The sequence below is a fragment of the Pleurodeles waltl genome, chromosome 2_2 (assembly GCF_031143425.1).
Source record: "Pleurodeles waltl isolate 20211129_DDA chromosome 2_2, aPleWal1.hap1.20221129, whole genome shotgun sequence".
Lineage (NCBI taxonomy): Eukaryota > Metazoa > Chordata > Amphibia > Caudata > Salamandridae > Pleurodeles > Pleurodeles waltl.
Genome location: NC_090439.1, coordinates 897,781,506 through 898,069,863, shown reverse-complemented (window position 1 = coordinate 898,069,863; position 288,358 = coordinate 897,781,506). Strand labels below are relative to the sequence as shown.

The 288,358-nt window shown below is 46.5% G+C and overlaps 1 protein-coding gene across 1 annotated transcript; it reads right to left on the bottom strand.

Moving 5' to 3' along the window:
- Window positions 1-77,459: 77,459 nt before the first annotated feature.
- Window positions 77,460-167,288, bottom strand: DCSTAMP (dendrocyte expressed seven transmembrane protein). Its single transcript, XM_069219234.1, has 4 exons — window positions 166,458-167,288; window positions 98,778-99,356; window positions 90,719-91,045; window positions 77,460-77,543 (listed from the first exon to the last, which is right to left on the bottom strand). Exons 1-4 carry the CDS (start codon window positions 167,286-167,288, stop codon window positions 77,460-77,462), a joined length of 1,821 nt encoding a protein of 606 aa, XP_069075335.1.
- Between the last annotated feature and the right edge of the window lie 121,070 nt (window positions 167,289-288,358).

Sequence of the window (288,358 nt, the reverse complement as noted above, 5' to 3'; positions counted from 1 at the left end):
ATATGTCTGGGCCACATTGCTATCATCAATTGACACGAAGCCAGTACTCAATTTCTGCATCATGTAGTGTTTAGAACGTCAGTCTAATTATTGCTTCAACAAAGGTTGCCAATATTTTAGAAAATCTATACTTCACTGCCAAATGTGACCTATATAGACATGATTGGCTCCTAATATGTGTTGCTGTCTGACACAAAGGCGGCACCAAATTATATTAAGCAAAAGTATTCTGTAAGTTTGCAGAGCACGTGCTTCCTGACAGCTAGCAATTGTGGTCCTTCACATAGTCCATCAATGACCCTGTATGTTTCCGAAGCATTCCACACAGTCAGCAACTCAGCAACTCAGCCGGCAGATATTGTGCAAATCATCTGATGTCACTACAGAGCTTTTAATTGTGCACATTTACATGATTTGTACTCACCAACAGGGCCACCAATCACTATTGCTAGGTGGTCCATCAGATCTTGCTCCCTGGTGATGAGGTCAGCCCAGCGGTGCTTTAGCTGGTGGTCATTCCTCTGGCTCCCATACATGCGCTGCAAGTGATTCAGGACCTTTCCCGACCGGATTCGTCGCGCCTCGGTGTGATACCCCTGTATCACCCTGCCCCCTGCCTCGATCATCAGTGGGAGGAAATGGCACACCAGCCATATAAACCCCCCAAGCTCCTCCTCACCCATCCTGCCAATACGTGGCCTACCCAACATCCTAGCACCGAAAAGGGGAATAGGGGATAAAGAAGGACAAAGGAGAAAAGGGGGAAAGTAGAAGTACAAAAAAGTAAACTTAACAACTAAAAGAGCCCAACTATCCCCAAACTAGCACTACCCACAATAGACTCCCACAAACAACAAATACAATACAATACTGGACAATTGTACACAAAACACACTCAGACAGTATACAACAACAATATTTATTTCACAAACTAACAAGTAATGGAGCACACAGGAGACAAAAGTACAATTTCACTGGACAACACTCAGAACACAGCCACACAGTCTAGAAGAATCACAGACTGCAAAGTGAAAGTGAAAGTACACCCACTGTACATAGTCTGTAAACAGGATATCCTATTACATCACTTCCTGCAAAAAAATGGCCACAGTTTTTATCGTTATGCATCATATTTGTTCACGCATACAGTATGTGCGTCATTTTTTTGACGCCCAGGAGTAAAAATTAGGCTGCATCCATATATTTGTAAATAGTCTTAACACTTAACCAATTTCCTGGCCATTATGCGTCGTTTTTCGGGCATAAGCGTAATTTTTTGACGCTCGTGCGTCATGTTTTGATGCGCATGCGTCAAAATTTCAGGGCATGAACTGGTTTTGGGTATTTTTTCCTTTTTATTGTAATGTTACATTTGGGACACAACTGAGATAGGCTGATTGCACCCACTTTGGTGTTGATGGTGTATGTTCACATGTGAGACATCATACTGCTGCGGACCATGACCCGCTACCCCCTTAACAGGATTTTCACGCTTGGCTGATACACTAGATGGCCATATGTGTGGCCTACATATATGTATTGCACAATTTGGGCATGTTTGGCATCAGGAGAGGATAGCAAGGTGACGCACATGAGTACAATACCTCAATGCCTATGGCTCAATGTATGTGCAGTGGCTACTAATGTATTAGTCGACCCAGTGTGTGTGCATCACAAGATGCATTATTGCAAATATGCTTGTATGAATGTGAAGTCAATGTGTCCAAACCTTAGATGCAAGTCATTGTGGAAATGAGAGAGGACACGTGTTAGTCATACATGTAGCAACATCTGTTGTGTGCACTTCCAAGATTTTGGGTAACGTAGACACCACAAATGACAAAGCATGCACCGGATAGATGGCAGACGCTTGTTCACGTCAATGGTCCACAAGTTGGCCACCCCATGTCCTAGAATTTTGGTAACTGCTTCCTAGGCACTTGTTAGTGAACCCACAGTGAGTCAGGCACATGCATAGACGAAGTGGGTACCATGTCATTGGCCCAGACAGCCAAAGGTGAACCACAAATGTAATATGACGCCACAGTTGTGGTCATATGACTGAGTCACTGTGAGAAGGTAGCCTCTTTCTAGCCTTGTTACCCCCACTTTTGGCCTGTTTGTGAGTGTATGTCAGGGTGTTTGTCACTGTTTTCACTGTCTCACTGGGATCCTGATAGCCAGGCCTCAGTGCTCATAGTGAAAACACCATGTTTTCAGTATGGTTGTTATGTGTCACTGGGATCCTGCTGGTCAGGACCCCAGTGCTCATAGGTTTGTGGCCTATATGTATGTGTCACTGGGACCCTGTCACACAGGGCCCCAGTGCTCATAGGTGTGCATGTGTATGTTCCCTGTGTGGTGCCTAACTGTCTCACTGAGGCTCTGCTAACCAGAACCTCAGTGGTTATGCTCTCTCATTTCTTTCCAAATTGTCACTAACAGGCTAGTGACCATTTTTACCAATTTACATTGGCTTACTGGAACACCCTTATAATTCTCTAGTATATGGTACTGAGGTACCCAGGGTATTGGGGTTCCAGGAGATCCCTATGGGCTGCAGCATTTCTTTTGCCACCCATAGGGAGCTCTGACAATTCTTACACAGGCCTGCCACTGCAGCCTGAGTGAAATAATGTCCACGTTATTTCACAGCCATTTTACACTGCACTTAAGTAACTTATAAGTCACCTATATGTCTAACCTTTACCTGGTAAAGGTTAGGTGCAAAGTTACTTAGTGTGAGGGCACCCTGGCACTAGCCAAGGTGCCCCCACATTGTTCAGAGCCAATTCCCTGAACTTTGTGAGTGCGGGGACACCATTACACGTGTGCACTACATATAGGTCACTACCTATATGTAGCTTCACCATGGTAACTCCGAATATGGCCATGTAACATGTCTATGATCATGGAATTGCCCCCTCTATGCCATCCTGGCATAGTTGGCACAATCCCATGATCCCAGTGGTCTGTAGCACAGACCCTGGTACTGCCAAACTGCCCTTCCTGGGGTTTCACTGCAGCTGCTGCTGCTGCCAACCCCTCAGACAGGCAGCTGCCCTCCTGGGGTCCAGCCAGGCCTGGCCCAGGATGGCAGAACAAAGAACTTCCTCTGAGAGAGGGTGTGACACCCTCTCCCTTTGGAAAATGGTGTGAAGGCAGGGGAGGAGTAGCCTCCCCCAGCCTCTGGAAATGCTTTGTTGGGCACAGATGTGCCCAATTCTGCATAAGCCAGTCTACACCGGTTCAGGGACCCCTTAGCCCCTGCTCTGGCGCGAAACTGGACAAAGGAAAGGGGAGTGACCACTCCCCTGACCTGCACCTCCCCTGGGAGGTGTCCAGAGCTCCTCCAGTGTGCACCAGACCTCTGCCATCTTGGAAACAGAGGTGCTGCTGGCACACTGGACTGCTCTGAGTGGCCAGTGCCACCAGGTGACGTCAGAGACTCCTGCTGATAGGCTCCTTCAGGTGTTAGTAGCCTTTCCTCTCTACTAGGTAGCCAAACCCTCTTTTCTGGCTATTTAGGGTCTCTGTCTCTGGGGAAACTTTAGATAACGAATGCATGAGCTCAGCCGAGTTCCTCCGCATCTCTCTCTTCACCTTCTGATAAGGAAACGACCGCTGACCGCGCTGGAAGCCTGCAAACCTGCAACATAGTAGCAAAGACGACTACTGCAACTCTGTAACGCTGATCCTGCCGCCTTCTCGACTGTCTTCCTGCTTGTGCATGCTGTGGGGGTAGCCTGCCTCCTCTCTGCACCAGAAGCTCCGAAGAAATCTCCCGTGGGTCGACGGAATCTTCCCCCTGCAACCACAGGCACCAAAAAGCTGCATTACCGGTCCCTTGGGTCTCCTCTCAGCATGACGAGCGAGGTCCCTCGAATCCAGCGACGCTGTCCAAGTGACCCCCACAGTCCAGTGACTCTTCAGCCCAAGTTTGGTGGAGGTAAGTCCTTGCCTCACCTCGCTGGGCTGCATTGCTGGGAACCGCGACTTTGCAGCTACTCCGGCCCCTGTGCACTTCCGGCGGAAATCCTTCGTGCACAGCCAAGCCTGGGTCCACGGCACTCTAACCTGCATTGCACGACTTTCTAAGTTGGTCTCCGGCGACGTGGGACTCCTTTGTGCAACTTTGGCGAGCACCGTTTCACGCATCCTTGTAGTGCCTGTTTCTGGCACTTCTCCGGGTGCTACCTGCTTCAGTGAGGGCTCTTTGTCTTGCTCGACGTCCCCTCTCTCTTCAGGTCCAATTTGCGATCTCCTGGTCCCTCTTGGGCCCCAGCAGCGTCCAAAATCGCCAAACGCACGATTTGCGTGTAGCAAGGCTTGTTGGCGTCCTTCCGGCGGGAAAACACTTCTGCACGACTTTACACGGCGAGTGGAATCCGTCCACCAAAGGGGAAGTCTCTAGCCCTTTTCGTTCCTGCAGAAACCTCAGCTTCTTCTGTCCAGTCGAAGCTTCTTTGCACCCGCAGCTGGCATTTCCTGGGCATCTGCCCATCTCCGACTTGCTTGTGACTTTTGGACTTGGTCCCCTTGTTCCACAGGTACCCTAGATTGGAAATCCACAGTTGTTGCATTGCTGGTTTGTGTCTTTCCTGCATTATTCCTCTAACACGACTCTTTTGTCCTTAGGGGAACTTTAGTGCACTTTGCACTCACTTTTCAGGGTCTTGGGGAGGGTTATTTTTCTAACTCTCACTATTTTCTAATAGTCCCAGCGACCCTCTACAAGGTCACATAGGTTTGGGGTCCATTCGTGGTTCACATTCCACTTTTGGAGTATATGGTTTGTGTTGCCCCTATCCCTATGTTTCCCCATTGCATCCTATTGTAACTATACATTGTTTGCACTGTTTTCTAAGACTATACTGCATATTTTTGCTATTGTGTATATATATCTTGTGTATATTTCCTATCCTCTCACTGAGGGTACACTCTAAGATACTTTGGCATATTGTCATAAAAATAAAGTACCTTTATTTTTAGTATAACTGTGTATTGTGTTTTCTTATGATATTGTGCATATGACACTAAGTGGTACTGTAGTAGCTTCACACGTCTCCTAGTTCAGCCTAAGCTGCTCTGCTAAGCTACCATTATCTATCAGCCTAAGCTGCTAGACACCCTATACACTAATAAGGGATAACTGGACCTGGTGCAAGGTGCAAGTACCCCTTGGTACTAACTACAAGCCAGTCCAGCCTCCTACATTGGTTGTGCAGTGGTGGGATAAGTGCTTGAGACTACTTACCACTCTTGTCATTGTACTTTTCATAAGAGAAAAATATACAAAACAAGGTCAGTGTATATACACATAGCCAAAAAGTTTTGCATTTCCTCTTTTCACTCTTTTCTAAGTGCTGAAAAGTACTCCTAAACTTTCAAAAAGTTCTTAAAAGTTTAAAAAGTTTTTTCTGTCTTTCCAAAAAGTTCTGAAAACTTTTGTCTCTTTCTCTATCACTTTAACTCTCTCTAAAAAATGTCTGGCACAGGCCAAAGTGTTGATCTGTCCAAACTTGCATATGACAACCTTAGCTGGAAAAGAGCAAGGAGTCTCTGTATAGAGAGAGGTTTGAGTGTAGGGAAGAATCCTGCCTTGGAACTGTTAATTAACATGCTTAGAGAACAGGATAAGGCCAGAGGTGGCCCATCTGTTGAAAAAGTACCTAATAGTTCCCAATCTGATTCAGGGACTCCCCCAGGAAAAGATTCAGGAAAGAAACTTTCTAGCCTGCCCATTACTAGACAATCTAGCATAGATGGTAATGATGATGAGCCACACCAAAGAAATAGTGTTGTTTCACATCATAGCAAAAGCATTTACTCTCACCATACTGGTAGTAATGTTTCTGTAAACCAAGCTGTTAAGTTGGCTTCTGTAAGGGACAGGTCTCCTTCTGTTCATTCCCATCATAGCTCTGTTTCTAGAAATGTCCCTCCCACCAACCCTGATGACAGAATGTTAGAGAGGGAACTCAATAAGTTGAGGGTGGAACAAACCAGACTGAAGCTTAAAAAGCAACAGCTGGATTTGGATAGACAGTCTTTTGAATTAGAGAAGGAAAGACAGAAGTTGGGTTTAGATACCCATGGTGGCAGCAGCAGTATTCCCCATAGTCATCCTGCAAAAGAGCATGATTCCAGGAATCTGCACAAGATAGTTCCCCCTTATAAGGAGGGGGATGACATTAACAAGTGGTTTGCTGCACTTGAGAGGGCCTGTGTTGTACAGGATGTCCCTCAAAGGCAGTGGGCTGCTATCCTATGGCTATCATTTAGTGGAAAAAGTAGGGATAGGCTCCTTACTGTGAAAGAAAATGATGCCAATAATTTTACAGTTCTTAAGAATGCACTCCTGGATGGTTATGGCTTAACCACTGAACAGTACAGGATAAAGTTCAGAGAGACAAAAAGGAGTCTTCACAAGACTGGGTTGATTTCATTGACCATTCAGTGAAGGCCTTGGAGGGGTGGTTACATGGCAGTAAAGTTACTGATTATGAAAGCCTGTATAACACAATCCTGAGAGAGCATATACTTAATAATTGTGTGTCTGATTTGTTGCACCAGTACCTGGTAGACTCTGATCTGACCTCTCCCCAAGAATTGGGAAAGAAGGCAGACAAATGGGTCAGAACAAGGGTGAACAGAAAAGTTCATACAGGGGGTGACAAAGATGGCAATAAGAAGAAAGATGGTGAAAAATCTCAAGATAAGCATGGGGATAAGGGTAAAACCAAAGATCCCACTTCAAATCTTAAACACTCTTCAGAGGGTGGGGATAAAACAAATTCTTCCTCTTCTTCCCAACCTGCACACATTAAAAAGCCTTGGTGCTTTGTGTGTAAAAATAGAGGCCATAGGCCAGGGGATAAGTCCTGTCCAGGTAAACCCCCTGAGCCTACCACCACTAATACATCAAGCTCTAGTGCCCCTAGCAGTAGTGGTACTAGTGGTGGGACTGCTGGCAACAGTCAAGCAAAGGGTGTAGTTGGGTTCACTTATGGGTCCATAGTGGAAACTGATGTCATCAGTCCCAAGACAGTTTCTGTCACACCTAGTGGCATTGGCCTTGCCACACTGGCTGCTTGTCCCCTTACAATGGATAAGTACAGGCAGACAGTTTCAATAAATGGTGTTGAGGCCTTGGCCTACAGGGACACAGGTGCCAGTTTCACTTTGGTGACTGAAAACCTAGTGCCTCCTGAACAACACATCATTGGACAACAGTATAAGATTATTGATGTCCATAACTCCACTAAGTTTCTTCCCTTAGCTATAATTCAGTTTAGTTGGGGTGGAGTTACTGGCCCTAAGCAGGTGGTGGTATCACCTAGCTTACCTGTAGACTGTCTCTTAGGTAATGACCTAGAGGCCTCAGGTTGGGCTGATGTAGAGTTTTATGCCCATGCAGCCATGCTGGGCATCCCTGAGGAATTGTTCCCTCTCATTTCAAGTGAAATGAAAAAGCAAAGGAGAGAAGGCCTGAAAACTCAGGATCCCTCTCCATCAACAGGTAAAAAGGGTATCACAGTATCCCCTAACCACCCTACCATTCAGGATACTATTCCTGTGGTGGGAGAAACCTCTCCTGGGGTGGCACCTGTTCCAAGGGAATCATCAGCTGGCAAAGCTGGACTCCCTGAGGTGGAAGTACCTCTCTGTGGGATAACTAACATTGGTGAGAAAAACAGCACCATTTTAGTTAACATGGAGCATCCCTCCAACCCTCCCAGAGAAACTTTAGTGCAGAAACTCTGCACTGCCTCACAACACTTAGGACAGCATCCCTGCCCTAGTGTGGAGCTGATAGGACAGCATCCCTGCCCTGCTCCAACCCAAGAGAAACAGCATCCCTGTTCTCTCTTCCAGCCATATGGACAAAGTTTTTGCCCAGCTATGGCTTTTCTGAGACAGCATCCCTGTCTGGCATTTCCATCACTACAAATAGGTTCAGTGGACAATTCCCACTGCTCTAAACTAAAACTTACTGATAGAAACTCTGAAAATACATCTTCACATTGTTGCTTAGCTAAAAAACTTCAAACAGGGTGGTTTACATCCCCACAGGGAAGTAACCATATAGTGGATGATAAAGGGAGTAACCAGTCTATTGCAGAGCTACTCTCTACTTATCACCACTTAGACAATAAAGTCTCAACTGGCCAAGGTTAGCCTTATTGTCCTTCGTTTGGGGGGGGGGTTGTGTGAGAAGGTAGCCTCTTTCTAGCCTTGTTACCCCCACTTTTGGCCTGTTTGTGAGTGTATGTCAGGGTGTTTGTCACTGTTTTCACTGTCTCACTGGGATCCTGATAGCCAGGCCTCAGTGCTCATAGTGAAAACACCATGTTTTCAGTATGGTTGTTATGTGTCACTGGGATCCTGCTGGTCAGGACCCCAGTGCTCATAGGTTTGTGGCCTATATGTATGTGCACTGGGACCCTGTCACACAGGGCCCCAGTGCTCATAGGTGTGCATGTGTATGTTCCCTGTGTGGTGCCTAACTGTCTCACTGAGGCTCTGCTAACCAGAACCTCAGTGGTTATGCTCTCTCATTTCTTTCCAAATTGTCACTAACAGGCTAGTGACCATTTTTACCAATTTACATTGGCTTACTGGAACACCCTTATAATTCTCTAGTATATGGTACTGAGGTACCCAGGGTATTGGGGTTCCAGGAGATCCCTATGGGCTGCAGCATTTCTTTTGCCACCCATAGGGAGCTCTGACAATTCTTACACAGGCCTGCCACTGCAGCTTGAGTGAAATAATGTCCACGTTATTTCACAGCCATTTTACACTGCACTTAAGTAACTTATAAGTCACCTATATGTCTAACCTTTACCTGGTAAAGGTTAGGTGCAAAGTTACTTAGTGTGAGGGCACCCTGGCACTAGCCAAGGTGCCCCCACATTGTTCAGAGCCAATTCCCTGAACTTTGTGAGTGCGGGGACACCATTACACGCGTGCACTACATATAGGTCACTACCTATATGTAGCTTCACCATGGTAACTCCGAATATGGCCATGTAACATGTCTATGATCATGGAATTGCCCCCTCTATGCCATCCTGGCATAGTTGGCACAATCCCATGATCCCAGTGGTCTGTAGCACAGACCCTGGTACTGCCAAACTGCCCTTCCTGGGGTTTCACTGCAGCTGCTGCTGCTGCCAACCCCTCAGACAGGCAGCTGCCCTCCTGGGGTCCAGCCAGGCCTGGCCCAGGATGGCAGAACAAAGAACTTCCTCTGAGAGAGGGTGTGACACCCTCTCCCTTTGGAAAATGGTGTGAAGGCAGGGGAGGAGTAGCCTCCCCCAGCCTCTGGAAATGCTTTGTTGGGCACAGATGTGCCCAATTCTGCATAAGCCAGTCTACACCGGTTCAGGGACCCCTTAGCCCCTGCTCTGGCGCGAAACTGGACAAAGGAAAGGGGAGTGACCACTCCCCTGACCTGCACCTCCCCTGGGAGGTGTCCAGAGCTCCTCCAGTGTGCTCCAGACCTCTGCCATCTTGGAAACAGAGGTGCTGCTGGCACACTGGACTGCTCTGAGTGGCCAGTGCCACCAGGTGACGTCAGAGACTCCTGCTGATAGGCTCCTTCAGGTGTTAGTAGCCTTTCCTCTCTCCTAGGTAGCCAAACCCTCTTTTCTGGCTATTTAGGGTCTCTGTCTCTGGGGAAACTTTAGATAACGAATGCATGAGCTCAGCCGAGTTCCTCTGCATCTCTCTCTTCACCTTCTGATAAGGAAACGACCGCTGACCGCGCTGGAAGCCTGCAAACCTGCAACATAGTAGCAAAGACGACTACTGCAACTCTGTAACGCTGATCCTGCCGCCTTCTCGACTGTCTTCCTGCTTGTGCATGCTGTGGGGGTAGCCTGCCTCCTCTCTGCACCAGAAGCTCCGAAGAAATCTCCCGTGGGTCGACGGAATCTTCCCCCTGCAACCGCAGGCACCAAAAAGCTGCATTACCGGTCCCTTGGGTCTCCTCTCAGCACGACGAGCGAGGTCCCTCGAATCCAGCGACGCTGTCCAAGTGACCCCCACAGTCCAGTGACTCTTCAGCCCAAGTTTGGTGGAGGTAAGTCCTTGCCTCACCTCGCTGGGCTGCATTGCTGGGAACCGCGACTTTGCAGCTACTCCGGCCCCTGTGCACTTCCGGCGGAAATCCTTCGTGCACAGCCAAGCCTGGGTCCACGGCACTCTAACCTGCATTGCACGACTTTCTAAGTTGGTCTCCGGCGACGTGGGACTCCTTTGTGCAACTTCGGTGAGCACCGTTTCACGCATCCTCGTAGTGCCTGTTTCTGGCACTTCTCCGGGTGCTACCTGCTTCAGTGAGGGCTCTTTGTCTTGCTCGACGTCCCCTCTCTCTTCAGGTCCAATTTGCGACCTCCTGGTTCCTCTTGGGCCCCAGCAGCGTCCAAAACTGCCAAACGCATGATTTGCATGTAGCAAGGCTTGTTGGCGTCCTTCCGGCGGGAAGCACTTCTGCACGACTCTCCACGGCGAGTGGGATCCGTCCACCAAAGGGGAAGTCTCTAGCCCTTTTCGTTCCTGCAGAAACCTCAGCTTCTTCTGTCCAGTCGAAGCTTCTTTGCACCCGCAGCTGGCATTTCCTGGGCATCTGCCCATCTCCGACTTGCTTGTGACTTTTGGACTTGGTCCCCTTGTTCCACAGGTACCCTAGATTGGAAATCCACAGTTGTTGCATTGCTGGTTTGTGTCTTTCCTGCATTATTCCTCTAACACGACTCTTTTGTCCTTAGGGGAACTTTAGTGCACTTTGCACTCACTTTTCAGGGTCTTGGGGAGGGTTATTTTTCTAACTCTCACTATTTTCTAATAGTCCCAGCGACCCTCTACAAGGTCACATAGGTTTGGGGTCCATTCGTGGTTCACATTCCACTTTTGGAGTATATGGTTTGTGTTGCCCCTATCCCTATGTTTCCCCATTGCATTCTATTGTAACTATACATTGTTTGCACTGTTTTCTAAGACTATACTGCATATTTTTGCTATTGTGTATATATATCTTGTGTATATTTCCTATCCTCTCACTGAGGGTACACTCTAAGATACTTTGGCATATTGTCATAAAAATAAAGTACCTTTATTTTTAGTATAACTGTGTATTGTGTTTTCTTATGATATTGTGCATATGACACTAAGTGGTACTGTAGTAGCTTCACACGTCTCCTAGTTCAGCCTAAGCTGCTCTGCTAAGCTACCATTATCTATCAGCCTAAGCTGCTAGACACCCTATACACTAATAAGGGATAACTGGACCTGGTGCAAGGTGCAAGTACCCCTTGGTACTAACTACAAGCCAGTCCAGCCTCCTACATTGGTTGTGCAGTGGTGGGATAAGTGCTTGAGACTACTTACCACTCTTGTCATTGTACTTTTCATAAGAGAAAAATATACAAAACAAGGTCAGTGTATATACACATAGCCAAAAAGTTTTGCATTTCCTCTTTTCACTCTTTTCTAAGTGCTGAAAAGTACTCCTAAACTTTCAAAAAGTTCTTAAAAGTTTAAAAAGTTTTTTCTGTCTTTCCAAAAAGTTCTGAAAACTTTTGTCTCTTTCTCTATCACTTTAACTCTCTCTAAAAAATGTCTGGCACAGGCCAAAGTGTTGATCTGTCCAAACTTGCATATGACAACCTTAGCTGGAAAAGAGCAAGGAGTCTCTGTATAGAGAGAGGTTTGAGTGTAGGGAAGAATCCTGCCTTGGAACTGTTAATTAACATGCTTAGAGAACAGGATAAGGCCAGAGGTGGCCCATCTGTTGAAAAAGTACCTAATAGTTCCCAATCTGATTCAGGGACTCCCCCAGGAAAAGATTCAGGAAAGAAACTTTCTAGCCTGCCCATTACTAGACAATCTAGCATAGATGGTAATGATGATGAGCCACACCAAAGAAATAGTGTTGTCTCACATCATAGCAAAAGCATTTACTCTCACCATACTGGTAGTAATGTTTCTGTAAACCAAGCTGTTAAGTTGGCTTCTGTAAGGGACAGGTCTCCTTCTGTTCATTCCCATCATAGCTCTGTTTCTAGAAATGTCCCTCCCACCAACCCTGATGACAGAATGTTAGAGAGGGAACTCAATAAGTTGAGGGTGGAACAAACCAGACTGAAGCTTAAAAAGCAACAGCTGGATTTGGATAGACAGTCTTTTGAATTAGAGAAGGAAAGACAGAAGTTGGGTTTAGATACCCATGGTGGCAGCAGCAGTATTCCCCATAGTCATCCTGCAAAAGAGCATGATTCCAGGAATCTGCACAAGATAGTTCCCCCTTATAAGGAGGGGGATGACATTAACAAGTGGTTTGCTGCACTTGAGAGGGCCTGTGTTGTACAGGATGTCCCTCAAAGGCAGTGGGCTGCTATCCTATGGCTATCATTTAGTGGAAAAAGTAGGGATAGGCTCCTTACTGTGAAAGAAAATGATGCCAATAATTTTACAGTTCTTAAGAATGCACTCCTGGATGGTTATGGCTTAACCACTGAACAGTACAGGATAAAGTTCAGAGAGACCAAAAAGGAGTCTTCACAAGACTGGGTTGATTTCATTGACCATTCAGTGAAGGCCTTGGAGGGGTGGTTAAATGGCAGTAAAGTTACTGATTATGAAAGCCTGTATAACACAATCCTGAGAGAGCATATACTTAATAATTGTGTGTCTGATTTGTTGCACCAGTACCTGGTAGACTCTGATCTGACCTCTCCCCAAGAATTGGGAAAGAAGGCAGACAAATGGGTCAGAACAAGGGTGAACAGAAAAGTTCATACAGGGGGTGACAAAGATGGCAATAAGAAGAAAGATGGTGAAAAATCTCAAGATAAGCATGGGGATAAGGGTAAAACCAAAGATCCCACTTCAAATCTTAAACACTCTTCAGAGGGTGGGGATAAAACAAATTCTTCCTCTTCTTCCCAACCTGCACACATTAAAAAGCCTTGGTGCTTTGTGTGTAAAAATAGAGGCCATAGGCCAGGGGATAAGTCCTGTCCAGGTAAACCCCCTGAGCCTACCACCACTAATACATCAAGCTCTAGTGCCCCTAGCAGTAGTGGTACTAGTGGTGGGACTGCTGGCAACAGTCAAGCAAAGGGTGTAGTTGGGTTCACTTATGGGTCCATAGTGGAAACTGATGTCATCAGTCCCAAGACAGTTTCTGTCACACCTAGTGGCATTGGCCTTGCCACACTGGCTGCTTGTCCCCTTACAATGGATAAGTACAGGCAGACAGTTTCAATAAATGGTGTTGAGGCCTTGGCCTACAGGGACACAGGTGCCAGTTTCACTTTGGTGACTGAAAACCTAGTGCCTCCTGAACAACACATCATTGGACAACAGTATAAGATTATTGATGTCCATAACTCCACTAAGTTTCTTCCCTTAGCTATAATTCAGTTTAGTTGGGGTGGAGTTACTGGCCCTAAGCAGGTGGTGGTATCACCTAGCTTACCTGTAGACTGTCTCTTAGGTAATGACCTAGAGGCCTCAGGTTGGGCTGATGTAGAGTTTTATGCCCATGCAGCCATGCTGGGCATCCCTGAGGAATTGTTCCCTCTCATTTCAAGTGAAATGAAAAAGCAAAGGAGAGAAGGCCTGAAAACTCAGGATCCCTCTCCATCAACAGGTAAAAAGGGTATCACAGTATCCCCTAACCACCCTACCATTCAGGATACTATTCCTGTGGTGGGAGAAACCTCTCCTGGGGTGGCACCTGTTCCAAGGGAATCATCAGCTGGCAAAGCTGGACTCCCTGAGGTGGAAGTACCTCTCTGTGGGATAACTAACATTGGTGAGAAAAACAGCACCATTTTAGTTAACATGGAGCATCCCTCCAACCCTCCCAGAGAAACTTTAGTGCAGAAACTCTGCACTGCCTCACAACACTTAGGACAGCATCCCTGCCCTAGTGTGGAGCTGATAGGACAGCATCCCTGCCCTGCTCCAACCCAAGAGAAACAGCATCCCTGTTCTCTCTTCCAGCCATATGGACAAAGTTTTTGCCCAGCTATGGCTTTTCTGAGACAGCATCCCTGTCTGGCATTTCCATCACTACAAATAGGTTCAGTGGACAATTCCCACTGCTCTAAACTAAAACTTACTGATAGAAACTCTGAAAATACATCTTCACATTGTTGCTTAGCTAAAAAACTTCAAACAGGGTGGTTTACATCCCCACAGGGAAGTAACCATATAGTGGATGATAAAGGGAGTAACCAGTCTATTGCAGAGCTACTCTCTACTTATCACCACTTAGACAATAAAGTCTCAACTGGCCAAGGTTAGCCTTATTGTCCTTCGTTTGGGGGGGGGGGTTGTGTGAGAAGGTAGCCTCTTTCTAGCCTTGTTACCCCCACTTTTGGCCTGTTTGTGAGTGTATGTCAGGGTGTTTGTCACTGTTTTCACTGTCTCACTGGGATCCTGATAGCCAGGCCTCAGTGCTCATAGTGAAAACACCATGTTTTCAGTATGGTTGTTATGTGTCACTGGGATCCTGCTGGTCAGGACCCCAGTGCTCATAGGTTTGTGGCCTATATGTATGTGTCACTGGGACCCTGTCACACAGGGCCCCAGTGCTCATAGGTGTGCATGTGTATGTTCCCTGTGTGGTGCCTAACTGTCTCACTGAGGCTCTGCTAACCAGAACCTCAGTGGTTATGCTCTCTCATTTCTTTCCAAATTGTCACTAACAGGCTAGTGACCATTTTTACCAATTTACATTGGCTTACTGGAACACCCTTATAATTCTCTAGTATATGGTACTGAGGTACCCAGGGTATTGGGGTTCCAGGAGATCCCTATGGGCTGCAGCATTTCTTTTGCCACCCATAGGGAGCTCTGACAATTCTTACACAGGCCTGCCACTGCAGCTTGAGTGAAATAATGTCCACGTTATTTCACAGCCATTTTACACTGCACTTAAGTAACTTATAAGTCACCTATATGTCTAACCTTTACCTGGTAAAGGTTAGGTGCAAAGTTACTTAGTGTGAGGGCACCCTGGCACTAGCCAAGGTGCCCCCACATTGTTCAGAGCCAATTCCCTGAACTTTGTGAGTGCGGGGACACCATTACACGCGTGCACTACATATAGGTCACTACCTATATGTAGCTTCACCATGGTAACTCCGAATATGGCCATGTAACATGTCTATGATCATGGAATTGCCCCCTCTATGCCATCCTGGCATAGTTGGCACAATCCCATGATCCCAGTGGTCTGTAGCACAGACCCTGGTACTGCCAAACTGCCCTTCCTGGGGTTTCACTGCAGCTGCTGCTGCTGCCAACCCCTCAGACAGGCAGCTGCCCTCCTGGGGTCCAGCCAGGCCTGGCCCAGGATGGCAGAACAAAGAACTTCCTCTGAGAGAGGGTGTGACACCCTCTCCCTTTGGAAAATGGTGTGAAGGCAGGGGAGGAGTAGCCTCCCCCAGCCTCTGGAAATGCTTTGTTGGGCACAGATGTGCCCAATTCTGCATAAGCCAGTCTACACCGGTTCAGGGACCCCTTAGCCCCTGCTCTGGCGCGAAACTGGACAAAGGAAAGGGGAGTGACCACTCCCCTGACCTGCACCTCCCCTGGGAGGTGTCCAGAGCTCCTCCAGTGTGCTCCAGACCTCTGCCATCTTGGAAACAGAGGTGCTGCTGGCACACTGGACTGCTCTGAGTGGCCAGTGCCACCAGGTGACGTCAGAGACTCCTGCTGATAGGCTCCTTCAGGTGTTAGTAGCCTTTCCTCTCTCCTAGGTAGCCAAACCCTCTTTTCTGGCTATTTAGGGTCTCTGTCTCTGGGGAAACTTTAGATAACGAATGCATGAGCTCAGCCGAGTTCCTCTGCATCTCTCTCTTCACCTTCTGATAAGGAAACGACCGCTGACCGCGCTGGAAGCCTGCAAACCTGCAACATAGTAGCAAAGACGACTACTGCAACTCTGTAACGCTGATCCTGCCGCCTTCTCGACTGTCTTCCTGCTTGTGCATGCTGTGGGGGTAGCCTGCCTCCTCTCTGCACCAGAAGCTCCGAAGAAATCTCCCGTGGGTCGACGGAATCTTCCCCCTGCAACCGCAGGCACCAAAAAGCTGCATTACCGGTCCCTTGGGTCTCCTCTCAGCACGACGAGCGAGGTCCCTCGAATCCAGCGACGCTGTCCAAGTGACCCCCACAGTCCAGTGACTCTTCAGCCCAAGTTTGGTGGAGGTAAGTCCTTGCCTCACCTCGCTGGGCTGCATTGCTGGGAACCGCGACTTTGCAGCTACTCCGGCCCCTGTGCACTTCCGGCGGAAATCCTTCGTGCACAGCCAAGCCTGGGTCCACGGCACTCTAACCTGCATTGCACGACTTTCTAAGTTGGTCTCCGGCGACGTGGGACTCCTTTGTGCAACTTCGGTGAGCACCGTTTCACGCATCCTCGTAGTGCCTGTTTCTGGCACTTCTCCGGGTGCTACCTGCTTCAGTGAGGGCTCTTTGTCTTGCCCGACGTCCCCTCTCTCTTCAGGTCCAATTTGCGACCTCCTGGTTCCTCTTGGGCCCCAGCAGCGTCCAAAACTGCCAAACGCATGATTTGCATGTAGCAAGGCTTGTTGGCGTCCTTCCGGCGGGAAGCACTTCTGCACGACTCTCCACGGCGAGAGGGATCCGTCCACCAAAGGGGAAGTCTCTAGCCCTTTTCGTTCCTGCAGAAACCTCAGCTTCTTCTGTCCAGTCGAAGCTTCTTTGCACCCGCAGCTGGCATTTCCTGGGCATCTGCCCATCTCCGACTTGCTTGTGACTTTTGGACTTGGTCCCCTTGTTCCACAGGTACCCTAGATTGGAAATCCACAGTTGTTGCATTGCTGGTTTGTGTCTTTCCTGCATTATTCCTCTAACACGACTCTTTTGTCCTTAGGGGAACTTTAGTGCACTTTGCACTCACTTTTCAGGGTCTTGGGGAGGGTTATTTTTCTAACTCTCACTATTTTCTAATAGTCCCAGCGACCCTCTACAAGGTCACATAGGTTTGGGGTCCATTCGTGGTTCACATTCCACTTTTGGAGTATATGGTTTGTGTTGCCCCTATCCCTATGTTTCCCCATTGCATTCTATTGTAACTATACATTGTTTGCACTGTTTTCTAAGACTATACTGCATATTTTTGCTATTGTGTATATATATCTTGTGTATATTTCCTATCCTCTCACTGAGGGTACACTCTAAGATACTTTGGCATATTGTCATAAAAATAAAGTACCTTTATTTTTAGTATAACTGTGTATTGTGTTTTCTTATGATATTGTGCATATGACACTAAGTGGTACTGTAGTAGCTTCACACGTCTCCTAGTTCAGCCTAAGCTGCTCTGCTAAGCTACCATTATCTATCAGCCTAAGCTGCTAGACACCCTATACACTAATAAGGGATAACTGGACCTGGTGCAAGGTGCAAGTACCCCTTGGTACTAACTACAAGCCAGTCCAGCCTCCTACATTGGTTGTGCAGTGGTGGGATAAGTGCTTGAGACTACTTACCACTCTTGTCATTGTACTTTTCATAAGAGAAAAATATACAAAACAAGGTCAGTGTATATACACATAGCCAAAAAGTTTTGCATTTCCTCTTTTCACTCTTTTCTAAGTGCTGAAAAGTACTCCTAAACTTTCAAAAAGTTCTTAAAAGTTTAAAAAGTTTTTTCTGTCTTTCCAAAAAGTTCTGAAAACTTTTGTCTCTTTCTCTATCACTTTAACTCTCTCTAAAAAATGTCTGGCACAGGCCAAAGTGTTGATCTGTCCAAACTTGCATATGACAACCTTAGCTGGAAAAGAGCAAGGAGTCTCTGTATAGAGAGAGGTTTGAGTGTAGGGAAGAATCCTGCCTTGGAACTGTTAATTAACATGCTTAGAGAACAGGATAAGGCCAGAGGTGGCCCATCTGTTGAAAAAGTACCTAATAGTTCCCAATCTGATTCAGGGACTCCCCCAGGAAAAGATTCAGGAAAGAAACTTTCTAGCCTGCCCATTACTAGACAATCTAGCATAGATGGTAATGATGATGAGCCACACCAAAGAAATAGTGTTGTCTCACATCATAGCAAAAGCATTTACTCTCACCATACTGGTAGTAATGTTTCTGTAAACCAAGCTGTTAAGTTGGCTTCTGTAAGGGACAGGTCTCCTTCTGTTCATTCCCATCATAGCTCTGTTTCTAGAAATGTCCCTCCCACCAACCCTGATGACAGAATGTTAGAGAGGGAACTCAATAAGTTGAGGGTGGAACAAACCAGACTGAAGCTTAAAAAGCAACAGCTGGATTTGGATAGACAGTCTTTTGAATTAGAGAAGGAAAGACAGAAGTTGGGTTTAGATACCCATGGTGGCAGCAGCAGTATTCCCCATAGTCATCCTGCAAAAGAGCATGATTCCAGGAATCTGCACAAGATAGTTCCCCCTTATAAGGAGGGGGATGACATTAACAAGTGGTTTGCTGCACTTGAGAGGGCCTGTGTTGTACAGGATGTCCCTCAAAGGCAGTGGGCTGCTATCCTATGGCTATCATTTAGTGGAAAAAGTAGGGATAGGCTCCTTACTGTGAAAGAAAATGATGCCAATAATTTTACAGTTCTTAAGAATGCACTCCTGGATGGTTATGGCTTAACCACTGAACAGTACAGGATAAAGTTCAGAGAGACCAAAAAGGAGTCTTCACAAGACTGGGTTGATTTCATTGACCATTCAGTGAAGGCCTTGGAGGGGTGGTTAAATGGCAGTAAAGTTACTGATTATGAAAGCCTGTATAACACAATCCTGAGAGAGCATATACTTAATAATTGTGTGTCTGATTTGTTGCACCAGTACCTGGTAGACTCTGATCTGACCTCTCCCCAAGAATTGGGAAAGAAGGCAGACAAATGGGTCAGAACAAGGGTGAACAGAAAAGTTCATACAGGGGGTGACAAAGATGGCAATAAGAAGAAAGATGGTGAAAAATCTCAAGATAAGCATGGGGATAAGGGTAAAACCAAAGATCCCACTTCAAATCTTAAACACTCTTCAGAGGGTGGTGATAAAACAAATTCTTCCTCTTCTTCCCAACCTGCACACATTAAAAAGCCTTGGTGCTTTGTGTGTAAAAATAGAGGCCATAGGCCAGGGGATAAGTCCTGTCCAGGTAAACCCCCTGAGCCTACCACCACTAATACATCAAGCTCTAGTGCCCCTAGCAGTAGTGGTACTAGTGGTGGGACTGCTGGCAACAGTCAAGCAAAGGGTGTAGTTGGGTTCACTTATGGGTCCATAGTGGAAACTGATGTCATCAGTCCCAAGACAGTTTCTGTCACACCTAGTGGCATTGGCCTTGCCACACTGGCTGCTTGTCCCCTTACAATGGATAAGTACAGGCAGACAGTTTCAATAAATGGTGTTGAGGCCTTGGCCTACAGGGACACAGGTGCCAGTTTCACTTTGGTGACTGAAAACCTAGTGCCTCCTGAACAACACATCATTGGACAACAGTATAAGATTATTGATGTCCATAACTCCACTAAGTTTCTTCCCTTAGCTATAATTCAGTTTAGATGGGGTGGAGTTACTGGCCCTAAGCAGGTGGTGGTATCACCTAGCTTACCTGTAGACTGTCTCTTAGGTAATGACCTAGAGGCCTCAGGTTGGGCTGATGTAGAGTTTTATGCCCATGCAGCCATGCTGGGCATCCCTGAGGAATTGTTCCCTCTCATTTCAAGTGAAATGAAAAAGCAAAGGAGAGAAGGCCTGAAAACTCAGGATCCCTCTCCATCAACAGGTAAAAAGGGGATCACAGTATCCCCTAACCACCCTACCATTCAGGATACTATTCCTGTGGTGGGAGAAACCTCTCCTGGGGTGGCACCTGTTCCAAGGGAATCATCAGCTGGCAAAGCTGGACTCCCTGAGGTGGAAGTACCTCTCTGTGGGATAACTAACATTGGTGAGAAAAACAGCACCATTTTAGTTAACATGGAGCATCCCTCCAACCCTCCCAGAGAAACTTTAGTGCAGAAACTCTGCACTGCCTCACAACACTTAGGACAGCATCCCTGCCCTAGTGTGGAGCTGATAGGACAGCATCCCTGCCCTGCTCCAACCCAAGAGAAACAGCATCCCTGTTCTCTCTTCCAGCCATATGGACAAAGTTTTTGCCCAGCTATGGCTTTTCTGAGACAGCATCCCTGTCTGGCATTTCCATCACTACAAATAGGTTCAGTGGACAATTCCCACTGCTCTAAACTAAAACTTACTGATAGAAACTCTGAAAATACATCTTCACATTGTTGCTTAGCTAAAAAACTTCAAACAGGGTGGTTTACATCCCCACAGGGAAGTAACCATATAGTGGATGATAAAGGGAGTAACCAGTCTATTGCAGAGCTACTCTCTACTTATCACCACTTAGACAATAAAGTCTCAACTGGCCAAGGTTAGCCTTATTGTCCTTCGTTTGGGGGGGGGGGTTGTGTGAGAAGGTAGCCTCTTTCTAGCCTTGTTACCCCCACTTTTGGCCTGTTTGTGAGTGTATGTCAGGGTGTTTGTCACTGTTTTCACTGTCTCACTGGGATCCTGATAGCCAGGCCTCAGTGCTCATAGTGAAAACACCATGTTTTCAGTATGGTTGTTATGTGTCACTGGGATCCTGCTGGTCAGGACCCCAGTGCTCATAGGTTTGTGGCCTATATGTATGTGTCACTGGGACCCTGTCACACAGGGCCCCAGTGCTCATAGGTGTGCATGTGTATGTTCCCTGTGTGGTGCCTAACTGTCTCACTGAGGCTCTGCTAACCAGAACCTCAGTGGTTATGCTCTCTCATTTCTTTCCAAATTGTCACTAACAGGCTAGTGACCATTTTTACCAATTTACATTGGCTTACTGGAACACCCTTATAATTCTCTAGTATATGGTACTGAGGTACCCAGGGTATTGGGGTTCCAGGAGATCCCTATGGGCTGCAGCATTTCTTTTGCCACCCATAGGGAGCTCTGACAATTCTTACACAGGCCTGCCACTGCAGCCTGAGTGAAATAATGTCCACGTTATTTCACAGCCATTTTACACTGCACTTAAGTAACTTATAAGTCACCTATATGTCTAACCTTTACCTGGTAAAGGTTAGGTGCAAAGTTACTTAGTGTGAGGGCACCCTGGCACTAGCCAAGGTGCCCCCACATTGTTCAGAGCCAATTCCCTGAACTTTGTGAGTGCGGGGACACCATTACACGCGTGCACTACATATAGGTCACTACCTATATGTAGCTTCACCATGGTAACTCCGAATATGGCCATGTAACATGTCTATGATCATGGAATTGCCCCCTCTATGCCATCCTGGCATAGTTGGCACAATCCCATGATCCCAGTGGTCTGTAGCACAGACCCTGGTACTGCCAAACTGCCCTTCCTGGGGTTTCACTGCAGCTGCTGCTGCTGCCAACCCCTCAGACAGGCAGCTGCCCTCCTGGGGTCCAGCCAGGCCTGGCCCAGGATGGCAGAACAAAGAACTTCCTCTGAGAGAGGGTGTGACACCCTCTCCCTTTGGAAAATGGTGTGAAGGCAGGGGAGGAGTAGCCTCCCCCAGCCTCTGGAAATGCTTTGTTGGGCACAGATGTGCCCAATTCTGCATAAGCCAGTCTACACCGGTTCAGGGACCCCTTAGCCCCTGCTCTGGTGCGAAACTGGACAAAGGAAAGGGGAGTGACCACTCCCCTGACCTGCACCTCCCCTGGGAGGTGTCCAGAGCTCCTCCAGTGTGCTCCAGACCTCTGCCATCTTGGAAACAGAGGTGCTGCTGGCACACTGGACTGCTCTGAGTGGCCAGTGCCACCAGGTGACGTCAGAGACTCCTGCTGATAGGCTCCTTCAGGTGTTAGTAGCCTTTCCTCTCTCCTAGGTAGCCAAACCCTCTTTTCTGGCTATTTAGGGTCTCTGTCTCTGGGGAAACTTTAGATAACGAATGCATGAGCTCAGCCGAGTTCCTCTGCATCTCTCTCTTCACCTTCTGATAAGGAAACGACCGCTGACCGCGCTGGAAGCCTGCAAACCTGCAACATAGTAGCAAAGACGACTACTGCAACTCTGTAACGCTGATCCTGCCGCCTTCTCGACTGTCTTCCTGCTTGTGCATGCTGTGGGGGTAGCCTGCCTCCTCTCTGCACCAGAAGCTCCGAAGAAATCTCCCGTGGGTCGACGGAATCTTCCCCCTGCAACCGCAGGCACCAAAAAGCTGCATTACCGGTCCCTTGGGTCTCCTCTCAGCACGACGAGCGAGGTCCCTCGAATCCAGCGACGCTGTCCAAGTGACCCCCACAGTCCAGTGACTCTTCAGCCCAAGTTTGGTGGAGGTAAGTCCTTGCCTCACCTCGCTGGGCTGCATTGCTGGGAACCGCGACTTTGCAGCTACTCCGGCCCCTGTGCTCTTCCGGCGGAAATCCTTCGTGCACAGCCAAGCCTGGGTCCACGGCACTCTAACCTGCATTGCACGACTTTCTAAGTTGGTCTCCGGCGACGTGGGACTCCTTTGTGCAACTTCGGCGAGCACCGTTTCACGCATCCTCGTAGTGCCTGTTTCTGGCACTTCTCCGGGTGCTACCTGCTTCAGTGAGGGCTCTTTGTCTTGCTCGACGTCCCCTCTCTCTTCAGGTCCAATTTGCTTCCTCCTGGTCCCTCTTGGGCCCCAGCAGCGTCCAAAACCGCCAAACGCACGATTTGCATGTAGCAAGGCTTGTTGGCGTCCTTCCGGCGGGAAAACACTTCTGCACGACTCTCCACGGCGAGAGGGATCCGTCCACCAAAGGGGAAGTCTCTAGCCCTTTTCGTTCCTGCAGAAACCTCAGCTTCTTCTGTCCAGTCGAAGCTTCTTTGCACCCGCAGCTGGCATTTCCTGGGCATCTGCCCATCTCCGACTTGCTTGTGACTTTTGGACTTGGTCCCCTTGTTCCACAGGTACCCTAGATTGGAAATCCACAGTTGTTGCATTGCTGGTTTGTGTCTTTCCTGCATTATTCCTCTAACACGACTCTTTTGTCCTTAGGGGAACTTTAGTGCACTTTGCACTCACTTTTCAGGGTCTTGGGGAGGGTTATTTTTCTAACTCTCACTATTTTCTAATAGTCCCAGCGACCCTCTACAAGGTCACATAGGTTTGGGGTCCATTCGTGGTTCACATTCCACTTTTGGAGTATATGGTTTGTGTTGCCCCTATCCCTATGTTTCCCCATTGCATCCTATTGTACCTATACATTGTTTGCACTGTTTTCTAAGACTATACTGCATATTTTTGCTATTGTGTATATATATCTTGTGTATATTTCCTATCCTCTCACTGAGGGTATACTCTAAGATACTTTGGCATATTGTCATAAAAATAAAGTACCTTTATTTTTAGTATAACTGTGTATTGTGTTTTCTTATGGTATTGTGCATATGACACTAAGTGGTACTGTAGTAGCTTCACACGTCTCCTAGTTCAGCCTAAGCTGCTCTGCTAAGCTACCATTATCTATCAGCCTAAGCTGCTAGACACCCTATACACTAATAAGGGATAACTGGACCTGGTGCAAGGTGCAAGTACCCCTTGGTACTAACTACAAGCCAGTCCAGCCTCCTACATTGGTTGTGCAGTGGTGGGATAAGTGCTTGAGACTACTTACCACTCTTGTCATTGTACTTTTCATAAGAGAAAAATATACAAAACAAGGTCAGTGTATATACACATAGCCAAAAAGTTTTGCATTTCCTCTTTTCACTCTTTTCTAAGTGCTGAAAAGTACTCCTAAACTTACAAAAAGTTCTTAAAAGTTTAAAAAGTTTTTTCTGTCTTTCCAAAAAGTTCTGAAAACTTTTGTCTCTTTCTCTATCACTTTAACTCTCTCTAAAAAATGTCTGGCACAGGCCAAAGTGTTGATCTGTCCAAACTTGCATATGACAACCTTAGCTGGAAAAGAGCAAGGAGTCTCTGTATAGAGAGAGGTTTGAGTGTAGGGAAGAATCCTGCCTTGGAACTGTTAATTAACATGCTTAGAGAACAGGATAAGGCCAGAGGTGGCCCATCTGTTGAAAAAGTACCTAATAGTTCCCAATCTGATTCAGGGACTCCCCCAGGAAAAGATTCAGGAAAGAAACTTTCTAGCCTGCCCATTACTAGACAATCTAGCATAGATGGTAATGATGATGAGCCACACCAAAGAAATAGTGTTGTCTCACATCATAGCAAAAGCATTTACTCTCACCATACTGGTAGTAATGTTTCTGTAAACCAAGCTGTTAAGTTGGCTTCTGTAAGGGACAGGTCTCCTTCTGTTCATTCCCATCATAGCTCTGTTTCTAGAAATGTCCCTCCCACCAACCCTGATGACAGAATGTTAGAGAGGGAACTCAATAAGTTGAGGGTGGAACAAACCAGACTGAAGCTTAAAAAGCAACAGCTGGATTTGGATAGACAGTCTTTTGAATTAGAGAAGGAAAGACAGAAGTTGGGTTTAGATACCCATGGTGGCAGCAGCAGTATTCCCCATAGTCATCCTGCAAAAGAGCATGATTCCAGGAATCTGCACAAGATAGTTCCCCCTTATAAGGAGGGGGATGACATTAACAAGTGGTTTGCTGCACTTGAGAGGGCCTGTGTTGTACAGGATGTCCCTCAAAGGCAGTGGGCTGCTATCCTATGGCTATCATTTAGTGGAAAAAGTAGGGATAGGCTCCTTACTGTGAAAGAAAATGATGCCAATAATTTTACAGTTCTTAAGAATGCACTCCTGGATGGTTATGGCTTAACCACTGAACAGTACAGGATAAAGTTCAGAGAGACCAAAAAGGAGTCTTCACAAGACTGGGTTGATTTCATTGACCATTCAGTGAAGGCCTTGGAGGGGTGGTTACATGGCAGTAAAGTTACTGATTATGAAAGCCTGTATAACACAATCCTGAGAGAGCATATACTTAATAATTGTGTGTCTGATTTGTTGCACCAGTACCTGGTAGACTCTGATCTGACCTCTCCCCAAGAATTGGGAAAGAAGGCAGACAAATGGGTCAGAACAAGGGTGAACAGAAAAGTTCATACAGGGGGTGACAAAGATGGCAATAAGAAGAAAGATGGTGAAAAATCTCAAGATAAGCATGGGGATAAGGGTAAAACCAAAGATCCCACTTCAAATCTTAAACACTCTTCAGAGGGTGGGGATAAAACAAATTCTTCCTCTTCTTCCCAACCTGCACACATTAAAAAGCCTTGGTGCTTTGTGTGTAAAAATAGAGGCCATAGGCCAGGGGATAAGTCCTGTCCAGGTAAACCCCCTGAGCCTACCACCACTAATACATCAAGCTCTAGTGCCCCTAGCAGTAGTGGTACTAGTGGTGGGACTGCTGGCAACAGTCAAGCAAAGGGTGTAGTTGGGTTCACTTATGGGTCCATAGTGGAAACTGATGTCATCAGTCCCAAGACAGTTTCTGTCACACCTAGTGGCATTGGCCTTGCCACACTGGCTGCTTGTCCCCTTACAATGGATAAGTACAGGCAGACAGTTTCAATAAATGGTGTTGAGGCCTTGGCCTACAGGGACACAGGTGCCAGTTTCACTTTGGTGACTGAAAACCTAGTGCCTCCTGAACAACACATCATTGGACAACAGTATAAGATTATTGATGTCCATAACTCCACTAAGTTTCTTCCCTTAGCTATAATTCAGTTTAGTTGGGGTGGAGTTACTGGCCCTAAGCAGGTGGTGGTATCACCTAGCTTACCTGTAGACTGTCTCTTAGGTAATGACCTAGAGGCCTCAGGTTGGGCTGATGTAGAGTTTTATGCCCATGCAGCCATGCTGGGCATCCCTGAGGAATTGTTCCCTCTCATTTCAAGTGAAATGAAAAAGCAAAGGAGAGAAGGCCTGAAAACTCAGGATCCCTCTCCATCAACAGGTAAAAAGGGTATCACAGTATCCCCTAACCACCCTACCATTCAGGATACTATTCCTGTGGTGGGAGAAACCTCTCCTGGGGTGGCACCTGTTCCAAGGGAATCATCAGCTGGCAAAGCTGGACTCCCAGAGGTGGAAGTACCTCTCTGTGGGATAACTAACATTGGTGAGAAAAACAGCACCATTTTAGTTAACATGGAGCATCCCTCCAACCCTCCCAGAGAAACTTTAGTACAGAAACTCTGCACTGCCTCACAACACTCAGGACAGCATCCCTGCCCTAGTGTGGAGCTGATAGGACAGCATCCCTGCCCTGCTCCAACCCAAGAGAAACAGCATCCCTGTTCTCTCTTCCAGCCATATGGACAAAGTTTTTGCCCAGCTATGGCTTTTCTGAGACAGCATCCCTGTCTGGCATTTCCATCACTACAAATAGGTTCAGTGGACAATTCCCACTGCTCTAAACTAAAACTTACTGATAGAAACTCTGAAAATACATCTTCACATTGTTGCTTAGCTAAAAAACTTCAAACAGGGTGGTTTACATCCCCACAGGGAAGTAACCATATAGTGGATGATAAAGGGAGTAACCAGTCTATTGCAGAGCTACTCTCTACTTATCACCACTTAGACAATAAAGTCTCAACTGGCCAAGGTTAGCCTTATTGTCCTTCGTTTGGGGGGGGGGTTGTGTGAGAAGGTAGCCTCTTTCTAGCCTTGTTACCCCCACTTTTGGCCTGTTTGTGAGTGTATGTCAGGGTGTTTGTCACTGTTTTCACTGTCTCACTGGGATCCTGATAGCCAGGCCTCAGTGCTCATAGTGAAAACACCATGTTTTCAGTATGGTTGTTATGTGTCACTGGGATCCTGCTGGTCAGGACCCCAGTGCTCATAGGTTTGTGGCCTATATGTATGTGTCACTGGGACCCTGTCACACAGGGCCCCAGTGCTCATAGGTGTGCATGTGTATGTTCCCTGTGTGGTGCCTAACTGTCTCACTGAGGCTCTGCTAACCAGAACCTCAGTGGTTATGCTCTCTCATTTCTTTCCAAATTGTCACTAACAGGCTAGTGACCATTTTTACCAATTTACATTGGCTTACTGGAACACCCTTATAATTCTCTAGTATATGGTACTGAGGTACCCAGGGTATTGGGGTTCCAGGAGATCCCTATGGGCTGCAGCATTTCTTTTGCCACCCATAGGGAGCTCTGACAATTCTTACACAGGCCTGCCACTGCAGCCTGAGTGAAATAATGTCCACGTTATTTCACAGCCATTTTACACTGCACTTAAGTAACTTATAAGTCACCTATATGTCTAACCTTTACCTGGTAAAGGTTAGGTGCAAAGTTACTTAGTGTGAGGGCACCCTGGCACTAGCCAAGGTGCCCCCACATTGTTCAGAGCCAATTCCCTGAACTTTGTGAGTGCGGGGACACCATTACACGCGTGCACTACATATAGGTCACTACCTATATGTAGCTTCACCATGGTAACTCTGAATATGGCCATGTAACATGTCTATGATCATGGAATTGCCCCCTCTATGCCATCCTGGCATAGTTGGCACAATCCCATGATCCCAGTGGTCTGTAGCACAGACCCTGGTACTGCCAAACTGCCCTTCCTGGGGTTTCACTGCAGCTGCTGCTGCTGCCAACCGCTCAGACAGGCAGCTGCCCTCCTGGGGTCCAGCCAGGCCTGGCCCAGGATGGCAGAACAAAGAACTTCCTCTGAGAGAGGGTGTGACACCCTCTCCCTTTGGAAAATGGTGTGAAGGCAGGGGAGGAGTAGCCTCCCCCAGCCTCTGGAAATGCTTTGTTGGGCACAGATGTGCCCAATTCTGCATAAGCCAGTCTGCACCGGTTCAGGGACCCCTTAGCCCCTGCTCTGGCGCGAAACTGGACAAAGGAAAGGGGAGTGACCACTCCCCTGACCTGCACCTCCCCTGGGAGGTGTCCAAAGCTCCTCCAGTGTGCTCCAGACCTCTGCCATCTTGGAAACAGAGGTGCTGCTGGCACACTGGACTGCTCTGAGTGGCCAGTGCCACCAGGTGACGTCAGAGACTCCTGCTGATAGGCTCCTTCAGGTGTTAGTAGCCTTTCCTCTCTCCTAGGTAGCCAAACCCTCTTTTCTGGCTATTTAGGGTCTCTGTCTCTGGGGAAACTTTAGATAACGAATGCATGAGCTCAGCCGAGTTCCTCTGCATCTCTCTCTTCACCTTCTGATAAGGAAACGACCGCTGACCGCGCTGGAAGCCTGCAAACCTGCAACATAGTAGCAAAGACGACTACTGCAACTCTGTAACGCTGATCCTGCCGCCTTCTCGACTGTCTTCCTGCTTGTGCATGCTGTGGGGGTAGCCTGCCTCCTCTCTGCACCAGAAGCTCCGAAGAAATCTCCCGTGGGTCGACGGAATCTTCCCCCTGCAACCGCAGGCACCAAAAAGCTGCATTACCGGTCCCTTGGGTCTCCTCTCAGCACGACGAGCGAGGTCCCTCGAATCCAGCGACGCTGTCCAAGTGACCCCCACAGTCCAGTGACTCTTCAGCCCAAGTTTGGTGGAGGTAAGTCCTTGCCTCACCTCGCTGGGCTGCATTGCTGGGAACCGCGACTTTGCAGCTACTCCGGCCCCTGTGCACTTCCGGCAGAAATCCTTCGTGCACAGCCAAGCCTGGGTCCACGGCACTCTAACCTGCATTGCACGACTTTCTAAGTTGGTCTCCGGCGACGTGGGACTCCTTTGTGCAACTTCGGCGAGCACCGTTTCACGCATCCTTGTATTGCCTGTTTCTGGCACTTCTCCGGGTGCTACCTGCTTCAGTGAGGGCTCTTTGTCTTGCTCGACGTCCCCTCTCTCTTCAGGTCCAATTTGCGACCTCCTGGTCCCTCTTGGGCCCCAGCAGCGTCCAAAACCGCCAAACGCACGATTTGCATGTAGCAAGGCTTGTTGGCGTCCTTCCGGCGGGAAAACACTTCTGCACGACTCTCCACGACGAGAGGGATCCGTCCACCAAAGGGGAAGTCTCTAGCCCTTTTCGTTCCTGCAGAAACCTCAGCTTCTTCTGTCCAGTCGAAGCTTCTTTGCACCCGCAGCTGGCATTTCCTGGGCATCTGCCCATCTCCGACTTGCTTGTGACTTTTGGACTTGGTCCCCTTGTTCCACAGGTACCCTAGATTGGAAATCCACAGTTGTTGCATTGCTGGTTTGTGTCTTTCCTGCATTATTCCTCTAACACGACTCTTTTGTCCTTAGGGGAACTTTAGTGCACTTTGCACTCACTTTTCAGGGTCTTGGGGAGGGTTATTTTTCTAACTCTCACTATTTTCTAATAGTCCCAGCGACCCTCTACAAGGTCACATAGGTTTGGGGTCCATTCCTGGTTCACATTCCACTTTTGGAGTATATGGTTTGTGTTGCCCCTATCCCTATGTTTCCCCATTGCATCCTATTGTACCTATACATTGTTTGCACTGTTTTCTAAGACTATACTGCATATTTTTGCTATTGTGTATATATATCTTGTGTATATTTCCTATCCTCTCACTGAGGGTACACTCTAAGATACTTTGGCATATTGTCATAAAAATAAAGTACCTTTATTTTTAGTATAACTGTGTATTGTGTTTTCTTATGATATTGTGCATATGACACTAAGTGGTACTGTAGTAGCTTCACACGTCTCCTAGTTCAGCCTAAGCTGCTCTGCTAAGCTACCATTATCTATCAGCCTAAGCTGCTAGACACCCTATACACTAATAAGGGATAACTGGACCTGGTGCAAGGTGCAAGTACCCCTTGGTACTAACTACAAGCCAGTCCAGCCTCCTACATTGGTTGTGCAGTGGTGGGATAAGTGCTTGAGACTACTTACCACTCTTGTCATTGTACTTTTCATAAGAGAAAAATATACAAAACAAGGTCAGTGTATATACACATAGCCAAAAAGTTTTGCATTTCCTCTTTTCACTCTTTTCTAAGTGCTGAAAAGTACACCTAAACTTTCAAAAAGTTCTTAAAAGTTTAAAAAGTTTTTTCTGTCTTTCCAAAAAGTTCTGAAAACTTTTGTCTCTTTCTCTATCACTTTAACTCTCTCTAAAAAATGTCTGGCACAGGCCAAAGTGTTGATCTGTCCAAACTTGCATATGACAACCTTAGCTGGAAAAGAGCAAGGAGTCTCTGTATAGAGAGAGGTTTGAGTGTAGGGAAGAATCCTGCCTTGGAACTGTTAATTAACATGCTTAGAGAACAGGATAAGGCCAGAGGTGGCCCATCTGTTGAAAAAGTACCTAATAGTTCCCAATCTGATTCAGGGACTCCCCCAGGAAAAGATTCAGGAAAGAAACTTTCTAGCCTGCCCATTACTAGACAATCTAGCATAGATGGTAATGATGATGAGCCACACCAAAGAAATAGTGTTGTCTCACATCATAGCAAAAGCATTTACTCTCACCATACTGGTAGTAATGTTTCTGTAAACCAAGCTGTTAAGTTGGCTTCTGTAAGGGACAGGTCTCCTTCTGTTCATTCCCATCATAGCTCTGTTTCTAGAAATGTCCCTCCCACCAACCCTGATGACAGAATGTTAGAGAGGGAACTCAATAAGTTGAGGGTGGAACAAACCAGACTGAAGCTTAAAAAGCAACAGCTGGATTTGGATAGACAGTCTTTTGAATTAGAGAAGGAAAGACAGAAGTTGGGTTTAGATACCCATGGTGGCAGCAGCAGTATTCCCCATAGTCATCCTGCAAAAGAGCATGATTCCAGGAATCTGCACAAGATAGTTCCCCCTTATAAGGAGGGGGATGACATTAACAAGTGGTTTGCTGCACTTGAGAGGGCCTGTGTTGTACAGGATGTCCCTCAAAGGCAGTGGGCTGCTATCCTATGGCTATCATTTAGTGGAAAAAGTAGGGATAGGCTCCTTACTGTGAAAGAAAATGATGCCAATAATTTTACAGTTCTTAAGAATGCACTCCTGGATGGTTATGGCTTAACCACTGAACAGTACAGGATAAAGTTCAGAGAGACCAAAAAGGAGTCTTCACAAGACTGGGTTGATTTCATTGACCATTCAGTGAAGGCCTTGGAGGGGTGGTTACATGGCAGTAAAGTTACTGATTATGAAAGCCTGTATAACACAATCCTGAGAGAGCATATACTTAATAATTGTGTGTCTGATTTGTTGCACCAGTACCTGGTAGACTCTGATCTGACCTCTCCCCAAGAATTGGGAAAGAAGGCAGACAAATGGGTCAGAACAAGGGTGAACAGAAAAGTTCATACAGGGGGTGACAAAGATGGCAATAAGAAGAAAGATGGTGAAAAATCTCAAGATAAGCATGGGGATAAGGGTAAAACCAAAGATCCCACTTCAAATCTTAAACACTCTTCAGAGGGTGGGGATAAAACAAATTCTTCCTCTTCTTCCCAACCTGCACACATTAAAAAGCCTTGGTGCTTTGTGTGTAAAAATAGAGGCCATAGGCCAGGGGATAAGTCCTGTCCAGGTAAACCCCCTGAGCCTACCACCACTAATACATCAAGCTCTAGTGCCCCTAGCAGTAGTGGTACTAGTGGTGGGACTGCTGGCAACAGTCAAGCAAAGGGTGTAGTTGGGTTCACTTATGGGTCCATAGTGGAAACTGATGTCATCAGTCCCAAGACAGTTTCTGTCACACCTAGTGGCATTGGCCTTGCCACACTGGCTGCTTGTCCCCTTACAATGGATAAGTACAGGCAGACAGTTTCAATAAATGGTGTTGAGGCCTTGGCCTACAGGGACACAGGTGCCAGTTTCACTTTGGTGACTGAAAACCTAGTGCCTCCTGAACAACACATCATTGGACAACAGTATAAGATTATTGATGTCCATAACTCCACTAAGTTTCTTCCCTTAGCTATAATTCAGTTTAGTTGGGGTGGAGTTACTGGCCCTAAGCAGGTGGTGGTATCACCTAGCTTACCTGTAGACTGTCTCTTAGGTAATGACCTAGAGGCCTCAGGTTGGGCTGATGTAGAGTTTTATGCCCATGCAGCCATGCTGGGCATCCCTGAGGAATTGTTCCCTCTCATTTCAAGTGAAATGAAAAAGCAAAGGAGAGAAGGCCTGAAAACTCAGGATCCCTCTCCATCAACAGGTAAAAAGGGTATCACAGTATCCCCTAACCACCCTACCATTCAGGATACTATTCCTGTGGTGGGAGAAACCTCTCCTGGGGTGGCACCTGTTCCAAGGGAATCATCAGCTGGCAAAGCTGGACTCCCTGAGGTGGAAGTACCTCTCTGTGGGATAACTAACATTGGTGAGAAAAACAGCACCATTTTAGTTAACATGGAGCATCCCTCCAACCCTCCCAGAGAAACTTTAGTGCAGAAACTCTGCACTGCCTCACAACACTTAGGACAGCATCCCTGCCCTAGTGTGGAGCTGATAGGACAGCATCCCTGCCCTGCTCCAACCCAAGAGAAACAGCATCCCTGTTCTCTCTTCCAGCCATATGGACAAAGGTTTTGCCCAGCTATGGCTTTTCTGAGACAGCATCCCTGTCTGGCATTTCCATCACTACAAATAGGTTCAGTGGACAATTCCCACTGCTCTAAACTAAAACTTACTGATAGAAACTCTGAAAATACATCTTCACATTGTTGCTTAGCTAAAAAACTTCAAACAGGGTGGTTTACATCCCCACAGGGAAGTAACCATATAGTGGATGATAAAGGGAGTAACCAGTCTATTGCAGAGCTACTCTCTACTTATCACCACTTAGACAATAAAGTCTCAACTGGCCAAGGTTAGCCTTATTGTCCTTCGTTTGGGGGGGGGTTGTGTGAGAAGGTAGCCTCTTTCTAGCCTTGTTACCCCCACTTTTGGCCTGTTTGTGAGTGTATGTCAGGGTGTTTGTCACTGTTTTCACTGTCTCACTGGGATCCTGATAGCCAGGCCTCAGTGCTCATAGTGAAAACACCATGTTTTCAGTATGGTTGTTATGTGTCACTGGGATCCTGCTGGTCAGGACCCCAGTGCTCATAGGTTTGTGGCCTATATGTATGTGTCACTGGGACCCTGTCACACAGGGCCCCAGTGCTCATAGGTGTGCATGTGTATGTTCCCTGTGTGGTGCCTAACTGTCTCACTGAGGCTCTGCTAACCAGAACCTCAGTGGTTATGCTCTCTCATTTCTTTCCAAATTGTCACTAACAGGCTAGTGACCATTTTTACCAATTTACATTGGCTTACTGGAACACCCTTATAATTCTCTAGTATATGGTACTGAGGTACCCAGGGTATTGGGGTTCCAGGAGATCCCTATGGGCTGCAGCATTTCTTTTGCCACCCATAGGGAGCTCTGACAATTCTTACACAGGCCTGCCACTGCAGCCTGAGTGAAATAATGTCCACGTTATTTCACAGCCATTTTATACTGCACTTAAGTAACTTATAAGTCACCTATATGTCTAACCTTTACCTGGTAAAGGTTAGGTGCAAAGTTACTTAGTGTGAGGGCACCCTGGCACTAGCCAAGGTGCCCCCACATTGTTCAGAGCCAATTCCCTGAACTTTGTGAGTGCGGGGACACCATTACACGCGTGCACTACATATAGGTCACTACCTATATGTAGCTTCACCATGGTAACTCCGAATATGGCCATGTAACATGTCTATGATCATGGAATTGCCCCCTCTATGCCATCCTGGCATAGTTGGCACAATCCCATGATCCCAGTGGTCTGTAGCACAGACCCTGGTACTGCCAAACTGCCCTTCCTGGGGTTTCACTGCAGCTGCTGCTGCTGCCAACCGCTCAGACAGGCAGCTGCCCTCCTGGGGTCCAGCCAGGCCTGGCCCAGGATGGCAGAACAAAGAACTTCCTCTGAGAGAGGGTGTGACACCCTCTCCCTTTGGAAAATGGTGTGAAGGCAGGGGAGGAGTAGCCTCCCCCAGCCTCTGGAAATGCTTTGTTGGGCACAGATGTGCCCAATTCTGCATAAGCCAGTCTACACCGGTTCAGGGACCCCTTAGCCCCTGCTCTGGCGCGAAACTGGACAAAGGAAAGGGGAGTGACCACTCCCCTGACCTGCACCTCCCCTGGGAGGTGTCCAGAGCTCCTCCAGTGTGCTCCAGACCTCTGCCATCTTGGAAACAGAGGTGCTGCTGGCACACTGGACTGCTCTGAGTGGCCAGTGCCACCAGGTGACGTCAGAGACTCCTGCTGATAGGCTCCTTCAGGTGTTAGTAGCCTTTCCTCTCTCCTAGGTAGCCAAACCCTCTTTTCTGGCTATTTAGGGTCTCTGTCTCTGGGGAAACTTTAGATAACGAATGCATGAGCTCAGCCGAGTTCCTCTGCATCTCTCTCTTCACCTTCTGATAAGGAAACGACCGCTGACCGCGCTGGAAGCCTGCGAACCTGCAACATAGTAGCAAAGATGACTACTGCAACTCTGTAACGCTGATCCTGCCGCCTTCTCGACTGTTTTCCTGCTTGTGCATGCTGTGGGGGTAGCCTGCCTCCTCTCTGCACCAGAAGCTCCGAAGAAATCTCCCGTGGGTCGACGGAATCTTCCCCCTGCAACCGCAGGCACCAAAAAGCTGCATTACCGGTCCCTTGGGTCTCCTCTCAGCACGACGAGCGAGGTCCCTCGAATCCAGCGACGCTGTCCAAGTGACCCCCACAGTCCAGTGACTCTTCAGCCCAAGTTTGGTGGAGGTAAGTCCTTGCCTCACCTCGCTGGGCTGCATTGCTGGGAACCGCGACTTTGCAGCTACTCCGGCCCCTGTGCACTTCCGGCAGAAATCCTTCGTGCACAGCCAAGCCTGGGTCCACGGCACTCTAACCTGCATTGCACGACTTTCTAAGTTGGTCTCCGGCGACGTGGGACTCCTTTGTGCAACTTCGGCGAGCACCGTTTCACGCATCCTTGTATTGCCTGTTTCTGGCACTTCTATGGGTGCTACCTGCTTCAGTGAGGGCTCTTTGTCTTGCTCGACGTCCCCTCTCTCTTCAGGTCCAATTTGCGACCTCCTGGTCCCTCTTGGGCCCCAGCAGCGTCCAAAACCGCCAAACGCACGATTTGCATGTAGCAAGGCTTGTTGGCGTCCTTCCGGCGGGAAAACACTTCTGCACGACTCTCCACGGCGAGAGGGATCCATCCACCAAAGGGGAAGTCTCTAGCCCTTTTCGTTCCTGCAGAAACCTCAGCTTCTTCTGTCCAGTCGAAGCTTCTTTGCACCCGCAGCTGGCATTTCCTGGGCATCTGCCCATCTCCGACTTGCTTGTGACTTTTGGACTTGGTCCCCTTGTTCCACAGGTACCCTAGATTGGAAATCCACAGTTGTTGCATTGCTGGTTTGTGTCTTTCCTGCATTATTCCTCTAACACGACTCTTTTGTCCTTAGGGGAACTTTAGTGCACTTTGCACTCACTTTTCAGGGTCTTGGGGAGGGTTATTTTTCTAACTCTCACTATTTTCTAATAGTCCCAGCGACCCTCTACAAGGTCACATAGGTTTGGGGTCCATTCGTGGTTCACATTCCACTTTTGGAGTATATGGTTTGTGTTGCCCCTATCCCTATGTTTCCCCATTGCATCCTATTGTAACTATACATTGTTTGCACTGTTTTCTAAGACTATACTGCATATTTTTGCTATTGTGTATATATATCTTGTGTATATTTCCTATCCTCTCACTGAGGGTACACTCTAAGATACTTTGGCATATTGTCATAAAAATAAAGTACCTTTATTTTTAGTATAACTGTGTATTGTGTTTTCTTATGATATTGTGCATATGACACTAAGTGGTACTGTAGTAGCTTCACACGTCTCCTAGTTCAGCCTAAGCTGCTCTGCTAAGCTACCATTATCTATCAGCCTAAGCTGCTAGACACCCTATACACTAATAAGGGATAACTGGACCTGGTGCAAGGTGCAAGTACCCCTTGGTACTAACTACAAGCCAGTCCAGCCTCCTACATTGGTTGTGCAGTGGTGGGATAAGTGCTTGAGACTACTTACCACTCTTGTCATTGTACTTTTCATAAGAGAAAAATATACAAAACAAGGTCAGTGTATATACACATAGCCAAAAAGTTTTGCATTTCCTCTTTTCACTCTTTTCTAAGTGCTGAAAAGTACTCCTAAACTTACAAAAAGTTCTTAAAAGTTTAAAAAGTTTTTTCTGTCTTTCCAAAAAGTTCTGAAAACTTTTGTCTCTTTCTCTATCACTTTAACTCTCTCTAAAAAATGTCTGGCACAGGCCAAAGTGTTGATCTGTCCAAACTTGCATATGACAACCTTAGCTGGAAAAGAGCAAGGAGTCTCTGTATAGAGAGAGGTTTGAGTGTAGGGAAGAATCCTGCCTTGGAACTGTTAATTAACATGCTTAGAGAACAGGATAAGGCCAGAGGTGGCCCATCTGTTGAAAAAGTACCTAATAGTTCCCAATCTGATTCAGGGACTCCCCCAGGAAAAGATTCAGGAAAGAAACTTTCTAGCCTGCCCATTACTAGACAATCTAGCATAGATGGTAATGATGATGAGCCACACCAAAGAAATAGTGTTGTCTCACATCATAGCAAAAGCATTTACTCTCACCATACTGGTAGTAATGTTTCTGTAAACCAAGCTGTTAAGTTGGCTTCTGTAAGGGACAGGTCTCCTTCTGTTCATTCCCATCATAGCTCTGTTTCTAGAAATGTCCCTCCCACCAACCCTGATGACAGAATGTTAGAGAGGGAACTCAATAAGTTGAGGGTGGAACAAACCAGACTGAAGCTTAAAAAGCAACAGCTGGATTTGGATAGACAGTCTTTTGAATTAGAGAAGGAAAGACAGAAGTTGGGTTTAGATACCCATGGTGGCAGCAGCAGTATTCCCCATAGTCATCCTGCAAAAGAGCATGATTCCAGGAATCTGCACAAGATAGTTCCCCCTTATAAGGAGGGGGATGACATTAACAAGTGGTTTGCTGCACTTGAGAGGGCCTGTGTTGTACAGGATGTCCCTCAAAGGCAGTGGGCTGCTATCCTATGGCTATCATTTAGTGGAAAAAGTAGGGATAGGCTCCTTACTGTGAAAGAAAATGATGCCAATAATTTTACAGTTCTTAAGAATGCACTCCTGGATGGTTATGGCTTAACCACTGAACAGTACAGGATAAAGTTCAGAGAGACCAAAAAGGAGTCTTCACAAGACTGGGTTGATTTCATTGACCATTCAGTGAAGGCCTTGGAGGGGTGGTTACATGGCAGTAAAGTTACTGATTATGAAAGCCTGTATAACACAATCCTGAGAGAGCATATACTTAATAATTGTGTGTCTGATTTGTTGCACCAGTACCTGGTAGACTCTGATCTGACCTCTCCCCAAGAATTGGGAAAGAAGGCAGACAAATGGGTCAGAACAAGGGTGAACAGAAAAGTTCATACAGGGGGTGACAAAGATGGCAATAAGAAGAAAGATGGTGAAAAATCTCAAGATAAGCATGGGGATAAGGGTAAAACCAAAGATCCCACTTCAAATCTTAAACACTCTTCAGAGGGTGGGGATAAAACAAATTCTTCCTCTTCTTCCCAACCTGCACACATTAAAAAGCCTTGGTGCTTTGTGTGTAAAAATAGAGGCCATAGGCCAGGGGATAAGTCCTGTCCAGGTAAACCCCCTGAGCCTACCACCACTAATACATCAAGCTCTAGTGCCCCTAGCAGTAGTGGTACTAGTGGTGGGACTGCTGGCAACAGTCAAGCAAAGGGTGTAGTTGGGTTCACTTATGGGTCCATAGTGGAAACTGATGTCATCAGTCCCAAGACAGTTTCTGTCACACCTAGTGGCATTGGCCTTGCCACACTGGCTGCTTGTCCCCTTACAATGGATAAGTACAGGCAGACAGTTTCAATAAATGGTGTTGAGGCCTTGGCCTACAGGGACACAGGTGCCAGTTTCACTTTGGTGACTGAAAACCTAGTGCCTCCTGAACAACACATCATTGGACAACAGTATAAGATGATTGATGTCCATAACTCCACTAAGTTTCTTCCCTTAGCTATAATTCAGTTTAGTTGGGGTGGAGTTACTGGCCCTAAGCAGGTGGTGGTATCACCTAGCTTACCTGTAGACTGTCTCTTAGGTAATGACCTAGAGGCCTCAGGTTGGGCTGATGTAGAGTTTTATGCCCATGCAGCCATGCTGGGCATCCCTGAGGAATTGTTCCCTCTCATTTCAAGTGAAATGAAAAAGCAAAGGAGAGAAGGCCTGAAAACTCAGGATCCCTCTCCATCAACAGGTAAAAAGGGTATCACAGTATCCCCTAACCACCCTACCATTCAGGATACTATTCCTGTGGTGGGAGAAACCTCTCCTGGGGTGGCACCTGTTCCAAGGGAATCATCAGCTGGCAAAGCTGGACTCCCAGAGGTGGAAGTACCTCTCTGTGGGATAACTAACATTGGTGAGAAAAACAGCACCATTTTAGTTAACATGGAGCATCCCTCCAACCCTCCCAGAGAAACTTTAGTACAGAAACTCTGCACTGCCTCACAACACTCAGGACAGCATCCCTGCCCTAGTGTGGAGCTGATAGGACAGCATCCCTGCCCTGCTCCAACCCAAGAGAAACAGCATCCCTGTTCTCTCTTCCAGCCATATGGACAAAGTTTTTGCCCAGCTATGGCTTTTCTGAGACAGCATCCCTGTCTGGCATTTCCATCACTACAAATAGGTTCAGTGGACAATTCCCACTGCTCTAAACTAAAACTTACTGATAGAAACTCTGAAAATACATCTTCACATTGTTGCTTAGCTAAAAAACTTCAAACAGGGTGGTTTACATCCCCACAGGGAAGTAACCATATAGTGGATGATAAAGGGAGTAACCAGTCTATTGCAGAGCTACTCTCTACTTATCACCACTTAGACAATAAAGTCTCAACTGGCCAAGGTTAGCCTTATTGTCCTTCGTTTGGGGGGGGGTTGTGTGAGAAGGTAGCATCTTTCTAGCCTTGTTACCCCCACTTTTGGCCTGTTTGTGAGTGTATGTCAGGGTGTTTGTCACTGTTTTCACTGTCTCACTGGGATCCTGATAGCCAGGCCTCAGTGCTCATAGTGAAAACACCATGTTTTCAGTATGGTTGTTATGTGTCACTGGGATCCTGCTGGTCAGGACCCCAGTGCTCATAGGTTTGTGGCCTATATGTATGTGTCACTGGGACCCTGTCACACAGGGCCCCAGTGCTCATAGGTGTGCATGTGTATGTTCCCTGTGTGGTGCCTAACTGTCTCACTGAGGCTCTGCTAACCAGAACCTCAGTGGTTATGCTCTCTCATTTCTTTCCAAATTGTCACTAACAGGCTAGTGACCATTTTTACCAATTTACATTGGCTTACTGGAACACCCTTATAATTCTCTAGTATATGGTACTGAGGTACCCAGGGTATTGGGGTTCCAGGAGATCCCTATGGGCTGCAGCATTTCTTTTGCCACCCATAGGGAGCTCTGACAATTCTTACACAGGCCTGCCACTGCAGCCTGAGTGAAATAATGTCCACGTTATTTCACAGCCATTTTACACTGCACTTAAGTAACTTATAAGTCACCTATATGTCTAACCTTTACCTGGTAAAGGTTAGGTGCAAAGTTACTTAGTGTGAGGGCACCCTGGCACTAGCCAAGGTGCCCCCACATTGTTCAGAGCCAATTCCCTGAACTTTGTGAGTGCGGGGACACCATTACACGCGTGCACTACATATAGGTCACTACCTATATGTAGCTTCACCATGGTAACTCTGAATATGGCCATGTAACATGTCTATGATCATGGAATTGCCCCCTCTATGCCATCCTGGCATAGTTGGCACAATCCCATGATCCCAGTGGTCTGTAGCACAGACCCTGGTACTGCCAAACTGCCCTTCCTGGGGTTTCACTGCAGCTGCTGCTGCTGCCAACCGCTCAGACAGGCAGCTGCCCTCCTGGGGTCCAGCCAGGCCTGGCCCAGGATGGCAGAACAAAGAACTTCCTCTGAGAGAGGGTGTGACACCCTCTCCCTTTGGAAAATGGTGTGAAGGCAGGGGAGGAGTAGCCTCCCCCAGCCTCTGGAAATGCTTTGTTGGGCACAGATGTGCCCAATTCTGCATAAGCCAGTCTGCACCGGTTCAGGGACCCCTTAGCCCCTGCTCTGGCGCGAAACTGGACAAAGGAAAGGGGAGTGACCACTCCCCTGACCTGCACCTCCCCTGGGAGGTGTCCAGAGCTCCTCCAGTGTGCTCCAGACCTCTGCCATCTTGGAAACAGAGGTGCTGCTGGCACACTGGACTGCTCTGAGTGGCCAGTGCCACCAGGTGACGTCAGAGACTCCTGCTGATAGGCTCCTTCAGGTGTTAGTAGCCTTTCCTCTCTCCTAGGTAGCCAAACCCTCTTTTCTGGCTATTTAGGGTCTCTGTCTCTGGGGAAACTTTAGATAATGAATGCATGAGCTCAGCCGAGTTCCTCTGCATCTCTCTCTTCACCTTCTGATAAGGAAACGACCGCTGACCGCGCTGGAAGCCTGCAAACCTGCAACATAGTAGCAAAGACGACTACTGCAACTCTGTAACGCTGATCCTGCCGCCTTCTCGACTGTCTTCCTGCTTGTGCATGCTGTGGGGGTAGCCTGCCTCCTCTCTGCACCAGAAGCTCCGAAGAAATCTCCCGTGGGTCGACGGAATCTTCCCCCTGCAACCGCAGGCACCAAAAAGCTGCATTACCGGTCCCTTGGGTCTCCTCTCAGCACGACGAGCGAGGTCCCTCGAATCCAGCGACGCTGTCCAAGTGACCCCCACAGTCCAGTGACTCTTCAGCCCAAGTTTGGTGGAGGTAAGTCCTTGCCTCACCTCGCTGGGCTGCATTGCTGGGAACCGCGACTTTGCAGCTACTCCGGCCCCTGTGCACTTCCGGCAGAAATCCTTCGTGCACAGCCAAGCCTGGGTCCACGGCACTCTAACCTGCATTGCACGACTTTCTAAGTTGGTCTCCGGCGACGTGGGACTCCTTTGTGCAACTTCGGCGAGCACCGTTTCACGCATCCTTTTATTGCCTGTTTCTGGCACTTCTCCGGGTGCTACCTGCTTCAGTGAGGGCTCTTTGTCTTGCTCGACGTCCCCTCTCTCTTCAGGTCCAATTTGCGACCTCCTGGTCCCTCTTGGGCCCCAGCAGCGTCCAAAACCGCCAAACGCACGATTTGCATGTAGCAAGGCTTGTTGGCGTCCTTCCGGCGGGAAAACACTTCTGCACGACTCTCCACGACGAGAGGGATCCGTCCACCAAAGGGGAAGTCTCTAGCCCTTTTCGTTCCTGCAGAAACCTCAGCTTCTTCTGTCCAGTCGAAGCTTCTTTGCACCCGCAGCTGGCATTTCCTGGGCATCTGCCCATCTCCGACTTGCTTGTGACTTTTGGACTTGGTCCCCTTGTTCCACAGGTACCCTAGATTGGAAATCCACAGTTGTTGCATTGCTGGTTTGTGTCTTTCCTGCATTATTCCTCTACCACGACTCTTTTGTCCTTAGGGGAACTTTAGTGCACTTTGCACTCACTTTTCAGGGTCTTGGGGAGGGTTATTTTTCTAACTCTCACTATTTTCTAATAGTCCCAGCGACCCTCTACAAGGTCACATAGGTTTGGGGTCCATTCCTGGTTCACATTCCACTTTTGGAGTATATGGTTTGTGTTGCCCCTATCCCTATGTTTCCCCATTGCATCCTATTGTAACTATACATTGTTTGCACTGTTTTCTAAGACTATACTGCATATTTTTGCTATTGTGTATATATATCTTGTGTATATTTCCTATCCTCTCACTGAGGGTACACTCTAAGATACTTTGGCATATTGTCATAAAAATAAAGTACCTTTATTTTTAGTATAACTGTGTATTGTGTTTTCTTATGATATTGTGCATATGACACTAAGTGGTACTGTAGTAGCTTCACACGTCTCCTAGTTCAGCCTAAGCTGCTCTGCTAAGCTACCATTATCTATCAGCCTAAGCTGCTAGACACCCTATACACTAATAAGGGATAACTGGACCTGGTGCAAGGTGCAAGTACCCCTTGGTACTAACTACAAGCCAGTCCAGCCTCCTACATTGGTTGTGCAGTGGTGGGATAAGTGCTTGAGACTACTTACCACTCTTGTCATTGTACTTTTCATAAGAGAAAAATATACAAAACAAGGTCAGTGTATATACACATAGCCAAAAAGTTTTGCATTTCCTCTTTTCACTCTTTTCTAAGTGCTGAAAAGTACACCTAAACTTTCAAAAAGTTCTTAAAAGTTTAAAAAGTTTTTTCTGTCTTTCCAAAAAGTTCTGAAAACTTTTGTCTCTTTCTCTATCACTTTAACTCTCTCTAAAAAATGTCTGGCACAGGCCAAAGTGTTGATCTGTCCAAACTTGCATATGACAACCTTAGCTGGAAAAGAGCAAGGAGTCTCTGTATAGAGAGAGGTTTGAGTGTAGGGAAGAATCCTGCCTTGGAACTGTTAATTAACATGCTTAGAGAACAGGATAAGGCCAGAGGTGGCCCATCTGTTGAAAAAGTACCTAATAGTTCCCAATCTGATTCAGGGACTCCCCCAGGAAAAGATTCAGGAAAGAAACTTTCTAGCCTGCCCATTACTAGACAATCTAGCATAGATGGTAATGATGATGAGCCACACCAAAGAAATAGTGTTGTCTCACATCATAGCAAAAGCATTTACTCTCACCATACTGGTAGTAATGTTTCTGTAAACCAAGCTGTTAAGTTGGCTTCTGTAAGGGACAGGTCTCCTTCTGTTCATTCCCATCATAGCTCTGTTTCTAGAAATGTCCCTCCCACCAACCCTGATGACAGAATGTTAGAGAGGGAACTCAATAAGTTGAGGGTGGAACAAACCAGACTGAAGCTTAAAAAGCAACAGCTGGATTTGGATAGACAGTCTTTTGAATTAGAGAAGGAAAGACAGAAGTTGGGTTTAGATACCCATGGTGGCAGCAGCAGTATTCCCCATAGTCATCCTGCAAAAGAGCATGATTCCAGGAATCTGCACAAGATAGTTCCCCCTTATAAGGAGGGGGATGACATTAACAAGTGGTTTGCTGCACTTGAGAGGGCCTGTGTTGTACAGGATGTCCCTCAAAGGCAGTGGGCTGCTATCCTATGGCTATCATTTAGTGGAAAAAGTAGGGATAGGCTCCTTACTGTGAAAGAAAATGATGCCAATAATTTTACAGTTCTTAAGAATGCACTCCTGGATGGTTATGGCTTAACCACTGAACAGTACAGGATAAAGTTCAGAGAGACCAAAAAGGAGTCTTCACAAGACTGGGTTGATTTCATTGACCATTCAGTGAAGGCCTTGGAGGGGTGGTTACATGGCAGTAAAGTTACTGATTATGAAAGCCTGTATAACACAATCCTGAGAGAGCATATACTTAATAATTGTGTGTCTGATTTGTTGCACCAGTACCTGGTAGACTCTGATCTGACCTCTCCCCAAGAATTGGGAAAGAAGGCAGACAAATGGGTCAGAACAAGGGTGAACAGAAAAGTTCATACAGGGGGTGACAAAGATGGCAATAAGAAGAAAGATGGTGAAAAATCTCAAGATAAGCATGGGGATAAGGGTAAAACCAAAGATCCCACTTCAAATCTTAAACACTCTTCAGAGGGTGGGGATAAAACAAATTCTTCCTCTTCTTCCCAACCTGCACACATTAAAAAGCCTTGGTGCTTTGTGTGTAAAAATAGAGGCCATAGGCCAGGGGATAAGTCCTGTCCAGGTAAACCCCCTGAGCCTACCACCACTAATACATCAAGCTCTAGTGCCCCTAGCAGTAGTGGTACTAGTGGTGGGACTGCTGGCAACAGTCAAGCAAAGGGTGTAGTTGGGTTCACTTATGGGTCCATAGTGGAAACTGATGTCATCAGTCCCAAGACAGTTTCTGTCACACCTAGTGGCATTGGCCTTGCCACACTGGCTGCTTGTCCCCTTACAATGGATAAGTACAGGCAGACAGTTTCAATAAATGGTGTTGAGGCCTTGGCCTACAGGGACACAGGTGCCAGTTTCACTTTGGTGACTGAAAACCTAGTGCCTCCTGAACAACACATCATTGGACAACAGTATAAGATTATTGATGTCCATAACTCCACTAAGTTTCTTCCCTTAGCTATAATTCAGTTTAGTTGGGGTGGAGTTACTGGCCCTAAGCAGGTGGTGGTATCACCTAGCTTACCTGTAGACTGTCTCTTAGGTAATGACCTAGAGGCCTCAGGTTGGGCTGATGTAGAGTTTTATGCCCATGCAGCCATGCTGGGCATCCCTGAGGAATTGTTCCCTCTCATTTCAAGTGAAATGAAAAAGCAAAGGAGAGAAGGCCTGAAAACTCAGGATCCCTCTCCATCAACAGGTAAAAAGGGTATCACAGTATCCCCTAACCACCCTACCATTCAGGATACTATTCCTGTGGTGGGAGAAACCTCTCCTGGGGTGGCACCTGTTCCAAGGGAATCATCAGCTGGCAAAGCTGGACTCCCTGAGGTGGAAGTACCTCTCTGTGGGATAACTAACATTGGTGAGAAAAACAGCACCATTTTAGTTAACATGGAGCATCCCTCCAACCCTCCCAGAGAAACTTTAGTGCAGAAACTCTGCACTGCCTCACAACACTTAGGACAGCATCCCTGCCCTAGTGTGGAGCTGATAGGACAGCATCCCTGCCCTGCTCCAACCCAAGAGAAACAGCATCCCTGTTCTCTCTTCCAGCCATATGGACAAAGGTTTTGCCCAGCTATGGCTTTTCTGAGACAGCATCCCTGTCTGGCATTTCCATCACTACAAATAGGTTCAGTGGACAATTCCCACTGCTCTAAACTAAAACTTACTGATAGAAACTCTGAAAATACATCTTCACATTGTTGCTTAGCTAAAAAACTTCAAACAGGGTGGTTTACATCCCCACAGGGAAGTAACCATATAGTGGATGATAAAGGGAGTAACCAGTCTATTGCAGAGCTACTCTCTACTTATCACCACTTAGACAATAAAGTCTCAACTGGCCAAGGTTAGCCTTATTGTCCTTCGTTTGGGGGGGGGTTGTGTGAGAAGGTAGCCTCTTTCTAGCCTTGTTACCCCCACTTTTGGCCTGTTTGTGAGTGTATGTCAGGGTGTTTGTCACTGTTTTCACTGTCTCACTGGGATCCTGATAGCCAGGCCTCAGTGCTCATAGTGAAAACACCATGTTTTCAGTATGGTTGTTATGTGTCACTGGGATCCTGCTGGTCAGGACCCCAGTGCTCATAGGTTTGTGGCCTATATGTATGTGTCACTGGGACCCTGTCACACAGGGCCCCAGTGCTCATAGGTGTGCATGTGTATGTTCCCTGTGTGGTGCCTAACTGTCTCACTGAGGCTCTGCTAACCAGAACCTCAGTGGTTATGCTCTCTCATTTCTTTCCAAATTGTCACTAACAGGCTAGTGACCATTTTTACCAATTTACATTGGCTTACTGGAACACCCTTATAATTCTCTAGTATATGGTACTGAGGTACCCAGGGTATTGGGGTTCCAGGAGATCCCTATGGGCTGCAGCATTTCTTTTGCCACCCATAGGGAGCTCTGACAATTCTTACACAGGCCTGCCACTGCAGCCTGAGTGAAATAATGTCCACGTTATTTCACAGCCATTTTATACTGCACTTAAGTAACTTATAAGTCACCTATATGTCTAACCTTTACCTGGTAAAGGTTAGGTGCAAAGTTACTTAGTGTGAGGGCACCCTGGCACTAGCCAAGGTGCCCCCACATTGTTCAGAGCCAATTCCCTGAACTTTGTGAGTGCGGGGACACCATTACACGCGTGCACTACATATAGGTCACTACCTATATGTAGCTTCACCATGGTAACTCCGAATATGGCCATGTAACATGTCTATGATCATGGAATTGCCCCCTCTATGCCATCCTGGCATAGTTGGCACAATCCCATGATCCCAGTGGTCTGTAGCACAGACCCTGGTACTGCCAAACTGCCCTTCCTGGGGTTTCACTGCAGCTGCTGCTGCTGCCAACCGCTCAGACAGGCAGCTGCCCTCCTGGGGTCCAGCCAGGCCTGGCCCAGGATGGCAGAACAAAGAACTTCCTCTGAGAGAGGGTGTGACACCCTCTCCCTTTGGAAAATGGTGTGAAGGCAGGGGAGGAGTAGCCTCCCCCAGCCTCTGGAAATGCTTTGTTGGGCACAGATGTGCCCAATTCTGCATAAGCCAGTCTACACCGGTTCAGGGACCCCTTAGCCCCTGCTCTGGCGCGAAACTGGACAAAGGAAAGGGGAGTGACCACTCCCCTGACCTGCACCTCCCCTGGGAGGTGTCCAGAGCTCCTCCAGTGTGCTCCAGACCTCTGCCATCTTGGAAACAGAGGTGCTGCTGGCACACTGGACTGCTCTGAGTGGCCAGTGCCACCAGGTGACGTCAGAGACTCCTGCTGATAGGCTCCTTCAGGTGTTAGTAGCCTTTCCTCTCTCCTAGGTAGCCAAACCCTCTTTTCTGGCTATTTAGGGTCTCTGTCTCTGGGGAAACTTTAGATAACGAATGCATGAGCTCAGCCGAGTTCCTCTGCATCTCTCTCTTCACCTTCTGATAAGGAAACGACCGCTGACCGCGCTGGAAGCCTGCGAACCTGCAACATAGTAGCAAAGACGACTACTGCAACTCTGTAACGCTGATCCTGCCGCCTTCTCGACTGTTTTCCTGCTTGTGCATGCTGTGGGGGTAGCCTGCCTCCTCTCTGCACCAGAAGCTCCGAAGAAATCTCCCGTGGGTCGACGGAATCTTCCCCCTGCAACCGCAGGCACCAAAAAGCTGCATTACCGGTCCCTTGGGTCTCCTCTCAGCACGACGAGCGAGGTCCCTCGAATCCAGCGACGCTGTCCAAGTGACCCCCACAGTCCAGTGACTCTTCAGCCCAAGTTTGGTGGAGGTAAGTCCTTGCCTCACCTCGCTGGGCTGCATTGCTGGGAACCGCGACTTTGCAGCTACTCCGGCCCCTGTGCACTTCCGGCAGAAATCCTTCGTGCACAGCCAAGCCTGGGTCCACGGCACTCTAACCTGCATTGCACGACTTTCTAAGTTGGTCTCCGGCGACGTGGGACTCCTTTGTGCAACTTCGGCGAGCACCGTTTCACGCATCCTTGTATTGCCTGTTTCTGGCACTTCTATGGGTGCTACCTGCTTCAGTGAGGGCTCTTTGTCTTGCTCGACGTCCCCTCTCTCTTCAGGTCCAATTTGCGACCTCCTGGTCCCTCTTGGGCCCCAGCAGCGTCCAAAACCGCCAAACGCACGATTTGCATGTAGCAAGGCTTGTTGGCGTCCTTCCGGCGGGAAAACACTTCTGCACGACTCTCCACGACGAGAGGGATCCGTCCACCAAAGGGGAAGTCTCTAGCCCTTTTCGTTCCTGCAGAAACCTCAGCTTCTTCTGTCCAGTCGAAGCTTCTTTGCACCCGCAGCTGGCATTTCCTGGGCATCTGCCCATCTCCGACTTGCTTGTGACTTTTGGACTTGGTCCCCTTGTTCCACAGGTACCCTAGATTGGAAATCCACAGTTGTTGCATTGCTGGTTTGTGTCTTTCCTGCATTATTCCTCTAACACGACTCTTTTGTCCTTAGGGGAACTTTAGTGCACTTTGCACTCACTTTTCAGGGTCTTGGGGAGGGTTATTTTTCTAACTCTCACTATTTTCTAATAGTCCCAGCGACCCTCTACAAGGTCACATAGGTTTGGGGTCCATTCCTGGTTCACATTCCACTTTTGGAGTATATGGTTTGTGTTGCCCCTATCCCTATGTTTCCCCATTGCATCCTATTGTAACTATACATTGTTTGCACTGTTTTCTAAGACTATACTGCATATTTTTGCTATTGTGTATATATATCTTGTGTATATTTCCTATCCTCTCACTGAGGGTACACTCTAAGATACTTTGGCATATTGTCATAAAAATAAAGTACCTTTATTTTTAGTATAACTGTGTATTGTGTTTTCTTATGATATTGTGCATATGACACTAAGTGGTACTGTAGTAGCTTCACACGTCTCCTAGTTCAGCCTAAGCTGCTCTGCTAAGCTACCATTATCTATCAGCCTAAGCTGCTAGACACCCTATACACTAATAAGGGATAACTGGACCTGGTGCAAGGTGCAAGTACCCCTTGGTACTAACTACAAGCCAGTCCAGCCTCCTACATTGGTTGTGCAGTGGTGGGATAAGTGCTTGAGACTACTTACCACTCTTGTCATTGTACTTTTCATAAGAGAAAAATATACAAAACAAGGTCAGTGTATATACACATAGCCAAAAAGTTTTGCATTTCCTCTTTTCACTCTTTTCTAAGTGCTGAAAAGTACACCTAAACTTTCAAAAAGTTCTTAAAAGTTTAAAAAGTTTTTTCTGTCTTTCCAAAAAGTTCTGAAAACTTTTGTCTCTTTCTCTATCACTTTAACTCTCTCTAAAAAATGTCTGGCACAGGCCAAAGTGTTGATCTGTCCAAACTTGCATATGACAACCTTAGCTGGAAAAGAGCAAGGAGTCTCTGTATAGAGAGAGGTTTGAGTGTAGGGAAGAATCCTGCCTTGGAACTGTTAATTAACATGCTTAGAGAACAGGATAAGGCCAGAGGTGGCCCATCTGTTGAAAAAGTACCTAATAGTTCCCAATCTGATTCAGGGACTCCCCCAGGAAAAGATTCAGGAAAGAAACTTTCTAGCCTGCCCATTACTAGACAATCTAGCATAGATGGTAATGATGATGAGCCACACCAAAGAAATAGTGTTGTCTCACATCATAGCAAAAGCATTTACTCTCACCATACTGGTAGTAATGTTTCTGTAAACCAAGCTGTTAAGTTGGCTTCTGTAAGGGACAGGTCTCCTTCTGTTCATTCCCATCATAGCTCTGTTTCTAGAAATGTCCCTCCCACCAACCCTGATGACAGAATGTTAGAGAGGGAACTCAATAAGTTGAGGGTGGAACAAACCAGACTGAAGCTTAAAAAGCAACAGCTGGATTTGGATAGACAGTCTTTTGAATTAGAGAAGGAAAGACAGAAGTTGGGTTTAGATACCCATGGTGGCAGCAGCAGTATTCCCCATAGTCATCCTGCAAAAGAGCATGATTCCAGGAATCTGCACAAGATAGTTCCCCCTTATAAGGAGGGGGATGACATTAACAAGTGGTTTGCTGCACTTGAGAGGGCCTGTGTTGTACAGGATGTCCCTCAAAGGCAGTGGGCTGCTATCCTATGGCTATCATTTAGTGGAAAAAAGTAGGGATAGGCTCCTTACTGTGAAAGAAAATGATGCCAATAATTTTACAGTTCTTAAGAATGCACTCCTGGATGGTTATGGCTTAACCACTGAACAGTACAGGATAAAGTTCAGAGAGACCAAAAAGGAGTCTTCACAAGACTGGGTTGATTTCATTGACCATTCAGTGAAGGCCTTGGAGGGGTGGTTACATGGCAGTAAAGTTACTGATTATGAAAGCCTGTATAACACAATCCTGAGAGAGCATATACTTAATAATTGTGTGTCTGATTTGTTGCACCAGTACCTGGTAGACTCTGATCTGACCTCTCCCCAAGAATTGGGAAAGAAGGCAGACAAATGGGTCAGAACAAGGGTGAACAGAAAAGTTCATACAGGGGGTGACAAAGATGGCAATAAGAAGAAAGATGGTGAAAAATCTCAAGATAAGCATGGGGATAAGGGTAAAACCAAAGATCCCACTTCAAATCTTAAACACTCTTCAGAGGGTGGGGATAAAACAAATTCTTCCTCTTCTTCCCAACCTGCACACATTAAAAAGCCTTGGTGCTTTGTGTGTAAAAATAGAGGCCATAGGCCAGGGGATAAGTCCTGTCCAGGTAAACCCCCTGAGCCTACCACCACTAATACATCAAGCTCTAGTGCCCCTAGCAGTAGTGGTACTAGTGGTGGGACTGCTGGCAACAGTCAAGCAAAGGGTGTAGTTGGGTTCACTTATGGGTCCATAGTGGAAACTGATGTCATCAGTCCCAAGACAGTTTCTGTCACACCTAGTGGCATTGGCCTTGCCACACTGGCTGCTTGTCCCCTTACAATGGATAAGTACAGGCAGACAGTTTCAATAAATGGTGTTGAGGCCTTGGCCTACAGGGACACAGGTGCCAGTTTCACTTTGGTGACTGAAAACCTAGTGCCTCCTGAACAACACATCATTGGACAACAGTATAAGATTATTGATGTCCATAACTCCACTAAGTTTCTTCCCTTAGCTATAATTCAGTTTAGTTGGGGTGGAGTTACTGGCCCTAAGCAGGTGGTGGTATCACCTAGCTTACCTGTAGACTGTCTCTTAGGTAATGACCTAGAGGCCTCAGGTTGGGCTGATGTAGAGTTTTATGCCCATGCAGCCATGCTGGGCATCCCTGAGGAATTGTTCCCTCTCATTTCAAGTGAAATGAAAAAGCAAAGGAGAGAAGGCCTGAAAACTCAGGATCCCTCTCCATCAACAGGTAAAAAGGGTATCACAGTATCCCCTAACCACCCTACCATTCAGGATACTATTCCTGTGGTGGGAGAAACCTCTCCTGGGGTGGCACCTGTTCCAAGGGAATCATCAGCTGGCAAAGCTGGACTCCCTGAGGTGGAAGTACCTCTCTGTGGGATAACTAACATTGGTGAGAAAAACAGCACCATTTTAGTTAACATGGAGCATCCCTCCAACCCTCCCAGAGAAACTTTAGTGCAGAAACTCTGCACTGCCTCACAACACTTAGGACAGCATCCCTGCCCTAGTGTGGAGCTGATAGGACAGCATCCCTGCCCTGCTCCAACCCAAGAGAAACAGCATCCCTGTTCTCTCTTCCAGCCATATGGACAAAGGTTTTGCCCAGCTATGGCTTTTCTGAGACAGCATCCCTGTCTGGCATTTCCATCACTACAAATAGGTTCAGTGGACAATTCCCACTGCTCTAAACTAAAACTTACTGATAGAAACTCTGAAAATACATCTTCACATTGTTGCTTAGCTAAAAAACTTCAAACAGGGTGGTTTACATCCCCACAGGGAAGTAACCATATAGTGGATGATAAAGGGAGTAACCAGTCTATTGCAGAGCTACTCTCTACTTATCACCACTTAGACAATAAAGTCTCAACTGGCCAAGGTTAGCCTTATTGTCCTTCGTTTGGGGGGGGGTTGTGTGGGAAGGTAGCCTCTTTCTAGCCTTGTTACCCCCACTTTTGGCCTGTTTGTGAGTGTATGTCAGGGTGTTTGTCACTGTTTTCACTGTCTCACTGGGATCCTGATAGCCAGGCCTCAGTGCTCATAGTGAAAACACCATGTTTTCAGTATGGTTGTTATGTGTCACTGGGATCCTGCTGGTCAGGACCCCAGTGCTCATAGGTTTGTGGCCTATATGTATGTGTCACTGGGACCCTGTCACACAGGGCCCCAGTGCTCATAGGTGTGCATGTGTATGTTCCCTGTGTGGTGCCTAACTGTCTCACTGAGGCTCTGCTAACCAGAACCTCAGTGGTTATGCTCTCTCATTTCTTTCCAAATTGTCACTAACAGGCTAGTGACCATTTTTACCAATTTACATTGGCTTACTGGAACACCCTTATAATTCTCTAGTATATGGTACTGAGGTACCCAGGGTATTGGGGTTCCAGGAGATCCCTATGGGCTGCAGCATTTCTTTTGCCACCCATAGGGAGCTCTGACAATTCTTACACAGGCCTGCCACTGCAGCCTGAGTGAAATAATGTCCACGTTATTTCACAGCCATTTTACACTGCACTTAAGTAACTTATAAGTCACCTATATGTCTAACCTTTACCTGGTAAAGGTTAGGTGCAAAGTTACTTAGTGTGAGGGCACCCTGGCACTAGCCAAGGTGCCCCCACATTGTTCAGAGCCAATTCCCTGAACTTTGTGAGTGCGGGGACACCATTACACGCGTGCACTACATATAGGTCACTACCTATATGTAGCTTCACCATGGTAACTCCGAATATGGCCATGTAACATGTCTATGATCATGGAATTGCCCCCTCTATGCCATCCTGGCATAGTTGGCACAATCCCATGATCCCAGTGGTCTGTAGCACAGACCCTGGTACTGCCAAACTGCCCTTCCTGGGGTTTCACTGCAGCTGCTGCTGCTGCCAACCCCTCAGACAGGCAGCTGCCCTCCTGGGGTCCAGCCAGGCCTGGCCCAGGATGGCAGAACAAAGAACTTCCTCTGAGAGAGGGTGTGACACCCTCTCCCTTTGGAAAATGGTGTGAAGGCAGGGGAGGAGTAGCCTCCCCCAGCCTCTGGAAATGCTTTGTTGGGCACAGATGTGCCCAATTCTGCATAAGCCAGTCTACACCGGTTCAGGGACCCCTTAGCCCCTGCTCTGGCGCGAAACTGGACAAAGGAAAGGGGAGTGACCACTCCCCTGACCTGCACCTCCCCTGGGAGGTGTCCAGAGCTCCTCCAGTGTGCTCCAGACCTCTGCCATCTTGGAAACAGAGGTGCTGCTGGCACACTGGACTGCTCTGAGTGGCCAGTGCCACCAGGTGACGTCAGAGACTCCTGCTGATAGGCTCCTTCAGGTGTTAGTAGCCTTTCCTCTCTCCTAGGTAGCCAAACCCTCTTTTCTGGCTATTTAGGGTCTCTGTCTCTGGGGAAACTTTAGATAACGAATGCATGAGCTCAGCTGAGTTCCTCTGCATCTCTCTCTTCACCTTCTGATAAGGAAACGACCGCTGACCGCGCTGGAAGCCTGCAAACCTGCAACATAGTAGCAAAGACGACTACTGCAACTCTGTAACGCTGATCCTGCCGCCTTCTCGACTGTCTTCCTGCTTGTGCATGCTGTGGGGGTAGCCTGCCTCCTCTCTGCACCAGAAGCTCCGAAGAAATCTCCCGTGGGTCGACGGAATCTTCCCCCTGCAACCGCAGGCACCAAAAAGCTGCATTACCGGTCCCTTGGGTCTCCTCTCAGCACGACGAGCGAGGTCCCTCGAATCCAGCGACGCTGTCCAAGTGACCCCCACAGTCCAGTGACTCTTCAGCCCAAGTTTGGTGGAGGTAAGTCCTTGCCTCACCTCGCTGGGCTGCATTGCTGGGAACCGCGACTTTGCAGCTACTCCGGCCCCTGTGCACTTCCGGCAGAAATCCTTTGTGCACAGCCAAGCCTGGGTCCACGGCACTCTAACCTGCATTGCACGACTTTCTAAGTTGGTCTCCGGCGACGTGGGACTCCTTTGTGCAACTTTGGTGAGCACCGTTTCACGCATCCTTGTATTGCCTGTTTCTGGCACTTCTCCGGGTGCTACCTGCTTCAGTGAGGGCTCTTTGTCTTGCTCCACGTCCCCTCTCTCTTCAGGTCCAATTTGCGACCTCCTGGTCCCTCCTGAGCCCCAGCAGCGTCCAAAACCGCCAAACGCACGATTTGCGTGTAGCAAGGCTTGTTGGCATCCTTCCGGCGAGAAAACACTTCTGCACGACTCTCCACAGCAAGAGGGATCCGTCCACCAAAGGGGAAGTCTCTAGCCCTTTTCGTTCCTGCAGAAACCTCAGCTTCTTCTGTCCAATCGAAGCTTCTTTGCACCCGCAGCTGGCATTTCCTGGGCATGTGCCCATCTCCGACTTGCTTGTGACTTTTGGACTTGGTCCCCTTGTTCCACAGGTACCCTAGATTGGAAATCCACAGTTGTTGCATTGCTGGTTTGTGTCTTTCCTGCATTATTCCTCTAACACGACTCTTTTGTCCTTAGGGGAACTTTAGTGCACTTTGCACTCACTTTTCAGGGTCTTGGGGAGGGTTATTTTTCTAACTCTCACTATTTTCTAATAGTCCCAGCGACCCTCTACAAGGTCACATAGGTTTGGGGTCCATTCGTGGTTCACATTCCACTTTTGGAGTATATGGTTTGTGTTGCCCCTATCCCTATGTTTCCCCATTGCATCCTATTGTAACTATACATTGTTTGCACTGTTTTCTAAGACTATACTGCATATTTTTGCTATTGTGTATATATATCTTGTGTATATTTCCTATCCTCTCACTGAGGGTACACTCTAAGATACTTTGGCATATTGTCATAAAAATAAAGTACCTTTATTTTTAGTATAACTGTGTATTGTGTTTTCTTATGATATTGTGCATATGACACTAAGTGGTACTGTAGTAGCTTCACACGTCTCCTAGTTCAGCCTAAGCTGCTCTGCTAAGCTACCATTATCTATCAGCCCAAGCTGCTAGACACTCTATACACTAATAAGGGATAACTGGACCTGGTGCAAGGTGCAAGTACCCCTTGGTACTAACTACAAGCCAGTCCAGCCTCCTACAGTCACACCTATCCAGTGGCAGTGGTGGACCAGCAGACAAGGCAGCACATGTCCACATATTTCCAGTGATCAATTGCACAGAGTCGTCCTGTTCATGTATGTGGTCCAATGTTGATCCTGTATATTTTTAGGGGTGTATGTTGTCACAGTTACGTCCAGGTCTTATTATTAGTCAGTGGCAGCTATTCCTGTATCTACTGAGTAACCTTCAGAGATCAATGTGAGTAAAGTGGATGAGGACATGAGAACCTACATGGGGATGGTCCCACCGTGTCACTGAAGACGTGTAATGATACTGTCAACAGGGCAACCTTGGTGTGCTGAGTGAGATAATAACTCAGGTGTCATGTTCCGGCAGGTGTCATTACAACATTTGTACACAGGTTGGCCTGTGAAGTTCCCACTGCATCTGGGAACATCATAGCCTCTGTGTTGATTAATGTAGCAGCTATTCAGCATGCACAGGCCATCAATATGTTGTGAGCAATGTGATTCAGCGTGTGAACTGTCAGGGTCCTAATATGTGTGGACTTTTCATGCGCATTATCAGAGGGAGCTGGTTCTGCTGGAGGCACCATACCCAATCCCTGCATACGGCCCTGGTACACTGTCACACTTTGTCGTTCATGCATACATGAGACCCAAACAAGGGATGGGCCATGATTTTGGTATTCAAAGACAATTTTACTAATATGGTACAATTAAAAAGCAGATGATGCTATAAAATGTATTTGGGTATGTATTGATGAAACACATGAAAAAATACCCTCTGAGGAATGAGATGTTTGCTAACGCAAGTGTGGTACATATGTAGCCACTAAGAACCTTTAGGGTAACGCACAGACAGGTGCCAGTCAGGCTGACAGGATGCAGGGTCAATCTGTATCCAGCAATTTCACAAGGTACATAATCAGTGGTCTGACTAAGACTGGTCGGAGGAAGAACAAGACAGTTGACATGGAAAACTGTGTGTGTCCTGTGTTTTTGAAGGTGACACATAAACCCAAGGGCTGTGTTACACGGCTTAATTAGTACCGATGAATAACGGTGTATTTGACAAAATGGAAACGTCTATGCTTTTCTAGGCATCAGCAGGGACAGTGCATGTTCTAATGGGTGGTGTGCATGGAGGTGATCACAAGTGTGTGCTGCATCAGTCTCTCACAAGTCCTGTATGTGAGATTTGAATTCAAATGGCCAACAGTACCTTTCACACGGGAAGCAATCTACAGGTGATACCAGGGCTTAGAAACTACAAGCCAGTGTATTAATTGACCTGACGTCCATGCAGTCGGATGTACTATGACAATGGCATAACGTAGGAAAGGGTGTAGCACACAGGATTAGTATTGTTTGTCTGTGTGTGTAGAGGAGGGAATATATGGGTACACATATTACCATTCCAGGGACCTCTTCAGACAGGTGGGTTGAGACCTGGAGTATGGGTGTGTCAGGAGTTAGGAAATGGGCTGACATGTACATGGAATGTCATGTGCTCAAGGCTTGTCATAGGTGTGGCACTTGTGCTGTCTATGTTCTGCTTATATGGAACTCTAGTCCTGTTACCAATAAAATAGCACATCAACTGCCTCATGTATGAGGCTTGTTTTCCCCTTATTGAGTGATGGTGTCTTAGTTGTGTGCCATATGCTGCGATGAACCATGTTGCCAACATGTATGTGTGAAATAGGTGTGGTCCTCTGCTATTGCCCATCAAAGGTGAAATGTACAGGATAAATGTCTTTTACAGTGTGTGTGTATGTGACTGTTGTATGATACGCATCACAATTGCTCTTGGATTTCTGTGTCCTGATCGGTATATCAGCAATGCTCCATGAGGCTACACTCTTATTCTCATAGTTAGAGATAAAGGTGACCAAAAATGAATAGCCAGACCATTATCTGGTGATTATTATCAGTGTTTATTTACATTAGTTAATACAGTGGTGATGGTGATTATTTTTTAAAGAAATTGTTCACGATATGTTGGCGCCTACGCAATCCAGCAGCCGTGTTTTGTTGTTCCCCCTCATGTTGCAGGCCACCATCCTCCTCTTCCTCCTCTTCAGGCATGTGTGGCTCTGGTTCCAAGAGGGGAATGTTCCTTCTTATGCAAATGTTGTGCAGGATGGCACATGTTAGAATGATCTTACAGACCATTTCAGGGGAACATAGGAGGCTACCACCAGTGATGTCGAGGCACCTGAATCTCGACTTGAGGATGCCAAAGGTCCTCTCGACTATGCTGCGTGTCCTCCTATGTGCATCATTTTAGGCACGCTCTGCTGCAGTGCTTGGGTTGCCAAATGGTGTCATTATCCATGGCTGGATCCCATAACCCTGATCAGCTGAAAAAGAAAATGAATGGGATCATGTTGATGTAGCTTGCCCCATTGAAATCATCTTGCATGGCAGTAGTTGCATTGTGTTGTCTGTGACTCTTTTGTATTATAGAGTTCCTTCTTAGGCTTGTCAGCAGTATGTTTTGGGATTTGCAGTACAGTGTGCACTCTCTAGCATTGTGACTTGTGATACAGGTGTCCCTGTGTCTTCACTGGGGTTAAGATGATATTTCCATACACAGATTAATTTTGACAGTGTTGTTAACACATTCACATCAATGTACCCTGGACATCCCATACCTTTAGACTTATGCAATGGATTAATTTGAACATCAGTGAGACGCTTACATTTGGCAAGGTGACAATTAGGCAAACCACTCCAAACGTTGTGATCATTGACATCTTAACATTAGACTGTACACTAATTTCAGATGTGTGACAGGTTCAATGCAGACCTATGAAACATGGCTAGCGATGTCACGACTTCAGTGTGTTCCTGTCGACATGTTGCTGTCGTGGTGTATGTGTTGTGTGCCCTAGAGGGTTGCTGTGCAGTGTGTATATAAGTAGGTTTCTGTACTTACCAACAAGTAGTCCATTGCCATACTGTACATCCTGGAAGTGCTGATTGATGGTAGAGTGTCGGAAGATGAATGAGTCATGGACACTCCCAGGATATTTTGCCACGTTGTTGGTGATCAATCCTTGGTGATCGACAATTGCCTGCACATTGATAGAATGTGTGTGCTTCCTGTTGCGGTAGAGGTGTTCAGTTGCAGCAGGTCGCACAAGGTGTACATGTGTGACGTCGATGGCACCAAGGACGTGTGGGATGCCACTAATGAGGTAAAACCCCTGTTTTGTCTCCTGCTGCTTCTGCAGTGTGTTTGGGAAGCGGATGTGGCGGGGTGTGAGTCCAATGATGGCATCCAGTACTTTGGGCAAAAAGGCAGAAAATGATGGCTATGATATTCCGGCAACCAGGGCACCAGTTGTTTGAAAAGAGCCACTTGCCAGCATGTGAAGTACAGCTAGCAGCTTGGTTTATGTTGGGATGGTGTGGGGTGTCAGCAAGGTGGGTGCCAACTGTGGCTCTATGTTTCACAGCAGCTGCTGAATGGCCTGCCAGTTCAACCTGTACCTCTGGATGATGTCATGTTCCCTGAGGCCATGAAGGGTTGTTCTGGTGCGGAATATCATCTTCTGCCTTCTGGCTGCCTTTGGGGTCCCTGCTGGTGTTGTGAAAGCTGCTGTTGTTGTTGCGGGGCTCTGCGTCTGCATGCACGCTGGATGAGAAGCACCTCCATGTCTCCCTTTTGCTGCTCTGCTGCTCTGCTCTTGCTTCTGTGTGTTCTGATTAAATACAGGTGTGTTTGCCCCATTTTAATGCCTGCCCTGACCCAGGCGTTCATTTTTTACGCAAATTGGGCTTCATTTTCCGGCTCCGCCTCCCGGATGGGCACGTTTAGGGACGAGACAGGGTGGGCCAGTGGGTTCAAACAGGTCAACACGGGAGAGGAAAAGTTTCTTACGGACAGTTGGGGTGGATATGGAGGAAGGTGTGGGAGTGGAGGTAGAGGGAGTGCTTGTACCAGGTGTAGGTGTGCTGGACGTGATTGCAGGTGCCTATTCAGTATGCTGATGTGTGGTGGATGTGTGTTGAGTGGGTGTCTGTGAACGTTTGAGTGTCTTGGAAGGAGGGGTGGTGGACACAGTGGGACAAAACAGGCTGCCAGTGTAAATGGATGTTGTCTGGGTGTCTGCAGGTCTGGTGAGTGTGCTGCATGTGTCAGTCAATGTAGTTTTGATGAGTGCAGGTGTGGTGTCTAGGGTGGATGATTGGATGTCAGATGTTGTGGTGACTGCAAGAATGGGGCCAACAGCAGTGACTGAGTGTGCAGTGCTTGTGGGTGTGCATGCTGAGGTGACAGACAGGGAAGCGGGAGAGGTGGACACACTGGGGGAAGTGGATGTTGTTATGTGTGCTTTTGTGTGTTGTGTGTGTGTATGCCTGTGGTGGGAAGTGTGGTGTTTGTGTTTCTCTGTGTGCTTCTTGTGGGTTGAGGTGTGTGCATGGCTGTCTGAACGTGTGCTTGGGATGGGTGAAGGGAATGGGGTGCTGGAAGTGATAGAGATGCTGGGAGGGGGGATGGAAAGACTAGGGACACTGGCTGCCGGCAAAGAGGAGGCCTGAGCCTGAAAAGATCTCTGTAGGCCAGACATGGCACCGTGAATGCCCTCCAGGTATGCATTACATTGCTGCATCTAGGATGCTAGCTCCTGGATGGCATTCACGATGGTTGTCTGTCCTACAGAGATGGTCCTCAGGAGGTCAATAGCCTCCTCTGTGAGGGCAGCAGGGTTGACTGAGGCAGGGAATGAGGTGCCTGGGGCAAAGGAGATGCCCACCCTTCTGGGTGAGCGAGCACGGGCAACTGGGTGGGGAGCAACTGGGAGGACGGAGATGGCATGTGTGGTGGCAGAAGATGACAAAGAATGGGTGGGCCTGCTAGGGTCTGCCACCACCAGGGATCTGCCATCGGAGGAGGTATCAGAGTCACTACCGCCAGTGGTAGCTGCCTCCCCCATGGTACTCCCCTCGCCCTCCAACCCACTGGACCCCTTGTGCTCTGCCAACTCTGCCTCCTTGGAACCATGGGCTGCTGCATCCCCACTCACCGGTGCCACTGCTCCCTTGCCAGATGATGCTGATGTACACAAAGAACACAAGAGCACCGGGGTGGGGAGGCAAAACATGAGAGAAATCTATAAATACCTGTATGAATGTACATACTTGGTGCACACATAACCACATCCAGCTTACACACCTACACGCAGCACCTACAACAATAGTCCTGACTATGCCCCTGACTAGTGGCCACTACCCCAGAATCCAACTCATTTCCCACATGAAACACGGACCTGATGAACTGTGTGGACTACACACATGGGGGGACAATGGCCAGCTAATGCACCCACTAGTCCATGGACCCACACAGAATCCTACAGTACAGGAAGATCAACCCCCATGGGCCAATTTGGACTCCCGACACCTGCTCCACACCATTTCCGTGCCTATAGGGGGGCAGGACTGCAGGAACACATCTGTCAGAGTGCCTGGCACTAGACAGCATTCAAACCACAGCACCCAAACACATCCATCAAAGTAGCATTAAACAGTGTTCGTAGTCACCCCCTTGTGGCTACTGTGCTGCCTTCAAGTGCCCACCCAAATCCAGATATGCCACTGTCCGACCGGCACCCCTTCCTCGTTGGAAGGCCTTCCCCAGCTGGGCCTTGCAAGTCTTTCTGGCCCAGTGCCGCAGGTCCTCCCACCAGTTCCTGCAGTGGGTGCTCCCCCGCTAGTAGACCCCCAGGGTCCGCACCTCCTTGGCGATGGCTTGCCAGAGTCCCCTCTTCTGATGGGCGCTGACCTGTATGGGACACACACAGAAGAAAAACAGACGTCAGGATATGCCCATCTGATACAGCTGACATGTCGTCCTTTATGGGACAGAAACTTCACAGGATCATTTTAACAACTCACTAACAGCACATGCCACACAATCTATGCCTGTGCAGTTACAAATCAAGCACACATGCATACAGGCATCCGCCACCATCACACACATCCATGCAAGACAACCGCCAACTCACCTGCTCCTCTGGTCGGCCATATAACTTGGCATACAGGGTAGGACCCTGTCCACCAGCTTCTCGAGCTCCTCCGTGGTGAAGGCTGTTCCCCTGTGACTCATGCCATAGGAGTAACCAGAGTTAGGACACAGCAGCACACTCAGTAGAGTACTTTCATGCACGGGAATCGGGAGTCAAGTGAAATTGTGGTGATGACATGGCGTACTCTCCGCAGCGGTGTGCACCGTCACCGCCGGAGGCGATCATGATAGGCCCAGTTTCCCCATTGACAACATGTAAACCAATGAATGGGTGCATGGCGGTGAACAACGCCTTCCGCCATGACAACTACCACCAGCGGAATGATGCCACTTCCACTCCTTCATATCTGGATGGCAGGAGGCTGCCATTTTGCTAGCACCGCATACATTTTTTCTGACCAGGGGCCCCATTCAGGGCCTACAAATCCCAGTCCTTAAACGCCTGCCCACATGAGTGTCTGTTCCTCACATTCACCCATCACATGTATTGTATCCACACTGGCATGCCATTAGAACAGAGGTATCTCTGCATGCATGTGCCTAACGTTGTGCATCGCTTGTGTGTGCAACCTACGTATTGCACACCAGTTATTCAGTCACAACATGTTTTGCATGTGTCTATGTGTCCCTCATATGTGTTCTTTCCTCCCGAGAGGTACAGCCCCATGTGGCGAAGGAGGGCCCCATCTGTGTACAGACCTTTTGTTGATTTTGATACCATGGAGGAACGTAACATTATTGTCACCTACAGACTCAATCGTTCAACAATCCAGGATGCATTTTTACAACACATGCAGACATATGTCCAGTTTCCCCAAAAGGCTGAACTCCATGCCATCAAACCTGGATTCTATGCCTTTGTTAATATCCCCCATTTGATAGGTGCTATTGATGGAACCCACATAGCTCTCATACCCCCAAGAGTGAATGAACAGGTGAACAGGAACAGAAAGAACTTCCACTTAATGAACATATAATTGATGTGTACTGGTGACCAGTACATATCACATGTCAATGCCAGGTTTCCAGGATCAGTTCATGATTCCTTTGTCCGGAGGAACAGCAGTGTGCCACACTTGATGGAACATCTACAAATGGACAGAGGTAGGCTCATAGGTGAGTGTGTATGACACTGGATCAGTACATAGCTGACAGCCAGGCTGTATGCAAGTAATGGCAGTTTGTTAAAGACCTCTTTCACCCACTTTTGTAGGTGATTCTGGCTACCCCAACTTGCAATGGCTCCTGACACCTGTGAGGAATCCCAGGACAGATGCAGACAGGAATTATAATGAGACCCATGGACGTACTACGAAGGTGATTGAGAGCAGTATAGGTCTCCTGAAGGCTAGATTTCGTTGCCTCCATCTCTCTTGGGGATCCCTGTGCTATGGCCCTGAGAAGGTATGTAGAATAAAGGTGGCCTGATGCATGCTGCACAACTTGGCTGTGAAGAGAGATATCCCCCTTCTAGGGGAGGAGGGTGCTGTACATCCTGACCTGCAACCTCTGAGAGGGGATGAGAGTGATGGTGAGGATGAAGAGGGGGAAGATGTCAACTCCAGGAACCAGCTGATCTGCCTATGCTTCAAGTGACTATGAGGTACTGTTCACTGATGCTGTTGTCTGCACTGCATAATGTTTGTCTGACTCATTTGCTCGGGGATGTGGTGTCTGTAGTCATTGACACTGTTACCTGAAGGCTGAGGTGGCATGTGCCATGGAAACAAACATGGTGTACATTTTGACTTACTCCAGACACTGTTGTGCATGGGGTACCATTCCTGCAATAAAGGTATGATTATGGAATTGACTGGCTAATGCATTCACACTAACAACTGACTACTTATAATGACAGGGGACACACGACGTGGTGAGAGATGTGTTTTATTACGTGTCACAATTTCATAGGTGCGCTGTACAGTGATGGGGAGTGGGCTCATGGTGCATATCCATACCAGGTACATGGGCTCAGCGATTGGTGGCAGTGGGTATTGGTCCATATGTCCCTTGCAAGTTGGTATATTGGTATTGGCGGGTCTAGATGGTAGCACAGTGGCACACATGGGGGACAGTTCAGGTCAGAGTCACTTCTTAGCGGGGGCCTTGTCCTTGGCAGGTGTTCCAGTGCCATATCTGGGTCTGAAGGCACATTTGAGTGACTGGTGCTGGGCTGCAGGGGTAGGGGTGCTGGTCTCCTGTGTGTCCTCTGCATGTGCCACCAGTCCAGTTGCTGCTGCAGATGTAGATGGCAGGTCTGTGTCCTGGTTAGTGGTAGGGGTTTCCAGGTGTGTGAGGGTCTCAGGCTGGCTAGGGTAGTGGTGCTGCAGCACCCCTGCAATGGTGGCCATGGTGGCATTGAGCTGCTTCCATTGCTCCATGGCCTCTTGGTGTTGTGCTATCTGCAGCCTTTGTTTCTGCTCCATGGTGGCCAGGATCTGGCCCATCGTGCCTTGGGTATGGTGGTATGCTCAGAGATCACCTCCTGGGATGCAGCATCCATCCTTTGGCCTCCCCCCTGGGCCACTGATGCCCTCCCACTGGGCCTAGCCCCCTGTGCCTGTGTCCCCTGCACAGGTCTGGCACTCCGACTTGCACTGGGGCCATCGTCATCCTGCCTGTTGGTTGGTGGAGACTCTGGCCTCTGTAAATGTGGTCTGCCAGTCTGTGGCCTGGAGACACTGGTGTGGGGACGTTTGGCCAGAGCTGATGTTGGTGGCTGGGTGGTAGGGCTATCAGTGGTATCCTGGGTGGGGCTGCTGGAGGGTGACAGTCCAGGACTGTGTGACGGGCCAGGGTATTCCTCACTGTTCATGCTTTAGCAGGCAGGTCGCTCCCCGCTCCGCTGCCCAGCACCACCTCCTCACCGTCCGTTCCCTTTGGTTTTTTTTACAGCTTCCCCAGCCGCTGTGTCCCCTGTGGCACCTCACCGTCCGTTCCTCGTGTTTGTTCCAGCTTCCCCTGCCGCTGCGTCCCCTGCGGCCCCTCCCGCCTCCCACTTCCACCTCACCGTCCGTTCCTCGTGTTTGTTCCAGCTTCCCCTGCCGCTACGTCCCCTGCGGCCCCTCCCGCCTCCCCCTCCACCTCACCGTCCGTTCCTCATGTTTGTTCCACCTTCCCCTGCTGCTGCGTCCCCTGCGGCCTTTCCCCCCTCCCCCTCCACCTCACCGTCCGTTCCTCGTGTTTGTTCCAGCTTCCCCTGCCGCTACGTCCCCTGCGGCCCCTCCACCTCACCGTCCATTCCTCGTGTTTGTTCCAGCTTCCCCTGTTGCTGCGTCCCCTGCGGCCCCACCCCCCTAGCCTTCCCATTCGTCCAGCTCTCCCTCCTCCCAGCTGCCACTCCCTCCCCCCCCAATTTATGGAAGCCGCGGTGCGGTAACGAGGAGCAACCCTTGACCCTGCTTTAGCAGGCAAGTCGCTCCCCGCTCCGCTGCCCAGCGCCACCTCCTCACCGTCCGTTCCCTTTGGTTTTTTTTACAGCTTCCCCAGCTGCTGCGTACCCTGCGACCCCTCCCGCCTCCCCCCTCCACCTCACCGTCCATTCCTCATGTTTGTTCCAGCTTCCCAGCAGCTGCATCCCCCGCGTCCCCTCCCGCCTCCCCCCTCCACCTCACCGTCCGTTCCTCGTATTTGTCCCAGCTTCCCCTGCTGCTGCGTCCCCTGCGGCGCCACCCACCTAGCCTTCCCATTCGTCCAGCCCTCCCTCCTCCCAGCTGCCACTCCCTCCCCCCCATTTGACACTCTGCTGGTGCGCCAAAGGCGCACCATAGGCAAGCCCATCTGCGCCCATCTGCGCCCATCCACGCCAAGACCGCACTCAGCGCCAGTCCCCCTGGCCCTCGCAGACAACCTACTCCCCCTCATCCTCCACTCACTCAACCCAGGCCCTCACCCCACCTGCACCCTTTCCAGCCCCACACACACTCATGGCCCCTTCACTTGCCACACCTGTCATTTTTCCTGCTCCTCCTCCCCCACACCAAACAACAACCATAGCGACCCCCCCAACAACACACACAACACCCCCAATGCAACACACACCTGCTCTGCCCCCACCCGCACCAACCAGCCCCGCAGCACACCACCCCACAACCAGAACACACCCCGCAACAACACCCTCATGCACCACACCAACGCCACACACCACAACCACCTCAACTGCCTGCGCCTCAACACCCGCTCCCTTCACAAACATGCCATATAACTCTGGGACCTCATCACATCACACTCACCCGACATCGCCTTCTTCACGGAAACCTGGACCAGCCCCTCCTCAGAACCCGACATAGCCATCGCCACCCCCAAGGGATACAAACTCCAACGCAAAGACCGCCTCAACAGGCCATGGGGTGGCATCGCCATCCTACACAGGGACACCATCAAAGTCAGCACCAGCACCCAAAACACTATTGACAACACAGAACACATGCACTTCCTAATCCACATTAACAACAACTCCACCCTCAGAGGTACACTAATCTACAGACCACCAGGACCACGCCCCGCCTTCTGCGACACCATTGCCAACAACATCAGCTCGCACGCCCTCACCTCCACAGACTACATCTTCCTCGGTGATTTCAACTTTCACTTTGAGAACCTACAAGACCACAACTCTACATCCCTCATAGACAACCTCACCAACCTCGGACTCAAACAACTGGTCACCGCACCCACCCACTCAGCAGGACACACGCTCGACGCAATTTTTACCTCAAGCCAACAAATAGCCTACACCCACACCACCGAACTCCTCTGGACTGACCACCACTGCGTCCACTTCTCCTTCGCCAAACCCCCCACACACGACCATCAACACACCACACCCTACCGCATGTGGGACAAGATCCCCACAGAGCGCCTGAACTCCCAACTGGCTCACAACCCCCCCACACCAACGACCCCAACACAGGAGCCCACAACCTCTCAAAATGGATCACCACCTGCGCAGACACACTAGCCCCACTCAGAAAAGACATTGCCACCCGCAACATCAAGAACGCCCCATGGTTCACCCCGAACTCCAACACTCCAAGCGCAAATGCCGCCAAGCGGAGAAAATATGGCAACAAGAACCATCTACAACCAACTTCTCCACCCTCAAAGCCACCATTCGCACCCATCACCAACTCATACGCACCGCCAAAAGAGACCACTACAAGACACGCCTTGACAACAACTCTCAAAACAGCAAAGAACTCTTCACCATCATTAATGAACTAGCCAAACCCAAAGCCAGCAACATATACCCTTCACACACACACAGCCCCTATGTGACGCCCTCTCTAACCACTTCCACCACAAAATCCTGGACTTCCAAAACAGCTTCATACCACACACACCCACCACACACACCCCTCACTCACCCAACTCAACCCCCACTCATGATCCCCCCACCACACTCACCACCTGGGCCCCCACCACACACGGAGAAACCGAAAAAAAAAAATCAACTCCATCCACTCCGGATCCCCCTCCGACCCCTGCCCATATCGCATCTACAACAAAGCCAGCCCAACCATCGCCCCCATACTCCGCAACATAATCAACTCCTCCTTCTAATCCGCCACCTACCCAGACCCCTGGAAGCACGCGGAAATCACTGCTCTCCTAAAAAAAAACAAAGCCGACCCAGAGATCCTCTCCAACTATCGCCCCATCTCCCTCCTCCCTTTGCCCGCCAAGGTCGCCGAGAAACTAGTCAACACCCGCCTATCCCACTACCTCAAAGAAAACAACACTCTTGACCCCTCACAATCCGGGTTCTGCAAGAACCACAGCACGGAAACCGCCCTCATCGCATGCACTGACAACATTAGGACTAAAGTCGACAAAGACAAGACCGTCACACTCATCCTCCTGGACCTCTCCGCAGCCTTTGACACTGTCTGCCACCACACACTCTGCACACGCCTCCACAACATAGGAATTCGCCACAAAGCCTTAGACTGGCTCACCTCCTTCCTCACTGACCGGACCCAGAGAGTCTGCCTCCCACCTTTCCACTCCACCACCACCAAGATCATCTGTGGAGTCCCCCAAGGGTCCTCTCTCAGCCCCACATTCTTCAGTATTTACATGATCCCCCTAGCCAACATCCTCCGATCACACGGAATCACTATCCTCTCCTACGCAGAGGACACCCAACTCATCCTCTCCCTCACCCGCAACCCCACCACCGCCAAAACCTACCTACACGCAGCTCTCCTGGACACCACCAAATGGATGACAACTAACCACCTCAAGCTTAACTCCAACAAAACCGAGATCATCATATTCAGCCCCAACAAAACCGTATGGGACGACTCCTGGTGGCCCACCGCCCTAGGACCCGCACACACCCCCGCAAACCATGCACGCAACCTCAGCATCATCCTGGACCCCTCCCTCTCCATGACACAGCAAATCAATGCTCTTACCTCCTCCTGCTTCCTCACACTCCGCACTCTAAAAAAATCCTTCAAATGGATTCCCCCAGAGACCAGGTAGACAGTCACCCATGCACTCATCAGCAGCAGACTAGACTACGGTAATGCCCTCTACGCCGGCACCACACTCAAACTCACACGCAAACTCCAGAGAATCCAGAACACAGCCGCGCGCCTCGTCCTTGGCCTCCCCCGCCACAAACGAATCTCACCACACCTCAAAACCCTTCACTGGCTCCCCATAAACAAGAGAATCACATTCAAGATCCTCATCCACGCACACAAATCCCTCCACAACACCGGCTCGACATACCTCAATGAAAGAGTGAACTTTCACACTCCCACCGCAACCTCCGATCAGCCAACCTCGCCCTAGCCACAGTCCCCCGCATCCAATGCACCACCACAGGAGGCAGGTCCTTCTCGTACCTCGCCCCCAAAACCTGGAACTCCCTCCCCACCACCCTCCGCAAAACCAAAGACCTCCTGCTCTTCAGAAAGAACCTCAAAACATGGTTGTTCAAACAGTGACCCTCCTGCCCCCTCTCCCCCCAAGCACCTTGAGACCCTCACGGGTGAGTAGCGCGCTTTATATATTTTTTTGATTGATTGATTGACAGTCTCCTGAGTGGGGCCTCTGTCTTCGTGTGGGGTGCTGGCACTCCTTGACCTTTCTGTCCAGATGGCATCGGTGGTGGTGCCTGTTGGGGAGAGTGGACATGTATGTTACATTTACAAAATCGAATAAGGATGCACAGCCCTGCCCTATTTTATGCTGTTGATTCCCCTGTCAGGCCATGCAGGGACCTTTTATGGGATTATCCTTTCATTTTGCGTGGGATGTGGAGGTGGAGGTGCATTGTGGGTGCAGGAGTGCCATTGTGAATCCTTGCAGGGGTAGGTGACTGTGCCCAGAGGGAGGGATGTGGGCCTGTTAGTGGGTTTATGGGCATGCAGGGTGACTGGATGTGGATGTTGTGGCCTGGGCGGGGATGTGGTCCTGGTGGTAGTTGGAGGGGTGGGGTGGTACATGCATTGCAGGTGTGGTGGGTGTGAAGTAATTTTAGATAACTTACCCGAGTCCAGTCCTCCAGTGAGTCCAGTGAGACCCTCTGGGTGCAGGATAGCTAGTACCTTCTCCTCCCAGTTGGTATAGTCGGGGGCTGTAGGTGGGGGTCCTCCACCAGTCTCCTGTACCTCGATGTTGTGCCTGGATGCCATAGACCTCACCTTCCCGCACAGGTCATTCCATCTCTTGCGGATGTCGTCCCTTGTGCGTGGATGGTTTCCCACTGCGTTGACCTTGTTCACAATCGTCTGCCATAACTCCATCTTCCTGGCGATGGCTGTGTGCTGCACCTGTGCCCCGAATAGTTGGGGCTCGACCTTGAGTATTTCGTCCACCATAGTCCTTAGCTCCCTATCTGTGAAGCGTGGGTGCTTCGGGGGTGCCATGGTGTGTGTTATGGGTGTGGTGTTCTGGGTGTATTGATGAGGGTGCTTTTTTGTATATATGTGTGTGACTTTTGTTATGTTGTGTATAATGTATGCGTGTAGTGTTGTCAGCCTGATTTGTGCAATTGGTATCGCAAAGGATTGTTGGGGTGTGTGTGGGTGTTTTATACTGTTGTGGATGTATGTCAGGTGTGTGGGTTTTAAACTTGCCAATGTGTGCATTTCTTGTTGTTGGGTTCCATTGCGGGCAGTGGCGGTCCGTACCGCCAATGGTCGTTCGACATCCACTATCTGCCACAGTGATTTGTGCATCAGTATTCGGTGGGCGGAGGATCTGTCTGCTCGGCGGTGGTGGGGTGGGGTGTACAGTCTTTCCGCCATCATGGGCCCTGGCGGTGGCTGGAGGTTGCAGGATTTTTGGAGGTTTCTGTTTTTGGCATCATTATATGGTATGCTGTTTACCGCCACTGGCGGTCTTCTGTTCACCATCGCCACGACGGTCGGTGGTGTTTTCCGCCATGTTCATAATGACTACCTCTGTCTCCATCTGTGTCCTAAGTTGACGACATCTCATGACTTACACTTCCCCAGGCAGACAAGAAAACCTTAATTTTCTCATATATATTTATCTCTATTCCATGATCTTAGACTACTTCTTAGTCTGATAACCTCTGTATCTCTTGTGAACTAATGCAGTGAGTGAACAATCATTTTACCCGTGCCAGTGTTGACTTATAGTCTTTTTTTTTTAATCTACCAAACTGTATGAGATTGTTTTTTACTCAAATTTTGAAAATTGTTTTAAACCTGTTTTTGCACTTTGCATCTACAACGTGCTGATACTTTTGGCGGAAAGAAACACTTGGGGGCATTTTGTTGATATTGACTACTCAGCCACATTCAGTACCAGTAGTCTTTATACAATTGCTGCTAGTCACCTCTCTGTTGCCGTTCTAGTCTTTTTTAAGGCCATATCATATAATGGCAGACAGTCGGCAGATGCACTGCTAGTGTCTCAATGGCATGCCCATGTGCACCTGTCCATGTCTGGCCGGAGCTAGTGGCTTGGGGCTAGGACCCCTGGCTATTTCAAGATACACAGAGTAAGATATCATAAGCAGAAATTATGAGCCTCAATACGCTGCCTGAGGAAATGTGTTGTCACTCCCTGGACCCAGTTGGTTTACCGGGTGAGTGTCTTCTTTGTAAATGCATATTAAACACAGTCAAGACAAAGCCAGCACTGGAACAATGTATTTCATCTAATGGAGGGAATCAGGTTATGAGAAGTCAACTGCAGATCCCTCTGTAAAAGTACAAAGTAGAAATGTTCACCTTTTTAGAAGAAACACAGTCAGAATCGCTCTTTCTTACATAAAGATGGCTCAATGAGGATAGCTGGTCAGATATAGCAGTAGCCTTGCCGCCAGGCTATACAATTGCCAGGTGTGACCAGGCTGATAACATGAGAGATGGAGTTGCTATTATTGTAAAAAATTATTTAGACTGTAAGTTTATTCCAGTCTCAATACCAGGCAGTGAAAGCCTGTCATACTCTCTCAAACTCTCCCCTACCTATACATTTTCAGGTACACTGGTGTACCGTCCTCCAAAATTAGCTAAAGAGTTTGTGAAAAACATGCCAGATGTATTGGCAGCCCACAGTCACCTGACAGGTAACTTGACGCTACTGGGTGACTTACATATTCATGTTGGGGATCCACTGTGGCTGCTAATTTAATGCAGGACCTGTCAGTGATCCACTCATCTCAGCTGGCTAGCTCTCCAACGCATAAAAGGGGTCACATCCTGGACCCAATTTTTACAAACATATCCAACATGGCAGTAGAACACCCTCTGCCAGTTGTATGGACGGACCATTACATTCTTCCATCTTCCATTCCAAAACTACGGGAGCCTGCACCCAAAGTCATTTACTCCAAGACTCAGCAATGATCCAAATAAGATATGGCCAGTTGGGAGCTGGCCTTATGTAAATCATTCCCAAGATTGATAGAAAACAAAGAGGTTTCTACATCCTACTTAGGACTCAGAAATTGGATCAATAAGGACCTTGATGAATTAATCCCATTAATAAGCAGTAAGAAAATGCAACCCGGGGGATAAAATTCAATAGTTCTCACAGGAACTAAGACTACTAAAAAAAAGAATACAAAAAATGCGAAGGAAAGTAGAGAGTCAATTATGATGACACATCCAAACTAGTCTTAAAAGCATCCCTGAAAAAATATCAGCATGCTATTCGTAGAGCCCAGATGAATGACTTTGCAGAGAAGACTAAGCAATCCCCAAACTCTTCAAAAGAAATTTACAATATTGTAAATTCCTTTCTAAAGACTGATATGCCAGATGCTGGACCTCCTCCATCTGTAGAGCACTGTGAATTGCTTGCTCTATTGGGTTTGGCAGGCCACAATGGCAAAATAGATGGAAGACTCACAATTAATAACAATAAAGCTGAGCTTTCTATGTTTCCTTAATTGGTGAAAGAGGAAGTCATAGCTGTGGGAAGCTCAATTAAATCATGCTTGCCACTTGACCCTGCTCCATTAAATATCCTATAGAAAGGAGGAGATGTGATGTTCTCCGATTTGACATATATATATATATATATTAATATATATATATATATATATATATATATATATATATATATATATATATATATATATATATAAAATCTGTCGCTAAATAACTTCAGTGTTCCAGAGGAAAGGAAACACACCATTATTCACCCCTTATTTCAGAAACCCATTTTGGAGCCCAAGGTGGTAGAACACTACAGACCCATATCCTTACTTCCTGGGCTTGGCAGAATCTTAGAGAAGACGATAAACAAGCACCTTGCAGTATACTTGGAAGCCAATAACATCCTTCACCCTACTCAATGACGATTCCACTGTGGGTGCAGTACAGAAAAGGCACCTTTAAGGGCCACTGAAGATCTTAAAATTGTCTTGGATCAGGGTGGTTCAGCAGCAATGATATTCCTTTACCTAAGTGCTGCATTTGATCTGGTCTCCAATCCTATCCTACTCGACCAGTTGGAAGAAGTAGGCATTTTGGGGAATGCCTTAAATGGTTTGCCTCATTTCTGGTGAAGCGAAGCATCAAGTTAGTGAGGGGCCTTTCCTTTCGACTAGCCATCTGTTGAAATATGGAATAGCATAGGGCTTTTCTTTGAGCCCCACACTTTTTAATGTGTATGTCCACCCTTTACCAGATATCATCTGCTCACTTAGCTTTAATATGGTATCTTACACAGACGATACTCAGATAATTGCCTCATTATCTACTGATATAGGTTCCACCTCTAAGAGACTCAATGGTTGCCTAGAAAAGGTGACCAAATGGAAAGTAGCTAGCTGTCTAAAACTAAATGGAGAGAAAACAGAGCTCATGGTAGTTGGTAACAAACCAACACTCTAGACCAGATTTGTTGGCCTCCCACCCTAGTGAAACATCCTTTCCCCAAGCTGGAAGTTAAGACGCTAGGGATTACTCTGGACAAACATCTCCCCCTGGCTTCCCCCAAAAAAGGTTGCTGGCAGCTTCTTTAGCCTCCCAAGAGCCTTAAGGAGGACTCTGAAATGGCTCCCGATGGATTCACAAAGAACTGTGATTCAAGGATGAATTCTTTCTCGCCTTGACTATGGTAACTCACTTTACTTGGGCAATCCAATATCAGTCATTAAAAAAATTCAAATCATTCAGAATGATGCTACTCGAATACTGTTAGGTATCTCTAAAAAGCAGTCAGCACACGCATGCAGAGCTTAAAACTCTCCACTGGCTGCCCATAAGTTGTAGAGTACAATTCAAGGTACTATGTATCACACATCAGGCAAAACACAAACTGGACCCATATGTTCTCCATCAGCTGGTAACCTCCCATCAGACCAACAGAGCTCTTAGGTCCCACAGTCTTCTTCTTGTCCCCAGAGTCAAGAGAGCTAGAAGTGGAAGCAGCTCTTTAACATATCTTGCACCTAAACGCTGGAATTCCTTGTCTATTAGTCTGAGAATGGATGACAATTTTATGAACTTTAGACAGAAACTAGAAACTTATCTTTTCCCCTAATCATTTTTAATTACCGTCACTCTAACTAGGACCAACAGCGCTGGGAAGCCTGTTGTTGGGTAGCTATGCGCTTTACGAAACAGGTCAAATGTAAAAAAATGAAAATAAATCTCTTTGACAAAGCACATAAAACATAAATCATAACAGTTGCGAATCAAAACATCAACATTTTCAATACAAATCAGAAATCACAGTATGCACAATTCTGACGCATCAACCCTTTTGATAATCATACCCATCAATTGCACCAGCACATCAACCCCAATCTGCAACTGCTTCAGACACCCCACATCATCATGCTTCGCAGTTGGGTTCTGAGCACTCAGGCCTTGATCTAAATTTGGGCACTTTTTAAATTATTGCAGCTTATTTCCTAACTACACTAAACCTTACCTCTTCTACTAATTCATTTGTTTTGGAGAGCAGAGCATCCTAAAATTATAAAATGCTCTGCACCTCTTAGGGCCCCCAGGAGGGGTCTTGGGAATAGGAATAAGGTAAAAGCTGCAATTCTCGTGAACAATACATTTCATAACTTTTCTGGAGTCAATAACAAGAGTTTTAGTTATAGTTTAAACGTTTTATTTTATCATAAGTTTTAAATTTCTTTTTATTAGTCAATTCAAGTTTACATAACAATGCATAAAAAGTGTCCCGCAATCTGTCCCTATTTTAATGTTCTAAGTCAGTAAAAGTAAAACATTTTAGTCAAACAATAACAAAAACAACATATTTTGTTAGCCATCTACTATGCAAAGCTATTAGTACTCTTGAAGAATTCTGTAACAGACTTCCGATAGGAAATAGTATAGGCAGGAACACATCTGTCTGTGTCACGAATTCTGAGAGATATAGGGGCATATTTATACTCCGTTTGCGCCGAATTTGCGTCATTTTTTTTGACGCAAATTCGACGCAAAACTAACTCCATATTTATACTTTGGCGTTAGACGCGTCTAGCGCCAAAGTTCATGGAGTTAGCGTCATTTTTTTGCGTGAACACCTTCCTTGCGTTAATGATATGCAAGGTAGGCGTTCCCGTCTTAAAAAATGACTCCGATGCATACGCGTCGTATTTATACTCCCGGGCAAAAATGACGCCCGGGAGTGGGCGGGTCTAAAAAACCCGCATTAGCGCCGGATTTTAGCGCCTGGGTCAGGGCAGGCGTTAAGGGACCTGTGGGCTCAGAATGAGCCCAGAGGTGCCCTCCCCTGCCCCCAGGGACACCCCCTGCCACCCTTGCCCACCCCAGGAGGACACCCAAGGATGGAGGGACCCACCCCAGGGACATTAAGGTAAGTCCAGGTAAGTATTATTATTATTTTTTTTTTGTGGCATAGGGTGGCCTGATTTGTGCCCCCCTACATGCCACTATGCCCAATGACCATGCCCAGGGGACAGAAGTCCCCTGGGCATGGCCATTGGGCAAGGGGGCACGACTCCTGTCTTTGCTAAGACAGGAGTCATTTCAATGGGGGATGGGCGTCGTAAAAAAATGGCGCAAATCGGTTGTGGCGATTTTTTTGCCTCAGCCTGACTTGCACCATTTGTGGACGCCCATACGCCATTTTCCCCCTACGCCGGCGCTGCCTGGTGTACGTGGTTTTTTTCAACGCACACCAGACAGCGCCGGCGGCTAACGCCGGCTAACGTCATTGAATAAATACGGCGCCCGCATGGCGCTTCAGAATGGCGTTAGCCAGCGCAAATTTTTTTGCCGCAAAACTGCGTTAGCGCAGTTTTGCGTCAAAAAGTATAAATATGGCCCATAGAGTCTGGGCCTGAGAGGAAGTGGCTAAGCCAATATCTCAAGTCCTGTCCTAGAAGCAGTCTCTCTTCATTCAAATACAACCTCTCTCTCCTGTTCTTTCCCTGGGACACTTTTTGTACATGAAACCTGAATAGTACATTTTAGCAAATCTGTTTCATCCAAGACATTAGACAGCCAACTAGGAGCCACGGGTTCTTTAAAATGGAACATTTCCTGTCAAGATAACAGTTCTTAACAGAAACCAGTCTATACATGCGACACATTATGTTTCATTCAAAAATAATCTGGATACATTGGCATATTTTTCTCATGTGCTTCACTCTCTGAAAAACAAGACACTTGTATACGTTTTATGCTTATTTGTTTTCTGTCATTTCCATTCTCACGCAAACTCCCAGCATAATCCAATTCATAAAAAAGCAAGTTTCAGATTGGTTTCGCAAGTTTTTAAATTTCAATGCAGGTCAGCAAGATAGAAAGAATAAAATAATATAGCTTTATTTGCAGTGGAAGCTGATGGACTTCAGAAGTTGTGGGGCATACAGCTGCAAGTGCCTCGAAGCCCTAGAGCACTGTATATTTACAGTGTTATCAACTATGGGGAGCAGATCAGAGGCCACTGCCTCTTGCTGATGTTACTCAGTGCTATATTTGATTTTCTGTGTATTCTTTATTGTAAGTCTAAGTCAGCCACATTTAAGCCAAAAAAATAAAAAACAAATGTCAGATCATAAATGTGGCAGAGTTGTGCTTGCAATAAAAAACAAGCACAAAATGAAATACAGCACTGAGCAGCATCAGTTAAAGGCAGCAACATCTGATTTGCTCCCCATAGTTGCCAAGTATATTACAGCTGTAAGATGCCAAGAAAATAGTGGAGAGCGAGGCAGCTGGCTAATGCCCTGGTGTGCTGCCACTGGATAGCCCACCTCATTTTTGGCTTGGGGATCCGAGAAGACCTCTAGCTGAGGCAGAGCCAGTCATCTGAATCTGTAATGTTGCCCACTCCAGCACCCTTACCTTACAGACAACCTTTCTAGTTACACACACACACAGGTACACTGTAACACGCAGTCTAGCATACAAAGATACATACACACACACAACAGTAGCTGTGACAGACCTACACATACACTCCTTGGCACACAGGCTGATAAACAAACTTACCTGACGTGGTCTTTGATATGTACTTAACAGTCTGTCTGCTTACCCCGCCAAATAGAACACCAGAGCCAGGTCCATGAGCTCCAACCTAATCATATGCTGAAATAGGTTTGAAGGTACAAGATAAACCATTTTTTCTCTATTCAAACTTCTGATCGGGCGAAAGGGCGCATGATTGACAAGCCCTGATTCTCCATTATCTGGCATGCTGCACTGCTTGACTCTAGTGCAGCATGTCAGATATGTATTGTGTCTGCGTGATGTCAGGCTGTAACAGCCTCCACCTGACACATGCACAATGTATCTAGTAGAGCCCTCTTCTGCTGGCAAGGTGACATTACAGCTTTTACATGCAAATGATCTGTGAAATCGTTTGTTTTCGTGTAAATGCTGTAACATGCCAAGCAAATAGTGGCAGAGTTAGGCAGTGGGTCGACACCCCGACGCCTCTAAGGTCAGCTGCTGCTGTTTTGTTGTTATAGGAGGAAATTAGCATTATACATAGGCCATACAAAGATTACAATAAAAATATTTCTTTTTAATTAAACTATAGGGGAATTTGTCTATGTTATCAAGTAATGCAAGTCAAGGAAAATGCGGGTTATGCAAGTTTAGAAAGGAAAGTACACGTTTAAATGCAGCTTCTGATTAGGCCTAGTTTTCACTCATATGTGGTAATTAATTAATGGATTTTATTTTTTATTGAAATCTTTAGAACCACACTATTGGTTTCTTGGTTTGCGATTTGCATATAGTTTGTCTTCCCTATATGTGCTGTCCCTTCTCATGAATATTCACACCTTGCCAAGTCTTATCCACAGAATTTGAAGGGATTTAATACCCCTGTGTGCACATTGCCATGCCTGATCTGTCTAATGATCATAATAATGAACTCAAAGCTTTCACTTTATGCTGAGTAAATTAATGAGTAATGGTCTCGAAAACTGTGCTTTGGTCAGTAATACTCTAAAGCATGGATGGTTGTCTTTTGGAAAAGTAAAAAAAGTAAAGGACTTATACTAACAAATGGCACCCAGCACCTTGAAATACATTTTCATTTTGATTGGAAGTGGTGACCTCACATGCCTAATCTGTGATCAGTTGTGACTTGTGCTGCCTAATGTTGTCAATAGAATAAGTAAGTCCTGACAGGTAAATGCACTTACGGAATAAGCAGCCACTTTAAGTACTATCTCTTCTCTCACCAGCAGTCCAGCGGCGGCTGCCGCAAATATCAAGGGGAGGAGCAGGCGGGGGAAGGTAATGAGGGGGGTAGAATTTATTTTTATCTTTTGCCGTCGCCTCCTGCAGCGTTGCTCCTCTGCCTTCCCTCGTTGTGATGTCCCAGCATTCACTGGGACACCAGCACAGGCTTCCCAGCATTCCTAGTGCTGCTTTAATGCTAAACCTAAACCCATGAAAGAAACATTAGGGTTGGTCTGAGCGGCTTGGGTGCTGCTCAGACACAACCCTGGGGTCTTTGCAGTTTCACCAAGTAAAAAATTGAGGAATCCTAGGAGGGACGGCCAAACTCACAGGCGCACTTAAGTGCACTCTATCCTCCCCCCCTCCTGTGGCCCAGTCCACTCTTCCTTGAACATGCTGCTGGCCGAGCCAGTAGCTAAAAGATAAAACGATAGTTAAACATTGTTTTATCTTTCAGCTCTTGGCTTAGCCAGGGGGGAGATGCTACTTCCCCATTGGGAAGGAGCCTCCCCTGCAGCAGTCTGTGAATTGCTTAAATGAGATGGTGAAGGGGATCTGTTTCCAGATACTAAGGATTAGGGAAAAACTTTTGAAATTTACAGTGTTAAGACCAGCAATCAGCTCGAATAAATTAAGAAACTCAGCCTCTCTACAACAAAACCCCAGTTTCCTTCACTAACATCAAGTGCTTTCAAAATGATTGCAAATAACTTGTTTGTTTGGGTGGTTTACATAGTTCTAACATTCCCAGTTTCAGGGCGCTCTAAAACACTGTAATTGTACTGAACTGCTGAAACAAAGTAGTGTTTGGATTGCCATAATACTTAGCCTCAAATGCTTCCAAATGTAAGCTGGTGGCATGGGGAACAGAATAAACCAATTTACCACATGTTGCAACCAAATTCCAACTTTCGAAAACTAATGTCATACATCTTCAGATGTATAAAGTGTCAATGGCTTCAAACAGCATCACTGCCCGGAATTGCCTCTTTTTTACTGTCCGTTAGTTCTTTCGTTTTCAGGACGGGAAACCAGAAGTGTACCTGAAAAGAAAAGAAATGGAGCTAACAGGTGTCCTTAAATTCATTTTTACTTAGTATTGCTTCAAGGGAGACGGAATATAGAAAATATAAAGGGCACATTCATCAACAGCATTAGGATTGCCAGTCATTATGGTAAAATGGGTTTTCCCAAGCTTCAGTAAGACACAAAGAACAGCTGTCACCTGGGCATCAGCAATGCAAACTTCCCATGCGCATACGCAAGCGCGCTGACGCACACTCACCTCATGGGCGTCAGCAGTGCAAGCTTCCCTCACACACAGAAATGGGACAGCATGGGCGCCGAGACACACACACACACGCGCGCACCCCTCCCTCCTTCCCCTGCAGTCATCCCAATCTGCTTGTTGCCCCTCAAGGGGTTTGAAAAACTCACACCCACTAGGGTTACTACTCACCCCACCTCAACACAACAGCACATCATAGGTGAAGCAAGTGTCCCTGAAAGTGCCGCTAAGGCAAAGGAAGTAACATGGCAATCTCCCAGACCCCAAGAAAGAGGCACCCAATAGGATCTTTGGCCCAAATGTACTAACACTGTGAGCTGGTTTAGATAACAAAAGTGATACAAAACAGGGCAAGGCTGTCAAAAGCGATTTACTTTCCAGCGTAAAACAAGGTATCAGTTACTTTACACTACTTAGTGTCATGGGGCAGTACCATTAATGGTACATGGGTGTTCCTATGCAACCACCTGTGGTTTATGGTACAATGTCATATCTACCAGAATTGTAGACATGACTCTGTGCCAAAATTGTATCCTCTCCAAGGCTGACGTAACGTTGGAGAAATGTTTTTTTTTTTTCACCAAACCTTTCCAGCTTTATATATGTTCTGTAGTCTGCAGCACACTTACAAGCTTGGAAGTGCTTGAGACTGTTTAAACATAGAATTTTGTAGTGGAGGATCTCCTTCCAGTATAAAGCCTATGCTAGACATCACACACACCCTGGCACTATGGTGTAAGGTTGTGTGTGGCATAAGGCAGCCTAAAGTGCGCCAGCACAAGGAGGAGAGATACTTTTCTATATCTTTGTAAATATGGTGCTATTCTACACTAGTTCTTTCACGAAACGCAGGTCAGCAGCGTTGATTGTTATGCTGTGTGGCATGAAAAAATTGAATGTGTGCAAATGGACTAATGTACCCTTTACCCTCTTCCCACCCGTAAAAAGAGACAAAAAAGAAGGGAGAGTAAGCCAATTCTCAGCACATAGAGCAGGCGCAAACTGAGCAGCAGCTATGCATATCTCACTTGCAAGCACAATCCCATCACCTCCCTTTCATCTCTACCAGCCACTCCCCAGAGGATGGTGCAGCAGGGTGGGTTGTGGGGAATGCTGCTTGCTCAGAGCCACAATGAAACCGCAGGGTGCTCTGGGGAAGAATGGAGTCTTGGGATGGCCGAGAAAGATGCAGGGTCCTGAGGGTGCAAGGGGGGTCGCAGGCACTTCATGGAGCAGGCTCAGAGAGGCAGGGTACTTGCAGAGCAGGAGGCAGCAGGTGGAGCAGGCTTTATTTACAGAGTGCATGAGTGACATTATGCCTAGGGATGCACAATGCTGTCTGATTCAGGTGGTACCTGCATGGTGCAAAGGGGAGCTGCACTATGCTCAGTGCATTGCATGTGTCTCTGGGGTAAGAAGGGTGGCACCTGGTGATAAGTTTTAAAGAGGATGCCAGTTTGTTGGCATGCTGCAGGGAATGATTGGGGGAACAAGAGGGAGATGCATAGAACAGGAGACACATAGTGCAGAAGTGAGCTGTAGGGTGCAGTAGTAGCCACAAGGTGGAACAAAAGAGTGGCAAGCCCTGTTCTTACTATGCATTCTGGTACCTATAGCCCTCCATTTATAATAGAGAAACACACATCTATGAGGAGCAGAATACAAAGAAAAAAAGCAGGCCGGGTAAAACAGCCTGACAACTGTTGAGCCCTTAGGATAGGAGACCCTACAAAGCTTCAGTAAACAAGCATTGCTCATGGCTGCAAAAGATTACCCTTTTCATTCTCAGCAATATCTTCAGGACCCGAACATATTGCCTATGGATGCACCATCAACCACCATGATGCCTTATTCTTCAGATTCTGTGTTACCGTGACACCACCTCTGGGAGGGGAGTCTGGCTACATACAACCGACAGACCTCCACACCAACCCTAGAGCTCTTTAGCAGCCATCATCATCATGTGAGGTCTTTTCTGAGTGGCCTCTTCTGTCAGGGTCCATATTAGTTAGTCTCTTGGTTCACAGTGATAGCTTAGCTTAGGCTTGCAGCCTGTGCCCTTTTACCTTGTTAATATTCTCTGCATCCCTGTATTCATATTATTTGTTTTTTTATTGTTTCGTTTAGTAGCATTGTTTTAATTTCACTATCAGCTACTGTTCTGCAAAAGAGTCATTATCAGTGTTATGGACCACATACTTTGCATCATGTTCTTTTCTTTGATATCACAAGAACAGAATGAGAGGCACACAGAATAATATTTTGCATTGCTGGCCCCAAGACTGCATAAACAGTCCTGCACTTAGGTACATACCCGCGTCAGGCTTCTGTGCATAAACATATACATTTTCCCTATAAAAACATCTTGTTGGAAAAGTGGCATTAGAAGGAGTCCAACTAGAATTTCCATCCATGCTGCATGCCAGTTTTCCATAGACCTCAGCCTTTGTGTCTTCACAGATCCTGATCTGGAGACTGGAGGCCTGACTTTGTAACAAGGTAACAGGGGCGAGGTATACTTCACATGGACACTGTCTGGACAGATTTGGCTTACTTCACCATGATCTTGCTTAGGGGCCATAGATTAGTCTTTTAGGTAGGTCATATTATGACAACATGTTGGGTTTGTTTATATTTACATCTCTAATTTTCACAATCTTGATTTTGTTGTTCCTCATTATCCTAATCATTGCAGCTCATGTATTTTATCCTAGATTGCAGTCTTTTCAATAAATGTATTGAAAACTGTCCTGCATCTCTTTTCTTGCCTCCATATGTGTAAGAGATTTGTTTTTGGAGAGAAAAGGGTAAGGCTTGTTTCACCACGTTTTTCCCTGAGGGGTTTTTCAGAGTTCCATGCAAAGCTGCCACAAATCACCTCTATGATCTTGGTTTTGGTGAGGTGCTGCTAGAGAGCCAGGAAGGTTGGGATGGCAGCTGTCAACTGGTGTGAAGTGACTCAGTCTCCTGCAATGCAGAGGTCCTGCCGCACCAAATTTAGCATTCTCGTTGGAAAACGAGAGTCCTTATGACACTTCTGCTTGCGTCACTTTGCACTGTATAGTGCTGCATGTGCTTAAAATGGGCACAGTAAAATGGAAATAGGATAGAAAGCAACAGGAGTGTTAGATTGTAGTGTGATTTAAAGCCTGCTAGCAGAGGCACTTTTCATACTGCAGAAGGATCCTAGTGGCTGCTTCATTAATAGAGAAATTTGCTGCAAATTCTAGCAATGGCATAATCTGCCATCTGTACTTCCAGGCCATTTGTGGCTATAATGCCCCTTTTATTTTAAATTAACAAAACCTCCTAACAATAATAACAGTAACTTCGAAACACTCCAGAAGAGGCAAAGTGTATCTTGTAGGTAGAGATAGTTCCTGGTAATCAGAAGCTGTCATGAGTGTCCTTTAATATTCAGAAGATTTTACCCATCATTTTAATATAGAAAATTGTATTTTTATTTCCGTATTTAATTACATTACTGATGTAGTGCATCCTAACCCCATATGGGTCATCAGGGCACCTTAAAAGGATAGAAGATAGGAGACAGCAAGAAAATTGTGACAACCTTTCAACAGATGTATAAACATAGGTATCACGGTCGTCAAATACAAATATGAACCCATGGTATAATCACATATATAACTTGTTTTCTACCTCCTGAAGAAGGCACTGGTGTGTTTTCACTGTAAGAAGACAGATTTAGAGTCCCTCAGTTTAACTCCAAAAGTCTAAACTTAATAAGGTATTAGGATGTTTGATGGGGTAGCAACATCATGTTTAACACTGAAGCTGGTAAGGCAAATATCTATCAAGCTGAAAGTTAACGGGAAATGCAAATATTGTACACATTTTACAGTACCATGCTGTAAATGTGATAAGAACTGCTAGGAATATTGCAGGCAGGCCATTATGTAGTACAGTATGTTAAGCGACTGATGATAAAAACAGACTTGACAGCTAATTGAAAGTCTGTTTTAGAGGAAGACTTTAACATTGCTTCATTTGATACCTAGCACTCTCTATGATTCCCTTGACAAGAAAGTGCAATTTGATTAATTTGTCTAATGTGAAACCAAGTAACTTGGGCCCATATTTATTTTGTTGCACCACATTTGCGTCATTTTTTTACTCAAAAGCGGTGTAAACTTACAAAATACAATTATATTTTGTAAGTTTGTGCTGCTTTTGTGTAAAAAAAAAAAGCGGCACAAAAAAGTATAAATATGGGCCTTAGTTGCACTAAAAAATATGCCACCTCGAGGCAGGCACGATGTTACAAAAAAGATTTCTTTCCATCAAACCTTTAAAATTTTTTGTTTTCATGTGTGCTGTTCTGTACAGCACACATACAATACAGTGCTTAATTTGAGCCAGTGAATGCCGGCGGGGGGCATGGGCACTTATTTTTGGAGTCTAGCACTTATTCTTAGGCATCAGATGTTTCCTGAGAGCGAGATAGGGAAAAACGCATGAGTTATAAAGAAGGAGAAAGCGCAGTGGTGAAACAAAGGCCACCACAGCCCCCCTGCAGTGCTGGGGGTGGGGAGTTGAGCTTCAGAGGCACCCTCAGCACAGCACCATGGCCTGAGATTTCCCCAGTGATTCTGGAGGGGGTCCCTTCATGTTCTTTACAGGGGACCCCCCTCAAGTTTCATTACGGCACTGAGAAAGAGAAAAGCAGAGAAAAATCACCAAGGAGAGGAAACAGGAAACTGCAAGAGAGAGATTAAAGTCAGGAAGTGCCTGGTAGTCGATTAAAAGGCATGAGGTTGATTTAAGGCTACCAGCCTTTCTATTCAGTGTACTGGCATTTAATTGCACTGCCCACAGGCTTCAGACCAGAGGTTCAGGCATCAGCACTCTGTCTTTTGCAAATTAGGCACTGGCTGAAAGTGTTAATCTTTGTCAAAGCATAGCATTTTGTACAGAAAGGGTACCCTTACAGTAGAAATACTATGTATGACATTACATACACACCCTTGCACCATGATGCAAGGGTTTGAGCTTTGACACAAGGCAGCCTAAAGTACATTAGCACTAAGGGAGAGAGCAAAAGCTCTAAATATTTTAGTAGGTGGCATATTGTTCTTTGGTTGCTGTATTGTGTTGTGTGAAAGGTTAATGTTCGAAATGGAGTCGTTGGTTAACGGGGGTCTGTGCCCTGGTCAAGAAGTAACCACAATCCTAGTCAGGGTAAGGCACAAGCAACCCCTAAACTAACCTGTGCTCACCCTCTGGTAGCTTGGCACAGAGCAGTCAGGCTTAACCTGGGGGCGATTTGTAACATATTTGTGCAACACTTCAAACAGTAAAACAGTGAAACACCATACAAAATGATCTCACAAGAGAGTATGACAATAGAACTTATTTTAATAAATAAAACAAGACCAAAATGACAACAATCCAAGAAGCAGAACTTGAGCTATGAATTTTTAAAATTTAAACTGCAGGGTGATATTTGGTCACACTGGACCTTGACAAATCAAAAGTTGAGGAGAACCACGATGGAGTGCAAGCCGGCTACAGGAACCTAGTTGAGCCCACTGAACCAAAGTACCTAAAGTCCAGGTTGCAGAGCGATGTGTCAGTTCTGCTCCTGCAGCAGAGGATGCGTCAGTTCTGCTGAAGCAAAGCATCTCAGGTCCACGTCTAAAGATCCAGGACTGGAGTGGCACCACTTGGCAGGGCAGACTCACAGTGAGAAGAGTCAAGGTGAAGGAGTAGGGTGGTTGTGTCCTGAGACTTCAGATAAGAAGGCCAGCCAACTAGACCTTGGAGTCACTCTGGATTCTGGGATGGAGAGATGCAGGCCCAGTCCTTCTCACTCCCAGGCAAGAGGGCAGCAGGCACAGATTGGTACAGTCAAAGCAGGAGTCCTGCAGAGTCGCAGGCCTTCAGCAGGACAGCAGTCCTTCTTCCTGGCAGAGTACCCAGAGGTCCAGAAGTATACTTTCCTAGAAGATAGGAGAAGTTAATGGAAAGGTTCTTTGGAGTTCTGGGAGTTTCCGGACTCCCCTGCCCTGGCTCCAAGGTGGCTGTAGTGACAATACAGGGTTGGTAGGCCTATTTATATGACCCAAGACAGGCTGCAGGCACAAAGGGCTGAAGATAGGAAAATTCCAGTTTCCTAAAAGTGGCATTTTCAAACCTTTGATGATAAATCCAACTTTACCATTACATTTCCATAACTGCCAAACATGACATAGCTACCTCCTCTCATTTAGGAATTACAGCTTATTAGATGTAATAAGGAATCCCTAATATTGTCCCATAGGAGGGGTGGGCCTCACAGAAGTAAAAAACTAATTTGGGAGTTTTTCACTACCAGGACATGCAAAACGTAAAAGTACATGCATATCCTTTTATTTTCACAACACCCTGCCCTGCCTTAGGGTTGACCTATGTGTAATAAAAGGTGAGTTTAAGGCTTGGCAAGGGGTTTTGAATGCCAGGTCGACATGGCAGTGTGACACTGCATCCAGGCTGTAATGGCAAGCCTGGAACAAGTTTTCGAGTGCTATTTAGGTGGGTGGCACAATACGTGCAGCAGGCCCACTGGCAGTATTTAATTTGCAGGCCTTGGATATATAGTATACCACTCTACAAGGGACATACATGTAAATTAAATAACCAATTGGGTATAAAACAATTAAACCATGTTTTACGGAGAGAACTCAAGCACTTTAGCACTGGTTAGCAGTCCTAAGGCCACTAAGAGCAAAACTCCAGCAGAAATAGGAGGAGCATGGCAAACAAGTTTGAGGGTCACTCTGTAGAAGGCCATTTCCAACAGCTCGTAAATCTGCCCCCAGATTTCACTGAAGGGCTTGACGTAGAGATTATATAATATGGAGACAAGCTGGGACAAGCTGGGATTTTTGAGGGTATCCTAAAAATCAAATCTGAGGTTGATGAGAGAGAGCTTCATATTTTAATGTATTGTGATTTAATAAGATTAAGAGGTAAGATTTGAGCCATTTGAAAACTACCTTTGATGCCTATTCTGTCACTTATTGACTTAGGAGAATATCATAGTCAATGGTATCAGATGAAAAGCATAAGTTAAACAGTATGAGAGGGGATCATTTATCTCTGCCAAAATACCAGTAGGAAAGTGAGCATTGAGCTTTCTCTGCTCTATCCTGACCTGAACCCACGATGGAACTCATGCAGGAGTTGGTTTCCGAAGGTACATTTCTCAAACAAAATGGCAGTACTGATCAGCAATAATTTATCAAGAAAAGGTAGATGTGTTTATCGCAATGGGTTTCAGATTTCCAGAGTCAGATCATGGTTGTTGAAAAGTAGGCAAAGGTGGCTAGCCAAAGAGGAATAGGTATTTTGGCATGCCCTTTGACAAGAAAGGGTTGAAAGAGGTCTGATGGGGACCACGAAGACCTGGTGTTAGCAATGGTGAGGCTCATATCTTCCTCTGTGACTAGTTTGAAGGTAGAAGATTGAGGCCTCCAACCTCTAAACGTTTGGCCCAGCATAATGTTCACTAAAGAATGTTCTCCAGCGTGGCTTATAAGGACTCAAAATGAGGACAATGAAGACAAGCAGCAACTAACTACACAACCCAGACAAGAATAAGAGGTATCAATTCAGGCCAGATGTGTGAAAACATTTCTCCCATAGCCTTAAATACAAAAGGTTTCAGAATGCTCACCTGGAGCACAAAAGCACGATCACACGAGATCCGTAGGAAGGTATACACCAAACTATACAAACCTAATATCTGTTGTCTGGGCTATTCTATCTTCAAACCAAGAGGTGAGCCTGCAGAGATGACAGACTTGCTCCATATAAAGGGCCAGAGAGCACAGGAGAGCTCATTCTTGGTCCACTGTCAACTCACAAAATATAAGTAGCCAGCTCATCCTTGGACAAATTAAAATACTACAGTGAGAACAGGGTTTGCTTTGTAGAGGTGCAAGAGAAATCTGGGTCTAAGAGCAAATGATGGGAAATTGTACAGATGACAAGCAGGTCATGACACTAGCAGTGCATTCACTCTGTGTGTCACCTCCTCCTAGAATGTAGTCATGTAGTCAAATGGATGGGCAGTGTCTCAACTCACAACACAAAGAGATTTTTTTTACTTGAGTTTTAATGCTCTGAGGATTTTTGCATTGTCCAGGCTGGAATCCTCAGAGGATAGAACTACCATGGATAATTAACCAACCAACTTATTTCAGTTCAGGCTTATGTATGTGACCAATAAGGAAGTTAGATGAGATTTGGTACACATGCTTCCTGGAAACCCTTTTTGGCATGAGAAAGGTATTGGTGCCACTCAGACTATTCAAAAAGGAATTGCAACACAGCTATCCCTTTGAACCACCACTCCATTACCCGCTGGTGGGGGCAAAGAAAAGAAGAGTCGTCTGAATTGCTGCTTTTCCTTCATGGTAGAAAAGGTAGTTATATCTGGCCTTTTTAAAAGAGCCCTTCAGCTGCAATTTAACTCAAATTCGCTCCACAGCCAATCCCAATGACTCCAATGGCTCGATTTGAGGGCACTGGGGAGAAGAGGTACGATCTTCTGGTCAGGTTGAACGGCTGCAACCATTATTGTGCTGCATTCTTGATGTAGATGGAGACTAGAATTAGAGTTTGAAGCCTTCTGGGGTCTAGATCGTCAGAAAGTGTCAAATTAATGGACTCAGCTACAGCCTTGTACATGGAAAGTCCAGCAGACAGGATGGCTGAAAGGAGATTTCTCACCCTCCATTGTGTTAGGTATTTCCCATACATCCCATAACCGGTGATTCAGAATAGAATTCCACCTAAATATTATTTCAAAAATGTTGTGCCACCATAAGATTCTAGGAAAACTATTGAGGACCAAAATATGTGAATAGAATAATATATAGATACAAATAGGTTTACTTTACTTTACTCCACATATATGTACATTGATGATACAGTTATCATCATAGTACATGGATATGGGGTTAAGAATATTAAATATATATTCTTACTTATATGCACTTTTCTTCTCAATATTTGGGTCTTTGATATTTTTCCTACAATATTACGGCAGTGCACTATTTTTCAAAGTTTATTTTGATATACAACCTGAAAATCCTATGATGTTTCATTGCACTTGAGGCCATTGTCTGACTGAGTTCCCCAATCCAGAAAGCACTATAGGAATATCCCAATGTCCATTAAAAATTGTGTCAGACAAATATACCAGTGTCACTCCTGAAGGTATCAAAAATATACCAAATATTAAAATAAACATGTTATTATAATGTCTACATGTTTCTCCACATGCAATTTGAAGATTCATCGGGACTACCAATACTTGGGGACAATATAAGAGCTAATGCACATACTCAAAAGTATCAACATAATTAGTTTGGTTGCAATCTTATACCCATTTTCTCAACAAATGTTCTTTCTCCATGAGAGGAGATCGAAAGGTGGTTTAGCTACTGTTGTCACTTTCTTGGTGGTGCCACATAACCAGCATGTAAATGATCGACTCTCTTGTTTTGTGTTCAATCTTCTTCCTATTTTGGGGAGCTGAGGCTCTGGTGTACCAAAGCCTGCTTTTTGCCCACTTTAAATGAAGCAGGTAAATGCAATAAGTATTTATGGAGTAGTTCTCACTCTGCCGAATTCTGTTTGAAGTCCAATATCCCTTTCTCTGCCATACATACATAGAGTTCTGAATCCCAGGCATTAACAAAGAGCTTCCTACTTTCACAAATAAAATTGTTGTGAATGAAAGGAAATATGGAAAAACACTTTCAATGATTCAAAAACGTTTTTCTGAAAATTATTTGCACAGTGTTTAATGTAATTTTAACCTCTAACTTTTAAGATATAAACAGTTTTTTTACAATGTATTTATAAATGTCGGTGAAAGCTTTCATAGATTGGTTTAGTTATTTAGGGGATAAAAGTGCTGTGACTACATGCAAACCTAAAAGACATACTTACACTTGGGAGGAAATAAAAAGAGCATCCTGGTCGTGGAGCTACTGCCTGCCACATGCTGGCATGAAGCTTCTAACCAATTATGTTCATCCTAGATGCATGAGAAGGAAGGGAGACTTTTAACTTTTGGGGTGGGATCTAGTCTAGCTGACTGGAGGAGGATGACCTGATTCCGGAACCTTGTGAACCACCATTCTAACCCATACGGATATAGCAATTGAAGCCACAGCTAAACCTAACCCTAAACTGACTAGCTTTTAGATGGATTGGTGCTACCAATGCTAAACAACTGTGACCACACAGAATTCTGAAGTAAGGGTCTCACAACTACAACAGTACAGATGTGCAAGGCAAGTGGATATAAAAATATCTGTCTTTTCATCATCATGGTTAGAACATTCAACCTTGTCAAGGGTATGAAGCACTATATGACTATCACAGTTTGAGTAACATAGTGAGTTATAAAGTGCTTGGAAACAACAGAAGTGCTGTAAGAACACTGTTAGATCTGGCATCCTTGGTGCAGTTTTCCCCTAACTTTTTGCCTTCAGATATCCTGTTTTTCCTAACTTCATTTTAGCTGGCCTTAGGACTCTGGCCACTTTACTACTGTTAACCAGTGCTAAAGTGCTTGTGTACTATCCCTAAAACATTAGCTTGGCTTATATCCAATTTGCATATTTAATTTACATGTTAGACCATAGTAAAGTCGCGCTACCTGTGCCCAGGACCTGTAAATTAAATGCTACCATTGGGCCTACAGCACTGACTGTGCCACCCACATAAATAGCCCTTTGTATATGTCTCAGGCCTATCACTGCACCTTGTGTGTGCAGTTTTAAACTGTCCTTTCAACTTAGCAAAGTAAACCTTTTTCCAGGCCCATATAAGTCACCCCCTAGGGTAGGCCCTGGACAGCCCAGAGGACAGGGTGAAATGTATTTAAAAAGTAGGACATGTACCTTTGAGCTTTACATGTCCTGGTAGTGAAAACCTCTTCAATTTGTTTTGCAGTACTGCAAGGCCTACCACTTCCATTGGTTAACATTGAAATGACCTTATTGCATTTCATAAATGTAATTTCCAAATGGGAACAGGTGATCCCTTTATGTTTGGTGTCTCAGGAATCACAATTTCAAAATCCTAACTTGTAGTGAAGTTTGATTTTAAAATTCAGTTCTGAAAATGCCACTTTTAGAAAGTTGGCATTTTCTGCTTAAGCCATTTGGTGCCTGCAATCTGTTTCTGGGTCAAGCGGCTGGGTGTGGGTGACAGGTGAGCTTTCTGTATTCCTTCTAGACAGCCACACACAATGGGAAGCTTAGGTGAGACTGGATGGGCCATCACTGGCAGGATGCGGGGGAGTTTCTGGGCCCAATCCCACTAACACCTGAATAGGTTGTTTCCTGTCTCCACACAAAGGGCTGCATACCCCAGTGTTAGACTGGAGCCAGGGCTAATAATGCAGGACACTGGGCACTTCAAAGACATGTCTCTAAAAACTTCTCCCCACTTCAAAGGTACAAATGGGTATAAATACTGGATCTCCGACACCACCACATCAGTATACTGCTGGACCTGTCTATACTCTGCCAGGAAGAAGGGCCGCTGTACTCTGTTGATCTGCTGCTCTCAGGGAACTTCTGCCCTTCTGTGCTGACCTGCTGTCTGCTGCCCTCTTGGCTGGGTGAGAAGAACTGGACCTGCATCTCTTGAACATAGAACCCAGAGTGACTCCAAGGGCGAGTGACTGGCGTCCTTATCTAAAGCCTCAGGGTCACAACAGGCTTCCAACAACCTTGCACCTGCACTTCGACTCTGCTATCTGTGAGTCGACTCTGCCAAGTGGTGCCACCCCTGTCCTGGACCCTTGGAAGTGCACTTAAGGTGTTCTGCCTGCCTTTGTGGATCCAGTGGTACCGACGCATATCCTCTGCTGCGTGGCCCAAACCTGAGCAGAACTGATGCATCTTCGCTGTTGGGTGGATTGAAACTGTTGCAAAGACGCACATCGCCACTGCAGTCCATCAGAATCACCACTAATCACTCGATGCATTCTTGGCACAGTCCCTCGCATCCCTCATTGACGGCAGCCTCAACGACACTGGACTCAACATCGCAGCCTTGCAGCTTTTCAGAACTGATGCATTACCCTGACGGCGCGCTGCATCCTTGATGCTGGACTTCATATCGCAAACCACATCAACGGGATCCTAGATGACGAAGCAGGAGTTTGCATCGCAGCTTTACCACCATCTCAGAACGAACACATCCCTTCAGCTGTGCGATGCATCTTCAACTTGGATTCTCACAATGCTCTGCAAACCAGAATCTAAGGTACTTTGTTCACCGGGCCTAACTGGGTCCCTATAGCTGGCCCGCACTCCATCGCGGCCAGCCTGAACTTGTGACTTTGGCCCGATCCTGCACGGTCAGATATCCACAGGGGGCATTTTGTGCTATATGATGCTATTTTCATTAAAATCTTTAAAATTGCATTTCTACAGTTCTACATATTTTTGTCGTTTTGATCTTGTTTTATTTCTTAAAATAGCTTCTATTTTTCTAAATTATTGTCGGAACCTTTTTGTGTGGTGTTTTCACTTTATTACTGTTTGAAGTGTTTCACAAGCACTTTAAACTCTGTCTATAGGTTAAGCCTGACTGTTCTGTGCCAAGCTACCACAGAGTTGAGCACACATTAATTTAGGGTTGGCTTGTACCTCACCCTGACAAAGGTTATGGTTGCTGCTTGATCAGGGCTCACACCCCAGCCAATCAACAACCCAGTTTCTCACAAACACTAAGTAAACACCCATCATCATCATCATTATTATTATAATTATTATTATTAGCAGTAGTAGTAATAGTAGTAGTAGTAGTAGTTGTATGAGTAGTAGCAGTAGTATTATTAGTATTATAGAAATCTAACATTACAATGCAATGTAATATGTAAATAAATTGATAACTTACAGTCTTCACTAACTTGCTTATGTCCTGGTTCTCATTTTGGGATCTTGGTTTTCTTCTTTTCTTCAGTAGTTTTGTGTGTAGGTAAATAAGACGTTCCTTTTCCTTACTGGGATAGAATGAAGCCAAAACCAGTAGTTTCATTTGTGTCAGAGTAGCAGATAATAATCCAAGTATTATTAAAACAATTATAATTATGCTGAGAGGAACCCAGGTTTTGGAGAAGGAAAGTTCAGGCTTTGGTATGCAGGTGTGTTCAAGGAGATGGATTTCAAAGGAACTCTCATATGTGTTGTAATGCTTCACATTCGGATCCACAAGGATTCCCTTCTGAAAAAAAAGGAAAGCTCTATGAAACATCAATATTTGGCTAATAATATGGTAGTATTAAGTACCGTAAAGACAGCACTCTGTAAGGTGGTATACTACTACTTTCAGTTTTTATGCTAAAACCTATAATTATGTTTGATATATTTTAAGAATATGACTAACAACGTTTTCATGTCATTTTCCAAATAATAGAAATAGCCATTGATGAACGGACAATTACCATGAACTGCTTCAGTGATTCGCTCATTCCAAAGAAACTATCTGTGTGCCTTTTGGACACTCACAATATGGCACAGCTTATTGCTACCTGTCATAGAAAGGTAGTACATTCTTTCTAATTTTTTAATTTTCTGGGTGTAAAATGGTAGAAATTTTCCAGTTTACCATATGGCAGGGTGACTGCCCAAAGGGAGTTAGATGAACACAGTTCAACCGCAGGGAACATGAATAAATGGTGGCTCTGCTACACCTTTGGCCCAGGAACTCCAACTGTAGTGAATGGTTAAGTGAGTGAAGTGGGTGAGCATGCCTTCCACATTCTCTAACATTTCATAATGAGGTATAGACTGTGTTAGACCGGAAAGCCGTTTTTCGTTACTCCTCTATTTTTGCTGATCTCATTTTTGTTGGCTGTGTGCACTTTACCACTGCTAACCAGTACTAACGTGCTTGTGCTCTCTCCTTTAAACATGGTGAAATTGGTCTACACCCAATTGGCATATATAATTTATTTGTACGTCCCAGTGAAGTGGTACTACATGTACTCAGGGCCTGTAAATTAAATGCTACTAATGGGCCTGCTGCACTTATTGTACCACTCACTTCAGTAGCTATTTAAACATGTCCCAGGCCTGCTATTGCAGTCTGTGTGTACAGATTAAACTGCCATTTCGATGTGGCATAATAAACGTTTTGCCAGGCCTAAACCCTATAAGCACTGCTTTGGTAGGCCCTAAGCAGCCCATAGGACCTGGTACAGTGTACTTAAAAGGTTAGGCATGTCCTTGTAGTGAAAAACTCTTAAACTTTTTTTCCACTACTGCAAGACATCCCTTTCCCATAGGATAACATTGGGTTAACTTATTACATTTAATATGTGATAACGTTCGAATCGGAGGAAGTAGGAATGTTGAGTTTGGTGGTATCTAATTGTATTTTAAAACCATTTTTAATGGTAGAGTTGTTTTTTAGGTAAAACGCCACTTTTAGAAAGTTGGCATTTTCTTGTCCTAACAATTTGGTGCTTACAGCCTGTTTGCTGGCTCACATCACTAGCTGTGGCTGGCAGTTGGTCTGTGTGTGTTGCTCCAAGACAGTGAACCAAAGGGGGAATGTCTGTTGGCGGGATGGGCCATCCCTGACTTGATGAGGTGGAGGAGCGCTCACCTACCACACGTGCATAGCACAAAGGCCCTGCTCTAGCACACTCACAAATGGTTTGACACTAGTCTTTTGTGATCCTAAACAAAGCTGGGACAAGGGCAGGGAGGCAGAAAATCCCACACAACTCTGGGGTTGGAAACCTCCAGAACCTACTACTATTTCAAAGTGGGCACCAGGTATAAATGATGGATCCTCAGACCCAACTCTTGAGCACACCTCTAGCCCTGTAGAATACTCAGAAGTACTGCTGTGCTGCTCTACAAGAAGGAATGCTACTCTGTTGTCCTGCTGCTCTACTGCCTGAGTATGAAGGACTGGATCTGCATCTTGATCCCAGGACCACCAGAGTGATTCCAAGGGCTATTTGGCTGGCCTCCTGATCAGAGCATCAGGAACAAAAAATGCTCCATCCACCTTGAACCCAGCACCTGGACTCTGACTCCTGGTGTGAGTCCTACCCCTCAATGGTGATACCCTAGTCCTGGACCCTAGGACGTGGGCCTGAAGGTACTCTGCTGGCCCACCTGTGGTCCTGTGAGCATAACCGATGCAACATGATACATCTCTTTGCAGCTGCCTTGGAACCAATGAAGCGCAATGCATCCCTGATGCAAGACCTAGCATCCCAGCCTGCAGCTGACTTGGAACAGTCACTGCACGATGCATCCTCAACACAGGCCTCCACATTAAAAAAAAACCCTCATTGATAGAAGCCTCCACAGTGACACAGGACTCCGCATTGCAGTCCTGCAGGTCCCTTCGAATCACCACTGCATGACGTATTCTTGAAGTTGGATCTCTTAATGCTCCGAAACCAGGATTTAAGGTAATTTGTTCAGCAGGCCTAACCTGGTCCCTGTATATGGCCCATACTCCATTGTGGTTGGCCTGAACTTGTGACTTTGTCCGGGTCCAGTATGGCGAGATAACCACAGTTGGCACTGTGATTCCAGGCATTATTTTTAATTGAAACTTTGAAATTGCATATCTCTATTTACACTGATTAGAGCTTTGTTATTTTGGTCTCAAATCATTTATTAAATTCAACTCTACTTTCCTAAATTGGTGTGGGATTTACTTTTGCTTTGTTTTTATTTTATTACTGTTTGAAGGGCTGCATAAATGCTTAACACATTGCCTTTGAGTTAAGCGTGAGTGCTTGTAGCTATCTATCAGAGAGGTAAGCACAGGTTAATTTGGGGTTTCCTTGTGCCTTAACCCTGACAAGGATTGTTTTTTCTGCTTCAGTACGATTTACCTCCCCTCCCCCCAACCAGTAGCCCAATTTTCAAAAGACCGCTACCTTGGATCTAGCTCTTATCCCATGGACCCAAAACCACAAAAACAAAGAACCTGACAATTTATTTAATATGACTATGAAATTAGGTATCATTAATTTGGGGTAAGGGTTGTACGAAATTAGTCATCTAGAATCTTGCTAGGTGAAAACAGTTTCAATAAGACAAACTGGGCTCAACACTTTAAAGCAATGGTTCAAAGTGATAGGATTGTTCTCAGAGAAATTCATTTTACGCATTCAAGGACCGACAAACCTACGTTTTATTTTTGTTTGTTTTTTTAAACTTTTGTTTATTAACATTTTCCAACTTTTGGTGTGTACAAACATTTTCAATTATTGCATACATTAATATCATTGCATTCAGAGATGACCAAGTATTTTCCATTCTATTTTCGAGTTCAGACGAGTAATTTGTAAGTCCACATGTATTCCCTGCATTTGTGTTTTGCATAAACTTATCCCTGTGTGCTTCATACTCAGTGTCTTCATATGGTCATGTATTATGCTTTATAGCATCCTATCTCAGTGCCACACCAACCTGGTACTTTTTAACTGTGCCAAATGGCAACGAGTGGTGGGTCGCGGTGGGGTGTATCTAGTGACCACTACCTTGCTGTGGGGAGTGCCGTGGGCCCGGTGTAGGAGGGAACCACCACCCCCAGGCATCTCCTCCACCGCTACGCATCCGTCTGGGTGTGCCCTGAGACTGGGATGGGGCAATCCTGTACCACTGCCTACCCAAGGGGGTCCAGGTCCTCTGTTATTCTCCAGTTCTGCCCACCTCCTTCCTTTACCTTGTCCTTGACTACTGCGAGGGAAGGGTGCAATCAACTGCATCCCTCAATACTATGGCTCAGTGCGTTCCACCTGTTCCGGTTCCTCTCGGTCCGTGTTGGACCCCGACCCTCTTGTCTGTGGTCCCTCTTCCCATACCCTACCTTCCCATCTGATCAGAACTTCCTCCCATGCAGGGGCCAGGGGCTCCAACCGTACCCATCGGGCCTCCTCACTTTTCAGCACCTGTAGTTCAGCCTTCGCCCATTTTATTAAGTCCCGTCTCCAATCCTCCACAAGAGGGGGCCTCAACAACTTCCATCCCAACGTGATTTGCCTTCTGAACAAAACTAAAGCCAAACTGAGGAATCGGTTGCCCACCTTTCCGAGTGAGGTACCCGTGTACAGGCCCAGAAAACACATAGAGGGGGTTGGCTCCAAAGCAACACCCAGAAGACCCTCCAGGTGAGTCAGTGCTGCCCGCCAGCTCCGCTGGAGCCTGGGGCAGTGCCATATCATATGGTCCAGGTCCGCGTCTACTTCTCGGCATCTAGGGCATCCCCGGGGTTCACCCTCATAGATTAGGTTCAGCCTGTGCGGGGTGAGGTGTGTTCTATGTATATAGTTGTATTGTATGTATCATAGTCTGGTGTTCCGTGAAACCACCCGTGGGTGTGCCAGGACCCTCCTCCACTCGGCCTCCATTAGATCTTTCCCTATTGTCTTTTCCCATCGCTCCCTCAATGTCTGCAGTGGGTCTAGTGTGTCCTCACATTGTGTCTTATACAACCCGGATACCAGGTGCCAGTCGGTTCCTGATGTCAACAAGAGGTGCAAGACTCGCTGTGCGGGAGGTTCAGCGTTAATTGTGTCCCAGTGTGTCTTTATGTGGTGCAGCAGGTGATGGTGTAGTAGGAATTGGCCAGAAGGTATCCCCTTCTGTTCGGCCATTTCTGTGAAAGTTCTTAATATCCCATTGTTGAAGAGATACCCAATATTTTCTACACCAGCTTTGGCCCATATCCCCAGTCCTGAACCCAGAAGGACTCCTTCCTTCGTACCCTGGGTCATCACACCCAGAGGCAGAGCAGCAGAGTAGGGGTACCCACCCCCATATGTCTCAGGCATCGTTTCCAGCACGCCAGGGCTATCTTTGTCATAATGGTCTCCTCCTGCGCCTCCACTCGTCTGCCAATTATTTGTGCTATAATCCGCTCTATCCCTATCTTGCCACCGCTATTGCACCTGTCCACCCGGCCTTCCCCAGAACACCATCTGGGAATCCACTGTAACTGGCACGCCAGATAGTAGAACTCAAAGTCCGGAACTCCAAGACCCCCCTCACTGGTCGGCCTACACATAATGGTTAGTGCTGTACGTCTGCGTCCATCATCCCATATGAGGTCTCTGAGGAGGCTGTTCAGTTCCCTGAACCACAACTGCGGGAGTAGTACTGGCAGGTTAGTGAAGCAGTAGAGGAGACGCAGCAGCATAACCATCTTGGACAATGCCACTCTGGCCATTATGGACAGTTGAAGAGATCTCCAGAATCCCACAGAGGCGCGGAGCGATCTAAGTGCCCTTCCCACATTGCCTTCCCTTAGGTCCCTGAGGTCGTGGAACACCTGTATGCCCAGATATTTGAAGGAATGTGGCGCCCACACCATATCTTCTGGGCAGGACTGGGGGCGTGAGCCACCCGCCACCAGTGGGAATACAAAAGTCTTACTTCTATTAAGGCGCAGGCCGGACAATCTGCCAAACGTTCCAGGTTTTCAAGTGCCCACGCAGTCCTGTTTCACCGTCTCTTAAGTAGATCAGGATATGGTCAGCGTAAAGGGATACAATGTGTTCGTCCTGTCCCTATTCAATCCCCCTTCCCTTGCCTTCCACTCTTAGCCGCGCCGCCAGTGGTTCTGTTGCCAGCGCGAACAACAATGGGGAGAGTGGAAACCCATGCCTGGTGCCCCTATGTATAGGGTAGGTTCCCGATATCATCCTACCCGTCCTCACTCTAGCCAGTGGGGCTTCATATAATAGGTCTACCCATCTCACCCAGTCCTCCCCCAGTCCCATTCAGCGCATGGCAGTCCTCAAATAGTCCCATCCGACCAAGTCGAAAGATTTCTCGAAGTCAATGGCCAGGAGTGTCCCCTCGGGAGGTCTCTCTCCATGCGGCATGTGCAGGATAGCGAATAGGCGTCTAAGGTTCAGTGAGGTATTGCATGCGGGTACAAACCCATTCTGGTCCTCATGGATCAGACTAGATATGTGTGGTAACAGTCGGTTGGCCATAAGTTTGCTGAGGATTTTAAAATCATTATTCAGCATTGATAATGGGCGGAAATCTGTCACTGAAGCGTCATCTGAGTCTGTCTTGGGGAGAGGGATCACCAATGCCTCCCTCATCGTGTCCGGCAATCGGCCTCTCTGAAATGCCTCTGTGTACAATTCCACCAGCTGGGGTGCCAGCAAGGTCGAGTATTTCTTATAGAAATCCATTGGGAGTCCGTCCGTACCCCGGGTCTTCCCTGTTGCTAATTGTGCAATGGCTTCTTGTACCTCCCCTAGGGTCACGGACCCCCCAGGTCCTCTCTCCCCCTCTGGTCCAACCTGTTTAGGGGCACTGGGTGCAGGTAGGCATCAAGTGCTTCTTTTTCAATCGCCTCTGGGCTCCCAAACAGAAACCTCTGGTCGCTACCTTAAGAGTCTCCCACTCCACGTACCGCACAGATGCCGTGCCCTTATTAATGGTAATCTGGTTCGCCAGGCGAGATTGTAGCATCTCTCTATATGCCTGGTCTTCTAGTGCTGTTGGGGACAGCCTCCATATTGGGATTGGCGGCCTGTCACTGGTCGCTTTCCGTGTAAGCATGAGGGTGCTGTAGTCAGAAAGGGTGCGCCCCAGGTATTCCGACCGTGTCACCTCTTGTGCAATTGCAGTGGAGCAAACTATCCTATCTATCCTGGTGTGGACTCGGTGGAGGTAGGAGTAATAGGAGTAATCCCTATCTCTGGGGTGTTGACTGCGCCAGACGTCCACCAGCTACCAAGCCTTCACCCACTCTCTCGGATTCTTTGCTATTTTATGCGCCTGGGCACCCACCAGGGGCTGGGTAGAACGATCCAGGTCAGTGTCCATTGTGCTGTTAAAATCCCCTCCGATCAGTAGCTCCTCCCCTTGTCTGCGTATGATGTGGCCCGATAGACGTTGCATAATGGGGATCTGATCCTGGTTAGGGGCATATACCCTGGTTAGTGCTATCGGGACCCAATGTAGCTTCCCCCTAACCGTCACAAACCTGCCCTCCTGATCAATATCTGTCGAGGTGACCTCAAATGGAACCCCTGCTCTAATCCACACCAGAGCCCCCCTGGCGAATGCTGAGTATTTGGTGGTGAAAATCTGCCCCCTCCACCTTCTCCTTAGTTTATCAATCTCAGTGGTCACAAGGTGAGTTTCTTGTAATAAGGCCACATGTATGCCCCGTCTTTTTAGGTAGGCTGGAACCCTATGTCTTTTGGTGAGTGACCCCATTCCTCTCATATTCCATGTTAATATATTGTAGTCTCTCACAGTGACATGTCCGTAGCAGGTCCTGTGCCCCCCGCCCGGCCGAACCCAACAGCCAGCCCTGGTCCGCATGTCCCAGATATCTGTGACCCCGCACGCGACATCACCTTTAAAAAAAGAAACTCGTAACTCCCAACTCCCGTTTCCCAGGGCGCCTCTCAAATTGTAGGTAGCCCTTGAAAGAGCGCAACAGTGCGACTTAGTCAACAAGTGAAATATAGGTCTCGCCACCCGCATCTGAGTGGACGAGACACCTGTGGGGGGTGGGAGCTCAATGCCCGATAGGGCATGCTGTTCATACCTCACTCCTCGCCGCAGGGCCCATTCGTGGGCTCATTTATCCTAGCTTGTCTGCCGTTTGGAGAGTCACTCTCGGAGCGGGCGGGGAGCAACCCGAGTCCCCCACCGAGGACACAGAGGCCCGGTCTGATTCTCCTCCACTGCTTTCCTGCAATGATATTTCCTTGTTGATGGAGGCCGCTTCCTCCAAGGCCGCCGTCTTAGCGAGTTCCTTCTGCACCTTGGTCGGCTCACCCCGTGTGTGGTACTTGTTTCGTGGTCTCCTCTGTCCTCTGCGGGGGCTCCGCCCGGCCCGGCCCGGGCACCGCCCCCCGACACCCCTCTCCCAATCCTCGTGACTCCAGTCATCCCCATGCTTTATCGGGTTGCAGGAAAAACATGGTTTTGTCATTGGCAATTACCCTCAGTTTGGCCTGGAAGAGTAGCGAATACTGGATCCCCTCCTCCCTCAACACTCTCTTCACCGCCAAGAAGGAGGCCCTTTTGGTTTGTACATCCAACGTGAAGTCCGGGAACAATGTCACCTCCCCGTTCGCTACATTAAAGGGCACAGCCTCTCTGGCACGCTGGAGGAGGGTGTCTCTGTCTCTGTAGTGCAGTAGCTTTGCCACCACTACCCGTGGTGGTCTTCCCGGCTCTAGGGGTCTCGAGGGCACTCGGTGCGCTCGCTCCAGGGTGAAGAAAGGGGTCAGGCCCCCGGGGGTCACCACCGTCCGCATCCACTCCTCCAGGAACCCCACCATGTCCTTCCCTTCTGTGCCTTCCAGGAGACCCACCACCCATACCTTGTCCCTGCGGTTTCTCCCGTCTGCGTCCTCAACCCACTTCTCTAGGCGCAGGACCCGGTCGGTCAAGTCAGTTATTGTGGCTTCCAGAGTCTCCTGTTTCGGAGCAATTTCCAAAAGTTTGTTTTCGGTCTCACTGACTCTGTCGGTTAACTTCTGGTGGTCCGCTCTCAGGAGGCCCACCTCTACCGCCACCTGGTTGATGTCATGTTGCAGGGTTGTTTTAGTGTCTTCAGTGGCACCCAGGTGGTCATTCTGACCCTGGCGGTCACCGACCGCCAGGGCCAACGACCGCGGAAGCACCGCCAACAGGCTGGCGGTGCTTCCTGGGCCATTCTGACCGCGGCGGTAAAGCCGCGGTCAGAAAAGGGGAACCGGCGGTTTCCCGCCGGTTTTCCCCTGGCCCAGCGAATCCTCCATGGCGGCGCTGCTTGCAGCGCCGCCATGGGGATTCCGACCCCCTTCCCGCCATCCCGTTCCTGGTGGTTTTTACCGCCAGGAACAGGATGGCGGGAACGGGAGTGGTTGGGCCCCTGGGGGCCCCTGCACTGCCCATGCCAGTGGCATGGGCAGTGCAGGGGCCCCCTAACAGGGCCCCATAATGTTTTTCAGTGTCTGCTTTGCAGACACTGAAAATCGCGACGGGTGCCACTGCACCCGTCGCACCCCAGCAACTCCGCCGGCTCCATTCGGAACCGGCTTCATCGTTGCTGGGTCTTTCCCGCTGGGCCGGCGGGCGGCCTTTTGGCGGTCGCCCGCCGGCCCAGCGGGAAAGCCAGAATGGCCGCCGCGGTCTTTTGACCGCAGTGCGGTCATTCGGCGGTTCCCGCCAGGCGGGCGGCTACCGCCGCCCACCGCGGTTGGAATGACCGCCCTAGTATTTTATCAAGGGTGGCTTGTACTGTTGTGTGGTGTGGGTCTCCACTGTGTTCGCCACTGCGCTCAGCTGGGACTCTGCGGCTCGCCATATTGCCTCTGTTCCGGGCTTTGGATGGCATCTGCAGGTCGCAGCTATATGACTAAAGCACCCGTTCAGGGTAGGACCTCTCTGTTATGGGTTTCGGGGCTCGGTCTCCTCAGCGCCCTCCGCCAGGGCTCACCGCAGCCGCTGTCACCCCTCCGTTAATCAGGGGGGGTTCTCACTTCTCCACTCCCCAAGGGTCCGGTGCCCTATCTATTTGTCCCATGTGTCTCTACAAGCTTCCTGGTGCGGGCCAGTCTCCAATCCCAGTTCCCTCTGCATGTGCGCCGCTGCCTTATGTCTTCGGGGTATAGTCAGGCCCCCAGAACAGCCAGTCAGTCTCGGCCTGAGCTTGTCTACCTCTCATCGACCCCCATCTCAGCCACCGGCTGGCCATCTCTTGCCACCTCTTCTGTGTTGCTCCGGCATCCCCATTCTCTTGTGATGTGCACCAGGGCCGACAGCCGGTTTGCCCGACCCGGTGGGGGGCCCCCGCCGTCCCAGTGGTCCCCCCCCAGACCCTACTGTCCTCTTGCGAGCGTCCGGGCCCCCCCCCAGGCGAAGATCCCCGATGGTCCGGTGCAGGATCCGCTCGGGCGCCGCTCACCAGCTCCACACCGCCGACACCGAGGCGTTGTCCGTCGTCCCCCCAGCCCAAGGGATCATTCGGGCCACACTGGGATTCGCAGTCGAGGGTCGTGCAGCTCACCACTGCGGTCTCCGGGACCCGCCCCGGTCCGCGGCCTCCACTTGTCCCCCTAGTCGAGTGCTGTGCTCAGTCCCAGGCCACTGGGGGGCGAGCCGGCCACCGCAACGTTCCGATGCAGGGGTCAAGTCCAGGGATGCCCCCAAGCATGGCGCGACCTGCTGCGGCAGCCCGAGGGACCCGCCACGTCCGCGGCCTCCGCCCCTCCTCCTCGTCGGGTGCTTCGTTACGCTCTAGGCCGCCGCCCCGGCCTTGCGCACTGTGCGCTCCAGGGCTGCCTCTCAGTCACCGCACCAATCAGGCCGCGGGAGGCAACTCCAAGATCCGGCACTCCCTGCCCGGACCTGCACCCCCGCAGGGAGCGGATGAGTCCGCTGGGTCCCTGTAGAGGATGTTACAGCAGGATAAGTTTGCAGGCCGTGTCGGAGCTATGCATTTACGCGTCCGACATCTTGCCTGGCTCGGCCAGGCCCCCCGAACGACAAACCTACGTTAAAGTAAAAAAATAAACCTAAAAAAATTCCGAACCAGTTTTTTGAAGAGGAGAAACATTGTTAGAATCAGATTATTAGAACTGGTGATAGGCATTTTAACATTGTTTTAAGTTAAAAAGCACCAATAAATTGCAAAACATTTAGGGTACCACTTGACTAGGACCTACCTGTAATTTCAGGCCTAATTCAATGGAGCAGAGATCAGTTAAGACTTGCAGACCAAACCAGACAACAGATTTATACTCTGATTAACCCCTTCACTGCCAGGTCTTTTACCCCTCAGATGCCAGGCCTTTTTGTTGCTATTTGGGGCAGTTCGCACATAGGCCCTCATCGTTTTGTCCACTAAGCTACCCTCATTTATGTCCTTTTTTCCAACATCCTAGGGATCCTAGAGGTATCCAGAGTTTGTGGGTTCCCCTAGGGGACATCAAGAAATTAGCCAAAATACAGCGAAAATTTCATTTTAAAAAACAAATGGGAAAAAAGGGCTTCAAAAGAAGGATTGTTGTTTATTCCCTGAAAATGGCATCAACAAAGGGTTTGTGGTGCTAAAATCATCATCTTCCCAGCTTTCAGGAACAGGCAGACTTGAGTCAGAAAAACACATTTTTCAACACAATTCTGGCATTTTACTGGGGCATACCCAATTTTTACTATTATTTGTGCTTTCAGTCTCCTTCCAGTTAGTGACAGAAATGGGTGTGAAACCAATGCTGTATTCTGGACAGCTAAACATTTCTAAAAAGTAGGCAAATTTCAGAATTCAGCAAGGGGTATTTGTGTGGATCCTACAAGGTTTTCCTACAGAAAATAACAGCTGAAATGAAAAAATATTTAAATTGAGGTGAAAAAAACAGCCATTTTTCTCCACGTTTTACTCTGCACTTTTTTCCTGCGAAATTTTCAAAAGCAATATACCATTACATCTGCTGAACTCTTCTGGTTGTGGGGATATGTAGGGCTTGTAGGTTCATCAAGAACCCTAGGTACCCAGAGCCAATAAAAGAGCTGCACCATGTGATGGGTTTTCATTGTATACCGGATATACAGCAATTCATTTGGTGAAATATAAAGAGTGAAAAAAGGTATCAAGGAAACCTTTGTATTTCTAAAATGAGCGCAAGATAAGGTGTTGAGAAGCAGATGTTATTTGCACATCTCTGAATTCTGAGGTCCCCATTCCAGCATGTGAATTACAGGGCATTTCTCAAATAGATGTCTTTTTTACACACTGTCTTACATTTGGATGGGAAAAAATGTAGAGAAAGACAAAGGGCAATAACACTTGTTCTACTATTCTGTGTTTCGCCAAGTCTCCCGATAAAAATGGTACCTCATGTGTGTGGGTAGGCCTAATGCCCGCGACAGGAAACGCAACATGGACACATCACATTTTCACATTGAAATCTGACGTGTTTTTTGGAAAGTGCCTAGATGTGGATTTTGGCATCTAGCTCAAATGGAAATCTCCCAAACCTGTGTATTTTTCAAAACTAAACACCTAAGGGAGTCTAGGCTGGGGTGACTTGTGGGATTCTCACCAGGTTCTGTTACCCAGAAACCTTTGCAAACCTCAAAATGTGGCAAAACATTTCCTCACATTTTGTGATAGAAAGTTCTGGAATCTGAGAGGAGCCACAAATTTCCTTCCACCCAGCATTCCCTCAATTCTCCTGATAAAAATGGTACCTCACTTATTTGGGTAGGCCTAGTGCCCGCAACAGGAAATGCCCTCAAAAACCAATGTGCACACATCACATTTAAACAAAGAAAACTGACCTGTTTTTTGGAAAGTGCCTAGCTGTGGATTATGCCCTCTAGCTCAGCCGGCACCTAGGGAAACCTAGCAAAACTATACAGTTTTCAAAAGTAGACACCTAGGGGAATTCAGAATGGGGTGACTTGTGGGGCTTTCACCAGGTTATGTTACCCAGAATCCTTTGCAAACCTCAAAATTTGGCCCCAAAAAAACACTTTTTCCTCACATTTCGGTGACAGAAAGTTCTGGAATTTGAGAGGAGCCACAAATTTCCTCCCACCCAGCATTCCCCCAAGCCTCCCGATAAAAATAGTGCCTCCCTTGTGTGGGTGGCCTAGTGTCCGTGACAGGAAATGCTCCAAAACACAACATGGGCACATTAGATTTTCCCAAAGAAAACTGACCTGTTTTTTGCAAAGTGCCAAACTGTGGATTTTGCCTCTAGCTCATCCGGCAACTAGGAAAACCTAGCAAACCTGGACATTTATGAAAACTAGACACCGAGGGGAACCCGTGATGGGGTAACTTGTGGTGCTCTCACCAGATTCTGTTACCCAGAATCCTTAGCAAACCTCACAATTTGGCCCAAAAAAACACTTTTTCCTCACATTTTGGTGACAGAAAGTTCTGGAATCTGAGACGAGCCATAAATTTCCTTCCACCCAGCATTCCCCCAAGTCTCCCGATAAAAATGGTACCTCACTTGTGTGGATAGGCCTAGTGCCCGCGACAGGAAATGACCCAAAACGCAACGTGCGCACATCACATGTTCCAAAAGAAAACTGACCTGTTTTTTGCAAAGTGCCTAGCTGTGGATTTTGGCCTCTAGCTCAGCCGGCACCTAGGGAAACCTAGCAAAACTATACAATTTTCAAAACTAGACATCTAGGGGAATTAAGAATGGGGTGACTTGTGGGACTCTCACCAGGTTCCGTTACCCAGAATCCTTTGCAAACCTCAAAATGTGGCAAAAAAAACACTTTTTCCTCACATTTTGTGATAGAAAGTTCTGGAATCTGAGAGGAGCCACAAATTCCCTTCCACCCAGCATTCCCCCAATTCTCCCGCTAAAAATGGTACTTCACTTATTTGGGTAGGCCTAGTGCCCGCAACAGGAAATGCCCCAAAACGCAACGTGTGCACATCACATTTTCCCAAAGAAAACTGACCTGTTTTTTGCAAAGTGCCTAGCTGTGGATTTTGCCCTGTAGCTCAGCCGGCACCTAGAGAAACCTAATAAAACTATACGTTTTTAAAAACTAGACACCTAGGGGAATTCATAATGGGGTGACTTGTGGGGCTTTCACCAGGTTCTGTTACCCAGAATCCTTTGCAAACATCAACATTTGGCAAAAAAACACTTTTTCCTCACATTTCGGTGACAGAAAGTTTTGGAATTTGAGAGGAGCCACAAATTTCCTTCCACCTAGCATTCCCCCAAGTCTCCCGATAAAAATGGTGCCTCCCTTGTGTGGGTAGGCCTAGTGTCTGCGACAGGAAATGCCCCAAAACACAACATTGGCACATCACATTTTCCTAAATAAAACTGACCTGTTTTTTGCAAAGTGCCTAGCTGTGGATTTTGCCTCTAGCTCATCCAGCAACTAGGAAACCTAGCAAATCTGGACAATTATGAAAACTAGACACCTAGGGGAATCCGTGATGGGGTAACTTGTGGTGCTCACACCAGGTTCTGTTACCCAGAATCTTTAGCAAACCTCAAAAGTTGGCCAAAAAAAACACTTTTTCCTCACATTTTGGTGACAGAAAGTTCTGGAATCTGAGACGAGCCACAAATTTAATTCCACCCAGCATTCCCCCAAGTCTCCCGATAAAAACTGTACCTCACTTGTGTGGGTTGGCCTTGTGCCCGCAACAGGAAATGCCCCAAAACACAACTTGGATACATCACATTTTCCCAAAGAAAACTGACCTTTTTTTTGCAAAGTAGCTAGCTGTGGATTTTGGCCTCGAGCGCAGCCAGCACCTGTCAACACCAGAGCAGTACACGCTCTATTGGCGACAAAAATGCAAAAACCCAGCACTCTCAAAACAAAGTAATTTATGCATTGTGCTGATATGTTGTGGTTTAACCTTTTGCATTGTAGAGTTCAATCCTGAAAACGTATTTTTAATATGCTTACAAATACTGTTCCTTTGCAATGTATTGCTGCAGGTTTTCAGAGTGTGTTAGGGTGTGGCCCCTTTCCAGGGCCTTCCAGAGACTTTCCCTGCAACATGCCTGGGCGTGGTTCTGGGCTGGGCCAAGACTCTATAAAAGAGAGCCAGCCCAACTCCCAGTGCTCACTATTCAGAGGTCCCGGTGCAGAGCAGCAGCTCCTTCCTGAGCTCCTGTCCCGGCAGCCTATTTGGATCTTCCAGTCTTCTGCCCTAATCCTTCATTGGTGATCATTGTTCCAGGCGGTAAGACGGTGGTTGGACTGTCCTGACACCGTTATTGAGAATTTTCATATTCTTAGTTTAAATTCTTAAATGAGTAACAGATTACTTGCGCGCTACCATTTCTTGACATCTATATGGTAGTTTACAAATAGGCAAGACGCGCAATTTATTTCTTCAAGGTTTGACTTTGTTATTACTTGCGCGCTACCATTTCTTGACATTTATATGGTAGTTTACAAATAGGCAAGACGCGTGATTTATTTCATAAAGGTTTGACTTTGTTATTCATTGCGCGCTACCATTTCTTGACATTTACATGGTGGCTAAAGAATCAGCAAGACGCGCGATTCATTTTATGGTGTTTAAACATTGTTGTCCATTGCACGCTACTATTTCTTGACATTTACATAATGTTTTACGAATTGGCAAGACGCACAACTCGTTTCAGGAGCATTTAACTTTGTTGTTCATTGCGCGCTACCATTTCTTGAGATTTACATGGTGGCTTAAGAATCGGCAAAAGAAGCGCGATTCGTTTCATTGTACTTTGATCTTGTTATTTATTGTGAGCTGTTATTCCTTGACATTTACATCGTGTTTTACGAATCGGCAAGACGCGTGATTCGATTAATGATGATTTGACTTTGATATTCATTGCGTGCTACCATTTCTTGGTATTTTACATGGTAACACTTGAATTGGCAAGACGCACGATTCTCTCCTCGAGTTTAATTCATGTTGTTTATTGTATGCCACTATTCTAAGATATCTATTATGTAATATTCGAGTTGACAAGTTATGTGATTTGTTTCCTGAATCCATATTGTGTTATTCATGGTGCACAATTCTTTTATGGTGTTTACTATATATATATATATCTGCAATATGCGCAATTTGTGTTGAAACATTTTAAGAGTACACAGAAGGCCAGAGTTTCTAGATGCAATAGTGTGTGGTCCTAGTATACATTCTCAAAACAGGATTTATATTTAGTTTACAATTTAGTCAGAATGTATTTTTTCTGATTCTCATGTAAAGGAAAGTACTTGAATAAGAAAGTTTTCATTGAATTAATCTTGATCCCCCTACAGGTATCAAGCCATCTTGAAACTTAGTCATTTTAAACTTAACTCTTAGATTGTTCATGTTTTCAGAGTGACTAGGCTTAGAATCATAGTCTAGTATTGATTTCAGGAGATATAATTTTCATATTGCGTGTTCTAACCTTTTTCTTACTACAGGTCTCCTTCCCAGCTGTTCCCTTCCTAATCCCCTCTTCCCCTCTTGAACTCTCTCAGTCTCTGTGATTTATCTATCAGAGTGTTGGAGCTGTTCAGTGGTGGACGTGTTGGGAATGTGCACAGACCCCGAGGATCTGGTGACTGTGACAGCACCTAGGAAAACCTAGCAAACTTGACATTTCTGAAAACTAGACACCTAGGGGAACCCATTATGTGATAACTTGTGGTACTCTCACCAGGTTCTGTTATGCAGAATCCTTAGCAAATTTCCCAATTTGGCAAAAAAACACTTTTTCCTCACACTTCGGCGCTGCACAGTTCTGGAATCTGAGGGGAGGCACAACCTTCCATCTACCCAGCGTTCCCCCAGGTCTCTCAATAAAAATCGTACCTCACTTGTGTGGGTAGGCCTAGTGCCCGCAACAGGAAATGCCCCAAAACACTATGTCGACACATCAAAATGATCAAATACAAAACTACCTGTTTTTGCGGGGGCATCTGCGTTTTTGGTCCTGGGCTCAGCAGCCACCTAGAGAAACCTACCAAACCCAAGCATTTCTGAAAACTAGACACCCGAGGGAGTCCAGAGAGGTGTGACTTGCATGGATCCCCCAGTGTTTTCTTACCCAGAATCCCCAGCAAACCTCAAATATAGCTCAGAAATCACCTTTTTCCCCCATTTCTGTGTGGGATCACAGCGCCAGCACAAATTTCCTACTATCCAACGTTCCCCCCAGTCTCTCGGTAAAAATGATACTTCATTTGTGTAGGTGGGCCAAGTGCCTGTGACAGGGAAGAGCTAAAAGCATGTTGAAAATTAGGGGGAACCAAAGCAGGTCCAAAAGGGAAGTTTGTAAAAAACATTTTTCGGGTATCAAGTGGGGCAGAATTTTTATTGGTATAGGTGCAACAGTGCTGGGCGGTAGGAATTGTTTTAGATTCCTGCAGATTCCGGAAGGTTCCATCACAAAAATGTGGGAAAATGTGTGATTTCAAGCAAAGTTGGGGTTTGCAGGGCATTGTGGGTAAGAAAATGGTGCAGGGTGCATGTGAAGCACACCACCCTGGAGTCACCCAGATGTTTAGTTTTCAGATGTGTCTAGGTCTTGTAGATATTTCTACAGGGCAGTGTCCCAAAGTTCAAAAAGTGCAGCCCTCACCACTCCAAGTGGGATGATTTTGAGAGTTAGACAAGCTCTCATGGCCCAACCAAAACCCCAAATAATCAAATGTGTGCAGGAGGAGAGCTGAAAGACTGTTACTCCTTTCAGTTGGGGTGGGGGCATAACCATGACCATACTGGTTGGTAGCCACCACCCCACTATTTTTTGTTCTTTTTAGTTCCCTGGCATCTAGTAGGTTTTGTGCCACCAGGGGAGTGGATCGGGGGTAATAGCCCCATCTGACCACCAGTGGGCAGAACAACTTTGTCCCCATTTATTTGGGGTGAGGGTATGAACATACCCCCACCCTCTTTTAAAAAAAAAAATCAAATTCTTCCATGGTCCCTGCTGGGCAGATGGGCCTTCCAAAAATAGGCGATCTGCCCCCAAGGGGGCCAACAGTAATGTGCCCCCATGGAGAGCGAACCTTGCCCAAGGGGCTCCCCCCAAACAACACACTTACACACCAATCCCTGGTGCCTAAGTGGTTTCTGCCCCCCCACCCCTTCCTGGGAGGCAGAAATGGATTAAAATAAATTTCCCCCCCAGGGGAGCGACCCTTGCCTTGCTTTTCTGTAAAAAAAAAGGCCTTTCCTTTCCTTTCATGCCTCTGCCTGCCCCCACCTCCTGATCGGAAGAGAAATGCTTTGCTGAGCTTCCAGCGCGATGGGAGGCGATCTTTGATGAGGTCAGTGCGCGATTGTGCGCTGAGGTGATCAGACGTCACTGGGGTGAGGCGGGGGGGGTCAGTGGTGGAAGGGGAAGCGATTCCCCTTCCATCCCTGACGGGGGTGTGGGTGGGAGACCCACGTGGGTCGGGTGCAGGATGAGCTGGTATCAGCCTCAGCAGACGGGAAACGTGGCTGAGGAAAAGATCAGCTCATACTAGGCACCCTGGGGGTTTGTGTGGCCTTGTAAATATGGGCTGGCACACTGCGCCACCGGAACATAAAAAATAAATGGAACTCTGATGGCGCAGTGTGCCACTAGGGCCTTGTAAAAGAGGCTTCTAGTGACCAGAACATTACCTCATCCTGGAATGCTTTCTGCCTTAATCATCTAAAACACACCAAAAGAATCCATGTTTCCATACATGTGTCAATACTCTTCCCAAGATTATCAGAAAAAGAAACAAAAGGATTATACACTAAACCTTGAACATTTTGCTTTATATTTATTTCACCTGTCTCCTCAGGCATATTTCTTACAAGAATCACCCCACCTTTACAATCTGCCTTCTGAAAAAACGAATACCTGACACACTAATTGTGCGTACTATCACTGCTTAAATGAGATCTCTAACTCCAGATGCACCCCTGATAGCCTAATTGCCTCTACTGCCCAGTCATTAATTGTTTTCTCAAAATATGACAGCCAAATTCACATTACACCTTGATGAGCCTATCCCAATATACCAAGATGGCTTCCGTACATGTATGTTGGACAACACAAATCCACTCAGAGTGAGCAGTCGGTTACAGAAATGCAAGGACAAGCAAATGCTTGCTTTGCACTTTGGACTCCCATGCTTCTCACCTCAGGACACCAAGAAACCAGCTCCCAGTGCTGTCAGGTCTCCTATAACAACTGCCTCACTTCCTGCACTTGAAAAGCCTCACCTTGTTAACATCTTTTTCAAATAGCCCCACAACAAAGAGTATCAATCTCAGAACCAAACAATTTAAGAAAAATACCTGCATTTGAAAGAGGATCTGAAGAAGCAGACCACTTACACGTATGCTAATATCTAGAGAAGTCATAAAACCACAGAGCCCAAACAAGCATAGAACCTATCTGTGCATGTGAAGCAACAAAAGGAGGAGTGCATTTTACCCTGATGGACTTGAATTAGGGCTGAGGGGATATTTGTCATTTTTTGACCGAATTCCCATCTGGCAAACTGTGAATAAGGTCCTTTCTATGGTGGAGGAGCATCGCCTCCTGCCAGCAGCAGCAGCTGCAGCTGCAAACCTTTAACAGTAAAACGATAATAAACTATGTTTATTATCGTTTTATTATTAAAGGGGTGGGCCTTGGGATGTGGTAGGGATAGTGTGCATGTGTGTTTGGCTGGCTAAACACACATGCCCACTGGGCTCTCTCCAACCCAGTACTGTGTTGCTGGGTTGGGGAGAGCAGGCAGAGGCTCCCAGTGTGCCTCGGAAGGCCAAGCCAGGGCGCTCCAAACAATCCGAACGCTGCTTTCATGCTGCCAGCAGCATGAGAGCAGTGTTCAGAACGGCCACAGGGCAGGCTGGGAGCCTGTGCCTGCAGGAGGCTGGAGAGTGGTGCAGCGGTGGCAGGGAATCAGGTAAGTGTTTTTTTTCTCTTTTCCCCGATTCTCCTGCCACGCGCTTCGCTGTCCCTTTTCCACGCCGTGAGCTGCTCCTGTGTAAATCTATACAACAAAGAGACTTTAGAGTTAATTTGGACTGTGTTATAAAGACTAAAGAAGAATTAAAAATGAAAATGGTGAAACAGAGGAAAATATAATAAAGACTGTGGTAAAGAAATGTAAACCCACACCAAGTTCAGAAGCTGATTGACGACAGGCACATTAATGACCTCAGTTCTCCATTTATTTACTTTTGAGAACCCTTGCCCAGTGATCACTAGCAGGCCTCCCTACTCAGCAGCCCCCCGCAGTGACCACTAAGCCACACATCATGTGTACAATCAGTTGTATTTAGCGTTTTCACTGAGCCTGAGTCACACCAGTGAACACATTCTCGACCCCGAAGCTCCTTGGTGCTCGCAGACACTCACTCACTCACTGCTCCAAGACTCATGTGGACAGCTCTGCAGCAGCTTCTAGTAGCTCCTCTCCCTGTCTAAGTCTGTTCCCAGTGCAGTGTCTCTCAAGCCGGACCAGCTCTCATTCATACATGCATGCATGCAGGTGCAGCCAGGGCTCTCCACATGCAGTGAGCTCGATGGAAGCAGCTGATTAGCAGGATCACTATACTATATGTATTTCTAAGAGCACATCCTTGTGCATGTACCGAAGAGCACCCTGCTCGGGTACTAGATATACCAGCATAGCCCAGCATAAACCACGTCCACTATTGCCATCGACCACGGTAATGGACATGGGGGGAGCCTGAGGGAAAACAGCAGAGTAGCTTAGCTGTTGGTTTATTGCAGCACGTACTGCCCAGTTCATAAGCTGCCTTGTCGTTATGCTTGGGTGGCATGCTACACTGTATCATCACTGCTGCACATGCAGCATTACATTGTATTGCTTTTTCTTCAGAAGTCACCAGTGCTGCAACTCTTGGAGCTGGTGGGCCACAGGCAGTGCGGCTGAAGTGGGAATGTGGGGGTAAATGGTTCTGAGTGGGAGCGGGGTTCAGGGGGTCCCTGCATAATCAGGAGTAACTGGGTTTCAGTTGTGAATTGACGTCTTTTACATCCCGTGTCCTGTGGCCACCTTACTTCTGGATCCAAATTGAGCACCAAGTATGACCCTTCAGCTCCTGACCCTCCAGCAGGGAGCCCGAGCGGTCCAAAGTTTACTCAGTGAGGCGGTGTGGTTTAAAATCTTACTACTCAGAAAAGCACCCAATAACACTCAATAATTCAATGCTGAATTAGCTTTACTTTTGAAAAGTAAGAGTACTTCAATACACACACAATTAACTTCTAAACATAACACTATAAATGTCTATAATGAAAACCAGACCTCTGCCGCTCCTGGACTAGAGATCTGTTTAATCATGTCTCTCAGTGTTAAACAAAGTAAAGCTCCTTGCTACAATGTTTGTTATAGAGCTCACAATGTTTTTGTAAAAAAAGTCATAATGTAAAACTCCTTCATGATGTATTTAACACAGAGTTCATAATGTAAAATCCCTTCCTATTACAGTTGTGAGAAAGTTCACAGCACAAAGCCCCTCCACACTATATTTGATGTGAAGTATGCATTAAAAATGCCTCTAACAGTTTTCAGCAATCAAATTACTTCACAGGCCTTCAAACACAACTGATTCTCAATCACATGTCCACAAGAAAGAACAACAAAGTGCTTAAGCCAAGCCCTGAGTTCACACTATTATTGGACCCAAACTGATAACCATGTACTCCCTTTTAGTACTTGATCCTCGGGGTAGTGAGGCAAAGCAGTCCAAACAATGATAAGGTAAGGCATGTGGGTAAGAAACTCAGGGCCAGATTTAGCAAGGACTAGTAAGGACTTGCATTACCCTTGTTTCACGGAAAGTGACGCAAGGCAACGCAAGCCCTTAACTGGGATTTACTAAGGCACGGAAATCCAAACTTGCATGCTCTGCGTAGTTCAAGAAATCCAAGGTAAAACAAAAAACAGCGAATTTCACTGCTTGCAGCGGTTAGATATTCCATGGGCTGAGTATAGGCATTCCCATGCATCTACCCATGGATTTTGTCTTATTCCCAAATTTACAAAGGGTTGTAAACTTGGGAATGTTTCAAAACAGTACATGTCCCGGGCTGATGCATAACAAGAAGAAATATCTTTGTTTATCCTCATTACTTTCTTCTTCTGTGTATAATGCATTCCTCATCACACAGAGAAATAGGAAAATGCCTTTAAGGATTATTTTTTGTGCATGAAGGTGTCACAAAAACAATCTTGTTCGTAAAACATGTACCCTGCGCATGCGCTAGCTGTCTTGCTACTCTGCGTTCTATGAAATGTTGGTAAATTTGCTCCACAGAGCTCTGGAGAGAACACTATAACACTTAATAAGTCAATGTCTAGCCAGTACCCGTACTTTAAAAAAACAAAGGGCCACGTGAACACAATTTTGGCAAATCGGTAATCAGTTGCAAACTGGTTACCGGTCACAAAAACACCAATTTGGTATGTATGAAATTAATTTGCACCCACAAATTTAATGATGCAAATGAATAACAGTTCAATGCTTTACTGACTCAAAATAGCGAGTCGTGGTTAAGAAATTGTTAATAGCAATTCGTCATTCTTATCATCAATACATTCACAATTAGTGAATAGTCACTATATCATGGTTTTGCACATGCAGTTTAGCACCAGTTCAAACCAGGTGAGAACTGTCTACAAACCATAAAGCTGTCCAAGAATGCATCTGCAGTTTACCAAAATGGCTGCTCTGTATATGATGGATAGGAGAATGCGTATTCTGACTGGTTTGCAGAGTACAAAGGGAACACAGGAAAGATTCGGTAGACTGAGGATTACACTATTTGAGCAAACAGAGGAAGAGATATATGTAAAGTACAGGCTAAGTAGTGCTGTTATCCTGGAGCTCTTAGCTGATTTAAGGCCTCAGCTTGAGAGGAACATCTTGTGCAATAAGTCCATCCTCACCCATGTGCGGGTGTTATATAGTTTGTGTCTCTTAGCCCCTGGTAGCTACCAAGGTATCATTGCAGCAGTTGTCAGTGTGTCACAGAATGCTCTCTCTTATGTTTTTTCTGTCCATTTTTAGATGTTATGTTATTGCACGTTACGAGCTATACATATTTTCCAAGGAATGCACAAGAATTTCACACACCAAAAGAGAATTCTATAGCATTGCAAACTTTCTCATAGGATGTATAGATGGTACACATGCTCCCATATGCCCACCATCTGACAGAGAGTACTTATTCAGGTATCATAAAAATACTCTTGACTAAACATTCAAGTGGTGAAAACATCATTACAAATATTGTAGCCTGATTTCCAGGGAGCACCCACAACTCTTTCATATTCTGACATAGTGGAATTTACCAAAGGCTATAAAGAGGGAATTTTGATGACAGATATTTATTGGGTAAAACCAGATAGATTTATATGACATAGCGATTAAATTTGATTTTTATTCCATTGTTAAATGTTTTGTCAGTTTTTAGGTGACAGTGTATATGCTTTATGGCCATGGCTTATCTGCCCACCACTACTCCTAAAGAACATGTTACAGTCAGGCACACCTTAGAACCAGAGACACCACAAGACACACATTTGGACTATTAAAAGTTGTTTTAGATGTCTGCATAAGGAACGTGGTGCCCTGTAATACTCTTCAGAGGTAAGTTGTAAGATTGTAGCAACATGTGCAATTCTGCACAATCTTGCTAAGTATAAGGGACTAATTCTAACAGTCTCAGACTCTGACTCAAACGAGAAGGAGATCCAATCCCACTATCTCCTGCACATGTAGAAACATAGGCAGCAGAAGGGCATTTGAGACGTGCCACTACAAATCATCATTATTTTGCACAGTAAGTATGTACATGCATTCAATCTTACATAAAGAATCAGAAACAGCCCGTGTACATTGTATAACTAAATATACCTTTATTTCAGGTATGAAATTGTATATATCAAAATATGTTTCTCTTTCCAAACTGTTTTTTGAAAAACATAATAATATGAAAGTGAAATGATTTTAGGATGTAACAGTTGGCCCTTTCTAACGCTTGTGTTTGATGCGAGCCAATGGTTTAGCTCCAACAATATCAGCAGGGCCACTTCAACTGCTGCATCGCCGCAGGTTTACACTGCCTACAACTGACATACTGGTGACACTTGATTGGTCCTCACTTTCTTCCACTCCTCCCTGTTTTCCATTTACAATTCTAATTGTTTGCTGTGTCTCCACTGCTTTGTCACATGGATTAGGCCTCTTCCCACAACCACACTGCAGTGCCCTATTACCACCTGTAAACTAAAACTGTCGAAATAAGGTGGTTAGCAGCTTGTGCTGCGTGATTTATAGCAAAGTTAACCCATCAATGCGGGATAATGTATGGTGCTCCCTCCATCTTTGTTGCATGCTTTCATGGTGCAGTTTCTTACATAAGGACTTGAAGTCATCAGTTAGATTGGATACATTGCTATTCATTGGCATCTGAATGGCAGCTAGGGTGCATGTGACACTTTCAAACTCAGTTGGTTTATTTTTATCTAGGGTGACCAGTTTTTGTTCAGTCATTTCGATTTGATTCTGTTGCAGGTAATGAACTTGGAGCATAGAGGTTTCAAACCCTCTAAAGAGTTGTCAGTTTGCAGGACTCATAACATTCAGAAAAAGGGACTTTGGTTGAGTGTGTTGATGATGATGAGTGTAATTGTGAGTTCAGTCACGTGGGGAAGAGCCAGCTGATGACTAATATTCTGAAGTGGAAATGTTTGTCTGTTGATCTCATGTTTGCAGGTAGGGAGTGCCATAGTTTAGCTGCTTGAACAGAGAAAGATGTTCCACCCATGGATTTTTTCTTCTATGTAGGAATAAGGAGGTGGGAGCCATTCTTGAGCGTAGGTTTCTTTGTTGTATGTATGTGTTGATTTTCTTCCTGAAGAAGAGTGGTCCTTTGCCATGTATTGCTTTGTGTGTGATACAAAGCATCTTCAAGGAGGATCTTCTGGCAACTGGTAACCAATGTAGCACACTTAAGGCAGGAGAGATGTGTGATTGTGTTTTTACATGTAGGAGAGGTCTAGCAGCAGGGTTCTGAATTTTTTTGTAGTTTTGAGCTGTGATACAGAGCACTGGCGTTGTCCTATTTTGATGCGACAAGAGAGATGGTAGATTAACCCCTTCGCTGCCAGGCCTTTTACCCTCCTGTGTCGAGGCTTTTTTTTTCTATTTGGGACAGTTTGCGCTTAGGCCCTCATAACTTTTTGTTCACATAAGCTACCCATGCCAAATTTGCTTCCTTTTCTTCCAACATCCTAGGGATTCTAGAGGTACCCAGACTTTGTGGGTTCCCCTGAAGGAGACCAAGAAATTAGCCAAAATGCAGCAAAAATGTCATTTTTTTCACAAAAATTGTAAAAAAGGGATGCAGAAGAAGGCTCGTGTTTTTTTCCCTAAAAATGGCATCAATAAATGGTTTGCGGTGGTAAATTCACCATCTTCCCAGCTTTCGGGAACAGGCAGACTTGAATTAGAAAACCCCATTTTTCAACACAATTTTGACATTTTACTGGGACATACCCCATTTTTACTATTTTTTGTGCTTTCAGCCTCCTTGCAGTTAGTGACCGAAATGGGTGCAGCAAGGGGTCATTTGTGTAGATCCTACAAGTGTTTCCTACAGAAAATAACAGCTGAAATAAAAGAATATTGAAATTGATGTGAAAAAAACAGCAATTTTTCTCCACGTTTACTCTGTAACTTTTTCCTGCGATGTCAGATTTTTAAAAGCAATATACCCTTACGTCAGCTGGACTCTTCTGGTTGTGGGGATATATAGGGCTTGTAGGTTCATCAAGAACCCTAGGTACCCAGAGCCAAAAAATGAGCTGCACCTTGCAATGGGTTTTCATTCTATGGCAGGTATACAGAAATTCATTTGTCGAAATATAAAAAAGTGAAAAATAGGTATCAAGAAAACCTTTGTATTTCCAAACTGGGCACAAGATAAGGTGTTTAGAAGCAGTGGTTATCTGCACATCTCTGAATTCAGGGGTGCCCATATTAGCATGTGAATTACAGGGCATTTCTCAAACAGATGTCTTTTTTACACACTGTCCTACATTTGGAAGGAAACAATGGAGAGAAAGACAAGAGGAAATAACACTTGTTTTGCTATTCTGTGTTCCCCCATTTCTCCCGATTAAAATGGTACCTCACTTGCGGGGGTAGGCCTAGCGCCCACGACAGGAAAAGCCCCAAAACACAAAGTGGACACATCACATTTTCACAAAGAAAACAGAGCTGTTTTTTGCAAAGTGTCTAGCTGTGGATTTTGGCCTCTAGCTCAGCCAGCACCTAGGGAAACCTAGCAAACCTGCGCAGTTTTGAAAACTAGACACCTAGGGGAATCCAAGATGGGGTGACTTGTGGGGCTCTGACCAGGTTCTGTTACGCAGAATCCTTTGCAAACCTCAAAATTTGGCCAAAAAACACTTTTACCTCTCATTTTGGTGACAGAAAGTTCTGGAATCAGAGAGGAGCCACAAATTTCCTTCCACCTAGCGTTCCCCCAAGTTTCCTGATAAAAATGGTACCTCATTTGTGGGGGTAGGCCTAGCGCCAGTGACAGGAAATGCCCCAAAACACAACGTGGACACATCACATTTTCACAAAGAAAACAGAGCTGTTTTTTGCAAAGTGCCTAGCTGTGGATTTTAGCCTCTAGCTCAGCCGCACCTAGGGAAACCTAGCAAACCTGTGCAGTTTTGAAAACTAGACACCTAGGGGAATCCAAGATGGGGGTGACTTGTGGGGCTCTGACCAGGTTCTGTTACCCAGAATCCTTTGCAAACCTCAAAATTTGGCCAAAAATATACTTTTCGCTCTCATTTCGGTGACAGAAAGTTCTGGAATCAGAGAGGAGCCACACATTTCCTTCCACCCAGCATTTCCCCATGTCTCCCGATAAAAATGGTACCTCACTTTTGTGGGTGAGCCTACTGCCCGCGAAAGGAAATGCCCCAAAACACTATCTGGACACATCAAAACGATCAAATACAAAACTACCTGTTTTTGCGGGGGCCACCTGCGTTTTTGGTCCTGGGCTCAGCAGCCTTCTAGGGAAACCTACCAAACCCAGACATTTCTGAAAACTAGACACCCAATGGAGTCCAGTGAGGTGTGACTTGCATGGATCCCCCAATGTTTTCTTACCCAGAATCCTCAGCAAACCTCAAATTTAGCTAACAAATCACATTTTTCCCACATTTCTGTGTGGGATCACCGCACTGGGACAAATTTCATACCACCCAATGTTCCCCTCAGACTCCCGGTAAAAATGATACCTCATTTGTGTAGGTGGGCCAAGTGCTTGTGAAAGGGAAGAGCCAAAAACATGTTGATATTGAGGGGGAACCAAAAGGGGTCCAAAAGGGCTGTTTGCAAAAAAACATTTTTACGCTGACAAGTGCAGCAGAATTTTTATCGGTATAGATGAGACAATGCTAGGTGGTAGGAATTTTGTGGAATCCTGCAGATTCCGGAAGGTTCCATCACAAAAACGTGGGAAAAATGTGTGATTTCCAGCAAAGTTGGAGGTTTGCAGGGCATTGTGGGTACAAAAATGGTGCGGGGTGCATGTGAAACACACCACCCTGGAATCACCTAGATGTTTAGTTTTCAGATGTGTCTAGGTCTTGTTGATATTTCTACATGGCAGCGTCCCAAAGTCCATAAAGTGCAGCCCTCACCATTCCAAGTGGGACAATTTTGAGAGTTAGCCAAGCTCTCATGGCCCAAATGTGAAACCAAAACCCAAAATAATCAAATGTCTTCTTGCTTGCTGTGGGATAAGATGTTTTAGAGTGGGGGGGAGAGCTGAAAGACTGTTACCCCTTCAGTTGGGGTAGGGGCATAACCAGGCCCATACTGGTTGGTAGCCACCACCCCTATATATATATATTTTTTTTTTTAATTCCCTGGCATCTAGTAGACTTTCTGCCCCCCCCAGAGGCGTGGATCAGGGGTAATTGCATCATCTGCCCACTGGTGGGCAGAACAACTTTGACCCCATTTATTTGGGGTGGGGGTATGCCCATACCCCCACCCTCTTATTTTTGAAACAAATACTTCCCTGGTCTCTGGTGGGCTTTCTGCCCCCGCTTGGGGGCAGATGGGCCTTCCAAAAATAGCCCCATCTGCCCCCAAGGGGGGCAGATATAGTCAACAGTAATGTGCCCCCATGGGGAGAGACCCTTACCCAAGGGGCTGCCCCCCTAAAGAAAATACTCACACACCAATCCCTGGTGCCTAAGTGGTTTCTGCCCCCCTTTTAGGCAGATTGGCCTAACAAAAATCGGCCGATCAGCCCCCAAGTGGGGCAGAAAAGGTCTAAATATGATTTACCCCCCAGGGGAGAGACCCTTGACTAAGGGGTCGCTCCCAACCTCTAAAAACAAAAACAAAAAAACAAAAAAACCACAGTTCTTTATCCCTGGCGCCTAGAGGTTTCTGCCACCCCTGGGGGCAGATCAGCCTAATAACAATAGGCCGATCTGCCCCCAGGGGGGACGGAAATGGCCTAAAATAAATTTGCACCCCCCTGCTCTGGAAAGCTACCCTTGCCTAAGGATCGCTCCTCTTGCGTGAAATTGGCGTGAAAAAAAAGATCCCTGGTGTCTAGTGGTTTCTGCCCCTCTTGTGGGCAGATTGGCCTAACAAAAATCAGCCGATGGGGGCAGAAAGGGTCTACATACAATTTGCCCCCCAGGGGAGCGACCCTTGCCTAAAGGGTCGCTCCCCACCAATAACAAACAAAACAAAACAAAAAAATCCCTGGCGCCTAGAGGTTTCTCGGCCTAATAACAATAGGCCGATCTGCCCCCAGGGGGGCAGAAATGGCCTAAAAGAAATTTGCCCCTCCCCTCGGGAAGCGACCCTTGCCTAAGGGGTCTCTCCCCTTGCATGAAATTGGTGCAAAAAAAAAGATCCCCGGTGCCTAGTGGTTTCTGGCCCCCTTGGGGGCAGATTGACCTAACAAAAATCGGCCGAAATGGTCTACATACAATTTGCCCCCCAGGGGAGTGACCCTTTCCTAAGAGGTCGCTCCCCATCTCTAAAAAAAATAAAAAAAATAAATGTATCCCTGGCGCCTAGAAGTTTCTGCCCCCCCCTGGGGGCAGAATCGGCCTAATAACAATAGAGCGATCTGCCCCCAGGGGGGGCAGACATGGCCTAAAATAAATTTGCCCCCCCGGGGAACGACCCTTGCCTAAGGGGTCGCTCCCCTTCCATGAATTTGCCGTAAAAAAAAAAACTCCCTGGTGTCTAGTGTTTTTTGCCCCCCCTTGGAGGCAGACTGGCCTCGTAAAAATATGCCGATCTTCCCCCAAGGGGGGCAGAAATGGCCTAAATATAATTTGTCCCCTAGGGATCGACCCTTGCCTAAGGGGTCGAACCACAACAAAAAAAAAAACACATAAAAAAATTATCCCTGGCGCCTAGTGGATTCTGCCCCCCCTGGGGGAAGATCGGCCTAACAACAATAGAGCAAAATAATGCCCCCCTGGGGAGCGACCTTTGCCCAAGGGGTTGCTCCCCTTGTGCCAGTTTCATTTTTTTTTTAAATATCCCTGGTGTCTAGTGGGCATTTCAATAGCCAGATCGCTTTACGATCCGGCTTTTGAAATGCTCTTAGGGACTTCAAAGGGAAGGAAAATAATTTCCTTCCCTTTGAAGCCTCTCAGGGCCCCATCACATGATCGGAAGAGAAATACTTTGCATTTCTCTTCTGATGGAAGCTAAGCTTCCAGCGTGATGGGGAAGTGGCCTCTAATGAGGTCAGTGCGCAAATGCGCGCTGATGTCATCAGATGTCACTGGGGGTGTCGGGGGGGCGGGGTGGAAGGGGAAGGGCTTCCTCTTCCATCCCTGCCTTGGGGTGGTGGGAGGGAAGCCTAGTGCTCCCTCTGAGCTCAGTGCCGAGGACGTAATGGTTACGTCCTTGGCACATGAGCACTGTGCCAGTGGACATAACCATTACGTCCCCGGCACAGAAGCGGTTAAAGGTTGTGTGGGAATCCTATGTGCAGGAAGATGCATCACAGTGTTTTCGATGTGAGAAAACGTGATTTGCCAACATTATCTGCTTGTAGATTCATTGACAGTTTGATGTCTATGGTATCTCCAAGGTTTGTTTTACCTCCTTAGATATTTATGGAGGTGGTCCTAGATTGTTAGGCCAGGCATATAGAAGATCATATGTTTTCAAGTTGCCACAAGTGAGCATCTTGGTATTGGAGGCGTTCATTTTGTGGTGTCTCCATGCCATCCATTGGTCCAGAACCAATGCACTTTGGGCTGTCCAATTTTAAACTATCTGTGTGTCAACTGCATAGTTATAGCAGGTAATGTCACATCCTGTTAACAGATCAGATAGTGATTTAATGTTAAAGTTGAAAAGCATAGGTGAGATGATTGAGCCTTGAGAGACTCTTGTGTTAATGTTGTATGGTTTATAATAGATGTGTATGATATGTGTTTTGTTGTGTAGGTAGGATATGATCCAAAGGAGAGCTGTGCCCCCTATTCTGTCCTCCTTAAGGCTTTGCATGAATGTATAATGATCCACTATGTCAAGGCTGCTGAAACATCCAAGAAAAGAAGGGCAGCAACCGAGTTCTAGCCCACTATGTTTTAAGGTCATCCATGATATGGACTAAGGCTGATTCAGTGATTCTTCCTAGATGAAAACCTGCTTGGGAGTCGAATGTATTGACCTGCCTTCAACAAATTGAGATATCTGGGCAAAAGCTGCTCTTTTTGTGAGTATGTCCAAGAATGGTCCAACGAACTTTAATTGACAGACAACTAAATACATGTGGCCCGCATTAACAATGCTTGCATAAAATATGAGTAATGAACTTATTTCAAAGGGGGACTAAAACAACTGCTGCCCAGTCAAATGCCCGGAAAAACAGCAAACGGGAAAAATCAAAGCCTTTCTTTCTATATGCCTATTAACTCTGTGGTTTGTGATTACATGAGCATTAGCAAACAAGTAAAGCTGTCTCTAGCAAGACCTATAGACCTAAGTGTTTGTTTGTCTATATATAATGCAGTACATAAGCTGACCCTGTTAACTATTGGTGTCTTACTATACTCTCCCTGTGCACCCATGCTCCACAAACACCACCTTGTTAATGTTTTTGAAGTCTTACCTAGCTCTCACTGTCCAAGGTCAGAAAGTGTCTACTGTACATTTCCTCTTCTGGTCAGCTGATGAAGGCAGTAGCAGCTAAGAAGCAAATTTAGGGTCAGAATGGAACTGCTGGGTAACTTGGGATGGGGCTGATGCAATCTGTATGGAACATCACAGTCAGGTAGATCACACTATTTCACCTGTGGAATTACTGCAGTACTCCTCCTTTAATCCTGTATTTACCCATATCGGTGAGGGCTATGGCCAGAGAACACACTTTGTCACCAATCCAAACTTTGACACCTGAGAGAGAGTGGGGGCACAGGGGGCTTGGCAGAGATTGTTGGCTCCTCTTCTTGCCTCTAGTTATGGAACTCTGCACCCAGTGTAGAGTGACAGCTGTTTTTGTGTTGTGGGCTCCAGTGCTGTTCATAGAGACTGAGGGCTACCCAAGGATATCCTCCAACTGTACATGCTCAGGGATGAACATACTTCTGTGCGCAAATTCTGCCAGATATAAATGTCACTCAGATATTTAACAGACAGTGATGCAGTTCAGTCAATCTAGTCATGGCTTTCACTTTTATTTGGCTGAACAGAGCCCCAATGCCCACACATAACAGCCAACATTATCTCTTAACAAACTGTTCATGACTGCTAGCGAAATGCAAAAAACATCCACTTTTAGGAAACCTGTGCAGAAAGATAAATCAATGATCTCAAAGTTTGAGGGTAAAGTTATTTTTCTGAGAACCTGAATATTTTAAGGCCACGCAGGACCTCCTCATGGGTCTTAGCCTGGACAATCAAGTGCTGGAATTTTTTACAATCAAACAGGGTGAAGAAACCTTTAAATATGACTCAGCAACAGTTCTTCTGGCAGCCAAATCAATGAGGATCATGACAGGTATTTGCTTAACACCTAGTCAGACCAAGTCTAGTAGCAACCAGGCAGAGGAACTAAGATGTACTAAGGTTTTTTTGTGGGTGCAAAGTACTTGACTCGCAAAATCCAACCATTTGCAACCACAATATTGCCCTATTGTACGTACCAATCCAAACTTGTGATTCTGTAACACATTACAGCAGGGCAATTTGGGTTTGCATCTACATACCAAGTGGGATGTATTAATGTTTCAGAATGGGATGTATTAATATTTTGCAACCAAAACCTGGTAGGAAAACATTAATATTTCACAGACTACTGATGCTGTATTAAACCATTTACAAACAGGAAGGGGTCCCAAAGTGATGCCTTCTCCTTTATGAATGTCAACAAAACACTTTTTGACAGTAGGCAGTAGTTTACACTTAAATATTTGTTAAACTTTTAATTTTTTTGTTAAATCTCATCCCCTTTTCCTTTAAGGAAAATGTGTGGCATTGAAAAAAGCTATTATATTTGTTACCCAGAAAGATTTGGTATTTTGAGAACCGACCTAAAAATACATAGGTTGGTTCACAAAATATCACACTGTTCGCAAAAATACTGGTTGCAAACTGCGACCAGTATTTAGTACATCTTACCCAAGGTAAAGGGGTCCTACAGTAGTAAACAATAACAACAGGTGCACAGGGAGAAAATGTGCTCATCAGACAGTCACACCTCAGCTCATCTGCATCTGAAGCTTGATTTTGGGCTTCTCTGGTGTCCCTTTGAGGAGAACAGAGGGCTTATTGACGTTCTGTGTCCATGTCTATAATCTCATTCATCTGGCTAGGATCTTCAATTCTGACACATTTTGCAGGACAGCAGAGCTTTAGCTGGGTACCAAGTTCGATCCTAGCCTTAGGTAAATAGACACCACACAGAAACACATCCATACTGCAGAAGGGCCAATATGGATCCCTCAGTAGAAAGCTATAGGTGGTTACAACGTATATACATGCAGCCAATCAGTCCCAGTGCAGTCCTGGGCAAGGTTGGGTCATTCTCCTTCCTTTAAGAGGAAGCTGGTGCTTTAGTTTTAGTGTTGCTCCCAGAATGCACTGTGAGAACTAATGTCTAAGTGACATCAGGCAGGTGCATTCTCCAGCAGTCGACTCTGGTAGGAAATCTCATGTATGTGCCTGAGACAAGCCAGAGGGTCAAAGGGTTGCTAATGTTGCATGACACCCAACTGGTAGTAAGGAAACATAATTTTCATATCCTCTGCACTACCTCTTCAGTGTGGAGGACGTGAACATCACATCCTCCCGCTTACTGGATGAAATTCCTTTGGCGCTCTCACTGATGTCACAGCTTCTGTAAATGGAAGCAGCCCGAGGCAATAGCCTGTTTTCGGCGTGATCGGTGTTCGAGGGCATAGCCAAACATATGAAGAGGCTCAGGGTTCAATGGTACCCATCCACAGTGTATTCCTGCTTGGGAATCGCGGCAGGAGGCCAGTCCCTGAGCAGGCACCACCCACTGGACTACCAGGGAGTTTTCATAGTGGGTTGATTGGTCACCTAGGCGTAGGCAATTGTTCTGCCACCTAACAAGGACACCAACAGTCCTTCTGTCCATTTCTCTCCTATTTGGGGAATTTAGATCCTATCTGCCCTGCAGGTGGAGGGAGGGGCAGAAATGCACTAGACAAGATGGATTGTTGTTTACAAAAAAGAATGGAGTGGGTAGTGGTTCATTCTGGCAATGGTCGTGTCTCTACCCTTAAAGTGCACATTGTTTTTCTCCAACCTTGGGGACAGATTGGGGGATGTACCACCAATCTGCCTTTTCAGGGTGGGGCTGGGGGCATAGAGCATGGTGGACAGCAGGGATAGACTAGAAGGGGATTGAGCCAGCACGCCCTGACTGCACCCCACACCTAAAGGCTAAACAGTTTTACTAGGGGCACATTAGGGGATTAATTCTCAATCTGTCCTTCCAGGAAGGCGGCTGGGAAAAAGAAACAAAACAAACCAGACACCAGGAATAGATTTTTTTAAAGTAAGGCGTTTGCCAGTTCATCCTGATGCCAGGCCACATACCCGCACCCTTAAAGCCACACAGTGTTTGTCCTTCTCAGGGGCAGACTGAAGGATTTACCCCACATTCACCCTCCCCAGAGAGTAGCAGAACATGCACAAGGAGCAGTATTAAAGAATGTGCCCTGGCAGTGAAACAGACATTTGCACCTATTATTTGATCAACACCCCAGCAATTGGTATTGTAGAAGGGTGTTCACATTTCTTTTTCATTCTGGGGCATTTCCTAATATGGATGATGGGCCCACAAACACAAGTGGCATACTATATTTATTAGGAGAAGTGCAGAAATATAGAATAGTAGAACAGTAAACATTTGGTTATATAATTTGAACTTTTCTCCAAGTGTGAATCAGTGTAAGAACACATTTTCCAAAACGACCTCAAATCACAGTATTATGTGTTACCCAAATTCAAAGCCATACATAAAACACTAATCCTGTACCAGGTTCTAACCCACATTTACAAAGCGCACATGTTTTCTTCACACCTATTTTTCTTTCATAAGATTTTATCAACCCAGATTGATGCATAATTGGTGCACAATGAAAACTTGTTCTAAGCTGCACCTCTGTTGATAGCTCTATGTATTGAAAGCTTTTAAACAACGAACACTTTCTATCACTGCAACAGGGAGAGCCTGATAGGTGTGGCGGTGCGTTACATTTATAAATGAGGCATCGTAACCTCCAAAAAGCCATAAAATACGAATGACAACATTGCTACCTATTTCTACTTTTCCCTACTAATTGTAATTAGTTTTTGATTTCAATGATTAGTTCATTTCAGAAAACCATGAGCGATCTACACTAATAACCCCGGGTTGAAATCACAATTGTGCTTACTTTTTCGGGAAATAACCAAATTTTAAAAAATACGTAGTTGCAAATGTTTTTGCAACTCTAAATGTTTCGAAATTTGTGAAGAGGGCAATCTTAGGTCATCAAACCTTTCATTAATGTCATTCTAGGACAACAAATAACTTCTTGCATCACACATTCTTCTCACTTGTCCAAAAACAAAACACTACATTTTGGTTATTTTTCAGTACAGTCCAGGGGACTCCACAAGTCCTGGATCCCTCTAAAATCGGCAACTTGTAGAGGGAAAAGTACAGACGTTTACCCTGGATATCTTTTGTGGGGGAAAAAGTTAATAAACTTTAAGAGTGAACTGTTTCAAATGTCAAAAGAGGTTCAACACTGAGGGGAAAGCCACAGCACCTATTATCTATTAAACATGTTTATGATGATCTGGGGGTAAGCCTAATGACAAGTGCACGGAAGGAGATCTTAATCAGGGCTCCATCTGCCCCTATTGCTTTATATAGAATTATCATGCAAAGCAATCCAGACAATGTTCGGGAACATGATCATTCATTAAAAATAAAATACCATAAAACGTGCCCTTAACAAAGAAATCTCTAGACCATACAGGAGGTTAGTAGGATCACCCTCAGGACAGATATTTCACCCAGAAGCTACAATATGCTGCCTGTAGAAATTGGATTATTAGTTGGGGTGGATGGTAGCTCACCACAAGTAATAAGGGCACTATGCTTGTTATGCACAGTCAAGGTTCCGGTAAAATAAATCTGAGCTCAACCCCTAGTAGCTGTGTCACGGAGCAGACAGGCATAACATAATACAATGTCTAAAGCCTTTAGAAGTAACAACACAGTCAAAATCTTGACACAATAAAACTTATACTAAAAATAATAAATATAGAGAATATTTAACGAGCGAAATTAGACAAAATGACAAAAATACTGTAAGGGGAACCAGAGATGTGATTTTAAACATTGTTAGATAAAATTAGCATAAAAAAACACAAAGCGCCAACCGGGGGCAACTGTCATGCTAGACTGTAACAAAGACAAGGTTTTAAGGCTGACTATGATGGAGCAAGGGTTGAATACCTGATCTGGTTCATCCTGGTTACAGGTTTTACCTTTTCTGAATGTACAACAAAAATCCTCGGTTGGGGGGGGGCATGGAAGCAGGCAGTGGTCGAGCTGGATGTTGGACAAAGTCCTGGTGAAGCTGTTGACTTTTGGCAGAAAACTCAGAGTGGGAGAAATACAAAATTTGTGCCCAAGAAAGTTTTCTCAACAGCTGGTTTCTTTTTTGCGCCGTCATCCGATGTAGATTTCTACCTTTGGACTTGGTCACTTTTTGGAGCTCAGATTTGTCCAGCGGAGGAAGGCTACTAGCTGGAGCGAACAGGGCTCCATAAGGCTGGATTCTTTTTCTGAGACATCCTGCTGAAATGGCTTAGCTGCAGGAAAAAGCTCCAAGTGGAAGCAACATGAACCTTTGACTCAGTGGCAACACACTTTTGTTGGATTGACCTGGCAAATTGGTCCTGTTTTTCTGTTGGTTCTCAAGGTAAAACTCCTTGTTTCTAAGTGCAAGCTTTTTGGGTTAGGCAGGAGTACATTCTGACACTCTTCTAAGGACCCCAGGACCTTAGGGACACAATTTAAAGGTCAGGACTCACTATAGTTAAAGTTACCAGCAGGGTCCAGGGCAGGTCCAATTGTAATTGGTCAGCTAGGCTCTTCAGAAAAATGGACTTCTTGCAGCCTTTGTGTCCCGATAGCCAAACTGGAGGTCAGCCAACTGACCCATGAAGTCACCTTCTCAGTCCTGGGTACAAGTGGGAGCAGGTCCCTCATAGTAGGGGTCTCCTCACATGCCACAACAGCAGATGCAGTCCTTCTTCTGTCTTCCACAGGTACAGGGTACTGGGAGAGCCACATTTATGGCCAATGCCAGACTGTGTTTTGGGGAGAATCCTGTCCACTACCTAACCAATAGGGTAAAGGATCCCAGGGGTGATGCTAACCACTTTTACAGCACTTCCTGGGTGTTATGTGTCACACAGTGGCCCTCTCCACCTAAAAACATGGCAGAACCATCCTTCCCTGATGCAGAGGTACCTCCACCTACCCAGAGGTGTGGATATGATGATGGAAAAACCCTCCCTTGTGCTCACTTCAAATGAATTCTGGGGTAGCCCCCCCTACCAGCAAGTTTGGAGACAGGCTGGCTATGAGGACAAATGTGAGGAAGGCTTAGTTGTGAGGTACATCTGCTAGTGACAGGCTAGCAGCCATGACCCGTCCTTTGGGGCTAAGGGGCTAACCTCCCCACCTTTTGCCCCTCAATAAGAGTGTCTGTCAGGCTGAGCAAAGGTCAGCCTGACAGACACTCTTCATTTTCAGGTCAGGCAGCCAGGAGCTAGACATGCACTATTTGTGCAGGCTCGTACCTGCCTGACCTGAACTTTGCTAGGCTGAAAAAGTCACAGCCCTGTAGGCGTGACCTCTTCAGCCTAGCAAAGGTGCCTCGAGGTCTTCTCCCTCATGACGAGGGGGAACGTCACCGATTGCTTCAGACCTGGGCGCTTCAGTTTTAAACACTGAAGCGCCCAAGGCCGAATGTCAATCAGTGACACCTCGTCACAGAGTGCGGTGGGGTCAGCAGTCTCACTGACCCCATCCCACTCTGTGACGAGTTGGGACTGCTGCCTTCCCTCTTTGGCTGACCTTAGGTTAACCAGTGAGGGAAGGCAGCAGTCCCAACCCCCTTGGGACCTCCGAGGCAGAGCTGAAGGTGTGTGTGTGTGTTTTATTTTTTTAAATTAATGTTTGGTGTGTGCGTGCACGCATATTTGAATATTTGATAATGAGTGTTTTGAATGGATGTGTGTGTGAATGAATGTGTGAGTGTGCATGTGTGCCTGTGTGTCCCACCCACCCCCCTCCCTCCTTAAAGTACCGGCCACCACTGCAGGTTAGGCTTCCCTTGAAAATCTGTGAGTGTCTGGCACAGCCCCTCAGGCCATCCAGTTCAGGGAGAAAAACATTTCCCCACACCCAACCGCTTTGTCCACTGTCTGGGAGTAATACACATCTCACCTCAGGAGAGCCATTAAGAGCCAGGTGACAATGAACACGTGGCCTACTTTTTAAATACCATTCACCTTGCCCGATGGATGAATTATAAGTATTAAAAAGGAAGGTTTAGCCCTGGTAAAATGTTTATTTTGCTAGATTGAATTGCAACTTTTAAAACTGCCTACCCAGGCTGCAGGTGCAGGCCCGGAGACATGCTTTGCATAGTCGTTTTAGTAGTGGCTCAATTTGTGCAACAGTCCACTCGGGATGTAGTGGTGAGTTAATATGCCAATCAAGAGGGTAGCCAATTTCAACATGTTTTAGGGGGTCAGGCAGATGCACAGGGTCAAAAAATCAGTTGTATGGGGCCAGAACAAATGGGGATGACCATACATAAAGAGGCATTTTCCTACATCACACCAACCATGAGATCTGTAATTAGGTTCAGATGCAAGTAGGGTGAGTGGAAAAGTAGTGTTTACATCTGCAATTTGAGGGGATCTTTAAGATTAAGGACCCCTTGAACACATCCTAAAAGGAAAAAATACAGGGGAGCTTTGGGAAGAAAGGTAAAATGATACGGATTGAATTTCAGTGACTTTCCTCCTTATCGCATTCCTAAATTGAACATAAAGATCTTCATTTTGATTTCTCTCCAAAGCCCTAGCATTTCTTCTAAGCAGTTCACATTTAATGAACATCTAACTCGCTCATGTATGTTCACCAACAAAATGTGCATTTGTAAGTGTGAAAAAGCATTCTAAAATAGTAGCGTTTTCCCACGTAGAACGCAATAATAAACAACTGAAAGGAATGCATACTTGTGTTATTTATTACTCAAGTAAACACAAACAGGAACCACAAAGACATCCCCTGTGGCAACTGGCCCATAAGGACATGGACGCACTGCTCCGCCAACAAACGGTCTTCTATCTCCTGGTGCCTGCTCCACATGATGTTACCGCTTTTACATGAAAGCCAAAGAACATTTGTAAAAGTTGTTTATCATGTTATCAGTGGGGGCTTTACTGTCGTCATCTGAATTCCACTTATGTCGAGCGAAAGATGTACAGTTCGGGCTCACATATTCACAAAATTAAACGAAGCACTGCATTATTCCCAGCCAGTGCAGCACATGAGCTAAGGGCGCTTACAGGCTTTTCAATCGTACGCCATCGGACTCATTCAGAAGCTGAGATACAGGAGTGTTTGCCTACCACCCCATCTCACATTTTAATTAGGCAAAATCTTGCAGGGGGCTTTGGACCTGGTGGGACAAGTCACTTATTTAACTGTTCTTGCGTTTAAAGAACCCAGGGCCTGATTTATGAAAAGTTATGCCGCTTACAAAATATAATTAAGGGGCATATTTACACTTTTTCACGCAAAACTGTGCTAACGCAGTTTTGCGTGAAAAAGTATACCGCCGGCTAGCGCCATTCCAAGACACCAGCCGGGGGCGTCATATTTATGGAATGACGGTAGCCGGGGTAAGGCCCCACTAGCGTCCTAAAAAAGACCGCTAGCCGGATGGGGCAGGCATAGGGGAAACAGGAGGTTGTGCGTCAAAGGATGACGCTAGTATGGGCAGAGGCATAAATAATGCCTCTAACCAGACTAGCGTCATTTTTTTATGCAAAACCCCTGTGGACATCTTTACTAAGACAGGAGTCGTGCCCACCACCCCAATGGCAATGCCCAGGAGACATCTGTCCCCTGGGCATGGCCACTGGGCCCAGTGCCATGTAGAGGGACCCAAGTTAGGCCCCCCATGGCACTTTTAAAATACGTATAAAATACTTACCTCTACTTACCTTACTTACCCGGGATGGGGTTCCCCGTCCTCTGGTGTCCCTCTAGTGTGGGTGGGGGTGTCCCTAGTGCTGGGGAAGGGCACCTGTGGGCACCTTCCATGGTCACTGACAATGGAAATAGGCCCACAGCTCCCTTAACGCATGCCCTGACCGAGGCGTTAAATAATGGCGCTAAGCAAGCTTAGCACCATTATTTGAGGTCCCCATGCATCATTTTAGCAAGGGAGGATAAATATGGCACTAAGGCCATAGTATAATTTTTTGCAGGGGAATACCTACCTTGCATCTCATTGACGCAAGGTAGTTTGCCGCAAGCAAAAAATGACGTTAACTCCAAAACTGTGGCGCTAGACGGGCCTAGTGTCAAAGTATAAATTTGGAGTTAGGTTTGTGGTGAATTTGCGTAAAAAAAAAATGACGCAAATTTAGCGCAAAGCAAGTATAAATATAGGCCTATATTTTGTAAGTTTGCGCCGCTTTTGCGTCAAAAAATGACGCAAAGGTGGCGCTAACTTTTCATAAATCATGTCCCAGTGTCATGCAGGGAGAAACAAGTTCAGAGTACGTTTTGTGTAGTTTTCATATGTCTGCATATCTCTATTTCTTTGTGAACGTGTAACTATTATGCATGTGTCCATCCCTTTGAGTGCATTTATGCAGAATGTGTGTCAGAATTAGAATGGACAGGCAGTGCCTAAGGTGACTTTCGTTGGCATGAATCTATTGCTGGTCTCCCATCGGAATCCTGTATTTGAACACCACCATTTCTCTCACAGCAGGAGCCTGCCAGTTCTGAGGACAACAGTGACAGAGTAGCCAGACTTCCAATTTTTGGTCTTGCCTAGAGAGTGCATAGGCTATCTCTTTGAGACCTTTCGTTTTCAGACAGTGGACTTAGAGGTCACCCAATGCTTACCATGGGTTGTCTTCACTGTTGCGCTCATTTGTTTGCTTCTTATTGGCCATATGCAGTAAACTTTCCTTTTCATGTGTTTGTTCCTCCCCTTCAGCATGGACAAATTACTTGTGTCACTCCACTGTTTATTATTATAGCCACTCTACTACAGTGTATCTTTTTCAGCTGTCTCCCTTATGTACTTCTCCTCCCTCACGTGTGTTCCTTCCCCCACCCATGCACCCTTCATTCTTCCTATCTTCCTTCCATCGTCTATGTTGCATGTCCTCACCCTCCCTCTCTTCTCCTACTGTTCTCTTTACTGTTGCTTATCCCAACCTGAATGTTGTTGTCTGTGTTGTTGCTGGCCCTCCACACCTTCTGCCTGCTTGCCCAGTCTTCCTTTCTCTGTTTTTGTCTGTCTTGTTCCTTATGACCACCCCCTGCCGCCTTCTGTTGTTGACCGTGCTGATGCTTGCCCCACCCCCCATCCATCCTTATGTTGTTGTCCATGTTGTTGCTTGCCCCAGCCTCTCCTACCCTCTGTTGTTTATCAGCTTCCCCCTTTCACCCTCCTTTGTCCAGCTCACTCACCCTCCTCTCTCCACATTTAACCCACCCACCCTCGCTCTGCAGGTGACTCTAGCCTCCCATGCCTCTGTGTTGCCTACTGTCTCCTCCCCTACAATAAAAGCAGACGATACCCAATTAATGCCATGGAACCTAGGCACAATGAACTCACTAAGGAAAGGGGTTCTCTATAGGGATGAATATTAACAATGCATCATTCTTAAACAATTAGACGGTTATTAATCATTGGAAAACATATTTAATTTGCACATTTATTTTGTTAACTTTTTTGTGGACCAAGTGAAATCAAATACAACTTAAAGGAGAAACACAGTAACAACAACTAAAGCACAACAGTATCATCGTATGACTGACACCTGTTATACATTAGCTAAACATTAGCACAAATAACAAATCTCAAAAATATGTATTCCTCAAAAATAATTTTGTCATTTTTCAAACGTTCTTTAGTCCAAAGTCACTGACAGATTTCTGTCATTTTTCAAGTTCAGCGGGTGTTTATATAAAAGTTTTGTCCATAATACTCCATGGATCAGTTCACTATTATCCAGCAAGTAGAAGGCGCTGGAAACTCCACTTTTATTTTACTTCTTCCTTGCGAAAGTCGTGCACATGTAAGAATATTCTTTTTTTAGTGCATTCCTCTGGTAAAAAAAGGTCAACGTGCTTCAGCCAAAAGGGTTACGGCATCATCAGTACAGGTAGAGACAAGGTTCTATTTACCACATTTCTAATCTGACAAATATAAGAAGCCATGGGTCTCAAAACTTGTAGTGGGTCCTCAAGTACTTCTTTATGGTCGTCCTTATGAAGTTAAAGTGCAGCTCGCGTTTCTGTCGTTCTATCTGGAGCCACAGATGAAAAAGTTTGAAAATAAATGAGCTAAAATATATTTTTCAATGGTTAATAACAATATCATTGTTTAAAAATGATGCATTCACATATTGCTTTTATTTTATTTTCAGTCGTGCTGCGCAGCAGCCAAGCTTCTTTACAACATGGCTAAAAGACATTGACATCGGCTCTCTCATAGGCAAAACCTACTGACTTTGCCAGTGCTGGTTGTTAGAGAATGTTTCTCCACAATAAGAATCTTTTTGCGCAAGTGTGCCCAAGAAGCAGAGCGGCACTAGAGAAACTAGAACCAGCATCACACAGGGCAGATGTAGTGCCGGTCCTAAGTACTACAGGATCAGTGGCAGGCAGAAACAATGTTTGAAGGATATCAAGTTAGCCCTAAATATATTCAGTATTTGGCCTGACAATGTTTTTTTAGTTGATAATCTTTCTCTTCATTTGTAATGTTTATCAACAAAATTAATGACTGGGGTGACGAGGGGATTCTGGAATTGCCTGCTAGGCAGTTCCAGGAGTACAAATACAATTTTTGATATCCAAAAAGAACAATGACTCTCATTTCTTCTTTGGAATATCCCCTGATTATCCAATGCTTTGTATCATACTTTGCCCTAACCATAGAAAACTTGTTTTTTCGCCTGGGTCACCCTGGATTTATTGATTTATTTCTGAACCATATTTTTGTTAGCAATAAGACTGTACACGCCTTACCCTTGCTAACCAGAAGTAAAGTTCTTGTGCTCCCGCTTTTACCATGTTGACATTGGTATACATTTGAGGGGAATATTTAACTTACCTATCAGCCGCTAGTATGTGGTACAGAGTTTACCCAGGACCTGTATGTTGAATATCACTAGTGAGCTGCAGCATCCACTGTGATATCCACTGCAGTGACCCACTAAACGTGTTCTCAGGTGTACCATTGTAGCCTGCCTGGGCAGTTTTAAACTGGCAATTCGACCTGTCAAAATAAACCCTTTTTGACAGGTCAAAACCTATCTTTTTAAATATAAATGGTCACCCTTATGTTAGCCTTATTGCCATCAGGCATGGTGCATAATATTTAAAAGTAAAACATGTAAATATTTTCTGTTATAAGTTTCCTCACAGTGAAAAAGGGCCATAAGCTTTTTTCACTGTAGCATGGCTGGCTGCTCCATAGGAAAACACTGAGTTACATTATTACATCTAATCTTGGTTTCGTCTGGAAGCAACTAGAAAAATAATGCAAGGACTCCTTTTAATAGTTATTCAAAATCCAATGTAATTGTAAAATTGATTTTGTATAACTGTTAAGGAAAAGGCACTTTTAGACATATAACTTTTTTCTGCCTGAAGTGGCCAGAAGCTAATCTGTATTTTATTCTCCCACTTTGCCAAATAGTAATTAGCATTCAAATAGATATGAACTTGCTCTCAAGACAGGAAGCTGGGCCCAACAACGGCGGGTGTTAAAGTGCAGGGTCCTGGTGCGAACATTGAAGTAAGTGGAAAAGCTCTGAGCGGGCAAAGTATGGAGTCTGTGCCCAGGAAGGCCTCAACATTGATCGGCTTCAGCTTATTTCCGGTGTTAGCTAAGCCTTCTACTTTCAGACTTGAAGCTATTTCTGGAATTCAAAACTCCTTCAGCAAGGCAAAGGGCTGACCGGCAATTCTCTGTGGTTTCTCCAGAAAGAAAGTTGGCAAAAAGTTTCTATCTCCTGCTTCTTATAGTTTGGGAAACAGATGGAGCACAGAATAACACCAGTCAAGGATCCAGGCCCTTGTGAGCCGATTTGGGAGTTAGGACTCAGTCCAGTAGAGGCTAGCCTCAGGGTCCAGGACAGGCACACTTGGAAATGGTCAGCTGGGCGGTTGTAGAGAAAGAGCCGTCTGAAAGCTGCTGTGTCTCTCTAGCTCAAACAGGAGGTCAGATAACTGATTCTTAGAGTCACCTATAGGGTCCCAGGTTCAAGGCAAGCAGGCCCAGCCTTCCTTCAGGTTCTTCAGATAGAAGGGCAGTCCTTCCTCTGATTCCTCAAAGTTCTCATAATGTTCTAAGGGGAAGCACGTGCGGTCTATTGCCCAACCATGGACCCACCACCAGTGCCTTGAGACCTTCACAGGTGAGTAGTTGCACTTCATGAAAAAGTGATTGATTGATTGATTGATTGACCCTATACCAGTTCTGATCAGTTTCTCCCCTCCTATTGGGCTTAGTGTCAGCCTGACTAGAGAGACAAAGAGTAGGCAGGTCTAGGAGTGAACTTCATCTGCAGTGACAAGGGAGGCTTCCTTTGAAGCCCAGGGAGGGCTGGACACAGACCCAGGCCATCTTGGCCAATGAAGAAAAACACCACTATACCCTATATCCATTGTCTGGAGCAATACACTTCTCATCACAGGGGAGCCATGGGGTTCCAGGTGGTGGCTGGACACTGGTAGGCAAGCCTTTTGATTTCAGACAGGAAAATGCATATATGCAAACATTTAGAGGAGGGAAGTGGGAGATTTAAAAAGAATAATCAGTAGAATATATTTCTCCCTTTGACTTCTATCAAAGAATAGGCAATTTCAGGTGGGTGACTGACAAATTAAAGCTGTTTTTGGCTTTAAAAAAATAGGAGTTTCCCACCTGAATCGGGTCTATTGGCATGTAGGAAAATGTCAACATTCTAAAAGTGTAATTTTGAAAACAGTAATATAAAATATGACTTGACTATTTAATTTGATTTTGAATTACTATTAAAATGAGTCCTTGAACCATTTTTATAGCGTGTATCAAACTGAATTTAGCACATATTGAAGGTAATAGTGTAAGCCAGTGTTAAACTATGCCTATGGGAGAGACAGCCTTGGCACAGTAGGAAAATACTTTTTATTATAGGTTTTTCATTGCCAGGACATGTAAAAATTACTCATACAAGTACTAGTTATTAAATACCAGGGCCCGTATTTATACTTTTTTGGCGCCGCAATTGCGCCGCTTTTTGACGCAAAAACAGCACAAACTTACAAAATACAATTGTATTTTGCAAGTTTGCGCCGCTTTTGCATCAAAAAGTGACGCAAATGCGGTGCTAAAAAAGTATAAATACGGGCCTAGGTATGCAGCCCTATGGGCATCTAGGACCTATCATTAGAGTGAGCTATGAGTGTAAAAAGGAAGGTTTAGACATGGAAAAAAGTTGTTTTTTCCAGGTCCAAATGGCAGTTTTAAAGCTGTACATCCAGGCTGCAATGGCAGGCCTAGGGACATGTTTTACAGTGTTTCTTTGGTGGGTGGAAACATGAGTGCTGTATCCTATTGGTAGCATTTAATTTACTGGCCCTGGGTACATGTAGTACCATGTAGTGGGTACTTACATGCAGGGGCATAACATCAAGGTGGTGTTTGGGGGTTTTACCCCCCCCCCTAATAAATGTGCTTTCAGCCAGGTGTGACGAGGTGGCTATGGGATTTTACTTATGATTTTTACATGCACTCAGAAAAACATACAACACAATCTATCTCTCCTCTCTTTGTTTTGAAGTTCTTAAAACTGTTGGTTATTTTACAACATATTGGCCCTCATTACAACATTGGCGGTAAAAGACCGCCAACATACCGCCGCGGCCGCGGAATTCCGCCACAGCTATTATGACCCACAGTTCGGAATCCGCCAAAATCTAGACACCCACACAAGTCCGCCACACCAAAGGTCAGTGATAAACTGACGAAAACAAAACCTCCACCGTCACGCCAACAGAAATACGCCCACACTATCACGACACACAAATCCACGAAGCGGTCTTTCAACCGTGGTATTCCATTGGCGGTACACACCACCGCGCTCAAAATACACACACTTTTACAAAACACATCCACATTGGACAATTCAAAATACACACACCTGATACACATACACACACCACTCCCACAAACCCATTACAATATAAAACACACACCCACATCACCCACAAACCCCTACGACCAAAAATTCCAAAAGAAGGCCAGAGAGAGACAGCACCAGCAAGAACAACAGCATCCACAGGCACACAACACCATCACCCACAGAACTTCCACGCACCTCACACAACACACCACTACATATCAGCACACTTATCACCACACACTCCACCCCACAGATCCCCTACACCACCCCATGGCACGGCAAAGACACCCCAGGTTCTTGGAGGAGGAGCTTAGGGTCATGGTGGAGGAAATCGTCCGGGTAGAGCCACAGCCATTCGGATCACAGGTGCAGCACACCTCCATTGCAAGGAAGATGGCGCTATGGCGAAGAATAGTGGACAGGGTCAACGCAGTGGGACAGCACCCAAGAAATCGGGAGGACATCATGAAGAGGTGGAACGACCTACGGGGAAAGGTGCATTCTGTGGTCTCAAGACACCACCTGGCGGTTCAGCGGACTGGCGGCGGACCCCCACCTCCTCACCCACAACTAACAACATGGGAGGAGCAGGTCTTGTCGATTCTGCATCCTGAGGGCCTCGCAGGAGTAGGTGGAGGAATGGACTCTGGTAAGTCAAATCTTAACTATTACATCCCCCACGCTACCTGCATGCCAGCACATACCCCCACCCTCACCCCCAGCACTCCAACTCCTCACATATGTCCCAACCTCACAAACCACCCATCCCTACACCAAGCCCTGCATGCAACAACAAAGCATGGACACCCATCACAAAAGCATGCCCACTGCACATACCCACACAACCCCCTAAACCATCATCACACAAGGTCCCACACAGGAATGCAAGCACTTGGGTAGATGGTCACCCACCCATTGCACACCATGCCACACACAGATGTAATAACCATCCATTTATGCCCCTGCAGGACCCCTACCCAACGTCACCTGACAGGAGGGTCCACACATGTCCACACCACCAACAGAAGAGGCCCACAGTGATGACAGCAGCTCTGTCCAACTGGATCTAGATGACCAGCCCGTCCCATTGGGGACCTCTGGACAGTCGGTTCCCCTCACCCAGTCACAGGCCACCACAGACCTTCCCCCCTCTGGAAACACCAGCACAGCACCCACCCAGCGGGCCCATACCTCCGTCCCCAGGACACGTCAATCAGCTGTGTGTCCACCACTACAGGGAACCCAGGCTAACCCACCACCCCAACAACAATAGGGACCTGGGGGCAGTGGCAGTGGGCACACGGTCCAGGGAACGGTGCCTATGAAGGACGACAGCGAGCACAGAGTCAAACAACTCAGAGGTACGTACTCACAGTTTACCCAGAACACCATTCATACACAAAAGGTGGCCTGCATGTGTGTTGAGTCTAGGCCTAGGTATGTGTGATGCAGTTGAAAATGAAACCATGTGGGCCCCTGAAATGGTGGCTGCCTGACCTCTAAAGTGGGACAATGGGATGTGAGGTAACTGCGCTGGCGTTGTACACCGTCGCGGTAGGCGGTCGAAGACAGCGGCGCAATGCTGCATTGGTTAACATTGGACACTATGGGTCCCAGGAGCCAATGACGATGTACGCTGGCGGTGACGGTACGCACCGCCGCGGACATGACCGCCATTTTCTATCTGTTCAATCACTCGATACCTGATCTTCGACAGGAGAGGACCTACACTGCAAGTGCTGCTGTGACCTCGGTCTGGAAGAGACAATGGCTCGAGTGTCTGGGGAAAGGGCCTCTCTCTTCACATCGGAGGAGTTGGAGAAACTCATGGATGGGGTCCTCCCCCAGTACACACTACTCTACGGTCCTCCAGATAAACAGGTAAGTACACAGGGAGCATGTTGCATGGGCTATGCCTGTGTGGAGAGGGCTGGATGCAAGAAGGAAGGGGGAGAGTGCTGCGTGCATGAAAGACGGTGAATGCATGTGCCACATGGCAAGGGTAGGGATGGGGGCCAATCAGTTTGACGGTGCAGTTGGTAATTACTTACTCTTCCCCCTGTACATTTCATGTAGGTCAGCACCCATCAGAAAAAAGATGTTTGGCGTGCCATCGCCAAGGACGTCCGGACCTTGGGGGTCTACCACAGACGGAGCACCCACTGCTGGAAAAGATGGGAGGACATTCGCCGCTGGAGCAAGAAGACGGCGGAGGCTCAGCTGGGGATGGCGTCCCAACGTGGGAGGGGTGCCCGTCGCACCATGACCCCCCTGATGTTCAGGATCCTGGCCGTGGCCTACCCGGAGTTAAATGGGCGCTTGAGGGCCTCTCAGCAGCCACAAGGGGGTGAGTACACTCTCATTCTGCTGACATTTCGTGCAATGGAGGTGTCTGGGTGGGGGAGGTGGTCTGTGGGTTCCCCTAGGCCAGGGCGAGTTCTGTAGGCAAGGTCCCTCCGTAAGGCAGGCCATGTGGCACTCCACCCCACCTCTGTAGAGTGCCAAGTACACCTAGTCATGCCCCTGTGTCATCTATGTGTGCAGATGTCATCCATAGCCTTGTAGGCCATTTCCCAGGAATTGAACAGTGGAGCCCAAGAGCGCTGCGTAGTGCAGGGGGCTTCTGTGTCTGTCGTGTCCGCCAACGGTAGCGGTAATGCATGCACTTAACATGTCTTTCTTCTGTCGTCCCCCCCTTTTTGTGGTCTCCCTGTTCTTGTGTGCATTAGCATAATCAGGCAGAGGAGCAGTGGCACCGGAGCACCAGGAGGCTGCATCCCACATGGCCATGGAGGGCCACACTACGGACTCAGAATTCACCAGTGGGACGGAGGGCGAGGGGAGCTCCATGGCGGGGACAGGAGCTGACACCAGTGACACGGACTCGTCCTCTGATGGGAGCTCCCTTGTGGTGGTGGCAATATCTGTGCCCCCCCCATCTACAGGTACAGCCGCCACCCCCCCTTCCAGCACCGCCCTCCTAGCAGCCCCTCAGCCTTCGCCCCGTGCCCGCTCACCCGGGAGGGTGGGCATCACCTTCGCCCCAGGCACCTCAGGCCCTGCCCCAGTCACCCCTGCTGCCCTCAGCGAGGAGGCCATTGACCTCCTCAGGTCCCTCACTGTTGGGCAGTCTACCATTTTGAATGCCATCCAGGGTGTAGAAAGGCAGTTGCAACAAACAAATGCATTCCTGGAGGGCATTCATTCTGGTCAGGCGGCCCTTCAGCGAGCTTTTCAGACTCTGGCCTTAGCACTGATGGCAGCCATTGTCCCTGTGTCTAGCCTTCCCCCTCCAACTTCCTCCACCCCGACCCAATCCCCTGTACCTCAGCCTATCCCAAGCACACCTACAGACCAGCATGCACACACGTCAACACACAAGGGAAGCTCAGGCAAACATAAGCACCACACATCCCACAGGCACTCACGCAAGCATCACACACATGCAGACACACCAACATCCACTGCCTCCACTGTGTCCCCCTCCTCCTCATCTCCCTCCTCCCTCCCAGTCTCGTCTACACTCACATCTGCATGCACTACCTCTACAGCCACTACATCCCTCTCCAGCACACCCACCACCACACCCCGCTCATGTGCAGTCACCACCCCCACTACCATTCACACGCCCCCTGTGTCCTCTCCCAGTGTGTCTGTGACGCCCCCTCCCAAGATACACAAACGCAGGCACACACCCACCCAACAGCCATCCACCTCACAACAGCCTCCAGCGCATGCACCTTCACCCAAAGTCACCAAACGAACACCTCCTACAACCACCACCTCTGCCTCCACTCCCAAAGCCCCTCCCGCTACCCATCCCAATGTGTCCAAAAACTTTTCCTGTCCAATCTTGACCTCTTTCCCACACCTCCCCCACCCTGTCCGTCTCCTAGGTCCCAAACTAGCACCTCAGCCACAACATCTCCGGGACCAGTGGTGCCTGTAGTCACCGGAATCTGGAGTGCACCGGCCACCAGGGCAGCCAGTGTGGCACGGAGCGACAGCACAGACAGTCCCCCACCTGTGAAGCATCAGAAGTTGCCCAGTGCCCGGCGGGAGAGGGGGAAGACTCCAGCCACCAAAGCCACTCCCAGGGGTCCTGATGGAAGTGTGGAGTCAGCTGTGACACCATCCAAGGTGGGGAAGGGCCACAAGAAACCCGGCAAGTCTGGGAAGAGCAGCACGGCGGAGAAGACCGCCATCATCCCCGCTGCCCAGGAGGCCACCTCCATCACCAGCCCAGCTGCCCAGGACCGGACCGCCAGCACCAGCCCAGCTGCCCAGGACAGGCACGCCAGCACCAGCCCAGCTGCCCAGGACAGGCCAGCCAGCACCAGCCCAGCTGCCCAGGACTGGCCCGCCAGCACAAGCCCAGCTGCCCAGGACCGGACCGCCAGCACCAGTCGAGCTGCCCAGGACAGGCCCACCAGCACAAGCCCAGCTGCCCAGGACCAGACCGCCAGCACCAGCCCAGCTGCCCAGGACCGGACTGCCAGCACCAGCCTAGCTGCCCAGGGCAGGCCCGCCAGCACAAGCCGAGATGCCCAGGACCGGACCGCCAGCACCAGCCCAGCTGCCCAGGACAGGCCCGCCAGCACAAGCCCAGCTGCCCAGGACCGGACCGCCAGCACCAGCCCAGCTGCCCAGGACAGGCCCGCCAGCACAAGCCCAGCTGCCCAGGAGGGGCCCGCCAGCACCAGCCCACCTGCCCAGGAGGCCACCGCCAGCACAAGCCCCGCTGGGCCATGAAGGACCGCCAGCAAAAGCCCCGCTGGGCCATGAAGGACCGCCAGCAGCTGAGTCCCTGCAATGGAGACCGCCATCTCAAGCACCGCTGAACAGGGCACCGCCATCTCAAGCACCGCTGAACAGGGCACCGCCATCTCAAGCACCGCTGGCCCATGAGCGGCAAGGGCACTGACGCAACTGAGTCTGTCACAGGGTGAATGATGCACTCTGGGCACCATGCCCCCTCCAGAACCAGTGGGCACTGTCATCCACTACCTCTGTCCTTAGCAGGATGAAGCACTCTGGGCACCATGCCCCCTCCAGAACCAGTGGAGACTGTCATCCACTACCTCTGTCCTTAGCAGGATGAAGCACTCTGGGCACCATGCCCCCTCCAGAAACCAGTGGAGACTGTTATCCACGTGAGAGACTGTGGCTTTGCACTCCCCAGGATTGAACAGCGGGCAACCCACCCACTGTAGAGACTTGAGAGACTGTGGCTTTGCACTCCCCAGGATTGAACAGTGGGCAACCCACCCACTGTAGAGACTTGAAAGACTGTGGCTTTGCACTCCCCAGGATGGAACAGTGGGCATGTGGCCCCCTCGTGGATTTGGCGTCGTGCACTCAAGCGGCTGAGGTGCCCCCCCTTTCCCTCCCCCTGAGGTGCCTGTTTAGTTGCTCTCTGATGCCCCTGCAGTGTTCTCTCCGTCATGGTCAGGGATCTTGTGTGGGCCTCGCCCATACCGTGTGGTCCCAGTGTTCTACGGACTTTATTAGAGCACTACCTGGACTACTATGCTAGGTATATATTTTGTACATGGTGTATATATATATTTCTGCCTACTTGCTTTTAATATAACACAATGGTTACACTCATTTTCTATTGTCTTTGCATTCTTCCGGGGGGCTTGGGGGATGTAACTGTGATGTATTGATATGCATTAGTGTGTGTGTTGTAGTGGGTGGGGGTGTTGCGTGTTGCATGTGTGTGTCCCTGTTTTTTACCTCCCCGTCCCCTGTGTCGTAGGTGCAGTACTCACCGTGGTCTTTGCCACCGGCATTCGTGCTCCTGGTAGAGGAGCAGAAAGACTATTGCAGGGAGAATTTGGAGTTCCGGATCCATGGCGTCCTCGTTCCTCGTGGGGTGTGTAGAGGTGAGCGTTTTTCCTTCGGGATTCCTGTTTCCGCCGTGTTTTTATCCGCGGTGAATCCGCCCCGGAAAAGGTGGCGGATTGGCCTGTTATAATAGTGTTGGTGGTACATTGTCTACCCCCTGTCTATTGGCAGTGACCGCCGCGCTGTTTGTTTGTACCGTCGTGGCGGTCGGAGTGTTAAAGTGGCTGTCTTTGTTGGCGGTTTCCGCCACGGTCGTAATTGCAATTTTTTTACCACCGGCCTGTTGGCGGTCTTACCACCGCTTTAACACCGTCCACCAGGGTTGTAATGACCACCATTGTCTTTTAAGTAACCCTAACGCTCTGCACTGCTGTCCCTTCCCTTTGCCTTTTTTGCCTCCTTTGATCTGCTTTTTAAATAATGACAATGTTACCATCTTTAGAAGAGAGGGCACAAGCACTTTACCACTGGTTAGCAGGAGTGAAGTTTTCAGAGCCCTACGACCAACAAAAATTATTTCAGGAAAACAAAGCAAAAATCTGTGTGAATGCCACACAAAAGATTATCATTTCCGAAAACTTTACCAGGTACATGTTTATAGGCATTATCCGTTGAAGGGCAACTGTTTTCCACAAAGTGCATAATTTGTCTCAAACGATAAAGCAGATACTTTATTGTCCTGGTGCCAGGAAGTGACGGCTGAAGCCTTTTAGGCGGTCGCCGCTGCTGACGCATGCGTTTGGGTATTGTGTTTATTACCCAGGGAAAAGTGGGACTGCAGGGAACGAATGCTGCGGTATAATACGTCCTTTTGTGGCTGACAGGATTTTTATTGTTTCATTTCATTTTTTATGAGTGAGCATCCTATCGTCTGAGAATTTCAGAGCTCTCTGCCTGGGTTGCTGCCTAATTCCCCTTTTCTTGTTTTCGTGATTTGGAGAATGATTGCATAATGCACATTTTTCTCTTGCCTGTTTAATGCACCTGCATTTCGATCCAGAACAAGGAACTGCTATTTGTAATTATCGAAGGAAGCATTTCCAACTGCAAAATCACCGTTACATTATTGCAACATACTGTAAACTGCGTACGTTCTTCCGGTTTGGTTTGCCCAGTGCAAGTGAGATCAAAATTGCGATAACCCAGTCTTCCACTGTGAGTCCATGAAACCCTTCAATTGCAGTATTTATAATGTCCCCGCTGCTGGAGGCGCCGTGCAGGGGAGCGAGACGTTCGGGCCTTACACGCAAAAAGGTGTAGCATGCACACTGCTCAGCAGTATCAATTTCCCTGATCGTGCTCCTTTCTCTTAGAGTTAATTTTGCTGAGAAGGCCCGGTTTTCCCCAAAGAGTTAATTTGCTCTAAGAGCAATTATAAAACAAACTATTAACAAGCCAGATGTGTGTTTAAAAAGCAGGTAAGCAAATGTGAGTGACAGTTTGCCTTTTTGCAGAAAAACAGAAAAAAGTAAAGTACATCGCGAGCCAGGAAGGTGTCAGATGAACGCCGACCCACCCCCCCGCGATAAACCTGCAGTAGGGTGACCACCTGGCATTGAGGCAAATTCTGGACAGGACTGTAAAAAATTAAGGACAAAGGGTCAAAATTCAGGACAAAAATTCAGGACAAAGGGTCAAAATTCAGGACAAAAATTCAAGAACAAATGTCAGTTTTACGGACACACACAAGAGAGGCCATGCCTCACTATGTTGTCAGTACATTTATTTACTCTTTAACATAGTACTATTTATTCACTGTGGTCTTTTTGTGATTGCCTCCTGGTATGCTACATTCAGGTGTCACATTACATCCTTGTTCAGTAGTAAATGAATGCCCTTCAGTACTGTGGCAAGGCCATCACCCCTACCCAAATCTACCCGATCTTTCCTGAAGAGAAAGTAACAGCAACATTTTGATTATGTTTCTGAACATTTTAAAACCCCTGGCAAACAGTTTGGGAAACATTAAGGTAATTAACCTTATGCTAGTTTAAACAAATTGAACAAAAACATCTGGCTTACCCCAACCGCACATGGACTTTCAACCGAATTTTTTTTTAAAGAGCCAGGGCAGATGGTGTGGGCGACATACCCATAACTTGTCTGTAGTCTCACTGCACTAGAGTGTATGTCTGGGACTCTACATTTATCTCAGAAATGGGAGCCCGGACCACCAATCAAAGATAATAAAAGAGGAGGATGAAATCGAGAGCAAATGGGAGATCCACGGCAAGTAATTCAAAGGGTTGCTAAAAACTGGATAAATAAAGAAGAGAAGAACAAGGTGGGACAATTCCTAAAATCAGACAAGATGGGTCCACCAAGACTATTCGAAGGTATTGGGTACCTGGGGAGTTGTCTCTGCACACAGGAGCGAAACAGAAGGGGCACTGTCAAGTGGTTGAACAAGCAACACCCATCCACCTTGGCAAACTCTCCTGGTGCAATGGTCCGCTGTTAGTGCTTTTGAAGAGTGAGCAGGGGCCAGACCCCTTGCAAGGTTGTGCAAGACAATTGCCCGCTTTGTCCATGTCTTTATATTGTTTTGAAGTTGAGCAAAAGCCAAACTAGAGATCTGGGTTATCCCTAAGTGTCAAGTACACATAGAATCTTCAAAATATTTGGGATGTAAATTGCACAAAGAAAATTTAAATTTTTTAAAATTTTATTAGTGTTTCTTTAACATATGGCACTGTTTTTGCCTTTATATACAATTAGATCTCAGATTGAACTGGGAACCAGTTACCTTTTGATATCTAATGATTAATATCTACCATTTTTACACTGATTTCAAGGATGAAAATCTCGGCAGAGCGAACGGTCCCTCCAAGCCCAGTTTGCTTTTTGGTCTTCTCTTCTGCTTTCTGTAGAGGCCATGTGGCACTGGTGAAGATGGTGTGCTACCCCAATGATAGTATTAGTTTCCAAACCTTCCCCTGCTTGTCCTTCATTCCTTCTTCAGACAGGCCACACATCTGATTTGGTCACTGCGGCACCAGCGGGAGCTCTTTCCACTCTAAAGCTAACTGTGACTGTGGGTGGATTAGGTCTTCTGGACTTAGAATGCTATTATTCAGCTGCACAGGTCCAATGGGTGGCTCGCTGGCTTTCTGTCCACCTCCCTGCATGATATGGGGTTTACCAGTAAAGACTTTTAAGAAAGGCTTAATGCACTGCTCATTGTTTCCTACTGACCATTCTACGGATCACCATCCGGGGTTATCATGCACGGCTTTCTCTTGCCTTGCCAGAACCTGTAAATTCACTGACACGAAGAAACCCTATGCTCCTGCACTACCTTTGCTAAGCCTTCCCACTTGCACAGGATGGCTGTGCTCAGAGCAACTCCATCAGTGGCATGTTGTAGGTGTCTTAAAATTGGAGACTTTGTTTCTGAACAGTGAGCTACTAAATTTCCAAACCCTTGTGGCAGACTACCATCTTCAACCCGGTCAACTCCTTACTTACAACCACCTTAAATAATAATTAAATGCCCTATTTCATGTCTACCATCTAGCACTAACCCTACAAGAGGTGTGCCAGAAGCTCTGTACCATAGGAAATGGTGGCAAACTGATAGAATGGGTGTACAGACCTATCCTGCAACATGGAAACCACTCCAGGTCTTCTCGACATACTAACTGGGTGATTAATGTGGCCAAACCTCTGCAAGATATGGACTAAAATACTGGACTTTCCCCACAAAGTATCCCACAGCTGTCACTTTAAGTAAATTCATAGTGCTTCCTTGTGAATGCATTCTGCCCGTTGCTTGCCATTGGCCTTGTGGTTTGTAACTCACAATTTGTTGCTTTCAATTTGCTGGCTTTATTTGTTTTAGGCTATGCAGCTTGAATTCGTCCCTTCCCTTGCCAAAACCTTATTTACAGTATCCTGCCGAGTGTTCCCTTTCTGTAAACAGGCCTGTAAATCTTGTTCTTATCTTATCATATTTGCTGTCATTCAAAGAACAAAGTCAAATGTCAGGCTCTGTCTTTGGTGGAAACTTAGGGGGTTATTACAACTTTGGATGAGGTGTTAATCCGTCCCAAAAGTGACGGTAAAGTGACGGATATACCACCAGCCTTATTACAAGTCCATTATATTGTATGGAACTTGTAATACGGCTGGTGGTATATCCGTCACTTTACCGTCACTTTTGGGACGGATTAACACCTCCTCCAAAGTTGTAATAACCCCCATAATGTACTCGTAATACGGCTGGTGGTATATCCGTCACTTTTGGGACGGATTAACACCTCCTCCAAAGTTGTAATAACCCCCTTAGTGTTTACTTTCCTTTCTCTGACTTCAAAGTGAGAGGATTTATGCGACAATCTTGCTGGATACTGGGGTTAGGAAAGAGTTTTTTCTATCACATGACAACATTTAAATAAACTTCAGAATATATCAGAATTAGAAGTACAAACCAAGCACATTTTTGTCAATTCTGAACTGTGCTGGAAACAAATAGCTTTAGATGATTAAAACAAATCTTTGCATTAGGTGATGCAATTTCCACACATCATCGTCTGTGCACAGTATAGTTTGATTTGAAAAACTGTATATCTGTGCAAATGTAATGGTCATTTCAATAAAAAATGTGTTGTCTGTAATGGCAGTGTGTTAGCATACCATCCATACTGCACTCCACTCTGCTCTGCACCACTACACGCCACTGCACCCTACTCTGTATCACTCCACTTTACTCCACTCCATGCCACTGCACTCTTCTCCATTCGGAACCACTTCACACTATGCCTCTCTACTGAACTCTGTACCACTCTACTCTATGCCGCTGCACTTTACGCCTCTCTACACCACTGTGCTCTGCTTGTCTGCACGCCATACCACTCCAGTCTAGGCAACACCAATCTAATCCGCATAACTCCACTCTCTGTCACTCTGCAACACTGCACTGTACGCCACTGCACTCTAAGCTAATACACTCTATGCTAATGCACTTTACTCTGTAACACTCAACTCTATGCCCCTGCACTCTACATCAATACACTGTACATCACTATAATCTACTCTGCACCTCTGCACTCTATGCCACGGCACTCTACACTACTTTACTCTATGCCATCACACTCTGTGCCACTTTATGCAACCCCACTCTACGCCACCTCATTCTACTGTGAAATAATCTACTTTATGCCACTGCATTCTATGCCACTGCACTCTACCCTGCACCTCTCTACTCTATGCCACTGCACTCTACTGTGAAACAATCTATTCCATGCCACTGTACTCCATACCACTCTGGCCACTGCACTTTAGTTCAATGCACTCTACACCACTGCAAGCTGACACTCTGCAACACTGCACTGGCCGCCACTATACTCTACACCACTCTGCTCTGTACTACTGCACTCTTCACCAATATACTCTATTCCACTGCATTATATGCCACTCTACTCTGCCCAATGCCATTCTATGCAACTGTACTCTACACCAGTGCACTCTAAACAACTGCACTGTATGCCACTGCCCTTTACTCTGCACCACTGTACTCTATGCCACTGTTCTCTGTACCACTCTACACCACTGCACTGACACTCTACTCTGCAACTCTGCACTCTACACCACTCTACTCTATGCCACTGCACTCTAGGCATTACACTCTACTCTACACCACTCTACAATACTCCACTCTGCACCACTGCATTCTATGCCACATGAGTCTACTCTGCACTCTATGACACTGCACCACTCTGCATTACTGCACAATCTGCTACTCTATTGTATGCCACACTACTCCACTGCACTCTATGTAACTCTACCCCATGCCACTCTATGCCACTGCACTCTGCGCCAATGCACTCTAAACAACTGCACTGTACGCCACTGCCCTCTACTCTGTACCACTGTACTCTATGCCACTGCTCTCTGTGCCACTCTACTCCACTCTACATCACTGCACTGACACTCTACTCTGCAGCGTTGCACTCTCCACCACTGTACTATACACCAATGTACTATGTACTACTGCATTCTATGCCACTGCACTCTATACCACTCTACTTTGCATCACTCCACTCTACAGCACTTTGCTCTACTCTGCACCATTCTACACTACGCCACTGCACTCCCTGCAACGAGTCTACTCTGCAATCTATGCCACTGCACCACTCTACACTACTGCTCTCTGCTACTCCACTGTATGCCACTCTACTCCACTGCACTCTATGCCACTCTACTCTGTCCCACGCTACTCCATGCCACTGCACTCTAAACCACTGCACTCTACGCTAACGCACTCTAAACAACTGCACAGTACCCCACTGTACTGTACTTTGAACCACTGGGCTCTACGCCACTGCTCTTATGCCACTCTACTCCACTCGACACAATTATGCCACTAACTTTAAGCCATGCTGAACAGCAGCTACTCTGGTGTATAACATGGCTAATGGCTAAAACACATTAGCAAAGCCAATAACTCTTTTGTAGATGAGACCTATTGGCTTTGCCAATGTTTGTTAGTACTATGAGGTACCGTGGTACCGGAAAGAACTGTGAAAAATACAATGACATCATAATAAAAGCTGCTACAAAATGCGCAAAAACATTTTGGTTAAAAAAAAAAAAAGTGCTTCTCAAATACAGATTTGAATAATATACAGTTTATACCTAGTACAAAAAAATGTTATAACACTCCATTAAAACCACACACTCCACAGCTCACCTTGGAACACCATTACAATACCTCTCTAAAACAAATATCTTTGCCACCAGAAAACTTCAATTGACTCCTTTTAGTAAAGTCAATGCAGGTTTTCAAGCCCCTTTGTATTTCCAGATTTATCAGTTGGGCACATTTGCATGTCTTTAGGGAAGGAGACCCCCTGTCATGAAGGTCTGATTCTTATCTGTCTGCCCCTCCCTCAGAGCACAGGAGACTCCCTGCCTTCCAGCGCAGCTGGGGAAACTGATCTGCCCGTAATTTTGCCCTGCCTCCGTTGCCCTTTAGGTGAAAGGCTAAAATTACGGACAAATGCCGTCCGTTAAGGCTTTCATCACGGACAACGGACGGCAGGGTGAAATTACGGACAGTCTGTGAAATTTATGGACGGGTGGTCACCCTAACCTGCAGTGTGGTAAAAGTGCCCAGAAATGCAGTTAAAAACATGTTTATAATCTGTATCAGTGCTGCCAGGTGAGACTTGCGGGTAGTGGGACTGGAGCGATACCTCATGCTCTTTTTGTAGGGTGACCAGATTTTGAGGAGCCAAAACCAGGACAGGTCCAACATAAAAGAAGGACTAAAGACTTTTCTCTCACTTTTATATCTGGCCTGTACCGTTTTTTTGCATAGCTTTGTGAATGTGTGCCTATACGTGTGTGTGTGTGTGTGTGTATGTATATATCTCTCTATATATATATATATATTATACATACACACCTATATACACACACACATTTACAAGACTACATATATAAATTTAGCTATGGCTTGATCTCCCACACTGCACCCCCAACCCACCCCCACTCACCTCTCTCTTCCCCTCACTACGTCTCTCTGCTGGGAGCAGACAGGGGACTGTGTTGCCTGACAGTAACAGAAAAATTACTTTAATTATTTCATACTTTGTAGGCGTCTTTAACTTATGCTTCCCTAGATGATCTGACCATTGTCCCAAAACGGACATTTATTTACTAATCTGACCTTGGTCCCAAAAACCTGGACATTTATTTAGAATTAAAAGAAGCGTCGGGACACCGGGACTGTCCTCTAAAACCGTGACTGTCTGGGGAAATCCGGGACGTCTGGTCACCCTATCTTTTTGTGTTATCTCAAACAACATGCAACCTCTAAATTAATACTGACATCCCAGAGAAACTTGCACCTGGCTAAGGCTGTGCTTACTTTTTCAGTGATGGTTAGTACTGACGGTCACGTGATTCTGTGACCTACCCAGCGTGGGCTCGATTTTGAAAAACTGTGAGATGAAGGCAGGAGCAATGTCAGATTTTCAGGACATCAGCATGAGCAATGCACCAGCATCCACTGAGACAGCCAGTAGTTAGCCTGAAAATAAGGTAAGGTAACTGTGGGCATTATGTTGGACAACCTAGAAGAACAAACCCTTGGTTATTCATTGGTTTAAAGATTTGCCAGAATTCCCCCTTGGTTTTGCATTCACCTAATTGTTTAAAACTATACCCAGAGAAGGCTAAGGTGGGTATTTCAAGATATTCAATGAAGTAGAGTCTGGCAGCTGGTTGGCCTGTATCAATGTCATCCCCACCTCCGGTCCTGCGTCTGTGGTGTCCGTGGGTGACTCACAATTTCCCCTTATTATCGACTGGAGCTGTCATCAGATTTGTCAATGGGCAGATATCTTGTTTACTTGCCCAACTACTTGGACTGGGACCTGTGTAATCTGTAATGTACTTTTGTGCTGCCCAGTGGTCCAGTCTCTACTTTATCAAGTCTCATTCATTAGAGTGAAGCTAGGTATTTTACAATACTACTTCTTCTGTAATTCTGGCACACCTGCAGGGTGTTTTCAGGCCTCTAAACTTTAAAACACTTTTCTTCGAGTTCTGGATAAGCATTTTCAAATAACCTTTCTTCAGTACTTGAGAGAATCACTTTGCCTAGCCTAGCTTTGATCCAAATTCTCTCCAGTTTCAGTGCCATGAGGCATGAAACCAAAAACAAAACATAATGTGAAAGATAACCATTTTCTTTTTTAATTATGAAGCTAATGCTGCTGAGGTATCGAAACAGGTTAATAAAAGATAATCTCACTCAATTGAATGGCACTCATTGTAGCTTGTGTATTAATAATATACAAGCTACCTTACTGTTAGAAATTGGGTCTTTGGTTGTGTTAGTCCTGACAGCCTTTAGGTGGTCACCCCTAACTTTTTGCCTGCCTCCCTCAACTTTTTGGACACTGTTTTTGCTGGTTTTAAGACTGCACACTTTACCACTGCTAACCAGTGCTAAAGTGCATATGCTCTCTCCCTTTAAACATGGTAACATTGGATCATACCCAATTGGACTATTTAATTTACTTAAAAGTCCCTAGTAGAGTGCACTATGTGTGCCCAGGGCCTGTAGATTAAAAGCTGGTGGTGGGCCTGTAGCACTGATTGTGCCAACCCCTTAAGTACCCCCTGAACCTTGTCTCAGGCCTGCCATTGCAAGGCCTGTGTGTGCAGTTTCACTGCCAATTCGATTAGGCATTTAAAAGTACTTGCCAAGCCTAAAACTCCCCTTTTTCTACATATAAGACACCCCTAAGGTTTGCCCTAGGTAACCCATAGGGCAGGGTGCTGTGTAGGCAAAAGGCAGGACATGTGCCTATGCAGTTTACATGTCCTGGTGGTGTAAAACTCCTAAGTTCGTTTTTACACTGCTGTGAGGCCTGCGCCCTTCATAGGCTAACATTGGGGCTGCCTTCATACATTGTTTGAGTCATAGCTGCTGATCTGAAAGGAGTAGGAAGGACATATTTAGTATGGCCAGAAAGGAGACATTAAGGCGGTCATTCCAACCGCGGCGGGCGGCGATAGCCGCCCGCCTGGCTGGAACAGCCGAATGACCGCACCGCGGTGAAAAGACCGCAGCGGTCATTCTGGCTTTCCCGCTGGGCCGGCGGGCGACCGCCAAAAGGCCACCCGCCGGCCCAGCGGGAAAGACCCAGCAACGATGAAGCCGGCTCCGAATGGAGCCGGCGGAGTTGCTGGGGTGCGACGGGTGCATTGGCACCCGTCGCGATTTTCAGTGTCTGCAAAGCAGACACTGAAAATCATTATGGGGCCCTGTTAGGGGGCCCCTGCACTGCCCATGCCAGTGGCATGGGCAGTGCAGGGGCCCCCAGGGGCCCCACGACACCCGTTCCCGCCATCCTGTTCCTGGCAGTAAAAGCCGCCAGGAACGGGATGGCGGGAAGGGGGTCGGAATCCCCATGGCGGCGCTGCTCCCTGGGCCAGGGGAAAACCGACGGGAAACCGCCGGTTCCCCTTTTCTGACCGCGGCTTTACCGCCGCGGTCAGAATGGCCCAGGAAGCACCGCCAGCCGGAATGACCCCCTAAATCATGCTGACTGGTGAAATTGGATTTAATATTACTATTTTAGAAATGCCACTTTTAGAAAGTGAGCTTTTATCTGCACTTAAATCTTTCTGTGCCTTAGAGTCGACGTCTGGCTGGGTTTAGTTGACAGCTTCTTGTGCATTCACTCAGACACACCCCAAACACAGGATACTCAGCCTCACTTGCATACATCTGCATTTTGAATGGGTCTTCCTGGCCCTGGGAGGGTGGAGGGCCTGCTCTCATACAAAGGACTGCCACACCCCCTACTGGGACCCTGGCAGACAGGATGGAACTGAAAGGGGACCTGGTGCACTTCTAAGCCACTCTTTGAAGCCTCCCCACTTAAAAGGCACATTTGGGTATATAAACAGGTCCTCTGCCCCTACAAACTCATACACTCCCTGGAGAAGAAACTTGTAACCAGAACCTGCATCCTGCCAAGAAGAACTGCTTGACTGCCCAAAGGACTCACCTGACTCCTTTCTTTGAAGGACTGCTGCCTTGCTGTTGCCCTGCTGCCTTGCTACTCTCTGGCTTAGGTGAAGAAGTGCTCTCCCAGGGCCTGGATAGAGCTTGCCTACTGTTCCCTGAAGTCTCAGGACCAAAAAAACTTCATCTCTTCAAGAAGGACTCCTTGTGCGGCAACATTTGACGCACAGCCTGCACTGTGGTGAAAATTTCACTGCACGCTGAACCGGAATGGCGCAGCCCGACTTCGCAATGAGAAGATCGATGCAGCACCAGTGTAGCAACCGTAATTCGACGTACGGCCCACTGGATTGACGCACAGCCGACCCGGAACGATGCAGCCCAACTTCCAGAGAGGAATCGACGCAGCGCCTGCCGTGCGGTAGAAAATTCGACGCAATGCCCGCCAGATCAACACAGCTCCTGTGACTTTGTCCTGCCAGTGCAGGAAATCCAAGCACCGTCCCCTGGGTGTCTGAATACCCCACACCCCAAAGAGGATCCACGAACCAGCGCCGGAAATCGACGCACAGCTGTCCCTGCGTGAGAACTAAACAAGGCATCGCCATGTGCAGCCTGAGAAATCGACGCACACCCCTTTGTTTCTACGCATCTCCTCCTCTGCGGTTCTTTGCAGAGACTTTTCACGCAAACCAGGTACTTTATGCTTGAAAGAGACTTTATTTGCTTTTAAAAGACTTAAGACACTTTATATCACTTTTCAGTGATACCTCTACATTTACTTATTGCATCTTTGATTGTTTTGACCTGCATTTATCCAGATAAATATTATATGTTTTTCTAAACACTGTGTGGTGTATTTTTGTGGTGCTATATGGTGTTGTTGTATGATTTATTGCACAAATACTTTCCACATTGCCTTCTAAGTTAAGCCTGACTGCTCAGTGCCAAGCTACCAGAGGGTGGGCACAGGATAATTTGGATTGTGTGTGACTTACCCTGACTAGAGTGAGGGTCCTTGCTTGGACAGGAGGTAACCTGACTGCCAACCAAAGACCCCATTTCTAACAGGTTGGTAGTCAGGTTGCCCCCTATCCAAGCAAGGACCCTCACTCTAGTCAGGGTGAAGGAGAATCACACTCAGTTAACCCCCGCTCACCCGTTTAGTAGTATGGTACGTGCAGGCAGGCTTAACTCAGAGACAATGTGTTAAGTATTTGTACCAACACACATAGCAATACAGTGAAGCAGTACAAAATGACACAACACAGGGCTAGAAAAATAGTAGATATTTTATCTCAATAAACGAGACCAAATACAACGAAAATCCACAAAACACCATTACAAATATTATCTTAGCGCTTAAAAACACAAAAATAGTTCCAAGGAGCACTAATGCTGCAATTTGACATTAAGCGTCGTAGTGACGGAGTGGTTTCCTACAATGCGACGCCATGGGTGCCGTTTACTGAGTCGTACGGACTCCTAGGTACAGTACCTTAGTAAAACAAGTAGAAAACAGGCCAGTGCATAGAGTTGGGGAGCAAGGCGTCGCTGGATCCAATGCGGCATCAGTTCCAGTGCTACAGGGCAGAGGAGCAGAGTTGTCAAGAAGAAGCATCGGGTCCTTACTTCAGAGGGGTGGAGGTGAGTGGGTGTCAGTTGCGAGGTGTCGGCCCCTTGGTTCCAGCAGAGACAAAGTCCAGCGAAGCCACGATGCTGAGGGGCATCCACACGGGGTCACTATGACATCACAAGGCCGCAGGCGCTGCAATGGCATCAGATGTCCCAGATGTCAGACTTACGACACTCCAATCTCAGCACAGTCGTGCGGGATCAGCAGTTTCGGTGACCCGAGGCCTGTGGAGTTGTTGCACTTCTGCGAGCTCCACAACTTCGGGGCAGGCGGCTTCACAGTTTCCATGCAGCGGCGTCCTTACCAAAGTTGCACGGTGACGTCTGGCGTCGTTAGACAGGTTTTTCTCCAGAGCTTCACTTCCAGGGGCCCAGGAACTGGAATGGCACCCTCTGGCAAGCTAGAATCCACAGCATGCAGTCTCAAAACTGGATGGTGAAGCCTTTGCTGTCCCTGAGGCTTCAAAACAGGAGGCAAGCTCTACTCCAAGCCCTTGGCCCCCTGACCTGCCTTTGGGCTGGGAGTACACTCGGCTCCACCAGCCTGCCTCCGTGCCCCTGACCCCGCCTTTGCTGCAGAAGGAAGTTAGAGGCCCTCCACCACCCGCAGGCACTTGCGTGCGCCTCATCCCTGGTGCCTAATAGTAGGCATACCTAGTGTGCATTGTACTTTGTATTTTGTTTTTGTAAATCGTATTTCGTTTTTTGTAATTTGTATTTCGTTTTATGCACTGTTTTTAACTTTACCTGTGCCCATTTTCTGCTCCGCTTAGTTTTACCCTCTCTGATTGTGCCTGTTTTCAATTACGACTCTTGCCAGTTGTTCCGACCCTACTGCTGCGTCCCCTGCGGCCCCGCCCCCTCGCACCTCCATTGGCCACTCCCTCCCACCTACCGCCTCCCAGCTGCAACTCCTTCCTTCTTACCTCCCCTTCTTAATGGCGGCCACTGTGCGGCTGTGCTGCTGGCACGGCAGAGGCCCGCCAGAGGCAAGCCTGTCTGCACTCGTCCGCGCCTGGACCGCGTCCAGCGCCCGTTCCCCTGGTCCATGCTCCTCCGGTCCCCCCAAGCGCCACTACTCCTCCACAGAGCTCCTTGCTCTCAACCCCGGCCGGCACACCGCCTGCACCCAGGCCATCCCCAGACACACGCATACGAACCTTTCACATGCCACTCATGCCACTTCTCCTGCACTCACACCAACACCAACACCAACTACACCAACAAGCACCACAACAACACCAAACACCCCAATCACCTCAACTGCATCCTCCTTAACACCCGCTCCGTCCACAAGCACGCCATCGAGCTTTGGGACCTACTCACGACAAACTCTCCCAACATCGCCTTCCTCACTGAAACATGGATGAACTCCTCATCGGAACCTGACATCGCCATAGCCATCCCAGAAGGATACAAAATCACCCATAGAGACCGTATCAACAAACCAGGAGGAGGAATCACCATAATACACAGAAATTCCATCAAGATTTCAACCAACACCAATGACACCCTAGACACCGCAGAGCACCAACACTTTCAGGTACACACCCTAAGAGGAACCCTCATCTACAGACCACCAGGACCCCGCCCCCCCATTCTGTGACACCATTGCCAACACTATCAGTTCCCACGCCCTCGCCTCCACAGACTACCTACTCCTCAGTGACCTTAACTTTCACCTGGAAAGCACCTCATGACTGCAATTCCACGGCCCTGCTGGACAACCTCGCAAACCTCGGCCTCAAGCAACTGGTCACCTCACCCACCCACTCAGCCAGGCACACGCTAGACGCCATCTTCACCTCCAGCAGCCACATCGCCTTCACTCACACCACCGAACTCCACTGGACTGACCACCACTGCGTCCACTTCTCCTTCCTCACCACCCACCACCAACAACATCCTACCCCTTACCGCAAGTGGAACAAGATCTCCAAAGAACAACTGACCTCCACCTTCGCACAAGCTCCACCTCCCAGTACCAACGACCCCAACGCCGCAGCCCTCAACCTCACACAATGGCTACAAGCATGTGCAGACTCCCTCGCCCCACTCAAAATAACCAACAAAACCAGTACCAACAAGACAGCCCCCTGGTTCACTGCAGAACTTCAGTTTTCCAAATGAGAATGCCGAAAAATTTAGAAAGCCTGGTGCCAAGAACCCTCAGTGAGCAACTTCTCCGCCCTAAAATCAGCCATGCGCAAACATCACCAGCTCATCCGGTCCACCAAACTATCCTTCTACAAAGAACGCATAGACGACAACGCACACAACAGCAAGGAACTTTTTGCCATCATCAAAGAACTCACCAAACCCAAATCCTGCGCCATCGACCCTCCACACTCCCAAGACCTCTGCAACTCCCTCTCCAACTACTTCCACCGCAAGATCGCAGACATACACAACAGCTTCACATCGTCATCGCCTACCATCACCACCACCACCGACACAGCCAACACCACAGCACCCTGCCGCACCAACGTACTGAACACCTGGACTCCCACCAACGACGAAGAAACCGGCAAAACCATGAGCTCCATCCTCTCAGGCTCCCCAACAGACCATTGCCCCCACCACATCTTCAACAAGGCCAGCCAAATCATCGTTCCCCAGCTTTGGGCCATCATCAACAACTCCTTCGAGACCGCAAGCTTCCCAGATATTTGGAAACACGCCGAAGTCAACGCTCTTCTCAAAAAACCCAAAGCAGACCCTGAAGACCTCACAAACTACCGAACTATCTCTCTACTCCCCTTCCCTGCAAAGGTCATAGAGAAGACAGTAAACATACAACCGTCTCGCTTCCTAGAAGACAACAACATACTCGACGTCTCCCAGTCTGGATTCTGCAAAAACCACAGCACCGAGACCACCCTCATCGCCTGTAGAGACGACATCAGGACCAGATTAGACAAGGGCGAAACCGTCACCCTAATCCTCCTAGACGTCTCCGCAGCTTTCGACACCGTATGCCACCAAACCCTTCGCATACGCCTCTTTGACGCCATAAAGCCCTGGACTGGCTCACCTCCTTCCTCTCCGAAAGAACCCAAGGAGTTTGCCTCCCTCCTTTCCGGTCTACACCCACCAGGACCATCTGTGGGGTCCCCCAGGGATCCTCCCTCAGCCCCATGCTTTTCAATATCAATATGGCTCCACTTGCCAACATCATCTGCCCCATGGCCTCACCATCATTTCATACGCCGACGACACCCAGCTCATCATCTCCCTCACAAGGAACCCATCTACTGCCAAGAATAACCTACACGCCGGACTCCTCACTATCGCTAACTGGATGACAGCATGCCACCTCAAATTGAACTGAGAAAAAAATGAGATCATCATCCTCGGTCCCAACAAGACAGCAGGGAACGACTCTTGGTGGCCCAGCACCCTTGGACCACCCCCAACACCCACGCACGCAATCTCAGCATCATACTGGACTCATCTGTCTCCATGACTCAGCAAATCAACGCCATATCATCCTCCTGCTTCAACACCCTCCGCATGCTACGCAAGACTTTCAAACTGATTCCTTTAGAAAGAAGAAGAACGGTCACCCACGCCCTCATAAGCAGCAAACTGGACGACGGCAACGCCCTCTAAGCATGGACCACAACTAAGCTTCAGAGAAAACTCCAGCGCATCCAGAACGCAGCCACACGTCTCATCCTCAACATCCCTCACCACGAACACATCTCCGCCCACCTCAGATCCCTACACTGGCTGCCCATCAACAAAAGGATAATTTTCAAAATCCTTGTCCACGCTCACAAAGCTCAGACCGGCCTACCTCAACGAACGAATCAACTTCCACAAACCAACTCGACAGCTCCGCTCCGCCGACCTCGCCCTCGCTACAGTCCCCTGCATCCAACGCACCACCTCCGGTGGCAGATCCCTCTCCCACCTTGCTGCCAAAACCTGGAACTCCCTCCCCACCAACCTATGCAAGAGCCAGGACCTCCTAACATTCAGAAAGCACCTCAAAACATGGCTTTTTGAGCAGTAACCCCCCCCCATCCCTGGCACCTTGAGACCCTACCGGGTGAGTAGTGCACTTAAGAAATGTGTCTGATTGATTGATTGATTGGAGATTCTTCTTCAAGCAGGAATGCACAACAAAGTCCAGTCTTTGTCCCCCTTCACAGGCAGAAGCAGCAACTACAGGATAGCCCAATAAAGCACAGTCACAGGCAGGGGCAGCACTTCTCAGCTTTTCAGCTCTTCTCCTTGGCAGAGGTTCCTCTTGATTCCAAAAGTGATCTAAATTCTGGGGTTTTGGGTCCACTACTTATACCCCTTTCTGCCTTTGAAGTTGAGAAACTTCAAAGGAAAGTCTTTGTTGTTCACAAGATCTTGCCTTGCCTATGCCAGGCCCCAGGCACACACCAGGGGGTTGGAGACTGCATTGTGTGAGGGCAGGCACAGCACTTGCAGGTGTGAGTGACCATTCCTCCCTCCACTCTAGCACAGATGGCTCATCAGGATATGCAGACTACACCCCAGCACCCTTTGTGTCACTGTTTAGAGGAAATGCATGAACACACCAACTGTCAAACTGACCCAGACAGGGAATCCACAAACAGGCAAAGTCACAGAATGGTTTAAGCAAAAAAAGCCTACTTTCTAAAAGTGGCATTTTCAAACTAACAATCTTAAAACCATCTTCACTAAAAGATATATTTTTAAATTGTGAGTTCAGAGACCTCAAGCTCCACATTTCTATCTGATCTCAAAGGGAATCTGCATGTTAATAATATTTAAAGGCAGCCCTCATGTTAGGCTATGAGAGGGATAGGTCTTGCACAGTGAAAACCGAATTTGGCAGTATTTCACTATTAGGACATGTAAAACACATCAGTACATGTCCCACCTTTAACATACACTGCACCCTGCCCATGGGGTTACCTAGGGCCTAACGTTGGGGTGCCTTACATGTATAAAAAGGGAAGGTTTAGGCCTGGCAAATGGGTACACTTTCCAAGTCAAATTGGCAGGTAAAACCTGCACACACAGACACTGCAGTGGCTACTAATGTGGGTGGCACAACCAGTGCTGCAGGCCCACTAGTAGCATTTGAGTTACAGGCCCTGGGCACCTCTAGTGCACTTTACTAGGGACTTACTAGTAAATCAAATATGCCAATCATGGAAAAGTCAATTACACTTACATTTTACATAGGGAGCACTTGCAATTGCACTTTAGCACTGGTCAGCAGTGGTAAAGTGTCCAGAGTAACAAAGACAGCAAAAACAGAGTCCAGCACACAGAAAACAGCCTGGAAAGTAGAGGCAAAAAGTTAGGGGAGACCACGCCAAGGATGCCAGGTTTAACACTTACTAATTGCGCCATTGTTTTTCTATTCTACAGAAGTGAATTATGAGGTAGCAGTAAGAGAGTAGGCAGAAATATTAAATGTCCCCATTTTGAAGCATGTTCCAAATGGCACCAAGAGCGTATATAGTTCTCACCTGAGGAACTTTTGAATTAATTGTGGCCAAATAGTTCATTTCACAGTATATTTTTCTAAGAATCTGCACTAAGATAACACATTTTCAAAGTAGTTCTGAATAGGACTACCTTCAAGGCTCACTTTTGTCAGGGTATAATCCATTGGGATTTAACCATGCATTCTTCACCACAAATGACAAATACATTTTAATGATTTTCGAGACAAGTATGATCCTCCTCTAATGTGTGGGTCATCAAAAACCGTTGATCAAAAATAATATCAAAACAGAGCAGTCAGTCACATGTCTCTACAATTTGGTTAAAAAGCCACAGATGTTACAGGCAATGCAAGTAATTTTGGTGTACAATTTGAATATTATTTATAAAATGTACATAGCACCTTTCTTCAGTTTTGTGTCCTAAATCCAGCCATTTTTCCATCCTGCCACCTCCAAATAGATTTTTAGACAAATATAAAGAATGGGAATCTACTCAGAGGGAACATAGCAGGATAGGAAAATGCAGATCTCTTGCTCGCATTTATTAGACAGCATGGCTATTCTTCAGATTAGATGAATTTCACAGGCTCAAGCAACAGAGCTGTCACTGAGAGTATAGGTAGAGGAGGGCGTAACACGTGTATTTCCTTGAAGTGTACTCATGCAGAATTACAAAAAAATTCAGCAAGATTGCACAGAATTACACAAGAAGAGTAATTCTACATTTGGCGCCATTTTCTTAGTACAAAAATGTCCCCTCACGTCCAAAATGGGCACAAGGTTGCATAGTGCTAACCAGTGCTTAATTTGTAAATAAAAACGTGCCGGTGCCCAAAGCCCTCCTCCTAAATTCTCGGCTGCTTCAATTAAATGTGCGAACACGTAATATTGAGGGAGCGTAATCCTGAAGCCATCTCGGGCCTCTTCAATCCATTTATAGCCCTTCCCTGCCCCTTCAGCTCACTCCTGCAGCTTTCTGCTCTGTTTGTGATGCTTTTTCGTTTTTCTCTTCCTCCGTCTTTCTCAAATATGTCTTTTGCTCGCAATAAATGCTTGAGGCAAAAATTAAGCGCCGGCCCTCAAAAATAGCTGGTGCTCCGAACCCGAAACAACAAGCACAAATTAAGCTCTGGTGCTAACAGCAAGAGAACATTAATAGCAAATGCGAGCAGCTGCTCGCACTCACAAAATGTGCACTTGGTGTGGGATTTCCCCCAACTTACTCCCAGCCTTTAGTGCCATTTTCCTAATGCAAAATGCACCTTTGCGTCCGAAATAGACATGACAATGCATTTTTCTCTAAGAAATGGTGCTAAATGTAACAGAATAGCGAGCGCAAGCAGCTGCTTGCACTCTATAAATGTGCTCTTGCGGTAGAATTCTCCCCCCCTAAATATTCTTAATATGCCTGCGAGCATTGACGAGTTATTATCAGTAATTCAAAGCCAGAGTAATGAGGAATTACCGAAATTACTTCGATTTGTGGCATAATTGAAATTCTGCCCGTGCCTAATTATAGGATTCTGAAAGATTCTGCAGCAGACTGCCATAAGGTTACACGAATGATATATGCTGTGAGCGCAGACATCAGTACTGAGTATAAAGTTGTCAAAAGTTTTGTAAAAAGAGATGATAAAATGTCTCTACATAACTCATGAATAGCAATCCTAGCAGCAGGCTCCAACTCAGCAAGACATATGGCTCAAATATAGTATGGAAAAGCAATAATTGTGCCCCCAAACATTACCTTAGCGTTTCCTGATAAATATATTGTGGTCCGATAGCAGCAGTTTTTCATTGTGGGTCAGTAATACGCTTTGACACATAATTATATTGCCCCCAAATACCAGCGTTACATGTTTAGTAAAGCCATGTATGCTCTCCCAATAAGTTTGTTACTTGCTACTGCCCAACATGGACACAATCTGCCAGCATGCTAATGTATCCTAATCATATTCCAGGATGCCGGGGATGACCACAAAAATGACAATGATGCTGTCAATATGAGAAGACCTATCACCAAACTATTATACAAGATATGACCACCAGGATGTCTAGGACATTTTAGACATATCAGTGAAGGCCACCATATTCCAGCTCCACCGTAATGCCTATTTTGTCCACAGTATGTCAAGAAGGGCAATTTTAATGCCTTCTTACTATGATCAAAATATGCAAGGGCCACCGTAATGACTACACAACTTGCCTGAATATCCTTGCATGTACCAAGTCTTCATTATAACTTTAAGGCTAGTTATGTTAGTTGGTTCTATAAAACTAAGGGCCAGATTTACAAGGCCCTAGCGCCTCCGTGCACCACACCAGCATAAAGTTTTATGCTCATGTGGCTCAAGGAGGCAATTTTTGCCGTGCCATATCTACAAAGTGGTACAATGCATGCATTGCACCACTTTGCTACCCTTTGCTCTAAATTATGCCTGCATCAGACATAATGTATGCAAGGGGGCATTGTTGCGTTAGGAGGCCGGCAAAACTGGTGCAGGGAAATCTAAAAGATTTCACTGTACCATTTTTGGCGTCATTTTTAACGCCTGCTTAGAGCAGGCATTAAAATGACACACCCATATTAACCTATGGGCCTCCTTGCACTTTGCCCCACTAGCATCAAAAGTTTTGATGTTAGTGGAGCAAAGTGCCACAATAGCATCAGAAATTATGACGCTATTAGCCTAATGACCTACATGGTGTCGTCAGGTGGGGGAGGGGCGACGCGAGCAAACTGGCGCATCAGTACTGATGCACCAGTTTCTTGTAAATTTGACTCTAAGTATGGCCAAACATAAGGAGGACGAGGCAACAGTGCCCCTTGCCCTTCTTGTTTGCTTTGGCAAATGAACCAGTGAACTATATGTTGCACAAAAGGCATGCCAATATCTAGCTGATATTCTCCAGTCACTAATGGAGGACATGGAGATGTTTGGTCACTCTTCTGGTCATCAGATCAACTGAAGCAACTCAGACCTGTTCCTACTGACTACTGATACCTGGCAGGTCGATGATGTTCTAGGATTCAAATGAGAAGGGGATGTTATCCGATTAACAGGAGAAGGGACATTCACATACTAATTGACATAAATTTGGCATGGCTGTGGGGAATTTTGAAGGCTAAGTTCAAAACTGGAGCAGAGTGCTTCTTTTGAATACTGGTCAAGTGTCCTTTCTGTAAATGGTGATGTTGCCAATCTTTATAGAACTGTTTACGAATATTCCTATAATCCTGCCAAACACGTTCTTTTACAAATTGAAAGTCATTTGCATTAGGTTAGTGAGGGTGGTAGAACTTCCAGGATAGGCTGGATCACCATGGTTACCATGGTGGCTAATCTTTCAGTACCTGAGTTTCAAATGTACTGCTTGACTGCATAGTCCAGCTATGTCAGTTTGGTTTGTGGGGGTTCCCAACACATATAAATGAAGAAGGCACTGACTTCCCTGTGCTGTGGAGTTGGCAACTGCCATCCACTGCAAGGTATTAGCACCCAGGAAAGCAGTTAAATGCTTGGTCATGGTAAGGCGGGGCTGGAAGAAGCGTGCTGGCAAAATGAAGGTGAATATGGTGGTGACTACTCTGTGCCAGAGGCGCCAATTATGTGTGCACCTGGGATATGGAAAATGATGCAAGGATTAGGGATCTGTAAATGCGAGATAGTTCCCAAAGCAAACATTTCCTTTCGACAGAGGATTTAGAGAGCAGAGGGGAGACCAATAGTATAAGCGCAAATATGATTTTTGCAATATTACACCAGGTTTTCCAGCTCAACCTCTAATATTTAATCCTTTGGATCTGGCCTCTAGAACGTAAGGGATGCTAATTTCTGGTCTCAGCAAAGCTACCAGGGAGCCAGGGGGATGCTGCTGTTAAGAGGGAAGTTGCATGAAGGTAGTGGTGCATATTATGTTAATGGCAGAACAAAGGCAAATCCTATGTGTTGGACCTGGACCTCTCTGCAGGGTCACCCCTAAATGTTTTGCCTTCACCCCTACTGCTTTCTGAACCAGTTTTTTTGGCTTCACATTTTACCACTGCTAATCAGTGCTAAAATGCTTGTGCTCTCTCCTTTAAACATGGGAAAATTGGCTTACACCCAATTGGCACATTTAATTTGTTTGTAAGTCCCTAGTATGTGGCACTAAATATTTGATGTCTGAGGAATTATCATTTTAAATCCCCTTTAGTGTTAAAGTCGGATTGTAAATCACAATTTTGAAAAAGCCACTTTTAGGAAGTTGGTATTTGTGTGTCCTGTTTGTTGTCTGCAGCTTGTTTCTGGGTCAGTTGACTAGGTATAGTTGGCAGTTGTTCTCTGTGTATTCCTCTAAGCTAACCGCACAATGAAGGGTCTGGGTGTAGCCAGGATGGGCCATCCTGATGTGATGAGGGGGTGGAGCTGTCACTTGTCACACATGCACTTCAGAGGCACTGCCTCGGTTCATACACACAGGACTACACCCTACCCCATTGTGCCTGCAGAAAAACTGGTACTGGGGCAGAGAGGCAGGAAATTCCAGACACCTGTGGAGGGGAAATACTCCAGAAGTTTTTTCTACTTCAAAGTGGGCACCAGGTATAAAAATCGGACTTCCAGACCTACTCTTCAGTACACCTCTGGACCTGTGTATACTACAGAAGAAGGACAGCCCTGCAGACAGAAGACTACCTTGCTGCTTGAGGACTGGACTCTCTCTTAGAAGGACGATTTGACCTGCACCCCACATCCTAGGGTGAAGTGACTCCAAGGGTTAGCTGACAGATTTCCTGTTCTGTGCTACAGGGACACAACAAATTACAGAGGTCTCTGAGCAACTGCCCAACTGACCTACTGTACTGGACCTTCCTGGACCTTAAACGGAACTTGTCTGAGCCCTGCTGACCTCTGCTGAATTGAATTCCTGATCACCAATAGGTACCCTTCAGATTCTGAACCCATTGTGTGGCATCAGTTGAGCTCCTCCTAAAAGAAAAAGAGACATCATGAAGTTTTCGGCTCTTCATGCCAAGATCATGACACCCATGTCGATCGCCAATTCGAAGCTCCTGTGAACATGACTCATCGTACTACAGCGACGACCACCAATGCAAGATCTGCATGTCGTGCTATACCATTAACAGCCTGTTGTGACCGCCATTGGGAAGTTCCTGGAAAGACCATCCACGATGCCCTACAGGATCTTTCTGCTACAGTGACAACAGTCTTTGACGCCCAGCCTGCTGTCCGTGCTACAGTGACGACCATCTGCGACATTCTCCCTGCTCCTCCTGGCCTCCTCCACCATGAAAGGAAGTCTTTGCACTGGACTTTAGAAGATGACTTTTTCAGCAGGACTGACAAGGTCCATGTATTGGGCCTGTGCCCCATTGGGGTCAACCTGAACTTGTGACTTTCATCTGGCCTGGCACAATGAGATAACTGCACTCTCTCCTCTTCCCCCTCCCACCTCCCGTGGCCTAGCTCCACCCCTCCCTGCACTGCTGGCTGTGCCAGAAGCAGAAAAATAAAAGACAGTAAACTATAGTTTTATTTTTCTGCTTCCGGCTCAGCCAGCTTGGCAACGCTCTTCCGCTCTTCCGCTATCCTTCACCATAGAGATGGAGCTGTCCCTGGGTGTGACGTGTCCTTTATGATTTTGTGCTGTGTTCTGTTGTTCCTCTTGAACCTACTCGAGTTGCTTGTGCCTTTAACTGCTCAGGGACTTGTGCTCATCTTAAACCATAGAAGAATTGCCTTGGTGTTTTCTTTGTGCTCTGGATTCCATTATAAAGATGGTGGTATGCAGGTGCAATCCCAAACTGGAAAGTGGGGCGACGCTGAAGAGCAAACGCCTTGCAGCTATTTTACACTCATCTGTTTGGTTCTTCCTGCTCTCATAAATCTCCTTCAACAATGCTAATATGTCTAAGATGAAAGGAAATCGAGTTGGTTAGTTGCTTACAGGCACACGTGGACATTTGCAAGACTGTCAGGAGTGTTCCCTCGAACAGTGTAACCACTGGCTTCATAGCAACCAAATGACGGCAGCAAACCACGGTGCATTACTGAGTGAACTACAGTATCCAAATATTCAATAACTTATTTGGGCTTTTGGGGTTATCTTCGCCTCCCAAGATTTGTAATAAAAATGTGGCTAAATGGTGCATTTTAGCACACCCGAAAATCCAAAGTTTTAGAAATAGTTCTGAACTCGAACTCTGTAATGTATCCAATAATAATATAGCTAGCATCGTAACCCAAATCATTTTTACTCTGCATTGGAAAATGCATTTATTGTATCACTAGAAGCATTCTCTGCCAAATATATCCCTGACTTCAAAATAATACTGCTCTGAAAGAGTAGGGACGAGCACATATATTGCCATTAAAAATGCCACCTTGTATACACCCTGTGCCAGAAGAAATAACCACCATCACCATTAGTGTGTCATGTAAATGAGAATTTATTTCACAGTTTGTTCCAAAACAAACTTCCTGTGCTTCTGCTCTGTACAACTGAATTAAATTGGTCTCCAAAGCCTGGTCATAAAATACATTTGAGTTACAAATTGTGTTCATAATGCTATAATTTGGTGCATAATGCTATATGACTCGAATAGCCGTAATCTACTAGATATTTTCAGAAGATGAACTAGGACTTTGTTTATCCTTGGGATGAATCACAAATACCTTTACACACTTTATTTCATAACAAGAAAGAGCGATATACTCACAATGTTTGACAAGCTGATAGGAACCTTCAGAACTGGGAGCTCTTGAAGACGGGCCGTCACCGACAAAATAAGCCAGTACAGCAGCGCATCTGATGCTGCTATGAAAGTCCAGATGCAAACATTGGTGAACACGGGGAGGAGGAAGAGTCCTACCCTCTTCCACTCCTTTCCTGTCAGGCGCAGTGGCGGAATGGTCACATAGCGCTTTCTTTCACTTTTGCTGAGTGGAAGTACGCAGGGCTTCCCTTGCTCCCTGTTGCTGTCATCAAGCTTGGTGAAACCTTGGGTGATGTAGGACTTCTGAAATGTCCTATTGCCCGCTGTCAGATACCTCCTGAAGAAGACTGCTGTTCCAGCTAGAACCATGGCTATCCCTATGGCAAAAAGTACGTTTTGGCCCACACTGGCCACAGAGTCAAGAACGGTGAAGATATTTTCAGCAACACTTTGAACCTGTTGCCTTGTTTCCATCAGCTTCATTTTCAGCCGTTCATCTAACACGTGACTCTGCACGTGGAAGCTGTCCTTTACTCTCACCACGTCACTAAAGGGGTTGTTAAATTGTTTTCCTTCATTATAGATCCAACGTATCACTTTAACGTAATAGTCCAGGGGTGCTACATTGATTGAAAGTCGTTTGGCTTCTAAGTTGCAAGTGATACTGTTGACCAAACCCTCCAGATTTAGGAAAATATTTTTTATATTGTGGAATAGGACTATACCAGTCCCGGCTGTTATAAGGGCATTTCTGCCTTCCCGCATTCCACATGATATTAGTAATAATATGCTGAAACAACGCATGTGCTTGGAAAAAAACAAGAGAGTAGAAACCGCTGCTCCTGTGAATGCAGCGACCGCCAAGGAAGCCACAGCAGTAGTCCCTAGTGACATATTCAGGCCAAGGAACGCAAGGGTGCCAAAGATGACTCCAAGGAGAAAGCAGTCCAGGACAAGGGTCATTGTGCTCTTCCAGCCTGGCTTACGGTCAGCTACAAATACAGCCACAAGAGGGAAAAAGCTACATGGGCACTGAGACCACCTCAACATGTTTGGCTTCCAAAGAAGTTGTGATCTGTAATGCAGAAAAAGTATTTCATTTTAGAAATTCTTGTAAATTAGGCTATAAGTTAAGATTTTATCATAAAGAGTGTATTCTATGATTGTAGACAATCCCAACCAAGACAAAACTTGCCACCTCTAAGTAGTACCAGAGGGATCAAATAAATACTCTCTCAAAGTAGCTTCTTTGGAAAAAATCAGATACCAAAATATACACCGATAGCATGCTCTTCCATTTATACTTGTGCTGGTGCACCTTGTATCCCTCATAAAATAGCCCTTTCACCTTCATAACAAAACAAGCAAGGTAGGAAAAACAATATGATAGTTTGTCTATTGTATAACGACATTTGTATGAAACTTCACAAGTTACATGACAAAGAATAAGCAACATTGGCAAAAGCTATAGGTCTGAATTTGTGCGTGGGGTAGTATTTGGTAATAGTTGGGCGGCTGTGTGCGTTGATTCCAGCTGTCGAGGTTTAAGCTACACCCTGATGAAGAGTGTTATGAAAAGGCGTAGGAAGGTGAAGCTTGCATTGCAAGTGGTGATTTTTTAAAGGCATTCACAGCAAATTATTGAATAGAAGATACATTTGACGAAGGGCCAGTATTGACATTGCATCTTTAAGAGAGCCTTTTGTGCATACACGTCTTTACTTTGAGAAAAGCTGCAATTCCAACAACTAATCGTAACATCGAAGTAAAAAAATGAACGTGCAAGGGGGGATAGTGAAAAACACTGTGTCTTCGTAATAGGCTACTGCATCCAAAGCACAAGCACTTCCTAAATAAAAAAAAACATAATCCAGTAATTAAAATGTTTTGTCAGCAAAATAAATACATCAAAGGCCACAAACTGGCTTTAGTCTAACAAAAGGGCTACTTGATGACCCATCACTAATTTCCGCCATCTACATCTCCTATTAGGCATCCCCTGCTTGTTCCAGTTATCTAAAAAATGTCCCTGATGCTTGTGGTGCTAGCATCCTACTTGGACTATTGAGTCTCTCTGTCTACACAACAATTCTTTTCTAACCCCAGAGAACAAAGAACAATTCTGCCTGAGTCACATGTGGCTGATGTTGCTTACATCACATCACAAGCCATTCCATTGTCAACCATTGGTACCTCACAAATATATTCTAACATTTTGAGTCAACTTGGAGCTTAAGACCTACCTTCTCCAAGCTCCTCTCTGTCCACAATCACAGTCCTCTGGAAACCCTCCTCATAGCCCTAGTAAAGAAGGAAAACTTCTTAGTTTTTTGCAGGGATTGATGAACCACCTTTTCTGCACTGCATGTGGAGACAGCAGCGTCCTAATTCCCTTGTGACTCACAGCCTAAGACTGACCACCTTCTATTCGTTTTATAACCCTGACAAAAACACATCAGTGTGGACTTTTCATGTTCTTCAAGTCGTCTACATCATAGGTGACACGCATAGATGGCACTCATGCGTCAGAGACCATCTGTATGATTCCTTAGTCATTATCTCGCACAAATATCACAGACCAAGGCTGAAGCTGACCTCCCAGTCAGACATAAATTCTTAGTCATGCACAAGGGATGGCTATTTAGGCAGCTCTTGGATTGGAAACGCTCAGTTAACCGTCCCTGAACCATGAATAATTATGCAATATGCCTCACTGTGGGTGACCCTTCTACGCAGTATATTCATAAAGAGCTTTTGGTGTAGAGGCTAAGAAACCCTTTGCACTTTAAAAAAACTGCTTTATTAAGCAAATAAATAAGGAAATACAGCCATATGTTACCAGATAGAAGATATAACCATAGAATAAAAAAAGCAAATTTCCCTACTAAGGAGTAAGTTAATAACAATGTGAATGGATATATGCAATTATAAAGATTGTATATTATCATTAACATAGTACGTAATGACTAAAGACTGTAATTAGGAGAAAGCAAAAAGGCACATTTTTAGAATGTTTAGTAAAGAGAAAGAAGGGAAAGCAAAAGAAGGGAAAGAAATTAGATGAGAATTAAAGGGGAGAGGAAAAATAAAGATATGCAGCAATAATTGCGTAATAGATGAATAACTATATTTTAACAATACACTCAGGTATAACATATGCTTACAAAGGATTACTCTAAGTAAAAGAAAAGCAATTCAAGGTGATAGAAAACCTTAACAATAGCAGAAGCTCTAAAAGCATGTTTGAAAGGAAGATAAAGGCATTCACAACACATCTCTTTCAAAAGCAATCTGGAATAATGTTGAGCTGGCTCTATCCAACCTATGATTATGACAAACCATATTCCATCATTTAGCAAAAGTAATATCCTTAGCACTCTTCCAATTAGAAGTAATATTTTGGACAGCAAAAGCAATAAGGAGGTCCACAAAGTGACCCACTGTATTTTGTTCTGAATGCTATAACTTTAATCAAGTAATTTTATGAAAACATACAGCCAATCTGTGTTGTGATCAACGCTTCAGTTTCTTCAGAACTGAAAAAATTAGTTAAAGTTGGCCTCAACATTAAAACCCATTCACATTGCGTGATAAAGTTCTGTTTTATTGCTGGTTGCCTCAGTCGCCAGAGCAGATGGACTTTCAGCATTACCCGTATCACTGCCCCATGCTCGACGCGTTGTATTTACAATACGGTGCACCATGACACACGTTAGCCCAATAGCGTCAACATTTTTGCCGCCATTGTGGTGCTTTGTTCCACTAGCATCAAAAATGTCAATGCTAGTGGAGCAAAGTGCCAGGAGGCCCATTGATTTTAATGGGTGCGTCCTTTTAACGCTTGCTGTGATCCATGTGCAAATAATCATACCTACATTAGGGACAACTGACATGAGGCGCTGTCTGGCATATAACAACCGACCTGAGCACATAATGGACTTGGATTTGTAGGATATGAGAACATATGGCAAGGCCTGTCATACGGTATACATGAGCACATGGCATTTAGTAGCATATAATAGGCTGATATGGACATCGGAAATTTCCTGGCAAATAGGAGACACTAACGATAACCATACATGAGCACATAATGTCATTAACTTATGAAAAACCCCTCATTAAATAACACTGGCTGGCATATGATAACCAGTACTTGGCTATACATTTTTGGGTGGAAAATGGGTGCTAGTCTGGGCACAAGATTGGGTTAACTTGTATAAAATGGACCTTTCCTGAACAGAAGGTATTGGATCTATGTTGGAATGGAGAATAATGAAGACATGTCTTTATGAAAAATGCACAAAGGACAATCCCTAGTAACAAAAGCTACAAATATGAAGCAATCGGCAACCCAAAAGCTACCCATAACTTTAACCATGTCACTTATTCAATCCCCTAATCCAAGCCCTATTCCTAATGCTAAGGGTACCCCAACCTTAGCCCTTACCACTGTTCAATTTGTTTCATTGATGTGTGTGTATGTTTGTGTTTGTGTCATTTATAGAGTATATATCTAGTGACAAAACAAAAGATAGCTGCACATAGGAAGGGGTCACAAGTCAGGCGATCATAAGAAAGGGAGGTCAGGGAAGTAAGGGATCCCAGAGGGCTCAGAAAAGGGTGGTCGGCGAAGTAGATATTAGGGTGCACCAACTGTTTAAATGTCTTTGGGGTAGAGGAGAATGGAGGGTGCTTCTTTGTCCTGGAATAGGATCTTCTTCCAGAATCCTGAGGCACAGCAGGAGAAGATTTGCTGTTAAATGTTCTACTTCTTGCACCCTTGTTTGCCAATACCAGGCCAGCATGGTCAGACAGGTGGAAGCTGGCAATGTCGTTTTGGGTGTTCAGACAAAATATCCAGAAACAAGAAAATCTAGGACTAAAATATTGTGAAAGTAAGTTTCCTATGGGTAAACACAGTTTTACTGTATACAACTCAACATATTTGAACCTTGACGATATATATCTTCAATGTATGCAGATGTGTAGTTATGAATAGTAAATCTATACTTACCTATTTGCATTTAACATCTCTATATTTTGGTCCTCGATATTTTTGACACAATATCGTATTCACACAATATTTTTGTTACCAATATTCTGTCAATGAGCCCTATGTCAGGAAAGTTAGTAAATGTGGTACATGGCTTCATGTATGGCAGTGTGGTGTATTGAAAGACAGCCTTTATCTTTATTTCATGGATGACCTTTCGTGGAGAGGATATTTAAAGCAATTAAAGTTGAATGGTGTGTCATGTGTGCAAGAGGGCAAACTGAGTCACACTGAGTAGGAAGGATCGTGCAACTTGCCAACACTGGAAAAAAAATCAGTATATCGAAATTTCTCATCAAGTACAGATTAGCCAATCAGTGATCCCTGAATCATGGTGAAAATACCAACCAAAGAGCATTGAAGCATTATTCACATGTGTAAGTGCACATTCATCTGCAGGTGTCAGCAGGCCCCATGTCATGAGGGTGACTTGCTGTCAGTCCTGGTTATCACGCTTAAATATGTGGGCCTATACTTACACAGAAGTGAAATTACAAGTCTTTGAGGGCTCTGTGCTGTCAGAAGAAAATGGCAGGTTGCAGCAGTGTCACTGGTTACCCCTCAAAGCGTTTATCCAGCTAATTCGCATATTCACTCCTGTTAACTGTGTCTGCCACCTATGTCACCACAGATGATCGCTTGAGCCTACATTCAGTGCATTGTTGCACCTATTCATCTAGCTACAGCTCCATAGGTGATAAATTTGGTGTGTCCTGTCTGTACCTGGTAATTTTTGTCAGTGTGACCTCAAGATGTAGCCTCAGGAAGTAATGCACCTGATTATCAGCACTTGGAGACCACTCATGTTCGTTGACTGGAGCTGTTCCTATATGCTACTGCCTGACCCTCTTCTTGACAGGTTGACAATTTGGGCAGAAAGGAACTGGAAAATACATACTCTTGAATACATTCTTTAGCAGGTGCCTGTCTCATGGTCAGTTCCTTTATTGAATGTTGCCTGTTTGTCCAAATTGTTACAGAAAGTCATAGAGACTGCACACTTACTCAATGTTGCACTATTTGATTGCAATTGTAATTGCATTTGTCTAACTCCTACTATCCCTGACAATGTGTTAAAGCACTTTATAGCAGACAGCACATTGCCACAGAAACCAAGGTTTGTGATTAATCCAGAGGTTATTGGCTGTTGTTGGTTATTGAATTAGTCTTGTGCTCTGAAGGGGATCCTTCCATGCATTTACTCCAATGTCTTTGTGGTGGATTGAATTAGTAGAAGACAGGTGTGATCATTAGTGTGGCACAGTGGTATATGAGTGTGTTCATGTATATTGTTGGTGGGATTAGTAGATCAGCTAGGCAGGGTTAGGTATTACAAGGTTGCAGGGTATGGCTTTCAAAGGAGGACAGGATTTTATGTTTGAGATGAGGTGTGCACAGTTTGCAGAACTACAGCAAAAGAGATTCATGCACATGACTTAAAGTAGGTTGTACTTGGAGGAAGATGAGGCATGCAGTGGATGGAAAGTAAGGAGAGGGTCATTCAAACAAAAAGGAGAGGGGAACAATTGGAAGTTTTAAGTCAAGGTCAAAACATTTCATGCACGGTTTTAGGAACATAGGGCCATATGTACGAAAGCTTTTCCCCATAGACACAGAATGGGTAAAATCCTTTCGTACATCTGGCCCATAGAGTAGACTTCAGGGTTTTTTTTTTTTAAATTAAAATGTAATGCTCCCCTTCTTTAGGGTCATATCCCAAGCATTATTACCATTTTACTGTTCCTCTGGTGGTGATGGACAGTAGAAAAATGGTTATATATCAGCCCAACCTTGTTGGGCGGGCGGACATATAGACAGGCCGCCGGAGAAGTTTGGCTATGGCAGTAAGGAAGTAGTCCCTGACAAACCTAAACCTAGGGTTCTTCCGCTTTAAAATCAGGCAGGCCGACCTTTATATATACATGCATACATATTGTCAAGATATACACCAGACCCATGATTATTTGCATGTGAGATAGTGCGATATTTAGTACTTTTGATAGGCCCTATGACCAGGCAGCTAGACAATCTGCCACCCTACCGGTAGACCATCACTCCAGCAAAGACAGTTGATCAGTACAGTGTTTGGAAGAGTAAAGTAATGGCTGGATGCAGTTATAGGGAAAACTGAGGGTATTAGGCTGCGCTTGAATGAAGGAATGCCCACATGAAAAAGCAACATGAGACACTATAGAGAGTAAATATCGCAAGAATCAAAAAAGAGATTCTGCAACTGCTGGAGTGGATGACTTTTATGTTTATCCTTAAAGTTTGCATTGCAGTATTAATTACCAAAGCAAGGGAAGATCAATTTGGATGCCCCTGGTTTAGCATGGTACACGAGGTGAGGATAGTTTCCCAGACAGTGGAAGTGGATTGCTTGCATTTCTGTAGCTGGATGGAGGAGGCCAGATACTGAAGTGAGGAGGGAGAGACCAGGCTAACTTTAGAAATTCTAAGAAGCTTTTTGCTGAACAACTAGATGCAGATTATTTTTCCTGGACGGTGTCATTTGGAGGATGTCAGGGGAGAGGGATGTGATTACAGTTTCTGTTTTTCAAGGATAGGAAGTTTCTGGGCTGGGCCTGTCCTCTGTCTGTCCTTGATTGCAACTTCAGGAAAATCAGACACTTCAGTGTCCCCATGTTGTGGGTGCTCCAGCTTGGGGTCAGCCCCAGTACGTCCTGCTGTGAAAAACGTCACTCTCCGCAGACGTGGTGTCTCCAGCCTGAGAAATATACTTGAAACGGACATGAAAAGGAACCACCCCACCTCAATGTGCGCAGAATGAAATAAAATGTAATTGCACAGAAAAAGTGAAAGAAAAATTTTAAAAGCAACTATTGACAACCTACTGTCTACTCCAGCAAACCTAGAGAGGCAACCTACCAACATTTGCTGAATTACTGTCTATCTGACGAAACGTGGGTTGCAATCCAAACTTCCCAATCATGTGCAAACTATTGTATCGCAACATGTAACATTCTGATAATCATCAAAATATGTACGCATTAGACAGTAAATGAAACCAGAGTGAGCTCTAGCAAGAAAATGTAATTTACATCGTTTTTTATGGAATCTAACGTTGCTTCATATATGCCCATCATGAATATGCCTCTTTAAATGCACCGTCCGCGTCAGTGTCTCCTGCTCATTCAAATTGTACAGAGGACTACTCGGCCTGCTTGAAAATCCTCTTTAACCTCCCCCACTCCCTAGCGTTTTCTGTCTTAAGAAACTGCCACCCTTTGCCTCATTCACACTGAAGGCTCCAGGTTTTCCAGCTGCTCTCGAAGGTCATGGGTGTTCAGGCGCAGTGCATCCGGAGAGATAAGTGATGGTTGACACTGGTGAAGAGAGAAGCCCTGGCATTCAACCATAATTAGAGCAGAGCAACAGCAGAGTATCAGTAGAGGTCAGAACACACCATAGAGCCAGTGTCTGTAAGCCACACACACCCACTCCTCAGGCACCACAAATAACTTTTGTCTAAGGGTAACAAACACATTGTTGAAGGTCACATGCACACAAGCACACACACAGTCTAACAGTAGCACATGTTAAAAGCGTATCACAACTACAGTGAGAAAGGTTAAACACACACATGCAATCACACAAAGAATCTAGGGCCAGATGTAAAAAAAACTTTTTTGCTGTTGCAAACGGGCTGATTAGCAGAATTGGCCCATTTGTGAATACAACATGCATTTTGGTATGTATAAATCCGAAATTGGCATCTGGTAACACGTGACCAACTCTCAATGTGGAATTGCAAATATATACCAATTCGGTATTTGGGAGGGGTGTGTTGAGAGCGTTGCTTCCAAATACCAAAACTGATAGGATAGATTAATGTTATGTGACTGAATTCCAGTCTCAAAACTTTAATATGGTAGCAACACCTCGAAGGAGGTGGTAAACCATTTGCAAATGGGGAGGGGTCTCCATGAAATCCATTTGTCTTTGAGAATGTTAAAATAAATATTTTTTAACAGCAGGCAGTGGACCGATGGAGAGCTGTGATTGTCAGGAACATGGTCATGCTGGGAGGTATGAGCAGCTGCAGCATTGATCCAGGGAGGCTGCTGCGGCGCAGGGTACACAGCGGCAGTGATAGCATTAATCAACAGCAATGCCAACATTGTGTTAATTATCTATCTACTTTAATGATTCCAGATGCTAACTATGTTTTAATAGTGCAATTCTGTTGAGGAGCAGGGGTGGAAGGAAAAGAAGAGACAAAATGTCCTTAGTCACATATGGCACCGACCCAATATGTTATAAGAGCCTGCCACCCCTCTAAAGTCGGCATGCTTGGCATTTATTCTAAAATGCCTCTGCATTACATTCACTTATTAATCAAGGAATGGAAAATGTTTTTTAAAGTGCTCACTAATGGAAAACATTCAGTATTGGAACAGCCAGGTCTTGATTTCTGTCCTGAACAAGGAGAGATCCTGAATGTTCCTGATTGTGAGAGGAAGAAGATTCCTTGCTCTGGACAGGAGACAGGAGAAAGACTGGACTCCCTGTCTGCTTAAGCAAATTTTAGGGACAGTGGCAAAATGTGACAAGGAGGATGGTAGAGAATGAGTGGGAAGATACCAGGAATACCAGTATCTAATGTGCAGCAGCCTTGTTGTGGATACCTGAATGAGAAATGCAAGTGACTCAATGATGACACTTTTCTGACACAAAAGTGAATGTAGTGAACATAGATGTGAGATTTTATAGATTCATGACCTGGGATATTCAGCGAGAGCCTCCAGCCACATTCTGAACAATTTGCAGCATACTGACCAGTTAGTCAGGATGACCCAAAAGCAAAGAATTAGCATAGTCGAGGTGAGATGAGAAAAGTGTCATTACATCTCTTCAAAAGAAGAAACCGAGGGTCATAATTTCAAGGAACTGATGTAGGGCAGTGACGCAAGTCTTTCTGCTTTGCTGCCCTACGCCAATTTGAAAGGACATAACGTGTATTTGTAAAGTGCACATTCATCCAGAAGGGTATCTTGGCATTGAATTACATGTTTATTGTTACCCAACTCAGTGGTACTCATTTTATCAAACTCGGAGGGATGAAAGGCTGAATGGACCTGCTGAGATCTACATCTGTGACAATGAGGTTGAACACAGACCCCTACAGTTCACGCTTTAGTCCACTAAGCCACCAGACCCAGCTCCATATTTGTATGATACTGTTGTTTCTGTTCTTTCCCCTGCGCTTGTGCACAGTTTGCTGCCTAGCACCAATGAAGGCACCCTTGCACCACCATGCAAGTGTGTCATGACTTGTTGGCAGGATTGTTTTTGTGCGGAAGGGGCACCTTCCTGCACAAAAACAGCTCAGAGAGGTGTTTTCCTCTTCCTATGTGTGCTGCACAATGCAGCACACATAGAAAGCGGAAACAACAAGGAGAAATAAAGATGTTTCTCCTCATTGCACCTGCCCTGGGGAGGCGTACATTTTTGACACATTCCCAGGCTTACAGATCCTTGTAAATCTGGGAATGTGTCAAACCCCATGGATGCTGTGTGGGAACATGCACACAACACCCATAGAAGGCCTCCCTGAACCAGCGTAAGGCAACACGGCAACTTGCGCTGCATAGCCATAAACCATATCTAGGAGGCCATGGAAAGCGTGGCCTCGTAGATATGGGTCTGCACTCTGCGATGCCCATAGCAGCACAAAAAGCGACACATCAGCAGCACAAGGGGCTTGAAAATATTCCTCTGAAACTTCATCAAAAAGTTACAAGGCAGTTCAAGCCCAGTTCTTCTCATGAAGAATCAGTACAGCTACTAATTCCACTCGTGAAATTTATCAGATTATTAAAGAACTTCTGCAGCCTAATGCCTCTACATTTAAGAATCCACTCTTTGAAAAGCTCTGCGATAACATCTCCCCCTTTTTCGAGGAGAAAGTGGGAAAAATACAACAATCCTTGGCTGATTCAACTTCCACAGGAGCAGTCCTTACCTGCCAGAACACCTGAAGCCTATAGTATGCTCTTACAGTTCCGCCAGATTGCCCTCAAAGATTCGAGGCAGACCATTCTAAATTGTACATTTGGATCCCTTAGGGATCTTTGTTCTCCTTTTTTAGATCTGGCAAGCCACAAGGGCAATCTGGTCTCAAATCAGATGTTCATTACATCCTTAGCGACAGCAACGGTCCCAAAAAAAGTGGAAACAGGCAAATGTGATATCACTTTGTATTTTTTTGTAAGATTTCTTTAGTGATTTTCTTGTTTCTGAATAACACATGAGTAAAGATCACTGACAACCGTTGTGCAACCACATGCATAACTCCCTTTCGGAAACCTATAATATCTCCAATTGCCTCCCCGAAACTACATTTTACAACGTGGTCCATGTCAGTATTGAATTGCAATGCACACATTAACGTCGACCCCTATCCTATCCTAACATAACATCCTACTGGTATGGTCCCTAGCATATAACAGAGGCATGTCCTAAGAGACATTATTACACACATTAGTGGCGGTATAGACAGTTACAGCATAGAGGCTAGAGAAGAGGGGGGTCCCCCGGTAAAGTTTCTGCAATGATACAAATGGGTACAAGAAGTGTGTCGAAGGAAGGTATGTGCGCACCCAGCCTATCTTTTGTTCTGAGCTCGTCTAGTGGTGTATGGGATGAACTACTCATTGTGTGAAGCATGGTCTAGTCCTGCAGATGGCATTAGTAATTCTTGGTCTGAGGTGTTTTGGTACCTGGAAAGGGGTATATATATATATATATATATACACACACGTTTTTTGTACATGACGAGTCAGAAGATCTTTCAAGTCCCTTTAACACAGACTTTGGCCGCCATCAATGCTGTCTCCATCCAGCGCCGATACTAAGAAGAAGCTTCTTCTGTGTCCAAGGCATTGTGCAATAGCACAAACTTGGCAGACTTCACAATGGAATACAGACTGCTGCTATGTAATGTGAATCAAACTAATGCTTAATAAACCTGGAGTTGCACCCAGGACCATAACACATGGGTAATGACACACCCTCCAGCATGACATCTCCAGCAGCCAAAGATCAGTTGCACCTTTCACAGACCTATATGGGGATCAGTGCTAGTTGTGCAGTATTTTGAAATACACTATTTTAGCCGGGCTTCTCGAAGGGCACAATCATGGGTTTCCATTAGACTTGCCTAGGTCAGATCAAGGCACTCTTGCCAGTAATCCTTTGCAGATAGAGAGGTGGGGTGGAATAGAGTACATCAATGAGGATTTAATACAAGTTGGAGGCCATACTCCTGCTTTTCCCCCATTATTGTCAGGTTTTTTATAGATTGGGGAGCCTGCCAGAGTCACAGGGGTGGTACCCATCTGGGATCGCAGACAATGCAGTAACTGTCTGTGCCACCACAATTGTTTCTGCAGCAGACTGAATCATGTACATAAATCTAGAAACTGTTTGGGCACACCATTATTATATAAGTCCCTTAGTGACTGTATCCCACAGCTCTCCCAAATGGACCAGTGTAACTCTTTCCTCCCTACCCTGATGTCAGCCGAGTTCCACACCAGTGCTTTTAAGTGCAGTCTGTAGTGTATTTTCAATAGTTTATGTGAGTCGCTCAAGGCTGTTGTCACAGTAGGTAGTGGTGGTGTGTCTGCTGAGGCGTTTGATCTGTACAGGATACCTAGACCTGACAGCGCTTGTTGGTAGCAACTTTCCATGGCCACCCATGGATGTTGGTCATTGCCACTGTATAAGCATAGCAAAAGTCAACCATTTTGCCCTGGTAACCCCCATTTTCTGACTGATGTTGGCAGTTATTGATTCTGATAGTACCATGGGTTTTGCTAACCAAGCCCAGGGCCAGTACTATGTCCTCGAAAGGTATATAATAATAGGCATAATTCTAATTGGCAAAGACAATCTACCTGTAGTCCCTTGTCTATGGAAGAGCATGTAGGTTTACTGACCCCAGTGGACATAATGCACCCTAGTGTGCACTGCTGTGGTGTCTGGTATCATTTTGAGGTCAGGCCCAAAACTATGTCCAAATTCGAATCTGGAATTAAACGTACTTCCAAAGTACAAAACTACTTTTTACGACTTATCAGTCACACCCAACGTCTGCCCCAAGGATAGCGTGCATTGTTATAAAAACATGGACAATATAATAGATGTTTTATATGCACTAGGAAGGCAAAACAACCAAACTTGTTTTTCCCTATTGCAGTGCTGCTAGCCCCATAAGTTAACAAAGGGAAGGCTTTATTAAATCTATTAAAATCTATCTTTGCACTGGAGCTATCTAGCAATACCACTCAAAGTATCAAAATAAAGGTTACAATAAATCTAGCAACTTTCCCAGGTCAGATTTAATATAACTATTACTGGAAAGTAGTTTTAGAACTTACTATCCTAAAAGTCCTTGAAACAGCCCTGTAGCAGCCTCTTCTGATTGGTCAGCTTTTGACAGCCTGAGCCAAGCTGCTCCCTGTGTAGGTGTGAAGAGGCCTGGTCTACAATAGTACAGCCATTTGGCGGAAACAGATCTGCTTTCTGGAGCAGTCAGGGAGAGGAAGGGGCCTGGAGAGATAGGCTAGACCTCAAGGGTAGAAGAACAGATGTCACAGGACCTAGGGCAGCCCCCACTTCCTTGATCCCCAGCCAGATGAGAGCCCCCTAATTAGATTAGGAGAGGGGCTGGAAGGGGCATGTAGTCAGTTGATAGCCACAACTTTGGGTTGGGTTACACAGACACATACACCAAGGAAAGATTTTCTTCATTTTGATTTGTGGGAGAGTAGTGCATGCTGGGTCAAACATATGCCATGCTTTGTAACAAGTGGTCATAGCAGTGGGAGGCAGTTTTACTCCCATTGGTTTGCATGCCTTCCACTCCTGCTAGCCCATTATGGAGGAAATATAAGGCAGGGCTGCAGAAGTTCTTCAGATCACTGCCAGGAACATCAGAAGAAAAGGGACTGTCTTGCTGGGCCTTTGGACTGCACCACAGAAGGCCTGTACTCTCAAAGACTGCCATTACACATGGAGAGAGGAAGAGGGAGGAGGGGGGATAACTATGGAGGAACACTCCGTACTTAGCTCCCTATAATTCAAAGTACACACGAAAGTACGGGGTTCTCTAGAAGCGGACGTCGCGGATATTAGCGTAGTCCTAGGTTGTATGTATTCCTATTTGGAAGGGTAACGTCAGTGGAATGTCAGTTGGAAATTACCGAGTGGAACAGCGAGGGGTGGGAAGAAGGGAATTTCCTTTTACGGACTAGGTGGTCTCACACACTATATAGTGTCATGCTTCATCATTTGACCACCTAGACCCACCCAGGTAGGACATTGCCACCTGGGCGGACTCAACCTCACTGTTAAAGGAACAGGAGGGAGTGCGTAAATAAACTTGTTTCTGGAAAGATCGGGATCCAGCTAAGCTACTGAAAAACTAAAAACACCTAAGCAGACACCTGTGAAGAGCAACAAATTTAATGGTGGTGTCTGTCTGGTGTAGTTAAAAAGGGGGGTTGGGACACCTCTGTGAGGACAAGGACTCACAGGGTCACCTAACTAATTACTAGCCAACATGTTTCTGCCCTCACAAGTGAGCCAATGAAGGTCTCGGGGCATTCGTCAGGGCCTAGGATCCCTACGTCTCACGTTGGAGGAAAATACTCTATGGGGAAATCAAAGAGTGAGAAAATGAAAAAAGAATGATCTACATTACCCAAGGAATTACCTTGAGGCGGCCTATGGGGAGAAAAACAATTAATTAGCACTCTGGTGGCACACAGCACTGCAAAACCAACCAACTACACACGTGTCAAGGGGATGCATTCATGCACGAAACACATATGTTCAAAAAAGGTAAAATACATGCGTGGAGTGACTGAGTGGGTATATCTACACAAGTGGACAGTCCTATCACTGCAGGGAATTATAGTTCTTACCCTTTTCTTAGAGGCAGCTAGCCTCTGGTATCCAGGAGGGGGAGTGTCCCCTTATAGTCACACACTAAGGGATAGAGATGAACATAAAGACGAAGTGAGGAGAGGAACAGAAGTAGGCAGAATAGATACAGAGGGAGCGATAGGGGGGGGGAAAAAGCAAGTTCCCAGTAGGAACCCACTATTGCTGGTAGAAAAATACTGGTTAAGAGAAACCGAAGTGACTATAGACAAAAAAAGTAAGATTAAAAGCAATAAGGGCTTATCTGTGTTGCCTGTGATCCGGTATGCCACTCACTACATCAAAGGGGACGCTCGCCGTGCGCCTACTTCGTCCTCTCCTTGGACCGCTTGTGACAAGTGGCTGAGGGAGAACGGTCTATTTATGGCTGTAAGAAATTCCAGGTGCGCCCTGTTAGCGCGTAAATTGGAGTTCAATTAATGTTAATCACCGCCGCGGGCCTCTTTGCGTTACTAGCCTCGATATGATTGCCGTAATGGCGGGCGCATCGGCCAAGCCGGGGCGCCGGCATGAATGTGATCGAGTTCAAAGGCGGGCCTCTTTAGGTTGATGGCGCGATGTGCTTTGCCGCACCCGCGGGCGCCCCAGCAGTGCTGGGGCGCCGGCATGAATGCGGGCGAGTGCAAGGGTGGGGCCCGAGCCGGAAGATTCCGGCCCGAGCGCCACCAGCGGAAGGCTCGCGTTTACAGTGGCCGCTGGGAAATGTAGTTCCCAGCGGTCCCGTAGCCCAAAGGGCTAAGAAAGAAAGAAAAAACGAGGAAAAACGAGGGGAAGGATAAAGAAAAGGAAGGAGAGGGGGGGGGAAAAAAAGAGGGGGGGGAACGAAAGAAAGGGAGGAGGGAGAAGGGATATTGTAGAAGAAATGCAACCGGGGGGGGGGGGGGGGGGGAAGGGGAAGAAAAAGATAGAGCAGAAGCGGACGGAAGGGAGGACTCATAAATTAGTCAGAGAAATCATTTATTGAGTGTGAACCAAGGGATCTCATCATTAAGACCATTGGTGTCCGTGTGTAATCTCCAGACCCAACGTTGTTCGGCCTGGAGCAATCTCTGTGTCATATTGGAGGACGATGGAGATAGTTGCTCAATGACCGTCCAGTGTAAGTCATCTGCCGAATGTTTTTCCAGAAGGAAGTGGTTAGTCAATTTAGTAGCCTCTCGTTTACAACGGATCGTACTCCTATGTTCACAGATTCTCGTGGCGACCTTTCTAGATGTCATTCCCACGTATTTAAGGTTACAGGGGCATCTAATCAAATATATCACGTTTTTGCTGTTACAGTTGGTTAGGGATCTTTGAGCCCATGGAGTCTTAAGGTCTAGGTCTATTGTGGTTGACTTTTTGGTGAAACAGCAGACACTGCAGTTGCCACATGGGTAGTGTCCTCTTGGTGGTGGGAGGCCCCATAGTGTGGTTAGTGTCGTCAGGGAATTGTTTTTTTCTTCTTTGGGTCTTGTGTGGACAACCATGTCCCGTATGTTTGTGGCTCTTTTAAACGCATGTAGTGGCTGCTGAAAAGGTAAACCACCAGATATAAGGATTTTCCACTCATCATTGATGATTTTCTGAATCTTATTGGATAGCATACAAAAGAGCGGGGAATAATAATAGGGACCAACTACTACAACCACGCACTAGGACGTCTGACACTGAACAAATTGTGTGTGTGACTACCTTTAATCCACTATCCAATAAGATTCAGAAAATCATCAATGATGAGTGGAAAATCCTTATATCTGGTGGTTTACCTTTTCAGCAGCCACTACATGCGTTTAAAAGAGCCACAAACATACGGGACATGGTTGTCCACACAAGACCCAAAGAAGAAAAAAACAATTCCCTGACGACACTAACCACACTATGGGGGCCTCCCACCACCAAGAGGACACTACCCATGTGGCAACTGCAGTGTCTGCTGTTTCACCAAAAAGTCAACCACAATAGACCTAGACCTTAAGACTCCATGGGCTCAAAGATCCCTAACCAACTGTAACAGCAAAAACGTGATATATTTGATTAGATGCCCCTGTAACCTTAAATACGTGGGAATGACATCTAGAAAGGTCGCCACGAGAATCTGTGAACATAGGAGTACGATCCGTTGTAAACGAGAGGCTACTAAATTGACTAACCACTTCCTTCTGGAAAAACATTCGGCAGATGACTTACACTGGACGGTCATTGAGCAACTATCTCCATCGTCCTCCAATATGACACAGAGATTGCTCCAGGCCGAACAACGTTGGGTCTGGAGATTACACACGGACACCAATGGTCTTAATGATGAGATCCCTTGGTTCACACTCAATAAATGATTTCTCTGACTAATTTATGAGTCCTCCCTTCCGTCCGCTTCTGCTCTATCTTTTTCTTCCCCTTCCCCCCCCCCCCCCCCCCCCCGGTTGCATTTCTTCTACAATATCCCTTCTCCCTCCTCCCTTTCTTTCGTTCCCCCCCCTCTTTTTTTCCCCCCCCCCCTCTCCTTCCTTTTCTTTATCCTTCCCCTCGTTTTTCCTCGTTTTTTCTTTCTTTCTTAGCCCTTTGGGCTACGGGACCGCTGGGAACTACATTTCCCAGCGGCCACTGTAAACGCGAGCCTTCCGCTGGTGGCGCTCGGGCCGGAATCTTCCGGCTCGGGCCCCACCCTTGCACTCGCCCGCATTCATGCCGGCGCCCCAGCACTGCTGGGGCGCCCGCGGGTGCGGCAAAGCACATCGCGCCATCAACCTAAAGAGGCCCGCCTTTGAACTCGATCACATTCATGCCGGCGCCCCGGCTTGGCCGATGCGCCCGCCATTACGGCAATCATATCGAGGCTAGTAACGCAAAGAGGCCCGCGGCGGTGATTAACATTAATTGAACTCCAATTTACGCGCTAACAGGGCGCACCTGGAATTTCTTACAGCCATAAATAGACCGTTCTCCCTCAGCCACTTGTCACAAGCGGTCCAAGGAGAGGACGAAGTAGGCGCACGGCGAGCGTCCCCTTTGATGTAGTGAGTGGCATACCGGATCACAGGCAACACAGATAAGCCCTTATTGCTTTTAATCTTACTTTTTTTGTCTATAGTCACTTCGGTTTCTCTTAACCAGTATTTTTCTACCAGCAATAGTGGGTTCCTACTGGGAACTTGCTTTTTCCCCCCCCCTATCGCTCCCTCTGTATCTATTCTGCCTACTTCTGTTCCTCTCCTCACTTCGTCTTTATGTTCATCTCTATCCCTTAGTGTGTGACTATAAGGGGACACTCCCCCTCCTGGATACCAGAGGCTAGCTGCCTCTAAGAAAAGGGTAAGAACTATAATTCCCTGCAGTGATAGGACTGTCCACTTGTGTAGATATACCCACTCAGTCACTCCACGCATGTATTTTACCTTTTTTGAACATATGTGTTTCGTGCATGAATGCATCCCCTTGACACGTGTGTAGTTGGTTGGTTTTGCAGTGCTGTGTGCCACCAGAGTGCTAATTAATTGTTTTTCTCCCCATAGGCCGCCTCAAGGTAATTCCTTGGGTAATGTAGATCATTCTTTTTTCATTTTCTCACTCTTTGATTTCCCCATAGAGTATTTTCCTCCAACGTGAGACGTAGGGATCCTAGGCCCTGACGAATGCCCCGAGACCTTCATTGGCTCACTTGTGAGGGCAGAAACATGTTGGCTAGTAATTAGTTAGGTGACCCTGTGAGTCCTTGTCCTCACAGAGGTGTCCCAACCCCCCTTTTTAACTACACCAGACAGACACCACCATTAAATTTGTTGCTCTTCACAGGTGTCTGCTTAGGTGTTTTTAGTTTTTCAGTAGATTAGCTGGATCCCGATCTTTCCAGAAACAAGTTTATTTACGCACTCCCTCCTGTTCCTTTAACAGTGAGGTTGAGTCCGCCCAGGTGGCAATGTCCTACCTGGGTGGGTCTAGGTGGTCAAATGATGAAGCATGACACTATATAGTGTGTGAGACCACCTAGTCCGTAAAAGGAAATTCCCTTCTTCCCACCCCTCGCTGTTCCACTCGGTAATTTCCAACTGACATTCCACTGACGTTACCCTTCCAAATAGGAATACATACAACCTAGGACTACGCTAATATCCGCGACGTCCGCTTCTAGAGAACCCCGTACTTTCGTGTGTACTCTCAAAGACTGCACCTGCTGCACGCAAAAGGCTCCATCAAGAAATGACCGTGCCTGACTCAAATGAAAAGGAGTGGACTCCCTGATCAAAGTATAATCTGACCAGTTGCAACTGGATTTTCCTAGACTGTACAAGTGCATTGTCGGAAATTGAGTCTAACCCCAGGGGCAATCCAGAGACTCAGAACCTTTGGCCACAGTTAGTATACTCTAACATTTACCTAATAAATCCTCCACAAGGAAGATCTGTGGAAAAAGGAACTTTTGGCAAAGTTATGCAGAAAAGTTCCAGGAGGACAGCGGCTTAACATCAAGAGTCAAGCCGCAGTCGTCAACTCAACAGTCGGCCTGACCATGCTAGTTTGTCCTGAAGAAAGCTCTGGAGCTCCTTCCATCGATGTCAAGGACAAAGACTTCCAGAGGTTCATGGAGGCAACATGCAGCATTGCCGAATCGAACTCCAGATCTGAGGACCTCGACAACTCATCGTAGAGAGAAAAGCTCCAACAAAAAGACTAAGCCCGAAGGTACATTTTTGACCGGGACCTGGCTCTGAGCCTATCCAACCCAGACTACATCACGGTTAGCCTAAAACTTTGACTTTGTTCCCATCCAGCGCAACAAGATAGATGCGAGTGGCTCTTTAGGCTATTTGAGGTCAGAATGCACAATTTTTTATTTAATCTTTGAAAATTCATATCTCCAATACGCTATATTGGATTTTTGTCATTTTGGTGTTGTTTTGAAGATAACAAATTCTCTATTTTTTATAAACTGGTGTTGGACTTTTATTGTGTTGTGTATTTTATTTATTTACTGTTTTGGAGGTATTAAATGCTTTACATATTCCTGTCTCTTAAGTTAAGCTTGATGGCTCCTTTGCTAAGCTACCAAGGGTTGAGCAGAGGTTGATTTACTGTGACGTGAGTAGACCTATTAGTGATAATGACACCCCCACCTATTAATAACCCACTTTCCACATTTGATGGCAGAGGTGTGATCCAGAACTTGTGTTTCATAACACACAGTATCTAAGAGCCCATAGCGCCACTGGATGGTCACTTTACCTGATGTTCCAGTGGTGCTAACCTCTGCACCATATTTACAAGGAGGTTAAACACCACTTTTTGTGGCGTTATGCCTCCTTGTAAATATGGGCCCCTCCGACACAGTTTTTTGCATCAGAGGGGTGTTCAATGGGTGTTGCTGTGGGTGTGCCACAGCAACACCCATTGCATTCTGACGCTGCCTCAGGTTAACGTGATTTTGTAAACCTGAAGCAGCTCCAAACCCTAAGGGGTGGCGTTAGCAAGGCACAAGCAGGAGGAATACTTCTATTCCTCCTTGTTTTTCACTTTTTCTATGCGTGCTGCATTCTGCAGCAGGCTTAGAAAGAGCAAAGTGCCAGAAATGATTGTTTATGTGCAGGAAGGTTTCCCTTCCTGCACATAAACAATCATTTGAAAATGATGCTTTGGCACTTCTGTGTGTGCTGCAGCACACACTGAAGTGCCAAAGCGCCATTAGTGATTGTTTATGTGCAGGAAGGGACACCTTCCCGCACATCAACAATCACATCCCTCAACGCAGACTTCCATGCACAATGCTGGGGTGCGCCGTATTCAATTAAATACGGCACATCCCAGCGTTGTGAAAATGATGGAGTGCGGCGCTGGCAATTTTGGTGCAGCATCACACTCCGTCATTTTCTCATAAATATGGGTCCTATTTTTTTTTGTTTTTAATTAGGACTAACATTAATTGGTTCATTTTGTTTTCAAAATTACTCGGACCACAATTTTTGCAAAGTTTTTGTTCTAAATTCAAGGGATACAATGGAGCTTGATCTAGCTAGCTTTGCCACTCTCCAAGTCACAGAGTTTAGGGAACGGTGCAGGGCTAGGGGATTACCAGCACCCTCCAATTCCAGACAGTGGTGATAAGGGTCCTTGCGGCCTAGGCAGAAGCCCAAAAAGTAGATCATCCCTCTACGACAGAAGAGGCTTGAGAGATAGAAGGACAGGGGAGGAAACCCCCTAGAACTAAGTGATGAAGAAGTTTAACACCTCCCCACATACAGTAACCAGAGCCTTGTCTACAGCTAGCGGGGGAAGTGGATACACCAGAGGTGAGCCAGATCTGTCCTTTGGGGAAAGAGAGCTTGAGGCACAGTTGGCCTATGTAGCTTTAGAAGCAGAGAACTTGGCCTTGGCCCACAAAAGTGGGCCCCTAAGAAGAGGAGGACCACCAAAGGTAGTGCACAGGAAAATGGTAACAGCGAATAAGAGACAGAAGTGTCCAGTGGTGGATTTGACCCAAGGTTACCCAATGGCATTGTTCCTAAGTACTAGGAAAGGGATAGCATTGACAAATTTCTGACAGCTTTTGAGAGGGCCCTCAAAACGAGGAGGGGCAGTTCTCAGTCCTGGGGTTCACTCATGTGGGAGTTCTTTCCCATAGTGGGGAGAGATAGACTTTTGACCTTAGAGGGTGAGGACACTGAACCATACCCCTCCCCCCCCGAAGAAGAGCTTGATCAGAAGGTTTGGTCTTACCCTGGAACAATACAGGATGAGGTTTAGGGATACCCAGAAAGTTAGTATCGAATCCTAGGTTGACTTTGTGGACCTATCTGTCAAGGCACTAGAGGGCTGGATGCAAGGTAACAAGGTCAATACTTATGAGGGGCTGTGCAGTTTGAACATGAAGGAACTGATACTGGCCAACTGTCACACAGCCAAGTTACACCAGTATCTAGTTGACCCTAAGGTATCTAGTCCCAGGGTACTGGGCTAGACACCTGATGACTGTGTTCACACCTGGGTGAACAAGAAGAGCCAGGGAGGTGATCACAAGACCACTGGAAGACCCTGGGTAACCAAGATAACAAGCAAATAAGATCCTCAATACGTCCCCAAACACCAGTCGAAGGAGGGAGTTCCCAGAAACAATCCACTTACAAAGGGAAGGGGGGTCAGCCAAAATCTTTTGACCCTACATGTTTGTGTTTTGACTGCTTGTAGCCATGCCACAAAAGGGAAGATGCAGTCTGCACAAAGATGCCCTCTACCGGTGGGCAGTGCAATGGATTGTAGGGCAGTGTGGGGTGGAAAAGGCCCAGAGATGGTGAAAGGGTATGCACAGGTGACCTTAAGTTCCGTGGGTGGGGCAGAAGTTGAAAACTTGGCAGCCTTACCCCCAAGCATGAAGAAGTACAGGCAAAGGCCCAAGATCAGTGGAACTGAGGTTGAGGCTCTAAAGGATACAGAAGCCAGTGTGACCATGGTGTTGGGCAAACTGGTTTCCCCAGAGCAGATCCTACCTGGTGTATTTCACCAGAACACTTTTGCAGACAACAGAGCCATACTCCATCCCATGGCAATGGTGAGCTTGGAATGAGAAGGTGATTCCCTGGGAAGGTAGTTGGGTCTCCTGCCCTCCCAGAGGAGTGTCTACTGGGAAATGATATTGGAGCTTCTGAGTGGTCAGGGTGGAAAGGCAGGTTCTTGCTCAGAGGGACCTCCCTAAGTGGGATTGTGCTGTGACGAGGGCATAGGCTGCACATCAGGGGGGTAATAGACACTTGGACCCTGGAACACTGGGCCAAGCCTCTAAAAGCAAGAGAAAGGGCAAAGGGTCTTGTGAGCCAACCCCTGTAGGCCAAGAGGTCCAAGAGGAACCCACCCTGAGGAGGAGGATCTGAAGGAGGGGCTCAACCTCGGCAAGATCTGTCTGACATGGCAGAATTGCAGGAAGCAGGTGGGCCCTCCAGAGAGGAGCTGTGCCAGGGACAAAGGGATTGTAGGGCCTGAGGCAAACTACCTCCAGGCAAGAGGAGGGTGATTACTGTGGGTTTCACCGAGTCTATTTGGAGGATTGGGTCCCCTATACTAAGGCCGGGAACCCGAAACCAGGGAAAACTAGGAAGGTTGTAGTCCCCAGAAGTATAGAAAGTACCGCCTCACATTGGCTCACAACATCCCCTTAGCTAGATACTTGGCACAGGTCAGGACCTGGAACAGGCTGTTCAACCATTTCTATTGGCCCCTTATTGCTGACAAGGCAAAGGAGTTTTGCAGCTCCTGCGTCACGTGTCAAACCGGTGGCAAGACAAGGGGCAAGCCAAAGGCTCCCTTGATACTGCTGCCAGTGGTTGGGACACCCTTCGAGAGAATGGGGATTGACATTGGTGGTTCCCTAGACCCACAAACTGCCTCTGGGCACAGGTATATCTTTGTGGTAGTGGACCATGTCACCAGATATCCAGAAGTACTACACCTCAAGATGGGCACTGCTCCCAGAGTGGCCAAAGCCTTAATGGGATCTTCACCAGAGTGCACTTTTACAAAAAGGTAGTCTGAGATAGGGGGACTAATTTCATGTCCGCCTACCTGAAGGCAATGTCGGAAGAATGTAGCGTTATCTAAAAGATCACTACCCCAGACCAGTGGTCTGGTGGAAAAGATTCAATAAGACCCTAAAGGGAATGATCATGGGAATGATCATGGGCTTGTCTGACAAGGTCAGGAGGAGATGGGCTGTTCTCCTCCCATGCCTGCAGTTTGCTTACAGAGAGTTGTCACATCAAGGCGTTGTTTTAGCCCCGTTACATTACTGTTTGGTCATCCTGTAAGAGGACCATGGAGTTTGGTTAGCAAAGCTTGGAAGATACCTCTCAAGGAGCCAAAACATGATGTGCTGGATTATGTGCTAGGCCTGCGGTCCCACATGGCAGAGTACAAGAGAGTACAAGAGAGCAAGTAGCAACCTGGAGTCCAGCCAGAAGCTTATTAAGCTCTGGTATGACCAGAAGGCAGCTCTGCCTGAGTATCATCCAGGACATTTGGTGTCTGTGTTGGAGCATGTGGGTCCCAGGGCCCTCCAGAACAAACAGACTGGCCACTATCCCATCCTGGAGAAAAAGGGTGAGCACCTATTTGGTGGACCTTGGCACCCCCAGCAGTTGCCACTGAGTACTCCATGTCAACTGATTAAACTCCACCAAGACAGGGCAGACAGGACCATGATGATGGTCACAGATGAAGGAGGGGAGCAGGAGAGCAAGCCTCCGCCACACCTCCTCTCCACCAATGCACCAGATGGGTCAGTACTCTCTCCCAAGTTGATAGACTAGCAGCAGAAGGACTGCAAACAAACGCTGGAGCAGTTTGCTGAGTTGTTCTCCTTTACCCCTGTACTCACCACCTGATGTGTCAATGACATTGACAATGGTAACAGCCTACCTATCAAAATAAACTTTACAGGTTGTCTGACCTGGTCAAAGCCAGCATTAAGGCTCAAGTAGCCAAGATACTTGAGTTAGGGATAATTGAGCTCTCTGACAGTCCTTGGACCAGTACAGTGGAACTGGTGCCCAAGCATAATCCCTGAGGGAGAAAGAAAGTATTGGGGTTTTATGGGGACTACTGAGGTTTGAATGCAGCCACAAAGACTGATGCTCACCCCATACCTACAGCTGATGAGTTCATTGACAGGTTGGGGGCTGCAAAGTAACTGAATATATTTGATTTGACCTTAGGTTACTGGTAGGTTGCCGTACGTCCACTAGCACAGGAGAGTGCAGCTATCCCAGAGGGCCACTTTTAACTTAACGTGATGACATGTGGCCTGAAAAATGCCCCTGCCACTTTTCAAAGGTTTGGGAACAGAGCCCTGTTTATGCTGTAAATTCAGTTCAGTTATCTGGATGTTATAGCTGAATTCAGGTCCACCTGGGAGGAGCACCTGGTCCACCTGTTGGAAGTGCTTCAGACACAGCATCACACAAGCCTGACTATCAAGGCAAGCAAATGCCAGATAGGCCAAGGTTCAGTGGTGTACCTGATTCACCTTATAGGTGGAGGCAATGTACAACCTCTCCAGCCCAAGATCCAGACCATCCTGGATTGGGATGTTCTTAAGAACCAGACACATGTCAGGGTCTTTCTTGGCCTGACTGGGTACTATGGAAGGTTTGTAAGGAACTATGAGACTACTGTGTCTCCCTTGACAGATCTTACTTTAAAAAAACAGCCCCAAAAGGTAATTTGGCCCCCACAATGCCAGCAGGCCTTTGGCACTCTGAGTGAGGCTATGTGTTTAGTACCAGTCCTATTGGCTACTGACTACAACAAGGAGTTTACTGTCCAGAAAGATGCTTCAGTAAAAGGAATTGGGGCAGTATTGGCAAAAGTAAATGAAGAGGGCCAAGATCAACCAGTTGCCTTTATTAGAAGGTGACTACTCCCCAAAGGGCAAAGATGAAGTGCCATTGACAGGGAAGCCTTTGCTGGGATCTGGTCCCTGAAGACGCTGAGACCATATTTGTTTGGTACTCTCTTCAATGTTTAACCTAACCACAGACCTCTCAGATGGCTCATGCAGGTGCAGGGGGAGAACCCAAAATTGCTGAGGTGATTTTTTTCCCTACATGGAATGGACTTCACAGCAGGACGTAGACCTGGGACTGCCCAAGCCAATGGAGATGGACCTTCCAGGTTTTTACACTTAGGTGATCATTTAGGGAGTAAGTTAGTAGCCCATCACCATTCATCTGTGGGAAGGGGTGTAGAAAAATCATCATTTTTGCCCTGGTCACACTATTTTGTGACTGATGCTGGTAGTAACTGGCTCACAATGTGCCCTGAGCTCTGCTAACCGGGGAAGGCACTCCGTCCTCTAAAGGTATATGGTAATTGGTATAATTCTAATTTGCAAAGACAACCTACCTGTAAGTCCCTAGTACATGGTAGGACATATAGGTTTAGAGATCCCAGTGAAGTGAATGCACTTACATGTGCGCTGCTGTGGTGCCTGGTGTCCTTTTAAGTTTAAGGCCAAACCTGCCTTGCAGGCTGGTTTAAAAATAAACTATGTCCAAATTCGACTTTGGAATTAAAAGTACTTCCAAAGTCCAAAACCCCATTTTTATGACTTATTAGCCACCCCAAAGGTCTGCTGTACGTGCCCCAAGAGTAGGGTGCATTGTTATAGAAAGCTAAGAAGCAGGGACAATATAAAAGATGTTGTTATATATGTCCTGGTAAGGAAAAATAACCAAAGTCATTGTTCCCTATTGTAGTGCTGCAAGCCCCACGCAGCGAACATGCGGAAGGTTTTATTAAATCCAGTAAAGTATCTCCTTGCATTGAAACTATCTAGTAATTCAGTTCAGAGTTGTCAAAATAATGGTTACAATAAATCCAACAACTTGCCAAGGTAGGATTTAATATAACTTTTACAGGAAAGTCGTTTTAGAACTTGCTATCCTGAAGTTACCTAAAGCAGCCCTGTAGCAGCCTCTTCTGATTGGTCAGAGTTTGACAGAGTAAGCCAAGCTGCTCCCTGAGTAGGTGTGAAGAGGCCTGGGACTACAACAATACAGCCATTCGGTGAGTGGAGATTTTCTTCCTGGAGCAGCTAGGGAGATGGAGGGGGCAAGGAAGATAAGCTGGACTTCAAAAGCAGGAGAACAGATGTCACAGGGCCCAGCGTCTGGTTACACACACCTCCACTCACCAAGGAAAGATATTCTCCATTTTGATTTTTGGGAGAATAGTGCATTCTTTGTCAAGAATATGCCACACTTTGCAGGATGTAGTCATAGCAGAGGGAGGCAGCTTTTCCACATTGGTTGGGGTGTTCCCCCTCTAACAAGCCCAGAATGGAGGATAAATATAGCAGATCTGAAGAAGCTCTTCAGATCACCGCCTGGAGCATCAGAAGAAGAAGGGCTGCCGTGCTGTGCCCTTAGAGTTTACCACAAAAGCCCTGCACTCTGAAAGGCTGCGCCGGCTGCACTCACAAGGCTCCACCAAGAAAGGACTATGACCGACTCAAAGGAAGGAGTGGACTCGCTGATCAGCAACAGGTACAAAAGTGCACCTGCAGAAGTCAAACAGGACTACCCCAGCTGACCAGTTGCAACTGGATTTTCCTAGACTGCACAGGTACATTGAGGGAAATTGAGTCCTAGCACCCAAGAGGCAATCCAGAGCCCCTTGGCCAGAGCTAGTGGACCCTTAATTTACCCACACAACAATCCACAAGAAAGATCTGCAATGTTTTGCAGAAAAGCTCCATGAGGAGACCGGCTCATCATCGAGAGGCAAGCCGCTGTTGTCAACTCGCAAATCGACCTGATCGCGCTGGTTTGTCCTAAGAAAAGCCTCCTCGCCATTGACATTGAGGACAATGACTTCCAGAGGCTCACTGAGACATCGTGCTGCAGCAGGCCACCATTGTTGAATCGAACTCTGGATCCAAGGAGCCTAAGGACTTGTCAAGAGAAAAGCTCCAAGAAAAAACTAAGGGCCTGATTTAGAACTCGCCGGACGGGTTACTCCGTCACCACAGTGACGGATATTCCATCAGCCGAAATCTAAATCCCATACAATATAATGGAATTTAGATTTCAGCAGACAGGATGTCCTTCACCGTTGTGACTGAGTAAACTGTCCGCCGAGTTCCAAAACAGGCCCTAAGTCAGAAGATAAACTTTTGACCAGAACCTAGCCCTCAGCCTATGCAACCCGTGCTCCATTGTGGTAAGCCTAAAACCTTGACTTTGTCCTAGTCCAGTGTGACCAGGTAGCCACAAGTGGCGCTTTAAGCTTTTTGGTACTAGAATGCACAATATTTTTAATTTAATCTTTGAAAATTAATATGATTGGTTCCAGTTCCTACATTGGATTTGTGACATTTTGGTGTTGTTTTGAAGAAACAAATATTCTCTATTCCTATAAATTGGTGTTGGATTTTTATTGTGTTGTGTCTTTTACTTATTTACTGTTTTAGTGGTATTAAATGCTTTACACATACCGGTCTCCTTAGTTAACCCTGACTGCTCATTTTTGTAAGCTACCAAGGGTTGAGCAAGGATTAGTTTACTAAGACTTGACTGGACCTGTTAGTGAGTATGGTCTTAATACTAGCTGAGGATGAAAACCCCCACCTACCAATAACCCACTTTCACACACTAAGAAGCAAAAAAAACAGAGACAATTGGGCCCATATTTTTTCTTTTTTAGCGCCGCATTTGCGCTTCTTTTTGACGCAAAAACGGTGCAAACTTAGAAGATACAATTGTATTTTGCAAGTTTGCACTGCTTTTGCGTCACAAAATGACACAAATGTGGCGCTAAAAAAGTATAAATATGGGCCTTGGTGTGCTAGACAGTAGATGCGCATGTCTGGTAGGCGCAAGCCCCCATCCCTCGTGTCAAGTACAGTTTTGAGGATTTCACCCTTGGTTTCCTGCCTGCCCAGATGAACTTGTGGATATGTTTATTTATAAAACATAGGTGGTCATTACACCCTGGCGGTCGGTGTTAAAGCGGCGGTAAAACCGCCAACAGGCCGGTGGAAAAAAATGGAATCACGACCATGGCGGAAACCGCCAACAAAGACAGCCTCTTTAACTCTCCGACCGCCACAGCGGTAGAAACAAACACCGCGGCGGTAACCGCCAACAGACAGGCGAAAGACAATGTACCGCCCACAGTATTACAACAGGCCAATCCACCACCTTTTCCGGGGCGGATTCACCGCAAACAAAAACACGGCGGAAACAGGACATGGAAGGGAAAACGCTCACCTCTACACACCCCACGAAGAACCAGGCCGCCATGGAGACGGAACTCCATATTCTCCCTGCCTTTGTCTTCCTGCTCCTCTACCAGGAGCACGAACGCCGGCGGCGAAGACCACGGTGAGTACTGCACCTACGACACAGGGGAGGGGGGAGGGAAAAGAGAGTGACACACACACGCAACACCCCCACCCCCACCCTCACCCACCACAACACACAAACTAATACATGTTGATATATTACAGTTACACCCCCCTAACCCACCCAGAAGAATGCAAAGACAAAAGGAAATGATTGTAACCATTGTAATCTATTAAGATCCAGTACTCAAAAATATATATACACTATAAACAAATATATACGCCAAGAATACAAGTCCAGGTATTGCACCATTTAAGTCCGTGGACCACTGGGCCCAAAATGCATGGGCGAGGCCCGCACTCAATACCCAATCACAACGGAGAGAACACTGCAGGGGCATCAGATAGAAATACAACAGGCACCTCAGCGGGAAGGGAAGGGGGGGCACCTCAGTCAGATGAGTGCACGATGCCAGATCCACGAGGGAGCTCCATGCCCACTGCTGTATCCTGGGGAGTGCAAAGCCACAGTCTCTCAAGTCTTTCCAGTGGGTGGGTTGCCCACTGCTTTATCCTGAGGAGTGCAAAGCCACAGTCTCTCAAGTCTTTCCAGTGGGTTTTTTGCCCACTGCTTTATCCTGGGGAGTGCAAAGCCACAGTCTCTCAAGTCTTTCCAATGGGTGGTTTGCCCACTGCTTTATCCTGGGGAGTGCAAAGCCACAGTCTCTCAAGTCTTTCCAGTGGGTGGGTTGCCCACTGCTTTATCTTGGGGAGTGCAAAGCCACAGTCTTTCAAGTGGATAACAGTCTCCACTGGTTCTGGAGGGGTCTTTGTGCCCAGAGTGCTTCATCCTGCCAAGGACTGAGGTAGTGGATGCCTTTCGCCACTGGTTCTGGAGGGGGCTTTGTGCCCAGAGTGCTTCATCTTGCCAAGGACTGAGGTAGTGGATGCCTTTCTCCACTGGTTCTGGAGGGGGCTTTGTGCCCCAAGTGCTTCATCCTGCCAAGGACTGAGGTAGTGGATGCATTTCTCCACTGGTTCTGGAGGGGGCTTTGTGCCAGAGTGCTTCATCCTGCCAAGGACTGAGGTAGTGGATGCCTTTCTCCACTGGTTCTGGAGGGGGCTTTGTGCCCCGAGTGCTTCATCCTGCCAAGGACTGAGGTAGTGTATGCCTTTCTCCACTGGTTCTGGAGGGGGCTTTGTGCCCAGAGTGCTTCATCCTGCCAAGGACAGAGGTAGTGGATGTGAATCTCCACTGGTTCTGGAGGGGGCTTTGTGCCCAGAGTGCTTCATCCTGCCAAGGACTGAGGTAGTGGATGCCTTTCTCCACTGGTTCTGGAGGGGGCTTTGTGCCAGAGTGCTTCATCCTGCCAAGGACTGAGGTAGTGGATGCCTTTCTCCACTGGTTCTGGAGGGGGCTTTGTGCCTAGAGTGCTTCATCCTGCCAAGGACAGAGGTAGTCAATGTGAATCTCCACTGGTTCTGGAGGGGGCTTTGTGCCCAGAGAGCTTCATCCTGCCAAGGACTGAGGTAGTCGATGTGAATCTCCACTGGTTCTGGAGGGGGCTTTGTGCCCAGAGTGCTTCATCCTCCCAAGGACTGAGGTAGTGGATACCTTTCTCCACTGGTTCTGGAGGGGGCTTTGTGCCCAGAGCGCTTCATCCTGCCAAGGACAGAGGTAGTTGATGTGAATCTCCACTGGTTCTGGAGGGGGCTTTGTGCCCAGAGTGCTTCATCCTGCCAAGGACTCAGGTAGTGGATGTGAATCTCCACTGGTTCTGGAGGGGGCTTTGTGCCAAGAGTGCTTCATCCTGCCAAGGACTGAGGTAATGGATGCCTTTTTCAACTGGTTCTGGAGGGGGCTTTGTGCCCAGAGTGCTTCATCCTGCCAAGGACAGAGGTAGTGGATGTGAATCTCCACTGGTTCTGGAGGGGGCTTTGTGCCCAGAGTGCTTCATCCTGCTCGTGGCAGCCTCAGTAGCGGCGGTGCTTGCGGCGCTCATGGGCCTGCGGTGCTGGTGGGTGGCTCAGTGAGCGTGCTGCTGGCGGCGGTGTCCTTTGCAGCAGTGCTGCTGGTGGCGGTATCCTGGGCAGCGGTGCTGGTGGTGGCGGTGTCCTTGGCAGCGGTGCTGGTAGCGGTCTTGTCCGCTGTGCAGGTTGGCGGCGACTTCCCTTTCTTTCTGTGCCCCTTCCCCACCTTGGATGGTGGCGCAGCTTTCTTCCCACTCCCAACTGTAGTCCTGGGAGGGCCCTTGGTGGCAGGTGTTTTACCCTCCTCCCTCCAGGCAGTGGCCAACTTCTCATGCTTCTGAGGTGGGGGACTGTCCGTGGTCTGGCTCCTTGGCACACTGGCTGCCCTGCTGCTTGGCGCACTCCAGAAGCCGATTACTGCTAGCACCACTGTTACAGCTGATGTGGTGGCTGAGGTGCTGGGTTTGGACCTGGAAAGGGGTGCCCTAGGGGACTTAAGGGGTGGGGGAGGTGAGGGGAAGAGGTCAAGGTTGGACAGGAAAAGTTTTTTAGACACACTGGGACGGGTAGATGGAGGGGGTTTGGGAGTGGAGGAAGAGGTAGTGGTTGTAGGAGGTGTTCGTTTGCTGACTTTGGGTGAAGGTGCATGGGCGGGAGGCTGTCGTGAGGTGGATGGCTGTTGGGTGGGTGTGTGGCTGCGTTTGTGTACCTTGGAAGGTGGGCTCAGAGACACACTGGGAGAGGACACAGGGGATGTGTGAATGGTAGTGGGGGTGGTGAGTGTATGTGAGCGGGGTGTGGTGATGGGCGTGCTGGTGATGGAGGCAGTGGCTGAGGATGTAGTGCATGCAGGTGTGAGTGGAGACGAGACAGGGAGAGAGGAGGAGGACGTGGAGGAGGGGGACACAGTGGAGGCAGTGGCTGTTGGTATGTCTGCATGGGTATGATGCTTGTGTGAGTGCCTGTGGGATGTGTGGTGCTTATGTTTGCCAGAGCTTCCCTTGTGTGTTGAGGTGTGTGCATGCTGGTCTGATGGTGTGTTTGGGATAGGCTGAGGTACAGGGGTTTGGGTCTGGGTGGAGGAAGTTGGAGGGGAGGCTGGACACAGGGACAATGGCTGCCATCAGTGCTGAGGCCAGAGTCTGAAAAGCTCGCTGTTGGGCTGCCTGACCAGGATGAATGCCCTCCAGGTATGCATTGGTCTGTTGCAACTGCCTCTCTACACCCTGGATGGCATTCAGAATGGTAGACTGCCCAACAGTGAGGGATCAGAGGAGGTCAATGGCCTCCTCACTGAGGGCAGCAGGGCTGACAGGGGCAAGGGCTGAGGTGCCTGGGGCGAAGGAGATGCCCACCCTCCTGAGTGAGCGGCCACGGGGCACACGCTGAGGGGCTGCTGGGAGGGCGGTGCTGGTAGGGGGGGTGACGGCTGTACCGGTAGATGCGAGGGGCACGGAGGGGCCCCCCACCGCAAGGGAGCTCCCATCAGAGGAAGAGTCCGTGTCGCTGGTCTCAGCTCCTGTCCCCACCGTGGAGCTCCTCTCGCCCTCCGTCCCATTGGTGGCTTCAGATTCCGTTGTCTCGCCCTCCAGGGCCATGTGGGATGCAGCTCTCTCCTGCTCCAGTGCAACTGCTCCTCCGCCTGATGATGCTATTGCACACAAGAACAGGGAGACCAAAAAAAGGTGGGAAAGACAGAAGAAAGACATGTTGAGTGCATGCAATACCGCTACCGTTGGCGGACACTACAGACACAGAAGACCGTGCACTTAGAGTTCCCTAATTATTCACAGGGACATGGGGTACAAGGCCTATGCCCGATTGATGCACACATGGATGTCACACGAGCCTCACTAGGTGTAGTTGCCTCTGAACACTGGTGGGGTGGGGTGCCACATGGCCTGCCTTATGAAGGGACCTTGTCTACTAAACTCGCCCTGGCCTAGGGGAACCCACAGCCCATCTCCCCCACCCAGACACCTTGTAATGTTCACAGATTCAGCTGAATGAGAGTGTACTCACCCCCTTGTGGCTGCTGTGATGCTCTCAAGTGCCCATCCAACTCCGGATACGCCACCGCCAGGATCCGGAACATCAGGGGGGTCATGGTGCGACGGGCACCCCTCCCACGTTGGGAGGCCATCCCCAGCTGGGCCTCCGCCGTCTTCTTGATCCAGCAGCGAATGTCCTCCCATCTTTTACGGCAGTGGGTGCTCCGTCTGTGGTGGACCCCCAGGGTCCGGACTTCCTTGGCGATGGCACGCCAAATATCGTTCTTCTGGTGGGTGCTGACCTACAGGAATGGTACAGTGGAAAAGGAGGAGAAATAACTGTCCAGACCGTCACAGTCATTGGCCCACGTTCCCACCCTTGCACTGACGCACATGCACTCACCGTCGTTTCATGCACGCCTCATTCTCCCCCCCCCATCTTCCATCCACACCACTCCACACAGGCATTGCCCATACAGCATGCTCACAGTGTACTTACCTGTTTGTCTGGAGGACCGTTGAGTAGCGTATACTGGGGGAGGACCCCATCCACTAGTTTCTCCAACTCCTTCGTGGTGAAGGCAGGGGCCCTTTCCCCAGACACATAAGCCATTGTCTCCAGACTGAGGTCACAGCAGCACTTGCAGTGTAGGTCCTCTCCTGTCGAAGATCAGGTATCAAGTGAGTGAACAGACAGAAAACGGCGGTCACGTCTGCGGCGGCGCGTACCGTCACCGCCGGCGTACATCGTCATTGGCTCCTGGGACCCATAGGGTCCAATGTTAACCAATGCAGGATTACGCTGCGGTCTTCGACCACCTACCGCAACGGTTTACAACGCCAGCGCAGTTACCTCATATCCCCTTGTCCCACATTACAGGTCAGGCAGCTGCCATTTCAGGGGGCCACATGGCATTAATTTTAAATGTGTCACACATATCTAGGCCTTTCATACACATTACGACAGGGACATAGCGGATTGAAAAATGTGTGCAATAAAGTTGTGTTTTCGTACCTCAATGTTGGCCGACCCTCTGCTCACTGTTCTGGTCCATAAGGCACGTCCGCTGGGGCAGGTGAGGAGATGGCGGCATCCTCCGGTGTACAGACCGCTGGTGGACTTGTCGACAATGGAAGAGCGACATGTAATTGTCAACTACAGACTGGACCGTGCCACAATCCTGGAACTGTGTGCCGAGTTGGATCCGGACCTGATGTCAGCTATCCGCCATCCCACAGGAATCCCCCCTCTGGTGCAGGTCCTGTCAGTACTCCATTTCCTGGCAAGTGGGTCTTTTCAAACAACAGTGGCCATTACATCAGGGATGTCCCAGCCAACGTGTTGTCCAGAGCGTTATCTGCCCTGCTGAAACACATGCACAGCTACATTGTGTTCCCTCAGGTGGAGGATTTGCCTACAGTGAAAGGTGACTTCTATGTCCTGGGACATATCCCCAAAATCATAGGTGCCATTGATGGTACACATGTGGCCTTGGTTCCCCCCCACAGGAGTGAACAGGTGTACAGAAACCGGAAGAGTTACCACTGAATGAATGTGCAGATGGTGTGTTTGGCCGACCAGTACATCTCCCATGTGAACGCCAAGTTTCCTGGCTCAGTGCATGATGCTTACATTCTGAGGAATAGCAGCATCCCTTATGTGATGGGGCAACTCCAGAGGCACCGTGTGTGGCTATTAGGTGAGGTCATGGACCCTATACAGTGTGAATAGTTGTCTGGGTCTGGGGTTGTCCCTAAGGGTTAGTGTGTATCTAACAGTTGTCCCTCGACATTTGTAGGTGACTCTGGCTACCCCAACCTGTCATGGCTACTGACCCCAGTGAGGAATCCCAGGACAAGGGCAGAGGAATGCTACAATGAGGCCCATGGGCGAACTAGGAGGGTTATAGAGAGGACCTTCGGCCTCCTGAAGGACTGGTTCAGGTGCCTCCATATGACAGGTGGTTCCCTATTCTACTCACCAAAGAAGGTGTGCCAGATCATCGAGGCCTGCTGTATGCTTCACAACTTGGCTTTGCGACGACAGGTGCCTTTTCTGCAGGAGGGTGGTCCAGATGGAGGTCTTGTGGCAGCTGTGGAGCCTGTGGACAATGAAGACGAGGAAGCAGAAGAAGAGGACATCGACAACAGAAACACGGTGATTCATCAATACTTCCAGTGAGACACAGGTAAGAAGACATCACTGCCTGCTACATCTGATACACTTGTTCAACCTCTCATCTGTCTGTCACTTTCACCCAGTGTATGAACCCTGAGTTGTCACTTTCCCTTTCGATTTCACAGATGTGGGTCCCACTGTGTGACATCTGCTTTGTTTCCTCATGGACTAGAGCTGTGTGAAATAGGTATGTTGACAATACAATGGATATTGCATTTTTCCTCAGTTATTGCAAATCCACATTTTCGAAAGCACAGACTGACTCCAGATAGTTTTGTGATTTAAGGGTGTTTATTTAAGTGCTAAATAGTGGAGGGGGTTGTAAAATGGTCAGGGGTGATGGTGGAGGAATGTCCATGGCAGAGTCCAGTCTATTAGTCTCACAGGTGCATTGTCCAAAGGGGCATAGGAAGTGGAGCTGGGGCAGTTGATGGATGGACAGGGTGACAAAGTGGGACAAAAGGATGACAATCAGGGTGGTCTCATTTCTTGGCAGGGGTCTTGGAATTGTTCTCTGTCTTTGTCCTGGATCTCAGGGACCGCTTGCGGGGTGGTTCTCCGTCTGCAGGGGGTGGGGTGCTGGTGTCGTGGTCCTGTGGCAGTGCCTCCTGTCCACTAGCGCCGGCGGAGGTGGTGGGCAGTTCATCGTCCAGGCTAGTGTCAGGGGTCACTTCTTGTGCCACAGTGTCCCTCCTGGTGTTGACGAGTTCTTTCAGCACCCCTACAATGGTGCCCAGGGTGGAATTGATGGCTTTAAGTTCCTCCCTGAACCCCAAATACTGTTCCTCCTGCAGCCGCTGGGTCTCCTGAAACTTGGCCAGTACTGTTGCCATCGTCTCCTGGGAATGGTGGTAGGCTCCCATGATGTTGGAGAGTGGGTTCCCAGGGCCTGCCCTCCCCCTGTCGCACAGCAGCCCTCCCAGTTCCCCTGTGTTCCTGGGCCTCTGTCCCCTGAACCGTGTGCCCACTGCCACTGCCCCCAGGTCCCGGCTGTTGTTGGGGTGGTGGGTTAGCCTGGGTTCCCTGTAGTGGTGGACATACTGCTGCTTGACGTGTCCTGGGGACAGAGGTATGGGCCCGCTGGGTGGGTGCTCTGCTGGTGTTTCCAGAGGGGGGAGGCTCTGTTGTGGCTTGTGCCAGTGTGATGGGAACCGACTGTCCCGAGGTCCCAGATGGTCCGGGCTGGTCATCTAGATCCAGTTAGACAGAGCTGCTGTCATCACTGTGGGCCTCTTGTGGTTGTGTGTTTTATATTGTATTGAGTGTGTGGGAGTGGTGTGTGTATGTGTATCAGGTGTGTGTATTTCGATTTGTCCAATGTGGTTGTGTTTTGTAAATGTGTGTGTATTTTGAGCACGGCGGTGTGTACCACCAATGGAATACCGCGTTGAAAGACCGCCGCGAGGATTAGTGGGTCGTGTTAGTGTGGGCGTATTCCTGTTGGCGTGACGGTGTCTGTTTTGTTATCGGCAGTTTATCACTGACCTTTGGTGTGGCGGACTTGTGTGGGTGACTGGATTTTGGCGGATTCCGAGCTGTGGGTCGTAATAGCTGTGGCAGCATTACGCTACCGCTGCGGTGTGTTGGCGGTCTTCTGCACGACGGTAAGCGGCATTTACCGCCAATGTTGTAATGAGGGCCATAGTGTCTTAATGTAGTAAAAGCATCCCAAACATAATTAAACATGGGGGCTGTCACCATCTTTATCACCTGCACTGTACCCCAGAACAAAAGTTAGAGAAAGGACCAGTGCTTAAAATCTGAGTCTGTTCTGTCTATCAGGAGATGCAGATTATCAACAATTATGTTGGTCAGACCCCCATTTTTTGACGCACAATCCCCATGGAAATGACTCCTGTCTTAGCAAAGACAGGAGTCATGCGCCCCTGCCCAATGGCCATGCCCAGGAGACTTCTGTCTCCTGGGCATGGCCATTGGGCACAGTGGCATGTACGGGGGCCCAAGTTAGGCCCCTGCCACTTTAAAAATATATATATATATATACTTACCTGCACTTACCTGCAGTCACCATGGATGGGTCCCCCCATCCATGGGTGTCCTCCAGGGGTGGGCTAGGGTGGCAGGGGGTGTCCCTGGGTGCAGGGAAGGGCACCTGTGGACTGCTTCCATGGTCTCCCACCATGGAAATGAGCCCACAGGTCCCTTAACGCCTGCCCTGACCCAGACGTTAAAAAACTGCGCAAATCCGTCTGGGCGCCTTGTTTTAAGGCCCGCCTCCTCCTGTGCGTCATTTTGACGCCGATGGATAAATAAGGTACACATGCCTTCTAGTAATTTTTTGCACGGGAACGCCTACCTTGCATGTCATTAGCGCAAGGTAGGTTTTCACGTACAAAAAAATGACTCAAACTCCATAACTTTGGCGCTGGATGGGTCTAGCACCAAAGTATAAATATGGAGTTAAGTTTGCGCCAAATTTGCGTTAAAAAAAATGACGCAAATCCAGCGCAGAGTATAAATATGGGCCTAAGTATCCACAGTCCACCCTGTCAAAAGCTTTTTCAGCATTTAGCAAGAGCAGGATTTTATCATCTTTGTTGCTCTTCACCTGCCATAGTAAGTTGGATAGTGTGCACAGGTGGTTGCAGGAGGACTGCCCTAGGATGAATCTAACTTGGGATTCAAGGATAAGGCTCAGCCGCACTTTGTTTCAGCCTGTTTGCCAAGATGTTGACAAGGACTTTCAGCTCAATATTAATACGCAAAATGGGACAATAACAGACACAGTTTGTGAGGTTGTCAACTTCCTTCAGAATCAAGCTCATTCTCATCATGGTATACTTTGCCTGTCCCTTCCACCTTTTTGAAAAGTTTAATCAATACAAAGGGACCAACAGTGCCTTGTTTTGTTTACAAAATTAATTGGAGTATCCATCATACCCTGTGGCTTTACTATACAGCAGGTTTGTGATTGCCTCCCCAATCTCTTCCTCTGATATTTTCTGCTCCAGAAGTTTACAATTGTCCCTGGGATGAGTGCATTAGCGGACCTTCTGCATAAAGTCTTGTTCTCCATAGGTGTACTCCGGTCCCTCCAGCTGATGTTGATGATTTTGTATGGTTAGTACAGCTTGGTGGGCCTCTCTCTGCCTTAATTGTGGCACCAAAAACCTGTCCGGCTTTTCACCCTGTTTGTAATGCCTCAACTTCAGTTGTAGTAGTGCGTACTCTGCCTGTGTTATGAAATAAGTATTTAAGTCAAATTTAGCCCTTCATAGGTGCCGGATAAGTGCTGGCGTAGGGCTACAACTATATTATCTGGTCAGGAAATTAATTTCTGTCTCCAACTGGTGTTGTTTGTCTCACAATTTCCTCTTCCAACTGCCAGAGCCTCACATTAGTAAGCCCCTCATCATGGCCTTAACTGCCACCCACAATCTTTGGGAGGATTTGACTGAGGGCCTGATTTAGAACTTGGCTGACCAGTTACTTCATCACAACTGTGACCGATGTCATGTCTGCTGAAATCTAAATCCCATTATATTCAATAGGATTTAGATTTCAGGGGATGGGACATCGGTCACGGTTGTGATGAAGTAACCCGTCAGCCAAGTTCTAAATCAGGCCCTAAGTCTTTTATTCTCATCTAAATTGTAATGAAGGTGGTCAGTCAGTGCCTGTTTGTCAGCTTGCTGCTTATATCTGGCAATGTTCAGTCACCATGTTTTGGCTGCCAGAGCACCCTGCCAAGGTCAAGTTCTAAGAGTTGAGGGGAACTGTCTGACAGATCTCCCCCAAGAACTGCACAGTCCCTTAGACAGTGAGTCAGTAAAAATGATTTGTTCTAGAACATGGGCTGTGCACACAAGAAACAAGCGTGTATTCCAAGTCCTCTGGGAGCAGGAGTTTCCCTTGGTCAAACAGGTCAGTATTCTGCATCACATCTCTCAGGATCACTCTGTCTCTAGCGTTTAGTTTGACCGTCAGTCTGGTTTATCTATGTGTGGCTCTATAGCTAAATTCCAATCCCACCAATCACCACCTTTGCGGTACCAAACTCATCAATCATCCAGGAGAGTCTCATATTCAAGTTGGGAGCGTCGACTGAGCCTACAACTAAGATTGCTTTCATCGTAGTTATCTTTCCAAATAAATAATTACCCTTCAGGTCAGTCCAGGTTTTCAGAAGCAAATACTGTGGGAACATATGAAATTGGACAGCCACGACATACCTCTTAGGAGCTGTCAAACTAAGTAAGGGTTTTGATGGTGCTACTCCTCAAGCAGTGCGGCTACTACTCACCATCCTGCCTAACCAATCCCATTTTAATTTGTCTTGGTCACGATGGGATAGGAAAGTTTTCTGCAGCAGGACAATGCCAGAGGATTTTGTGGCCAAGTGTGGTAGAATGTTTTTCCTACTGATGTAATGGGACATCCCATTTACATTTGGAGACAGGAACCGTAAGGCTCCCTGCTGTGTCTCCACGTCCATTGAGGGAACTTATCTGCTCTCTCTGAGGCCCCTCCCACTCATAGTCTTCTGTATCATAAGCTGGGGGATATGGACCCTCCTGAAGATTTGACACTCATGGATTAAACGGTCAAGTATAGGAACAGTGGAGAGGTTGATAGGCAGCAGGTTCTAACAAAGATATAGCCACAACAAATATGAGCAACAGAAGTTCAAGTCAGCAGCTATTGCTGTCTATTTCCCAAAAGGGTTATACAAGAAGACAAGTGCAGAGCTCACTGTAATTGAGCAAAAGCTTGATAAAAAAAGCTGAACTACTTTAAATTGGTTGGTTATCCTCCCCACTCTCAGCTCCCTGGCATGTCTATGCCAGTACAAACAAACATTGGTCCACTCCTGTGGCAGTCCATACTTCCTTTGTACGTAACTTTGCCAATACAGCAAATGCATGAAAGGGTTCTCCCTGCCTTGTGGACCCACAGATTAAGGCCAGGGTGCTGAAGGTGGCGCCTCACCCTGTCGCTGGCTAACTCCAGCTATTGAAGGGAAAAATACTAGTAGCTATAACCATATAAATCTTACCACATAACTGGTGCCACTGTAAACCCGTCCCCCTCACAGTCTCTACACCTCCACCAGCTCAGTCCTTCTAGGGGAAGCAGGATTTGTCTCTGTCTCTCTGTGTGGGCCATTGGGACTCGTGGTTCCCTTTCTTCCCATCATTTGTTCACTGCTTGCAACCTCTGACATACTGACATTGAATCATACTAAGGGTTCAGCATCCCCTCTGCCCCGTGGGCAGTCTGCAAGAGTGACAAGGGCAGTTAATTCATAGGAGAAAGGAGTCCATCTTCTGAGTGTCCAAACTTATTAGGAACTACTCTAGTTCTTTCAGCTCAGTAAATCCCTATGCTTATCGTTTGCCATTATCAGCATTGAGTGGGCTCAAGTAGGCTATAGCAAATATTTAACTTTAGAAGAGCGAGCCTCCGCGCCAAAACTTGTGTCTGCTCTATCATGGTGTCCTGTGAGAAGTCTGCAGCGATGTATATTTTGGGCTCTTTGTAAATGAACACTGTGCTGTGAAGATTTGCTGCTGAGATCAACTACGTGGCCTGCTTGTGTCGCAAAAGCAATCTATGATATGCTCTGTTCGATTCCCGCCGTTCTTGGAGTTGACTCTTTTCACCCTTTGGAAGTCTTCGGGGGAGGGCGTTCAAAAGTAGGACCTGTACCTCTGTTAAGAATGTCATCAGAAGCTGAATATGTCTTCTACTTCTGCCCATTTCTGAATGCCCAAGAACCACACATTATTCCTCTGACTCCTGTCCTCCTCCTCAACTAGTTTGCAGCATTCATAGTTCTTAGCCATGTTCAGGGCTCCTGCTGATGGCATTCGTCTGCTCCTCAAGAGCACCCCCTTTTTTTGTTCGGTAGCATCCAGTCTGGATTGGAAGGTTCCTAGGTCCATTTGCAGCAATTGTATTTCTATATATGTTAACTAAGCGTCTTCCTGAATTGAATACATAGTAGTTCAAATCAACATGTTTGCTGCTGTCCAATGCTGCGGGGCAGTCTGGACTGTGGTGTAGTCCACGACTACTAGCCAAAGCATGCTGGATGTCCCCGGTCCAAATCCATGACTCAGCACTTTTGCCATGATGCAACAATTAAGCATGAATAAAGCAGAACTGGTCTGACTATCCTAAGAAAGGTCCATCAATAACACTGCTCACAGTGGGGACCCCAAAGTGAGATAAAAGGTGGGCAAAAACAGGCAGCTCGGGCTTCGGCCCAGGCCTCCACCTCAGCATCTCCCCTCTTTCTTCTCTCCAGGACATCATTTTTGCAGTGGTATCCAACTCAGTTAGTGCTAGAGAAATGGCAGTCACCCATATCGCAGACACTGTCCAGCTGCAGTTGAAGCCAGTGGTATGTTTGGCCTGTTGCAGCCTCAGCGGTGTGGCTCTGCTGGGATGCGGGCACTCGGAGCCAGCAAGGTGTCTGTGTGCACTCCAAGGGCCTACCACAACATGGTGGAAGTGATAGCCATACTCCGGTCCTGCACACCAAACATTCACCGATTGTCAGCCTCACCTCCGCTACTGTCTGCAATCCAGGCAGGGCTGAATGATGCCTCAGGAGCTGGTAAATCATGGTGGGGTACCAGGTTTGCTCGGAGGTTTACTGGAAGCTCCACCCCTCATGATACCACTATTAAAAAACTTCAGCTGAACTGGTCAACCCCTCCAACTTTAGACCAATTTCTTTGCTGCCAGTTGCCTCAAAAACATTTGAAAAGTATGTCAATATCCAACTGTGTGAATACCTAGAATATTTTGAACTGCTTCACCCTTCCTAATGTGGCATTATTCCAAGATTCAGCACCAAAACAACACTGCTAGAAGTAGCCAAATCCATCAAGCTGCCTTTTAAGGTCAGGTCCTGGCAACCACTCTCATTTTGCTTGACCTGATGGCAGCATTTGACACAATCTGTCATCAGATTCTGCTTCAGTGGCTAGACGTAACAGGGGTCGGAGGATTAGCTTTACAATGGATTTTTTTTCAATGAAAGAGGGCAAGTGATCCATTTACATCAGCACCTAAAACATTTAATTATGGTGTCCTACAAGGTTCAGCATTGAGCCCTATCCTTTTCAATATTTACCTAGCTTCACTTGCATCAACCATTGAAGCCTAACACATACAAGCAATCTCTTATGCCGATGATGCTCAGGTTATCTTATTCCTAGGCAAGAAGGCAGAGGCAACGCAGCTGGCATTTAAGAGATGTCTCATTCATGTTGCTGACTGGATGACAAACAGCTGCCTGAAATAAACTCTGATAGGACGGAGGTGCAATGTTTAGTCAGACAATGGAAGACTGGTCTTAGTATTGATGGCCGATGGAGCTACGGCTTGCACCATAGTCTTCAACTGTAGCAGAAATCTGGGGTTTAAATTTGACAAGTTACCTTTTCACTCCCCAGATTCTGTCAGTATCAGGTACTTACTCCTCCTTAATCTGGGCCCTAAGCAAAATCCTGAAGTTTCTCCCATTTGAAACTAGGAAAACAACTGTACATGCAACAATAACATCTAGGCTCGACTTTACAAATGCCCTGTATTTGGAGCTTCCTAAATATCTAATTGTGTGGTTGCAGATAGTGTTGAATGTGGCAGCCTGGTTAATTTTACAAATTCCTCACAGGCTTCGAATTACCAACCAGCTCAAAGAATTGTACTGGCTGCCAGTTAGAAAGACGGTCCTCTTTAAAGCACTTGATATTGCTCATTGTTCCTTTTTATGACCACCACTAATTACTTGATTAACAGACTTGTTCACTACTACCCAGTTAGATTTTTAAGATCATCCAAAACTCTGTTACTGAGAATGCCTACGTTCAGGCTTGCCACTCGTCGAGGCTGTTCCTTCACCAATTTGGCTGCCATTCCCTGGACTAAGCCACCTCTCCCACTGTGTAGAATATCAAAGAAAAGCTTGTTTAGATCTCAGTTCAAAACCCGGCTATTTGATCATAACAGTTAACTTTGATGATTACTCTTTGCTTGTTAGCACCATGATGCCTGGCTTGGCAGGTGTGTGTTCTATAAATCCGATTGATTTATTGATTATGCTAGAATAGAGGGAGAAAGGGAACAATCTTTGACAGTACCAGAAGAATAAAAAAAACTAGAAGCCACAATTTTTATGATGATAGTGTTGAAGCATCCCCAACGCAATCTGTGGGGATTTGCGTTCACGATTAGTGTTCACTCTTACAAAGACATTGATGTAATGTCGCCACCGTGCTTTGGCTACTACTGCAAAAACAGTTGGGTCCTAACCACCGATATCTGCACGGTGTTATCAGCAATAAGAGGATTGATTCTTACTCTTACAAAGAAATCAATGTCATTTAGCCACCAAGCTTTGTTTTTTTTCAATAGAGTGGTTTTCACTTTTCCATAGAAATTGGTTTTTCAGCCATTGTGTTGTGTTGGATGATATCCACCTAGGTCCTGGTGATGAGCCTGTTATAAATTACGTGTGGGGCTGAAATGTCAACTTTTACTAGAGGACTGTAATTTGATTTAGTATTTAATCTCACTATAAAATGATATAAGAAAAGTTATGTATCTTTAGCATAATCCCTTTCTGATGTTGGAAATTAATATCAAATGTTGGAATAGCTCGATATGTGCTGGTAATGTTTATTTACAAGACAATTTTATCTTTCTTAGGAGTACAATATAGATTTAATTGCCATTGTCATTTTTAATTGCCATTGATTGAGATAGTATAAATATGAAATTCTATATAATTCTATTCTTATGGCATTTTTCTAATGCTCTTACAAATCCAATGATTTGTGATGTAGAATTGTGTCCAAATCTATAAGATTCAATGTTCTACTATCAATAATTAATTATTATTAGTGATTTTAGAAACACTGAACTTAATTCACTCTGATAAGTTGAAAAATGGAAGAAACTATGCTCATGAAAATCTCAGGCTGGTACCTAGTTTTTCATTACCAGACTAACCTTTTGTGAATATTGAAAGAAAACTTATATTGAATAATTCAATATGCTGGCCCATTACTCAGTATGGTGTGGTCCTAGAACAAAGGAACCACCTTCAAAACATTGACCACAATGTGCTCTTTCTGTCTACATCATCTCTGGGGCCCCACACTACATTACTGAGGACTCCAAAATAATACCCCCTACCACCATTCATTATATTTTTAAGCTCTCTCATGGCTGGAACGTTTGTTTTATAGCTGAGAGAAATTATGTTTTATGGGCCTTGTTTGTAGTATTATTGTAATAGTCTTGTTAGGGTTAAAAATGTATAAGGCACTGTGCTCTCTAGGGGCTAAATGTATGGTTACACTGCATTACCTTTTTCCCATTCTTTTTTTAATGGGGCTGTGCTCTCAAAGGGTTAACTGTTTGGTTACATGACCATGTTTCTTCCAAATGCTATTTTTAGTGTGGTGGTCTCTAGGGGCTGTTCTGAGCATTGCAGTCAACATACTATAATATTTGCGGCACAAAAACTCGCCCCATAATGCTTTGCAGGGCATTAACTTTTACAAAAGGACAATAGGACCACCTTCAAAACACTCTTTCTGTCTACATCATCTCTGGGTCCCCACACTAGGTTAGTGCGGACCCCCTAATAATAATCCCTCCCACCATTCCATGTTTTTTAAGCTTTCACATAATTAGAACTTTTATTTTATAGCTGGGAGTTTTGTTTTAAAGGCCTTGTTTATAATATCATTGCAGTAGGCCTACTAGCCCTAAAAACGCCCTCCAGGGGCTAAGTATATGGTTACACTGCATTACTTACTCCTGTTATTTTTTCATGGGATTATCTCCTCTAGGGGCTAACAATATGGGGGCATGAATATGTTTCTTACAAATTATATTTTTATGATGGTGCCCTCTAGGAGTTGTTTTGAGCATTATAGTCTAATGCCAAAAGTTTATTTCTGATAAAGGTTTATATGATAATTGTTTATTTTTTAATACCCTCTTCTTAGTACAATTATGACCATGATTCAGACCAACTTAACATCCTTATTAGGCTATGACTGTTTGAACACTCTTGATATGTTTGGGTGAGCCTTCTAGTTTAGTTTTCCTCTGTGGCTGTCTTGTGTTTTTTTGGGGGGAATTGTATTAGCCAGCCAGCAGCTCTGATGGTGGGGTTGTGAAAGTTGTATTCTATTGCAATTAGCATGGCGGATTTAAATTAGAATGCTAAAAGGCAACATTTTCATTTGTTTGCTGCAGATAGAGGAAGAAGGTAAATGGAAGTGCTTTAGTTATATGCAAGGCCACTGGAATTATATGGCAGGAAAAGATTAAATTATGAGGCAGGGTTGACCAATTTATGTGGCAAGAAAAGCCCAGTTATGAATTTACAAATGCCAATAGCTCTAACCCAAGCAAATGTGAGACCTAATGCTTGTTTTTAGTTCTCGCCTACCAGACTGCACAAGCTGTCTGTTTGACAAAAGACCTACTGAAAGCTGACAGTGGGCTTAGAGCCTGCCCATTTCAGCAGTGACGTTTGCTGATTGTGTGGCATGTTTAAAGCACCTGCTCCGCAAACTACTTTTGTTCATAGAAACTCCAGAAACCACAAGTTTGTTTTCTCCCAATCAAAAACTGTTTCTGATGTGCGGGAGGTTATTTCCCTGTGGATGGGGTTCATGTAACATTTTCTCTCCCTGTTTACACCATGCCCCGGACAGTGGACATGGGCAGGAAGAAATGAGTAACCGTTATCCAGCCCTCAATATTGAGGGACAACCATCACAGTGACCTAGCAGTCCTGTGACTGACAGATACTAGGTCACTGGTTACCACTTTTGGAGTTCCACTGAAAGTACCTGAATGACTTCCCCAAATCTAAAGAGAGCGGGAAAACTGCAGTTTTGGCAGAACAAGAGGATCACTGGTTTACTCCTCCCACTTCACTAAACCCTAAGTACGGGTTCTAAGTCCTTGTCGCGTGCTATCAAAGGGGTAGTCTGTGGACACTTTCAAACATTCCTGCACATTTAGGGCCAGATTTAATACAAAAATGACAGTGCGCGTTGCTGTGCCAAATTTGTCAGCGTCGCGCACCACCATTTTTAAAATGCAGGGATGTGCTGTATTTACCAGAATACGGCACACCTCTGTGTTTCCCCCTGTGCCAGCGCTAAATTTGCTGCTGTGCGCTGATGCATCCACCCTTGCACCATAGTGCAAGGATTGCTGTGTTGAGGAGGGGAATGTCTTTGTGCAGGAAGGAACACTGTCCTGCACAAAAACAATCTTAAATGGTGATTTGCTCTTTCTATGTGTGCTGCAGGATGCAGGATGCAGGACACATAGAAAGAGCAAAAAATGTGGAGAAATGAAAGCATTTCTCCTTGTTGCACCACTCTAACGCCACCCCTGGGGAGGTGTTATATTTTGGCACTGACTCAGGTTACGAAAGCTCATAAATCTGAGGCAGTGTCAAAATGCAATGTGGGGCACACCCACAGCAGCACCCATTGCACTCCCCGTCCACACAAACAAGCATTTGCAATGCAATAGGTCTCACATTTGCAAGTGTTAGAACTATTGGCATTGTAATGACAATGGGGGTCATTACAACGCTGGCGGACGGTGTTAAAGCGGCGGTAAGACCGCCAACAGGCTGGCGGTCTTTTTTTTAGTATTATGACCATGGCGGTTACCGCCATGGTCATCCGCCGCTTCACCGTTTCGCCCGCCAGGGCGGAGACGACCGCTGGGCTGGAGACCTGGGTCTCCAGCCCGGCGGCCGTTACAATACCGCTGAGGTATTTCGACCTGGCTTACTGCCGTGGATTTCCAGCGGTAGGAACCGCCATGAAATCCATGGCGGTAAGCCCTAGCAGTGCCAGGGAATTCCTTCCCTGGCACTGATAGGGGTCTTCCCCACCCCCTACCCCGACTCCCTCCCCTACACCCCCCACCACCCCTGCCACCCCCCAAAGGTGGCAGGGCCCCCCTCCTCACCCGACCCCCAACATCACATAACTCACACACACACAACACGCACGCAGGCACCACCAACACACATACACGCACACACACCAACATACATGTCTACATCCACACATTCAGTCAGACACGCACACCCATATAGAGACATACACGCACACATCCATACAGACATACATACAGACATATACGCACTCATTCCCAACACACGCAACACACCCGCAAGCATACACGCACTCACACCCCCCCTCTACATACACAGACATGCACCCCCATGCACCCACACAACACACAACACCCCCCCAACCCCCTCCCCTAACAGACGATCGACTTACCTTGTCCGTCGATCCTCCGGGAGGGGACGGGAGCCATGGGGGCTGCTCTGCCGACACCACACCGCCAACAGAACACCGCCGCGCCGAATCACAGGACGTGATTCGCTGGGTGGTGTTCTGTTGGCGTGGCGGTGGAGGTGGAGCAACCTCCACTTCCCCGCCGACCGCCAGTATGGCTGTTGGCGGCTCTCCGTCTTAAAAAGGACGGAGAGCAGCCAACAGTCATAATACGCCGAGCGGCAAACCGCCACTACTGGCGGTCTTTCACACGGCGGTCCCTCAGCGGTCTTGTTAAAAGACCGCCGAGATTGTAATGACCCCCAATGTCTTTTACTTATGTGTTTTGGTTTGGAGTGTAATGGGTGTATGTCCTGTGCAGTGGAATTATGTGGGTTGAATTGGAATTGCTTGTTGTGGAATTGTGTGGGGTGGAATTGTGTGTTGTGTAGTAGAATTATGTGGAATGCTGAATAGATAGGAGTGAGCGCTGCACAGAATAGATAGAAAGGGAGATAGAGAGGGATAAGTAGATTTTTAGGAAGTGGTGCATGAACTTGAGACAGAGGAGCAGAAAGAGTGTGTGAGAAAGAGAGATAGATGGGGAGAGCAAGCTACAGATGCATAAAGAGGGAGCGCCTGTGAATGCAGAAGACCACCTAAGAAGAGGAGGTTGGAGAGGGTTTGAGGGGGTGGAAACCTTGAAAAGGTAGGGGAAAGAAACTGTGCTTGAAGTCCTGAAGTTAACCATACGAGAGAGGAGGGAAGAGTGCGTGACAGAGAGAGAAAGAGAGAGAGGCGTGAGAGAGAGTACAAGAGAGAGAGCTAGAGGGATGAGTGGGAGGGGCAACCGGGGGGGGGCGAGAGATAGAGCAGTGCACAGCGTGATGAGGTACAGGAAGGTAGCATATGTGAGTAAGCAGATGGAAAGGAAAGACAGAGACATTTGAAGGGAAAAGGAGAGGTGACCAGCAGGAGTTTTAAGTACAGATCAGTTTTTCACGCCTGGTTAAGGAATATAAAATATGTTTTTCGAATTAGGGTGCAGGACTGCAGAAAGAAACATTATTTGCATGTGAATAAAGTGCTATGATAGGTACTTTGCTAGGTGCTAGAGTAAGGTGCGTGCGTAACGTTATGCTTATATGTGTGTTTTGAAGGTCTATGTTGGTGTGGTGCGTGAGGAGCCATTAATTCAGAATCACTTTTGCAGCTATATGGCTTTGATGTTGTTTTGAGAGCTTTATGGTGGAAGGGTCTGTCTAGAGCGTGTTGTCTACTGTGACCTCTTAGTATTTGAGTTTGTAAACAATAGGGTTTTTTGTGTTCTAGTTGGGTACGTACTTCTGTTGACTGTCTGAAGAAAGCCCATATATAGGTTACTGGAGGTGTGCTGGTTGCATGTGTAAGGTTTTTTATATCCAGGGCAATTGGAATTAAACGGCAGTGGAGGATCCAATTATGCAGCAGGTTTGAGAAATACGGTAGGAAATAGAAAGTAATGCAGGATCATTTACACCGTCAATTTTAGTAGTATTTCATTATTTTTGCCATTTTAACAATTATTTATTCTGTCATGGCAAAGTGATGGTTTTGATTTTGGATGGTATGAGGAAAAATAAGGTTTTCTACACTACCATCTGTTGTTTTGGAATAATGCGATGGTGGGTGGTGCCGTCTGAGTAATCAGTCCTTTCTTTCAGTTAACAGATCAGTGTATTTTGGGAACTGTGATACTGGTTCACTTTAATTGAACCAATTTATTGTACACCTGAAAATGAAACATAAAACGAAAGTCAACGACTGAAAATGTTGTGCAGTGAAATTCAGTCCGTTGGTAACCCCAAGATAGGAAGACTCATGGCCTGTAAAAGTTACAAGTCCGGTGTGCCCTCCAAGTAGTCATGGCAGCATTCTGGGACTTGTACGCACAAACTAATAAGAAGTTACACTGAAAGTCCCAGAACGCAAAGTGCTGCAGACTGAAAAAACTGGAACTGGCCAAATGTGTCAAACGTGATTTGGTGCATCGTGGCAGCAAAAAACTCCAGGAATATTTGAATGTGCACCTCGTGTGGAAAATCATGAGCCATCTGTCTTAGAATGAGTTGTGTGTCACGCAGATTTGGTATTATGCACACGGAATATAGCACAATATATGAGTGGAATGAATCACGCTTTTTTGGATGTGAAAAATATTCCTAAATCAGAGTGAAGAGAGGGGGGTTGGCCCTTAAAAAACTGCGAGATTCAGGGGACCCAAATGTCCAAATGTAAAAGCTATGGTAGGCGCCTCGGATTAGCAGCCAGAACTGATTAGAGGGGCCCCTAGGCAGCAAGGTGTCTGGAAATCTCCCCACAATTCTCCTAGGCCAATAGTCTCTACATAGTGGAAGGTGTGAAATTGTTAGGCAACCAACATAGTAATAAAAAATGTTAATTCATTGAGATGGGACAAGAGAAAAGTTCCGAGTAGGATTTGTGGTTTCAGTGTTAATGAAACAACAACCCCACCCACTGTTTACATGTGCACTTGATTATTGTACACCTATAGCTGCAGCGCTTGCGCGTTAAGCCAGAGACATACATGTGAGGGCATATACTATACGCAGGGCAATTGGAATTATGTGATTCTGCAGCCACGACGTTTTCCACATGACTATGGGTTTGCCTTATTTGCCACATAAACCCTCATCTGCTGTATAATCTGCTGATTTTAACAAAAAAATAATTTCTAGCTCAAACAGATCAAAACGTGGGACTGATTGTTGATTCTCTCTGGCCTAAATTCTCTTTGTTCCACCTCCAAAGCTCTTACAAGCACCTAGGCGTGTTTTAAATCACAGACAAATCATCGATTCCATCTTTTCCTTTCTCCATCACTGGCAGAGTCAAACGAGCTGTGGTGTGATTAACACATATTTTATCTCTGTTCTACACACTTAAGAATAACAATTTAATCAGTATGCCATGCTTCTTCCTGGCATGGCCTTATACTATGGTTAAAGCAGACTCTGTCACACAGGACAGTGCTTCCAGTTCTAGGATTTCATTTAACAACCTGGAGGTATCTGGGAGTTGTAGTCTTGTTTCACCTCAGTGGACGCAATAGGACCAATGCACTTGGGGCCAGATGTACGAAGCATTTTTCAAGTCGCAAAGGGGCCGATTCGCAGAATCGGCCCCTTTGCGACTTGAAAAATGCTTTTTGGGATGTACAAAGGCCAAACTGCGATTCGGTAACTTGTTTATGATTCGCCGTTTGGGTTTTGCGATTCAGTATTACGAAGAGGCGTGTCAAAGGCGTCCCTTCCTAATACCGAATCCAAATGGTATGTATGATTGTTTTGTGACCGAGAATGCGGTCGCAAAACAATCGCAGTTAGCATGAGTTTCAAACTGGTGCTAACCCCCAGAATCGGCCCATTTGCGACTTGAAAAATGCTTTTTGGGATGTACAAAGCCCAAACTGCGATTGGGTAACTTGTTACCGAATCGCCGTTTGGGTTTTGGGATTCGGTATTACGAAGAGGCGTGTCAAAGGCATCCCTTCCTAATACCGAATCCAAATGGTATGTATGATTGTTATGTGACCGAGAATTCGATCGCAAAAAAATCGCAGTTAGCACCAGTTTTAAACTGGTGCTAACCCATTCTCAAACGGGAAAGGGTCCCCATGTGAATGGCAGCGAAAATATTTTTTCAGAGCAGGCAGTGGCCAAGGACCGCTACCTGCTCTGAAAAAATGAAAAGAAACTTTTCATTTTTGTTTTTTAAATGCATCTCGTCTTCCTTTAAGGAAAACGGGCTTCATTTAAAAAAATGGTTTATTTAAAAGCAGTCACAGACATGGTGGACTGCTGTCTCCAGCAGGCCACCATCCCTGTGAGGGCGGCCATTGCCAATGGGGTCGCACATTGCGACCTACTTCATGAATGTTCATGAGGTAGGTCATTTGCGACCCTATTGGGAATCGCAAACAGTGTAAAGTACACTGTTGTACATCCGGTTTTGTGACTCGCAGTTTGCGAGTCGCAAAACTGGATCTTTGTACATGTGGCCCTTAATGCTTTGTAAAGGGCACTCCAGAACCGTAAGCCTGGTGAAGCAAATAACACGGACTTCTCTGGTAACTCTGCAGCTAATGGTGACATATAGCAACCTACAAAATACCAGTTAAAGTAAATTGAACAAATTCGTATCTATTTTTTATAAATGTTTGTTGTTGTGCTGATGGAGAGATGTCAGACCGAGTAGACTGGGCGTCACACTGCCTCTCCCAGTGGCAGCTGGCACACTTTCTCTAGATTTCTGGTGGCAATGGCTTGCAACCAACCCCCACTTATTGCCCTAACTTAAATACTTTGGACTCCACAGAATAGCGAGAGAACCTTATGGAGGGGGTCGAGGGGCAAGTGCTTCAGTCTGGCCCGCAAAACCATGCCTTCTGGTACCACTGCACCAGCTGTACTAATTACAGCCACGCCCCTGAGCCCGAGTACTGGAAAAAGGTTGAGACCCCGAGATTCATCAAACATCTCTCCGGAGAGCATGCCTCTAGCTGTTGGAGAGGGCAATAAGCCACTGTGGGGGTGTGAAATGTGCGTAAAATGCACTGCTACCTTATGCTGAACGAGTTTCCTCACATTATATTTTTTTCAGAAACTCATTGATACAACATGCAACATATTTCAACCTTTCCCAGAGCACTGATAATGAACACAGTTTCCATTTATGAATTTGAAATGAAGGCTTGTGCTGTTTCCAGTGCTCTGGACAGCTCCCCTGAACACAGTTGAATCGCACTTTGTGTTGAACACCCAAACTAAAGTAAGGTATTAGAATACCCATTCTGGGTCTGAATCGCAGAAATAGCAAATGCATTCAGTCTATGGGAAGCACCTGCTGCCTTCTGGTGCACAGTTAATATGTATATTTTAAAGACAGCATAATAATAAAAGTAAAGTATGATGTTAAGAGAAATGTCAACTTTTCTTTTTTTTTAATTTAGGTCAACCTACCAAATCATGTAGATGGGCCACCAGGAAGTGCAGAGCTCCCTTGTATTTGGGGGAAGACTTGTAATCTGAGCATGAGTTACATGACCATTGATAACCAATCGCATGACTCACTTCCCACATCTCATTTGAAAAGATTTATTGGAAGAGCTGCAAGGGCATCTTTCATATTTGGTCGTCATTGTCTTCACCCTCCCTGACGTCGCCAGGCAGAGTGAGTCACTGTTGCAGCACCAGACTCTTATTTTAGGTGATGTCACCTGGTAATGGAACCTTACACCCTCATCAGGGTGACAGCATTCTTAATTTCATGAACATTTTAAACATTGTAGGATGTCTGTTTGCACTGATAGGAAGCTAGTCAGTGCAAGTGATCGGTGGACACTTGATTTCAGGAAGGAAGCTAGTCATCCGTGGTTGTTGCAGTGCAACTGCAAACAAAAAAAGGATGCTTGATTTCACAAAGAAAGCTAGTCATTGGGGGTTGCTGCAGTGTGACTGCAAACCAAAAAAGTCCCACAAAACACATAATAAAGAAAAGCAGTGGAAGAAGATTGCTGCACTCGGGAAGGGATAAACATGAAAGGAGGCATGACAAATGCATGCCAGGAAGAAATAGAAGCAAAGATTGACAAAGGAACTAGAGAATCACAAGCCTATGGACGGGCATAAAGCCCACAGACTGATTACAGCATGTCAAGGGACAGCACATGCACGCTGCCTAAGCGCGACCTAAAAAGCATAGGCATAAAAGAACTTTCTTTTGAAACAGGGCCCTGCATGTTTTAGTAGAAAAGACTCATTAACGAAATATTTCAGAAGAGGAAGATAACATCCTTATTTCTGAGGTACTCTTTTTCAGAACTTTTGTCCTCTGTTTACCATGCGTTTTCCAGCTTACCAACAGGCACTTTTTTCTTCATCCCAGCCTTTTGACAACTCTATGACATTGGAAGGGTGCTAATAATGACATTTGGAGGCTGGTTTTCCTTGCGCACTGGTGAGCCATAGAGGATGTTCTGTTAGGATTCGTGTTTTTTGGTTGCTACCCAGACCATGGCTTTGAAACAAAGATGGTGCTGCTATTCATGTGGTTTGAGCTCCAGAGGATGACATCAGGGACACAGGCTTCTTCTGGGCAGTGATCTGTGTGCCCTCAGTTGTTATGATAGAATCTGCTGGTCACACTGGTCCGGCTGAGGTGTGTCCCAATAGTGGAACTGTGACGTGAGGGTGAATTGAGGACTCAGGGGTGCCTAAAGGAAAAGGGAGGTAGAGTGACGTAAGGGCTCAGAGCTGGGTGGAGGTAAAGGGAGGTATGAGTGACTAGAAGGTTCAGGGGTGGGTAGAGGTAAAGGGAAGTGAGAGTGACTTCAGGGTTTAGGTGTGGGTAGAGGTAAAAAATATGTCAGGGTGACTTTAGGGTTCAGGGGTGGGCAGAGGTAAAGGGAGTTGAGAGTGACTTGAGGTATCAGGGATGGGTAGAGGTAAAGTGTATGCAGGCTTTGTGCTGTGTTTTTTTTGCAAACAGACGTTTTACCACCTGCACTATAGCACCTAATTATACAGCACTGCAGTTGAAGGTGGTGAAATGCCTATGGGCAGGGTGGAGAGGGGCACGGAGGCACTTGGGGGCATCCCTGGTAAAAAAAAAAAAACAGAAATGGCCATCTCTGCAAGGAAAATACTACTGTCAAGAGTGTGTCAGTGTTTGCCTAAAGCTGAAATGTCCACAAATCGAGGTATAGGGAAGTGAGGGTTTCTTAAGGGCTAGGTGAGGGTTACTTGAGGGCTCATGGGTGGATAGAGGTAAAGGGAGGTGAGGGTGACTTCAGGATTCAGGGGTGGGCAGAGGTAAAGGGAAGCAAGGATGACCTGTGGGCTCAGGATGGATAGAGGTAAAGGGAGGTGAATGTGACTTGAGGGTTAGGGTTGAGCAGAGGGAAAGGGATGTGAGAGTGACTTGAGGGTTCTGGGTTGGTAGAGGCAAAGGAAGGTGAGGGTGACCTAAGGGCTCAGTGGGTAAAGGTAAAGAGAGGTAAGAGTGAACTGAATGTTCAGGTGGATAGAGGTAAAGGGAGGTAAGGGTGATTTTAGGGTTCAGGTTAGGTAGAGGTGGGTAGAGGTGAGGGTGAAACGTAGCCATTTTGAAATAACGCTTGTTTGATGATGAGTAAAACATCCTCTAGAGTATAAAAGAAGTAACCGATAACTAAGTAAATGTGACATGGCAGCAAACATTAAATAAAAAAAACCACATACTATATAGCAACAATCTTAAACAAATGGCGCATGGTACAGCTTCATAATCAATAAAAGCGACAGGTGGTCAACATATATGTTTCAGAAATTGGTCACATGCCACAAAGTTTCATTATTGGTAGTTGTTTATGTTCAGCTCGTGAAAATACAAGGAGGGGCTTGCTTCAGCTCTGATGAAGCAAACGCAAAAAAAAAGTACCACAATCTGAGCGCAAGCAGCATGGAAGAACACTGATAAGAAATAATTCAGTACTTGGTCCATGCTCCAAGGAAGATAGCAAACATATGGAGACAAGTGAAGCCAACAGGTGCTGACGTGCTCACCAATGAAAAGGAAGAAAATAAGATTGACAATGAAGACAACCAATAGTAAGTAGAGGGCTTAAAGCGGCTTTTTAGTTGTTTGTGTTTTTTTTTAACAATAGATCGCAACTTGAGGCGACGCATACACTGTCTTTAAAAACCATCCTTCATTTTCGGCCAGTGAAAGATATATTTGCCTTAACCGTACTATTTATTTTCTCATGTATTAATTCAGATTCTCCTCATTCTACCATGCCCCACGGTCTATTGCTATGCCTGAAACATATTCACCACACACTGGCCTCTACGAGTTGCCAGTCCGAATGTGCAAATAGCACCCGTTTTCTAGTCGTCCTGGGCTTCTCTCGGCTCTGTTAAGCCAGCCATCCACAGGGATCCTCCAACTGCCCTGTTTTGGCAGCCACAGACTGATTAGTATGCAAACCCGAAGCTTTGTCATAGGATCCAGGACCGTAACCGTTCTTCCTTTCATAACACCTCAGACTGGTGATTTCCCTGGAACATCTTCTTTCCTGTCACAACATGGTTTTTCCCCTTCATAATACGTCGTCGGTTCCTTAAAATGCCGAGCGCTTTAGTGAAAAGATCGATGCCTAACTTGTTCTGCTTTTCACTTCCTTCGCGTCAAAGAGCTAAATGATAAAATTCAGGCGTAGTCATCACGAGAAAGCTCACGTGTTTGGTAACCTTTTCTGGTTTATTTTTGGTTGTAGTGGTGAAATATTGCTTTTTATACTTTGTATAATAATTTCAATGTATTTTAGCTGCTTTGAGTTGAAATGCTTTTGTTATTCAATCGTTGTTCAACACTGTGAGGATGACGATAAATTACTCATTAATTTACAAGGAGTAAAGATGTTCAGTCATAGAGGTTTTGTGAATGAGACTCGTGAAATTAATTATAGCAACAATTAAAAAATATTCACAAACCATCCTTAGGTCATATAATTAACTAGTTATTGTATAGAATACCTGGCTGTGGTTTGACACTATGGGCCTGATTTAGAGGATACACTAAAACCATGAAATGTACCATTCACGCCCCTGTATCAAATCCGCTCTATTTAGATTTATATGGGCGGCAGATGTCTGTCTGCTCAGTGACCCAATCACCGAAAGGAATATGAATGACCGGATAAACGAACCTTTTGAGAATAACGCATTTAAGTTACTGTAACAATCGCTTGGAAGGTGTCTAAAACTGTTTAGAAAAGGAACGTGATTTGAATGGATGTCGTTAATGAAAATATAAGGCACTGGCACAAGGCAGGTAACAGGCTGAATTGGCATACTGACTAAGGAGCCCAAGGGAACTGTTCGAGAAAATGCTTTGTGATTCCAACCTCTCATGGGCGCAAGTAGTCAGGCTCCTTAGAGATAGGACAGAGTATTCTTTCTTAAAGGTTAAGCAGAAAATCTATGAAACTGAGAAGCAGACTCCTACCTCTGTTTGACAACCCCAAAAAGGCCATTTTGAGACTCTGTCCTACACACTTTCAAGCAATCATGCAGGTAGAACCTACGAATGGGCAAAAGAGATTATGTTGTTATATTATGTGTGTTTGTAGAGTGCACGATCACCGCAAAGGTATTCTGGTAATGAGCAAGTGTGTGTGCCTATCCCTGCCTATGATACATTGGTTAATTAATTGAAAACCCAGGTCTTCAGCTCCTTGCGGAATTCAAAAAGTGGGGAGGAGGCTCTGATGTGGAGTAGGAGGTCATTTCATGGTTTAGGAGCTATGTCTCCTGATCTAGTTATCTGTATGCGTTGGATCTGTGCAAGTAGAGTCCTGCCGAGCAGAGGTGTCTGGAGATGTAACTGGTCAGGTGGAAGGAGATTTGACTGTTCAGGTAGGTGGCGGCCTAAGTTGTGGAGTGCCATGTATGTGTGTGTGAGGCGTTTGAAAGGAGCATTCTTGTGTACAGACAGCCAGTAGAACTCCCTGAGGTGTAGTGTGATGTGAGTTCTGTCTGGGAGGTGGAGGATGAGTATGGCTTGTAGTCTTCTAGTGAGTTGCTTGGTAACCCCAGCATAGAAGATGTTCCTGTAGTCCAACTAGCTGGTGAGCAGGGTGTGAGTGCCAATTTTTCTAGTGTTGCTTGAGAACCTTGAGAAGATCTTCCTCAGCATCTTCAGGATGTGGAAGCAGGATGTAGTGAAGGCGCTGACTTGTGCAATCATGTCCAGTTTGCTGTCAATGATTATTCCGAGGTTCCTGCCTTGGGTGATGGGCGTGGGTCCAAGCTCTGCTGGGTGCCAATTGGAGTCCATTGGTGAAGTGTTTTTGCTGAAGATCACTACTTCTGTATTGTGGGTGTTGACTTTGACACAGTTGCCTTTCATTCAGTTAGCAACTTCAGTCGTACTGGCTGTGAACTTGTTTCTTGTGTTGGAAGCCTTATACCAGAGGGAGAGTATGAGTTGTGTATTGTCGGCATAGGAGAAGATGTTGGTGTGTGCAGATGACGGCCATAGGGATCATGTATGCTTTGAAGATGGTGGGGCTGAGCTATGTACCTTGAGAGACTCCACAGATGAATTTGCGGCCTTCCGAGGAGTAAGGTGCCAGGCTTACAGCTTGTGTTCTATCATTGAAGAAGCAGCAGATCCAGCAAAGAGGGGGTCCTTAGATGCAGTCTCCAGCAGGTGCTTGATGAGGATGGGGGTGTGAAACCATGTCAAATGCTTCAGAGAAGTCCAAGAGAATGAGATCTACCATGTCTCCTTTGTCAAGGATCATGCAGAAGTTGTTTGTGGCGGCAGTGAGTGCTGTTAAAGCACAGTGGTTGGGCCTGAATCCAGACTGTGCGGCATGGAGGAGCTGGTGGTTGCTGAGGTGGCTGGTGAGGCATTGGTTGATTAGCTTCTCTAAGACCTTTGCCAGCCATGGCAGGAGAGAGATGGGTTTGTAGTTGGAAGGCATGGCTGGGTCAGTGGATAGTTTCTTGAGCAGGGCCATGATGCTGGAGCGTTTCCAGGTGTCCAGGAATGTGGCTGACTTGAGAGACGCATGAGGTGGGTGATAGTGCTTCTCTGTTCAGTAGAAAGTGTTTTGCTGAAGGCATGGTGGGACATGGGTCAGATGGGGCCCGAGTCGATTGTCTTCATAATAGCAGTGATTTTGATGGTGGTGATGGCGGGTCACAAAATCAAGGTTGGTTATTCAGCCATGATGGGAAATTGAGTTGTAACAGTGATGGAGTCCGGTTGAGGATCAACTGACCTGTATATGGAGGTGATTTTGTTACAGAAGAATTCAGAGAGCTTGTTGCAAAAGTCTTGTGAGCGGTGATGCTGCACAAGGCCACAGGAGGCATGGAGAAATCTTTGATTTTGGCTAAGATTTTCTTGCTGCTGTTAGTGCTGGTGCCAATGCAATCTGCAAGAGCTTTGCGCTTGGTGTTCCAGGTCTGCTGGCGATGTTTGAAGGTGTCTGTATCAGTGGTGTCTTAACTTGTCCTCCATTTGACCTCCAGTTGCTTTCAGTGATGTTTCACCAACCTGAGCTCCTCTGTATACAGCTGGCCTGTGTGGGCCATTGGGTTGCCCTTGATAGTGCATGCAGTGATCCAGCTGTTGATGTTCTTGATGGCCTTCGGAAAGCTGCTGTTGTGCTTGAGATGGTGCGCAGAGAGGGGATGGAAGCCCACTCTTCTTCTGTGATGCTTTTCTAGCTGCAGTGGGCGGTTCCAGTGTTGGTAGGTCTATGGTGGTGTACTGGGCAGGGTCGAGGAATGGTGCAGATGGGCTTGTCTTTGGTGTACCCACTGCACATCTACTGCACCTCCACTGCACCTCTGCATTGCAGCTGTCATTAAGTAGCTCCTGCGAGGGAGGAGGAGCTCAGGGTGCCAGGGGCAGGAAACCAATGATGTCACTTCCTGTGCAAGTGGATTATGTGAAATCCAGTGATGCCACTTCCTATACAGATGGATAGTGGGAGATTTAGTGGTCACCTCCTGAGCTGATGGGTGATGGGAAATAAAGTTCACTTGCTGTTCTTCTTCTTTTAAAGATGGTTTTGCCGGGAAACCAATCGTGTCACTTCTTGGGCAGATGGATGATGGGAAACTAGAGATGTCACTTCCTGTGCAGATCAATGTTGGGAGATTCATTGACGTCTCTTCCTGTGATTATGGGTGATGGGAAATGAAGTCCTCCTGTTTAGCTTCATTGTTTAAAAACTGTTTTGATGGGAAAACAGTGATGTCACTTTCTGAGCAGACTGATAATGGTAAATCCATTATCGTCATGTCATGTGCAGATGGATGATGGAAGGTCCATTCGTTTAACTTTTTTGTGACATGTCACTTTCTGTGCTAATGTGTTTCATTTAGACATTGGGGAAGAAGCTGATATGCTTTATTTAGACATTGATGGTTGGTCTGCTAGTTTGCCAATCCAGATAGGGTCGTAGGTCATGACCACTTACAGCCTAACAGATGACCGCCCACCTGATTTAAAGATCCCAGCTGCATGTCCAGCTTCTTTGTTATGTAATGGAAGTGACTGCCATGGCACCATTCCTTATGGCACCTAAAGCTACGTTATGTTAATATCATTTGATACAGTGCAAAATGACTCACACCCGGAGGTGTATCTCAGCGCTAACAACCAGAGAACGGAAAGTGCAGATAGTCTCATTAAAATAACCAAGTTTTTAGAACATTTTTAAATGTAGAAAAATCCTGGCATATTCGGATTTACAAAGGAAGCTTGTTCCAGCAGAGAGGGGCAAAATAAGAAAATGATCTGCATAAGGATAGTCAAGTAGGAGCCATGTTTAATGCACCCAATCAGCAAACATATTTGTTTGAAAACAAATTTCCAAAGCAGCAGTTTGTTTCATATGAACAACAAATAAATTGACTTGTTTGCCAGTGCTTGCTGTTGACAGGGATGTAAATCCACAGGCACACTGAGAGAACAAAATGCAACTTGGACATAAAAAAATGAGGAACTGAAGCGTTCCAGCAGCATAGCAAAGAACTAAATAATGTTGATCCTACCTCTAATGGATAGCAATTACAATGCTTGCATTGTAAACATCTATTTACAAATAAAAGTCCATGTGCCCTGGAAAACTCAAGTTGAATACATCTATGCAGCTCCCCAATGGATTTTCTACAATGTTTCTAGGACTTTGTTCCATTGTTAGTGGGTATTTTTACTGCTACATATATGTTCACATTTGGTTTAGAACACAGTAGCACTGATTATGTACAAGGCAAAAAATTCAATCATCCATCAACCAGGGTAGGACAACAGGTAGGTCCTATAGGATGAGGAAACTACACTGGCAAAATTGGGTTTACCAGAAATGCTGCTCCCAGGTTAGATGCACTTATGGCACATTTGATGACCAAATCTAGCTTCATCCAGGTGCAGCAAGCAAGCGATAACACCGATAAATGTAGAATATCCTGGACCATATAAGGATATTTTGGTAAGCAAGAAACCTGCTGCCTGGATTGGACCTCTCTTGGGGTTATAAGAGCAGTAGATGGATCATGACACAATATGAAACACCTGAGCTCTACGTTTATGTTAACAGTGTGCCTTCCAGAGAGGATTGCACTATTAACTGCTAAGAGCTAGTGGTGCTCAAACTCTCATTGCATTTTTATGCTGTTGGAATAATAGTCCCAGTCCATCTTGCAAGCAGTTGTACTTGCTCTACTCAACCACAATAAGTTAATCGCTGATGGCCAAGCACGTGTTGCTATCACAGTGAGATAGTGTATACAAGACAGATAACTGTAACTGGCATGGGAATGTCTAGAAGCTACTTGTAATAGAAAACATGATTCAAATCAAGTAATTATATAGTTTTCAGTAACTAGTGCACAGCGGCTGTACTTTTACTCATGTCTGTGGTGTAAAATGCCATAAAGCTACACACTGTTATGGTGTGGTTGATTGGTGAGCTCATTTGATTTAAACAGGGAAGAATTTTATCTCATATGGACTATACCATTGTTGTGCATTTAGACCCAGATTGATAAAGATTTTGCAACTGTGTTGCGTCACTTCTTTGACACAGCCCGAATGTAAGAAAAACTAACGATTCCCAACATATTGCGCTGTGTTGAATTACTATATGTCAGCTAGGCGTCCTGTGGGTGCTGCATGGGTGTTCACGACCATCCACCCTTGAAGTAGGATGCAACAAACCCATATTTACAAAGAGTTGTAGACATGGGTTTCTACTTGTTATATCCTCTTTGCCTGTGTACTGCTTTCTGTAGCACATTTGCAAAGAGGATATAGCCTCAAAGGATCGTTTTTGTGCAGGAAGGTACCCCTTCCTCCACTCTATCCTGACCACAATGCAAACACCCTTGCACTATGGTGCAAAGGTGCCTGCGTTGGCAGAGGCAGCCTAAAGTGCACCAGCACTGGGAGAGAGAGCAGATCTGTGACATTTTATGGAAGATATTGTGCAGTTTTGCTCTCTCCAGGTGACTCAACTCAGGGCAGCAACTTTGCTTCCTGCACTGCATGGTACATCTTATTTGTAAATATCCCCCTCAATATCTCATCCGATGAAAGTGATTTAGGTCTTTATTGCACTTTTTGACTCATGATTAATATCATCACATTTTATGTGCAATTCAGTGTGAGTGTGAAATTATTGTGTTCCTTCCTGCATTGTTTTTATGAGGAAGGATATGATTCGCTAACATTTAGAATGTATGTTCCGCGACTACTAACTATTCACGATGACACCATAATTTTAGAATAAAATGCCATAAATCCTACAAACAGTAGCATCATTATAGGGCCAAGCTGAACCCAGGCATTCCTATGCCTATTCCCCACTAACCGGGATGTTTCTTAGCCCACGGTCAAATGAGAATGAATTAGAACCTGCAGTTCATTGTTTGTGAACACATGAATGTTTGTACATTAATATTATTAGATTGTTATGCCTTAAAAAAACCAACCTGACTGCAGAGGGAGTGGCCCCGCTGACAAAACATAAAGCGCATTCATACTAATTTTATTACAGTTTGTGGGTGATGTGATGACTCCCAAGGGGCGAAGCCTCCATAAAGTCATGAATGATGCTTCTCCCCTTCTTCAACAATGGTATGTATTAATTAGCATATTAATCTTGACTTTCGTATGCAGAAAGTTGTAAATAAAGCTAATTAGCCAGAACAAGAGCACATGGGGTTAAATTATTACAGTGAGCTAAATCTCATTATCTCGACCATGCGACTATTGGGTCAGCTATATAAAATGATTTTAACATGCAGTCTGTGAGACAGACAATGATTCTTATTGTTAGTTAACCCGCATTGTGGTAATAACATGGGATTTGGCCTTTGCTCTGTAGTAATACAAATATGGATGTGTATTTATTAGTATACTAACTCCAAAAAGTATAGTGCTATTTCACATATTTATTTTCATTGACATGTTATAAATAACACTTTGTTCAGCTTTATTTAATTGGCAAGGTACTTATGTTTATAAAGGATACTATATAATGCTTTTCTCCTCTATGTTGATTTTACATATATTAAATATGAAATGGCACAGGGTCACATAAAATGTAAATTTTCCTTACCTTATATTGTTGCTCTTGCAAGTGTCCTGGAGGAATGGGACCTTCGCTGCCGAAACTGAAGTGAAAAAGCTCCCAATTCTTGCATACTGTACTCCCTCCCCCGCTCCCTCCCACACACAGAGTAACACCACAGATTCATGTGGCAAAAGGCAGGGAAAAGAGGAAACAGACAACAGTCTCATGTTTTCAGTCAGAGGCTGAACAGGGATGAGGGATGCATTGTCACTGGAAAATCGTGATTAAGCAGCCACACATGTTGTCAACAATTCCTCCAATTAAACATCTATTTTCAGTCTTTTACTTCTGAGTCCAAACGTTACCAGCCTTAAAGAGTGGTCATACAAAATGCTGCTCGATTATTTTCCCTTTAAATATTTCACTGTTATAGTTTATTGGTATTGTAAACAACTTGTCAATGCGTACAGTTCATTTTGACTACAGCGCTCCTAAACGCCTCGCTGTTCCGATAGTGGTACTTTGATGCGCCTCGTTACAGGGCTTCCTTATGTAGCAGAGGGCCAGATCTATGACAGATTTTCAGGATACTAACATAAAATTACGAGCCATTAATATGAATTACAATCATTTGCATAGCAATGGGGGTGATCCTGGAAATTAATTGTCAAGGACCGAGTCATCCTGGGGTTGCTTTGGAGATCTGTTTTTAAAGAGTTTCTCACCACTTCCGAGCTAACACTCATGGCTAGAGGACACTGCACGCCATGCTCCAGCACGGACAACCAAAGTTACACTCTGTCTGGAACTTTGCTCCCTCTTTTTTGGGGGTGAGGGGTAGTGCAGCACACAATACATTTAAAGTTGTGCAAAAGTCTGCTTTCAGACAGACCTGCCTCTTAAAGAAAAGACCATCATCTTGCAAATTAAGGCACCAATAAAAATGGAGCTGGAAATCTCGTTGGGTCAGAGGTTCCTATTTAGAAGGAGGAGTGGTGTGCCAAAGGCAGCAGGCATACAAGATGTGGCAACTGCATTGGAGTCTACCACAGCCTTGAGATTTTTCCAGATGGAAATCAAGGCGTGTATCTGGCATCCTTTGGGATGATGGTTTGAATGTAGGCTATCTTTTTCCAGATCTGTGAGAAGGGGACTCTTCCAATCTTCTTTTTGAGGAAGTTTTGTTCTTTCTACAGTAACGCTATGAGGCAAATTTACGACTAAGTCATGCAATGCATTGCAGCGCAATAACCAAAACCCCATCTGAAGCCCCTCACCCCCCCAAGCAGTGACTATGGCGCTTGCTCTTCCGCCAGGGCCCCGCCAACACAACACCGACACGACTACTACTAAGTCGTAGGTGTTGTGTTGACGTGGTGGTGCCAGTGGAGCAACCTCCACTGCACCGCCAACCACCAGTATGGCTGCAGGTGGCTCTTTGCCCAATTTATGGTGAAGAGCCGCCAGCAGTCGTAATATGGCGGTCGGATGACCACCATCATTGGCGGTCCTGTGGCTGGCGGGACAGTCATAATGAGGGCCTTAGTCTCAATATTGTGAAAGGTTTGTTGACCTAATACACAGTCCTACTAAATATGTAGGAACTATATAAAACTACAAGAGTTCCACCTACTGCCCACATGATGGAATCCAGACACTGACTTATGTATTGTGCAATTTAGCATTTCAATTGTAAAAGCGGGGTATATTTACCTGCTAAGCTTTGAGGCCTAATCTGCAGTGTGACAGGGCTGATCCCAGCTCATAACGTGGTTTCATGCCCATGTCAGTGGCGAAAGCTCTCAACAAGTTGACATGTGTGATGATACATTTAGCTTCTGCTGTTTATCCACATGTACATCTGATTATAAAACAGCCAGACACGTCAAATCAGTAGTCAAAACAGTTACAATATTTTAGGGAAAGGCACATTCATTGTCCAGAAGTCAAAACACCACAGCCCCATATTTATAGGCTTTTGGCAAGGGCAACGCAGCAAGTCACCTTACGCCAACGCCTAACGCCATCGCAAGCACTCTTGTACCATGTTGCAAGAGTGCCTGCGTTGCGGGCAGGATTATTTTTTGTGCAGGATGAGGCACTTTCCTGCACAAAAACAACCATGGGAGGCTTTTTTCTCTCTGTGTGCTGCATAATGCAAGAAAAAGATAAAAAAACGAGGATAAATAAAGACATTTCTCCTTGTTGAGTCTCCCTTGGGGAGGCGTAAGGTTTTGCCGCCTCCCTAGGGTTATATGGTCGTGTAACTCAGGGGGATATGTCAAAATCCATTGGTGGTGCATGGGAACACCCACCACAATGTCAATGGTATACATCCTTAATGCAGAATAAGAACACAGCAGTTTGCACTGCCTTGCCTTCCTCCATATCTCTGAAGCCATCCAAAACCACGCAAAGTGGCTTTGCGTGGCCTCATAGATATAATTTCAAGATCTGCACTGCCGTTGTGACATAGGCGGTCATTCTGACTTGTCCCGCCGTCAGAATACCGCTGCGCAGTCAGAAGACCGCCGCGGTAATTCTGAGTTTCCCGCTGGGCTGGCGGGCGACCGCCAAAAGGCCGCCCGCCAGCCCAGCGGGAAACCCCCTTCCATGAGGATGCCGGCTCCGAATGGAGCCGGCGGAGTGGAAGGGGTGCGACGGGTGCAGTTGCACCTGTCGCGATTTTCAGTGTCTGCTTGGCAGACACTGAAAATCTTGGTGGGCCCTGTTAGGGGGCCCCTGCAGTGCCCATGCCATTGGCATGGGCACTGCAGGGGCCCCCAGGGGCCCCACGACACCCGTTACCGCCAGCCAGGTTCTGGCGGTCAAAACCGCCAGAACCAGGCTGACGGTAAGGGGGTCGGAATCCCCATGGCGGCGCTGCCTGCAGCACTGCCATGGAGGATTCCCTTGGGCAGCGGGAAACCGGCGGGACACCGCCGGTTTCCCGTTTCTGACCGCGGCTGTACCGCCGCGGTCAGAATGCCCATGGATGCACCGCCAGCCTGTTGGCGGTGCATCCGCGGTCGCCGGCCCTGGCGGTAGGCAACCGCCAGGGTCGGAATGACCCCCATAATGTCAGTCAAAGGGCCTCACAAATATGTCCCCAGCTATACAAGTCTACTAAAAGCAAGGGAAACATGGGACCAAATACAAATGTCCTACACATCTACAAATACTTACTTAAACTATTCACCACTACATTCCTCTGCTCCGGTGTATATCCCTGTTCTGAAGAGATGCAAATGCTTGCTTAGCAATTCTTTTTTATACTCTCGCCAGTGATTACAATTTTATTCCTCATGCTTACAGTAAAGCTCTCATCTGCTCTTGTGGCCGCGTACACACAATACAAAACATATACACTAACAAATAAATACAACTAGGGGCTTGCAAAACTCATGTCTTATAATATTCTGCTGTTTCTAGAATTCTAATCTGCCTCAAATGCACAGAAAATGGCAGGCATGCCCACCACTGCAGGCCATGAATCACAGTGTGCTGATGATGACCCACTGACCTGCCCTTGCCATTTATGAAACCGTATACCCTTCTGCACCTCAATGTGCTAAAGAAAGTGTGGCCAGTAAAGTTTCATTGAGTGTTCATAAGTAAAACAGAATATTCGAAACACAGGGATCAATATTGATAGGTGAAAATGCAATCAGAAAGGCTAGAAAAACTTGTTAACTAGCAAGATGTGGCTGTAAATTCCCACCCTTTCAGGCCCTACATAGCAGGTCTACCAGGGTGTGGCGAGAGAACCAGGCAGGGTATTGTCCCACTAGGCTGCAAGACCAGGTGCTGCATTCAGAGGCAGATGGGTTGCTATGTCCCAACCATGAAACTCCACGGCCTCCTTTTAATTGCAGCCCTCGCATTGTGGGACTGGTTTGAACAATTTTCACATGGGCTGATTTTGGTTTCTTTAATAGCACCATTCACATAGGAATTTCCAGAGGTATGGTATAAAACTTTGGATAGCATGTGAATTCTGTACGACTGACGAAATGTTGAAATAAGTGCATTTAGCCTTCTTTAAATGATAGTGTTTGCCCTGCAAATAACTCAATTTCTCTGGGTGGGTCCCCTGGGAAGGATGGGTTTTACCAACAAGTTAGTTTGTGAGTTGTGGATATGTAAATATACTCTTTTATAGAACAGAGTTACTATGCCTCTCTGTGGTATGTCAGCACTATTTAGCTTTCCTATGTGTCTGTCATAACGGTGGTCTGACACACAGCTGCCTAAAATTCATTGCTAATATTCAACTATTTATACCATTTTATATAACAGGGCAAACATTGATTGCATTAGTCTATTACATACTCCCATACTCTCTGAGTAGTCCCATTTTTAAAACCAACCAACCAGGAGCGGCTCACAGGGCTTTGAAGGAGCGGGCGGCATGTGCGGGGGGGAGATTAATTTAATTTATTTTTAAAATACACTTACCTTCACTCGCCATCGCTGCTGCCACCACCACCCTGCTCCCAGCCTGCCCTGCGGCCAATCCTGACACCGTTCAGAGCAGCGTTGGGAGCACCCAGCCAGGGCACTCACAGGCAGACTGGGAGCCTTTGCCTGCTCTCTCCAGCCCGGCAACACAGTGCCAGGCTGGAAAGAGCACAGTGCATATGTGTTAGGTCGGCCGGAGACAACAAAAATACTCAAGCTCATTTTCTTTGCACAGAAATCTATGGATCAAATAACAAGGTAGATCAAGGAAAATGAGGCTTCTTTAATCTAACTGAGCATCATTGATACTGCTCACTAATGTAACTTGCTGAGGAAAAGACAGCAAAGATCCACCTCAGTTGGCTAAGGTGAAAAGACATGTTTTGATATACTACAGAAACTGCAAAGTCAGTTAAAGGTCCTGGTTTCTCAAAGCTGAGGCAGAGAAAGTGCTATACCCGTGAATTCAGGCCTGATTCCTGTGTGACAGAGTGGGTCGATATTTATATGGGAAAAACTCCACTTTTATGGCACTAAGCATTAAAAAGTTGAAGGACATTTGTTAGAAATGGGGTTTCTAGTTGTCAGAGCACGCACCCTGTACAAGCAGGAGCCCCAATTTCTACTTAGGGTAACCCAGACATACACTTACCTGTCCTTACCCTATGGTAGACTGCCACAAAGCAGTGTGTCGCCAACAAACTTCCCACGTCGTCGCCGAATCAGAAATGCGTCAGCGAGTAATCTCTTGGTTCTGAGAGGCACAATGGCTCAAATGCGTCAGTCTTTACAGAAAAGGCAGGTGCAAATCCATTCCAAAGGCCCAGGACTGGATTCACACCTCAGGCAAGGGTGGGACTCACAGATGGCAGAGCCCAGCAGCGAAGGTAGAGACTCAGGAACATCTAAGACTGCTGGAAAACAGGGGGGAATCGAGCAAGCCCTTGGAGTCACTCTTCCTAGCCCTTGCTCCAGTCTATCACTGTGGGGTAGTCAGCCCTTTGTGTGGGGACAGGCACTTCTCTATTCAAGTGTGTCAGCTCCCCTCCACCCTTCCTGCCCAGGAAGGCCCATTAGAATGCAGGTAAATGCAGATGAGTGCTCAGACACACCTAACCTTCTTGTGTTTGTGGCTGTCTATAGGGAATACACAAAGTGTAGCTGTCACCTAGCTCAGATGTGTATTGGAGACAGGATGCAATGCACACAGACCAGTAAGAGCAGAGAAATGCCCACTTTCTAAAAGTGGCATTTCTAAAATAGTAATGTTAAATGTGACTTCATCATTAAAGAAGATTTATCATTACAATTTCAATTATATGAAATGTGATGCAGCTACTCCTTTCTGATCAGGAATGAGAGGAGTAGGCCTCACAGTAGTGAACACGACTTTAGGAGTTATTCATTACAGGGACATGTGAAACTTAAAAGCATATGTTCTGCTTTTTACTTACATAGCACCTACCCAGGCTCCCAAGAGCCTACCTTAGGGGTGACTTATATGTAATGGAAGGGTAGTTTAAGGGTTGGCAAGTAGTTTTAAATGGCAAGTCAAAGTGGCAGTGAAACTGTACACACAGGCTCTGCAGTGGCAGGCCTGAGACATGTTTAAAGGGCTAGTTAATTGGGTGGCACAATTACTGCAGAAGGCCCACTATTAGCATTTAATTTACAGGTCCTGGGTATATGGTATTCCACTTTACAAGGGACTTACAAGAAAAATTAAATATGCCAGCTGTGGATACAGCAATGTTACAATGTTTAGGGGAGAATGCTCATGCACTTTAGCACTGGTCAGCAGTGGTAAAGTGCTCAGAGTTCTAAGGCCAACAAAAAGATACAGCAAAAATATGAGGCAAACTGGCAAAATGTTTGGGGGAAAACCACCCTACAGCTGACATGTCTAACAACATTTAATACTACTAGTGTACTAAATGTACAAAAATATTGGTTCCTCGCAAATCTTTGAAATTTTTTTTTTTCATAGGTTTATATTCAATATGTGTAGGAAATTGGGTTGTTGGTTGACTGGTTCTGAGCCCTGGTCAAGTAGCAACTACAATCTTTGTCAGGGTGAAACATAAGCCAACCCTCTTAATTAACCTGTGTCCAACTCTACGGTAGCTTGGCACAAAGCAGTCAGGCTTAACTTACAAGCAATGCATAAATAATTTGTGTAACACTTCATACTGTAACAATATAAAAATACCACATAAAAAGTATTCCACACTGAGTTAGAAAAATATAATTTTCTTTAATAAATAAAACAAGTCTAGTATGACAAAAATCCAATTAGTACAACCAGAGATTTGTAATGTTAAAGATTTTAGTGAGAATAGTGGCAAAAAGCACGAAGTGCCAACTGTGGATATCTAGTTGTGCCGGGTCGGGACAAAGTCATGAGTTCAGGCTGACTGCAATGAACCGCAGGCTAGCTACAGGGACCCAGTTAGACCCAAGGAACAGAGGGGCATATTTACAAGCCCTGAGCGCCTTTCAGCATTACATTAGTGTCATTTTCTTTTTACGATAATGTGGTGTTAGGAAGGCTTTTTGCCACGTATTTACAAAGTGGCACAATGCTCCTATTGCACCACTTTGCAACCCTTGCGCTACATTATGCCTGCACCAGGCATAATGTATGCAAGGGGTGGGGGCGTTCATGCGGTAGGAGGCCCGCAAAAATGGCACAGGGAAATCTACAAGATTTCACTGCGCCATTTTTGGTGTCATTTTTAATGCCTGCTCAAAGCAGCTGTTAAAATGATGCACCCATAAAGCCTATAGGCCTCCTTGCACTTTGCTGCACTAGCATCCAAATTGTTGACGCTAGTACAGCAAAGCACCTAAATAGCATCAAATATGTTGATGCTATTGGCCTTACGACAGCCATGGTGCGCTGTATGGTAAATACAGTGCACCAATGGTGTTGTTAGATGGGGCAGGGGCGATGCAAGAAAACTGGTGCATCAGCCTCATGTTTCTTGTAAATATGCCCCAGAGTACCTTAAACCCTGGTTTGTGGAACGTTGCAATGATCCACGTCAAAGATGCGTCACACAGCCAAAGAGATGCTTGGCTTCTGAGGTGCGGCAAAGCTGCGATGCCAGGGCCTACAAAGTCCAGCAAGATGTTAAACTGGGGTGAAACATGTGCGGCAAGTTTGGATATGCAAGTTCCAAGCACATACATATACACTTTATGAGCCATCCAGAATTTTCATATTTCTTTGGCTCAGTTTAGAACCAGAGTACAGGCCTTTTGTCACCCTGCTGGGCCAGGTTAATCACACTGCTCCCCAGCAGAGGGTACAAAAGCCTTCCCACACAAAAGGAACAATTAACAGTGCTTCGTGCAACTCATGAGGAGGAAGGGTTGGGGAAGAAAATCTGCATCCGTTAATAAGCTGTCACTCTTTAGCAGGGCTGAGACAGCCCAGGCCCACCGAAGAAAGGAAAAAGCCGAGACCTCAGAGCCAACATAGCAGGGGACTCTCTTTGAACTTTCGGGGGGAAAGTACCTGGCAGTGACGTCAGCTAGGGCGGAGCTAACTTGTCTAGAGGAGATGTGGACAGGAAATACTTCACAGCACCATCTTGAATTGTCCCAGCAGGCTCTGCAGACAGGTTGAAACAGGGGTGGAGAGGTGATTTTGCACCCTAGTTTGCCTAAGGGTGCCTGGCTTCTAGTACTTCCACCCCCCCCCACTTACAAGCTCTTGCACAAGGGGAGACAGAGAATTGGACACTGGAATTGGACGGCAGCAATACCATGAACAACTGGAAGGACAATCCACCTGATGCCCTAATGGACTAAGGACTCTGCCTACCATTTATCCCAGGACCAGTGGGTCTCTCCAGTATCACTGTGGCTGGTTCCCTTTCACCCCCTAAGGGCCAGTTGGGGGAAGATCTGAACTTCTATGCCCCAACAAAAGGATAAACGCACCAGAGACCAAGAAAAAGATATTGGCTGGCACAGGGACCTGGTAAAACAAGCTCTCTCCAAAGTATGCCACCTTAGAGGCTAGGAAGTCTGCTGTAAATGCACCTAGTGGATAGGACTGACCGACAGGAGCAAAAACAGTCCAAGATTGTGCAACTCCGCACAACAGGGCCAGAGATATCACAGGGTGAAGGAGTTGATGTCTGACCTCCAGCCGAGAAAACAGAGCACGTGGAACTCCATTGCAGCGCCTGAAGATACCCCTGGGATTGACACAAGACTTATTAAAAATTAATGAGCCCGGGTGTAGGAGGCTGGCCTGGCTTATAGTGGGTGCCAATGGTACTTACACCTTGTGCCAGGTCCAGTTAGCACTTATTAGTAGAGTAGTAGTGCTCTAGCAGCTTAGGCTGAGAGAGGTAGCTATAGCAGTGCAGCCAAGGCTGAACTAGGTGACATGCAAAGCTCATACAATACCACTTATATCATATAGGTATATATATCATAAGAAAGACAATACTCATAGTTACTAAAAATAAAGGTACTTTATTTTAGTGACAATGTGCCAAAAATATCTCAGAGGATATACTCCCTTAGGAGGTAAGTAACATACACAAAATATACACAACAAATCAAATCTGGTAAGTAAAACAGCCAGAAAGTACTGCAAACATTATAGAATACAATAGGATGCAATAGGCCTAGGGGCAACACAAACCATATACTAAGAAAGTGGAATGCGAACCACGAATGGACCCCTAGGCTAGTGTAGTGTGTAGAGGGTCACTGGGAGTGTGAGAAAACACTAAGGGTGTCAAAGATACCCCACCCCAAGACCCTGGAAAGTAGGAGTAAAGTACTACTATTTCCCCAGAAGCACACTAAAGTCGTGATAAAGGACTTTGCAAAGACCACAACAAACTGCAAAGCACTGAAGACGGATTCCTGGACCTGAGGGCCTGCAAAGGAAGGGGACCAAGTCCAATAGTCACTAAAGTGTCCAGGGGGGCAGGAGCCCACTAAACCCCAGATGAAGGTGCAAAATGGCTGCCTCCGGTTGGAAGAAGCTGAAGATTCTGCAACAATGAAAGGAGGTAGGAAGTTCTTCTTCATGCAGAAGATGTCCCACGGCGTGCTGGAGGATGCAGAAGAGTTTCCTTGGCAAAATACTGCAAACAAGCCTTGCTTAGCTGCAAGAGTTGCGGTTGGAGAAAAAGGGTGCTGCCCGGGCCCAGGAAGGACCAGGATGTCGCCACTTGGGAGAGGAAACAGAGGGGGCCCTCAGCAATGTAGAGAGCACCCGCACAGGCAGGAAGCACCCGCAGAAGTCCTTGAACACGAGTTCAAGAAGACTGAACATAGTGGTCGTCTCAACACTGCAAAAGGAGGTCCCACGACACCGGAGATCAACTCAGGGAGCTGAGCATCGCAGGACAAAGTGCTAGGGACCTAAGCTCAGCTGTGCATACAGGATTTCTTGAAAATGTGCACAGAAGCCCTTGTAGCTGCAGTTCATGCGATGCACAGGATTACTGTCTGGAGAGGGGAGGCAAGGACTTACCTCCTCCAAATTTGGACAGTTGGACCACTGGGCAGTCTGGGTCACTTGGGTCCACCACCTGTGTTCCAGGGGCCACGCTCGTCAGGATGAGAGGGGTCCCAGAGTACTGGTGAAGCTGAAGTTTGGTGCCTGCTGAAGCACCAGTGGCTTCCAGTGCAGGGTGAAGGAAGGCAGCCCCCAGAGCATGCACCCCCAGGAAACAGTCGAGAAAGCCGGCAGGATTAGGCGCTACAATGCCACTGGTAGTCTTCTGGCTACTTTGTTGCAGTTTTGCAGGCGTCTTGGAGCAGTCAGCAGTCGATCCTTGGCAGAAGTCGAAGAGAGAAGTGCAGAGGAACCCTGGTGAATTCTTGCAAGTCGTTATCTGAGGAAAAACCCACTGGAGAGACCCTAAATAGCCCTCAGAGGAGGATTGGCCACCTAGTCAGGTAAGCACCTATCAGGAGGGTTCTCTGATGTCATCTGCTGGCACTGGCCACTCAGAGGCCTCCAGAGTGCCCTCACACCTCTGGAAACAAGATGGCAGAGGTCTGGGACACACTGGGGGGGGCTCTGGGCACCACCCCTGGGGTGGTGATGGACAGGGGAGTGGTCACTCCACTTTCCTTTGTCCAGTTTTGCACCAGATCAGGGATTGGGGGTTCCCTAAACCGGTGTAGACTGGCTTATGCAAGGAGAGCACCATCTGTGCCCTTCAAAGCATTTCCAGAGGCTGGGAGAGGCTACCAAAGAGAGAGGGAGTAACACCCTGCTCTCAGAGGAAATGCTTTGTTCTGCCTTCCTGGGACTGGGCTGCCCAGACCCCAGGAGGGCAGAACCCTGTCTGTGGGGTGGCAGCAGCGGTAGCTGCAGAGAAAACCCCAGAGAGCTGGTTTGGCAGTACCTGGGGTCCATAGTGGAGTCCCGGGGATGCATGGAATTGGCTCCCCAATACCAGATTTGGAATAGGGGGACAATTCCATGATCTTAGACATGTTACATGGCCATATTCGGAGTTACCATTGTGAAGCTACATATGTAGTGCACGAGTGTAATGGTGTCCTCGCACTGACAAAGTTCAGGGAAATGGCCCTGAACTATGTGGGGGCACCTTTGCTAGTGCAAGGGTGCCCTCACACGTAGTAACTTTGCACTTAACCTTCAGCAAGTGAAGGTTAGACATATAGGTGACTTATAAGTTACTTAAGTGCGGTGAAAATGGCTGTGAAATAACATGTGCGTTATTTCACTCAGGCTGCAGTGGCAGTCCTGTGTAAAGGTTTGACTGAGCTCCCTATGGGTGGCAAAAGAAATGCTGCAGCCCTTAGGGATCTCCTGGAACCCCAATACCCTGGGTACCTAGGTACCATATACTAGGGAATTATAAGGGTGTTCCAGTATGCCAATTGAAATTGGTAAAAGTGGTCACTAGCCTATAGTAACAAATTTAAAGGCAGAGAGAGCATAAGCACTGAGGTTCTGATTAGCAGAGCCTCAGGGTCACAGTTAGTCACTACACAGGTATACACATTGAGGCTACAAACTATGAGCACTGGGGTCGTGGCTAGCAGGATCCCAGTGAGACAGGCAAAAACAAACTGACATACATGTAAAAATGGGGGTAACATGCCAGGCAAGATGGTACTTTCCTATACCGTGAGAAGGGCGTACCCACTTCCCAAAGCTCTACTGTCCTACCCCTAACCAGTTTATACAAGAAGGGGCCCAGGATCTTTTCCCCATGCCTCACGCTAAAAAGAGGAGGAGTGCTATTGTGACCCACCCATCCCCCCAGAAAGGAGAAGAAAGAGACCTATGGCCCCATTCATGGACCCCCAACCCATGATGGAGAGGGATCACCTCTGAGTTCCTTCACAGGAATGAGAAGGGGTCCAGAACACCATAACTGGGCCCCCAACAAGGCACAGAGGAGGGAGAGAATATTGTCATGCCTCCCAAAACAGCTGTATGCCCGCCACCGCACAGCAACACCTTGGCCACATGAAGTCTTCAGCTGCTGGCTACTGTGCTGGTTGTGAGGGATGACAGCAAGGTGGGGAGCAGTCAGGGGCAGCTGAAGGTAGGCTCCCCGTGCTGCCCCAAGTAAAATGCAAGTAGGGGTGCACGGGTCGGACTAGGCACACCCAATAAAGGAAAACAGGAACAAGCATTTGCAATGCAATCGGTCTCGCATTTGCAAGAGCTATAGCTATTGGCATTGTAAATGACAATGTTTTTTACCCATGTGTTTTGGTTTGGAATGGAGTGGATGTATGTGGTGTGGTGTGGAATTATGTGGGATATGTTGTGTTATGTTATGCTATGCTATGTTGTGTTACTTGTGTTATGTTATGCTGTGCTATGTTGTGTTATGTTATGTTATGTTGTGTTGTGTTATGTTATGCTATGTTATGATGTGTTATTTTGTGTTATGTTATGCTATGTTGTGTTATGTTATGCTAGGCTATGCTGTGTTATGTTGTTTATGTTATGCTATGCTGTGTTATGTTGTGTTATGTTATGTTGTGTTATGTTATGCTATGTTTAGTTATGTTATGCTATGCTATGTTGTGTTATGTTATGCAGTGCTATGTTGTGTTATGTTATGCTATGTTATTTTGTGTTATGTTATGCTATGTTATTTTGTGTTATGTTGTGTTATGTTATGCTCTGCTATGTTGTGCTATTTTATGCTATGTTGTGTTATGTTACCATCAAAGCTACGAAAGAGTTGAGGGAGGGGCTGCAGGAGTGCAGCAGCCCCCAGCCACCAAGATTTAAAAATGACCTTAAGTTTCTTGCTTTAAAGAAATTATGACCCCCAAAAATTTCAGACAACATTTCAGACACTCCGCACCTTTGTTCTACATCCTGGGAGCGCAGTGACCTATAGTGATCAGTCCTGTGGCTGCATGTTCTGTGGCCTAACGTGGTTAAAGAAAGACCATAAACATGTATTGTTGTTTCATGATGTTCTATTTAAAGAGGTATTGCTCACAGTAATTGTTCTTAAATGTTTTATTAATATTTATAATGATTGCAGATGAATTATGGTTATTGACATCAGTGATAGAGTGATACATTATAACATGTGGTGCTTGGTCTTTAAATGTGGTAAACCTGATAATGCCAATTGGCCTGCTTGATTTAAAGTGACACCTTCCTATATGATAATGTTCTATATGGTATTGGAGGGGGTACTGTGATTTTTGGGGTCATGACCCTTTAGGAGTCAAATGCAATGTTATCTAGATATTTCCACCTACCTCATGTATATATTTGTAAATCACTGTGTAGTGTTAAATAGTGTGCGCAGTAAATGCACAGACTGGACAACAATTTATTGAGTGTTATTGTGTGCCAGTAAATAGTGATTACTAGCCCACACCACCTTCCCTGAGTAGGCCTTGGACTGCTCTGCTTCGCTACCCTGAGAGAGTCAAGCTTTAAAGTAGGGTGCTTGGTTCACAGTGAGGAAGTAACTCTGAACCTAGGACTTATGCAGGCCGCACATCCTACACAACTAACAGCTAGGTTTCCTTACAAGGTGCTGTGGTTTTTTCATTGCTTCTAGTGCATCATGGTATTTCCATAAGTTACATGGGTCCCAATTGGGAACTATGTGGATCAGAATTTCGGTGCAGAATTCTGTTCGGCACAATTATAAGCTGTCCTGTGTTTCTGAACCTGGTTTCATTAGCATCTGTTTGGAATGCACTCCATCTTGGCCTGCATAAAGTAGAGAAGCATTCTATGTTTATGAAAGCTATTAATCAGTAAAACAGCTATTTTACTGATTATCTTAATATCTTCTCTGATGCTGCTATTCAGTTCAGCAGCAGGAACAAAGCTTAATTTGTAAAATAAAAAGTGCGGGGGTCCAAACCTTTGCTCATAGTGTGCCGTCAGTGCTTCAGAAAGTTGTAGTGCTAGAAGATTGTGGTGCCAAATACCAAGGCAACAGTCTTGATTCCCCCTCATGCATTTTAAAACTATCGCTCCCTACCTGTCTATTTCATTTCAGTACATTCTTTTTCATCCATGTTTTCTCTTTGTCACTGTTTTCCAATCTATTTCTTTCTTCTCTCTCTCCTTTGTGTTTTTCTCTCTACTTCTGGGTCAAAATCTGATGAGGAAAAATAATTGCAGAGTACCCAAAATAAGTGCTGGCGGGCCCCACCTACAACCACCGGCTCAAATTAAGCACCGAGCAAGAGGCCTGAGGGTGTTTGTAAGCACTTTATAACTGACAACTCAAACTAAATCAACTCAGAACTTGTGTGTATAAGTTTTCCATATAAGTGGGTGACCTCAGATACCAAAGGCAAGGCCAGTGTCAATTTCAGAAGAAGTTAAGTTGAAATGGTTAGTTGTGGCTCATGATGGAGCATTGTCATCTGAGGGATAGCTCAGTTGTCTAACACCTGACCTATGGCTAAACTGAGTGATAGCTCAGCTTTGTGAAGCCTGAACATACCATTTATGTCCAAACTGAAGCATGACTATGCCTCTCAAAGCAAATGCCTCTCTGGTCAGTTTCTCGCAGTGCACTGCAAGACAGATGTAAAACTTGCTTTAACACATGCCATGTGTGTTTATTCTCTATGGTGGTGTTTATGCAGAGGCAGAACACCAGCAATCCCTTTGTGTAAGTATTGGATTGTTTTGTGCTGCCTCTTCCGAATAGGGTACTTAAGCAGCAAAATGTTTATGAGATCAAATCTCATTCTGCTGTCAACCTAACCCTGGATCTGTCAAAAGCAGCACAACTCTTATATTGTGTACACTAGGTTATCAGATCAAAGGCATTGCACAATGAAACACTCCCTTGTACTCATTCCAGTGTTACAATAACAAACTGGTAACCATGTTGTCTGCCTGGTGTCTCCCTTGAGGTCCATTCAAGGTTGTCCCTTTCTGTACTCAGGACGGCTAATTGCTATGATTAACATATACATCTAGAAACGACCTTTACAGAGAATGTAGTCATTTTTCTCAAAGGAATTTTGGAAGAATTCCTAACAAATGTTGCATTTTATAATGCACATTGCTCCTCCAGGATTCAAAAACAACATTGGTGGATTTCACACTTTATGGTCAGGGCCTGTGCAGAAGAATGTGCAGAACTGAAAGCATGGTTGTTGTGATTGTACTGTATGCTATTAAAAGGCACTTTTTTATTTCTGTTGGAGTGACCTCTTTGAGGGACATCAACCACACTTTCTGGGTGCTCCAGAGCTTGAAGGAATACCTGTCCTTTGTAAACTTCCTTTTTACAGGCGAGCGCAAAGTGCTCCGTTCTGTGTTGTAATCTCTCTTTGGGCTTCAAACCACGCCCATGTCACGTCAGTTTCTTTCATTGGTTCGTGAGCTTGCCTTTTAAGATCTGCTTGCTTTCGTTAGTGAAAGGCAAGCATAAGTCATGCCTTTTCCAGTGTTTAGCCCTCCTCAAGCGCAGCGACCAAGTACTGAAAACATACAAGGCTCCACGTTTTCCGTTCGGTTTCTGGACTACTTTTTCTCTTTTGTCACAGCGCGATCTCACTGGGCAGAAGTCGAGTGCTTTGCATGAAATCAACCCTGTTACATAGTTAATTGCACTTTTGCCGGTTACGTAGATAATTGCACTTTTGCCGGTTACATGTATAATTGCACTTTTGCCGATAGGTTTCACTACGAGTGAACTTTTATTTCCCTTTGTGTGTCTGCTTTGCACTGATGGTGGCCGTCAGCTCGCTTATGTGAAACTTTTACTTTTCAGTTTATATGGCAAGAAAAGTCCAGTTAGTTATGTGAAACTGTTTTATTTTCATTTTCAATTTATGTGGCAAGAAAAGTCTGGTTAGGAGTTTACAATGCTAATTGCTCTAGCTCAAGCAAGCGCGAGACCAGTTGCATTGCAAATGCTTGTTTGATAGTTCTTCCGGCCTGGTGGCTTTCTGCACGGATGCAGTTCAGTCATCTCAGGTCAGAATTTCTCAATGTAGAGTGCTAACAACTGCTTCTTTTTTATTTAGAATAAGCAGTGTCCTGGCAGAGTAATTTACAGGTTGTAATACTACCAACTAATTGGCTCTCGCTTATGTAGTCCCAGGAGGAATGTAAAATGCATTAAGAATCAAACTCAGAACTCGCCAGTAACACATCCAGAAATCAAGTGCATTAACCCATTAAGCTCAATATTCTGAGGCATGGGCAGCCTGAAATAGACATATGTTTTAACGTCCTGATAAATAGGCTGTTCGTGAGAACTGGTTCTAAAGTGTTTTGTACTGAAACCTGTAGAAGCTGCTTGTTAGTTGCTAGATCACTCATTTCCCCTTCTAAAAGATGCCTGTTATTAACCTATAAATGTTGACTAATCCACTCAAACATGTTTATTGTAATCATAGTTAAAATGTAAACTTTATCACTGTATTCTCTTGTATTGGCTCAAACTACACCGCTGCCCCATTGCTTGAAGTGCTAGCCCCACCTCCATGGCTTGACCTATTACCTCCTCAACCCTATTTCCATTCCGAATACTTACATATATGAGGTGTTCCACCTCTACTCAGACCCACGTGCCCGAGCCATAAAAAATATTTTTGCCCAAAGCCCCTCACACTCCCCCTAACCCCCAATCTCCAATCACCCTTCACCAATTCTGGCTATAAAAGGGCATGGAGCCCAAAAAACATCCTATTTTTTCTTCTGCTCAATTCAACGGATTGTCTTTGCTGTTCCAGTCAAAGGTAAGCACTAGGAGGCTGGGTCTCTTGGGGTTGACGGTATACATTTTTTTGTGCTTGCTTCCCCGTTGGGGTGCTGTGCTGGCCACTGTGCCTCGGGTTGAGGTAATCTCCCTGGCTATCTCCCCCAGTTCTAGGGTTGTCTGGGCCTTCCTGGAGTGGGGCTTTTTTATTTGCACCATAGCCTTGGTATCTTTATTGTTTGGACTTACCTGTTGTGTGCCCTGGTCAGAGCGTGTCCTTCTCATCTTGGACTAGGGGGCTGCGAATGCCTCTGAATGCATTTTTTCCACTGCGTGCTTCCTCCTGCTTTTGTGTGGCGGTTTGGCACCTGTTTTTTTCTGCATCGTTCGTAATGTCTGGGGCAGCCAGGTTGTGCAGTCCATTTCTGCAGACAGCTTCTTACAGAAGTGTAACCCACCGCGCAGTGGTCTGGGCCTATGCCATCATTAACCGAACTGCCTTCGGGGTAGGATAGGTGATGGATGAGTCTGAATTTGCCTGCCTCTTTTTTGGGAACAATCCCCAGTGGGGAGACTAGGAGTTCGGGTGGGATGGGAGGTGCTAGGGGGCCCTCCGCTCTCTCTAGCTCAATTTCTTTGTTGATTTTTTCTCTTATGATTGAGGGGAACTCACTTGCTGAGCGCAGGTTTTTAGGTGTTGTGCTGTATGGTTGTGCCCGGGACGGAATTTTAAAACCTTGTTCAAAGCCTTCGCATATTAATTTAGCATTTTGTTTGTTGCCGTATTCGTTAGCCAGTTGTCTCAGCTTGGCTGTGTTAATGGGGGAAGCTGCTAATTCCACCTTTCTTCCCAGCCATGGAACCATGCTGGCGTGTCTACTTCTTTTTGTCTTTTTCCCTCTTGACGCTGTTCCCCCCCCGTCTTTTGCATTCTGTTGCGGGGTGACCGCCCCCGCATGTTGAGCACACGTGCCTAAATTTGCATGCTGAGCCCCATGTGCACTCGTCTTTCTCAAATTTGTAGCATACTGCCGTGTTTGCTCTACCTGCCTACTGCCCTTTCCATTGTGTGAGCTGTTGTTTCTTGTGGTAGGGTTTCGCTTTGTCATACTTGCTTTTTTGGTAGCTCCCGCGAAAGGGCTGCTCGCCTTTGTTTGCCCATGACCTAGCTTCTCTCGCTATCATCATTTTATGCATATACCCTGCCACGTCCTCCTCATCCCATTCCATATCTGGGTGTGCCTGCATTTTTAGCCTAAAGCCTTTGTCGTAGTCTAGCCATGCCTCACCAGCGAATTGCCTCTGCGCCTCGTGTATCTTTGACTCGTATAGCCACAGATCTTTTGCACAATGTGGGAACTTCTCGACTATTATACAGGCCATGATTCTAAAGGCGTCTAGCCAGTTATCGAAATTCCTTTCCTTTCTGACTCTGTTACGCTCTCTCCTCTCCTCTTCTTTTTTGTCAACTGTGGTTAGGTCAAGGCCCTCTACTTGGATTTCTAGCAGGGTGAAGATGTCTATGAACTCTCTGCGCCATATCCTTTCTTTTACCGCTAGTGGGATCAGGCTTGCTAGCCCTGGCGCCCTTGCTACCATGTACGGTCTCCCCAGGGTTCCCCTTTTGTATGTTTCTGGGGCCCGCCCGCCCGCAGATGGGCTGCGCCGCCTGCGTGTGCTCCTATCCGAGTCCCATGCCTGTGTTGGCTTAGCTGTGGGGTTTAAAGGAGCTGTCTCCTCCTCCCCACTGTCGGGTGATGGGGTACGGTCACGCGCTGTGTCTGCTCTAGGGGCCCTGGACCCCCTCCCTTTTTCTATGCTGGGGCCTGTTTCGATCCTGCTTTCTGTGTCCCCCAGTTCTCTTGCCTCAGGCGCCCCCCCTGCTTTTGCAAATAATAGCGGTGCCATTGATTTCAGACATTCTTGGACAATTATGCTGATCTGCTCACCATTGTTCGCCTTTGCTCTCTTGCTGGGACCCGGGGTGGGTGCTTCGGTGTGGTCTGCCGCTTCCCTCTTGTCCCCCTTTTTCGTGCTCCTGCTCGTGTTGCGCTGTCGCTTCTTTGCCTCCGTCTGCGGTTCCTCGCCTTCCGGTGCTGCGCCACCTGTCGCGTTGTCGTTGCGCTCGTCCTGCGCCATCGCTCCTTCTGTGCTTATTCCTTTTATCTGTTTTAGGATCCAGTCCTTGCTGCGTGTTGTTGCCGCTTCCCTTGCGGCTTTGATGATCTCCTCGATGTCAAGCTCTACCATTGGTCCGTTCTCCATGGTGCCTCGTTGGTCAGTCCACCAACAGGGTCGCGTCACCCCGACTGGGCTTTCCCCTGCTGTTGTTAGGTGATCAACTCGGGTCGCGTCGCCGCAAGGGCTGTCCCCGGTTGTTGCTGCTGGTGGGGTTGTAGTAGCTGCAGCCAGGTCGCGTCGCCCTTTGGGCTGTCCCTGGCTGCTGTCCTTCTTTGTTTGTTGCTTTGATGCTCTCCTGCTCTGTGTTGGGCCCTTGCTTAGTCCGCTAGGTGAGGGAGGGGCTTGTCTCCCCTCTACAGCTGTTTTAAATGTTCGACCGTTTCTCTTCCTCTGTCTTTTTTTTTTTTTTTTAGATTGGTACGTCCCGGCTAATCACAACGTTCCGGGTGGCAGCTGGATTCGAACCCCTGTCACGGGGCGGCTTCCGGTACCGACGGTCTTAAATTTGCCAATGAGCTATGGGCTGTTGATGCCCGAGTGTTTTAGCCGCGGGAGCTTGCGGCACGGAGGCTAGATGTTTGCCGCGGGAGCCTCCCTGTACTGGTAGGGGTCCTTTGAGGGCTGGGTCCTTGCCTCGGGGGCAGCGCGGTGTTTACCGCCTGCGCGAGTGATCGCTACGGTGATGTGAGGCACCGTTTCGGAGGAGCCCAGCGCCCAGCTTTCGAGGAGGGTGCACACGGGCTCACCTCCGACCTTCAGAGGGCAGGGGCGGTGCTTACCGGCGCGGCGAGTTCCGGCCGGATGGATCCCGGTTGCTGGTTGCGGCGCGGCGTGTGAGTGACTTTGTTTTCTTTGTCTCCGCCGCGCTGTTGTGCTGGCCGCGTGGTTCCCGGTCGGTCCTTCCGTGCTGCTGCTGCTTGAAGCTGGTTGCAGGGCGGTCGCGCTCCGGCCCGCCGGTCTCCTGCGCCGAACCACGTCTCCGCCGAGCTGTTGGGCTAACTTGCGGCCTCAGGTGCTTGCGTGTCCGCGCTGTGACTGGTTGCAGGGCGGTCGTGTCCCGGGCTGCCGGTCTCCCGCGCCGATCCGCGTCTCCGCCGAGCTGTTGGGCTGACTTGTTGGCCTCAGTTGCGTGGTTCCTTCTGTGTCTGCCGCTGCTTGTGGTGTCGGGCTGCTTGAAGTGGTCCCGGCGTGCTCCTGTTGTCTTCTTCTCTCCTGCTGCCCGGTCTCCTGCAACTTTTGTGGGTACTTGGAGCCGGGCAGCCTTTTATCCCCCCTTTCTGCCCTCCGGGCCCATTGGGGTGGGGGGGGTGCGCGATTCAAAAAATGCTTGCACCCCCATTGGTTTAGTTGTTTTATTTCCTGTCCCCCCTTTCTGTTTCCGCCAGAACGTCCGTTTTGCGTTCTTGGCCGGAAATGGTGGGGTGCTCGCGGGGGGGCTTCCGGTACCCCTATTTTCTATTGTGACGTTGCGCGCCATTTTTGTTGCTTTGTTTGCTCAGGGCCGCGGTGGGGTTTCCACTCCGGGCCCTCCTGAGCTCCCTTCGGTCGCGGGCCTTCGCCCAGTTCACGCGTAGGACGTTTCCGCGCTGTTGGTGCCGTTCTGTTCTCGGTCTGCTGGTTGTCTCTGGTAGACTGACGTGTTTGGCTCCCTCGTGTGGCGGGAGGTCCTTACTGTGGCTACTGAGATTGTTTTGGCTGTAATTCACCATGGGCCTGTTGTGCCAGGGGCTGTAGCTTAGAGGAAGACTTATGTGTGCTTGGTGTCACACCTCTCCCTGTAGGCACGGGTTCAGTTCCCACATCTGGTACCTTCATTTCCGTGCTTCTCGTTTGTTTTAATTTTTCAAGCCCATATTAAAAAAAGTACACTTATTTAACACACTGGATATATCTATGAGGCTCATTGAACAAGGATTGGAACTTGTTCTGTATTTCATATTTTCCAAAGGACTGTGTCATGGCTTTTTTGGCGCTATGGTGTTTATTTCTGTGCGCATTTCTTTCTGCTCTGGCCTCAGGGCTCTTGGGGCCTCAGTTCTTCTGTCATGCTTTGGTGTGGCCTACTAAAGGGTCCATTTTGCCTTTATTAACTGGGTCCTTCTGCTTCTTGGTTTCAGTTCATCATGGACCACAGGATTACTCCAGTACCTCTCGGATGGAGGTAAATGCCACAGGTCTGCAGATTCTCTTCCTGGGTCATCCCAGGGTATGGGTATTTCAGATGTGCAATTCCGGGTGTTGCTATCATCTCTCCTGAGGCTTTTTTGAGGTCCAGGGACTTGGGTGGCTCTCTCTATGCTCCCTTTTCTCCTACCTCATTGATGTCTTCATTGGTGGTGTCTTCTCTCTCTTCTTCCTCTTCCTGGCCCTCTCCAGATTATGATGAGGATATTGACTCTCCAGTAGCTGAGGCTGTGCTCGGGTCCAAGTTCCTTCAAAAGTCTGATCTGTTAACTTTGTTCAGATATCTAGGGGATGACCTCAGTATCACTATGGAAGATGATGTTCTTGGTCCTAGCTCATGCCTTTTTCAGCAGTTTCATTCCCCCCCACCTACCTGTATGGCTGTCAGCAGAGGGGTTTTGGATCTTCTCCTTCGTGAGTGGCGGGATCCAGAAAAGGCTGATCTGCCTACATTTGTGATGCGTCTTTATCCTCTGACCAATGGCGATCTTGAGTTCCCATCCTCCCTGAAGAATGATCCCCTGTTTTCTCACCTGGCTGGCTGTCATTTTATTATGTCAGAGGAAGTCCCCATTTCAGATTTTGTTGATCGTTGGGTGGAGGCTTCTTTGAAGAAATGTTTCTCTGGTTTGAACCTAGCCCTTTGGGCTGCCGTTTATGCTGCCTCTCAGTCCCTGGTTAAAGATTTCCATTCTTTGGTGGAGGCGATCCATGATGGGGTGGAATGCTCCTCTCTTTTTTGATTCCATGGAAAGTTGGGCTACATTTCTGGTGGATGTTTCCTGTGATGTGTTGAAAGCTTCTGCTTCACCCATGGCCTCTTCGGTTTCTGCCCGCTGCCATGTCTAGCTCCAAGATTGGAAGGTGGACTCTGCTCAAAAGTCAGGGCTGTTGCATATGCCTTTCTCTGGCAGACGTCTTTTTGTGGAGGATCTGGAGCAGATGCTCCACAAAGCCTTTAAGAATCAGAAGCATGCCCAGGTTTTTCGTTCTCACCACCAGGCTGACATCTCTCGGAAGACTCCACGTAAGAAGCGCACAAGGGGTTTCTCTGGGCGGTTTCAGTCCAAACCTAAGAGGTCTGCCTCTTTTCCTATATGCCCCTTTTCCAAACCTCAGCCTCCCCCTGCACCTAAAGACTGGAAGCGTTCCTAATTATTCCTCCCTCCAAGTGGAGGTTTTGTCTGGCCTTTTCTCTTCCAACTTGGCAAAGACATGTTTCTGATGTATGGGTTCTAAAGCTCATAAGCTCATAAGCTCAGAAGGTTACTCCTGCGACTTTGTCACCCGTCTCCCCATACGGGCACCATAGAGTCATTGACCACCTCATCAGATCTTCTTTCTCTGTCCCAAGGGATTGCGGACCTCGTCAGAAAACGGGCTGTGATACCAGTTACTGTAAGGCAGTGAGGGAAGGAGTGCTACTCTCTGGTCTTCCTAGTCACAAAACCTGCAGGGAAGGTCAGGCTCATTTTCAATCTCAGATATTTGAACCTGTTTATGAAGAAACCTCACTTCAAGATGAACACTCTACAGTGCATTATTCCCCTCATTCGCCAAAGCAAATTGCTAGCCTCATTAGACTTGAGGGATGCTTACCTTCACATTCCCATTGCTCTGTCCCATCAGCGGTTCCTTCACTTTTGTGTGGGTAATGTCCACTGGCAGTTTCAGGTCCTCTCCTTCGGTTTGGCCACCTTTCACAGGGTGTTCACCAAGGTGATGGCCCCTCTGTTGGCTTATCTTTATGGTCTCTGGGTGATGATTCGTCCCTACCTGGATGATTGGCTCCTCCATCTTCCTATGCTGTCCGTTCTCCAATCTCACATTGTGCTGGTTTGCAGGACTCTCAATCCACATCTCACTCCAACACAGGATCTGCAGTTCATCGGGTAACGTTTCCAGACAGCAAGGGGCTTGGTCAGCCTTCCTCCGGACAAGGCACAGAGATTGTGCAATCTCCTCCTGGATCTAGGCAAGAAGATTCTGGCAACTGCTCAAGACTGGCTACGTCTTGAGAGACAAATGGTATGTTGCCTTTGATGTTCCATGGTTTTGTCTCATGCTGATTTCTGCTTGGCCTTTTTTCAGTGTCTTTTCTTTTTTCTTTCAGGCATCCTGCGTCTTTGTCGTCCCGTGGGCTCAGCTACACTTGGGTCCTCTGGTTCGCCATCTACTGTTGCAGCCTTGTCTGCATCTGCTGGACTTTCTGGTTCCTGTCTCCCGGAGCATCTGGCACTTGCTGCAGTGGTGGCTCAACCCCATCCATTTAGCCAGGGGCTTTTCTCTTGCACTGCCCCCTCTCAGGGTGGTTACCACAGATGCCAGCAGTCTAGGTTGGGGGAGCTACTCTGGGCAATCTTTCCATTCAGGGACAGTGGTCTCCTCAGGAGAGCATGCTCTTGTCGAGTTGGAGGAAATTGAAGGCGATCTATCTGGCACTGATACATTTTTCTCCCTTGCTGAAGGATCAGGTGGTGCTGGTGAGAACAGACAACATTGTAGCCAAATCCTATGTCAACAGGCAGTCCAGGACAGGTTCTCGGTCTCTGGCCTCTCTTGCATTTCAGGTGGGGAGTTGGGTGGATCTCACCTTGTGTCCCTCACAAACTCAGCCAGGTTTTTCCTTCTTACCTCGACTTGTGTCTGGCTCCAGGTATTTTTGCCAGATTTGCTATCGATTTGGCACTCCACAGCTCAACCTGTTTGCATCCATGGCCAATTCCCTCCTTCCCCAATTTTTTTTCCAGGTCCCGGGAACCGGGTTGTTGGGGGCTAGATGCTCTGTTCCACCTTTGACCTCGGATGCTTCTGTATGCCTTTCCTCCATTCCCTCTTATACCCCTACTATTGACCAGGCTTTGGAGGGAGTTCCTCTCATTCTGGTGGTACCCTTTTGGCCTCAGAGGGGTTGGTTTCCTCTGTTGTGTCTGATGTCGGCAGCGCCAGAGTGGATTCTCCCGTTCCACCCTTGTCCTCTTCGGAGGCCAATTCTTCACCCATCCACTTGCCGCCAGATGTGTCTGAAGGTTTGGCTCTTCAATGGAGGGGTTTGATGTTGCATGGTCTTTCCCCTCCTGTTGCTGCTTCCATTCAGAACTCTCAAAAAGCTTTAACCAGGAAGGCTTATGCTCACCAATGGTCTACTTTTGTTCAATGGTGCATGGGTAGGTCTTTAGACTCTGCCTCTTGTCTTGCCTCTTCGGTCCTTCAGTTCCTTCAGGATGGTTTCCAGAAGGATTTGGCTGTTTCTACATTGAGGGTCCAATGGCCAGCAATTCAAGCAATTTGCTCACCTTTCGGTTTGCCTGAGCTCCTTCCTTTGGCTCACGTCTCCTTAAGGGTTTTTCTTTACTGAAGACTCAGGTTCGTCCTGTGGTTCCTCCTTGGGACTTGCTTCTGGGACTTAGGACCCTACAGTCTCCTCCATTTGAGCCCCTTGACACAGTGGGTTTGAAGTTTCTTTCCTTGAAAACTTTTTTTGCTGGTGGCCATCACTTCAGCTTGGAGATTTGGTGAGCTGGGGTCTTTGTCGATCCGAACTCCCTATTTGCAGGTGTTTTCTGACCGGCTGGTTCTTTGCTAGGGTCCTTGCTTTCTTACAAAAGTTGTTTTCTCCTTTCATCATCACCAGGAGATTACGCTGCCTTCTTTTTTTCTAGATCCTACTACTCCTGAGGAGGTGGCCTTACACAGTTTGGATGTGTTGAGGGCAGTGTCCATCTCTCTCTCTCGCACCAAGGGTTTCCTTCAATGTGAGAGCCTCTTTGTGAACTATGGTGAGCTTCATCATGGCCTGAAAGCTTCTACGCCCACTTTGAGTCGATGGGTTCGCTCTTTGATTTCCATGGCTTCTGATTCTCAGAATGTCTGTTTCCCAGGTGGTTTGCAGGGTTGGTCTACATGGGGCATGGCAGCTTCCTGGGCGGAGGCTCCTGGAGATTCCCTGTTGGACATTTGTCAGGCAGCAACTTGGGTTACACCCTCTACCTTTGCCTCCCATTACAGGCTGGATGTTAGGGAGTCTTTGTCCTTTGAGTCTCAAGTTTTGGATACTGTTCCTTGATGATCACCTTGGTCTCCAGAATGATGCTTTCTGGTTTGCAATAATTGTTGTTTCTGCAGTATCCAGAGTTTGTGGCATTTCTTTTTTGTGGGGATCAGATTGTTCTGCATTTGCTTTGGTATATCCTAATATGTGTAAGCATTGGGACGAAAAATAGGGTTGAGAAGGTAATGAATGAATTACTTACCGCTAATTCTCATTACTCCAAATACCTTATTTCTCGTACCAATATTTACGTCCCGACCTCCCTATTGCTTCCCAGATCACAACCTGTTCCCTTTGTTTCTTGGGACTGGAGATGTACAGGATGTTTTCTGGGATCGATGCCTTTTTATAACCAGAATTGGTGTAGGGTGATTAGAGGTTGGGGGTGGGAGGGGCTTTGCACAAAAATCTTTTTGATTGGCTATGGCTAGGGCAGTGGGTCTGAGTAGAGGTGGAACACCTTAGAGTGTTCCGAATAATGAGAATTACCGGTAAATAATGAATTCATTACCCCCTAATCTCGGGTCTACTTGCTCCCCTGCTCCTACATGTAGTGTGCACATGATAATTATTGCTATCACTACATAAAAACATACATAATACACAGAGACCAGCGTTCCCTCCATAACCATATAAAAACACACGCACATAATGTGACACACCAGCGTTCACCTCTTGTATTAGGCTGACGTCCGGTTTCCTGAAGGAAAGATAATGCACGCGAGAACTTCTGCTGTAAGCCAGGCCCAGTATTAAACGAACGGCTCGAAAGATGCCTACACGAGCTTTCTTTAATTGTGTTTGTTTTGTTCTAAAGCACTACCGAGGATCCTGCTCGCTCCGCCACTGTCCTCTTCAGCTTTTTAGACGCACAGCAGCAGTAAATTCGATGAGCTTTCTGCACACACAGCAGAGCACAGCCAGAGCGCGCGTGCCAAATCGGCGGGAAGATCATTAAGGAAATGGCAAAATGCAGTACTTGCAAAACCAAACAACAAGAATTAAAAGGTGCACTTCATCAAATTATAGGCTCCTGCTAGTCAATACCCCCGGGGTTAGATGCTGTTCCTGAACGCGGACATTGCACTGCATCTACACTCTCGGTGCGAGGGATACCGGAATATGCAGTAACTGGCGCGTGGCCGGAAGGCCGGGATAGGCTCTCCTGTTGAGCACCATCACCCCTGACAGGGCTCCAAACCCTCCCTCCATCCATCAGATTCAGCGCACATTGTTTTGTAACTCACGAATAAGCAGTAAATTAATGAGAAGAGTTTAGACTTTTCGCTAGATGGCAGGATGCTACACTTTATTTTTGTAAACGGTAGGGGAAGGGGCGGGGTTAATTCCAGGTTAAGGGCATGAGGTGGGTTTTGCAGTAAACAGAGAGCTGGGCTTCCTCCAGGATTCATTATGAGGGGGGCGCATTAGAGGTTAATTCCATTTCCAAATTCTGGCAGATTTTATTACCTGAATTTTGTGCAGGGAAAGAAGTGAATTATTACCATAAATACTCAGACTTGTCCCGCTTTTGACTGAAAAATGCGGGTGGCGTCAGACACTATGGCTGGTGTTCCCATGAAGCTGAATGGAACATGAATACTTTTTTGGAGGGTGATAGGTTTAAATAGGTATTATCCCCATTGCAGCCTATTCTTGTTTGTCAGAAGGGTAGAAAATAATGGAAACAGGGCAACCCATCAAATGTGGGCTTGTTGACTGGTGTGAATGGTAAAATCTTAATTCAGGTGCAAACGTCTGTTTACACCCAAATCTAGTTCACTGGCCAGCTTATTTGTTTTAAAAACTGCGAACTTTGAGTATGCTAAAAAGAGAAATGTGTCTGATAAATGTAACTGTAATGGATAAAGGGGAGTCCTTATCTTTTAAATAGTTCTGCCACCTGGTTGGCATCCTTGAATATAGTTCACACCAGTGCTTAAATGGAAATATTAAAGTGCAGGTAATCACTATTTTGAGTACATGTTTGTTCCTAAGAAGTGCTGGTACTCTCCCATTAAATGTATTGCAGCAGGGCTAAGTGCAAGTACTCTCTGTATCAAATTACAGAAGTGCAGGTACTCAATACCGGAAAGTACCTGCCGATTTAAAGCACTGGTTCACGCAGTTACAATGCTGGAGAACAGTACAGAGCACACGGTGGACTCAGGCCTTGCCCTGTGCCACATGGGCTATGGACAGGCCCTACTGTTGGGGGTAAAACTGAAACAGCCAGTACTTCTGTATTATATTGTATTGTAGCATTTGTATATCACTAACTACACTTATATGAGGCACTGAAGCACTTACCCATACGTATAGCAGGCAGCACCATGTAGGGTGTGTGGTTGGCAGGGTTAGGTTTTGAACCTCTATTGGAAGTGTTTTCATGATATGCGTGATGACTACCAAGGTGCTGTTATCGTGTTATGGGGCGCTGTACCTGGCAGTGTGATGACTGAGGGTATGAATTACAATTATATTGAGGACTAATTAGCTCAGCCACAGGGGCAGCAAGATGCTGTGTGCCCGTACATCAAAAAGGGAGCAATCAGAGAAGGCCCAGTAATCCATACAGAGACATGCGCCAGGCAGACATGATGTCAAATGAGTAAACAGACACCAAATGGGCACGTGGAAGAGCAATCAAAACCAGGAACCTGAGTAGAAACTATACAAAGTTAAAAGGCTCAAGTTCCACGTACTCCTGCTAGGCCAAAGGAAGCCAGCATTTTCAGCAGGGGTTTACACTCCAAACACCTCTCAGGCTTTCAAATGAAAATGAGCACCAGTCGGGTAAGATCTAGTCAGGTCGTAACTCAGACCCCAGCTAGACTGGTACCCTGCATACGTAAGGGTAAGAGATGAAGAGATTGGTAGGTTGCTGCCTCAACAGCACAAGAGTGGATCTGCTTGTCTGGTGTTACCCAGCTGTCCTCAACACTCCGTTCAGCCAATACTTTTCTTGGATCCCAGAGACCTTTATTCTTTCTAATTTAGACAATGAGACATCCTCCTGGTCTTCTAGAATTTCCTCACAGAGCAACTTTTGCTTTCATTATTAGTAGTAAATGGCATTTCAGGATATAAGAGAGACAGTGTGATGACAGAAGACATTCTCTGCTTCCATTATTTTGGCTTGGACAGTAGCATAGCTCCACTCTGGTAGTTTGAATTTGCTCAATCGTATCCCAGCTATTAAGGTATTGAACTTGAAGGAGGTGCATGTGCCTTGCTGGAAGGGACCCTACTAACTCAGTAGAAATATTACAAAAAAAGAGCTGCACTCTCCTATTCCACAGAACTCTTAAGTCTCATACTTCTTAGGCACCACCATGCCAGGCCGGTATTGGAGAAAGTGGTTCTAGGCAGATAGCTTGTCTTCATTTGATGGCCTGCATGTACAGGGCACGGCTGCACACTATAAGCAGCAGGTACTATAGGTAGTGGTTAAAAACTGAAGCGGGGAACGAAGGGCAGTAAGAAGACAAACAAGGAATATGCCTCCCTCCCGCAGGGCAATTTTCCTGGGGAGGCATACATATTGATCTCAATTGTAGGCAATGTGTGTAGTCAATAAAGAAAAAAGAAAAAAAAAAAAAAACTATACACAAAACCTCATGCCCTGGATTTGGCACAGGCTTGGCATACAGCTCCCTTGCTTTGGGTTTGTTTGTCTCATCATACGGCGTGTCCAAAGAAAGGAGATTGTCACCATCCAGTGGGGGGTGATGGGAGGTGGTGATGTGAGCTCTGGAGAGACCTTAGGTTCATATTGAGACCCTCAACTTGCTGGTATTGCAGCCTTTTCAATCCACCCCCGCTCCCAAATAACAAGATCCACCACTAATGCAGAACCATCACTATGGCAGAATAAATTGTGTGGGGTAAGCAATTTACACTCCTTAATGTTATCCTCACTTTCACAAGGCTAGAAGCACAGGAGTACTTTTTTCACCCTTCATGTCAAGTTGACATTTTTCTGCCCCTTCGAGCACAGTCTAGTCATCATGCACATACATCAAACTTTTGGTCTGCTACTAATAAACTCTATTATGTCAATAAAAAAGTCAAATTGCTCATAGGTGCTAGACTCATCACCCAGATGCCCTGTCCACTGTCAGTCTTAAATGTCATTCTGTACAAGGCAGATCAGAGAGGAGAATACAGTGTCTTACTGCAGCTCAGCATGAACCAATGTATGAAAAGTCAGTCATTAATACATCATCCTAATTCATAATCATTCTGTGAGACTCAAATGTACGGTTAACATATTGAGCCCGGTTTGTGCTTCAATCTAGCATCCTAAAGTGTGTTACACCATTGTGTCTGAATAGCGGGGTGTATTGTGTATTAAAAATCCTTGCTAAACTGGCTCACTTTGACATGCATTCAGATTACTGGATTCGAAGGCCAGTGGCAGCAGGAAGTAGTGGCCTAATTACACCATAGCAAACAAACTCCCTTTCGTGCAGCCTTCAGTTTGCATACTTCCTATGCTGTCCGCCTATTCATACAAAAGATCATTTGCATGAAGTAAAAACATGCAAAAATTGTTGTCCTGAAGAAGGTGGGTGAGCTATTTCAAGTACCGCCAAAACACCAAGTCAACAGTTTTGTTCTTAATGAGATTTTTTTTTAATGTAATTGGTGGATGTTCTTTCTCACTACATGTATGGTGGATGTGAAAGATACTTTTCTTCAGAAATGGAAATAGTTTTTTTTTCAATGTTTGCAGTGTGGCAATGCAAGCAACAATAAGGGGTGTCAATGATGCATGCTGAATAGAAATGTAACGGAGTAAGATGAACATTAAGAAATTCATGTTCTTATTTGTGTATGTTTTTAGTTTAGACATATGATATTTTGTATAAATAACAGATGTTTCTGAGATTTGTAATAAAAAGAATAAATATCATTGACTTTCTACAATTTGGGAAAAAGGGGAATAAATGGTTTTATTGTGGTGGACGTGTTCACTGTATTACATCATTTAGTGCTTCCTAATTTGGCTTGGGTGGAGAGCATAGGGTATATACAAAAGGAAGGCTTCACAAAAGGGAGTTTGTTTGTTTGTGGGACAAACCACATTGTCCCTTTTGGCACATAAGGATGACTCTCTTCAAATCTGGAATCTAATTACACCATAGAACAAGCATTGGTAAGGCCAGTAGGTCTTGCCATTGAAACCGAAAACCAACCTCTTGACTTTCTTAATGCTTTATGTTTCGTCAGAGGACTGCGAGCATGCATGCACATGCATAGGGTTATCGATTAATGGATTTCGTCTGTTTAAAAAAAATAAGCATTACAATATGGCGACCGTAAATGTCCCTTGTTTGTTCCTAAATTCATTTGATATTAAGATTTCACACAAAGCTAACTTACACTTTTTTATTAGATCTTTCATTGTGTGAAAACCTATGTGGGTTTATGCTGTTCCCTGTTGTAGTACATAGAAGTAGAATCCTCTCTATCAATAAATCATCTATGTCTCTGACACTACTAGAGAAGCAGTTGCTCTTTGTAGTGCAGGAACGATGTAATTCCAATTCTGAGCCAAAAATAATAGCATTGGTTGTAAATATTGTGCAACAACACACTGGTCTTGTGACAGTTAATATCTATCACAGTTATTGAGTCACAGGTTTGATTATATGAAATGCCTTTGAGCTGCCATCATATATACTTCCTCGAAACTCATGCCCCAGAGCCTTTTGAATTTCCGCCTTCCTGGTGTTGCTCTTAGCAGGCAGCCCCTCATTCGTACAAAATTTATTGAGCTCATCCACAGCGTAGGTCTCCAGGTTGAGGAGCTAAAATTAAATTTTTGCAGGTGAAGCAACAGACCCAGTCAGGTACTGTAAGGGTGCTTTCGAAAAAAAGAAAAAAGGGCAATCACGGAGAAATTAAAACTTGAATTTGTCTCAAATTATGTATCTGGTACTTCAATGTAACACAAAATCACTGTATGGCACTGTAGAAACACAAGTCCAAATCCTCACTGTTGATCACTAATGTAAGAAATTGGGTTAGTGGTTGAGGCAGGTGTTAGAAATGGGGTATCTAGTTGGCAGGAGTATGCACCCAGTCATCAGGGTCAGCCAGATACACACTAAAAGATAACCTGTGCTCACCCTTTGGTATCTTGGCACAGAGCCATCAGGTTTATCTAAAGTAGCAATGTGTAAAGTATTTGTGCAACACACAAACACGGTAACCCAATGAAACACCACAAAAGACTCCACACAGGTTTAGAAAAACAGACAATAATTTATAAATAAATCAAAACCAAAACAACAAAAATCCAATAATAATTCGAGATATGAATTTTAGAAGAATAAAAGAGTTCTAATGCTTAGAAGCAAATTGTGCTCTAGGGGATACTTGAGGTAATGCTGAACCACAAAAAGTCAAGAATTCAGCCTGCCTACAATGGAGCGCAGGCCAGCTAGAGGACCAACACAGGGTCTGTTGAGCAAAGTACGTTAATCCTGGTTGCAGTCACAAGATGTGTCCACTTTCCTCACGCAGTGCAGGTGATGTGTCACTTCGAAAGGCGAAGTGCCGGTGCTGTGATGCGTCTGTTCTGAAGCCAATGCAGCAGGTTTTTCCATGCCGTAAAGTGATGCGGCCATTTTCCTTCAGTAATGGCCGTGATGCGGTGGTTCAGATGTAGGGATGATGCAATGTCAAAGCACTGGTTATGAATGCGATGCTCCAGTTCTGCTTCCACAACAGGGTTGATGCATCGGTTTCTGCTTCCAGCAGGCAAGAAATGTGTAAATTTCGCTAGTGCAAGTATCTGGGCCCTCTTCCAGTAAACCAGGCACAGGAGAAGGGGGAGAGACTTTTTGAGTCTCTAGCAACAGGTGGCAAGCCATTAAGCCCTTGTAGATCACTTGGGGTGTAAGGCAGAGTCCAGCTCTCCATCAGCGAGGTCAGAGAGCAGCAGGCAGCAGGGCAGTACAGCAGAAAAGCAGTCCTTCAAGTTCAGCAGTCCAGCAGAGTGACAGTCCTTGATGAGGCACATCAATTCTTCTGACAGAGTTCAGTTGTAGATCCAGAAGTGTCTGATTTGGTGGGGTTAGAGACCCAGTACTTATACCAAATGTGCCTTTGAAGTGGGTGTGAGTTCAAAGAACGGAGCAAACGCCTGCTTGTACCCAAATCTAAATTATTGGCCAGTTTGGAAAGAAGAGCTTATTGTTTTAAGCTGGTAACATTTTTAGTATGCTAAGAAGAGAAATGTGTTTTCAATAGGTCATGTCATTGACACCAAATACCACTCTATTGACTTTCCTAATGTTTATTTTCCTTCAGACAGCTACAAGCATGCACGCATTTGCACAGGGCCATCAACTAATGGATTTTGTCTCTTTAAAAAAAAAAATATTACAAGATGGCAACGGTACATGCTCCTTGTTTGTGCATGGTTTAATTTGATATTAATATTTTACACAAAGCTAAATTACACTTTTTTTTCATTAGATCTGGAATTGTGTCAAACCCTGTGGGTGTTTATGCTGTTCCCACCCCGTTGCACCTCCTATCTACATATAACAACAGGACATCTCAATAGTGCAAACAGATTTTGGAGCTGTGTTCGCGTCTTTTTAGCACAAAATACATTTTTGCAATGTGAATGCTGTTACCATTTGCAGTGTTAAGCGCTAACCTGTGCCCTCACAACTGCTTGGGAAATCTGTGCCTTTGGTCGAAGAACAAAGTATTTATCACATTAAAGTTACATTTTCCCTGTTGTAGTAAGTAGGAGTACCATCTTGTCTATCAAGAAATCATGTATCCACCTGACACTACTAGAGAAACAGTTGCTCTCTGTACTGTTGAAAAAATGACATTCAGATTCTGAGCCAAAAAGAATAGCATTGTTTGTATTTACTGTGCAACAGCAAACTGGTCCTGCAACAGTTAATATCCATCAAAATATCTGAACCATATATTTGATGATGTTAAATCTGCCATCCGATATACTTCCTAGAGACTCAGTACCCTGTAGCACAGACTCAACACCTGCCTTGTGCCTACACCAGCAATGCTACCACTGGAATAGCTTTGAGGAGACAGCAACATGTTTGTCGTTTTCACAAACTATTGTTAAATGTATTTCCAATGTTACCCAACCTCATTCCTAGACCAGCAATCTAAAGGTGGGGGGGCGGGTAGTTTTCAAATGTGTATACGTATAGTGGAATTGAATGAAACCCCACCCCTTTTATATCATTTCCTGGGCTATCCAGGGTAACATGAAATGTTTATTGCCTGCTGTACTAGTGTTCAGCCCATATGTATTGGGTTGTTATATCCTAAAAAAGGTAATCCACTAAATGCACATTCAAGTTTACCACTGTGTAGGAAGTTGGCTCTGTATGCATTATTTCAAAGTAAGAAATAGCATGCACAGAGTCCAACGGTTCCCCTTAGAGGTAAGATAGTGGCAAAAAGAGATAATTCTAATGCTCTATTTTGTGGTAGTGTGGTCGAGCAGTAGGCTTATCAGAGGGTAGTGTTAAGCATTTGATGTATACACACAGGCAATAAATGAGGAACACACACTCAAAGACAATTCCAGGCCAATAGGTTTTTGTATAGAAAAATATCTTTTCTTAGTTTATTTTAAGAACCACAGGTTCAAGATTTACAAGTAATACTTCAAATGAAAGGTATTTCACTTAGGTAACTTAGGAACTTTGAATCAGCAAAATAGCATGTACAGTTTTCACAAAAATGGCAATAAGCTATTTTAAAACTAGACAGTGCAAATTTCAACAGTTCCAGGGGGAGGTAAGTGTTTGTTAGTTTTGCAGGTAAGTAAACCACCTACAGGGTTCAAAGTTGGGTCCAAGGTAGCCCACCGTTGAGGGTTCAGGGCAACCCCAAAGTTACCACACCAGCAGCTCAGGGCCGGTCAGGTGCAGAGGTCAAAGTGGTGCCCAAAACACATAGGCTTCAATGGAGAAGGGGGTGCCCCGGTTCCAGTCTGCCAGCAGGTAGGTACCCGCGTTTTCGGAGGGCAGACCAGGGGGGTTTTGTAGGGCACTGGGGGGGACACAAGTCAGCACAAAAAGTACACCCTCAGCGGCACGGGGGCAGCCGGGTGCAGAGTGCAAACAGGCGTCGGGTTTGCAATAGGTTTCAATGGGAGACCCATGGGTCTCTTCAGCGAAGCAGGCAGGTAAGGGGGGGGGGGGCTCCTCGGGGTAGCCACCACCTGGGCAAGGGAGAGGGCCACCTGGGGGTCGCTTCTGCACTGGAGGTTGGATCCTTCAGGTCCTGGGGGCAGCGGGTGCAGTGTCTTTACCAGGCGTCGGGTTCTTAGAAGCAGGCAGTCGCAGTCAGGGGGAGCCTCTGGATTCCCTCTGCAGGGGTCGCTGGGGGGGCTCAGGGGGCTCAACTCTGGCTACTCACAGGGTCGCAGTCGCCGGGGAGTCCTCCCTGTAGTGTTGTTTCTCTGCAGGTCGAGCCGGAGGCTTCGGGTGCAGAGTGCAAAGTCTCACGCTTCCGGCGGGAAACGTGTTGTCTTTAAAAGTTGCTTCTTTGTTGCAAAGATGTTTCTTCTGTGGAGCAGAGCCGCTGTCCTCGGGAGTTCTCGGTCCTTTTAGATGCAGGGTAGCCTTCTGAGGCTTCAGAGGTCGCTGGACCCTGTGGAACGCGTCGCAGTTGCAGTTTTTCTTGAAGTGGGGAGACAGGCCGGTAGGGCTGGGGCCAAAGCAGTTGGTGTCTCCGTCTTCTCTGCAGGGCTTCAGGTCAGCAGTCCTTCTTCGTCTTCAGGTTGCAGGAATCTATCTTGCTTGGTTCTGGGGGCCCCTAAATACTCAATTTAGGGGTGTGTTTAGGTCTGGGAGGGCAGTCGCCAATGGCTACTGTCCTTGAGGGTGGCTACACCCTCTTTGTGCCTCCTCCCTGAGGGGGAGCGGGGCACATCCCTATTCCTATTGGGGGAATCCTCCAAAACCAAGATGGAGGATTTCTAAAGGCAGGGGTCACCTCAGCTCAGGGCACCTTAGGGGCTGTCCTGACTGGTGGGTGACTCCTCCTTGTTTTTCTCATTATCTCCTCTGGACTTGCCGCCAAAAGTGGGGGCTGTGTTCAGGGGGCGGGCATCTCCACTAGCTGGAGTGCCCTGGGGCATTGTAACATGAAGCCTGAGCATTTGAGGCTCACTGCTAGGTGTTACAGTTCCTGCAGGGGGGAGGTGTATAGCACCTCCACCCAGAGCAGGCTTTTGTTTCTGTCCTCAGACAGCACAAAGGCCCTCACCACATGGGGTCAGAAACTCGTCTCTCAGCAGCAGGCTGGCACAGAACAGTCAGTCCTGCACTGAAAATTGGGTAAAATACAGAGGGCATCTCTAAGATGCCCTCTGTGTGCATTTTTTACTAAATCCAACACTGGCATGAGTGTGGGTTTATTATTCTGAGAAGTTTGATACCAAACTTCCCAGTATTCAGTGTAGCCATTATGGAGCTGTTGAGTTCGTTTTTGACAGACTCCCAGACCATATACTCTTATGGCTACACTGCACTTACAATGTCTAAGGTTTTGCTTAGACACTGTAGGGGCATAGTGCTCATGCACCTATGCCCACACCTGTGGTATAGTGCACCCTGCCTTAGGGCTGTAAGGCCTGCTAGAGGGGTGACTTACCTATGCCACAGGCAGTGTGAGGTTGGCATGGCACCCTGAGGGGAGTGCCATGTCGACTTAGTCATTTTCTCCCCACCAGCACACACAAGCTGGCAAGCAGTGTTTCTGTGCTGAGTGAGGGGTCCCTAGGGTGGCATAAGACATGCTGCAGCCCTTAGAGACCTTCCCTGGCATCAGGACCCTTGGTACCAGGAGTACCAGTTACAAGGGACTTACCTGGGTGCCAGGGTTGTGCCAATTGTGGAGACAATGGTACATTTTAGGTGAAAGAACACTGGTGCTGGGGCCTGGTTAGCAGGGTCCCAGCACACCTCTCAGTCAAGTCAGCATCAGTATCAGGCAAAAAGTGGGGGGTAACTGCAACAGGGAGCCATTTCCTTACACACTGGAAATGGGATTTTCTATAGTGGGCTGAAAGATGAATTTAAAGTTGTACTGACACAGAACTCATAGACGTGGCTATAAAAGTGCACCATCTGCATTCTGAAAGGACTAGTGAAATAGATTGGGTGAATTCAAAGGTGATCAATCACAGTTCAATTGAAAAGAGCAGGAAGGTATCCCACCGGGATCCAAGCTGATTGGAGGACCTCTTTCAAAGGATGAAAAAGAAAAGAGGAGAACATGTAAATGATGTCTGTTGTGGTAAACAAGACATTTTTGCTAAGGATTGATCCATTAAGTCAAAGAACCCAGACAACGGCTGTAGCAAAGACCCAGGATACTCTGGAAAAAACCTAAAGCTCAGCAGGACCACAGAATGCAGTACCAAGCTGAGGTGTGACACCGACCTTCAGTTTAGCAAGCACCATAAAATCCTGGTCTTCAATCTCACTCTGCCAGTGATTAGTACAAAAAGACAATAAACTAGGTGGTGAGAGTTGCAAATAGATTCTTGGGGGATTAAAGCAGCTAGGACTAGATACCCTGATTTCCTCCATCAAAGCAGAGCAATCCTTACATGTTATTGGAACGGTGGCTATTAGATCTGGCATCCTTGGTGTGGTATTCCCCCTTACATTTTGCCTTAAACTCTCCTGTTTTGCTGACATAGTATTTTCTGACTTTAGGACTCTGCACAATTTACCACTGCTAACCAGTGCTAAAGTGTTTGTGCCCTCTCAGAAAAAACACCATGCAGCATGCTCGTAGGTAACGCACAAATCCCTACGAGTGCCTGGTTGTCCACAGTACCATGTACAAGGATGATTATTTCTATTTCCTACGCATCGGGACTGGCGTTTCACTTTCACCGGCCCTGTAACGACTACAACAGTCGCTCTGACCGTGATACTAACTACGGACCTAGCCCAAATCACACAGCTTGTATTTTCTCAGCATCTCATTTCTTGCTGCATTTTCGATTATTGTGACCGACTGGATACCATTTTGCCCTGAAGAAGCCCTCTTGTTGAGGGGCGAAACACGTTGGCTGTCTATTTTCTGTACCATATGCTGCATTCACAGAATTGTGTGAATACCAAATATTGGACTTGAAAAGAATTAAAGGGAAGATTGGCCTCATCGCTACTAATGGAGTATTGGAATCTCTTTTTACAATGGTTTGCTTGTCTAGTGGTGCACCGCTTGTTTGAGTTTGTTTGTGCCCTCTCCTTAAAACACGGTAGAATTGGCTAATACCCAATTAATTTAATTTACGTGTAAGTCCCTAATAAAGTGGCACTACCTGTGCTGAGGGCCTATAAATTAAATGATACTAGTGGACCTGCAGCACTGGTTGTACCACCCACTTAAGTAACCCTTCAAACTTATCTCAGGTCTGCTATTGCATCCCGAGGGTGCAGTTTTCAAACTGTCATGTCGACCTGGCAATATAAACCTTTTGCCAGATCTCAAACCATCATTTTTAATACACGTAAATCACCTCTAGAGTAGGCCCTGGACAGCTCAGATGGAAGGGTGCAGTGTATATGAAAACCAGGACATGTACCTTTTTAGTTTTCCATGTCCTGGTATTGAAAAACTCTCAAATTCATTTCCACTACTGTAAGGCCTGCCTCTCCTGTAGGATAACATTGGAGTTAGCATATTATATTTAATAAGTAACAATTTCCAAATGGGATCAGGTAATCAGTTTATGTTTGGAGTCTTTGAATTGTAATGAAAAATCCTCTCTCATAGTGACATCAAAGTTTACATTACAATTTAGAAAATGCCACTTTTAGAAAGTTTTTTTTTAGAAAGTCTTTAGTGCCTTAGCCAGTTAGTGCCTGCAGTCTGTCTCTTGGTCAGTTGGACTTTGTGTATTCGTCCTAAGCAGCCACACACATTAGAGAGCCTGCGTGTGCCTGGATGGGCCATCACCGGCAGGATGGTAGGGCGAAGCTGGGCACAGCCCTACTTACACTTGAAAAGGCTGTGTTCTGACTCCACATAAAGGGCTTCATACCCCCATCATTAGTCTGGAGCTGGGGCAGGGAAGGAAGGATGCCTGGGGACTTCAAAAGGAACTCTCTAGAAGCTTCTCCAACTTCAAAGGAAGTCCAAGGTATTAATATTGGACTCCAGATACCAACTCTTCAGTACACCTCTGGACCTGTGAATAGTCTGCCAGGAAGAAGGACTGCTGTGCTGCTACAAGGACTGTCACTCTGCTGTTTTGCTGCTGTGAATCAACTGCTGCCCTGTTGTGCTAACCTGCCGCCTACTGCCCTCTTGCCTGTGTGAGAAGGACTGGACCTGCATCTCTTGAACCTAGAACCCAGAGTGACAAGGACTGTCACTCTGCTGTTCTGCTGCTCTGAATCAACTGCTGCTCTGCTGTGCTGACCTGCTGCCTGCTGCTCTCTTGCCTGGTTGAGAAGAACTGGACCTGTATCCTTTGAACCTAGAAGCCAGAGGGACTCCAAGGGCTAGTTGCCTGGCCTCCTTATCTGAAGCTTCAGGTACAGAAGGCTCCAACCACCTGGAACCCAGCATCTGGCTCTACCATATGTGAGTCCTACCCTGCCAAGTGGTGCTCTTAATCCTGGACCCTTGGAAGTTAACATAAAAGTGCTCTGCCAGCCCATCTGCGGCCTCAGCAGAACCAAAGCATCTCCCATGCTGCGTGGCACAATCCTGAGTAAAACCAATGCATCACCTCTGCTACGAGGGTTCCCTCAGTGCAAGGACTCAACATCGATCTTGCAGCCTGCATTGGAACCCCCACTATGAGAAGCTTCACCAAAGCAGGCCCTCACATCACCAAGTCTCTTGTCGATGGCAGCCTTACAACGACACGGGTTCTCTCATAGCAGCCTCACAGTTTTTTGTAGCAGATGCATCACCTCGACTGCGTGCCACATCCCCAAAGCCAGAGTTTGCATTGCAAGCTGTCATCAACAGGATCTTCTATGACGACACAGGACCACGCAAAGCAGCTTCTCGGTGCGGGACCTCACAACACTTCACAACCAGGATTTAAGGTACTCTCGTTCTGAAGGCCTCTCTGGGTCCGGGCAGCTGGCTCGCGCTTTATCGCAATCATCCTGAACTTGTGACTTTGTCCTGGTCCAGCGCAACCAGATATCCACAGTTGAAACTTTGTGCTTTTTGGAACTATTTTCACTGAAATCTTTCAACTGATTCTACTGATAGGATTTTTGTTGTGTTGGTGTTTTTTTATTTATTAAAATGTATTCTATTTTCCTAAATTGGTGTGGGAGTTTTCTTGTTTTGTGTTCTACTTTATTACTGTTTGAATTGTTGCATAAATACATTTCATACTTCAATTTGAAGGCTACTACAGGCCTGCAGCACTGATTGTGCTACCTACCTAATTAGTCCTTTAAACATGTCTCAGGGTTGCCATTGCACCCTGTGTGTCCAGTTTTAAATTACCCTTTCGACCTGGCAAAATGAACCTTTGCCAGGGCCAAACCTTCTTTTTTAATACAAATAAGTCACTGCTATAGTAGGCCCTACACAGTCTAGAAGGAAGGGTGCAGTTTATTAAAAAAGTTAGGCATGTACTTTTAAGTTCTACATGTCCTGGTAGTGAAAAACTCTTAAATTTGTGTTTTGCTACTACGAGGCATACCTCTCCCTTAGGATAACATTGGAGTTATCCTAATACATTTATTAAGCTATAACTGGGTTCCTGAAGCCGGCCCGCGCTCCATCAAGGTCGGCCTGAACTTGTGACTGTCCTGATCTAGCATGGCCAGATATCCACATTTGAAGCTTTGTGCTTTTTGGTGCTATTTTTATTAAATCTTTAAAATTGCATATCCTAATTTCTACTGATTGGATTTTTGTAATTTTGGCCTTGTTTTATGAAAATATATTTTCTTGTTCTAAATTGGTGAGGGGGCTTTTCTTGAGGTGTGTTTTCACTTTATTACTGCTTGAACATGCTGAATAAAAATGTACACATTGCCTCTAAGTTAGGCCTGAGTGCTCTATGCCAATCTATCAGAGGGTTGAGCACAGGTTCAATAGGGGTTTGCTTGTGCCTCAATCTGACAAGGGTTGTGGTTGCTGCTTGATTAGGGTTTAACCCCACTCAACCAGTAACCCAATTTCATACAGTGGCTGATACCAAGGTCCTTATGTTCTTGGTTAAATTGCGGTCAGGGCCTTCTGGGATGAGTCTATAAGGAACATTAGGCTGAATTTGTTTCCTTTGAATAAACGTCTGACTTTGCTTGGCTCTGCTATATTGAATTTATGCTGAGGGAGTGTAAGTCCAGCTACACATAGCTTTGCCGAGGGCATAGGGCCATTGGGGATCTGATTTCAAAGTCAGCCTATTCTCGAAGGCAAAGGCTTACTATGAATGAGAGGGTATGTCTTACCGGCTGGATGTTGAACTATCTGGTGCAAAAAACAAATGGGAAAGAGCAAACCATATGAAAATAATTCTCCCCATCACCTTCTAGGAGATTATTTTCAATATTTAGCTTGGAGGGCATTTCTGTTTGCATCCTTAATTGTGCTATGCCATAATAATTGTAATTCTCACTCAGCAGAAATTTGTCAATGTGATAGTTTATCCATTGAGATGTTCTTGCATTTTCTTTTGTTATGCTTATACAGCAAGTATTAAGATGACAATGGGTGAAGCCAATGTTTCTGAAGTAGAATGAATGCACCGGTCCTCCTGCATGTTTGTTCGCTCTTACTGAGGTCATGTAGAAGGCATGGAAAGTTACAGTGCACTTTATAACTTGTTTCTAGTGAATCAATAATTTTGTATTTGAGGGTAGATGGGCAATGCACTTTGTGCTCGTATGCTTAGATTGTTATGTGTGGGATTATCTCATTGTGCATACTGGACTGAGTGTTGCTTGTAACGTCCTGTTTTAGTTCAACAATACATTGCGATGATGGTGAATAATAAGCATATCAAAACGTGTCTTGGTGGATTCTGGACAGACAGAGTTTTCTGGATCTGACTGCTGCTCATTTTATATAGACACCTGTTAGACTTTTCATCCTTGGTGTGGTCTCCCCTTAACTTTTTTACCTCTGTTTCCCAGGTTGTTGATGAGTGCTGGACTCTGTTTTTGCTGTTTTTGTTACTCTGGGCACTTTACCACTGCTAACCAGTGCTAAAGTGCAAGTGCTTCTTTACAAAATGTGTATGTAATTGGTTCATCCATGATTGGCATATTTGATTTTCTAGTATGTCCCTAGTAAAGTGCACTAGAGGTGCCCAGAGCCTTTAAATCAAATGCTACTAGTGGGCCTGCAGCACTGGTTGTGCCACCCACCTCATGTCTCAGGCCTGCCACTGCAGTGTCTGTGTGTGCAGTTTTAACTGTAAATTCGACTTGGCAAGTGTACCCACTTGCCAGGCCTAAACCTTTCCTTTTCTTATATGTAAGGCGCCCCTAAGGCAGGCCCTAGGTAGCCCCAAGGGCAGGGTGCAGTGTATGGTTAAGGTAGGACATATAGTAATGTGTTTTATATGTCCTGACAGTGAAATGTTGCTAAATTCGTTTTTCACTGTTGCAAGGCCTGTCCCTCTCATAGGTTTACATTAGGGCTACCTTTAAAACTGATTAAAGTGTAGATTCCCTTTGAGAGCAGATGGACATGTGGAGTTTGGGGTCTCTGAGCTCACAATTAAAAAATTCATCTTTTAGTAAAGTTGATTTTAAGATTGTGTGTTTGAAAATGCCACTTTTGGAAAGTGAGCATTTTCTTGCTTATATCATTTCTGTGATTCTGCCTGTTTGTGGATTCCCTGTCTTGGTCAGTTTGACAGTTGGGGTGGTTGCACCTCTCACTAGACAGTGACACAAAGGGAGCTGGGGTGTAGTCTGCATTTCCTGATTAGCCATCTGTGCTAGGCGGGAGGGGAGGAGTGGTCACTCACACATAAAAAGGCTGTGCCTGCCCTCACACAATGCAGTCTCCAACACCCTGGTGTGTGTCTGGGTCCGGGCCTGGGCAAGGCAGGATTTCACAGTCACGAGAGACTTTGCTTTGAAGTAGGCCTACTTCAAAGGAGAAAATGGGTATAAGAAGAGCACCCAAAACCACAGACTTTAGAACATTTCTGGAAACCAAGAGGAAGCTCTGCCTTGAGAAGAGCTGAAGAGCTGAGGAAGAAGAGCTGCCCTGCCTGTGACTGCGCTCTGTGGAGCTATCCTGCAGTTGCTGCTTCTGCCACAGTAAGAGGGCAAAGACTGGACTTTGTGTGAAGAATGCTCCAAGGGCTTGATTTAGAGCTTGCGTCCTGTTGTTTGAAGTCTCATGGACAGCAAAGACTTCTCTCTGCCAGCACCTGGAGTCTCTGGAGAGATTCCTACTCTGCCAAGTGGTGCCCACCCAGTTCCTAGGACCCTGAAAGGAGAAGCTGGCAGCCTAAGAGGAAGAAATCCATTCACCAACCACTGTACGTGGAAAAGATCGATGGGACTCCGATCTGCGGCTGGAAAAAAAACGCGCTGCCGGCTTCGTGGCTGAAAATCGATGCTCGTCTGCAACGCGACCCTGCAACTGGAAATGTACTAAATATTACACTAATGCTTGCTATGGGAAGTCCACTACAAAAGATGACATTGTTCCTAATGTAAGGGAACAAAACAACCCCACCAAATGTCACCAAAATAGAAGTAAGGCATGTATCACAAGATTTTAGAGCGGCAAACACTAGCTCCCAAGAGCCCATAACTAAAATACTAAAAGCTATGCACCCTAAAGTCCCCGAACACATAACAGGCCAGCAACCAGCTATACCCACCTTAAGGTATTTAAAAGCCACAAGTGATACCCATGCTGCCCCTCGAAGATACCAATATATCCAAATACCTGAACACTTAACAACCACACATAACGAGGAACCATTCATCTTACATGATAACCTTAACCATGAAAAGCGTAGCCTAATATGTTCTACAGCAAATAACATTACAACTAAGCCAGTGTTAAACATGGATGATGGATGGCACATTTTAAATGTGCCCCAAACCATTGACTCAGATAAACACCATACAAAGTGAATATCAAAACACTTATATAGCATTCATATATACCCTACTACCTAATAAACAAAGTAGCACTTACTAAGAACTATTGAACCACATTAAAATTAAAACAGTTACTACACACATAAAATAATAATAGATTTTAAACAAGCCACAATTCAAACTATCTTAAAACTTTACCCATACACAGCCATACAAAGCTGTATTTACCATTTTAATCAAAGCATTTGGTGACACTTCCAACAATCTGCACTAATTGTATAATATGCAATGCTTTTGAAATTGAAAAAAATGGTTGTACTAGTCTATGCCCTTGTCACAGAGATAGCTAACCATTACAGTCCATGTATAGGAAGGCCTTTCTACCAACTAAACAAACACAAACTAAGCTCCTTAATGGATTATTTTGAAGGCACTTGGATTGGCAGACTACACCGCCCTGGACACAGACACCAACCCAAATTTAAAATACCATGGTGGAATGTCAAAAATAGCACCATGGTTCAAGAAGCCAAAACCAATAACGCAGTAGAAGGATGGACCAATGCCTTCCAATCTACACTAAGCAGCACTCAATCTACACTCTACAAATTTATACTTGAAACCAAAACTGATTTCCTTTAAGAAAAAAACACAAAATCCAAACGTCATTGCAAAACCTTTGGATTCGCAAACCTGTAAAATAAGATATAGTACCCACCCAATAAACAGTACCTTCAAACTTGTTATGTTATTATAGGTTGATTTGTATAGCGCACTAAACACCCAACAGGGTATCCAGGTGCTTGGGCAAGTGTGTAATTGTGTGGTCCCCAAAGGTGCTTATACAAAGAGCCAGGTCTTCAGCTTCTTGTGGAACTCAAGAAGTGAGGAGGAGACTCTGATGTGTTGAGGGAGGTAGTCCCATGTCTTGGGTGCGATGTAGGAGAATAAGTGACCTTAGCATATACATTACAATCAATCAACGCAAAATACATAACCTAACATTATTATAACCCAATATATTGATTCCAACAGCCTCCTAAACCCTCTTCAATCTGGTTTCCGGAAAGGCTGCAGCACTGAATCAGCCATCCTTAACATTGTAGATGACCTCCTCATCTCTCTTGACTCTGACAGACCCTGCCTACTCATTCTCCTTGATCTTACAGCAGCCTTTGACACTGTGGACCACAAACTCCTTCTCGACTCCCTCCAAAAGAGAGTAGGCATTGAAGGTACTGTCCTCTGCTGGTTTTCCTCCTTCTTACAAAACCGAACACAACAAGTAAAACTTCTTAACCCGACCTCACCCACCTCCCTTATCACCAGAGGGGTCCCCCAGGGTTCTGGCCTCTCTCCAACTCTCTTCAACATCTACATGGACCCTCTTACCACTATCCTCACTCGAGCCAATATCCCCTTCCACCTCTATGCTGATGACACGCAACTCTATATTGAACTATCTACCTTAGACGACATCCACCGTCTGAACAATACCCTTAAATAAGCCCTATGCTGGCTCTCACATAACCACCTCAAACTCAATCATGACAAGACGGAAATACTCCTCCTCTCAAAATCTAACCAGCTTCCTCAACTGCAAGAATGGCTAAAATCTATTGACGCCCTCAAATGCACTCTCTCCCCGTCTCCCACGGTCAAATCCCTGGGAATCTCTCTGGACTCCAACCTGACCATGCAGGACCACATCAAGTCAAACGCTAATAATGCCTTCCTCAGCCCTAAACTTCTTCACAAAATCAAATCCTTCATTCCCCAAGATGACCTCAAACAGGCCACTCAAGCACTGGCACTTTCAAGACTAGACTATGGGATCTCTATCCTCACTGGCACGGCCAAATCCCGACTCGCCCCTATGAGGTCCACTCTTCATGCAGCTGCTAGACTAGTGACGGGAACAATTTTTTTTTACCACATCTCCCCAGCCTTGAGGAGTCTGAAATGGCTCTCGGTTGAGGCCCGTTGCCTGTTCCGCACTGCATGCCTGACACACAAAGCCCTTCACACTGGGAAACCTGAATACCTCGCTAACAAGCTAGTGAAAGCTGGTCAAACCAGATCTTTGAGAAGCACAAACTCTCTCCTCCTGCTCCTACCGAAACCTAACAAGCAAAAAACTCGATCATGCTCCTTCTCAAACAACGCTCCGAGAATATGGAACTCCTTACCCATTCACATCAGATCTAACCCCTCCCACATGACCTTCAAGAAACTACTGAAAGAATTCCTCCTAAACCAACCCTCACATCAATAAGGGTCTCTCTTTCACCACCCCTCCTTCCTCGAATTGCCACCCTTCTATTCATGGCATCCTCATTCTACAAAGTGACTCTTGACTCGTGTGTTTCTTATGTTTATTTTCTGTTCTGTTGTAAAGCGCTCTGTTACCCTCTCGGTCTTGCTAGCGCTATAGAAAACTCTTAAAATAAATAAATAAATAAATATAGTATAAAATAATATTAAATCACTAACAAACTCTACCTAAACGTAACCCAAAGCACTAGTGAAAAAACGTAACCCCTTCACTACCAGAGCTTTTCCCACTCCTGTGCCAAGCCTTTTTTTGGCTACTTGGGATAGTTCGCGCTTAGACCCCATAAATTTTTGTTCACATAAGCTATCCACGCCAAATTCTAAGGCACCCAGAGTGTGTGGGTTCCCCAGGAGGAGACCAAGAAATTACCCAAAATTTAGCTAAAATGTATTTTTTTTGGTAGGAAATTTGTGCCAGCGTGCTGATTTTACACAGAAATGTGAGGAAAATGTGGGTTTTTTGGCTAAATTTGAGGTTTGGAGGGGATTATGGGTAAGAAAATGTTGGGGAGATCTACGCAAGCCACACCTCCCTGGACTCCCCCGGGTGTCTAGTTTTAAAAAATGTCTGGGTTTGGTAGGTTTCCCTAGATGACCGCTGAGCCCAAGACCAAAGACACAGACGCCCCCTAAAGCAAAAACAGGTTGTTTTAACAAAGGTGTTGAACTTTAAAGGTGTTAGATGCAATATTGTCACTCCAATCTGAACCATCATGGGGAAGGTGCTGAGCAATAAACATTTACTATTCCCATGCCAACCTAATCTATATTGGGGAAGGTAATGGACACAAAAGGGGTAACTGCTGGACTTTTTTGCTCATGCAGGGTCAACCCCAATATTTATGCCTACTGCCTCCTATTTTTTCTGACCTGCTGCTGTTGGCTTTTGAACTCTGAACACTTTACCACTGCTAACCAGTGCTAAAGTGCATATGCTCTCTGTGTGTGTAAATTGTATGGTCAATTGGTTTATCCATGATTGGCATATTTGATTTACTAGTAAGTCCCTGGTAAAATGCACTAGAGGTGCCCAGGGCCTGTAAATCAAATGCTACTAGTGAGTGGGCCAGCAGCACTGGTTGTGCCACCCACATGAGTAGCTCTGTAATCATGTCTCAGACCTGGCACTGCAGTGTCTGTGTGTGCAGTTTTTAACTGTAAATTCGACTTGGCAAGTGTACCCACTGTCAGCCCTGAACCTTCCCTTTTCTTACATGTAAGGCACCCCTAAGGTAGGCCCTAGGTAGCCCCAAGGGCAGGGTGCAGTGTATGGTTAAGGTAGGACATATAGGGGGTCATTCCGACCCCGGCGGTCCTTCCGGGGTCGGCGGGAGCACCGCCAACAGGCCTGCGGTGCTCAACAGGGTATTCTGACCGCGGCGGTTCAGCCGCAGCCAGAAAGGGAAAACCGGCGGAATCCCGCCGGTTTTCTGCTGCCCTGTAGAATCCTCCATGGCGGCGCAGCTTGCTGCGCCGCCATGGGGATTCTGACCGCCATCCTGTTCCTGGCGGCTTCGGCCGCCAGGAACAGGATGGCGGTATGGGGTGTCGTGGGGCCCCTGGGGGCCCCTGCAGTGCCCATGCCAATGGCATGGGCACTGCAGGGGCCCCCGTAAGAGGGCCCCACCCTGAATTTCAGTGTCTGCTCTGCAGACACTGAAATTCGCGACGGGTGCTACTGCACCCGTCGCACATCCTCCACTCCGCCGGCTCCATTCGGAGCCGGCATCCTCATGGAGGGGTGTTTCCCACTGGGCTGGCGGGCGGCCTGTTGGCGGTCGCCCGCCAGCCCAGTGGGAAACCCAGAATACCCGCGGCGGTCTTTTGACCGCGCAGCGGTATTCTGGCGGTTCCCTCCAGGCGGGCGGCTCCCGCCGCCCGCCGGGGTCAGAATGACCCCCATAGTAATGTGTTTTATATGTCCTGACAGTGAAATATTGCTAAATTTGTTTTCACTGTTGCAAGGCCTTTCCCTCTCATAGGTTAACATGGGGGCTACCTTTAAATATGATTAAAGTGTAGATTCCCTTTGAGACCGGATAGACATTTAGAGTTTAGGGTCTCTGAACTCACTATTTAAAAATACATCTTTTAGTAAAGTTGATTTTAAGATTGTGTGTTTGAAAATGCCACTTTTAGAAAGTGAGCATATTCTTGCTTGTACCATTTCTGTGACTCTGCCTGTTTGTTGATTCCCTGTCTGGGTCAGTTTGACAGTTGGGCTGGTTGCACCTCACACTAGACAGTGACACATAAGGAGCTGGGGTGTAGTCTGCATTTCCTAATGAGTCATCTGTGCTAGGAGGGAGGGGGTGAGTGGTCACTCAAACCTGAAAGGGCTGTACCTGCCCTCACACAATGCAGTATCCAACCCTTTGGTGTGTGTCTGGGGCCTGGCATGGGCAAGGGAGGATTTCACAATCAGGAGAGACATTCCTTTGAAGTAAGCCTACTTCAAAGGTCAAAATGGGCATAATAAGGGCACCCACAACCACAGACTTTAGAACACTTCTGGAAACCAAGAGGAACCTCTGCCTAGAGAAGAGCTGAAGAGCCGAAGAAGAAGAGCTGCCCTGCCTTTGACTGTGCTTTGTGGAGCTATCCTGCAGTTGCTGCTTCTGCCAGAGTAAGAGGGCAAAGACTGGACTGTGTGTGCCTTCCTTCTCGTGAAGATCTCCAGGGGCTTGATTTAGAGCTTGCCTCCTGTTGTTTGAAGTCTCAGGGACAGCAAAGTCTCCTCTCTGCCAGCACCTGGAGTCTCTGGAGAGGCTCCTACTCTGCCAAGTGGTGCCCATCCAGTTCCTGGGACCCTGAAAGGAGAAGCTGGCAGCCTAAGAGGAAGAACTCCATGCACAGAGCGCCGTGTGGGGAAAAGATCGATGCGACTCCGATCTGCGGCTGAAAAATCCACACGCTACTGGCTTCGCAGCTGAAAATCGACGCTCGACAGCAACGCGACCCGAAGATCGATGCCCGGGTCTGGAGAAACAACGCACAGCATCGCTGACGGAGGCCGGTGAGATCACAACCCGCGCTGCGTGGTTTTCGGATCATCGTGCAGCTGGATTTCCGACACAAACACCGCTGGGTGTGTAAAAACGACGCAAGGCCTACCCCGGACCTGTGAGTGCTGACAGTATCAACGCATCGCTCTCCTGCGGAGAGAAAAAATTACGCGCCCTGACCCGACGAAAGAAGCGAGGTCTCGTGAGTGAGTGAAATCGACGCATTGCAAGCCCTTTTTGATGCATACTCTTCCAAGCGGGGTTATTTTTGATGCACCCATGGTACATTTTCGCGCCAACAGAGTTAGTGTGTGTTTAAAATTACATGAAGACTCTTTTTGCATTTTCAGTGATAACTTGACTTGTGTATTGTGGATTTTTGTCGTTTTGGTCTTGTTTTGTTTAGATAAATATTTCCTATATTTCTAAACCTGTGTTGTGTCATTTTGTAGTGATTTCATTAAGTTACTGTGTGTGTTGGTACAAATACTTTACACCTAGCTCTCTGAAATTAAGCCTACTGCTCGTGCCAAGCTACCAATGGGGTAAGCAGGGGTTAGCTGAGGGTGATTCTCTTTTACCCTGACTACAGTGAGGGTCCTTGCTTGGACAGGGGGTAACCTGACTGCCAACCAAAGACCCCATTTCTAACAGTAACATTTACTATTCCCACTTCAATCTAAACCATTTTGGAGAAGTTGTTGGAACTAAAGGGGTTGTATTTACTATTCCCTCTCCACTTTAAACCACTTTGGAGAATGTGTTGGACAATAAAGGAGTTGCTCACTCCAATCTAAACCATTTTGGGGAAGGTGTTGGACACTAAGGGGGTTACATATACTATCCCAACGCCAATCCAAAACATTTTGGGGGAGGTGTTGGACACTATAAAGGGGTTACATTTACTATTCCCACTCCAATCTAATCTGTTTTGGGGAAGGTGTTTGACACTAAAGGAGTTCCATTTACTATTGCAACTACAATCTATACCATTTTGGGGAAGGTGTTTGCCACTAAAGGTGGTACATTTACTATTCCATTCTAATCTAAACCATTTTGAGGAAGGTGTTAGACACTAAAGAGGTTAGATTTACTATTCCCATTCCAATCTAAACAATTTTGGTGAAGCTGCTGAACATTAAAGTGATACATTAAGTATTGCCATGCCAATCTAAACTGTTTTGGGGTCACTGATTCTGAGGCCACCTCTTGCCACAAACCCATTTGTAATAGAGAAGACTTCATTAACATAATCCCTTGTCACACTACAATTTCTTTTGGCCCAAAGAAACTCCTTGAATGGAATATTATTAATCAGATTTTTAGTTGTCCAGATTGCCTATGTAGAATTGCATTTACACTTGTAGGCTTCCTGTATACCTTAGATGATTATGGTCCATCTATAACATAGAATTCTAAATCTAAAACATAGATCTTCTCTCTACTGTATTCCAGAGTCAATTGGACATTATAATATTTGTAAGTTAGGTATTCAGAGTATTCTTTTGGCTCTTCAATACTCCCTTTCTAAATCAAAAAAATATAATTTATAAATTGACCCCAGTAGACAACCTTCTCATTATTGTAGAAGGGGCCGTTCCAGTCATGCTCCCTGTCATATGTGCCCATGAACAGCTTCACAAAGGAGGGGGCAAACTTGGAACCCATGGCTGTTCATCACATTTGATGGTACAACACATCCTGCTACATAAAATAGTTATTTTCTAAGACACATTCAAAGAACTTTAAAAGCCTCTGAGAATGGTATATATAGCTACCAGATTTCATTGACAAAAATGATGTAAGTGTCTTAAAACCTCTGACATGCTATATCAAGGTATACAAGCTGGTTGCATCCATCATGGCAAAATTTTAAACTGACTTCCATGGAATATCATATAGTCCATCTTGAATGCAGGATACTAATGTTCTGACCATTGGGGCCAGAAAACAATCAACAAATTCTGAAATATGCTCAATATGGGATCCTATTTACTGAAATAATCATTCTCCTTTGAGGTATTTCGCCCCCCTTATGCACTTTCAGTAGAAAATATGTAATGGGAATAAGGGGATAAAAAAATTCAAACGTATAAAGTCATCTTCAACAAGCAAATCCTTATATATTTTTTTGCATTGTTTTCAGTTGCGTACATGATTGGATCTATTCTGATTTCCCCGCTGGCACTTATTTAGGTCTTTCACTTAATTGACTCTTAGCCTCACAGTCATAATCTTTACAATCCATGACAGCAACATTCCCTCCCTTATCAGTATGTCATATTATTATTGATTTATCACACTTTAATTGTTGCAAAGCTAACATCTCCTCTATATTCAGATATGAGACATGACAAGTCTTAATCTAACACTCCAGATCATCTAACATCACATTTTGAAGCACATCAATACCATTCTCTGCATGTAAAAGTGGTACAAATTTTGATTTATCGTTCAAACCACTACTCTCTGCCCTGCATAAATCAATATCTAACTGCCTTGCTACATCTTCTGTGTCCAACTCCTGACCATCTTCCAAGATCAAGTAGAGAATATCCCTCAGCTCTTGAATAGTAGTACTGCTTGCCTCCTTTCTGACAGAACTATGGCCCTCATTATGACACTGGCAGTAAAAAACGCCTACCGCCGCGGTGACTGCCTCCAAAAGACCATTCCGGTGGCTACCAGCTGTCTGCCGTATTATGACCACAGCTGGATTTCTGCCAGAAGGATTGCGGAAATCCGGCTGTGGCCATGCTGGCGGATGGCGGGAAGGTGGCACTGCTGCCAGCAACATCGCCACGCAAGTAGAGCGCCGCTGGCTGTATTATGATCAATAATATGGCCTGGCAGTGTTCTGCTGGCAGACGCTGCTGCTGGCAGCAGTGCCCATCCTGTCTCCTGCTGGAGGACCCCCTAAACACAGGTAAGTGGGTGCTCCAACTGGGGAGAGGGATGGGGGGCATTGTGTGTGTGTGTGTGTGGGGGGTGTGTGTGTGCATGTATAGAGGTGTGAGTGCATGTATGTTGTGTTCTGTGAACGAGTGTCTGCTTGTATGTATGAAAGTGTGTGCAGATGTGTGTGTCAATGGATGTATGCATGCGTGGATGAATGTGGGATTGGGTGTGTGAATGCCTGTGTGCGTGTGTCAAGGGGTGTGAATGTAGGAGGGGGTTGGAGAGGAAGGTGGGTGGGGGGACTCTGGGGAGGGGGTGGAGGTGGGGCAGACCTCTATCAGTGACAGGGAAGGGATTCCCTGTCACTGATAGTGCCTACCGCCATGGTTTTCGTGGCAGTAAGGGAGCCACAAAAACCATGGTGGTAGGCGGGGTCATAATCCCGCAGGTGGTACAGTGACGGCCGCCGGGCTGAAGATTGATATCCCCAGCCCGGTGGCTGTTACCGACATGGCGGTCGGAGTGGTACATTGGCGGTTTGGCTTCAGCCAAACCGCCAATGTCATAATATGGTGGACAGTACCGCCAGCCTGTTGGCAGTCTTTCCACCATATTACCGCAAGGGTCGTAATAAGGGCCTATGGGGGTCATTCCGACCCCGGCGGGCGGCGGAAGCCGCCCGCCTGGCGGGAACCGCCAGAAGACCGTACCGCGGTCAAATGACCGCGGCGGTCATTCTGACTTTCCCGCTGGGCCGGCGGGCGACTGCCAGAAGGCCGCCCGCCGGCCCAGCGGGAAAGCCCCTTCAACAATGAAGCCGGCTCCATTTGGAGTTGAAGGGGTGCGACGGGTGCAGTGGCACCCGTCGCGATTTTCAGTGTCTGCTAGGCAGACACTGAAAATCATTATGGGGCCCTGTTAGGGGGCCCCTGCACTGCCCATGCCTGTGGCATGGGCAGTGCAGGGGCCCCACGACACCCGTTCCCGCCATCCTGTTCCTGGCAGTTTTTACCGCCAGGACCAGGATGGCTGGAAGGGGGTCGGAATCCCCATGGCGGTGCTGCGAGCAGCGCCGCCATGGAGGATTCTTTGGGGCAGGGGTAAACCGGCGGGAAACCGCCGGTTGCCCTTTTCTGACCGCGGCTTTACCGCCGCGGTCAGAATTGCCCATGAAGCACCGCCAGCCCGTTAGCGGTGCTTCCTCCGTCCCCGGCCCTGGTGGTCCATGACCGCCAGGGTCGGAATGAGGCCCTATATGTTTTGTATGTGGTGGTTTATATATATATATATATATATATATATATATATATATATCTATATATATCTATATATATCTAGATATATATATATATCTAGATATATATAGATATATAGATAGATAGATAGATAGATAGATAGATAGATAGATAGATAGATAGATAGATAGATAGATAGATAGATAGATATAAAAGGTAGTGGCAGTCACCACTAGCTAGTTATGGTTAGGATCTAGTTTCTATAGAAAAGTGTTTTTTTACTTACCTGTCTCTTTGGCACTGATTGACAACCCCAACTTTCTCCATGGTAATTTCCATAGTGATTTTGAACTTCCATAGTGATCCGTCTAGTGGCCGAACCACTAGACGGATTTACACCAAATTTGGCAGAAAAGTAGCTCTTGAGTCAAAAAGCATCTTTTTTGTTATTTGGTGTAAATCCTTTCTGTAGTTTTTGAAATATTAAAGAACACTAAATTTGTATATATAGTGATGCGAAGGTTTGGTGAACCCTCCCAATCTTGTGCTGAGATCTGATTGGCAGCCAACATTTCAACTAGGAAGTGTTGCTAGCCATCTTGGGACTCGGCTTCAGAAAAAAGATAAATAAAAGAAAAGGGGCCAGGGTAGGGACACCCTGACCCCTTAGCTCTGGTGCTGGGATTCCAGAGGGACCCTTCCAGGGCAAAAAAGTATATTTTTTTTAAATGCCTACCAATTTGTATTGGGGTTGCAAATCTTTTTTAAAAACAGCTCGGTCTCCCACACTTGTTTTTATAAAATCCTCGGGTGGGCAAGGTCCAGGGGGCATGTTAAAAATAAAGGAAGGGGGTGCACAGGGCTCCCCTCGTAGTGTCGCGTCGGATCTCATTATCCTAAATGAGACTACTGGTTTTCTAGGCAGCAGGATCGATAACGGTGTGGGGGACTGAGTCTGACCCACGTGTAAGGAACTCTGTCACCCTAAATCCGGTTTTTGCTCCGTCTAACTAGCAGTGCCTCATTTCTCCCACAAGGAAGAAATGATTTGGCAGCTGAGCACATGACATCTTTGGAACTTCTCAGGGAAGTCGTGGTCACTCAGATCCAAACCAACTCTCTCATTTACAATATGATCTCATATACAAATGACAAAGACAGTATAAGTTTTATATAATGTTTTAATAAAACGACTGTATTTTAGATAATAAGGCGTGAGCCGCAATAACCAGAACAATACAACACAGTAGGATTGAAATAGTCACCAGGAGAGTAAAACATAAGAACAAAGCTATCATAGTGCCTAACAGTTTCTACTCTCCCTCTGCTTGTTCTATTTAGAGCACAGCATGTTAAGCTTCTAGCTTGCCTTTCAGAATCACTGGGGAGACATCAGTCCTCATACCTGAGCAAAGGCCTGTGATCTTGGTTCAGCATCTGCAACGAGGCAGTCAGCGTCTAGTTGTGGTTCCCTGGTCGGAATCTCCCTCTTGCGTGTATTGGGACAAGGAAGTGATTTTATAACTAACATGTCAGTGTGATCACAAAATGTCCCTACGCAGGAATGCCAAGTCTAAACTCCTACCACGTCTATCGGCAATGTACCAGACTGTATCCTTGACTGAAGCACAGAGTGAATGTGTTATGGAGAACTCCAGTGCTGAAGTAGGCAAAACAGTGTGATATGAATAAAAAACAAAACCGTAGAACTGGCTGTTTGAAAAATAACAGTACGAAGCCTAATAAAAAGCATTTAGGGCAAAGTGCACAGAGGCTCTAAGCTGCCAGCAAATGAATAAAATACATCCAGGGCAAAGTGCACAAAGGCCTAAAGCCTGAAGCTAACGCGCAAAGGATACGTAAAACCAACCACACTACACCCTCCCCTTGTCGGTAGCAAGGGGTTCCAATAATATAAAAATATGCCCCAGATATAAACAATACCTAAAATTATATACATATTTCGACAAGGTCAGAAGACAACAAAGTCATAAATTTAGAAAACATGTGACAATAAAGCCTAATTCAATATAATGTCAATTTTGCAGGAGAGGAAAAATTCCAATTGTTAAACAGAAGCAATAGAGAGTAGGAGCTCCTCCACTTCGATATACGTCAATATCGGAAGATCCACGCCACAAAGTACCATGGAGCAGGTGTGTTCCAAAGCCCCAAAACCATTCAGGGCGGCATCCCGTGCAGGGCCTATGAATGAGACAAAACCATCTTCCTCCAGGAAGGGAATCTCATAAACAGCCTCACGAAGCAAACGCAACCGTAGTGCACAAGTCTGGGAATGAGCCCTAATCGGGAACATCAACAGATCAGGATCGACCACTGAAGGGCGCCGCAGTGAGAGACAGAGAGCCAGTGCATGTTCAAACGAGCACCAAAGGCACCGAAACACGGGTTGCACACAATCCAAAACCGGTCTGAATGACAGAGACCAGTCACACTCCAAATGGCCCAGGAGTGTTGCTCCAAAATGCTGCATCATGTGTTTACGACACAGCTGCGCTGACGGGAGCAGCAATATAGGATCTCGTCGTGGCGGGACAGCCATTGCGAAAAAATAGCAACAACAGCAAGACTCCAGCCAATAAAGCCAAAGTAATCGGGAAACCCCCAAAAATGCTTCCGAAAATAGAGTGTATAGACGAAGGTATCAAACCGAATATGGAAGAGAAGGTGTGAGCAAAACCAACACCAACGGCTTTGAAAAAATGTGCAATACCAGCAGTGCTGGATGGATTAAATATACGTCCCACAAGTTCACCGAAGTGACTTGGAAAGTTAGTATTCAAAAGGGACTGTATCTCCGCCGATGACCTTGCCACCTGAAGTGCGTAGGTCTCGCTAGCAGATGTAAGGGCCACATGCTTTTGAAACAATAAAGCTTTTAGCCGACTCAACTTGTCGAAATTAACCTTGGAAGTAGCAATATGAGGCCAGATGTCCGCTACCTCCCTAATTTGAGTGGGGGGAAACAACACATTCCCGCAGCACGTAACGGCCTTGTTGACAACGACAACGTAAACTATTCCGGCACGCATGCCACAGCAGCGTTTGCTGTTAAGAACAATGTAACTGCCGTTAGAAAGCACCTGGAAAGTGTTTTTAATAACCGGGACTGGAACTCCCTTCAGATAACAAGCTAAGCTAGCAATCGAAGCATTACACGCTCTGTGCAAGGACAGCTGTTTACAAACCATGGAATGGCTGACAGAAGCTTCGCATCCGCTACCGCTAAGAAAAACCTCCCTCAAACCATTAACACATCTGTATTGAAAGGGAAGCTCCCACACCTCTTGTATATAACTGTCTCCCAATAGTTCATATCTACCCACCGGAATGTGCTTCAAACAAGAAGTAAATTGCAGAGTGGAGATAGGCAGATTAATAACCCCATGAATCAACCACTCAGCTGACGGAATCTCAGCCACTGTGAAAGGCAGTTTCTCCAATTTCTCAATATTCAACATAACATATGTCGCTTCCTTTTTAGCCATCAGCTGTTGTTGACGAGTCAAATTAAAGGAGATAAAGATCTCTCTGGCACGAATGTGCTGCCATGGAACGCTACCTGCCTTCAAGGTCTGAAGAGTCCAACCCAGCTGCATGATGGACCGCGTCTGACTCTGCCCATGATATAAAGAAGACATGTCTGATTTAATAATGTCTATTGCAGAGGAAACAATGCTGTCAATCGTGTAAACACGGTCAGAAAGTGTATGCATGCCATTACCAACAACAGACAAAGGGGGTCATTCTGACCTCGGCGGTAAAAGGCGCTTACCGCCGGTCAGAAGACCGCCATAACACCGCCGCGGCCGCGGTAAACCGCCACGGTCATTCTGACCCGCAACTTGCAAACCGCCAAAAACCCGACATCCACAAAAGTCCGCCACACCAAAGGTCAGCGAAAAAATGGCGATGACCAAACCTCCACCGTCACGCCAACAGAAATACGCCCATACCATTCCGACCCACAAATCCACGCGGCGGTCTTTCAAACGCGGTATTCCATTGGCGGTACACACCACCGCGGTCAAAATACACACACACATAGAAAACTCAGCCACATTGGTCAGTTTGAAACACGCACACCTGATACACATACTAACACCACTCCCACACACCCAACACAATATAAAACGCACACCCACATCACCCACAAACCCCTACGACCCGAAATTATTGACGAAGGCTAGAGAGAGAGCACAGAATAGACAATCCCACAACACAGAGGCACTCAACACCATCACCCACACAGAATCCACGCACCAAACACCACACACCACCACACGCACCACACTCATCACCAGAAACGCCACCTAACACCTCATCCACACCACCCCATGGCACCCCAAAGACACCCCAGGTTCACTGACGCCGAACTCAGGGTCATGGTGGAGGAAATAGTCCGTGTAGAGCCCCAGCTCTTCGGGGCACAGGTGCAGCACACCACAATTGCCAGGAAGATGGAGCTATGGCAAAGGATAGTGGACAGGGTCAACGCGGTGTGACAGCATCCACGCAATCGGGATGACATAAGGAAGCGATGGAACGACCTACGGGGGAAGGTGTGTTCCATGGTATCAAGGCACAACATTGCGGTGCAGAAGACTGGCGGCGGACCCCAACCTACTCCCCCAGAATTTACAGCATGGGAGGAGGAAGTCTTGCACATCCTGCATCCTGAGGGCCTCGCAGGAGTAGGCGGAGGAATGGACTCTGGTAAGTCAAATCTTCACTACTGCTTCCCACCCCCACCCCACCTGCATGCCAAATCATACCCCCACCCTCACCCCCACCCCCATCACACCAACTCCTAGCAAAAGGCTCACCATCACAATCCACCCATCCCAACACCAAGCCCTGCATGCGACCACAAAGCATGGACACCCATCACCAAAGCATGCCCACTGCACACACACATCACCCCCACAAGCCACCCTCACAAAAGCCCCCACAAGGGAATGCCTGCACTTGGGTACACGGACACCCACCCATCACACGAAATGCCACACACAGAAGCAATAACCATACCTTTATACCCCTGCAGGACCCGAACGCCACCACACCGCCACGGAGGGTCCAGAGATGTCCATCCCACCCCCAGAAGAGGCCCCCAGCGATGACAGCAGCTCTGTCTCCCTGGACCCAGATGACCAGCCCGGCCCATCGGGGACCTCTGGACAGTCGGTTCCCCACAGACAGCCACAGGCTACACCAGACCCAACCCCCTCTGGGAACACCAGCACAGCTCCCACCCAGCGGGCCCATGCCTCTGTCTCCAGGACACGTCAATCAGCGGTGTGTCCACCACTACAGGGCACCCAGGTTGACCCACCACCCCAACAACAACAGGGACCTGGGGGCAGTGGTAGTGGGCACACCGTCCAGGGGACAGAGGCCCAGGAACACAGGGGAACTGGGAGGGCTGCTGTGCGACAGGGGGGGACAGGCCCAGGGAACCGACTCTCCAAGAGGCCCTCTCCTCCATCATGGGAGCTTACCACAACTCCCAGGAGACGATGGCGACGGTACTGGCCCGTATCCAGGAGATCCAGGCACTGCAGGAGGAACGGTACATGGGGTTCAGAAAGGAACTGAGGAACATCGGTTCCGCAATGGGGACCATCGTCGTGGCCCTTACCCAGATAGTCACCACATTGCGGGACCATGTGGCACCCCAAAGGGCCCCTGTCACTAGCCCAGGCCAGGAAAAGCCTACCACCTCTGCCGGCGATAGTGGACAGGAGGCCCCCACACAACAACAGGCCACCAGAACCCCACCTTCTGCAGAAGAAGAACCACCCCGCAAGCGGAACCTGAGATCTCACAAGAAGACAGAGTAGGATTGCAAGACCCCCGCCAGCCTAAGATACCCCCTGATGTCATCCCACTGCCCCACATTGTCACCCTGTCCAACATTTAACTGCCCCTGCTCCATCCTTCCACAGGCATATGGACAATGCACCTGTGCGACCGTGAACTGGACTCTGCCATGGACATTACTCCACCCCCACCCATCACCGTTTTACAATCATGTACCTATATGTAGCACTTAAAATAAATCACTTATTGCACTTAAAATAACAGGAGTCTGCTTGTATTCTTAACAAATGTATTACACATAACGGTGCAATAATGTCCAGTTACTTTGTGATGACAACATACCAATTTCAATAAGCTTTAGTCCATGGGCAAACAAAGCTGAAGTCAGGCAGTGGGTCATACAGCTCTGAAAAGGGAAGGGAAAGTCACAAATCAGTTAACAGGAACTGGGGGAAACACAGACAGTGGAGACGCATGAGGCCTTAAGTAAATGTAAAATGGCGTGGGTGATTCTTACCTGTGTGCTACTGAAAATATTGTTGTATGACTGTATCCCTGTTGTCCGTGTCGTCCCCGTTGTCTTCCTCCTCTTCACTCTCCACAGGCTCCACAGCTGCTACAACACCACCATCTGGACCATCCTCCTGCAGAAAAGGCACCTGGCGTCGCAAAGCAAGATTGTGAAGCATACAGCAGGCCACGATGATATGGCACACCTTCTTTGGTGAGTACATTAGGGATCCCCCTGTCATATGCAGGCACCTAAACCTGGCCTTCAGGACCCCGAAGGTCCTTTCTATGATCCTCCTAGTTCGCCCATGGGCCTCATTGTACCGTTCCTCTGCCCTGGTCCGGGGTTTCCTCACTGGGGTCAGTAGCCACGACAGGTTGGGGTAACCAGAGTCACCAATTAGCCACACACGGTGTCTCTGTAGCTGTTCCATCACATAAGGGATGCTGCTATTTCGCATGACATACGCATCATGCACTGACCCAGGGAAC

Coding starts and splice junctions, on each gene's coding strand:
- DCSTAMP (XM_069219234.1), bottom strand. CDS start 167,288: ATGCGTTGTTTCAGCATATTATTACTAATATCATGTGGAATGCGGGAA. Junction 99,357..166,457: donor CGCTCTTTCTTGTTATGAAA/TAAAGTGTGTAA, acceptor GACATCAACCAG/GTGGCGGTAGAGGTGGGCCT. Junction 91,046..98,777: donor TCTTCCAGGCCAAACTGAGG/GTAATTGCCAAT, acceptor CTTTTTTTTCAG/AAGGGAATCCTTGTGGATCC.